The sequence below is a fragment of the Trachypithecus francoisi genome, unplaced genomic scaffold, assembly GCF_009764315.1.
Source record: "Trachypithecus francoisi isolate TF-2019V2 unplaced genomic scaffold, Tfra_2.0 Lachesis_group12, whole genome shotgun sequence".
Lineage (NCBI taxonomy): Eukaryota > Metazoa > Chordata > Mammalia > Primates > Cercopithecidae > Trachypithecus > Trachypithecus francoisi.
In genome coordinates, this window is record NW_022681457.1 from 105,010,177 (window position 1) to 105,295,169 (window position 284,993).

Below are 284,993 nucleotides of genomic sequence, written 5' to 3' on the forward strand. Positions count from 1 at the left end.
CCTTCTAGGTGAGTCGTGCCCCAGACGGTGCTGTCTGTGCCTCGGCAGGGAGCCTCCTCCTGGAATGGGGTCAAACAATATTGAGAGTTCTAGAGGAGCCCAAAGTGGCCGCTGACAGGCAACTGCTACACATTTAAACAGTTCCAAACTATCAAGAGGTGCTCTCAGATATCAGGCAGAAATCTGAAGTGTGTAGTCCTTAAGAATAGCCCTGCCATTGTGTGTGGTGGCTGCACTCAGCTGCACTAAAGCAAAAATCAGCTGTTCTAAGCTTAGTCAGATCCCAAAGGACTACACACTTAGAACACTCAATCCAGCACATGCACACACGCAAACCTTCCACACAACGTCTCTAAAAAGGACATTTCCCAGCACACTCAGTCTCCCTGCCCACTCAAACGGTGGTCAGATACTGATAAAAACAACTTAAAACTTTGTTTTTAAACTAGAATTTATTGGTATACAAAACTCCATTTCATAGATAAAGTGGCACATCTTTGCAGCTTCTATTGCACCAAGTATTGAAGATTAAAAACACACAAAAAAGAAACATTTGGTTTTGAAAACACTGCAAATAGCCAAGTACAGTACTTTGGTAAATAAAAAATAAAATGGTTCAGATGAACACAATCCGTGGAAAGAAACGATCTAGGGGGAAGGAACTATGGACATCAGACAATGGTCACAATTCTCACCATCGAGCTCCATAGATAAGGCAAGACTTGCTAAGCCTATGGATCACGACCCCATGGAGGTCTTAAGTTTCTCCAGACTGAAGCTAGAACAAGTATAGTGCAATTAAAAAAGAGAAGGCCCCTTCTCCACAGACACATCCACCCCTCTGTAAAGGGGACTGACGCACGCCAACACTTGTGCATGGGAAAGGGGGGCCCCCGGGTGTGACGTCTGACTCCTGGCTCTTTTCTTCTTTCCTCTGAGCTTAGTGCTGGTGCAGACTCTGGAAGAGTCACTGGGGAGGCCAAGGGCCTTTCCTACTATGAAAAATGAACCGTTAAGAGTGGGAAAATGTGGGGAGCCTCTCACCAGTACTGCTCGAGGGAACTGCCAGAGATCAAACCGCCAGCTGAGGTCTGTGGCTGAGCTCACATGATTGTCATGGACGGCTGGCAGCCTGCTGCGGGCTGACACACCAAGGATGAGAGCCAGGCTACAGAGGGTCTGTCCAGCAATCACCGCCGGCCGCAAGGACTGGCAGTGAGCAGCAGCAGCTCTGGATCATGGCTATGCCCTGCTTAGAATAAATTCCCTATGCAAAAGTTCGTAATTTTACAGAAATAGACTCTTTACACTGGTACCAGCCCCTTCTCAAGTAATTCTGCAAGGATGCTAAACATTTTCATGGAACCACAAAACAGTCCTAATGAGGACAGTAAAGAGAGGGACGCTACAAAGCAGCTGCTTCAAAGACACAGGTCAGAGTCTGAGGTTTTAAAGGAATTTCACCTCGGGACGGAAGACTGCCAGGCCAACCACAAGGCACAGCTCTTTCCAGAGGCCCCTATCAGTGGAGAACGGTAAGCTCTGCATCCTCCATACACTTGGTGACTGGTGTTCCGTGTTCTCTCCACATTCCAAAAATGACTGTCCCCTTACTAATATGCGATGGCAGACGTCATAATTTATGCTATCTAGATCTTCAATGATGTCATTAAAAAAAATACAATTTACTGGCCGGGCAGGGTTGCTCACGCCTGTAATCCCAGCACTTTGGGAGGCTGAGGTGGGCAGATCACGAGGTCAGGAGTTCGAGACCAGCCTGGCTAACATGGTGAAACCCCATCTCTACTAAAAATATAAAAATTAGCCAAGCATGGTGGCACGCACCTGTAATCCCAGCTACTCAGGAGGGAGAGGCAGGAGAATTGCTTGAACCCGGGAGGTGGAGGTTGCGGTGAGCCGAGATTGCACCACCACACTCCAGTTTGGGCAACAAAGCAAGATTCTGTCTCAAAAAAACAAACATACAAAAAAAAAAACCACAATTTACTTTAGAGCCAAGAAAACACACCTTATAAAAAGTACCATTATTACATCACCTCAGAACAACTGTCAAAGGCCCCAGAGTTTTAGCAACACTTGTTCTGAAAGCTGTGATGAATGAAGCTGTGAATAACGAGAATGGCAAAACAGAAAAACCGCATCAGAGTCTGAGTCTAAAGATTTAACATGGCTAGACAGAGCCTTGAGGTAAGAAAGTGAAGAGCTACGTATCTACCCAAAACGGGAGTTGGACAGGGCCACTGACATGTCACACTAAAATCAGGAAGCTCCGTTCTCTTCCCCTGGCAAAGATCCTTTTGGTCAGGGTAATTTTTAGTCACCTCTGACTAGGAATCCAAGTTTCCTTCAACTGACTGAATATTTCAGAGGTAAACTGATAGCATTCTATGCTGACCCAGTAAAACCCAGGCAGAGTCTACAGAGTTTCTCAGAGTTAGAGAAATTGCACATTGACTACGGGGACTCACTACGAGTACAGTTCAGCGCCAAAGTCCATCTGATGCTACCTGTGTAACATGTGAGCAACTCTCTCCCCAACGGAAGGTGGCCCTCCTCCCACCCCGCCCCCCACCCCTACCCCCGAAAATCACATCATTTCACACTGAAGAAGCTCCCTGGGGCAAGCAGGGCAGGCATAATAAATTACCCATGGAAAGGCTCCCTCCCAGTCAGCTCCAGCTGCTCCACAAGGGAGACCCCGCTTCCAAAGCCCTCAGAATCAAATTGGCATTGGAAGCGTTTTCAGAGCTTAATAAAGAAACTACAGACAACATCGACTAACATTTAAAATTCTTTCTGCCACAATTTCTCAAGTATACTTTGCTCCTGAAAGTGTATGTTCATTATTATTGAAAAACTAAATATACATATACATTCTAACTTTCTAATATCTCCTATATTATCTAGAAGTTATGGTTCTATGTTGCTTTAATACATCTATCTCTCTAGTTCAAAGTTGTTGCCACTAAAATTGTATTTATTTTGACCTCTAAAAAAAATCTTTTTAAAATCCATAAAACCTTTATATACAGTTTTAAAAGCAGTAAGCAGCTATGTACCACTGCTCCATCCCCTTTCTCCTGACCAAACTACAAGCTACCAAGACAATCTCATATAACGTAAATCTCTACAAGATACAACACAGAGGTTAAGACACATTCAGTTCCTAATAAAGAGTTCACAGAGTACCTGTACTAGAATAATAGCTGCTGACAACAGTCATCCCAGGACTAAACATACTGGGCCTCCACTCGGGCTGCCAGTGAAGTAATTTTCCAGTGCCCACTGAGGCAAAGCATATCGATTCCAACTACCTTATGTACCCAGTGAGATTGAGGCAGTGAAGTCTACGTTGAAACCATTAGCTAGAAGGTATCACTGAAGTTGGATGCATGTACCCCAGACCAACTGTAACTGAAAAGCTGTGAAACAGTAATAAAAGAAAATTACTAAAGCCATTTGATTAGTTTTTTAAACCGCCGTTATTATACTCCAGAAATGCTGAAGCCTATTATCACAATTAGGTAATTTATAAATAAATGTTACCAATATTCTTTAATAACTTTTTAGCAGCTTCTAAAACTTCTAAAACCCAAAAGGGCCCAAGGCCACCTTCATTAACCATGTAAATAAAGCAATTCTACTACTTCTGACAATGAGTCTCTCTTAAGCTCACTGCTAATCTGAATTTCTGGCATACAATCTTGTCTTTCTGAGAGGATCTGGCCTCTGAGTTCAAGCAGTACAAAACAGACAGGAAAGCGTCTTCTTCAGACACACTCAGCCAGTCAGGAATCTGCCCAGTGTTGAAAACTAAGACAACCATAGATCCTAACGCACTCTCGATCCCACTCCCGTAGAGTAAGGCAACAGAGATCTTTCATTCGTTTGGAATGTGTACAGCAACACAGCCTCAAGCTCAGGGCTCTGCGATGTGCACAGAAAAAATGCTGTGCACTTTTTTTAATCTGCTAAATTTTACAATGTACTGTACCCAAGAAGAATCCAAATCACAATGTCCTAGGAGCAATTCCAAGAGACTACTGATGCTCCAACTACAAAAAGCCACCAAAGTCAAAAACAAAATCAAAAGATAGCAGTGAAACTAAAGAAAGCAAATGGCCTGCTGATAAAGACAATCTGACGACTCCAGGAACTACCAAACTTTTTAGTTATCACTTTGCCTCCGAATTTTTCTAATTGTGAAATGTGAGGGGTGGGGAAGATAACTAATAATTTAACTTTCAACTCAGCATCAATTATTTGCCCAAGTATTAGGTCCCAAAAGACAAAGATTATCCACGATGGGCCACCTCGGATGTTATGGTTCTTAAGTTCACATCCACCAACTCAGTTTTAGGAATGACATCTCTCCATTGCTCAAGTCTGTCTATTTCAGAACTGAAGAGTCATTCGAAGGCCTTAACCAAAGTATATTCTCTTCCCTGCTGGTCCAACCTAAGTCAACCAACTCTGCTGGTGCAACAACTTCCAGCAGATGCTGGAGTTTTCCCAACTTCGAAATGCCAAACAGGGCTTAAATAAAAAGAAATACATGTGGCATTTTATAAGATTTAATTTCCACAATACTAAGTTTAGCAACCACCATGTATCTCTCTGAAGGCATCTAAGTCTAGAACAGAAAGGAAGAAAATCGTCATTTAAAATGTGAACATGAAAAACCTTATTCTTCCAGCCTTCTTCTATAAAAACATAATTATTTAGACTCCTCTTAGGCAAAACCCCAGGAGTTCTTCTCCTATTACAACTACAGACCCTGCTCTACATGCTATCAGAATTCCAGAACTGTATCACAAGTACTAACATGCCATCTCCCCACTGTCAGGAAACAAATAGCAAAAACCCAACACCACTGTCAACTTCCCAACAAGGCCTAGGCCTAATTAACAGTCAGCTGCATTTATCATATGGCTTGAGTGCAAAAGAACTAACAGCACCTACATCCCATCTGAAATAACATCAGAATCAGGAAGGAGAGAAATGTGGTTAATGTCCATCCTGATTGCAGGCCACAACCCTCATGTAACTTTGGGAAAACAATTCCTGAATTATTTTCTGAGTAACCTGGATTAGAAGAAAGTAAATCAAAGCATATTCCTGAGTTGAAGATCATTTATAAGCTACCCTATATGTTAGTATCTGTTTGAAAATGAAAGAGAAACTAAGGAAACTTGTCATTCTCAATTTCTAACAATTATTCTAAACTACTCATGAACAATGACAGCAAAACTCACCCCAAATGTTAAGGAAAGATCCTAGGATCACTGAAGTCTGATTTTCGGGCAAATAAAGCCACCACTTAAAAGGTTTTTTCTGACCTATCTGCCCCTAAAACTCAGTATTTTAATTTTGTATTACAGAATATGAATGGCCTCACTGCATTTTCATAAAACAAAACATATCACTAATAAAACTTTGAACAAAAAAAGAGGCAGCTCGAAGGACACTAACTCGTGTGTGAGCTCATGTGTGGGCTTTGTGGGTTGTGTTTCGTTTCCTAAAAGGACGGCCTCACTGGAGAGTCTTGCACACAGCAATCCTTTTCCAGCCACTTCTTACAACTCGCCAAGAAGCCAGAGAGTCAGATGTTCAGAGCAGCAAAGGTCTTCACCAAGGTGACCTGTGTGTTCGCCTCTGCTTCACTTCTGTTGTTGTCCCTGTGGCTACCTCTGCTCTCCAGGGCTTTCTGGCGGTGCCTCTCCTCCTGCCGCTTCTTCTTCTCCAGCCATTGCTGTTCTCGCCTCTGTTTGTTTGTGACCTGAGAGAGAAGGCCGCGGTGGTGAGTAGGCAGTATGGGGGCTCAAGCTGCCACCTGCTAGAAGGGAGATGGTGGCAAAGGGCACAGATTGCTTTTCAGCAGCAACAGGGAAAAACAATCTAAGACGCCAAAGATGATTTACTGTCCACTGCCGCTCAAATTTACATTTAAATTCATATTTCCTTGCTGAACTAGCGAACAAAATCAATTCCATTCTTCCCTTAAAGAAACCAGCCCTCATCCAGCAAGAGGTGACACACACACGTCAGAGGACACTTTTCCCCACATAATTTAATGCCCCAGGTAATTCTGACAAAATCCTCAGAAGCTTATTGCATCTTTGCCTCTGCTGTGGCTTTGTACACTGTAGCATTTTGAGCTCAGAACTTCTTGGTGAAAATCTTTAAAATGATTCCAAATTCAGTAAAATGGAAATGTCACATACTACCTGTGGGAGTGAAGGGCAGGGAGGGAGATGTACCTTTCTGGAAAGCACTTGACCATTTACCAAAAGCCTTTAAAAGATTCATGTATCCATGACCTTTAACCTGTTCATTCCTCTTCTAGGATCTTATCCAATATAATTATGCAAAAACCCAAAGATTTATACACAAAGGTGTTCATTGTAGATCACAGCATTTATAAAAAACATGGATAAACATGGGAAGAGCCCACATGTACAGTAATGTTAGCTGGGAAAACGAGGCTTTTCATTTGTACACTGAGGACAATTTCAGAGTATATTTCCTCCCAATTGTCACTGCATACACCAAACAGGGTAAGGGAGGTCATTCTACTTCTTGATGTATCTTTATGCATTCCCCAGATTTTCCACACTACTCTTATAAATCAGAAGGAAAATACAAATAAAATTATCTCAAGCTCCCACCACTGCCACAGAATTACACCTGCCCACCACCTGCCCTTTCAACCCCATCTTACATACCTTTGCGAGCTGGTTTTTATTTGCTTTGTTTTCTTCACTTGGGCTGGCCCGTGCCTTATTGTTGTCGGTCCTGCCTTCATTTAAGCCCTGATTTCCAAAGATTCTGGCACCACTGCCACCCTCCTCCCATAAAGGGCCACACTGCTTCAGCACTCGACCAGTGAGCTCAAGATTCTCTTCTGCATCTTCCAAAGAAAGATATTTCATTAAAACTGAGAACCTGAGTTACACGGGGTGATTACTGTATTAATTATTCCAAAATTACCTGGGTCCCTACTTTGGCCACAGGGGAAGTAAGTTTCCTTGAGACAAATTCTAATGTCAAGACAGTGGGAAACATAGGAAGAAAAAGTTGGTAAAAGTGGGAAGATAAATTTTAAAATAATATACTGACCGCCTTTTGATCAGCTTCCCACCAGCAGAGTGCTTTTTAGATAAATTATGTTTTAACATGAATTTTTATGGGAAAGTCTTACATTTGCACCCAAAATCAAGAAAAGAAACAGGCTCTAAAGCTGTGCTGTCCAATGTATTAGCCACTAGCTATATGCGGCCATTTACATTTAAATTAAAATTAAACATTTAAAATGTAGTTCCCCAGTCTCACTGCACAAGTGGCAGGTACACACTATACTGAACAGCACAGATCACTGGAGGGTGCTGTTTAAAGTCTCAAAGACCAAGTTACTTACAGATTTCTAAAAGTACAGCCAATACATAGTGGATAATAAAATACCTCATCACATGGAGAACTATGATGCCAGAAACAGTATCTGACATGTAACATGTGGCAATCAGTATTTATTGATATCATTTTAAATAAATGACTTGAGAAGTTAATAAGATGTTACATCTCTTTTCTTTTTTTTTTCTTTTTGAGATGGAGTCTCACTCTGTTGCCCAGGCTGGAGTGCAGTGGTGCGACCTCAGCTCACTGCAACCGCCACCTCCCAGGTTCAAGCGATTCTCCTGCCTCAGTCTCCTGAGTAGCTGGGATTACAGGCACCCGCCACCATACCCAGCTAATTTTTGTATTTTCAGTAGAGACGGGGTTTCACCATGTTCGTCAGGCTGGTCTCGAACTCCTGACCTCGTGATCCGCCCGCCTCGGCCTCCCGAAGTGCTGGGATTACAGGTGTGAGCCACCACACCCGGCCTTTACATCTCTTTTCTTTCCTCTGAGTCACAAAATTAAACTCGGTTCATGTTTAAAAAAAAAAAAAAAAAATCAAAATTATCACAAGTTAATAGAAATCTAAATATTTCCACCAGGAAAATAATTCTGGTTATCATTTTGGTCTTCTAAGGGCATCTTATTTCTAAACAGGGTAATTCTTCCCTGATGCGTCCCCCAGCACCCTGTACTCCCACCCCATTATGTACTATCACACCAGTTTACCTGTCTCCACCATCCACCCTCCACGTCTGAACTACACTCCCCCTGAAGCAGGGCCAGGACCTAGTAAAAACTGTCTGCATACAGAACGTGCTCAATAAACAACTCCTAAATCAATGACAGAACAGTTACCACCTGTGACTTGGTTAAAAATAAATATTTGGAAAATTACCAACACAACCATTTTGAAGGCCTATAAATATTACTCATGGACTTACTATTTCTCTTCCCTTGGTTCATCTGAAGCATGGCAATTATTGCAGATTCAATATTATAATTTTCAGCTTCCAGGTTCTGGACTATTAAATTAAAATCCTATCCAAGAAACAAACAAACAAACAAATCACTTCAAAACTCTGGGTATATTTTTCTGCCTAGCTCTACTTCAATAATCATAAACATAAAGATGTAATAGTGAGAATTAAGACAAGGTTTCAGGACCTTTTCCATTTAGAAAATGTCAATTTTCAATAAGGTTGGTCCCTTGAAATAACCATCTAATGTACATTTATAAATGAACTCCCTCTATAAAACTGCATTTGTACTACTGTAAACACTAGTCAGGAAAAATTAAATCCACATACTTCCTGAGAATTTTGAGCAGTACTGGGTGAAGTCTAGCAAACAACAGGGAAATGAATAAATAGCTCTCATTAAGCCACATAAGCTAATCGAACTATAAATCTCATGGGCCTATTTTGCCCCACAAAGTGCTGATATGCTGGAGAGGTGCTACGAAATTAAGACGTAAGCTAGGCACAGCAACACTTAAGCTAGGCACAGCAACGCTTGCTTCTAAATCATTCCTGCATGACAGAAATACTAACTGAACATCCAGTTGCATTACAAACTTTCTGGACAGCATCCTCTACTTCGTTTCTCAGGTCATCTTCAGAGTCCATTCCCTTTGTCTTGATCTTTTCTCTTTTATTTGATTCATCTTGATGAAGCATCTGAAACTAAAGGAAACAAATAATAATCAGGGAACTATGTTGAGAATCCAACTATGTTCAAAATCTTCAACACAAGACACTCTCATCTCGAAAAGCACCCAGGGAAACTTGGCAATCCAAATCCTAAACCCACAAAGAACAGTTCACTTGGGATCCATGAAACCTTTACAACCTGGGCCTTAAATCAGAAAAGCTAAAATCATCCCTCTGTAGATGCTCAACCACCTTCTTCTGCTTCCCATTAATGCAGAGAGATAGGTAAATGGACAAAGACAGCTCTATTTTTTGAATGTAAAAGTATAGTGGACTCCAGCAATGTGCAGTATATTCCTCAGAATGTTAATACAAAGCATTCTATTATAAAATTAAACCCTAAGAATTTGACAAAGAGTTACAGGAGTCTTTGACCCAGTAGTTTCAGTTTTGAAATTTAGCCAAAGGAAATAATATCAAATAGAGAAAAGATTTATGGGCCTGGTGCAGTGGCTCACACCTGTAATCCCAGCACTTTGGGAGGCTGATGGGGGTGGGTCACTTCACCTCAGGAGTTCAAAACCAGCCTGGGCAACAAAGTGACATCCTGTCTCTACAAAAAAACACAAAGAATTATTTGGGCATGGTGGCATGCACCTGTAGTCCCAGCTACTCAGGAGGCTGAGGTGGGAGGATGGCTTGAGCCCAGGAGGTGGAGGCTGCAGTGAGCGGAGATCACGCCACTGCATTCCAGCCTGGCCAACAGAGCTAGACCTTGTCTCAAAAAAGAAAAGAAAAGAAAAGATTTAGGTACAAGGGCTAACAGTGTTACTTATACTAGTGAATAACAAAACCACCGAAAGGCTTTATAGTATGGTATGGTTAAATAACCACTGTAAATCCGCAGAATGACGCCTTCGCTCCCACTAAAGGAAGAAACACAATCATCACTCCCACCATTATTACTTAACAATATTTTGGAGGTAACAGCCAAAGCCATTAGCTAAAATAAATTATAAGTATAAAATTAAAAAGAAAAAAGTAATCTGTCCTTGGAGATGATATAATTCTGTAACTGAAACAAGAGAATCAACAAAAAAAACTACTGCAAACCAAAAAAATTACAGCAAATCATATACCTGATAAGACTCTAGCATCTAGCATATATTAAAAACTCTTACAACTCAAAAACAAAAAGGCAGAATCAATTAAAAAATAGGCAAAAGACTTGAATAGACATTTCTCCAAAGATATACAGATGGCTGAAAAGCACATGAGAAGATGTTCAATGTCATTAGCTATTAAGAAAATGCAATTCAAAACTTTAAGATACTGGCCAGGCGCGGTGGCTCACGCCTGTAATCCCAGCACTTTGGGAGGCCCAGGTGGGCAGATCACGAGGTAAGGAGATCGAGACCATCCTGGCTAACACGATGAAATCCCGGCTAACACGACAAAACCCCGTCTCCACTAAAAATACAAAAAATTAGCTGGGCGTGGTGGCGGGTACCTGTAGTACCAGCTACTCAGGAGGCGGAGGCAGGAGAATGGCGTAAACCCAGGAGGCAGAGCTTGCAGTGAGCCGAGATCACGCCACTGCACTCCAGCCTGGGCGACAGAGCAAGACTCTGTATCAAAAAACAAAAACTTTAAGATACTAAGTAGGATGACCATTTAAGAAAAAAACTACAAATGTTAGGATGAAGAGAAAACAAAGCCTGGCAAGAAAAACAGTGCAGCTGCTGTGGAAAACAGTTTGGCAGTTCCTCAAAAAGTTAAATTTAGGTTTACCATATGACCCAGCAATTCCACTCCAAGGTATATACAAAAAGACTGAAAATAGGTATTTGTAAAAATACTGTACACAAATACTCATACCAGCACTATTCTCAATAGCCAAAAGGTGGGAACAACCTAAATGCTCATTAACAGATGAACAGATGCACAAAAAATCATCTCTCCATATAATGGAATATTATTCAGCCATAAAAAAAGAATGAAGTACTGATACATGTTACACCATGAATGACTCTCAAAAACATTATACTGAAGAAAGAAGCCACAAAGAAAAAGTCACATATAATTCCATTTACATAAAATGTCCAGAATAGGCAAATTCACAGAGAAGAAAGGCAAACTGGTGATTGCTAGGGGACAGAGGAAATTGGGAGTCACTGCTTAATGGGCATGAGGTTTTCTTTTTGGGGTAATGAAAATACTTCGGGACTAGACGGAGGATGTGGTTGTACAACAAACACTGGGGATGTACTGAGTACCACTGGACTGTATATTTTTAAATGATTAATTTTATGTTATGGGAATTTTGTCTTAATTTTTAAAAAGAGAGGGGTTCTGTGGGATACCTAAGTATGCAATTAACATTTTGTTAATTAACAGCTCTCATAGACAAATGATAACCCACTAGAAAATATAAAAGATCTCTTTACAATACACAAAAAGCACAAAACACCTCCTTAGAATAAACTCAACAAAAAACGGGCAAGATCTATATGAAGAAAATGTTCCAAAGGATCACAAAGTCAATTAAATAATAAAAGACTCAACATCAGAAAGATGTCAGCTTTTCCTTAAATTACTCTTATTAACTTAATGAGATTCCAATTTTTAAAAACTCAATAGGGACGGGAATAGTGGCTCACACCTGTAACCCCAGCACTTTGGGAGACCAAGGCGAGCAGATGACTTGAGGTCAGGAGTTCAAGACCAGCCTGGCCAACATGGTGAAACCCTATCTTTACTAAAAATACGAAAATTAGCCGAGGGTGGTGGCGAGCTACCAGCTACTCGGGAGGCTGAGGCAGGAGAACTGCTTGAAACCAGGAGGTGGAGGTTGCAGTGAGGTGAGATTGCACCACTGCACTCCAGCCTGGGCAACACGGCGAGACTGTCTCAAAAAAAAAACAAAAACAAAAACAACTCAGTAGCATTTCTTTTGAACTAGACACATTGATTCTAACATTTATTATTTATTGATTTGTTTATTTTTTAGATGGAGTCTCGCTCTGTCACCTAGGCTGGAGTGCAGTGGTGCCAACTCTGCTCACTGCAAGCTCCGCCTCCCGGGTTCACGCCATTCTCCTGCCTCAGCCTCCCAAGTAGCTGGGACTACGGGCGCCCGCCACCTTGCCCGGCTAATTTTTTGTATAAAGTAGAGACGGGGTTTCACCATGTTAGCCAGGATGGTCTTGATCTCCTGACCTCGTGATCTGCCCACCTCGGCCTCCTAAAGTGCTGGGATTACAGGCGTGAGCCACCGCGCCTGGCCTCATTTTGTTTTTTTTAAAAAAGGCAAGAATATATAAGGAAACGCTAAAAAAGAAAATTAATTATGAGTGAAAAATTCTACCAGATTTTAAAATATACCAACTAAAACCATGAGGCATCAACATGTGAACAGGGAGATCAGTGGATCAGAACCAAATGTCTAGGAATAGACCCAAATACATATGGGAATTGAGTATATGGAAAGACAGTGGCATTTTAAATCAGTGGAGAAAAGATGTAAAATTAATCAATGGTTTGGGTACAACTAGGTAATCACAAGGGAAATATAAAATTGGATCCATAGCCTCACACCCTTATATGAATATAAATTCCAAAAGAAGCCAAGATTTAATTTTTTTTTAAGTCAGACTATAAGCTGGGTGCAGTGGCTCACACCTGCAATCTCAACACTTTGGGTGGTCGAGGCAGGAGGGGTGCTTGAGTCCAGGAGTTAGAGACCAACCTGGGCAACAAAGTGAGACCCTGTCTCTACAAAAAATAAAAAATTAGCCAGGCACAGTGGTGCACAGCTGTGGCTCCAGCTACTCAGGAAGATCGCTTGGGCCTGGGAGGTTGAGGGTGCAGTGAAACATGATCATGGCACTGCACTCCAGCCTCGGCAACAGAGTGAGACCCAGTCTCAATCAATCAATCAATAAATAAAGTGAAACTATGAAAGCACTAGAATCAACTATGGGAGAATTACTTTTCACCTCAGAGTGGGAAAGACTTTCCTAGTTATGACCCAAAATCCAAAGGGCATATAATAAAATCATTAACAAATTTAACCATGAAAATATCTAAAATTCTTTCATAGCAAAGACCACAGGAGAAAGAAAAAGACAAATGACAGAGTGCAAAAACCTATTTGCAACTCATATCACAGACAGAAGCTAATTTCCCTAATACATAAAAAGCTCCCCCAAATCATTAAGACAACATAATAGGGAAAAAATGGGGAAAGAAAATGAACACCATTTACAAAAAAGAAAATAGAAATGTCTTAAACACAGGAGAAGATGCATATATAAGAGAAATGCAAATTAAAACTAGGTTAAGTAAACAATTTTTCCCTTAACAATGAAAAGGATTTAAAAATTTGTTAACACTATGTTGACAAAGTGCACCGTGCAGGAAAAGAGCCAGTTTAAGCAGGTGGGAGCTTAAACTGGTGAAATCTTGTTAGAAAGTAATTTGATAATACCAATCAACATCCTCTGATGTGGCAAGGACCTTCTAGGAATGTGTCCCACAGATGCATGTGTGAAATGAGGTACATAAAAGGTACTGCACACTGCTTGTAATAGCAAAGGATTAGATGCCACCTAAAAGCCCATCGGTAAGTGAGTGGTCAAAAATATTATAATGCATCTATAGAACAGGACACTACGCAGCCTTTAAAAAGGATACAGGAAGTTCCTTATGTACTACCATGAATTAAATCTCAAGACACATTAAATTTAAAAAGCACAGTGCAGGATGTATGTGTGGGATGTGTAGGATGCTACAACTAGTGGTGGGGAGAGTGTAGCGTAAAAATGGCAAAAGTGGAATATGTGCACATACACATATATTTGCTTGATATGTAAACCATAGGAGATTTTATTATATACTAATACCACTGACTGCATCCAGGGAGAACAATGTGGCTGAAGTACAAGGGTAGGAGAGTGACTTTCACTATATATCCCATTATATATTTTGAATTCTAATCCATGGACAAATATGACCTATTCAAGAATTAAAATTCCCAGGCACCATGGCTCACACCTGTAATCCCAACACATTGGAAGGCCAAGGTACAAGGATCACTTGAGCCCAGGAGTTGGAGGGCAACCTGGGCAACATAGTGAAACTTCATCTCTACAAAAAATTTAAAAATGAACGAAGCATGGTGGTGCACACCTGTAGTCCTAGCTACTCAGGAGGCTGAGGTGAGAGGATTGCTGGAGTCCAGGTGGACAAGGCTGCTGCTGTGTGCTGTGATGGTGCCACTGCACTTCAGCCTGGGCAACAGAGCGAGACCCTATCTCAAAAAATAAATAAAACTGTTTAAAAAAAAATGGTTTTGGATCATGTGTAAAAACAGGAGAAAAGGTTTCTGCAATAATGTTAATTTTTAAAAACAGGAAACAAAGCTATACAAATACAATGTCAACCAGGTTTTAAAGCATTAAATGACTGAACATAAATCTACCAAAACAATAACAAAATGTACATTCAGGTAGCTGAGTTGACTTTATGTGTTTTGTATTTTCTTCTTTACCTTTACTATAGTTTTCAGATTTCAGATAAGAAGCATGGATTAGGCCAGGCATGGTGGCTCACTCCTGTAATCCCAGCGGTTTGGGAGGCCAAGGTGGGCAGATCACCTGAGGTCAGGAGTTTGAGACCAGCCTGACTAACATGGAGAAACCTCGTCTCTACTAAATATACAAAATGAGCCAGGTGTGGTGGCGCATGCCTGTAATCCCAGCTACTCGGGAGGCTGAGGCAGGAGAATCGCTTGAACCGGGGAGGTGGAGGTTGTGGTGAGCCGAGATCGCACCACTGCACTTCAGCCTGGGCAACAAGAGCGAAACTCCGTCTCCAAAAAAACAAATGTAGATTAATTTTAAAACATAAAAATAATTTTAAAATTCCATGCATCTTATACACACACAATCATAACTATCAACTATCAGAAAAAGCAAAATAATAAGCAATTTTATCTATCACTCTCACCTAAACTAAGAAATAAAAAATATTTTTAAAATCAGGCCCACAGATTCTTAACACCAACTTTCCACAAAAACATCACGGGGTTTTTATCGCCAGATATCCAGCTCTCGACCCATTTCCTGCAGGGCTGAGAATACGAGAGAAAACCGAGGCCTCACTCACATCAGTCTGGAGATGTGCAGGTGCCTCCGAGTTGTCATTGATCCTCCGTACGCTGTCGTAGTGCTCTCCATACCGATATGCGATGTGTAACTCCCTTACACTGCTTTTATCTGTACCTCGAATCTGTAGACAAAAGAAGGGGCCATGCTAGTGAGGATCTGAACACTGTCAACTTCTGGAGAGAAACGCCCACCTGGACTGCTGAGGAAGCCCAGTCGGCAGGTCTATGCAGACACTAACTGGGAACATGCCTGAGATATGTCACAAGCAATTTCCAAACTACCTCCTTCCTACGCGTGTATGCTTCTATATGCTTATTTAATATGTAACTCTATGGAAATAAATCCATGTAAGAAATTCAAAAACGAGGGACAGACTTGCAACGAAGTTAAATAAGCTTAAGCTTCAGAGGCTTTATTACCTCTTAGCCCCCCTAATGCACAAGCCCCTTCCAAGGGGAAAGCCCAGGGGCAGATCCAGATTTGTTGAGCTTGAAGCCCTAATTATTTGAAGGCTCTCTTTGAGAAAAAAAAAAAAAAAATGCAAAATTATAAATATAAAATTGGTAGAACCTCTCCCAAGACCTAGAAAGGGAGTCCTAGAAATAAGTGGCCTGACACTTCATTAGCTTCAAGGTAAATCCACCCCTTTCATTAAAACGAAAATAGCATTTTCTGTTAACCACCTAAGTGAGAAATATTATCAACAAACCCAAACCTCCCACCTACATCAACTTCAAAACACAATTACATGAAGTAGTATGGCCTGCACTGCTTAACCCTGGAGGCGCCACCACAAGGTATTCTATGTGAACTAACCCCCTGACGCACAGCACAAGAATGGGGCTCCCTAGAGTCGTGCAGAACAGAAGCCCTAAGGTCTGGACATATCCCAAATAAAACTCACCACCTCCACAGAAACTCTCATTCTGACTTTGTCCCTTAGAAAGCCCAGTAACGGTTCCTTTGTTTAAACTCCAAAACATCAGCACATTCTTTTTACTGAAAATCACAGGTAGTAAAATACTACCCTTAATTTAAACAGTATCCATGGTCTAAAAACAAAGCAAAAACCATGGAACAAACAGAAACCACACAAGTCTAGATGTCAGTACTGTGGAAGGTTTTTCCAGGAGAATACGTAGATCTCAAATGCAGAGAGTCTGGTTTAGACACACACAAAATAGAGAGCACCATTTGTCTCCCAGGAAGAGCAATGTGAAAGCAAACAGTTTATTAGAATCTTTGAATGACATAATCCCTAAAGCACTTACATACTTAATAATAATAATATATATACATGAATAGAATAGATGAATAGAAAACATAACTGGAAGAATATTCACCAAATTGTTAACTGTGACTTTCATGGGCAGATTACAGAGGACTTTCTCATTCTATGTTACATACATCTAGACTGTTCACAGGAACACATATTCCAATTATAACCAGAAAAAAAATGCAGGTTTCAATAACTCCATGGTATGAGTGTAAGCCTACTCTTTATTAATGTAAGAGCTCATAACCATGACAGTAGCAACCAATGCAGTTTCAGTTCTTAAATTTTGTAAGATGCTTCACTGGGGTAGGAAGACATAGGGGGAGCCAATGGAAATATTAGTAAATTTATCAAAAAGATGTACTTTCAATGTTCAGGAATTTATGAAACAGAACACTACAGAACTATATTTGAAAAAAATTTTACCTATGCAGAATTGTCTTCCACAACTATCTAGGTAACTAAGAAACTTCGGGGAAAAAAGTCATCAATGGAGGAAAAGCCAAGCTGATGACTGAGTCGGTACTGAGTACTCTCCCTCAAGGTGAGGGTCATTATGCTGGGTATTCAAATGGTTTTGATAACTTCTGCAAAACAGTGTAAGTTTAATGACAAAAAATAGAACAAAGGAGTAACCAGTATTCTTGCTCAAACATCACCCTTAGAAAAGAGAGCCCCATGGAAAATATGATAGCTCTATCTGGTATCCTGATGTCAGGACATCCGCAACACTGCCCCAAAGAACATAAGCAGACACTGTTTCACTCCTGCTCATTCTATCCCCATAAGGTAAAATTTCTCACCTTCCCTGGAGTATCTGATTTTGTTGTAGCATAATTTTGTTAAAAGGACACTGTGCCAGGGACAAAAGGCTGCATTCTTTAATATGACATTCTGGAAAAGCAAAACTATAAGGACGAATCAGAGAATGGGCTACAAGAGGCTGGGTATTGGGGGAGGGGGCCAGTGACTACAAAGTACAAAGAGCGTGAAAGTAGCTTTTTCCACAGTAGTCTGTGTGTTGATAGTAGTGGTGGTTACATGACTGTTTGTCAAAACACATAGAACTGTACACTTGGAAGAGGATGAAGTTTGCTACATGTAAATTATATCCCTATAAACCTATTTTTTTTTTTTTTTTTTTTTTGAGACAGAGTCTCGCTCTATCACCCAGGCTGGAGTGCAGTGGCCAGATCTCAGCTCACTCCAAGCTCCGCCTCCCGGTTTACGCCATTCTCCTGCCTCAGCCTCCCGAGTAGCTGGGACTACAGGCGCCCGCCACCTCGCCCGGCTAGTTTTGTGTCTTTTTTTTTTTTTAGTAGAGACGGGGTTTCACGCTGTTAGCCAGGATGGTCTCGATCTCCTGACCTCGTGATCCGCCTGTCTCGGCCTCCCAAAGTGCTGGGATTACAGGCTTGAGCCACCGTGCCCGGCCCCTATAAACCTATTTTTAATCAGCAAAGACTGACGGAGCAATTTACAAAGGACTATATGCAGGTGTCACATGAAAAAAAGGGCACTGTTACCTTTATGCTAATAACACAGAAGTGTCCATATGTATGTGGATATGGATACGTGTGTGTGTGTGTTTTAAAAGTGTGTAAAAACGGCCGGGTGCGGTGGCTCAAGCCTGTAATCCCAGCACTTTGGGAGGCCGAGACGGGCGGATCACGAGGTCAGGAGATCAAGACCATCCTGGCTAACACTGTGAAACCCCGTCTCTACTAAAAAATACAAAAAACTAGCCAGGCGAGGTGGCGGCTGCCTGTAGTCCCAGCTACTCGGGAGGCTGAGGCAGGAGAATGGCGTGAACCCAGGAGGCGGAGCTTGCAGTGAGCTGAGATCCGGCCACTGCACTCCAGCCCGGGTGACAGAGCGAGACTCCGTCTCTAAAAAAAAAAAAAAATAATAAAAATAAAAATAAAAATAAAAGTGTGTAAAAACATTGTGGTATGTTCCTTTCCAGTTACGTATCAATGTTTTCATAGCTAAGTGTGTGTGAATGACAGGAATACTCACTAAAACATTAACAGCAATCTTTCTCTGGGTGATTCAATAAAATTTTAAATGCAATTTTTAATAAAATTTTTTCCCTTGATGAGCTTTTTCAATTTTCTAACTTTGCTACAAGTACTGTATTTTAACTTTTTAATTAGTAAAAGTGAGAAATCGGGGAGTGGTGGAGCAGGGCAGGGTGGGTGGGGAATTAACAGAAACCACATGCTCAGTCTTGAGGAGCTGAGGTACAAAGCCATAAGCAGCACTGACTTTAGCGAGTGGTAGCCTAAAGTGTTTCCACACTAGGTTCTCTGTCCTAAACCTGCCCAACTAGCTGACTGTTGAATATGTATAGCATTTTAAAAGATTTCTAAATTATACTCTGGACTCCATTTGTACATAGCACAGGGATTACTTCTGAGCCACCACAAGAATATTGTCTTTGGTTAGGCTCACAGTCCAGTTACTCTGCATAATTCCATGTTCACAGGTCAAGCCCCATCATCTTCGGATATTCCCAAAACTGATTTAGAAATAAGAGCTTAAGATAAATGTTTAAACAGGTGACCTACCTGCCACAAAGGGGCATTAAGTTGATGAATCACTACATTCAACTGATGATTTCTTGCAAAGGCTACAATTGCATCATTGCCGGCAAAAGTACCAGGCTTTGCCAAACTGGCCACTGCATGGAAATAGGAAAGAAAAACGATGTCTTTATAGTGGAAAAATCCAAATGCAAACATGTTTTGGTATTTACTGAGTTCCAAAGAATGAGAAACAAGGATATAGATCTGGAAAAGTCCATTAACTTTGTCAGAATCTAGGAATTCAGCTAGTTGAACAATACAAAGACTGCTACTGAGAAGAACATTAGTCATTCATAAAGTAAAGATCCATTTATTTCTTCCTTCAATAAATGTTTACTGATTACTTCCAATATGCTAACTCAATAAAAGGTACTGGGAACATAACAATCAACACAGTAATCTTAGCAGCTTGCATTACTGAATGGTTATTATGTGTCAAGCACTGGTCTAATCATGTCTCATAGACAAGTACTATTATACACACCATTTTATACATGAGGAAACTCAGATGCAGAATAGCTGAAAACTGTGCCAAGGTCAAAGAGCTGGTACACAGTGGAGCTGAGGTTTCACCTAGGCAGCCCAATGCCAATGTCCTGGCTCTCAGCCACTCCATCAATTTGCCCTCACGCAGTTCACAACCAGTGAGGGGCAAACAAGATAGGCACTAATGCTGCACAAGTGCTTCGGGAAGGGCATGTACAGTAAGAATTTGGCCTTGCCCAAAGAGAGGTCTGGCCTTTATGCTGGGCTCCTGGGAGGTCACTTCTAAACCTCTGGAATTCCCAAAGGTGACGAGAGTATCTGTTATTCATGATGGGCCCCTCCACCACATCCGGCATCAGACCGTTGTGGTGGTGATAGGGTGAGAGGGGAGACTGAGTTCAACCACTTAGACAATAAATCAATAAGCAAAAACCTCTGAACACCAAAGTTGGGGTAAGCTTCCCCAGGTGACAATATTCTGTGTGTGTGCTGTCACACACAGACGCCATGAGAATATGCCCTGAGGACAACAGAAGCTTCGTGTCTGGAACCTTTCCAGACTGCTCTATGCATCTCTTCCTTTGGCTAGTAGTACTGATCTGTATCCTTTCCCTGTAACAAACCGTAACTGTTAGCATGATAGCTTTCAGTGAGTTCTGTGAGTCCGACTACCATATTATGGAATCTAAGGGAGGTTCTGGGAGACCCCAACTTGTAGATGGTACCAAAAGTTGAGGGAAGTCATGCAAGGACTGTGCTCTCAAACCCTACAGTTTGGCTAACTCCAGGTGATGAACATAAGCCAACATGGAATTGAGGAGGGGGAGGTAAGGTGTATCAGAGGAGCTTCTCAACTGAGACAACTAAGCTAATACCCAAAGCGCAAGGAGGAGTGAAGACAGGAGAAATGGATGATGTTCTAAGTAGAGGAGAGACAGATGTGAGAGAGAGAAAACTCTAGTATGGCAGGAACTGAGAATGCTGAGATGGAGAGGTGGAGGAAGTGAGAAAACGCTGGGGGGAATGGTGAGAGATGAGGACAGAGAAATAAGAAAATCCCAGATCATGAAGAACTAAAAAGTCTGGGCTCTATCCTGAGGTCAATAGGGGAGTCACCAACAGGTTTTAGACAGAGGAAAAACACATTTAGATCTCACTCTGGCTGTTATGTAGAAAACAGAGTGAGGGAATCAAGAGACAACGATACCAAACAGTATTCAGGAAATCTAAGCAAATGGCCACAGAGGTCTGATTTTATGGGGTAGTAGCAGTGAAAGAAAAACTACTGAAGTGGAGTGATAAGATGTAATGAAGGGGTATGAGGAGGGAGGAAGATAAACATTAAGATACTCAGGTTCTGATCTGGATATCTGTACAGCTGGGGGAAACATGTTGCTGATTCTCTGAAGCTACAGTCTAAAAGAAAAGAATAATCCTAAAGATACAGCCAGATGCAAGGGTGACCAGGTCCTCATCAGTCTAGTGAACCATTCATTTATTCACTCACCAAATACTTTATGAATGCCTACCAGATGCCGGGCACTGCCACACTGCAAAACAAAGACACACAGTCCCTGCTCGAGAATCTCCCAGTACGACAAGGTAGGCACACTGACATTAAAAACAGGTAACGATGACTCAAGACTGATCAATGTAATACGCCAAGCCTTCAACTGACACACAACGACAATGTGCAGACTTCCACGTTTCTTTTCGTTTCTGCTCTGGCCGTCAAAGTGATGTCTTACTTCTGTGATGCTCAAATTCTTAAGCAGCTCCAAGCAACAGGTATGCATAGTGACATTTCAAGAAAATACCTTTCCACTGTTCATCTACAGTGACAATCACATTGGCAACTGAAGATGAGTTCCCTATCCTGTAACACTCCCAAATCCACCACATGATCTTCACTGACAGTGTTCAAAGTGGAGTTTCACATCACAAACTAAAAACTCATTTCATCCAAAATGATATTTTCACTGGATTAATGACACAATTCATTTCGTACAGCACTAAACTACAAAATTTGTCCCATATACATATATTTAATTTGTAAACTGCTGACAATCCAGTAAACTATGTCTATCTGATAGCCAAAAAGTAATTCCAGGAAGAGAGACCATCTGAACTCAATGATTGGTACAAACCACCCACTGGAAGTTTGGTTGCTCTGTGTCTGGTGCCTACTGAGTAAGTTCTTTCCTAGTGAGGAATGGGAAAGGTTTTGGGATCACTGATAGCTTTCCTCCCAAATGTTCCCCTCCTGCTGCCCTCTCTCTTGCTAACGGTACAGTCATCTACCCACTCCCTAAGCAGAAACTTCCAGAATCACTCGTCTCCTCCCTCTATCCTCCTCACCTCTAATGTGTCCTGTCAATTACACTGCCAAAGTGTGGCTTGGTTTGGGCCTTACTCATTTCCTCAGTAGCTGCCGTGATGGAGACCTCCTCTACTCTCATCTGGCCAGCGTGGAGACCTTCTAACTAGTTTCCCTGCTCAGTCTCCCCCGCCATCCATTCTCGGCATGGCCTCCAGAGTTAGCTCGCTAAAACAAAGGATCAATCCCCTTTCCTGATAACAGACAGAAAAGACTATAAGCCCTGTGATGAAAACGCCATTTGTAAAACATATCAGCAGCAAGCACAGTAGATTCTCAGTAAACATTTGTTGAAATTAAAGTTTACGAGTTCATATGCATTTTCTGTAAGATCTATGCCTATTAAATAGGAACCAACTAAAATCACTAACTGATTTGCCTCAAAGAAAACAGACTGTGTTTGGGGTTTTGGTGAGAAATTAACATGATTTTATTGGTTTTTCTAATTTTAAAAGTAATACATGATCATCTAAAAGTCAGAAAAAGTCTAGAGAAGACAATTTAAAATACCATAGTCCCACGATCCCCAGATGGCTAACGCTTACTAAGGGCTTATTTTAATTTTGTTATCTAATTTAATCTTCACCAAAAACCCTATGAGATAGATGCTATTATTATCTCCCTTCTACAGAAGTTTAAAGAGAATGAGTAATTTCTGAAAAATAAGTGAAGCTAAGAATTAACAAACAAACAGTATCTTTCCAGACTTTTCCTACTGTGTCTGTATACCTTTTAAAAATAGGATCAATCTATACAAGCTATGTCATAGCCTGCTTTTCCCACCGCACTGAGGAAGAAGTCATGAATCGCCTTTCAGGTCAATTAACATCATCATGTTTATTAAGGGCATATACAGCTAAACCTACTGATCTCCAACTACCTAGCATGCCGCCGACGACCAAGTAGGCAAACAATTATTTGTTGAATAAATGAAGGTCGTGATTTATATAACCAAACCCTTGGCTGGGAGGGTGGAGGATGCCAGTGGACTTAATTACCCAATGCATTACTCCTGAAGGACCCAATGTCCCACAGTGAACCTACCATGCTTCTCAAAAGGAATGTCATCTTCTACAAAGGGTTCAAAATCTTCCCGCTGCTTTATCATGTAGTCCACTGTCTCCTGTCTGTGCTTGAGATGATTTCGTGAGTGTCCCTCCAATTGATCACCAAGAGCTCTGAACAAGCAATTGCTGTCAAAACAACAACATGAGTCAAGACCTTTCAAAAATGAACTTAGTTCATCTAAAACAATGACGCTTCATGCCAGATCATCCATGGAAATATTTTGGGCACACAGAAGTGAAGACTCAACTCTAACAGTCCAGGATTCTTCCAAGACCACGGAGGACAGCACCAGGGCATATTCAACCACATGACCTTATTGAGAGGCAGCAAACAAGGATTCTATTCCCCATGTACCAGCTAGCTGACTCAGGAGAGTCATTAAACTTCCCTGGGCCTCAGCTGCTTCAACAAGTGGAGCCGGTGATACACTAACCACCTGACCACAAGGTCCAGACCTTACAGGTCATTCCATGCCTAAGGGCGATGATTTGCAGATCCTCTTCCAAAATGATGTCTTATCTACAGCCTCTTTTCTAAAACAAGTTCCACTACAGCTGCCCAGCTAAGTAATCATTCATTTAACAAACAGTACCCAAAAAATGGCAATTTGTGAAGCTCCCGATACTAACTGAACAATACTCTGTTTGAGTCCTAAGAACACAGTGGAGAAAGTCATGAGAAGGAAAGCACTTGGACAACAAACAGTTGTACTATGGAAAGGCACTTCCTCCTCGCCTCCTCACTGATCACCCAGGGAGCAACAATGCCATTGTTATTCCTGCCAAATGAAAACTTTAAACACCATATTTTGTTTCTCTTAAAATTAAAATACTGGTAATAAACTGAAAGAGTTATCTTTACTTTCAAACCCCTCAAAGGCTTCTAAATTCCAAATTATCACAAACACAGAGGCTTAGATACACAGAGACTCAAACAAGACAAACACAATCTGGTAGCCTTAAAACTACGGAAATAAACAATTCTGAAGCCAAACAGTTGCCCAGTTTTACACCCAACTGTTTACTCTTCCAAATGAAAAACTATGACACTGTAATTCCAAAATATAAACTCATCACTTTCAGAAAGATTTCATGTCTAAATGTGTAGGAAAAAAGGGCTTTTTTTTTCAACTCAGAAGAGTGAATTTTCAACAGAAAGCTATAGAAAGGCTGGAACCTCTTCTAATGTATAAGGATATATACTTTTTTTTTTTTTTTTTTGCAGGGGAAGAGAGAATTAAGACAGATTCTATAAGTTAAAAATCAAGAAGCTTTCCAACAATCTAAGACGAGATTCCAGAAGGAATGGAATATAGAGTTCTATAGGCTAGACTGAGGTGTCTTGCTAAAATCTGACAATGATAGTCTTTTTTTAACCACAGGGAAAAGTAAGCTAATCAATAAAATAATTTAAATGTCAAGCTTTTCTCTCAAATTTTTCTTAATCAGCATCTGCCACCACTAGTCTATTCTCGAATTTAGTTTACGAGATGTGATTTATCATAAATTTATGTAGTTATTTTACATTTAAGGTACCAAAATTCATGGTATTCTACAGTTGTATGTATGGTAAGAACTTTTAATAACATAAGCAAATGTTCTCCAAAAAAGTAGGTGTAAAACTGTATATGCCACATGAGCTCAACCATACTCATCTGTACGCTATATACATATACAGACAGAAACACGCACAAACGTATGCCAAGAAAACACACAGAAACAATCACTTAAATAGTTTTTACAGTGTGCCAGGGACTGTTCTAAACACAATGTATGTATTAAACATGTTTAGTCTTCACAACTCTGAGAAAGGTCCTATTACCATTCCTCATGGGAAACCTGCCCAAGGTCACAAAACTAGTAAGTGGTAGGCCCAGGATCCAAGTCCAAATAACGTGGCTCTCACTTGAATGTCAACACCGAAATAACAGCCACAGTTACCCCTAGGTAGTAGAACTAAAAATAATATTTAAGAGTAACTTGGCCGGGCGCGGTGGCTCAAGCCTGTAATCCCAGCACTTTGGGAGGCCGAGACGGGCGGATCACAAGGTCAGGAGATCGAGACCATCCTGGCTAATACGGTGAAACCCCGTCTCTACTAAAAACATACAAAAAACTAGCCGGGCGAGGTGGCGGGCGCCTGTAGTCCCAGCTACTCGGGAGGCTGAGGCAGGAGAATGGCATAAACCCGGGGGGCGGAGCTTGCAGTGAGCTGAGATCCGGCCACTGCACTCCAGCCTGGGCGACAGAGCGAGACTCCGTCTCAAAAAAAAAAAAAAAAAAAGAGTAACTGTTACATTTTTTAATATGCTTTTCTATACTTACCAAACTTTCTTTGAGCTCACCAAAAACAAGTCAAAACAGACAAATCACTTCCTCTTCTGACAAGATTACAAGGTAATGAACAAACACTCCAGTGACCTGGGTTTCCCTAGGGGAGCCCTACAAGAGCTCTCAAGAAACTCATGAGAACAAAGCCCCGCTGCCCAAAGGGCCTCTACGAGATCTGGGCCACTTTCTGAGTTCACAATCTCACCATTACCTACAGCAGGGCTTCTCAATCTCCACACTATTGACATTCCAGGATCATTTTTTTGTTGTGGGAAGCTTCCCGTGCCCTGTAGGAAGTTTAGGAGACTACTTGGCCGCTGCCATTACCTGCCAGTAGCACATCACTACCTCCCTCCCCATCAGCTGTGACAACCAAAAATGTCTCTAGACATTATCAAATGTTCCTGGAGGGCAAAACCACCCCTGCTTGAGAACCACTGTGTTACAGGGATATAAGGCAGGTCTTGCATTTGAGTTCACAAAAACAACTAATTACATAAAGAGCATGCAAATGTTTTGAGTGCGCAATAATTTAGTATTAGACGATATTGCAACACACGCACCAAAAAACCTAATGTGCTCTCTAGGCTGCAGTCGTAATAGTAAATGTGTGGAAAAAGGAGGTTTTATTATTTGAGGTCAGACCACAGTTAGGGTCCTGGGTACCATTCTAGCTACTGTATTTTGAAAGAGACGTGTTCAGGTAAGATGATGTGGCTTTAAATACAATATGAAGAACTACTAGTGATGTTTGGCCTAAAGAAGGCTCAGGGGGACATGATCAATACCTCCAACTGTCATGTGAAATTAAAATTATACCTGTATAATAAAACTAAAACCTGGAAGCCACAGAGACATAGATTTTGGCAAATAAAAGGTAATTTCACCTTAGCTCTATAGAGGTAGACTATATAGACTCAGGATTTTGCCAATTTCTATAACTAGCAATACACAGCAATTGTCTAGATGTGTGTTGTTTTAATAGTGGTTGCTAACCGCATGTGACTACTGAGCACCTGCTGTATACTAAGCACCTGCCGTATACTGAGCACCTGCCATGGCTAATCCGCAGTGAGGTGTGCTATCTATGTAAAATACTAGATTCTGAAGAGGTCATATAAGAAAATATGAGAGATCATCGGCCGGGCACAGTGGCTTACGCCTGTAATCCCAGCACTTTGGGAGGCCAAGGCGGGCAGATCACCTGAGGTCAGGAGTTTGAAACCAGCCTGACCAACATGGAAAAATCCATCTCTACTAAAAATACAAAATTAGCTGGGTGTGGTGGCACATGCCTGTAATCCCAGCTACTCGGGAGGCTGACGCAGGAGAGTAGCTTGAACCAGGGAGGCAGAGGTTGCGGTGAGCCGAGATCATGCATTCCAGCCTGGGCAACAAGAGTGAACTCTGTCTCCAAAAAAAAAAGAAAATATGAGAGATCATTAATAATTTTTTATAGAATTGTATGTCAAAATAGTAATATTTACATACAATAGCTTAAATAAAATATACTAAAATAAAAAATAAAATTCACCTGTTTCTTTTTAATGTGGTTACTAGAAAAATTTTAATATCACATAGGTGGTTCACATTCTATTTTCACTAGACAGCACTGATCTAGCTCACTGATTATCAAAGTGTGTTCCCTGACTAGGAGCATCAGCATCCCCATGGCACTTGTTAGAAATGAAAATTCTGGGGCCTACCCAGGCCTACTCAATCAGGCATTCTGGGGTTGGAGCCCAGCAATGTAGCCCTTCCAGGTGTTTTCACTAGCACTCCAGGTGGTTATGTTGCATGCTGAAGTTTGAGAAACACTAGTCAAGAATCTAGACTCTAAATCAGTCACTCTCAATTATGGATGCATATAAGACTCATCTGTAAAATTCTTTAAAAAGAAAAACATCAATAACCAGACCCCACTCTAAGATTCTGATGTAGTTGATCTAGGGGAGCGCCCAGCCCCTGAACTGTTTCAAAAGTTCCTCCCCAGATATTCTAGCATGGCACCCAATTGAAAACCACTGAGTGGGCCGGGCGCGGTGGCTCAAGCCTGTAATCCCAGCACTTTGGGAGGCCGAGACGGGCGGATCACGAGGTCAGGAGATCGAGACCATCCTGGCTAACACGGTGAAACCCCATCTCTATTAAAAATGCAAAAACTAGCCGGGCGAGGTGGCGGGCACCTGTAGTCCCAGCTACTCGGGAGGCTGAGGCAGGAGAATGGCGTAAATCCGAGAGGCGGAGCTTGCAGTGAGCTGAGATCTGGCCACTGCACTCCAGTCCGGGCGACAGAGCGAGACTCCGCCTCAAAAAAAAAAAAAAAAAAAAAAAAAAGAAAACCACTGAGTGAGGCACAAAAGATGGCACTGCCGTTCAGGTGACACAGGCACTAACTAGACGACATGATGTGTGAATGCCCTTCTACTACTATGATCCTACAATATTAAAAACAAAACTAAAATTTAAAAATAAAACTACTTGTAATAGAGATAAATAGCTAAAATTAGTGATTCTTCAGTGTTTCCGTTTTAGAACACTGCTAATGAGTAACGTAACTCAGAACTACATTTAGTAAGACACAAGTAGATGTAGTTCAGAGGGATGTTAATACTGTACAGCCTAATAAATAGAGTTATACATTCTTTTCACACTACAGCCAATCGTGTTTTTAAGGACAACATCAAGGTTAAACTGCTTCTTTCTTGCTTTGAAAAATGAATCCAATTTATGTGGGTCCACCTTCCAGACAACACAACAAATATGAAGCTGGTCCAGGAAGCATTACAAAACCCTCTAAGTAGCTCCCTGATTAATCTATGCTAAGCTGACTCAACCCATGTAAAGGCTATATTACAGGATATTGGCTAATTCATCCCTAAATCCCCTTGGGGTTCCAGAATGCTACAGGTACCATACTGCCAACAATGAACATGCCCACAGGTACTCTATCAGCTACTCCAGATTGTAATCACATCTGAATGAAAAGAGGGAATGCTAGAGATGTCAACTATTTTTTAATAGTCTTTAACTTCATTGTATTTCACCGAGTCCTTAATAAATATTAATAAAACAATCTGTTGGCTGGGCGCGGTGGCTCACGCCTGTAATCCCAGCACTTTGGGAGGCCAAGGCGGGTGGATCATGAGGTCAGGAGTTCAAGACCAGCCTGGCCAACATGGTGAAACCCCATCTCTACTAAAAATACAAACAAAGTAGCCAGGTGTGGTGGAGGGTGCCTGTAATTCCAGCGACTCAGGAGGCCCAGGCAGGAGAATTACTTGAACCCAGGAGGTGGAGACTGCAATGAGCTGAGATCGTGCCACTACACTCCAGCCTGGGTGACAGAGCAAGACTCTGTCTGGGGGCAGGGAGAAGAATCTTGACACCTGCCAGCCCATCACATACACAGGAAACACCATCCCCTGCAGTGATAAAGTCTGTCATCACCACATTTGAAAGGACTATGATACTGACGAGGGCTGAACCACAGTCCAGCTAATGGAACTCATGTGAAGAACTTGTGAACAGAAGGTGGTTAGCTCCATGAAGCCCACACAAGAGGAAATATGATCATTTTATCTAACACTGTCCGAAGAACAGGGACCTTGGAAGAGAGACATGAGCACTCCAGTCCAGCTGGTCTCTGGAGCCGAGTTTCATTGCCTGTTACTTCTACCCTTGTGCCCTACACTACTGTCGCCCTGAACAACCCGTAGATCTCCCAAAAACATCGCATCCTTGTGCCTCTGTATACACTCCTCCTCAGATGGAAATGTTCTCTTGGTGTACTCCTATTGGTTCTTCATGACCCAGAGTATGACACCCTCTGAGAGGCAGCTAGCAGTGAATTCAATGAGTACCGAATGAATGAGAAGGCCTTCCTGGCCAATTCAGAGTAGTAGCCTTTTCCTTCTCAATAGTACCATTACAATCAGTCACTGTTAATAAAAATATATCAAACTATATTTTAATTATTTGTATCATCTGTTCTCAAAGTGTGGCCCAAGGGATAGGAGATGTGGGAAGGTCTCTGATATGCTTTCAGAGTATCCATGAGTTCAAAACTAAGATGTAATGCACCTTTTTCATTCTCATTCTCTCGCAAGTGCACAGTGGAGTTTTCCAGAGGCTACGTGATGCATGAAGTTATCACTCTGATAGCTAATGGAATGTGTGTGTATTCTTGCGTTTTAAAACTCTGTTTTACTTTCTAATATAGTAAATACTCATAGCTATAACCCATATAAAGAAGCTATTTGGGTTTCTCAGTAATTTTTAAGAATGCCAAGAGATCTTAACACCAAAAAAGCTGAGACCCACTGTTACATGTTTCTACCTCGGCTATAAAGTCCTTAACTATCTTAATCATCAACATATTCCCAGCACCTTACTTAAGGCGTGCTGAATTAACTTGAGAAGTATGCTGTGTGTGTATGGGGGTGTGGGGATAGAGAGAAGTAACACCCCCAAAGTTTCCCATAACCTTATGAAAGCCCGCTCTAGAGTTTACAACTCCTTGTGCTGATTCCTCCTCCTAAGTAACCTTCTATTGAGTACTTCAGTTTTCCGGGCACCCTGACATTGAGAATACCATATCCAGTACAGCAGACACAAACAATTCAATCATTTGCAAGGAAAAGCCCCCAGGTTCCACAGCAATTCCACTGTATTCAAATTGTATTTTTGTTTCTATAACAGTGTCTTGTGCTTATGCTTAGGCTAGCTGGTCTCCTTCTATTATTTTTATATTTCATTCAGCAAAAATGTACTGACTGCCTTCCATGTACCAAGCACTATGCCAGCTGATGGTGAACAAATGTAATCAAGTTCCAACTGCATCTTAAGCAAAAACACAGCAACGCAGCGAAGTGTGGTGAACTCTTTTTGCCTGAAGCAAAGAGCATATATAGGAACGGTGGGAAAGGGAAATAGGACCAGTTCGGTCTTAATCAATAAGCTGCAATGTAATGTGAAATTTTTTAAAACACCTTCTTCTGCAGTTAAAATCTAAAGCAATTCCTGGCTGGGGGTGGTAGCTCATGCCTGTAATCTCCGCACTTTGGGAGGCCGAGGCAGGAGGATCGCTTGAAGCCAGGAGTTCGAGACCAGCCTGGGCAACATAGCAAAATCCCCGTCTCTACAAATTAACAATAATAATAAACGAAGGCAATTCCGTATGGTCTTTAATTTCATTTTGGTCTTCCCTCTGTAGGACCTGAGCACTCAAATACTGGGAGAAAAAAACAAAAGCCAGGTTGTTATTAACACTCTCTCTTCCAAAGTGACACAGCTGACAACCAGATCTCCTTTTACCTGCCCCTGCAATGGGGATCCTAACTGTTCTCCCCTCTTCCTGACCCTTTTTCCTTCTTCCATCCATGCTCCTGGAGCATATTCTCTTTCTTGAAGCTAATTTTCTTCCTCCTCCCCACTCTCTCCCTCCACATTCCCTAAAGAAAGCTGGATCTGGATTCAGTCTAAGCCCCAAAAAGGCTTGGGTAAGCACCTTTGCTTACAGAGAAACTGAGGCCCATGGAAGCAGGAATTAGAGAAGCTGCCGTCAGCTCAGTAAACAACTGGCGACCTAATTTCACAAATGTAAACGGGGGCATCACCCAACCACCAAGGACTCAAAGGAGGCAAAGCGTTCTACCAAGCGGGGCTTACTCAAACTCCTTCGATTGGTCTTATCGTCATGATGACTGTTTTTCCAATGCCTGGCTCCATCTCATTCCTTCAGAACTCAGCTTAAATGTCACCTTTCAGAGAGCCCTTCCTGGCCACAATCCAGTGACTCTGCTCCCATATACGGTCTCAGGACCCACTTTCTATTTCGCTCGCGGCGTCTGCTATGATTAGGACCCTCTGGGATCCCCGCGAGCGTCTCGGGGCGAGAGGCTTGTCCGCCTCGCTCGCAGCTGGACGCCCTGCACTCAGAGCGTGGCTGGCTCGCGGAAGGCGCCCGGGCCGCCCGAATGAATGGATGGACGCGAGCGGGTGACGGTCGCCAGGCCGAGCCCGGCGCGTCCCCCGGCGCCGCCTCCCTCGCTCCCGGCCCGCCTCACCCGTCCCCCGGCACCTCCCGCAGCTTCAGCCCCAGGGCCTGCAGCTGGTTGGCGAAGCTGACGAACTCCTCCTCGCAGCCGCCGCCGGACTCCGGCCGGTTCCGCCGCTCCTTGGCCAGGGCCCGGCGAGCCGCCCGCTCGTCCCGCTTGCGCTCGGCCTCGGCTTTCCGGCTGCCGCTGCCCGGCCGGCTCTTCGCCGCCTGCTTTCGGGACATGGCCTTAGCCTGCAGTCCCCAGCGGCAGGAGGGCCACAGGACCCCCCAGCGGCCGCCTCAAGCGTCGAGAAGGCAAAACAGCGCGGGCAACGGAGCCCGGCGACGACGACCCATCAACCGCGCCTGCGCCGGCTCGCGGCACCCGGGTCACATGATGGAATCCCCGCCTCCTTCGCGGGGCTCGGCGAGCAGACGCCATAGAGAGCTAGAGGGGCACCCATCTTGGTTTGTTCTATTCCGCCCTCTAGCGGTGGATGGTACTCAATGTGAGTGGCAGGAGCGACCCGAGAGGGACCAGAGAGAACAAAGCTGAAACTAGTCAAGGAGAGAAATTAAAGATGATAGAAGAGTGGAACACAGAGCAGCGACAAAAGTTAGGATCGGAGATGAATAAAAACGATTTAAACTCTTGTTGCGAGCCTACTACAGTTGGATAGGCACTTTCACACGGCTCATTCTTGTTTATCCCCAAGTTACAGGAAACTGAATCTGAGTGGTTAAATAATTTCAAGAAGATCACACAGCTAAGAGGCAGAGCTTTGCCCTGGCTCCAAAGCCCGCACACTTGTTTGTTTAATCCTGCTCTTCATCTCTCCGCCTTCCTTCGTAGCTCAACGGAGAGGTCGCCCTTCTGTCCAAGACCACTGGAAATCCTAACTCCATCCAAGAGTGACCCACCTAGGTTTGCCTGGACTAGCGGTTTTCTTGGGATGCAGGACTTTAGGTTTTAAAGCTGAGACAGGCCAAGCCGGGCGCGGTGGCTCACGCCTGTAATCCCAGCACTTTGGGAGGCCGAGACGGGCAGATCACGAAGTAAGGAGATCGAGACCATCCTGGCTAACACGGTGAAACCCCGTCTCTACTTTATACAAAAAAATTAGCCGGGCGTGGTAGCGGGCGCCTGTAGTCCCAGCTACTCAGGAGGCTGAGTCAGGAGAATGGCGTGAACCCGGGAGGCGGAGCTTACAGTGAGCAGAGATCGAGCCACTGCACTCCAGCCTGGGCGACAGAGCGAGACTCCGTCTCAAAAAAAAAAAAAAAAAAAACCGAGGCCAGGCGCGGTGGCTCATGCCTGGAATCCCAACACTTTGGGAGGCCGAGGTCAGGGGATTGCCTGAGGTCAGGAGTTCCAGACCAGCTTGGCCAGCTGGCCAAGATGGTGAAACCCCATCTATATTGCGTGATGCTGAGGTTTGTGGACAAATGAAACTGTCACCCGGGTAGTGAGCAAAGTACACAATAGGTAGTTTTTTAACCCTTTCCCCCAACCGCCTCCCGACTCTTGCATTCCCCAGAGTCTGTTGTTCCCATCTTTGTATCCATGTGTATCCAATGTTTAGCTCCCACTTATAAGAACATGCAGTATTTGGTTTTCTGTTTCTGCATTAGTTCACTTAGCATAATGGGCTTCCAGCTGTATCCATGTTGCTGCAAAGGACAGGATTTTGTTCTTTTTTATGGCTGCATAGTGTTCCATGGTGTATATATACCACATTTTCTTTTTTTGAGACGGAGTCTCGCTCTGTCGCCCAGGCTGGAGTGCAGTAGCACTATCTCGGCTCACTGCAAGTTCCGCCTCCCGGTTTCACGCCATTCTCCTGCCTCAGCCTCCCGAGTATCCACTGTTGATGGGTACCTAGGTTGATTCCATGTCTTTGCTATTGTGAATAGTGCTGCAGTGAACATAAGGGTGCATCTGCCTTTTTGATAGAACAATATATATTCCTTTGGGTATATACCCAGTAATGAGATTGCTGGGTCGAGTGGTAGTTCAACTTTTAGTTCTTTGAGAAATCTCCAAACTGCTCTCCACAGTGACTGAACTAATTTATATTCCCACCAACAGTGTAAAAATGTTCCCCTTTTCCCCACAGCCTCAGCAACATCTGCTATTTTTTCTTTTTAACAAAAGCCATTCTAACTGGCATGAGATGGTATTTTATTGTGATTTTGATTTGCATTTTTCTGATGACAATAAGAATGGAAAAGAGAGTTGTAAAGGTTAAATAAAAACGTAAAGCCCCAGGCATGAAGTAAGTACGTATTTAATGAAGTTGTTTGAATCATTTCTCTGGCAATGTCATGAACTCAGGGGCAAAGACTTCCAAACTTTAGAAACCAAGGAAGAAAGGTTTATTACCACCAAACATGTGGAAATACAGACTGCTAACATATTGATAGAAAAGCGAACACTTGCCCTTCTTGTAAAAATCTTTTCGGCTGGGCGTGGTGGCTCACGCTTGTAATCCCAACACTTTGGGAGGCAGAGGCGGGCGGATCACCTGAGGTGAGGAGTTCGAGGCCAGCCTGTAATCCCAGCTACTGGGGAGGCTGAGGCAGGAGAATCGCTTGAACCCGGGAGGCGGAGGTTGCAGTGAGCCAAGATTGTGCCATTGCACTCCAGTCTGGGCAACAAGATGAAACTCCATCTCAAAAAAAAAACAAAAAAAAAACATTTCTTGCATAAGCCCTTAGCCTTTAGCCCACACACAGATTTTGAATGGGCTAATTTCTCTTCTCTCAGCAGAGACCTGTGTTAGACAGTGTCTCTAAGTGCAAATCAATGCTCCTATAAATTATATTTAAAGGCCAAAGGGAAAGAGTATAGTACCTGTAAATAAAATGAATGCTCTGCCCACTTCACTAGAGTTAATTAAAAGAATCTTTGGCCCGCACAGTGGCTCATGTCTGTAATCCCAGGACTCTGGGAGGCCGAAGTGGGGCTATTGCTTGAGCCTAGGAGTTCAAAATCTGCCTGGGCAACAAAGTGAGATTCCCCATCTCTACCAAAAAAAAATTTAATTAGCTGGACATGGTGATCCATGCCTGTAGTCCCAGCTACTCGGGAGGCTGAAACTGGAGGATCACTTGAGCCTGGGAGTTTGAAGCTGCGGTGAGGTGTGTGTGTGCCACTGCACTCCAGCCTAGGTGACAGAGCAAGACCCTGTCTCAAAAATAATAATAATAATAATCAAACCTTATTGGATGAAAGTATAAATTAGTAAAAAGTGTGACTAACAGAATTTTAGTGAAGAAATGCAGCTTTAGCACTTTCAAGAACGTGCCATCAAGGGCGTGGGAAAATGAGAACTCTCGCGCGCTGCTGTTGGGAGATAAATTTATCTAACCACTTTGGAGGGCAATTTGGACTGTATCTGGTAACTTTGTTTTTGTTGGTTTGTTTGTTTGTTGTTTTGTTTTGTTTTTTTGAGATGGAGTCTTGTTCTGTTGCCCAGGCTGGCGTGCAGTGGCATGATCTTGGCTTACTGCAACCTCTGCCTTCTGGGTTGAAGAGATTCTCCTCCTTCAGCCTCCAGAGCAGCTGGGAATACAGGCACATCCCACCATGCCCAGTTAATTTTTTTTCTTTTTTTTAGTAGAGGCAAGGTTTCACCATGTTGGCCAGTCTGGTCTCGAACTCCTGACCTCAAGTGATCTGCCTGCCTCAGCCACTCACAGCGCTGGGATTACAGGCGTGAGCCACTGTGCCTGGCCTGTATCTGGTAACATTTTAAATGTCTCGTGTCTACATCTCATGATCTGTCCTCAAAATAGAAATATTACATCTCCTCCTAAGCTCCTCATGTCTATCCGTGTCCTAAATTTTCCTGGTGCAAGACGATGAACCCCAGGGTATATACCCCAGACAATGTAGCTCCTTCAAAAGTACACTCTGGGATGCAAATAGTCCTAAAGCAAATTACATGCACATGCACTAGAAGGTATGTCCAAGTGTTGTCAGTTGGCCGGTTCAGGTTCTTGACTTTGCCACGTAAAAGAATTTGAGAGTGAGTCCAAAGTACTCCAAAGAGTAGGCAAAGAAGTTTATTGCAAAGCAAAAGTGATACAGGAGTTAAGAAGAAATCACCTAGGCAGATAGTAAGAGCATGGGAGTCCTCGGTAAGGCTTTTCTTTTTCATGAAAAGCAGCCCCAAATCATTTTCTAACAAACAGCAGCCTGTAAAGTGGAGCTGCAGATGTAGACAAACAAGCTGGGAGCTTGCACGGGTAAATGCCACAGGGAACTAGGGACTAGACATGTTCAAGATGGCAGCTTCATCACCTCTTCTCTGCCAGCCACGTGTACAGTAAGGAGCAGAAAAGATAGCCCACCAAGGATAATTTATTTGCATAATAAGATTAGGGTGGGGCAACCAGCCTTCCCTGCTACGTAAATGTCACACCTGATTGAACCAATCTGTGAGCCCTAAGTAAATCAGACGCCGCCTCCTCAAGCTGGACTATAAAACGCAGTGCATCACTACCAGCCAGTTTTTTCCACTCAGAGACCCCTCTCTCTCCGGAGAGAGCTGTTTCTCTTTCTCTTCTCTTCTGCCCATTAAACCTCAGCTCCTAAACTCCTCGGGTGTGTCTGTGACCTAAATTTTCCTGGTGCGACACGACGAACCCCAGGGTATATGCCCCAGACAGTGTAACTGCTTCAAAAGTACACTCTGAGAGGCAAAGCAGGCTGCTAAAAGAGAGAGGCAGTCCCTAGAACCTTAAGGGGAATTGCCTTTATGGGAGCTGTACATGCATATTCATAAAATACTGCTGAGGTCAAACATGCAAAGATAGGCCTGCAGTCAGCACATGCACTCAGCATCTACATGCTCTAACATGCATCACAGGTATCATTAGCATATAAAACTACCTAGGGGTGTATTTTTTACTTTTTTTTTTTTTTTTTTTGAGACAGAGTCTTGCTCTGTCTCCCAGGATGGTGTGCAATGGCGCCATCACGGCCCACTGCAACCTCCACCTCCCAGGCTCAAGTCATCCTCCTGCTTCAGCCTTCCTAGTAGCTGGGACTACAGGCGTGAGCCACTACGCGCCGCTAATTTTCTGTTTAATTTTTATGGAGACGGGGTCTTACTATGTTGCTCGGGCTTCTCCCGCCTCAGCTTCCCAATGTGCTCAGATAAGCGTGAGGCACTGCGCCTGGCCTTTTTTTTAACCATTAAAATGAGGAAAAGGTCACTACAAGCTAAACCTTGAGCCTAGCTGCACATGCGGGACCCCGGAGAAGTCCCTAGCTCCCTTGGGGCAGGCATTTGTAGCTAATAGTTTCTTGTGTTTTTGAAGCTGATTGGCTGGAGACTGGAGAAGCTACAAGAAGAATTAGGGCTTTTTGTTCACTTTTCCGGGCTGTCTGGGACAGACAGCAGGAATTTGTAATCATCTGGTCGGCTGGTATCCTGTAGCACCCTTGCAGAAGGGCTAGGCGTTGGCCCAAGAGGGTGCAAAAGATGCGGAAGGAGCCCGCGGAGCGTCACACAAGAGGACGAGTCAACAGAAGGATGTTTAAGGCATGATGGTGTGTAAAAACAAATAACTAGAAACAACCTAAATATCCATCAATAGGAAAATGGCCTCTTAAATTATGGAACAGCTATTTATTACATGCAATGCAGCAGCTTAAAAGAATGAGGTGGTGGATAGATGACGGGTTGTTAGGTGCAGCAAACCACCATGGCACATGTATACCTAGGCAACAAACCTGCACGTTCTGCACATGTATCCCATAACTTAAAGTAAAATAAAAAATTAAAAAATAAAAACAAAACAAGAATGAGGTGGTGGAGAAATGATGTCAGTCTAGATGAACTCACATGGTTAACTCTCCTAGGCATGTGGTCAAATGAAAAGCATGGGACAGAATGATCCATTCAGTGCAGCCTTTGTGTAAAACTCAACAACATAAAACACAACAGAAGAATGACATGTTTTCTGCAAGTATATGTGCCTCCAATACCTCGACTCAAGCAATCTTCTTGCCTCTCTCTGCATACTCAGAAACGTAGAAGATGTCTGGAAAGAAACATAGCAAATGGATCAGAGTAAGAAGAGAGAAAAGAGTGAAACCTACCTTATCCTTATTTCATATCTTTTTTTTTTTTTTTTTTTTGAGACGGAGTCTCGCTCTGTCGCCCAGGCTGGAGTGTAGTGGCCGGATCCTGGCTCACTGCAAGCTCCGCCTCCCGGGTTCACGCCATTCTCCTGCCTCAGCCTCCCGAGTAGCTGGGACTACAGGCGCCCGCCACCTCGCCTGGCTAGTTTTTTTTTTTTTTTTTTTTTTTTTTGAGACGGAGTTTCCCTCTGCCACCCAGGCTGGAGTGCAGTGGCCGGATCTCAGCTCACTGCAAGCTCCGCCTCCCGGGTTCACGCCATTCTCCTGCCTCAGCCTCCCGAGTAGCTGGGACTACAGGTGCCCGCCACGTCGCCCGGCTAGTTTTTTTTTTTGTATTTTTAGTAGAGACAGGGTTTCACCATGTTAGCCAGGATGGTCTCGATCTCCTGACCTCGTGATCCGCCCGTCTCGGCCTCCCAAAGTGCTGGGATTACAGGCTTGAGCCACCGCGCCCGGCCTTTCATATCTATTTTTAAATGAGGTTATTGTGTGCATCATTACAATCAATAAAATTATTATTATTATTTTTTGAGACGGAGTTTTGCTCTTGTTGCCCAGGTTGGCGTGCAATGGTGCGATCTCAGCTCACTGCAACCTCTGCCTCCCGGGTGCAAGCGATTCTCCTGCCTCAGCGCCACTAGTAGCTGGGATTACAGGCGCCCGCCACCTCGGCACCCAGCTAGTTTTTTGTATTTTTAGTAGAGACGGGGTTTCACCAAGTTGGCCAGGCTGGTCTTAAGCTCCTGACCTCAGGTGGTCTGCCCACCTTGGTCTCCCAACGTGCTGGGATTACAGGCGTGAGCCACCACACCCTGCAAAATTAATAAAATTATTACTTTTTCTTTTTTCTTTTTTTTTCTTTTTTTGAGATGAGGTCTCACTATGTTGCCCAGGCTGACCTCAAACTCCTGGACTCAAGCAATCCTCCCACCTCAGCCTCTCAAAGTGCTAGGATTATAGGCAGCAGCCACCACAACTGGCTAATTAAATTATTTTTCTAGACTAACAAAATCCATTCTTTCCCTCACATTGAAGCCCTATAGAGTTATCTCGGGATCTACTTTATTAGCTAAAAGGAATTTGCAGTAAGCATGTAGCTTTCCCTTAGAAACAGGCATTTCTGAAATCTCAGAGTTCTTAGCATTTGCTCTCTTGCCCTTCTCACCATATCACTCTCTGATCAATCTTGATTTTAATACTAATTTGCTCTTCTTCTGAGGACAAAGTTCTCTAAGCAAAATTAAATATCAAATCAGCCATGTTCAAACTGTCACAGTTTAAGAATTACTAGAATTTGGTGATTTTTTTGTTTTTATTCTTGTTTTTTCAGATGGAGTCTCACTCTGTTGCCCCGGCTGGAGTGCAGTGACATGATCTTGGCTCATCACAACCTCTACCTCCCAGTTCAAGCGATTCTCCTGCCTCAGCTTCCCAAGTAGCTGGGATTACAGGCATGTGCCACCACGCCCGGCTGATTTTTGTATTTGTAGTAGAGACAGGGTTTCACCATGTTGACCAGGTTGGTCTTGAACTCCTGACCTCAAGTGATCTGCCCACCTCAGCCTCCCATTACAGGCATGAACCCCAGTGCCTAGCCAGGATTACTAGAATTTGAATTCATAATATTTCACTCTATTTGATGGGCACAGGGGACACATGTAGACATCAAATAATCAGGACAAAAAGCATCCCCTCAGCTCACCACCCAAACCCACTCCACAAGTGGACTTAGCACAGTTGGGGGTGCTCAGTACAAGTGGTTAGCTGGCAGAACCTGTGAGAAGGATGAATTCAGGTGGGCAGTCTCTGGTACCAATGCCAGGTCTTTATTTTATTTTATTATTATTATTATTGAGACAGAGTCTCGCTCTGTCTGTCACCAAGGCTGGAGTGCAGTGGCATGATCTCGGCTCACTGCAACCTCTGCTTCAGGGGTTCAAGTGATTCTCCTGCCTCAGCCTCCTGAGTAGCTCAGACTACAGGCGCATGCTACCACGCCCAGCTAATTTTTTGTATTTTTAGTAGAGTTGGGGTTTCATCATGTTAGCCAGGATGGTCTCGATCTCCTGACCTCGTGATCTGCCCGCCTCAGCCTCCCAAAGTGCTGGGATTACAGGTGTGAGCCACCGCGCCCGGCCTTATTTGATTTTATTTTAGAGATAGGATTTTGCTCTGTTGCCCAGACTGGAGTGCAGTGGCGTGATTACGGCTCACTGCAGCCTCCACCTCCTGGGCTCAAGCAATACTCCCACCTCAGCTTCCCAAGAGGCTGGGATTACAGGGACACATCACCACACCTGACTGATTTTTTTATTTTTTCATTTTTTGTAGAGATGGAGTCTCACTGTATTGCCTAGGCTAATCTCAAACTCCTGGCCTCAAGTGATCCTCCCACTTTGGCCTCCAAAAGTACTGGGATTACAGGCATGAGCCACTGTGCCCCCAGCCAAGGCCAGGTCTTTCATTTCCTCATTTGTTCCTAATGTTGTGAAAATGCAACACCGTTTGATTACTGTATTAGTCCATTCTCACACTGTTATAAAGAACTGCCCAAGACTGGGTAATTTATAAAGAAAAGAGGTTTAATTGACTCACAGTTCTGCATGACTGAGGAGGCCTCAGGAAACTTACAATCATGGCAGAAGGGAAAGAGGCACGTCTTACATGACAGTAGGTGAGAGACAGCAAGTGTGCAAAGGAGGAACTATCAGACCCTTATAAAACCATTAGATCTTGTGAGAACTCACTCATTATCAGGAAAACAGCATGGGAGACACAGTCCCCATGATCCAATCACCTCCCACCAGATCCCTCTCTCGACACGTGGGGATTATGGAGATTATAATTCAAAATGATATTTGGGTGGGGTTACAGAGCCTAACCATATCAATTACCTTCCATGACAGTATCCTAGTAGGGCACAGGGAAGAATGTTACTCAACAAGACTCTTTTTCCTCTTTCAGTCACCCTGTGTTTCTGCTTCTGCTTAGATGGTTGGTGGTGGTGGTGATGGCGGTGGCGATGATGGTGGTGGTGGTGGTGATGGTGGTGGTGGTGATAGTGATAATGATGTCGAGGGCATGTGTGTGTTTGCATATACACACACGCGCGCATGGAATTCTCTGACTCTCTCTTTCTTTCCTTTTTTTTTTTTTTTTGAGATGGTGTCTTGCTCTGTCACCCACTCTGGAGTGCAGTGGCACAATCTTGACTCACCACAACCTTCGCCTCCTGGGCTCAAGTGATTCTTCTGCCTCAGCCTCCCGAGTAGCCGGGACTACAGGCACGTGCCGCCATGCCTGGCTAATTGGTATGTATTTTTAGTAGAGACAGAATTTCACCATGTTGGCCAGCCTGGTCTTGAACTCCTGACCTCAGGTGATCCGCTTGCCTTGACCTCCCAAAGTGCTGGGATTACAGACATGAACCACCATGCCCAGCCTCCCCTGTCTCTTTCTGCTTGCAGTTCCTGTTCTTGATGGCCCTTGGTCATCCTCCGTGTGCCTCTGCCTGTCCCACTTTCCCTCTCCAACTTCGTGCTCTTCCTCTGCATTTCCAGTGCTCCTTTTATCTCAGCCACTTAGCATAGGGTGGACCAAAATAAAAAATAAAACAACCAGTTCTGAAGTGGTCATACAGAATTGAGTCCATTTCCCACTTCTTACAAGCTGTGTGGTCAGCATTGTTTTCCATAATCTTTCTGAGCTCTAGTTTCTTCCTGTGGAAAAATGAGAGCAGTTGGGGCTTCTTCTCTGTTTTGTTCTGAGGTATTGATATCACTGACTTGTTTTTCTAAGACCACCAGGGCGGGCACAAAAGAACCAGTGAGTAGGCAAGGTTAGAAGCAAAACTGCAAATTTATTCTTTAGTCATCTAGCTTCAGGGAAGAGGGTGAGGTCTGTCATCCTCCGGAAAAGGAGGCTGAGAGAGTCGCCCAATGAAGCTCTCGGGCGGAGTTCCTAATGCAGCCGACAAGAATGGGGGCTGAGGAAGCCCACACAGCGCGCCTGCCGGGAGCGGCTTTTCTAGGAGTGGAAGGGCAATAGGCGGGGCATGGGCGTGTCGGGGGAGGGAAGGGGCACTCCACAGGTGCCACCAGGTAAATCTTGGTCTCTTCGGATTGACATCACCTGGCGCATGCCTGATTACTCTAGACCTTCCCAGGCACCAGCTGCATTTTTGCGCACATCGGAAAAGTTGGTAATGAAGAATCCGGAAGTGCGCCATCTTGCCTCCGTTCGTCCAAACAATCACAACTCCAGCAAAGTCCCTGGCACCATAAGTGTTAGTTTCCCTCTTCCTCTTTCCCTTAATTTCTGGGCTTTTTTTTTTTTTTTTTTCCTTCCTCACCACTGCCCGTTCTCTCTACTTTCTCCTAAATGTCTATAAGACCAAACTATATTACATATACTAAATTATTCGTATGTGTAAAATGAAGGGTTTAATACCCTTCATCATTCCTTTTCCTAGCCACTATAAATTGCTAGAAACCTGGCCAGGTGCTGTGGCTCACACTTGTAATCCCAGCACTTTGGGAGGCTGAAGCAGGTAGATCACCAGTCAGGAGTTCAAGACAAGCCTGGCCAGGATGGCAGAACCCCGTCACTACTAAAATACAAAAATTAGCTGGGCATAGTGGCAGGCACATGTGATATCAGATACTTGGGAGGCTGAGGCAGAGACTTGCTTGAACCCAGGAGGCAGAGGTTGCAGTGAGCCGAGATCACACAACTGCACTCCAGCATGGGCGACAGAGCAAGACTCTGTCAAAGAAAGAAAAGAAAGAAAGAAGGAAAGAAGGAAAGAAGGAAAGAAGGAAGGAAGGAAGGAAGGAAGGAAGGAAGGAGAGAAAGAGAGAGAGAGAGAGAAAGAAAGAGAGAAAGAGAGGGAGGGAGGGAGAACATTCTGCGTTTCTCTCAAGGACAATAAAACATCAGCTATTGTTTTTATGTGACCCTCACTTGATCCATTTCATCAGTGGCCCTTAATGGGGAAAATACGGTCATGGGGTGAGTGTGGAGGACTCCTTTTCCTCATGCTCATTCAGTGAACTTGCTGGACCTCGAGCTGCAGAATTTATCTTTTACAGCTCCATAGCAATGTCTTTGTTTGGTGTCTGTGTGCCAGAGATCCTAATGGCCCACAGTATTTGCAGTCACCGTCATCCTGTATAAACTCATGACTTACAACTGCATCATCGGCACCTGTGCCAGGACCCTACCCTGGGGCACAAAGGAACTAACTAAGGAGGTGACGGGAAGTGGAAGCCTGTTCCACAGGCCACATGAGGGGGTAGAAGAAAGACATGTTTTGTGATGTGGTGATGAACCGCCCTCAACTCGACCTTCCCCCACGTCTAAGGGAATAGACTTGGCATAAAGCAGAAAAGGCTTATAGAACAGAAAAGCACATTGGAAACAATCCTTTTCCAACTCTACTGTTTTATAGATGGAGAGATTGAGGCCCCAAGAAGGTAAAGTGAATCTGTTGGTCACATTAGCTGGTTACTAGCAGAGCAGGAACTGGAACACAGCCCTCTCTCCCCTCATCATCCCATACTGCTGGGCATGAAGTCCCATCTGCAAGGTAGGCCCAACAACTTTCTCTTTTTTCTCCCAATATACATGGATATTTTTCTGATATGAAACATACATGTCAGCCAGGAATGGTGGCTCATGCCTATAATCCCAGCACTTTGGGAGACTGAGGTAGGTGGATCAACTGAGGTCAGGAGTTCAAGACCAGCCTGGGCAACACGGTGAAGCCCTGTCTCTACTAAAATTACAAAAATTAGCCAGGCATTGTGGCGCGCACCTGTAGTCCCAGCTACTGGGGAGGCTGAAGCATGAGAATTGCTTAAACCTGGGAGGCGGAGGTTGCAGTGAGTTGAGATCGAGCCATTGACTTTTGACCTCTAGCGCGGGCATCAGAGTAAGACTCTATCTCAAAAAAAAAAAAAAAAAAAAAGACATGTTCATGATAGAAAACCAAAAAAGACATTAAAAATTTAAAAGAAAACAAAATCACCCATACTTGCACTCTCAGAAAAAATGATTGTTGCCATTTTGATGTATTAGGTTGAACCATACGAAATTGCTGGTATTTGACCATTTTCAACTTACAAAAATGACAATTTCATACGGTTTAACCTAATATTTCCTCCCACCTTTTCTCCACGACAAACATAAAACTATTTTAAAATATAAAACAAGGATGAGACTACATGTATATATGTGTGTGTAATTCTTTAGAGCCTACCTTTTTTTTTTTCTTTTTTGAGATGGAGTCTTGCTCTGTCAACCAGGCTGCAGTGACATGATCTCTGCTCACTACAACCTCCACCTCCCGAGTTCAAGTGATTCTCCTGCCTCAGCCTCCCGAGTAGCTGGGATTACAGGGGCCTGCCACCCCGCCCGGCTAATTTTTTGTATTTTTAGTAGAGACGGGTTTTCACTATGTTGGCCAGGCTGGTCCTGAACTCCTGACCTCGTGACCCACCCACCTCGACCTCCCAAAGTGCTGGGATTACAGGTGTTAGCGTGCCTGGCCTAGAGCCTACCTTTTAAAGTGAAATATTAGTAATTACAAATATATGAAGAGGATAATGCCACGTCCACTCACATGTCTCCCACTCTTCCCCTGAGAAATCAGATGTCACATATACAATTGAAGCCCGCTATCCACCACTCTCCAACAGGAGTTCCTCCTTATCACCTTGAGGTAACCACTGTCATCACTCTGGTATTTATGACACATTGGTTTGTATCACTAAATCATATGCAGTATTGTTTAGCATTTTTAACTTTATATAAATGAGACCAAGGGAGATGTGTCTTCCATGACTTATATTGTTTATAAAGGATTATATGTGTGTGTGTGTGTGTGGTGTGTGTGTGTGTGTGTATAGATTTTTTTTTTTTTTTTTGGAGACAGAGTCTTACTCTGTTGCCCAGGCTAGAGTACAGTGGTGTGATCTCAGCTCACTACAACTTCTGCCTGCCAGGTTCAAGTGATTCTCCTGCCTCAGCCTCCCAAGTAGCTGGGATTACAGGTGCATGCCACCACGCCCTGCTAATTTTTGTATTTTTAGTGGAGACAGTGTTTCTCCATGTTAGCCAGGCTGGTCTCGAACTCCTAACCTCAGGTGATCCACCCACCTCGGCCTCCCAAAGTGCTGGGATTACAGGCCTGAACCACTGTACCCAGCCAAATTGTATATTTATGAAACTTATCCATGTTGATGATACATGTAGATTTTGTTCACTCGCTTTCAATTTTTTGCTATTAAATATTTAAAATTTACTATCTGCCTGCCTCCACTAGACAGGTATCTTCCGCGGTGGAGACTCTGTCTTAGTTATCTACAGTACCCAAGAGGCCCCAGAAATGGTCATTGAGTGGAATGGACAGATGCAGGAAGTGAAAAGCTGAAAATCACTGTGTCAGATAAGCCCAGACTCATCTGTTGGGCACTCAAGGCAGACAGTACTGATAAGAAGGCCCTTATATCTGGGAGAGGCAGACGTCAAAGCTGAACATTTCTTTATGATGCCTCTGTCAAGTGACAGATTTAGAGTTCTAAGGCATCCGATCCAGAACTGGAGGGGAGGACGGCAGCATCAGGAAAACCTTCCAGAGAGCCCAGAGCTCATTCCTGAAGGATGAGTAGGTCCCTCTCTTCATGGCAACCAGAACCAGAAGCCCAAATTTATTTTTTATTTTTACTTTTTTAGAGAGACAAGGTCTCATTCTGCTACCCAGGCTGGAATTCAGTGGCGTGATCATAGCTCACTATAACCTTAAATTCCTGGGCTCAAGCAATCCTCCCACTTCAACCCCCCAAGTAACTGGGACTACAGGCATACACCGTCATGCCTGGCTAATTTTTAAATTTTTTTGTACATACAGGGTCTCCCTGTGTTGCCCAGATTGGTCTCAAATACCTGGCCTCAAGCCACCCTCCCACCTCAGCCTCCCAAAGCACTGGGATTACAAGTGTTAAGTCATTGCCCCTAGCCCACATTTTTAGATAAAGGGATTTGCTTATATGTCCTCAGGATTCTTTGGTTATATCCATAAAACCAAGTTTTTCAGAACATTAACATGTATGATTGGTAGAAAAATGGCATTGCTGGAGCCATAAAACACAGACAACGAAAAATAACAATTCCTTTGTCAAAATCTACCCACCTCTGATAAGTTCAGTGTTACAGGAATAGTAACAAGTCACAGTGGCAACGAGGTATACAGGCGAGAGTTTAGGGGTTCTGGAATTAGATGGAGCTGAATCAGAATCCTGGCTCATCCACTTCCTAAATGTGTGACCCTGGGCAAGTCATTCACTTCATTCAGTTTCTATCTCTTCATCTGCAAAACAGAAATACAAATGTCTACCTTGCAAGTTGATGGATGTAACCTGCCTGGCATATAGTGTGTATCCTATAAATGGGAGGAAATCCTATTATCAGACTGGGTTGGGAGAGAACTGCCTTTGACTATGAAGGTGGACATGGTTGTTGAGAGAGTAAACTCCTCATAGCCATGAAAACCCTGCATCTCACTGTGACTGCTGATACAAGCCACTGGTCCTGTACAGTAGCTGGGAATTGTTCTCAGCCCTCCTCAAGAACACGCATGTCCTGTGAAGAAGATACATCTGGGCTGGACGTGGTGGCTCATGCCTGTAATCCCACCACTTTGGGAGGCCAAGGTGAGTGGATCACCTAAGGTCAGGAGTTCGAAACCAGCCTGGCCAACATGGCGAAACACCATGTCTATTAAAAATACAAAAATTAGCCAGGCATGATGGCGGGTGCCTGTAATCCCAGCCACTCGGGAGGCTGAGGCAGGAGAATCACTTGAACCTGGGAGGCAGAGATTGCAGAGAACCAAGATTGGGCCGCTGCACTCCAGCATGGGCGACAGAGCAAGAGTCCATCTCAAAAAAAAAAAAAAAGAAGAAGACACATTTGCTGATAGCCCAAGGCTGCTTCCTTTGCCTTTGTGTGCATTTCTCTTCTTGGAGAAGATGAAAGGAATAAATGGGTATGTATTATATTGGTAAAGTCTAGGAGAACCCAGTCCTAGAGAGAAGATCTCTCAAATAAAGCAGAAGGTTTCCAAGCCCACTGAAAAGTTCACAGAAATTTTCACAGGCGAAAGCATAAACCTAAGCATCCTGAAAGGAGGGGAAATCTGGTGTTTCCACTACCTACTACTTCCCAGGAGACTATCTCTATTGTTTTCCATTAGAAGAAAATATTGTGGTCAAAATGACCCCCTTGCAGTAGATCTATTCAAAGAAAAGAGAACTTAATTTTTGTATTTACAGCTAATCATAATATTACACTCAGCCTCTCCACCCACACACACTTTAAATTAACTTTTATTTCAATTTGCACAGCTAGAACTACTAGAGTTTCTCCATTTTGCTGGTGAAAAAAAAATGCCATGATTTGAAAGGTGCACACCTGGCTGGGCATGATGGCTCACACCTGTAATCCCAGCACTTTGGGAAGCCAAAGTAGGTGGATCACTTGAGGCCAGGAGTTCAAGACCAGCCTGGCCAACATGGTGAAACCCCATCTCTACAAAAAATACAAAAATTACTTGCGGGTAGTGGGACATGCCTGTAATGCCAGCTACTTGGGCTGCTGAGGCACAAGAATCACTTGAACCTGGGAGGCAGAAGTTGCAGTGAGCCAAGATCATGGTATTGCACTCCAGCCTGGGCAACAGAGCAAGACTCTGTCTCAAAAAAATTAAATTAAATTAAAGCTCCACGTCATTTGACTCAATATCTAGCCTCATAAATAATCATTCAGGCATGTGTTTTCATGCGAAAGATGATAAGCAACTTAAATGCCCACCCCAAAGGGGCTTTTTCAAATAAACAAGGATGCCTCCATATCATAGAATAATCAGTAACCAACAAAAATAGTCTCATAGAGGATGACAGATCAAATGAAATGAAATGGTGTATACAATGTGTTATTGGGTGAAAACAGAAGTTTGCAAAGAGGTGAGGCTCCCATTTTTGGAAAAAGACACACGCGTACATACATGCAGAGAGAGAGAGAGAGAGAATGAAAGAATAGGCATCAAATTAAGTTGATTACCTCTGGACTCTCAGAAATGGACATGATTTTTACTTTGTTTTGTTTGCATTTTTTGCATGTTTTTTTTTTTTTTTGAGACGGAGTCTCGCTCTGTAGCCCAGGCTGGAGTGCAGTGGCGCGATCTCGGCTCACTGCAAGCTCCGCCTCCCGGGTTCCCGCCATTCTCCTGCCTCAGCCTCCCGAGTAGCTGGGACTACAGGCGTCCGCCATCTCGCCCGGCTAGTTTTTTTTTTTTGTATTTTTTAGTAGAGACGGGGTTTCACCGTGTAGACCAGGATGGTCTCGATCTCCTGACCTCGTGATCCACCCGTCTCGGCCTCCCGAAGTGCTGGGATTACAGGCTTGAGCCACCGCGCCCGGCCCATGTTTGTACTTTTCTAAATTTCACACATGGAATTTTATTGTAAAGTTTTTCTTTTTTTTTTTTTTTTTTTTTTTTTAATAAAAAGCATCCCAAAGAAGATGTGAACAACCTTTGGAACACCTGGCTCTTTGCTCTAAGCTTGTTCTCTAAGCTTCCATCAGCACCAGACCTCAACAGTGCCAGGGCTGGAGCACCCTCTCATGGGAAAAGATCAACTGTGTCATTCTCCAACAGCCAACCCTAACTTTAATTCTGTCAGGTATGTCATTCGTGACATAATATAAGCATATTTATTGGTACAGGAATTGGCATAGCTACCATACTCATTGGCTTGGCTTGTGCACAAAGAAAACTGGAGAATGCAACTCAGATTTTTAAGGAACACATTGAGTACTGTTCCTTGGCGACACTCCACTCATGCTTACAGCTGTGACACTGGCATTGCTGTAGCATCAGGAATTTGAGATGGGCTGACCATCACATGGGTGACTGAGTCACTTAATTATAGACTAACAAATGCTACCAGCACTTTGCTACGTAGCTAGAACCCGCCCTTGCTCCTCTCTGAGACAGAAATGACCAGCCCACTTTGTGCCATGGTGAATCTATTACGTATTCCTTAGATTCTTTGTAACACTCAGGAGCCTTGCAGTCATAAAATGGTAGCCAGGCTGGTCTTCTTTCCAACAACGGTAGTTTACAAAGGTACTGAGAGCAATGCATTTGGGAACAGATCAAGTGAAAATGTAAAAGTGTCCAGAGAAGTAATATGACACCCCTTTCCTCAACCCAAAAATACTCCCTGCAGCTCTAACATCACCACCTACAGGAAGTCTTTCAGGGTTTCCCAAGCTACTCTTAGACCAAGAACTATCATCTCTTTATCCCCAGATGAGGCCCTGACTTTTGAGAGTCTACAGATGAATGAATGAATGAATGAATGAATGATTGAGTATGTGACTCCACAAGTACATGAGAGAATGAACGTGAGAATGAGTAAATGAATGTGTCTGCTTCAGCAGCACTTGGTACATGTATCTGCTCATTTATTTCACAAAAGTTCATCAAAGATTTACTCTATGCCAGATTCTATGGTGGGTACTGGGATACTAACAAGATAGACAGGTCCCTGCTTTCAGGGAGTTTATATTATAGTTGGGGAAATAGTCAACACACAAAGAAACAAATGTGTGTATGATTTCAGATGGTGATAGCACTATGAAGAAAATATATGGGGTATATGAGACAGTGTGGGGGGGGTGCTGCATGGCTAGAAGATAAGGGCAGCAGGGAAAGCTTCTTTTTGAAGGTGGAAGCTAAGCTCTGACTTAGAATGACTGTGTAAGCACTTCTTATGGGCATGTGTGACATTACCTTTTTCCTGTGGGGCTCTGGGGAGAATGACTACATCTTATTCATCATTGTGTGCTATCAGATTACAGTAGCAAGCACATGCGATTTGCAACCAGACTACCTGAGTTCAAATTCTGCTTCTACCACTTACTAGCTATGGACCTTGGGTAAGTTACCTAAACATTGAAATCTCAGTTTCCCCACCCAAAAATGGGGGTAGGGAATAATGATGATTATGATGATGATAATGATAATACATTTCTAAAAGATATTGCTGTCTACCCAAAACGGATGCCTCCCCTTCCATAGTATGAAGTTGTTGCTTAAAAGCAGTTGTCCAAACCTGGGTTCCATTTTCCAGTCCCCTTGCACCCAGGTGCAGCCATGGGACCAACTTCTGCCACCAGAACATGAACAGAAGTGATGTGTGTCATCATTCAGGCCTGGATCCCTGAGTCACCGTATGGAGAAAAACTATCCATTGACCAATAACAACTTCACTGGACAAAGTGAGAGAAAAATGAACTTCTATTGTGTTAAACCTCTGAAATTTTAGGATTTCTGAAACTTTAGCATCTAGTATAACACAAATTAATACAACCTTTAAGTGCTGTAAAAATCAAATGGGTGTGTCACACAATGCCTATACAAAATGGGCACCAGCAGTTGCTGGCCTAAAACAACGGAGGACAGGGCTTTGGGTTCTTTCAAATCAGCCTCCTGAGATTTTGACCATGTATCCCTTCTTGTTTCTAGAAGGGGATGGTTTTTACTGGACTGGATATTTTACTGAACTGGATATTTATTTCTGGGAAGGTTACTGATTATAGGAAGAGTAACATTAGGCCAGAATTACTAACAGTCCCTCTGGCTTTATGGCCTTGCAGACTTTTGCATCATCCAAAAAAAATGTTTTAATTGACTGAGTATACAAGAGGTAATCCTGCTCAACAAAGTCATCGCTCTCTACTTCAGCCCAGAGCTTGGAGCAGAGCTTGAAAATCAAGAGCTTCCCCCAGGATATAATTTTTTTTTTTCTTTCTCCTTCCTCTTCCTCCAGGACAGTTCTTCTATGATGAGGTCTCTGTAAGACTTTTAGTTCTCAGGCATCTAAGAGTGAAGAAAAGAACTATATGCTTCATGTTTTCATCTACTTGAAAATGAGATAATGAATATAAATCTCCTAACACAGCCAATGACACATCATAGGAATTCAACAAATGGGCATACTTTTAGTTCATTTAACCCTTGCTGTCAACTATGACATGCTTGATAGCTTGTCTCGGCCCATAATAAAAATGACCCAATAGGTATTATTGTCTCCATTTGACAAACAAAAAACCAGAGGCTTAAAGAGTTCAACTATATATCATTACTATGTCAAGAAATGTCTGGTACACCAGTTTCATCTGATTTAGTTCTCACAATCGTGTAGAGAATGCATGAGGTTGGTTTTGTTGTCCCCATTTTGTGGATGAGAAAACTGAGGTGCAAAGAATTTAGATAACTTTAATTCTTGGACAGACATTTTCCAGTACTTTTCTGTGTGCCAGGCTCTGTGTTGAGATGCTGGGGAACCACAATAAAGACACATTCCCTACCCTCCGAGAGCTCTCAGTCTGGTGTAAGAGACAAGATAAAGAGGCAACGTCGGGCCAGGTGTGGTGGCTCATGCCGATAATCCCAGCACTTTGGGAGGCTGAGGAGAGTGGATCACGAGGTCAAGAGGTCAAGACCAAGCTGGCCAACACGGTGAAACCCCGTCTCTACTAAAAATACGAAAATTAGCCAGGCATAGTGTCGTGCGCCTGTAATCCCACCAACTCGGGAGCCTGAGGCAGTAGAATTGCCTGAACCCGGGAGGCAGAGGTTGCAGTGAGCCAAGATCATGCCACTGCACTCTAGCCTGGGCAACAGAGAAAGACTATGTCTCCAAAAAAAAAAAAAAAAAAAAAAATTGAGGCAATGTCAAGTATGATTTGCTAGAAAATCCAAGTAAGCCTAGGATGTTTTGGGAATAAAGAGGAGGGTCCACCTAACTCAGAATTGGGGAGAGGAGGAGAAACGTGAAGTATTTTAGTTTACTTTGGATGTAAGATAAGATGTACCCTTGGATAAGATTTAGCTAGAATGGGCATTGTGCAAGAATGTTCCAAGAATAGGAATCACCTGTTTATTATTGGGCTTCTTTAAACAAAAGGGAATTGTTGGGCTTCTTGTGTCTGTGAAGAAATGTATTCTCATCTCTGGCACCTGGTTTTTTTTTTTTTTTTTTTTTTTGAGACAGTTTCACTCTTGTTGCCCAGGCTAGAGTGCAATGGTGTGATCTCGGCCCACCGCAACCCCCATCTCCTGGGTTCAAGCAATTCTCATGCCTCGGCTTCCCGAGTAGCTGGGATTACAGGCATGTGCCACCATGCCTGGCTAATTTTGTATTTTCAGTAGACACAGGGTTTCTCCATGTTGGCCAGGCTGGTCTCGAACTCCTGACCTTAGGTGATCTGCCCACCTCGGCCTCCCACAGTGCTGGAATTACAGGTGTGAGCCACTCCGCCTGGCCTCTGGCACCTTTTTTAGTCATTATCTTCAAACGTAACCTGAGATCCATTGTCTTTTTCCTTCTGAGACTCTAATTAATCTTAAGTTCGACATTTCATGTCATTTACTTCTATATTTCCTGCCCTTTTAATTCCCCATACTTTATTTTAAAAGATTGTCTTTTGACCTGTTTTGACCTTTACAGTTCGTTGCTATTTTTTCTTTAGTTGTGTCTAATCTAACACTAAAACCATCCATTGCATATTTAGTTTTGGTTCTTACATTTTTCAGTTATGGAATTTCTATTTGGTTCTTTTTCAAATATGCTATCACTTTTTATCACTTTCCCGTTTTCTGACAACATCTTCCAACTTGTATCTCCTTGAATGTAGTAAGCATGGTTGTTTTCTGATTGGTCTATGTTAATTCCATCAACAGTAGTTCCTATGGATCTGTTTCTGCTGTCAGTTGTTTCTGTTGACTCTTGCTCATGGTGTCTCATCTTTTTTTTTTTTTTTTGAGATGGAGTCTTGCTCTGTTGCCCAGGCTGGAGTGCAATGGCATGATCTTGGCTCACCGCAACCTCTGCCTCCCAGGTTCAAGTGATTCTCCTGCCTTAGCCTCCCCAGTAGCTGGGAATACAGGCATGCGCCACCAGCCCTGGCTAATTTTTGTATTTTTAGTAAAGACAGGGTTTCACCATGTTGGCCAGGCTGGTCTCAAACCCCTGACCTCAGGTGATCCACCCACCTCAGCCTCCCAAAGTGCTGGGATTACACCCATGAGCCACCACACCTGGCTAATTTTTGATTTTTAGTAAAGACAGGGTTTCACCATGTTGGTCAGGCTGGTCTCAAACTCCTGACCTCAGGTGATCCGCTGGCCTCAGCCTCCCCAGTAACTGGGATTACACCCATGAGCCACCACACCTGGCTAATTTTTGTATTTTTAGTAAAGACGGGGTTTCACCATATTGGTCAGTCTGGTCTTGAACTTCTGACCTTGTGATCTGCCCACTTGGGCCTCCCGAAGTGCTGGGATTACAGGCGTGACAAGGCAATGTCTTGTCTTTTCATGTGCCTAGATAGCTTTCATTGCTTATTGGATACTGTGTTTTAAAACATAATTATTAAAATAATTTGAGGCCAAGGATGATGTTCTGTTCTTCCGAAGGGGATTGTCATTAGCTTCTGTCAAACACCTGAAGCTACTGACTGTCTCAGATGATTTAATCAAATTCAAAACATTGAGATTTTCTGGGCTACCCTGATGACTCAAAGACCAGCCACAGTTCAAGCTAGAGTTGGTTTACTTTCATTTCACCCTTTTTCCTGAAGTATGGGCTTTCTGGATCTCAGCTAAAAATTAGAATGGTTTACCAGAATCTCTACTTTTTATGTGATTCAAAATCCTACTCTAGTTCCCTCTCAGATCTCTATAGGCTGACAAAATTACAGCTCAATCATTTAGTGCCTATTCAACATCAGCCAATGTTCCTGGACAAAAGTGGCCTGGGATATTGGGCTCACCTCTCTAAGATCGTGTCTTTTCCCAGATCTCAGCCAGTCTTCCTCAGTGTCTTGCTAGCTCTTTGACACTTTAAAGATGTTTTTGTATTTTATACAGCTTATTTAGATATGATCATCTTTCGGCCATTAGATACAGAAACTGAGGGACAGTATGTGCAAAGGCCCAGAGGTCAAAAAACTTCTGAGTAGTCAGGCAGGATTGGAACTCAGGGTATAACTGTTTCAAATCCCAGATTCTTCTACACAGCACTGCTCAGTCCACATCATGATGATATAGATGGATAGGCTGATGTATAGATGGATAAAAGCTAATACTTACCAAGCCTTTACTATGTCAAGCACTCTGTTCAAGCTTTGGATTTTTTAAACTCATTTCATACTGAAAACAATCCTATGAGTTAGGTATTGTTATTACTTCTATTTTACATATGAGGAAACTGAGGCTCAGAAAGATTAGCAAACTGGCCCAGGATCACACAGCTAGCAACAGTTCAGCTGGAATTCAAACCTGAGAGTCCAACTCAGAGCCTGTGCCCGGACCACAAAGTTTTGAATAAAAATTCCTTGTTGCCAAGTGTCTGAGAATCATTTATCCTACCACATAGATTCAGGCACAAATACTAACCCTAAGACCATTGGTTCTCCAAGATTGACCTGCCCAGGTAATACTGTACTATTTGTACCCTACTCTTGCCTGAGTTCAGATATAACAAAGTCTTCACTTCCACGTATTGGGAAGCATTGCTTTGAAATCTTCAATTCTGAAAACAGTAACCATCCTCACTGCCTCCATCAGATGTTTTTCTCTGAGGGAGACCAGAACAGTTTACAAGCTAATCAGTTCCTGCCAGCCTCATAAATTGGGAGACAAGGGTGGGGCAGTGAAGGGGGAAATGCTTTATTATCCCCATTTTGCATAGGCAAGTTCCAAGCCAAAGCAGGTGAGTCATCCACAGAGATCGGAATCCAACACCCATTCTGTTCCACCCCCTGAATTCCCTCCTGCAGTGGGGGACTTTACCCCACAGATAAAGCCACTTCTCTGCTAGGAAATACGCAAAGTAGACTTTGGGCCTCCCAGGGAGCCAGTGGTGGGAAACAGGTGCATGCCAGGTCCATGAGCCTCCCTAAGAATTGATTGGTCTCATATCCTGAATTTTCAGGGCATGAATAATGATCCAAGCTACTATTAATTAAGCGTTTACCACTGTGCTAAAGCATTTTCATGTGTGATTTCATTTAATCCTCCTACAACCCTCTGAAAAGTCTATCGTTATCCTCACTTTCAGATTAAGAAACTGAAGCCTGGGAAGGTAGAGCATTTGCCATGGCCACCTACTTAGGAAGAAACAGGCCTTTGGGTCGACACTTTGAAGTCAGTCATCTGACATTCCTTCCCACTGTCTTTCCTTCCCACCTACAGATGTGCTTCTAAACACTAAGAGAAAGAGTCCAGGGCAAAGGATTTCTCTGGGATCTGTGCTCACTTAAAGTCATGGTCGAGGAAGCTGAATCCCAGAGCAAAGGACACCAGGAAGAGGAGAGAGTTTCTCTGGGAACAGCAGGGTAGGTGCAGGCTGATGTGCTTATTGACGTGGCAACCTGAACACACCTGGAGACACCTGCTCCACCAACCAGATGGCCATGAATGGGGCAAGTTCTTCCCACTGTTGCTCTCTTCTCTTTTCTGCAAAGTTACACAAGGGTCAAGTCCCATCAGGGGTCCCATCTCCTTCTTATCTCAAGATGAAGCTGGAAGGCATCTTGCCACTGGGGCCCACTCTTTGGAAAGAACTCTGCCTGGACAAGGAAAGCGCTGCCTCAATTGCATGATTTGAGTGACTTTGGGAGGGTATACCTGTCCCAAATAGACCTCCTCTCCTGACAAGTCACACTGGCCGAAATTCCACTATTATAGCTGTTCTTTTCAGGTAAAAAGAAATGAAACCTCTTTCTGAATATAAACATTCCCAGAAAGGGTACTTGATGTTAGTCAATTGTAATTTTTTCTCACATAAAGATGTTTTTTCTCAGACTTTTAGAATTTCCTTCCATTTGTCTGCTGAGTCTGACTCATAAAAAAGCCCCCAATAAATATAGTATCTGTTGAATGCTCAAAAAGGACTACACAAATAAGTAGCAGCCCCATATTAGAGAGCAGATGCAAAGAAAGCCATGCTTAGTCTAACCTGTGTTTTCTAAACAGAGTTGAACACAGATGTGACATCATTGCATTAACTTGTTCTTTGTTTTGTTTTTGTTTTTGTTTTTGTTTGAGATGGAGTCTTGCTTTGTCACCCAGGCTGGAGTGCAGTGGCACAATCTCGGTTCACTGCAACCTCTGCCTCCTGGGTTCAAGCGATTCTCCTGCCTCAGCTTCCCGAGTAGCTAAGACTACAGGCATGTGCCACCACCTCCGACTAATTTTTTGTATTTTCTGTAAAGATGGGGATTCACCATGTTAGCCAGGATGGCCTCGATCTTCTGACCTCATGATCTGCCTGTCTCGGCCTCCCAGAGTGCTGGGATTATAGGTGTGAGCCACTGCACTCAGTCTGCTAGATGGCTTTTTTTTTTTTTTTTTTTTGAGATGGAGTTTCACTCTTGTTGCCCAGGCTGGAGTGCAATGGCATGATCTCGGCTCACTGCAACCTCTGCCTCCTGGGTTCAAGTGATTCCCCTGCCTCAGCCTCCCAAGTAACTGGGATTACAGGCACACACCACCATGCCCAGCTAATTTTGTATTTTTAGTAGAGATGGGGTTTCTTCATGTTGGTCAGGCTGGTCTTGAACTCCTGACCTCAGGTGATCTGTTCACCTCGGCCTCCCAAAGTGCTAGGATTACAGGTGTGAGCTACCATGCCCAGCCCTCCTAGATGGTTTTTAATGCCTCTTTCTAGTGCTCTGTGAGAGAAGAATAGTAAAGAGGAAAGAAAGAGGGCATATGATGGGAAGGAACAATCTGAAAACCTAAATGAAGATAGTGAGCCCATGGGGGCTATTTTGCTTATCTCATGTATTGTATGAGGTCTACAGATTTTACAACACGGAAAGCAGAAGCAAGAACAGCGACCATAAAGACATCATCCTGTCATCTCAACCTGCACTTCCTACTATAGCCTTGTCTGTTCAGGGTCAATGCCAAGCAGCCAACATAGTGCCCAGGACACGGTAGCTGCCCTACAAATGTGTGTTGGTTCAAACATAATTATGCTTTCATCTTAGAAAATGTGGGGGACATACAAAAAAAGTATAAAGAAAAAATAACCATTATTCATGATCCCACCTCAAGAAACAGTAACAAAAAATGAGAACTAACAGTTATTGAGTGAATATCAGGCACTAAGCACTTTACATGATCTCTGTCATTTACTATTTATGTAACCACTGTCAACATTTTAGATTTCCTTCCAGGGTTTTTTTCTATACATGCCACATGTATATTTTTCTATACATGCTGCATATATATGTATATATATGTATGTATGTAGACATATATGTATGTGTATATATGTAGCATTATAGAAAAATATGTATATTCAGAAGCTCTACTGTGCCCTGTACATATACTTTCTTTTTATTCTTCTTATTTTTTCTGATTATCCTCACAACAGACTTGCAAAATATTGATTTTTTTCCTCCCATTTTACAGATGAAAACACAGATGCCCAGGAGATAAATTGCCTAAAGTCAGATAGCTAATAAATGGCAGAGCTAGGATTTGAACCAAAGCCATGCCTGTGATTTCACCCCTCACCTACTCTCGACCTTCTCCCCAGGTGCTTTTCAGTGTATCGCGTAAGTGAGAGGTGATGGGCTGCATTTCCCAGGGGATCCTAAAGACTGGTCTTTGACACGGGGCAGGGTGTGGTAATTGCTGTAAACGGCCCAAGAGACCCTTGATCCATACTGCCCTTCTGATGAGGAGACAGCCTGTTGATATCCAGGGACACAATAGGAGAAGTGTGAGCAGTGCCAGGGTTCATCCAGGGCTGCCGTGATGGGAAGCAGGACCAAACCGGCAACAACTATGATCTGATGAGCATCACTCTTATGACCACCTGGACAGCTCAGCCAGGCAGAGGAGAGAACTTGCCAATGTCATGAGTCTAGGGCTGGCAGATAAAATCCAGGATGCCCAGTTAAATTTGAATTTAGTCACTTGTTTAACCACTGTCAATATTATAGACATACTTATATGTCTAAGTATGGTGACATGCTTATACTAAAATGCTATCTGTTCTTTATCTGATATTCAAATTTAACTGGGAGTCCTATATTTTTATTTGCTAAACATGGCAACCTGAGTAAACGATCCCCCTTTTGCTTTATTTTATTTTATTTTTTCCTCTTCCTCTTCACCCTCCATTTCCACTTCTGTCCTTCTTCCTCACCATAAATACTCAAACAGATTCCGTTTAACCTAAGTCCATCTAACATCTTCCATTTGTCTATTTTGATATATGTGTAAATCTTTTACTGTATGGTATTGATTTTTGGGGTTTTTTTAATTCACACAAATAGAATCACACTATAAATCTCATTCTGTTCCTACTTTTTTCCTCAACACTTTCTTCTTGATATGTATTCATGTTGTGTTATGTAAATCTGGATCATGACTTCTAGATTTTACATAACAGTTCATCAAATATATAGGCCAGATTTTACTTAACAGTGCCCTAGTGGTAGCCACCTAAGTAGCCTCCATTTTCTTGTTCCACAGACAATTCTGGGTTAAAGTGTGTGCACATCTGATGGGTATCAGGCCAATCTCTCATTGTAGTTATTTATATTTATCTGGTTATCTTACAGATGTATATGAGACAGTTTCTCTAGGGTACATTCTCAGAAGTGGGATAGCTGTATCATAGGGTATATGTGTGTGATATTCGAAATATTTAACAATTGGCTAGGCGTAGTGGCTCATGCTTATAATCCCAGCACTTTTGGAGGCCGAGGTGGGTGGATCACCTGAGGTCGGGAGTTCGAGACCAGCCTGGCCAACGTGGCAAAACCCCATCTCTACTAAAAATACAAAAATTAGCCAGGTGTGGTGGAGCATGCCTGTAATCCCAGCTACTCAGGAGGCTAAGGCAGGAGAATTGCTTGAACCTGGGAGGCAGAGGTTGCAGTGAGCCAAGATCGCACCACTACACTCCAGCCTGGATGGCAAGAGCGAGACTCTGTCTCAAAAAATAAATAAAAATTTTAACATCCGTCAAGGCGCAGCACTGACAACTTGGAACAGGCGTTGCTGGTGTGCCATACTGGTATACACCTACCGAATATCTGCCTTGCATACACACAAAAGTTTCATTAGTACAACTGGAATTACTCAGGAATGGCTCTGCCGGTCTAGACTCCCATCTGCAGTGCATGAAGATCCTCTTGTTTTCATACGCTTGTTACCGTTTGAAACTATATTTAAGTTTTGCCAATGTGTTGGCTGTCAAATAAATCTCATCATTGTATTTGTTTGTAGTCCTCTGATTATTTATGAGATTGAATATTTTTCATATACTTACTAGCTATTTAGGTTTCCCCTTTTGTGAATCATCTGTTAATACATTTTGTCCATTTTCCTCTTACATTTCCATTTTTTTTCTTCTGACAGATATTTAGGAGTTTCTTATATAGTCTGGAACAGTGCTGTCCAATAGAAATATAATGGGAGCCACATATGTAATAAAAATGTTCTAATAGCCATATTTACAACATAAAAAGAAACATACAATTAATTTTAATAATATATTTTGGCCAGGCATGGTGATTCGTGCCTGTAATCCTATTACTTTGGGAGTTCAAGGCAGGTGGATCGCTTGAGGTCAGGAATTCAAGACCAGCCTGGGCAACATGGTGAAACCTTGTCGCTGCAAAAAAATACAAAAATTAGCCAGGCATGGTGGCTCGCATCTGTAGTCCCGGCTACATAGTGGAGCTGAGGCAGGAGGATTGCTTGAGCCCAAGAAGTGGAGGTTGCAGTGAGCTGAGATTGCAACACTGAACTCCAGCCTGGGTGACAGAGTGAGAACTTACCTCAAAAAAAAAAAAAAATTAAATTAAAAAATATATATACATATACATATTTCATCTAACATAATGTGTCTGATCTATCATTTCAACATAGAGTCAATACAAAAAATTGTTAAGATACATTACAGTCCTTCGTGCATGCTAAGACATTGAAATTTGGTTATATGTTTCACACTTCAGCACATCTCAATTTTGACTATGTCATTATAAGGTGCTTAGTACTACATATGACTGGTAGCAACCATATTGAACAGTGCAGGCCTAGAATCTAAACTCTAGATACTAATTCCCTACTTGTTTTAGATTGAAAATCTCTTCTCTGGTCCACCTATCTGTTAATTTTGCTATGGTATCCTTTGTTTAAAAAACATGTTAATTTTTAGGCTGAGTACAGTGGTTCATGCCTGTAATCTCAGCACTTTGGGAGGCTGAGGCGGGCGGATCACGAGTTCAGGAGTTTGAAACTGACCAACATGGCAAAACCCTGTTTCTACTAAAATACAAAAAAAATTAGCCAGGCATGGTGGCAGGCACCTGTAATCACAGCTACTCGGGAGGCTGAGCCAGGAGAATTGCTTGAACCTGGGAGGCAGAGGTTGCAGTGAGCTGAGATCATGCCATTGTACTCCAGCCAGGATGACAGACTGAGACTCTACCTCAAAAAAAAAAAAAAAAATGCTAACGTTTAATGTAGCTGAGTCCATTAATTTTTCCCCTAAAATTTGTGTTTTGGACTCTTGTTCTTAAAATCATACTCATGTCAAAATGTCCAAGACATGATCTTACATTTTTCTTCTATTAGCTTTATAGTTTTTATCTTTCTTGGGTAGGTCTTTAAGCTCTTTAAGGACTTTTTTTCATATTGTAGGAATTAGGCATCTAACTTTTTCTCTTATAGAGTGAGTTGGTTTCCCCAGCACCATCTACTAAATAACCAACCTGTCCTTTTTCTACTCATTTCTGAAGCCACTTCTATCATATATCAATCTCTCATAGAAACAAGTCTGCTTCTGAGATCTGTATTTAATATTTAATGCATTTATTCTATTAATATTAATATATTAATGTATTATAATATTAATTTAATATTTAATCATCATAGTAACCCTTGTTTTGTAAATACTATTAAATTGCAGAGAATTTGGATAACTTGCCCAAAGTTGCCCAAATAGTAAGTGTTATAGGCACGATTTGAACCCTGGTATGTCTGATGCTGTACCAGTTCAGATTGTACTTGGCTCCATGTTTCAGATATCAGACTATCGTGGCTGGAACAAAGGGACTTATTTTTCCACATAACAAGAATTCTGGAGATAGGCCATTCAGTGCAGGTATGGTGGCCCCATAATGCCACCCACCCGGGATCCATGCGCCTTCTTCTATCTTTCTGACAAACCATATTAGCCTGTGGCTTTTGTCCTCATGGTACCAAGATGACTGCCATCTCCTGGAATCTGTCGTCATTCTGAGAAAGGAGAAAGGGAAAGAGCAAAGACAAAGGAGAGTGCCAGAGGAGGCTGTCCCTCTTAATCGAGGAAACATTTGCTTTTCTATAAGTTGTAATAGACTTCATTAACATTGAGTGGGCCAGAAGTAGGTCATTTGGCCATGTCTCACTGCAAGAGAACCCGGGAAATGGAGGGCTATTTATTATTATTTTAAAGCTGGAAACAGTGCCACCCAAATAAGATTTGTGTTCTGTTAAGAATTAAGCAGTGGGGAATGGGTATCGGGTAAGCATTAGAGTAGGTTTACTGAAAAGCGAATGAGCAGGCCCCCTTCCAGTGCTTTGTATTGAATTGGTTTTTGTGTTCATTTGTTTTGCTTTTGTTTTTGTTTTTGTTTTGAGACGGAGTCTTGCTCTGTTGCCCAGGCTGGAGTGCACTGGTGCAGTCTCGGCTAACTGCAACCTCCACCTGCCAGGTTCAAGCAATTCTGCCTCAGCCTCCCGAGTAGCTGGGATTACAGGTGCATGCCACCAAACTCAGCTAATTTTTGTATTTTTTTCATAGAGACAGGGTTTCACCATGTTAGCCAGGCTGGTCTTGAACTCCTGACCTTGTGATCCACCTGCCTTGGACTCCCAAAGTGCTGGGATTACAGGTGTGAGCCACCGCGCCCACCGTTATATCTAATTGTATATACTTAGTTATACATTATTTTTCTCCTTCCACCCACCCAAAAATGCATAAATTTCAGGTTCCACAAAACTTGATTTTACCGCAGGTGGGCATCTAGCAGTGCCTGCCACACAGGCCAAAGCCCACATTCTCCATTTTGCTATGGATTTTTCTGGTTGTAATGGGAGACAGGGTGAAGTATATGGTCAGGTTGCCAAGCCAAGTGCACATTTTTCAACTCATTCCCTTAAGATCTACATTTATGTCTTTTTTTGACCAGGACAAGGGCCTGTCCAGGAGTGTTATTCTAAGAAAATAATAATAATAATAATAACTGTCCATTTTTGAGTGCCAACTACATGCCAGACACTGTGCTAGGAGCTTTCCTATATGTTTCAATTAATTTTGATTACAACTCTTTGTGGCTCAGAGTTGTTAAGTAACTTGTCCAAGGTCACAAAGCCTGTAAGTGGCCAAATTAGAATGTTAATCTAATATCAAAACTTTTTGCCTGGGAGCATGGCTCACACCTGTAATCCCAGCACTTTGGGAGGCTGAAGTGGAAGGATCACTTGAGAGCAGGAGATCGAGACCAATCTGGGCCACACAGCAAAACCCTGTCTCTACAAAAAAAAAAAGAAAAAAATAGCTGGTGTGGTGGTGCATGCCTGGGGTCCCAGTTACTCAGGAGGCTGAGAAGGGAGGATCACTTAAGCCTGGGAGGTAGAGGCTGCAGTAAGCCATGATCATAACCACTACACTCCAGCCTGGGAAACAAAGTGAGATCCTGTCTCAAACAAAACAAAACAAAAAACAACAACAACAAAAAATCCTTTTCCGTACTTTTCACTACACCATGGTTAAATTTTTCCTAAGGGCTTCGGACCCAAGTAGGACAGATAAGAAATGAATAGTTTTTTAGTATAAGCATTGTATGTTGCTTATCTGAGATTTAAATTTAACTGGCCACTGTACAGGCAGTTGCTAGTGCCATGAAATGAAGAGTACAGAAACTCTGTGTATATATATTTCTTAAAAGTTAAGCAAGATAGCCAGGCATGGTGGCTCACGCCTATAATCCCAGCACTAGCACTTTGGGAGGCCGAGGCGGGTGGATCACTTGAGGTCAGGAGTTCAAGACCAGCCTGGCCAAAATGGCAAAGCCCCGTCTCTACTAAAAATACAAAAATTAGCCAGGTGTGGTGACGGACGCCTGTGATCCCAGCTACTCAGGAGGCTGAGGCAGAAGAATTCTTTGAACCTAGGAGGCAGAGGTTGCAATGAGCTGAGATTGTGCCACTGCACTCCAGCCTGGGCGACAGAGCAGAACTCTGTCTCAAAACAAAACAAAAGAAAAAGAAAAAAAGTTAAACAAGATAAAGTTTATAAAGTTTCTGGATTTCACTGAGGCCTAACCCCTTGGTACTGGGCCTTAAGAAGGGGTTGTAGCTCTGGCTGGGTGACTAGGACAAGCCATTTTCTCTCTCTGGGCTCAGCTTCCCCTTCTATACGAAGCCCCAGCCATCTGTCGGGATCCTGAAGCTGCATTTTCCTATGGCAGCCTGTCAACTCCATCATCTCCACTTATGAAGAAAGGGACTTTTCCTGCTGGGGAGGGTGTATCAGCTTGGTTTTCCCTTTGGCTGCTTTCAGAGACCAGGATTACTCCGGTGGAGGTCTCCAATCATATGGTGAAAAGCTGGAATGTCTTCAGCTGTGATGAAACCACAGATGAGTTTCTGAAAACTTTCTGCTTCCACTTAGCTATGGAAGATACTCTGCCTAAAAGGGGAAGAGGAAGTTCTATGATCAAATAAGTTTGGGAAACAATATAATACACATTGACCCGACATGCTCCTTGGCAATTCAAATGCACGTACTTGTGCAAGAAGAAATGTGGTAGCAAATCCTGTTACAGGGTCATTTCCCGGGCTTTTCCCACAGAATCTCTTGTTTGCAAAACATCTCCTTCAATGGTTGTTCCATGGGACTCACTTTAGGAGACTGAGCTGCAAGAACTAGTGTCAGAGACATGTGAACCAGAGCAACTCCATCTTAAATAGGAGCTGGGTAAAATGAGGCTGAAACCTACCGGGCTGCATTCCCATACGGTCAAGACATTCTAAGTCACAGAATAAGATAGGAGGTCACCACAAAATACAAGTCATAAAGACCTTGCTGATAAAACAGCTTACAGTAAAGGAACCGGCCAAAACCCACCAACCAAAATGGCGATGAGCGTGACCTCTGGTCATCCTCACTGCTACACTCCCATCAGCGCCATGACAGTTTACAAATGCCATGGCAAAGTCAGGAAGTTGTCCTATATGTTCTAAAAAGGGGAGGCATGCCAGGCGCAGTGGCTCACGCAGAGGCTGCAGTGAGCCGTAATCACGCCACTGCACTCCAGTCTGGGCAACAGAGCAAAATCCCATCTCTAAAATAAAATCAAATGAGGCCGGGTGTGGTGGCTCACACCTGTAATCCCAGCACTTTGGGAGGCCGAGGAGGGTGGATCATGAGGTCAGCAGTTCGAGACCAGCCTGACCAATATGATGAAACCCCCGTCTCTACTACCAATACAAAAAAGTTAGCTGGGCGTGGTGGCAGGCGCCTGTAATCCCAGCGACTTCGGAGGCTGAGGCAGGAGAATCGCTTGAAACCAGAAGGCGGAGGTTGTAGTGAGCCGAGATTGCACCACTGCACTCTAGACTGGGCAATAAGACCAAACCTCCCTCTCAAAAAACAAAAGGGGGGGAGGCGTGAATAATCCACCTCTTCTTTAGCATATTATCAAAAAATAACCATAAAAATGGCAAACAGCGGCTCTCGGGGCTGCTTTGTCTATGGAGCAGCCATTCTTTTATTCCTTTACTTTCTAAATAAACTTGTTTTCACTTTGCACTGTGGACTTGCCCTGAATTCTTTCTTGCACGAGATCCAAGAACCCTCTCTTGGAGTCTGCATCAGGACCCCTTTCCTGTAATATACTTCTGGCCACCGCAACTATAGTGCAGAAACCCTGATCCAACAGCTACCTTTGGGCAAGTGCTGGGGTCCTGTAACATATACTAAGGAGACCCCCCCAACCCAAAGGAGATAGACTGGAGCACTGGTTGGATGACTTTGGGTAAGTAATGGGGTACCGGGGTGAAAAATGGGATTGGGTTAAAGGCCCAACTTACGGGAGTTAGAGTCTCTCCTAAGACAGAATGGGTTACAGGGCCCTCTTAATAAAAGGCAGGAATGTTTGACCAACCTCGTGTTAGAGACCCAACTTAGGAGGGTTAGAGTCCCTTCTAAAATTTGGGGGGTTAGAGGTCCCTCTTGGTAAAGTCCCTTTAAGAACAGGTTTGCCACTACAGGGTGTTAACTGTTACTCTTTTTGGATTCATCTGCCTTGTACTCTTTGCTAATGGCTGTGGGTGACAGGATTAGACACGTACAGAATCTGGGGCATGGGGAGCTTTTTCCTCCCTGAAAGGAAAAACTTGAAAGCGAATGGGACTGCTGGAAAAGATCCCTTTGGTGGAAAAGATCCCTTTACTACAGCCACAGCCGCCTGAACTGTCGCTGCAATGGGTGGGTCTTTCTCTGGCCTCCCTGATCATTTCACCTTCCCCACCCTGCCTCAGGCAATGCTTTTCTCTCCTTTCAGTTTTTTTTTTTTTTATCTTTTCTGTTACTCAGGGCAACCATCTTGCCCAGAGACCAAGTGTTGAAACTCCAAGTGGGAGGTTGGATTTAAGATGATGGGGCCCGTCTGAGGGCAAATTTAAGACTTGCCAGTTTAATATTGGGTGCTAAAGAAAGTGGCTAATGTCTGTATTTTATCACACATATTTTGCTCTGGCCAGAAGGAAAAAAAAATTTTTTTCCTTTATAACATGGCTTGACCCCCAGGGCGATGGTGCTGCAAGCTGGATCACTAAGGCCTCTCAAAGAAAGGGAACACAGAACCCTGGAATGCCAGCAAAAAGGTAAGAATTTCTTACCAGTTAAATTTCTGGCTTCTTTCTTTCTGGGCAAATGATTGAACGAATGGTAAAAATAAATAAATAAATAAATAAATAAATCAGTGTTTATCTCCCCTGTAAAGTTTTAATTAATGCGAAAAAGAATTCTAAGGCTAGTCTTAAGCTGGTGTATTTTGTGCTATGAACTCATTTTTCAGTGTCGAGGGGTACTTCAAGATAAAACATGGGCTTAGAACACCGGTAAGCCCACTTTTCAAGACAACCCAGCAAGTTGGTCAGTAACAAACTTGGCTGCAGCTCCCTGAAACAAACAAGAAACTGGATGAAATATCCACGTTGTTTTATGCCCCTGGGAGTTTCACCTTTTAACCACATGGCAGTACTTTCTTTTGGTCTCTGCCTTCAGGGAACAATAATTTTAGGGTTCATACCATATTTAGCTCTAAAAATCATATTAAATAGTTAAAAGCCTTTGCAAGCTCAAAATCAAGTATTCTAGACCTCTTCTGGAAAATGATATGGGAACTGTCCCATCCTGTAACTCAGTACCCAAGGTTTTGCACTTTCAGAGTGGTGGTCAGGTTTAATTCCCCACCCAGAAAGTAAGTTGTTTCTGGTTTAATATCTCTGTGACCTTGTCTATTCTCTTCTCCGTGGACTGTCTTAAATTTTCCTTTCTCTAAGCACCTAGGAGGTTACCTTTGGTAAAGTTCAAAAGCTAAGAATATTGGCAGCTTGACATGGCTAAAGTCAGGTAAGAAGAAATCTAAAAGGATTTATTTTTTAAATAGCACTATGGTTAAAAGTCAGCTTAATTAAAAGGGAATTAAAAAGCTATGCATATACTTAAAAGGCCTCTGTTTTTCTCTTCTTGGAACTCGTTTTTCTGATAAAAGGGTTTTTCTTCTCAATGAACTAAATCATTTTTCTCCATTTTTTTTTTTGCCACTCCCTCCCTCCCTTCCTTCCTTCCTTCCTTCCTTCTTTTTTTGAGATGGCATCTCACTCTTGTTGCCCAGGCTACAGTGTAATGGCGTGATCTTGGCTCACCACGACCTCTGCCTCCGGGGTTCAAGAGCTTCTCCTGCTTTAACCTCCTGAGTTGCTAGGATTACAGGCATGCGCCACCATGCCTGGCTAATTTTGTATTTTTAGTAGAGATAGAGTTTCTGCATATTGGTCAGGCTGCTCTCAAACTCCCGAACTCAAGTGATCCGCCTGCCTAGGCCTCCCAAAGTGCTGGGATTACAGGTGTGAGCCACCACGCCGGCCTATTTTAATTCTGTGTTCTTACTACAAACAAGAGATCCATTTGTTTTTCAAGCAAATAGTGTTTTTGGCAGAAAACTGATACTGCCAACCACGAGCTCTGACCTATGTCTCAGCACTCACTGGAGGAAGGTCTCTCCGTTGCTGACTCAGTTGTTTTAGGAAACAAATGTCTTGGAGATGAATGGGTAATGCTGACCTTATAGAGTAAAGACAGTCCCCACAGAAGATTAACAAAGACAGGAAAATATTCCAAGCTCCACCCCTCACTCCCTCACCCTCTCATCCTCTCACCCTTGAATTCTGTATCACATTTGGAAAACATTGTGTCTTTCTTTCCTCCCCTTTTCAGTCCTGGTTGTTTGTTTTAGAGCACAAGGTCACTGTCAGGGAAAAACTGAACAATGGTGGTATTTTTTTTTTTTTCTTCCTGTAACGCAGGACCCAGGCTGGAGCCAAGACTACAGCCTAGGACTTTACTCTGGGATGGAAATAAATCTCCCGAGGCCTCTGTGCAGAGGAGGGTGGCTCAATGGCCAGTGAAATGACTTTATGTGTTTTTTATGAAAGAGGGAAGAAAAATCAAGGTCAACAAGCTGAGGATAGAAGAAAAGGAAAAGGTGGTAGAGCTCATTCCCAGGGAAAACGCTAAAGCTCCAGACCGTCAAAGCCGGCCATGAACCTGCTGTCAGTGTGGTTCAGAGCAAAACAAAAATGCATAGAAAAAGACCTGGAGGAGAACACCAGACTGATGAGGAAGGCTGCTCCTGTAGAGGGAACTGAGACTGGGCCCTTGGAGAAGTTGGTACATGTGATAAAGGATAAGTGAGGCTTCTCTTTAGTGCATTGATTTTTTATTTTTTATTTTGTTTATTTTTTTTTTTAAGAGAGAGACAGGGTTCAGGATTTTTTTTTTTAGAGAGAGACAAACTCCTGAGCTCAAACCTCTCAAAGTGCTGGGATTATAGGCATGAGCCACTGCACATGGCCTACTGTGTTAAATTTATTTATTTATTTATTTTTGAGACAGAGTCTTGCTCTTGTTATGCCCAGACCGTTTGTTCCCCGAAAAAGACCACCAGAGTCCAGAGTCAAAGCCAAGCGGCAAGGATCTTTAATGCAAGTTCGAACTTGGTCCCTCCGTTCCACAACATACAGGAGGGCCCTGAACAATGCGTGCGCTTGCCTTTTATAGCCTAATGTAAACAGGACTTGTAAAGTTGCAGAGGAACGAGGGAATTCTCTAGGTTACAGCATTACAATTGGTTAACATTTTAAGTTTATACATTTAGCAGTTTTTTATTGGTTCCCGCGCTCTTACAAACGGCTGTGTTCTTATCGGGGATTTTCCAGGTGGTGTCCTTCTAAAGTTGAGATATATGGTAGTCTTTGAATTGAAAGATATATGGTAGGGAGACATATGGTGGGATGAGCCCAGGAAGTTGAGGGATATATGGAGGGGAGACATATGGTGGGATGAGCCCAGGAAGTTGAGGGATATATGGAGGGGAGACATATGGTGGGATATGTTTATACTGGGCTCAGGAAGTTGAGAGATATATGGCAAGCACTAGTAATTAGAACAGAAAAAGAACAAGACAGGGACTTTCACATTGCTTGTCTATACAACATCTGAAATCTATAGATAACATTATCGGTTAGGTCCGCGTCAACTTTTAACTAGGCTCAAGGCGCCGCCCGGGCTGTCTGCCTGTAGGGTCAACTTCTAACTAGGCTCAAGGCGCCGCCCGGGCTGCCTGCCTGTAGATTTCATTTGGTCTCTTTCACTCTGTCACCCAGGCTGGAGTGCAGTGACGTAATCTCAGCTCACTGCAACCTCTGCCTCCCGGGTTCAAGCAATTCTCTACCTCAGCCTCCCGAGTAGCTGGGATTACTGGCACCCGCCACCATGCCCGGCTAATTTTTAGTAGAGACGGGGTTTCATCATCTTGGCCAGGCTAGTCTTGAATTCCTGACCTCATGATCCACCCACCTCGGCCTCCCAGAGTGCTGGGATTACAGGCATGGCCGCTGTACCTGGTCTACTGTGTTAAATTTTACGATTGAATATATATTCATGCAGATGCAGTACTTGTGTGATTAAAACTAATGTTTAGAAGTTTATCTTAAAAAAGCAAGTACATGAGATTTAGAGTCATAAATTGTGGGTATGAGATTTGCCTTTTGTACCTGGAGATGGTCAGCCATCATTTACTGAGCAACGACTACATGCCAAGGAATATGCCAGGCAATTTCTCCAAGTCTCCATTTACTTGTCTCTACAATGGGTGTGATAATTTCAACCTCACAGGATTATCAAGAATAGGGCTGGGCCGCGGTGGCTCACGCCTGTAATCCCAGCACTTTGGGAGGCTAAGGTGGGTGTATCACTTGAGGTCAGGAGTTCGAGACTAGCCTGGCCAACATGGTGAAACCCTGTCTCTACTAAAATTACAAAAAATTAGCCACGCATGGTGGCACATGCCTGTAATCCCAGCTATTCAAGAGGCTGAGGCAGGAGAATGGATTGAACCTGGGAGGCTGAGGTTGGGTGAGCCAAGGTTGTGCCACTGTGCAGCCTGAGCGATAAAGCAAGACTTGGTCTCAAAAAAAAAAAAAGAGTATCAAGTGAAAGCATAGAGATAGGTTAAAATACAAATGCCTGTTATACATTTATTGTAAGCCTTGTTCAAAAGAAGGTTTAAAGCAGTACTTATTAACTTCTTTCTCTTTTTTTAGTTTAATATATTTTTAACAGAGACGGTCTCACTGTGTTGCCCAAGCTGGTCTTGATCTCCTGGCCTCAATCAATCCTCCTGCCTCAGCCTTCCAAAATGCTAGGATTACAGGCATGAGCCACCATGCTTGGCCAAGTTAATAATTTTTTGAAACAATCACAAATTTATTAAAAATTTAGAAAGATGGTACAAAGAACAGTGTGCTGGTGAATGTTTAACAACTGGCTGTCCAGAGGGAAAAAGGCTGGAGTTGTAACATTTGCCAATTTCCATGGTGTAAATACTCCCACTACAGGCAATGTCATGCTGCCAACATGAGGTCACTGCATGTGGAGTTGGAAAGATGTAGAGCATAACAGACTTTTTAGCGCACTACTGACACACATAACTTTCTTCCCTGAAACGTTTGAGGATAGGTTACCAACCTGATACATCACTCCCAAATACTAGAGGATGTAGTTCCTACAAATACAGACATTCCACAATTCCTTACAACCACAGGGAACCCTGAAAAATCAGGAAATTAACATGAACACCATCTAATCCAGAGGCCTCATGCAAGTTTCACCAACAATGTCCTTGATAGTAAAAAAAATCCGGTTCAGGATCTCACGTTGTGTTTCGCGGTAAAGTGTCTCTAGACTCCCCTTAAACCTGAGCGGTTCCTCAGTTTGTTCTTGACTTGCATGGGCATGACATTTTTGAAGATGGCATATCAGTTAATTTATAGAAAGTTCCTCGATTTGGGTTTGACTGATGTTTCCTTACGATTTTATTTAGGTTTTGCATCGTTGGCAGGAATGCCACAGAAGCAATGTTGAGTTCTTCTCCTTGCATCCTCTTAGAAGAAGTAACTTTTTTTTTTTTTTTTGGAGATGGAGTCTAGCTCTGTCACCCAAGCTGGCGTGCAGCAGTGTGATCTCGGCTCACTGCAACCTCTGCCTCCCAGGCTCAAGCGATTCTCCTGCCTCAGTCTCCCGAGTAGCTGGGATTACAGGTGCCTGCCACCACACCCAGCTAATGTTTGTATTTTTAGTAGAGACGGGGTTTCACTGTGTTGGCCAGGGTGGTCTTGAACTCCTGACTTCGTGATCTGCCCACCTTGGCCTCCCAAAGTACTGGGATTACAAGCGTGAGCCACTGTGCCTGGCCTAGATAGAGTAACTTTTAGATCCACCCATTTTTTATGATGTTCATTATTATTAAGTTTCTGTCTGTCTGACTTTTCCACTATGATGTTATTCTTTTTTCCTTTTGTAATTAGTAAGTATTGTGTAGAGAAGTACTCTGAAACTGCCTAAATACCCTATTTCTCCTGACATTTTTAAATGTTTTTTTTTTTAAGACAGAGTTTCACTCTTGTTGCCCAGGCTGGAATGCAGAGGCACAGTCTTGGCTCACTGCAACCTCCATCTCCCAGGTTCAAGTGATTCTCCTGCCTCGGCCTCCTGAGTAGCGGGGATTACAGGCTTGCGCCACCACACCTGGCTAATTTTGTATTTTTAGTAGAGACGGGGTTTCACCATGTTGGTCAGGCTGGTTTCAAACTCCTGACCTCAGGTGATCCGCCGCCTTGGCCTCCCAAAGTGGTGGGATTATAGGCGTGAGCCACCACGCCCAGCCCCTCCTGACATTTTCAATGTATTATTTTATTGACTTACATGTGTATAGACTCATGGCTTTCTACTTTATTCCACAAGTTTGAATCCATTATTATCATTACTTATTTTGATACCAAATTGACTCTGATTTGAACAGTGGGACGGAATTCTTTGAGTATTTCCTTACTTTCTAGCACAACATGTTTCAGATTCATCATGCACTGTCTCCACTCCAGCCTTGGAATCAGCCATGTTTCTGAGTTGTCCTGGTTCCCTGGACTCCTTGATAGAATCCTCGGTAGAGAATGGAATTAATTGATTGATTGATTGATTGATTGATTGAGATGGAGTCTCACTCTGTCACCTAGGCTCAAATGCAGTGGTGTGATCTGGGCTCACTACAACCTCCACCTCCTGGGTTCAAGCGATTCTTCTGGCTCAGTCTTCTGAGTAGCGGGGACTACAGGTGCATGCCACCATGCCCGGCTAATTTTTGTATTTTTAGTAGAAATGAGGTTTCGCCATGTTGGCCAGGCTGGTCTCAAACTCCTGACCTCAAGTGATCCGCCTGCTTCAGCTTGCCAAATTGCTGGCATTATAGGCATGAGCCACTGTGCCCAGCCAAGAATGGAATTTAGAAACCAAGTTCTGTGCTCATTTCTGGTGTCACTGTCCCCAGACCCCTGTGGACAGTGATAAGGAATGCACACACACACTTGCATGCACACATTGAAATCCACCTTTATTTCCATATTTATCCATCTATGTCTATTGAAAGCCATGAGTTCACGCACAAATCTCCAATTTGAATTGGAACCAGGGTTTCTTAGCGATTTCTCCATTTCCATACTTGTCTCTTCCTTCTCCAATAACGCAGAATTAGGCTTATTTTAAAATTAAGACATAATTCACATACCATAAAAGTCACCTGTTTAAAGTATACCACATGGTGTTTTTTAGTATATTTGCAAGATTGTACAACCATCATCACTATCTAATTCCAGAATGTTTCCATTATCCCAAAAAGAAACCTCAAACCCATTAGCAATAACTCCTCAAATCTCTCCAGCCTAATTCACTAATCCCCCAGGAACCACCAATCTACTTCCTATGTAGTTGCATATTCTGGACACTATAAATGGATCATATATGTGGGTCTTTTGTGTCTGCCTTCTGTTAGTTAGTATAATGTTTTCAAGGTTTATCCATGTTGTAGCCCGTGTCCGTACTTCATTCATTTTATAGCTGATGAACATTCCATTGTATTGATATATGATTATTTTGTTTATCCATTCATCAGTTGATAGACATTTGAGTTGTTCCCATTTTCCAGCTATTATGAATAATGTTACTATGAGCATTCAGGTACGAGTTTTTATATGAACATGTTTTCAATTCTCTTGAGTATATACCTAGGAATGGAATTGCTGAGTCATATGGGAATTCCATTTTTAGCTTTTTGAGGAGATGGCAAAATGTTTTCCAAATCATGTGGCTGAATTATTTTGCTTTCTCACCAATAATGTATGACATGAGGGTTCCAATTTCTCCGCATTTCCCCCGACACCTGTTATTGTCTGTCTTCTGATGATAGTTATTCTGGTGGGTGGGAAATGATATCTCATTGTGGTTTGGGTTTGCATCTTTTCACCTGTTTATTGGTCCTTTACATATCTCCTTGGGAGAAATGTCTGTTCAAATTCTTTGCCCGTTTTTAAATTGAGCTATTTGTATTTTACTGTTAAATTGTAAGAGTTTATTATATATTCTGAATACTAGACTCTTTCAGATATAGAATTTGCAAATATTTTCTTTCATTCTGTGGGTTATTTTTTCATTTTTATAATAGTGCCTTTGGAACATAAACGTTTTTAATTTTTGTTTTTTTCTTTTTTGAGATAGGGTCTCACTCTGTCATTCGGGTTGCAGGGAATGGTGGGATCATGGCTTACTGCAGCCTTTGCCTCCCAGGAGGAAGCCATCCTCCCACTTTAGCCTTGAGAGACTGGGACCACAGGCACACGCCACCATGCCCAGATAATTTTTTGTATTTCTTGTGGTAGAGACAGGGTTTCACTATTTGCCCCAGCTGGTCTCAAACTCCTGAGCTCACTCAATCCATCCACCTCGGCCTCGCAAAGTGCTAGGATTATAGGTGTGAGCTACTGAGCCCAAAAACATTTTTAATCTTCATGAAGTCATTTTTTTTTTTAATGTGTCACATCTGAGTAGCCATTGATTATTCCAAGGTCATAAAGATTTACACCTATGCTTTCTTCTAAGAATGTTATACTTTTAGCTCTTATGTTTAGGTCTTTGATCCATTTTGAGCTAATTTTGGTAAATTATGTCCAACTTACTTCTTCTAAATGTGGATATCCAGTTATTCCAGCACCATTTGTTGAAAAGACTATTCTTTCCCTTATTGAATTGTGTTAGCATCATTGTTGAAAATCAATTGACCATAAATGTATGAGTTTATTTCTGGGCTCCCTACTCTATTCAGTTAATCTATACTTATACCGGTGCCTCATGGTTTTGACTACTACAGCTCCTTGTGGTAAGTTTTGAAATTGGGAAGTGGGAGTTCTCCTATTTTATTCTTCTTTTTCAAAATTGTTTTTCCTATTCTGGATCCCTTGAATTTCCACATAAATTTTAAGATTAGCTTGTCAATTTTTGCAAAAATAAAGCCAGTTAGGCTTTTAGTAGGAATTGCATTGAATTGGTAGATTAATTTGGGGTGTGTGGACCTTTTAACAATATTCAGTCTTCCAGTCCGTAAACATAGGATATCTTTCCATTCATTTAGGTTTTCTTTAATTTCCTTCAACAATGTTTTGGCCGGGCGCGGTGGCTCAAGCCTGTAATCCCAGCACTTTGGGAGGCCGAGGCGGGCGGATCACAAGGTCAGGAGATCGAGACCATCCTGGCTAACACGGTGAAACCCCGTCTCTACTAAAAAATACAAAAAACTAGCCGGGCGAGGTGGCGGGCGCCTGTAGTCCCAGCTACTCGGGAGGCTGAGGCAGGAGAATGGCTTGAACCCGGGAGGCGGAGCTTGCAGTGAGCTGAGATCTGGCCAGTGCACTCCAGCTTGGGTGACAGAGCGAGACTCCGTCTCAAAAAAAAAAAAAAAACAATGTTTTGTAGTTTTTAGAGTATACATTTTGCACTTCTTCTGCTAAATGTATTTGTATTTCCTATTTGTGATGCTATTACAAATGGAATTTTTTAAAATTTCATTTTGAGGTTGTTAATTTCTAGTATATAAAAATATAATTGATTTATATATTTATCTTATATCCTCTGTCTTGCTGAACCTATTTATTAGCTATAATAATACATACGTGGGAGTGTCTGGGAATGTCTTCCTTAGGATATTTTGTATAAAAGATCATGTAATGTGCAAATAGAAATAGTTTTACATCTTCCTTTTCAATCTACATGACTTTCTTTGCCTTTCCTCTCCTTTCCTTTCCTGCCTCTTTCTTCTCTTCCTTTCTTGTTTTCTTTTTCCTAACTGCTCTTCTAGAACTTCCACAATAATGTTAATAGAAATGGCAATAACGTGGCTGGGCGTGGTGGCTCACTCCTATAATCCCAGCACTTTGGGAGGCCGAGGCAGATGGATCACTTGAGGTCAGGAGTTCGAGACTAGCCTAGCCAACATGGTGAAACCCTGTCTCTACTAAAAATACAAAAATTAGCCGGGCATGATGGTGGATGCGTGTAATCCTAGCTACTTGGGAGGCTGAGGCAGGAGAATCACTTGAACCCGGGACGTAGAGATTGCAGTGCACCAAGATCATGCCATTGCACTCTAGCTTGGGTGACAGAGTAGAAAAAAAAGAAGAGAAAGAAAGAAACAGAGAGAAAGAGAGAGGAAGGAAGGAAGGAAGGAAAGAAGAAAGGAAGGAAGGAAAAGAAGGAAGGGGTGGGCAATAATGAACATGCTTGTCTTGTTCCTCATCTTTGGGAGAACACTTTCAGTCTTTCATTTTTATGATCTTAGCTCTGGCTTTTTTTTTTTTTTTTTTTTTTTGGTGTTGCTCTTTATCAGATTTAGGAAGTTCCCTTCTAGTTCCCTAGTTTCCTGAATGTTTTGTTTGTTTGTTTGTGTTTGTTTTTGTTTTGTCGAGGCAGGGTCTCCATATGTTGCCCAAGCTGAACTTGAACCCCTGGGCCCAAGCAATCCTCTCATCTCAGCCTCCTGAGTAGTTGGTACTATAAGCACGTGCCACTGTGCCCAGCATCTTGAGTGTTTTTATCTTGAAAGTGTGTTGGATTTTGCTACTTTCTCTGTAGCTGTTGAGATGATCATATAGTTTTTGTCTTTTTCTATTAAAACAATGTATCACATTAATTGAGTTTTGATATGTTGAACCAACTTTGCATTCCTGGAATACACCCCGCCTGGTTATGGTACATAATCCTTTTTTTATATTGCTAGGTTTGGTTTGCTAGCTCTTTGTTCAGGAATTTTGCATCTATATTCATCAGGAATACTGGTCTATTTTGTTTCATTTTTCTTGTGATATCTTTGTCTGGTTTTGGTATTAGGGTAATACTGGCCTCAAAATATGAGTTGGGAAGTATTCTCTCCCCTTCTATTTTTTGTAAGAGTTTGTGAAGAATTGGTGTTAATTCTTCTTTAAACATTTGACAGAATTCATCAGTGAAGCCATCTGCTCCTGGATTTTTTTTAATAAGAAATATTTTAAAGTATTAATTCAATCTCCTTACTTGTTATAGATCTATTTAGATTTTTTATTTCTTATTGAGTCAGTTTAGTAATGTGTGTCTTCCTAGGAGATTGTCCATTTCATTTAGATTATCTAATTTGTTGGTATACAATTGTTCATAATATTCCCACATACTACTTTTATTTCTTTTATTACTAATGCTGTCTTTTTCATTCATTGTTTTAGTAATTTAGGTCTCCTTTCTTTTTCTCTTGGTCAATCTAGATGAAGGTTTGTCAATTATGTTGATGTTTTCAAAGAAGTATCTTTTAATTTCATTAACTTTTCTCTATTATTTTTATAGCCTCAATTTTACTTATTTCTACTGCAATCTTTCTTATTTCCTTCCTTCTGCTTTCTTTGGATTTAGTTTCTCCTCCTCCTTCTCTTTCTTCCTCTCCCTCTTTTGTTTTCTTGAAGTGGAAGTTTAGGTTATTGACATGAGATTTTTCTTCATGTTTAATGTATACATTTACACCTATAAATGTCCCTCTAATCAACTGCTTTAGCTGCATACTATTAGTTTTAGTGTGTTGTGATTTTGTTTTCTTTCATCTCAAGGTATTTCCTAATTTCCTCTGTGATTTCTTTTTTGACTCATTGGCTATTTCAGAATGCATTGCTTAATTACCACATATTTGTGAATGTCCCAAATTTTCTTCTATTATTGATTTTTAGTTTTCTTCCATTGTGGTCAGAGAACATAATTTACAGTTTCAGTCCTCTTACACTTATTGTGACTTTTGTTTGTTTGCTTATTTGTTTGTTTTTTGATACAGACTCTCCCTCTGTTGCCCAGACTGGAGTGCAGTGGCGCGATCTCAGCTCATCACAACCTCCGCCTCCCGGGTTCAAGCAATTCTCCTGCCTCAACCTCCCGAGTAGCTGGGACTACAGGCACGTGCCACAGTGTCCGGCTAATTTTTGTATTTTTAGTAGAGACAGGGTTTCACTGTATTGGCCAGGCTGGTCTCAAACTCCTGACCTCGTGATCCACCCGCCTTGGCCTCCTAAAGTGCTGGGATTACAGGCATGAGCCACCGCACCCAGCTTTTTCTTTTCTTTTCTTTTCTTTGTTTTTCATTTGTTTGTCATTTAGAGACAGGATCTTTCCCTGTCGCACAGGCTAGAGTACAGTGGCAATGATCATAGCTCACCACAGCCTCAAACTCCTGGGCTTAAGCAGTTCCAACCTCCTGTGTGTCTAGGATTACAGGCACACACCACCACACCTGGCTAAATTTTTCTTTTTTTTTTTTTTTTTTTGAGATGGAGTCTCGCTCTTGTTGCCCAGGCTGGAATGCAATGGCACGATCTTGACTCACTGCAACCTCCACCTCCCAGGTTCAAGCGATTCTCCTGCCTCAGCCTCCCAAGTAGCTGGGATTACAGGCACCTGCCACCAAGCCTGGCTAATTTTTGTAATTTCAGTAGAGACGAGGTTTCACCATGTTGGCCAGGCTGGTCTCGAACTCCTGACCTCAGGTGATCCACCCGCCTCAGCCTCCCAAAGTGTTGGGATTACAGGCATGAGCCACCGTGCCCGGCCTACATTTTAAAAAAAAAATTTTGTGTAGAAAGTGTCTTGCTATGTTGCCTAGGCTGGTCTCAAATTCCTGGCTTCAAGCAGTCCCCCCACCTTGCCCTCTCAAAGCGGTGACTTGTCTTATGGCCTAACGTGTGGTCTATTCTGGAATGTGTCTTATGCGCCCTTGAGAAGAATTTCTATACTGCAATTGTTGGGTGGAGACTCCTATAGATGTCTATTTGGTCTAATTTGCTTTTTAGTGTTATTCAAGTCATCTGTTTCCTTGTTGATCCTCTAATTATTCTATCCATTGTTAAAAGTAGGGCTTTGAAGTCTTCAACTACTATTTTTGAATTGTCTATTTCTCCCTTCAAACTGGCAGCTGTTGCTTCACATATTTGGGGTCTACATTGTTAATGCATATATGTTTATAATTGATAGATCTTCTTAATGGATTGACTCTTTTCTCATTATAAAATGTTCTTTGTCTCTAGTAACGATTGTTGTCTTGAAGTCTAAAGTTTCGCTCTTGTTGCCCAGACTGGAGTGTAATGGCGTGATCTTGGCTCCCTGGAATCTCCGCCTCCCGGGTTCAAGCGATTCTCCTGCCTCTGCCTCCCGAGTAGCTGGGATTACAGGCATGCACCACCACACTTGGCTAATTTTGTATTTTTAGTAGAGATGGGGTTTCGCCATGTTGGTCAGGCTGGTCTCAAACTCCCGACCTCAGGTGATCCGCCCATCTCAGCTTCCCAAAGTGTTAGGATGACAGGCGTGAGCCACCGTATCCAGCCCATTTTAACCATTTTTAAGTGGTATTAAATACTTTCATAATGTTGCACAACCCTCACCACCATCCACCTCCATACTCTTTTCATCCTGCAAAACTGAAACTCTACACCCATTAAACAATAACTCCCCATTCCCTTCTCCTCCCAACCCCTGGAACCACTAGCACTCCAGCCTGCTCGACGGAGTAAGACTGTGAAAAAAAAAAAAGAAGAAGAAGTTTATGGTGCATACCAGTATATCCACCACCTAGATTCTACCATCAATATTATGTTATACTTGCTTTATTGCGTATCTAATCATCCTTCTAAGCATTCATCAACTCATCTTATTTTTTATGCAATTCAAAGGAAATTGCAGATACCAATACACTTCTCCTTAAATTATTTACTATGCGTGTCATTACCTATTATACAATATTTGTTTACATTTTTTTCTTTTGAGGCAAAATTTACATACAATGAAATGTACAAATTCTGGGTATACACGCCTCTTCTCTTAAAATTATCAAATCAGGCTTTCATTCCCACCATTCCACCAATGATCTCCATGTTAAATTCAATGGGCAATCTTTAGCCCTTGATTTACTTATGAAATAGAAGCAGCATTTGACCTGGTTGATCACTCCCTCCTTTCTTTCTTTGACTCCCAGAACACCATTTTTTTCTCTTATCTCATAGGTTACTTCTCAGGCGTTGGGACTTTGAGGAGAGAGCAGAGGATGTGAAAAAACAAAGTGGAGAAGGGACAGTGAATGGTCTAGGGACAATTGCCTACCAGCATTGAAGGCTCATTGGAAGATCCCAGTTGAAATTTTAAAGTGAGGCCAAGCCAGGTGCAGTGGTTAATATCTATCATCCTAAAACTTTGGGTGGCAGAGGTGGGAGGTGGAGGCCAGCAGTTCAAGACCAGCCTGGGCAACACAGTGAGACTCTGTCTCTACAACAAAAATAAAAATTAAAAAAAAAACTAGGCACAGAGGTATACCTGCAGTCCCAGCTACTCAGGAGGCTGAGATGGGAGAATCACTTAAGCCCAAAAAGTGGAGGCTGCAGTGAGCTATGATCCACCACTGCACTCCAGCCTGGACAATAGAACAAGACATTGTCTCAAAATATATATACCTAATATAATAAAAATAACCCCCTCTCAAAAATAATAAATAAAGTGTAGAGAACTGGTTTGTATCAAAGAGTTAGTGATTGTAATCATTGGGATTATTAAATATTGGAGAAGGCAAGGGATGAGGACATTGAGGGTCAAGGGGCCATGAAACTCTCATAGGAACACTGAGGGTGCCAATGTCCAAGGATTGTCAGAGTTTGAGAACTAAAGAGAATGGGCTAGAAAGATAGGAAGTGGCAGGTAGAGAGCTGGATGCATGAAGCTGATATGATACTACAACTTATTGGTGAAAACAAAACGTGCTCATTGGAGCAAGGGGCTGAGGTTGAGTGGAGGTCGAGATCACTGGGGGAGCAGTGGGGAAGAACTGAGGGCCTGAGGTTTGGAGATCACCCACATGTGAAATCATGATGAATTAAGGCTGGAGTCAGGGGAGAAAGCAACAGTGAGCTGGGAGCCCAGACCAGTAAGAATGAGGGAGAATGAGCAAGAAGTCAGCAGAAAACAAGGACAAAGGCAAGGTGCAGTGGCTCACATCTGTAATCTCAGCACTTTGGGAGGGCAAGGCAGACAGATCACTTGCGGTCAGGAGTTCAAGACCAGCCTAGCCAACATGGCGAAGCCCTTGTCTCTACTAAAAATACAAAAAAAATTTGCTGAGCATGGTGGTGCAGACCTGTAATCCTAGCTACTCAGGAGACTGAGGCAGGAGAATCGCTTGAACCCGGAAGGCGGAGATTGCAATGAGCCGAGATTGTACTACTGAACTCCAGCCTGGGTGACAGAGTGAGACTTTGTCTCAAACAAACAAACAAACAAAAGACAAGGACAAGGAGGAGTGGGGGAATGTGTCATCTGATGACACGAGGGTCAAGCGGAGTGGTTTTAGGATAAGGGGAGAGAGAAGGGTCTGTACATGGCAGTACGGGAGCAAGGAAGGCACCTGCCCCACCTGCAGTGCCAGCACTGTGAGAAGAAAAGCAGCCTCTGCTGGAGAGGGCAGCAGGCCAGAGTCCCGGGGGGGCTGGGCTTCTGTGAGAGCCAGAGAGTGAAAGGACCTCGGAGAATTCAGGATGTGGAAGGTTAGCAGGGAGGGTGCAGGAAGGGGACTGAATAGAACGTGACAGAGCCTTTTGGAGATTTGCAAGCCCGATGTGAGGCGTGACCTGGAAGTCTGGAATCCTGAGGTTATTGTGAGCCAGGAGTATTAGGGGTAGCAAGGGCTGGGTGTCTGGGGCTCCCTCTACCTCTGAGGGCACATGATCAGGCTCATGGCTTGTGGCCAAAGGAGAAGTGAGCTTAGGATGCTGTCCTCCATGCAGGCCCCCACTGAGAATGTTGCTTCTGGGAGGCACTGTGACACAACGCATGGTCCCCTCTTCACCCAAGATAACAAGGGTAGAAGACATAGGGCAGGGAGGTCTCTGTCCTCCCTCAAGATTTCTTCTTGATCCTGAATAATACAGAAACTTTGCATTGACTGAGAAACTCTTACGTGCCAAGCACCATCTTCGGCGCTGTTTCCACACATTATCACCAAGCCTCATGCAATTCTATAGAGTAGACAATACTATCCCCTTTCTACAGATAAAGAAATCAAGGCAGGAAGGAAAACAGCAGAAGAGCCACAGGAAATCATCTCTCACCAAGGAGGAGTAAATGACTAACCCATGAAGCACTCAACAAATGGCGGCTCTTGCAAGAGCCATGTGGTCAAAATCCACCTAAAGCTACACCACCTCTGGACTTCTCAGTCACGTGAGCCAGGAAATGCCCTTTCTTTGTGGGTTCTGCCAGCTTGAGTGGAATTTTCCAACTCATAACCAAAATAAGATTCCTGACACAAACACTATTTTAATCTCCATTAGGCAGATGAAGAAAAAAATAAGTTGGTTGTTGGAAGACACACAGCTAAGATTTGAACACAGGTCTGTCCAACATGCTAGTCTATTCAAAAACACCCTCCCACCCTCCACTCAAAGTCCATGGGCTCAGGACCCTCTCTTATTTTGAGTTGCGTGTCTTCCTCCCAGGAGGACTCTGGAAAGGCCAAGACTGGACATTTTGGGAAAAATAGAGGGACCAGTTTGGCAATCTCCTGTATTTGGGCTGATTTCACCATGGATAGCTGTTTAATGGATCACAGACCATGCTTGGGATGATTAATTTTTACACGGTCCAGTGGTTCAGACCTCAGGTCTGTGCTCCCTGGAATGTGACGAGCAAAGGACAGGTGGAGAAGTGTTCTCAGAAAGGCACACGCTGTCTCCAAGCTTTCAGTATCCAGGACAGCATGAGTTGAAGGAGGCAAAGGCCCAGGGGTTTAATATTGAGAAAGCCAGAGGATGCCAGGTTACACACCTATAGTCTCCCCCTACCTCTGCCTACTCTCCTATATTTGCCAATTCTTTCTCCAAGTTTCTTTTTTCTTCTTCTTTTTTTTTTTTTTTGAGACTGAGTCTTGCTCTGTTGCCCAGCCTTGAGTTCAGTGGCACTATCTGGGCTTACTGCAATCTCCACCTCCCGGGTTCAAGCAAGTCTTCTGCCTCAGCCTCCCAAGTACCTGAAATTATAGGTGTGCACCACCACACCCAGCTAATTTTTGTATTTTTAGTAGAGACAGGGTTTCGCCATGTTGGCCAGGCTGGTCTCAAACTCCAAACCTCAGGTAGTCCACCCGCCTTGGCCTCCCGAAGTGCTGGGATTACAGGCGTGAGCCACCGCACCTGGCCTTCTTTATTTATTTTCTTCTTCTTTTTCTACCTTTCCTCTTTCCACAATTGTTTATAAGAAATATACACAAGTGAGGCCAAGTGCAGAGGCTCACACCTGTAATTCCAGCACTTTAGGAGGCCAAGGCAGGCAGATGACTTGAAGCCAGGAGCTTGAGATCAGCCTGGCCAACATGGTGAAATCCCATCTCTACTAGAAATACAAAAATGATCGCAATGTGGTGACAGGCACCTGTAATCTCAGCTACTTGGGAGGCTGAGGTGCAACAATCACTTGAACCCAGGAGGTGGAGGTTACAGTGAGCTGAGATCGTGCCACTGCACTCCAGCCTGGGTGACAGAGAGAAACTCTGTCTTAAAAAAAAAAAGAAAAGAAATATATTCAAGTGAAATACAAATACAAAAATCAAACATCAGGCATTAGGAGAGGGTAAACCATAAAGTAGGATCGAAAATATAGACTGAGGATGGAGATGGAATGCAGCACTACATGCCAAATGTGATATTTCACAGTAGCTATGGTTGAGCTTCCTGGTGGCCAAAGCAAAAATGGAAAATAGAGTCAATTATGTAGTTCAGAATATCTGAGTAGTGTGGACAGACACAATCTGCTGTCAGAGGAAGCAAAAAGCTTTTTCCAGTACTTAGCCCCAAAAGAAAATTTTCACATGCTCTGTATGGGTGACACTGAATATTGTCATATAGTGTCCCAAGCCACAACCCAAATGCAAATGCAGTAACAAGTTTCTTAATCCTATTTCCTGATGCATCCTTTGAAGGAAGCTAGCAGAATAGTCCCAAAATACAACTCAGTGAGAGTGTTTAGAAAGCCTAGAGTCAAATGCAACTTTCTAATGGCTTAGCTTAATCCTTCAGCATTTCCTAAACTGTGTCTCTCAGAACCCCAGAGTTGCACATAGCATTAAAAAGTGTTTTGTGGCCGGGTGCGGTGGCTCAAGCCTGTAATCCCAGCACTTTGGGAGGCCGAGACGGGCGGATCACAAGGTCAGGAGATCGAGACCATCCTGGCTAACACGGTGAAACCCCGTCTCTACTAAAAAATACAAAAAACTAGCCGGGCGTGGTGGCGGGCGCCTGTAGTCCCAGCTACTCGGGAGGCTGAGGCAGGAGAATGGCCTAAAACCCGGGAGGCGGAGCTTGCAGTGAGCTGAGATCCGGCCACTGCACCCCAGCCTGGGCAACAGAGCGAGACTCTGTCTCAAAAAAAAAAAAAAAAAAAAAAAAAAAAGTGTTTTGTATGAAAAGAGTTCCACAGGCAAATAAGTTAAAGTCAGGATTAAACAAAATCAAGCAGGTGTTTTAACTGCTGGATTTCTTAAAGCTTTTAATGCTCTAATGTCCATTGTGAATCTCCAAGGTCAAGTGAAGGATGCATTATTTCTCAAACTGGTTTGTCTATGGAACCCTCTTCTCCACCCACCTCCAGATTTTTTCAGAAGTACCTTTTAGATGCTCACAGAAAACTAGAGATGCATGAACCACAGTTTAAGAAATACTGGAGGAACAGATGAGCTCAATTCCTCCAGATAAAATGTCTCTCCGCCAGTTGTTTGATTAAAGTTGATCATCTATAGTTGAAGGCAGTAGTGCCTGACAAGGTCCAGACTTCAGACATTTTGATTTGTCAGCCAAAGACATATGTCATGCATCTTGTTCATGCATCTACTCCCATGAATAAGTAATAACAACTCTTACCAAAACCCTTTTCTTCCAGGATTAACATTCTTAATCCAAACAATGAAGGATGGAGGGAAAGAGGTTATGGAGGGTAAAGACAAGAACGTCTCACAACAGGTGAGACATTTCTGCCAAGTGAGAGCCTGGTGTTCCACTGGAGCCTGGGCCATGTGCAAAGCTGGGATTCCTTTTGCCCACTAGCTTAGCCTTAAGCTGAGATCCAAGTTTGGCACCTGCACCACTGCCGAAAAGGCAGAGAGAGAAGACGACATACATATCACAGTGTTGAAAGGGCCAAGGGTTAGGGCTGGGTCAGGGTCGGTATCAGGATCATAGAATTGAGGGAACAGTGAAGAATGGGATCTTCAAGACAGGCCAGATGTGTCCCAGGAGATGGTCAGAAACTAAGAGATCAATCAGAAGGAGGTCAAAGAAGAAGTCCAATCTGAAGTCTGAACCAGAGCTTAACCACAGACAAGGGTGGGAGGGATGAGAAAGTTTAGAGACAGCAGTGGGAAATGGGTCCAGACCTTAGAATTATTCTAGATTCAAAGAACATGTAGTCCTAGAGGTTCACTGTCTGATTTCTATAACCTCCGGGGTAGGTACACTGTAATAATTCTGAGTTGGACAAAAGTTTTCTTTTCTGTTGCTGCTTAGCTAATAGTTCCAAACTTCTGGCTTAAACCAGGTTCATAAATCCATATAGCTCCAAATCAGCATAGATCCAAATTTTAAGACTTAAACGACCGTCCAAAAGGCAGAGAAAGAAGATAACATATATCATACAATTTTGAAAAGGCCAAAAATGAAAAGTGCATGTCCAAGGATGCCCGTCAAAGGACTGTTGATAACAGTGAAAAATGGAAACAGTCTAAATATTTAACTTATGGGAATTGATGAATTAAAATATGGTACATTCACATGATGGAATACTATACAACCTTCAGGAATGATTTGAAGTGTATTTATTAATATGGAAAGAGATGTGCTGATAACCTATTAAGTAAAAATATAAATTACCAAAGTGTAAATAGTAGATTACCATTTTAGTGGGGGTGGGGGTGTATGGGGGAAGTCTGTAAAAGCATACACAGAAAGCAGTCTAGGCTGGGCGTGGTGGCTCATGCCTATAATCCCAGCACTTTGGGAGGCTGAGGCGAGCAGATCACCTGAGGTCAGGAGTTCGAGACCAGCCTGGCCAACATGGTGAAACCCTGTCTCTACTAAAAATACAAAAAAAATAGCAGGGCATGGTGGCGGACGCCTGTAACCCCAGCTACTCAGGAGGCTGAGATAGGAGAATCATTTGAACCTAGGAGGTGGAGGCTGCAGTGACCTGAGATCTCGCCATTGCACTCCGGCCTGGGCAGCTAAAGCAAAACTTTGTCTAAAAAAAAAAAACAAGAAAAAAAGCCAAGCAGTCTAAAAGGAAATATTCGGAATTAACTCTCCTTCTCTGTGGGCTGTGAGATTACTGATTACTGATGTCTTTTTCTTTTTGTTCATCAGTAATCCCATTTTTTTTTACAATCAACATGTATTTTTTAACATAATTATTTTTAAACAACAGGAAACAAAAGACTGTTTAGGCTGGGCATGATGGCTCACACCTCTAATCCCAACACTTTGCGAGGCTGAGGCAGGTGGATCATCTGAGGTCAGGAGTTCGAGGCCAACCTGGACAACATGGTGAAACACCGTCTCCACTAAAAATACAAAAAAAATTAGCTGGGCGGGGTGGCACACGCCTATAGTCCCAGGTGTTCAAGCAGCTGAGGCAGGAGAATCGCTTGAACCCGGGAGGCAGAGGTTGCAGTGAGCCAAGATTGTGCCATTGCACTCCAGCCTGGGCAACAAGAGCGAAACTCCATCTCAAAAAAAAAAAAAAAAAGACAGAAGATTTGAGACCAGGGAGTGAGGTCAGTAGTAGTAATGGCCCCCCCGCCCCATTCACAAGCCTCTGTCATTTCATTGGCTCCCCAATAAGGAGACAGGACAGGTGTCCATTTCACAGATGGAGAAAACTGAGGCCCAGGGAGGTTAAGCAACTCGGCCACTGACTGCCTGTCGGTGGTGAGTTCAGAGCTCCAGCCCAGTGAGTGCCCTCCATCTCAAAAAAAAAAAAAAAAAAAAAAAAAAAAAGACAGTGTAGTTTTCCAACTTCCTGCAGTTTGTGCCTGAGGCATTCACTATCTCTGTCACATTGTCTTTCTCTATATACATTCATCATTTTCTCATTATTGTCATTTTGGTTCCAGATCCCACTCTTCTGTCTCCTTGGCAATCTATCCTCAGACATGCAGATTCTTTGTAAGGGGTGGGAGCGGGGTGGGGGGTGGTGCAAATAGGGACAGAGCCTGCCATGCTCTAAGGAGCACAGAGGCGGGAATTCTGGGACAAGAGTGTGAGCTGAGATGGTTGCCAGTTAGCCCAAGGTAGAGAGGAGTGGAGGGCAACGCGGTGTTTGACTGGGACCTGGCTCGTGAAATTTCACTCCAACATGAGACTGTGCTTCTCAAGATGGAATGCATATGACCCCAGGGCTGTGAGAAGCCATAAGATGGAAGAAACTGCATTTCAAATGAAAAAAAAAAAAAAAAAGCTTTATTCAACATTAATGAGTTCATATTTATACAGCAATTGAAACAAACAAATATGTTTTATATGGAGATTTGGAAGGATTCATGTATGCTTCGGGATTCTAATGTTGCAGTAAGCACAAATATAACATGGAGAAGAATGTGAAACCTAGATGAATTTAACATTTTAAGTCTCCAGAGACACTTTTTAATTCCCCTGGGATAGATCTGCTTCTGTCTACACCTCAGACTCTGACCATATTCACTCCTCTTCAAGAAGCACTGGCCGAATAGGTCACCAAAGTGTCTAATCTCATGTCCCTGGAAGAGATCAATTTCACCCAGGTCAGTTACAACCCAAAGTACATAAATTACTAAACCTCCTGTGAGCAGGTTGTAGTCGGGGGTGGAGGGCTGAAATAATCTTCCATAATTTCCTCAAGTGTTAATTTTATTTTATTTTATTTACTTTCTCCATTTTATTTTATTTACTTTTTTTTTTTTAAATACACAGTGTCACTCTGTCACCCAGGCTGGAGTGCAGTGGTATATGATCTTGGCTCATGCAACCGCCACCTCCCAGGCTCAAGTTATCCTCCTGCCTTGGCCTCCCAAGTAGCTGGGACTACAGGTATGCACCACCACGCCTGGCTATTTTCTGTATTTTTAGTAGAGACAGGGTTGCACCTCATTGCCCAGGCTGGTCTCAAACTTCTGAGCTCAAGCGATCCACCCGCCTCTGCTTGCCAAAGTGCTGGGATTACAGGCACGAGCCACCGCACCCGGACTCCATTTTATCAAATTTTAAAACTGAACTGCCGTGAAGAAATTCTTGCCCAAGTTCACACAGCTGGTAAAGTGATGGGAGCCAGATTTCCAGCTATAGTCAATGCTGATGGTAGTTAAGGCAAGGCACTGTTAAGAAACAAAGCTGTTCCTAAGCCAAGATGGTAGGAGGGAGACAAAGGAAGGAATGCACTGTTAACAGTGGTCATTTCTCAGAGGTTGCAATGAAAGGAACTTTCACATTCTACTTTATCTATTTCTGTAATACTTGGATTGTTACAGCCAATATGTTTTCTTAATGATGGTTGCCCAATGATGTCAAAGGTTATTTTTTAGGCTCTAACCCAAATAACTTCCCTTGGTCTGATTTCAACCTCACTCAGGTACCTTCTTACAGTTTGATTTCTCATTAAGCTGGCTAGAGAGAGAGGCACTGGCCGGCCGGGTGAAGTGGCTCACGCCTGTAATCCCAGCATTTTGGGAGGCTGAGGCAGGCAGATCACCTGAGGTCAGGAGTTCGAGACCAATCTGGCCAACATGGTGAAAGCCTGTCTCTACTAAAAATACAAAATTAGCTGGGTGTGGTGACACACACCTGTAGTCCCAGCTACTCAGGAGCCTGAGACAGAAGAATCGCTTGAGCCGAGACGGTGTCACTGCACTCCAGCCTGGGCAAGACAGAGCGAGACTCCATATCAAAAAAAAAAAAAAAAAAAAGAGGGAGAGAGGGGCACTGGCCAAGCTATCATCACTGTGTGGCCCACCTGATTTTCTATTCTTATTATAAATGAATGTGGCTCAACACATTTTTCTCCTCTCATCCCTAACCCATCCTAGGGTCTCGCAAACAGAAAAGAACATTATGCAATGCAAATCAAAGCAGAGAAAACACAGAATCTCTTCTAGCATCGTAACACACAGACATTAGGTCACTCTTGGCTGTGTACGAAGTCTGGTTGTCTCATCAATGCCTGAGCCTTTGTCAGAGAGCAAGTAAAGGCTTCTTTTCTTCGTCCATTGCTGTGTTACATAGAGGTCTTTCACTTGCAAAGGACAGAAGTCCAATGTGAACTGACTTAAGAATAAAAATCAGGGTAGATTTTATAGGTTAATATCTTTGAAAAAAATCCAATGCTAGGGGCCCTGCTTCAGGTGTGGCTGGATCTAGGTGTTCAAATAACATCATCAGGCCCTTGTCTGATTCTTTTCTCATTTTTCTTTTGTGCTGACCTTACTCTTGAGCAGGTTCTCTGCATGCTGTGGTCCTGGCAGCCCCAGGGTTCCATCCTCTAACTTGGAAACCCAGCAGAAAGAGAAACTTCTCAAGAGTCCCAACAGAAGTCTCAGAATTGACTCTCATTGGCTTGGCTTAGATTACATGCCTCTGCCCAAACCAATGGCTACAGCCAGCAGAGCAGAGCGTGCTAACTGATCTGTCCTGAATCACATCAGGTCCCCACTTCCAGAGAGCTGGAGCCAGAGATCACCCTCACCATGAGCACACAGAATGACAGTGGGAGGCAGTGGTTGCGCAAAGTGAAAACAGAACTGTTACCCAAAAAAGGGGAAAGAATGCTAGGCATGGGGGAAAAAAACATGCCCAGCACTAGATTCAAGGCCCCCTTCAGCTTGATCTGGGGGAAAATGTGATATAGATGTGTATCTATACCTTAGTGTCTGAGACAGGTCTCAGTTAATTTAGAAAGTTTCTATTTTGCCAAGGTTGAGGACATGCGTCCATGACACAGCCTCAGGAGGTCCTGAAGACATGTGCCCAAGATGGACAGAGCACAGCTTGGTTTTATACATTTTAGAGGGACATGAGATGTCAATCAACATATGCAAAATGAACATTGGTTCCATCTGGAAAGGTGGGGCAACTTGAAGCAAAGGCGTGAAGACTTGAAGCGAGGAAGGGGCTTCAGGTCATAGGTAGATAAGAATGGTTGCATTTTTGGCCGGGCGCGGTGGCTCAAGCCTGTAATCCCAGCACTTTGGGAGGCGGAGACGGGCGGATCACGAGGTCAGGAGATCGAGACCATCCTGGCTAATACGGTGAAACCCCGTCTCTACTAAAAAATACAAAAAACGAGGCGGGCGCCTGTAGTCCCAGCTACTCGGGAGGCTGAGACAGGAGAATGGCGTGAACCCGGGAGGCGGAGCTTGCAGTGAGCTGAGAGCCGGCCACTGCACTCCAGCCTGGGCGGCAGAGCAAGACTCCATCTCAAAAAAAAAAAAAAAAAAAAAAAAGAATGGTTGCATTTTTTGAGCTTCTGATTAGCCTCTCCAAAGAAGGCAATCAGATATGCATTTGTCTCTGTGAGCCGAGGGGTGACTTTGAATAGAATGGGAGGCAGTTTGGCCCTAAGCAGTTTCCAGCTTGACTTTCCCCTTCGGCTTAGTGATTTTTGGGGCCCCACGATTTATTTATTTATTTATTTTTATTATTTTTATTTATTTATTTATTATTATACTTTAAGTTCTAGGGTACATGTGCACAATGTGCAGGTTTGTTACATATGTATACACGTGCCACGTTGATGTGCTGCACCCGTTAACTCGTCATTTACATTAGGTATATCTTCTAATGCTATCCTTCCCCTCTCCCTCCACCCCACAACAGGCCCCAGTGTGTGATGCTCCCCATCCTGTGTCCAAGTGTTCTCATTGTTCAATTCCCACCTATGAGTGAGAACATGCGGTAGCAACCAAAACAGAGATACAGACCAGTGAAACAGAACAGACCCCTCAGAAATAATACCTCACATCTACAACCATCTGATCTTTGACAAACCTGACAACAAGAAGAAATGGGGAAAGGATTCCCTACTTAATAAATGGTGCTGGGAAAACTGGCTAGCCAGATGTAGAAAGCTGAAACTGGATTCCTTCCTTACACCTTATACAAAGATTTATTTTCCTTTAACAGAGATAACTGTTGGTCTAGCTACAGGTTGAGAAGAAATGGGATGGGATGGTGAGAGAACTGAATTTCAGAGACAATGGGGGAGGGGTGAGGCAGGAGTTACCCATCCCACAAGGGAGGGAGCCTCTGTGGGGCTGGCAACTCCAGGACACAGAGGGTGGCCTGCAGTGCCAGCAACTGGGGTAAGGGAAAGAGCTGAATCAGAGGCACAGGACTCTGTGTGGCCCTTGGCAGGTGACATGAGCACCAAAGGATCCTTCACACGGGCTTCTGAGTTCAGAGTGGCCCGAATGAAACATTTGTCTGAGGGAGTGCATGTGCCCCACCATCTGCCCTTCAGGGCAAAGTAAGGAAATCACGTTTTCCTAACTGCTGTGCTGCTAATATCTGCCTGTCCCCACATGAGTCCTGTTAGCCTACGTCACCTGGCTGGGGCCAGTTGCATCTAAACAAACCAATGAAATTGATTCAATCAGACCTTGGACGCTGGTAGATTCCACAAGTTCCTGCCCCGTGGAAGGGCCCTCGGCAGGCAGCCAGCAGCCTACCCTGACCACACCCTGCCCTTGTTTCCCAGCCTTCCCTACAAGGCTGTATCAGGGTTCTGGGAAATGAGGGCTGGGGACCCCAGGAACAGGGCTTGGCTTAGAGTAGGCCCAAATAAATGGCAGCTGTTCTTATTACTACTGGATACGCAGCATGCCTAGCACACAACAGGACACCTGTGATTAGGCACATGAAGTGTGCAGCAGGGCACCGAGTGGAGGCTCATACATCTGTAACTGTGAATACAACAGCTGTGACTCTAAGGAAATGAACACAGTAGCAGGTGCCAAACACCTGTGCGCTGTATGTGGTTTTGTTTTTCTGCGTTGGGCTGGGCTTTGTGCTCCTTCCACTCACTTTTCTACCTCTCTCCTCCTATTCCCAAGGCCACTTGCCTGTAAATGTGTTCCAAGCTCAAACAAACTTTGTTCCACTCATCCTGACATCCAAAAGGTTGTGTCTGAGAAAGCAGGGTCCCCCAATCCACCTATGTCCGACTCACAGGGTTGTCTGTTAATTGTGCAGATTTGTAGATGCCAGGGAGCCGAGATCGCGCCACTGCACTCCAACCTGGGTGAGAGAAAGAGACTCCATCTCAAAAAAAAAAAAAGTTAAATAAAAAAATAAATAAAAGGTTCAGGGACCTGGGAAGTGGGGGTGAGAGAGTTGGATTCTGATGCATCCCAAAGCTTGAACCACCCACCAGGCACTTGGCCCCAACAGGAAAGTCCTGATTCACTAGACCCTGCCCACTTTGCCCTCCTATCAGGCAATTCAAAGTCTCCAGACCCGCAAGTTACTGATTAACCCTAGGTTTTGAGAAAATAAATAATAATAACTGAAGGGACAACGTAAGCCAAGAAACAAGCTGGGCAGCTCTGAGAGAGAGGAGTGTCAGACAGCTGTTGTCAACAGGCACCTGGCCAGAGTGAAAAGGAGAGGCAGACTCCATCCAAGTCCCAGCGGCGCCAGCTGACAGTCTCTGCCAATGCCCAGGTGCTGAGCGACAGTTTCCCACCGGTCCCTGTGCCCAGAATGGCCTGCACCAAGACCCTGCAACAGCCCCAGCCCATCTCCGCAGGAGCCACCACAACCACCACCGCTGTGGCTCCTGCTGGGGGTCACCCTGGCTCCACAGAATGTGACCTGGAGTGTCTGGTGTGCCGGGAACCCTACAGCTGTCCCCGGTCGCCCAAGCTGCTGGCCTGCCATCATGCCTTCTGCGCCATCTGCCTGAAGCTCCTGCTGTGCGTGCAGGACAACACCTGGTCCATCACCTGCCCACTGTGCCGCAAGGTCACCGCCGTCCCTGGGGGCCTCATCTGCAGCCTGCGCGACCACGAGGCGGTGGTGAGGCAGCTGGCCCAGCCATGCACAGAGGTGCCGCTCTGTCCTCAGGGGCTGGCGGGTCCTGCCGACTTGGCAGCAGGGCACCCCAGCTTGGTGGGAGAAGATGGACAGGATGAAGTTAGTGCAAACCACGTGGCAGCCCGACGCCTGGCCGCACACCTACTCCTGCTGGCTTTGCTCATCATCCTCATCGGGCCCTTCATCTACCCGGGTGTCTTACGGTGGGTGCTCACCTTCATCATCGTCCTGGCCCTGCTGATGTCCACCCTCTTCTGCTGCCTCCCCAGCAGCCGGGGCAGCTGCTGGCCCTCCTCCAGGACTCTCTTCTGCAGCGAGCAGAAACACAGCCACATCTCTTCCATTGCCTGAGGGCCCTCTGATAAGGCTGTCCTTGCAGGCTTTCTGCCCTTGCGCCCCCGGACTTCCACAACGAACAGGGTAAGGGGTTGCGGACTAAGACTGGCTCCTTTGGGAAATCACATGCCAGTGGGACTTGCAAGCCAAAGCCGAGATGGCCAGCCTGGGTCAAGAATTACACACTTGGATGACAGGCTTGCACTTGCCCTTGGGATAGCACAGCTAAACTGCTGGGGTCCAGGGGAGTAGACACAAACTACTTGAACATGACAAGATGGGGGAAGTTCCTGTTCCTCTTATGCCAATGTTCCTGGTTTTTCTTTATATAACTTGATGAAAGTATTGCAGTATTGATGCTATTGTAGAATAGAACTGGAATTCCTTTTTTTTTTTTTTTGCAATTTATGTAGTTGGTTTTGTTTTCTTGTTTTCCTTTGTTTTTTTTGTGTTGGGGGCAGCAGCTGGTTCACATTTCCCATTGTTACACATTTTCCCTCCTGGGAGCTTGGAGTCCACGGGGAGGTCCCACTGTGCTTTCTCTAACACTGTGCATCTCATGCCCAGCCTAGTCTCGGCAAGTGTCCTGGTTGTTTGGGTCTCCCATGGAGTTGAACCTAGGGTTGAGGAGACAAAATGTGGGTTAAGGGATGGTGTTTCTGAAGCTGCAGCAGGAGTCCCACATTTAGCTGGCAGAGTTGGGGAGGGGAGGAGAGGGCAGGGTTTGGGGCTCCCAGCATCCTCACTAAGAGCTCCCCACTCCGTGCCACCAGGCCCTGACTCAGCAGCAAAACTCGGGGTTACAAGGACTGCAGTCCACATACAGGCATGGCCAGCTGCCCACCTATTGCTCAGGCCCACACGTTAGAAATAGATCTTTATGGATGTTACTTTCTTTGTTATTGCATCTCAAGTCCTAGTTGAGCTTTTGTCATAAAGATAAGAGGCCCCATAAATGCAACGGTCTTCACCAATAACCCCACCTTTCCCACCTCACCCTGCAAGTCACAAAGGTGTTTTGTGCCTTCTCTCCACCGTGTCTACTTCTTAACACAGGGGAGGCATTGGCTAGAGGAAATGGCTTTCCATGGTTGCCAGGGGCAGGCCTCAGCTGGGGGTTTATGTGGGAGGGTAGATGAGCAGAGGGTGGGAGGAGACATACTATTTCCTTCCAAAGGCCCCATAAATGGGAAACAGACTTGAAACCTCAGAGGAGTGCTGTTGTCTCAGGACAAGTCCAACACCCATGCCATTGGCCCTAATGGCGACTGGTGCTGAGAGACTATGAGTGTGTGTGGGCATGCACAGACCCACGGCTTAAAGCCAGACCAAGTGGGCCTGAAGAACACCGTGTCTCCCAAGCTGAAGAGGGTCACTGGGCATTTCCTGAGCTGGCCCCAGGCATGTCAGTTTGGGATAGCTGCCAGTGGGATAGGCAAGGAACATTCACTCCCAACTCAGTTCTCCACTCCTATGTGATCTGTAATATTTCTCAGAACCTTCACCAAGATCAAAACCTCCCCCCAAGGTTTCAGTTGCTAATGATACCATTTCTACCATAATAATGGTGGATACTTGTTTATCCAGTACTTACTCTGTGCTGAGTACTGCACTAACTGCTTTCCATGCACTATCTAGTTTATCTTCACAATAACCTTATGAAGTACAGGCCATTATGATCTCTCTCTTGCAGAGGAGGAGCTTGAGGATCAGAGAGGTGAATTCGCCTGCCTAAGGTTGCACAGTCAATGCCTGAGCTCCCTCGAGATAAACCAGGGGTCCTTCTGCCTCATGATGCTGCTTCCTTTGTGTGCAACTCCAAAATAAGTGGGAATCTGGTCACCACATGAGGGTTTTTGAGAAGTGCATGGAGAACAGGAAACTAATTTCAGGAGCCTCCAAATTCCAGCAGTCAGCTGCTCAGAGAGGCCGGAGAATTTTAGAATCTGTGATCTATGCTAAAGAAAAGAGAAGAGAATGATAGGCCAGGCACGGTGGCTCACCCCTGTAATCCCAACACTTTGGGAGGCTGAGGCAGGTGGATCACTTGAGGTCAGGAGTTCAAGACCAGCCTGGCCAACATGGTAGAACCCCATCTCTACTGAAAATACAAAAAAATTAACCGGGCATGGTGGTGGGCACCTGCAATCCCAGCTACCCAGGAGGCTGAGGCAGGAGAATTATTTGAGCCCGGGAGGCAGAGGTTGCAGTGAGTTGAGATCATCCCATTGCACTCCAGCCTGGGTGACAAAGCAAGACTCTATCTCAAAAAATTTTTTTTTAATAAAAAAAAGAAAAGAGAATGATAAAAATAGAATGGCTCTCCTGCAGACTTCTACTACCCTGCTGTAGCCTCCTCTGCAGTGAGTTGGGCCAGCAGGAACATTGGAGTCCCAGGTTTGAGACCTCACCTGCCCCATTGTTGCCCTTAAGTAGGTCTCTTTACTTCCCTGAATCTTACATTGTGAAAATCAGAAAATAGTGAGATTTGTAATAGTGATTTATAACAGTGAGATTTCCTGTCATCATTCCTGGCATGTGATAGTTCCCCAACCAATGTGCCCTCCGTCCCCCTGGGTAAAGGTGTTCAGACACTGCAATCACCAGCCTTTTAGAAGCTCAGCTGGTCTCAGTCATCCTCTGGCCCCGGCAGCATGGGAACAGAGAGCACCAGAGGCCAGAATCAACCCAGTCTGCCCTGGAAGAGAGCAGAGGAAACAGACATAGCAGAGGAAATTGACATCCTGCAAAAGAATGTGATTGGAAGAAACCAGAGAGCCAGCCCGGGGCTCAAATCCAAACTCTGACCCGGTGTGCAACAGGAGGGAGATACAGAACTTCTCCGAGCCTTAGTTTGGTCACCTGTAAAGTGGCAGGTGGGGGATACACTCTTCCCAGGGCCTCCATGAGGATTCAGGGTGCTGCTGGATGCGCATCCACTGTCTAGTGGACTGCTTTTATCAGCCACCATTGGCCTTGGGTAAACGGGTTTCTCGGGGCCTGTTCAGCTTGACAGCCAGCAGGGGGCAGCCAGTCGAGTGTGGAGCATTGTCCAGGGCAGGCCAGTCTGGCGGTGAAGTCTGAGCCTAGGTCCTAGGGGGAGGTCCTAATGATGAAAAGAAATTATAGGGAGAGGCCAAATTTCATTCCCATCAGGCCCATCTCCCCGTGCAGCAGCCTTGGAGGTAGACATACTGGCTTGAATTCCAGTTATCCACCTAGGAGTCCCTTGGTCTTTCTACGTCTCAGGTTCTTACCCATGAAACTGAGGTTATGATACATACCTCCCAGGGTTGCTGGGGAATCAGTGAAATAATCCAAGGTTGAGCACTAAGGAGATAAAGAAGGGAGGGGAAGACAGGGAGAGACAGAGAGATGGGACTGAGTTCTAGAAATCCCTAATGGGAATGATGAGAACAGACATTTAATAAACCTGGGCACTAGAATTCACCTTTTCCATGATCAGCCTCAGCACCAGCAGCATCCTCAACAATATGATAATAACAATAATTGTTGACATTATCTAAATGCACCCTGCAATGTGTATTACATATATTATCACATGTGCTATAAAGGAGGTACTCTTATTGTTCTCAAATTATCAGTGAGGACTTTGAGGCACAGAGAGGTGAAGGAACATGCCCAAGGTCACACAGTGAGATGGTGGTGGGGCCAAGGATAGACTGTAGGAATTTAACTCCAGAGTCTGGGCTTTGAGTCTCTTTGCTGTACCAGATGGAACATTCCAGCACATCATAAGTGATCAAGTTATGTGGGTCCCCCGCCCCTAAGACTGAAGAATTAAGAAGCGCTGGCATCCTCTCATTCAGTGACAGCTTCCTGATTTAGTGAGTGCCTGGGACAGAGGGTTGTGGGAATCTACCTGTCCCATCTCCCAGAGCTACTTCCTTGCCTCACTTGATTTATTGCTGGGGCCTCCTGTTCACTGTTGGAACCCCTTTTCAAATGACTGGAGGAAGTTTTTCAAGCTTTCCTAAAACAAATAATTCTTTATCTGTGGCAAAGCAGAGCTTTGTTCTGGGAAGGAAGGACTTTCCTGCAATTTCTCTGGCTGTGGGAACAGCATTGAGCTCATTAAAAACAGAAGTCAGATCCAAGTTCTTGAATGTGCCTGGAGGTGTTCTCACGAACTTTATATTTTTGTTAGAGCATCTCGAAATCACTTTTTTAAAGTGGGGGAGGGTGTATCTCTGGGAGCACTCCACAGAGTAGAGAACTCTCTGGAGAATTCAAAACACCATGGAGGCTGGGCGCAGTGGCTCACATCTGTAATCCCAGCACTTTGGGAGGCTGAGGTGGGCGGATCACCTGAGGTCAGGAGTTTGAAACCAGCCTGGCCAACAGGGTGAAACCCTGTCTCTACTAAAAATACAAAAATCAGCCGGGCATGGTGGCATGAACCTATAATCTGAGCAACTTGGGAGGCTGAGGCAGGAGAATAGCTTGAACCCGGGAGGCGGAGGTTACAGTGAGCCAAGATAGTGCCACTGCACTCCAATTTGGGTGACGGAACAAGACTCAGTCTCAAACAAACAAACAAATGAACAACAACAACAAAAAAAAACCCACACCATGGAATCTAGAATCCACCCATTCTTTTATTCAACAAATACTTCTTGAGATTCTGCTCTGTGCCAGGTCCTGAGCAGGATATGCAACCTTATTTGATGAGGCAGAGAAATTAATAGATGCTAAGCACCTGTTACGGGTGGAATTGTGTTCCCCTAAAAAAGATATGTTGGAATGCTAACCCCCAGGGTGTGGCCTTCTTTGGAAACGGGGTTTTTACAGAGGTAATTGAGTTAAAATAAGGTCATGAGGGTGGGTGCGAATCCACTATAACTGATGTCCTTACAAAGAGGGGACATTTGGACACAGACACACGTGTATAGAGCAAAGATGGTGCAAAGACACAGGGAGAAGGCCATGTAAAGATGGAGACAGGGCCGGGCGCGGTGGCTCAAGCCTGTAATCCCAGCACTTTGGGAGGCCAAGACAGGTGGATCACGAGGTCAGGAAATCGAGACCATCCTGGCTAACAAGGTGAAACCCCGTCTCTACTAAAAAATACAAAAAACTAGCCGGGCGAGGTGGCGGGCGCCTGTAGTCCCAGCTACTCGGGAGGCTGAGGCAGGAGAATGGCGTAAACCTGGGAGGCGGAGCTTGCAGTGAGCTGAGATCCGGCCACTGTACTCCAGCCTGGGCGACACAGCGAGACTCCATCTCAAAAAAAAAAAAAAAAGGTGGAGGCAGAGATCAGGGTGATGAATCTGCAGGCCCGAGGGTGAGAAAAATTGCCAGGAAAACACTAGAAGTGAGGAGAGACCCGGAACAGATTGTGTCTCAGCCCTCAGCAAGAACCAACCCTGTTGACACCTTGACCTTGCACTCCTAATCTCCAGAACTGTATGAGACCACACATTTCTCTTGATCAAGCCAGTCAGTGGCACCTTAGGAGGGTGGCCACCCTAGAAAGTCAATAGAGCACCTCTTCTGTGCCCGTGCTTGCACTGTGCCCATCAACCCGAGCTACTTCAAGTTCAGCTGAGTAACTTGCCCAGAGTCTTACAGCAGGTAAGCAGCAATGTCAGCCTCAGAATCATGTCTGGTTGACTCCCTAAACCAGGTCATATTTTCTTTTCCCATTGTATGGATGGAAAAATCAATGCTCAGAGAAGCCCTGTGTTTACCCTCCAAATGCCCAAGACATTGTAGATGGAGTAAGAATCAGAGCCTACAGTTCCTGAATGATCCTTAGTCTGCATCTCTGCCCAATGTGCAGTCAGACAGCAAGCATAAGAATTGCTGAATTATTATCCATTTCACAGACAAAAGAGTTAAAACCCAGGAAGGTAAGGCATTTGCCCAAGGTCACAAGCCAGCGGGTGAGGTCCTAGAATTTAACCTGACTGACTCCAGGGCTACATCTGCACTTTCCACTCTCCCGGGTTTCTCTCAGCAGCCTGTCTGCAGTGAGAAGCAGGCCAGCTTCTCTTTTAGGACACTGAGGTACCCACTGTAAGAGCCTGTTTGCTCAAGGAGGACAGGACTACAGTGGACATTTGTCTTCTCTTCTTTCCTTCAACTCTTGGATTGATCCAGCCACCCTCGCTCTCCCTATCTAAGGAAACTGCCCTATGTCTAACCTTGTTGAAGGGAGAGTCCCACCAGCAACCACTACACCAAGTGGGGCCCTGGTCCTCCCCCAACTCACCACCCTGTTTCACCTGCAGCCATGACATGATCGAAGTCAGTACTCCTCAACCTTTTTGGCACCAGGAACTACATTTCATGGAAGACAATGTTTCCATGGACAGAGGGAAGGGGGGGCAGGATGGGGGGATGGTTTCAGGATGATTCAAGCGCATTACATTTATTATGCACTTTATTTCTATTTTATTACATTGTAATATATAATGAAATAATTATACAACTCACCATAATGTAGAATCAGTGAGTGCCTCGAGCTTGTTTTCCTGCAACCAGACAGTCCCATCTAGGGATGGGAGACAGTGACAGATCATCAGGCATTAGATTCTCATAAGGTGCACGCGATCTAGATCCCTCGCATGCACAGTTCACAGTAAGGTTCATGCTCCTATGAGAATCTAATGCAGCTGCTGATCTGACAGGAGGTGGAGCTCAGGTGGTCATGTGAGCGGTGGGGAGTGGCTATAAATACAGATGAAGCTTCACTCACTTGCCTGCCACTCACCTCCTGCTGTGCAGCCCGGTTCCCAGTTATTAACCCCTGATCCAAGTTATTCCATTCAGATGCTCTTTTCCAGAACTTTGAATCTGGAGGCGGTGATGCAAGGAGAAATGAATGTTTGAAAGCGGCCGCAGCAGCTGCTGCAGCAAACCGGATCATCCCCGTATCTGTGCTTCCCCTCTGGTTGATTCACTGAAGTCTCAGTTTCCTTCTCTACAATTAACTTTTTTTCTTCCAATAGCCTGAATCAGTTTCTATTGCTTGCAACCAATATCCCTGACCGAATATAGGAGCTGTCCAGGATCCTGGCTGCTGAAAAATCCCACCATGGGCCTCAGCCCTTTCAGAGGCCAGGCAAGAAGCAATGTCACAGGCCAGGTGGTCAGGAGCCCTCCTATCACACATTCCCACCCTCCTAAGAGCCAGACTGACCTTGTGGGGAGGCTGCCCTGATGTCAGGCCCAGCAGGGTGGTGCCCATGTTAGCTCTGCCTACAAGTGGGGTCAGACAGGAAACATGCAGTGGAGCTCAGGCCAGCACTGTTAGAGGAAGCCAGCCTCCACTCCATTGGCCTCATGATCCCCAGAAGAAACGAGCTCTAGTTCTCCAGACACCCAGCCAGAGCCCTTCACTGGAGTCAACTGCAGAAGAAAACAGTCTGCAAAGTCACTGTAGATGCAGCAATTTCAAAGCAACTGCAGCTCATTGCACACCCGTGAAAGTGAGGGAAAGGGAAAAGAACAACAATATTAGTGGCCAATGCTCATGAGTGGTTCCCGCCTGCAGGTTCTGTTCTAAAAGCTTCCTGAACTAAACTTAACTCTTGTATTCTTCACGACAACCCCATGAGGTATGTGTGATGATTTATTGTGCTGGGCATTTTACACGTCTTCTCGTAGAATCAACACAAAACCCCTATCAGGCAGGAAACTGAGGCACAGAGAAGGTCAGAGAAGGTCAGCAATGTGCCCGAGTGGCAGGGCTGGGATGAGAAGCCAGGCAGGCCAGTCCGGCTCTAAAGCCCCCTCTTAGTCCCCGTACCTACCACTCCCCTGCCACCCCGTGTCATTCCCATCCTTCCTCACCTTCCACTACCCCCACCAGAACAAGCCAAGGAAAGAACAGAGCCCTCAGTCAAGACAGACCTGGGTTCAAAATCAACATCTAGGGCCAGATGCAGTGGCTCACACCTGCAATCCTAGCACTTTGGGGCTGAGGTCGGTGGATCACCTGAGGTCAGGAGTTCAAGACCAGCCCGGCCAACATGGCAAAAGCCCCTCTCTACTAAAAATACACACAAAATTAGCTGGGCATGGTAGCAGGTGCTGTGCACCTGTAGTCTCAGCTGCTCAGGAGGCTGAGGCAGGAGGATCGTTTGAGCCCAGGAGGTAGAGGCTGCAGTGAGCCATGATTGTACCACTGTACTCCACCCTGGGCAACAGAGCAAGACCCTGTCTCAATAAATAAATAAATAAATAACACTGAATGCAATGTGGTGTCCTAGATTGGATTCTGGAACAGTAAAAGGACATTAATGGAAAACTGATAAATTCCATACTTTAGTTAACAGTAAGTACCAGTACCCAATACCAGTTTCTTTGTCTTGACAAATGTACCATATGTTTACACAAGATGCTAACACTGGGGAAAAACAGGGTGAAAGATATATGGTTCTTAGATAAGAACTCTTTAACTGTCTTTGCAGTCAATCTAAAATCCTTCCAAAATAAAAAGTTTACTAAATAAATAAACAAATAATTAAATCCTAACTCAACATTTTAGATGGCTGTGAGGCTGTCTAAAGCTAGGCTTTGACCTGAGGCCTATTTTCCTTCATTAAAAAGGAAAGATTAGCAAATGGTAGAGGAGTTTTAAGGATTCAATAGCATTAAACAATCCCAACAGAACAAGGATTGAAGGGAATCGCTTTCTTACTGTGTGATTCAAGGTGATTTAATGCAAGTTCATGTACCAGGTAGAGACACTTCATGTACCACCAGTGCTATGGGTCTCACACATTAGAAAATATCAGACCAGGGGCAAGTGCAAAGCATTCTTAGATAAGAAGCAGGTAGAGGTCATGACCCAAACCTCTGTGTAAGAGATATGGCAGGAGACTACAAAATTACTACCTAACACATGAAAACATTGAGGGGTGTCCAGCCGCGGCGGCTCACGCCTGTAATCCCAGCACTTTGGGAGGCCAAGGCGAGCAGATAAGTTGAGGTCAGGAGTTTGAGACCAGCCTGGCCAACATGACAAAACCCCCCCTCTACTAAAAATACAAAAATTAGCCAAGCGTGGTGGCATGTACCTATAATCCCAGCTACTTGGGAGGCTGAGGCAGGAGAATCAGTTGTACTTAGGAGGCAGAAGTTGCAGCAAGCCAAGATGGCACCATTGCACTCCAGCCTGGGCAATAAAGCGAGACTTCGTCTCAAAAAAAAAGAGAAAAGAAAACAGTGAGGGGAATTATTAACCCAAATGGCTTTGACTCCAAACCCCCAACACTTAGCTCTGCCAATTCCAGTTGATTGTCCAATTAACATAAAATTATTCAGTTCTTTGGGTCAAAGATGACTTGGAAACACAATCAAAAGACTGCTAAGCAATGTCACATTCATGGTAGCCACACATCGTCCGAAGTTACCTCCACCCTGGCCTTCCTCTAAGGGAGTGTCCAATCCCTCCCCAGGGGAGCTCAGTTTATTTCTATAGAGTGTGGTAAGGAAAGAAGTGACCATGAATGGCCTTCTGGCTCATTCAGTCTCCAGTTCAGCACAACAGCATCATAGGGATCCTCTATGGGAAAGAATATGGGCTGCCCTCAGTGATATCACTGCTAGAATTCAGTTCCACTCAACAAACACCCAGGCCAGGCCAGCCCTCACGTCGGTCCTAGGAGGAGAGACATCAACGGGACATAGCAAAGGAGGCTTCTCTCATTGAGGAACCAATATCTGCAACTCATCTAGATATCATTGAACTTGTATTGATATTCAGGTGTAAATATCAAGGGCAGGATAGCAGAATCAGTCAGACCCCGGTTCAAATCCTGATTCTGCCACCTTGTAGCTCAGTGATCCTGGCCAGGTTATTCCTCTCTGAGCCTGTTCCTTCCTCTGAGAAACAGGGCTAATAATCATATACACTGCATAGGGTTGAAGGATAGAAGGTATATATGGAAAGCACATGGAGCCAGCAACAAGGATAGTGCTCCCTAAGCAGTATTATGGTGATTTCTAGAATTTCCAGAAAAATTAAGTCCAATAATTTAGTTGTTCCAAACCTGACTGATGATCAGAATCACCAGGGGAGCATGTTAAAAATACAAATTCCTAGGCTCCCACATCCCTGACAAATTCTGAACGGAGTAGGGACAAGGGAGGACCCAGTAACCTCTGTTTCCATTATATGCTCTTGTGCCTAGCCATAATAGGTGCTCAACAAATACAGGCCTCTTTCTGGCCTGGACTATTGCAATAGCTTCCTAACCAGCTTCCTCTGTCCACTCTTGTCTCTCTGCCCTCCACACAGCAGCCAACGGGATCTTTTTAAAAGGTGAGGTCATGTCAATTCACTGCCCTCAACCCTCTACAACTCTCCATCCACATCCCTAACTGAGTAGACAAGGCCCTACATCAGTGGCTCCTGGCCCTGCCCACACATTTGAAATACCTGTGAGCCACTAGCAAAGACGTAGAATCAACCTAAATGCTCATTAATGACAGATTGGAGAAAGAAAATGTGTTACATATATACCATGGAATACTATGCAGTCATAAAAAAGAATGAGATCACCTCTTCTGCAGGAATATGGATGTAGCTGGAGGCTATTATCCTTAGCAAACTAATGCAGGAACAGAAAAGCAAATACCTCATGTTCTCACTTATAAGTGGGAGCTAAATGATGAGAACTCATGAACACAGAAAAGGGAATAATAGATGCTGGGACCTATTTGAGGGTGGAGGTTGGGAGGAAGGAGAGGAGCAGAAAAAACAACAATTGGGTACTAGGCTTAATACCTGGGTGATGAAATAAACTGTACAACAGACCCCCTGTGACATGAGTTTACCTGTATGACAAACCTGCACATGTACCCCTAAACCTAAAACCTTTTTAAAAAGATTTTTAAAAATTAAAAAAAAATTTTTTTTGGCCGGGCGCGGTGGCTCAAGCCTGTATTCCCAGCATTTTGGGAGGGCGAGACGGGCAGATCACGAGGTCAGGAGATCAAGACCATCCTGGCTAACACGGTGAAACCTCGTCTCTACTAAAAAATACAAAAAACTAGCCGGGCCAGGTGGTGGGTGCCTGTAGTCCCAGCTACTCGGGAGGCTGAGGCAGGAGACTGGCGTAAACCTGGGAGGCGGAGCTTGCAGTGAGCTGAGATCTGGCCACTGCACTCCAGCCTGCGCGACAGAGCGAGACTTCGTCTCAGAAAAATAAATAAATAAAAATAAAATAAAATAAATAAATAAATAAATAAATAAATATTTTTTTTGAGCCAGAGTCTTGCTTTATCGCCCAGGCTAGAGTCCAGTGGTACAAACATGGCTCACTGCAACCTCCGCCCTCCACGGAGCTGGGACTACAGGCTTGCCCTACTATGCCTGGCTAATTTTTCTATTTTTTGTAGAGATGGGGTTTCACCATGTTTCCCAGGCTGGTCTCAAACTCCTGGGCTAAAGTGACTCACCTGTCTTGGCCTCCCAAAGTGCTGGGATTACAGGCGGGAGGCAGAGGTTGCAGTGAGCTGAGATCAGGCCACTGCACTCCTGCGGTGAGCCACAGCACCCAGCCCTCATCAGCATTTCTAAAAAGCTCACAGTGGTATGACCCCCACTACCTGTCTGATCTCATCTCATCCAGGACTCTTCCCTAGCACTCTCCATTCTCCTTTCACACCGTTTTTTTTATAAGGGCCAACCACACTCCCACCTCAAGACCTTTGCAGTTGCTGGGTCTACCTTGGATGCTGTGCCCTGTAACCTGATAGCCTCCTCAAAGATCACCTGCAGGGGTTCCCTGACTGCTTCATCTTCTATAGCATGACCTCCCTGCTTTACTTTTTCTGTAAAACAGATTAAAATCAGTTTGTAGGCCAGGTGCGGTGGCCCACACCTGTGATCCCAGCACTCTGAGAGGCCAAGGCAGACGGATCACCTGAGGTCAGGAGTTCAAGACCAACCCGGCCAACATGGTGAAACCCCATCTCTACTAAAAATACAAAAAAATTAGCCAGGCATGGTGGTGCACGCCTGTAGACCCAGCTACTCGGAAGGCTGAGGCATGAGAATCGCTTGAACTCCCATGGTGGAGGTTGCAATGAGCTGAGATTGTGCCACTGCACTCCAGCCTGGGTAACAGAGCAATGCTCTGTCTCAATAAAAAATAATAATAATAATAACAAAATAAAATAAAATCAGTTTGTTTATTGTCCATCTCCCTCTACCCATCCTGCAAACCAGAATGTAAGCTCCATGATTTTGCTGGAAACACTTTGATTCTTTCCCCTGCTATATCCTCAATGTCTAGAACCCCACCAGCCACTCCACACATCCTGGTTGAATTAGTCAATGGTTCGTTAGAAGGCTTCCCCTTCCACAACTCCCTAAACATTCCTTTGGGGGAGATTTACTTAGAGGAAATGAAGTTCTTCAGTGTCCAATATGAAACATAAAAAAATCTCAAAAGCATGCACCAAAAGGGGTAAACATATTTTCTCCATCTTTCCTACCCATAGACTCAATGATGGGATTAGGGCCTGTGTGCGGTGGGGGTGACTAGGGTGAGGGTTGGGCGCTGGGCAAAGGCTGAACAGGGTCCAATATCCAAAGACAAGTGTGTTCGACACAAGGTCTCCAACCAAATTAGAGACAAGGCTAAGCTGGGGAGTGCAGAGTGGTGCCTGGTCCCACAAAGCTGATCTGGCTGGAAGGTGCTACCAGACATTGAGAGCAGGGCTGGCTGAAGTTCTCAATCTTGACAAAGCTCACATGCTCAGCTATAACCCCTTATTCCCCTAAAGCCTACACATGATTGACCCATTTGACCCTCACAATAACTTCATGGGTGGGTAGAGTTGCCCTTCTTGGTCCTCATTGGCCAGTGGGGAGATGAGCAGATGGAGGATGGAACATTTCACAAGGTACATGAGTCCCAGGCTCTGAGCTGTGATGCTGGTCTCTGACTCCTGTCAGTACCTTTTCCTCCCATAACCCTAGACTGTCTTCACTGAGGGAAAGGGCAACAGCCTCTGAGGCCGCGATGATTCATGCTCTAGCTCTGGCACTCGTTAGCTGTGGCTTCTGCACTATCTGGACCTGAGCCTGGGTTTCCTCTCCTTTAGAATGGGTGTGATGAAATTTCACAGGGTTGCTAGGGGAAAGAGATCCATTCATTAAGTGCTTCTTTTTAGCACCTACAAGTGCTAGGCACAGCCCCTGGGGCTGGGCTCACAGAGGAGAGCAAGGCAGCCTAAACCCACCCACCTCCAGGGCTTTCAAAGTCTAGTTGGGGCTGTGCACAGTGGCTCATGCCTGTAATCCCAGCACTTTGGGAGGCCGAAGTGGGTGGATCACCTGAGATCAGGAGTTCAAGACCAGCCTGACCAACATGGTGAAACCCTATCTCTACTAAAAATACAAAAATTAGCTGGACGTGGTGGCTGGTACCTGTAATCCCAGCTACTAGGGAGGTTGAGGCAGGAGAATCGCTTGAATCCGGGGGGCAGAGGTTGCAGTGAGCCGAGACCGAGCCATTGCACTCCACCCTGGACAACAAGAGCAAAACTCCATCTCAAAAAACAAACAAAAAAAAAGTTGGAGAGGCAGAACATAAAGTAGGAAACAGAAAAATGAACAAAATAATTTCAGAGTGATAAAGACTATGATTAAAATAGAACAGGACTGGAGGCCTGGTGCATGATTCTACAGCCTTTAGAACTGTACCTGGCACCGGCCAGGCGCAGTAGCTCAGGCCTGTTATCCCAGCACTTCGGGAGGCCAAGGCTCGTGGATCACTGAGCTCAGGAGTTCGAGACCAGCCTGGCCAACATGGTGAAACCCCGTCTCTACTAAAAATACAAAAATTAGCCGGGTGTGGTGGCACGCGCCTGTAGTCCCAGCTACTAGGGACGCTGAGGCAGGAGAATCGCTTGAACCCAGGAGGCGGAAGTTGGAGTGAGCTGAGATCGGGCCACTGCACTCCAGCCTGGGTGACAGAGCGAGACTCCATCAAGAAAGAAAGAAAGAGAGAGAGAGAAGGAAGGAAGGAAGGAAGGAAGGAAGGAAAGAGAAAAAAGAACTGTACCTGACACCTAGTAGGTGCTCAGTAAATTTGTTCAATGACTGAATGTGCTGGGTGGTCAGGGAAGACTCTCAGATCGCATCCCGAGAGGAGACCAGAATGGAAAGCGGGAAATGGACTGGGGGAAAGGAAGGCCTGAAGACAGAGAGTCCCAGGCACGGGAGCCTCCAGGCAGAGGCCCTGAGACAGGACCAAACTTAGCGTTAGGGAAAATGAAAGAAGAATCAGGAGGAACTGAGCTATCTGAACACTTTGCAAACTACAAAGTGCTGCATACACGTGAGGGAACGCGGTTTCTGTGACTGGTTCTTTGTTTACATTATACATTTTTGAAGACTTCTTCCATCGCCGTGGCGTTGGGGCACGCTGCTCTAGGGGCCGAGTCCTTCGCGGGCAGTTTCTGCAAAGGCCCACCCTGCAGGTCCCTTCTCCCGCCCCGCGCTGTCTCGCTGCTTCCTGGAGGGTAAATGGACCCACACACAGATGTGGCGCCGAGGGCTGGCCGGTCACCTGCAGAGGCCGGCACCCCTGTCGCGATAGGTGGTGGAAGTGGGGCAGAGGTGGGACGAGCCAGGTCGGGACCGGCAGCTGGCGAGTCAGAGCCTGGAAGGCCCCGCGCCCCCGCGCCGCGCTCCCGAGTGCTCCGCCCGGCCGGCGGCGACCAGGCGCGCTCGGGGCAGGCGGCGGGACGAGCCGGGCCCGGGGCTGGGACGCGGCCGGGAGGGGAGGGGCTGGGCGGGAGGAGCAGCTCGCCGCTTTCGCCGCCTCCGCCTTCGCCTTCGCCGCCGCCTCCAGGTAAGGGGGCCCCGGAGCCGCCAGGCCACGGTGGCGCGCACCCCGCTGGGCCACTCCCCGCCAGCCCCACGCGGGGCACTCTGAGCCCGGCCCAGCCCTGGGGCCCTTTGCCCTGCGCCCCGCCCTCCACCCCAGGAACACTGGACCCACCAGGAAGCGGCCGCGCGCTCCCCGGCGCTGCCTGCCCTGAGCCAGGCCGCCTGCTGGTGGTTGTTTTCAGAGCCGGAAGTGCTTTTAGAAATCTTGTGGGGCGGCAGAGGGGGAAACTGAGGCTGGGCGGAGCACTTGGGCGACTCCGGCCTCGGCCTCCGAGTTCTTAGAGGTCACCCAGCTGCTCCCTTGACAAATGAGTACGCTGGTCAAGGTCAGAGAGGAAGGGGGCTTGCCCAAGGTCACAAGAGGTCACTGTGCTTCCCCTTGCCCCACGTGGCCCCTCCACGTCCCTGTCAGGAAAGCCTCTAGGACTCTCTCGCCTCGTCTCTCCCTGCCCCCCGCGCCCCCTGCAGACTCTCAAACAGAGCGTTCTAGCGGGGCTTGGGGAGCCTCTGGAGAAAAGCCAGGCCCCTCATGTTACAAGGAGGCCATGTCTTCTGGCGCCCATACCTGAAGTTACAGGAGGGAAGAATTACTGCTGCTGACTTTTGAGTGGATTTTAAAACTGGGTAAACTGAGGCTCAGAGAGGTGAAGTAAACTTCCCCAAGACCACGCAGCTAGGAAGCAAGAGAGAAAAACCTGGGCTACCTGTCTGGAGAGCCTGACCCAGTGCTTGGCACAGAGTTGGCCTCCACAGTGCCTTTGCCGTGACCAGCCCAGCTCTTCCCTGGGGTGGCACTGGGAATTGCGAGCAGGGTCAGGCTAGCATCCCAGACTACTACCTAACTCGAAGTAGGAGTCAGCACATGAACCCCCTCTCCCCTAACTCAGTGTTTATTTCATTGCAGAAAATATGAAACTCTTTTTAAGCTTTGGGAACATCCATTTGTTCATTCAACAAATGGCTTTGGGTTGTTCATTCAAATATTTGTTGAGCTCCTACTTTGTGCATTGTTTAGGCACTGAGGATACAGCACTGAACAAAACGAGCCCTGCCCTCAGGAAGTACACTCCAGAGGGTGGAATAAAGCCCTGCCCTTCAGCCTGGGGAGGGAGGGCTGGGCACAGGGGAGACCATTGGCGTTTCCCCAACTGTGAAGTACTTGAAGACAGCAGAAGAGACCGGTGTTAGAGTGGCCTCAAGCCCTCGTGTGCAGCATCAGACGGAGATGGGCTCATGTGTTAGCTTTGCAGCTTTGTAACTGAGTGATCAGGCAAGCTAAATGACCTCTTTATGCCTCAGTTTACTCATTTGTGATATACCCATCTCCAAGGTTGTTGTGAAAATTAAAGGAGCTGAAGCCACAAAAGGCCCAGTGCAGTGTCTGACACTTTGGGAGACTATACTTTTTTTTTTTTTTTTGAGACGGAGTCTCGCTCTGCCGCCCAGGCTGGAGTGCAGTGGCCAGATCTCAGCTCACTGCAAGCTCCGCCTCCCGGGTTCACGCCATTCTCCTGCCTCAGCCTCCCGAGTAGCTGGGACTACAGGCGCCCGCCACCTCGCCCGGCTAGTTTTTTGTATTTTTCTAGTAGAGACGGGGGTTCACCGTATTAGCCAGGATGGTCTTGATCTCCTGACCTCGTGATCCGCCCGCCTCGGCCTCCCAAAGTGCTGGGATTACAGGCTTGAGCCACCGCGCCCGGCCTTTTTTTTTTTTTTGAGATGGAGTCTTGTTCAGTCGCCCAGGCTGGAGTGCAGTGGCGCGATCTCAGCTCACTGCAAGCTCTGCCTCCCGGGTTCTTGCCATTCTCCTGCCTCAGCCTCAGGTGCCTGCCACTACGCCTGGCTAATTTTTTTATATTATTAGTAGAGACGGGGTTTCACCGTGTTAACCAGGATGGTCTCGATCTCCTGACCTCGTGATTCACTCGCCTCGGCCTCCCAAAGTGCTGGGATTACAGGCTTGACTTTATCCTTTTTAGTCCTAAGGCCCAAGGAGGAGTTGGACAGGAGGAGTTGATCGATTAGGTTGTCATAGCTCAGCGTGTAGCTCCCACAAAGGCTGAGGTCTGGAGAGTTCCTCATAAGGCTCAAACCATCCCTCTCTTCTCTGGTACCACTGGGCTACAAAGGCTGGGTCAGCCACCAGGGCTGGCTAACGTGGAACCTAAGAAATGTCAGTGGGTGGTTTCTCATTGTGTTCTCTTTTGACCTGTGTGTTTTGTAAACCGTGTTGTACATTATAAACCGGGGCTGCTGATGAGGAGTGGGGAACTGGCTCTCTGGAACGTGTGACAGCAGGCAGAAGGGGTGAGAGTGAAATCCAATCCACTTTCCGTTTGGCCGACCTCCGCTTCAAGCTGCCCAGATATCATCGTACCACCCTCTGCCTCTGCCTAAAACCCCACTCTGGATTCCCATTTTCTTTCTCTCTTTCCTTTTTTTCCTTTCTTTCCTTCTTTCCTTTTTTCTTCTTTTTTTTTTGAGACAGAGTCTCACTCTGTCACCCAGGCTGCAATGCACTGATGCGATTTCGGCTCACTGCAACCTCCGCCTCCCGGGTTCAAGCGATTCCCCTGCCTCAGGCTTCCAAGTAGCTGGGACTACAGGCACCCACCACCATGCCCGGCTGATTTTTGTATTTTAGTAGAGATGGGGTTTCGCCATATTGGACAGGCTGGTTTTGAACTCCTGACCTTGTGATCCATCCACCTCAGCCTCCCAAAGTACTGGGATTGCAGGCATGAGCCACCGCCCCTGGCCTTGGCTTCCCATTTTCTTAGGGAAAAGAGCAAAAACCTTTTACACGAACTGGAAGGCTGTGCACCCCTGTCCCCCAGCTTACACCTCCAGCCGCGTCTCAGACACTTATCAACAGCCCTCTGTGCCCAGGCATGCCACCCCTCCGTCCTTGGGACCTTTGCATCTGCTCTTCCAGGTCTCTCCTACCCCCTGCTTCCCTTTTCCCAGGTAACATCTTCTCATTCTTCATATTTTAGCCCTACCCAGACTTGTACTCCAAATGCCTCAGGCCACAAGACTTCTCCTGGTATGTCAGAGGTTAAGTTCAGGGTGGAATTATACACTCATTGCTGGGATTAATTCCTGCCTATACCCTGTACACCACCGTAACTGTAACCCCTGTGACCTCCAGGACCAGGGCTAAGTTTGCTTAGTGGGTCCTCAGTAATGACATCCACTGATAGGGAGGCCCTCTTGAGCACATTGGGGACCTCACTTTATATAAAACGATATTGTCCTTCAACAAAATCTGCTGAAGTCATTTTTCAGCTGTGGCTTGCTTCATTCAGCACACAGAGATTGAGCCCCTGCTCTGCCACATGCTGTCCTAGGATATGTCTGGGAACATGGCCCAAAAGCCACTGCCTTTTTGAGCTTCCTCTAGTGAGGGAGATAGACCGTAAATAAACCTATAATACATTGTCAAGTGGTGATAAATTTGATAAAGAAAATCACAGGCCAGGCGCAGTGGCTCACGCCTGTAATCTCAGCATTTGGGAGGCCAAGGAGGGCGGATTACAAGATCCAGAGATCGAGATCTACTAAAAATACAAAAATTAGCTGGGTGTGGGGGTGCGGGCCTGTAGTCCCAGCTACTTGGGAGGCTGAGGCAGGAGAATCGCTTGAATCTGGGAGGTGGAGCTTGCAGTGAGCCAAGACCGAGCCACTGCACTCCAGCCTGGCGACAGAGCAAGACTCCATCTCAAAATACATAAATAAACAAAAATTACAAAGGGTTGGGTTGGAGGCAGGAGTGGAGGGGCTGGGTGTTTTACACTGGAATGAATAACCAAAATATTAATTGGGAAGCCCTGGTGCCCTGGGCTTTATCCACTCTCACCCGGACCCTCCCCTCCTGTTCAGGGAGACAGACACATTGGCAACCGGCCATTATGTCCGAGAAGAGATGAAGGGGCCCAGATGAAGTCTTTGTGGCTTCAGAGGTGGCAGACCCCACATTCGCTGGACAAATCCAGGGAAGTGCGTGGCAACCCCTGACCCCCCAACTTAGTAAAGTGGAGAAGGACTTGGGATTTGAGGTCACACAGGCCTGGAAGGAGCATCCTAGGTCTTGCCAGCTGTGTGACTTCCGCTTCTGTGAGTCTCAGTTTTCTCATCTGTAAAATGGGGATGGCGATTGTCTCTTCTTAATAAGGTTGTTAGGAAGCTGAAGTGGGATCATGGAAGTAGGCCCCAGAAAATCTATGCTGATTTTATTATTAAACTGTGCTTTTGGAAAAGGACACTATTTGGACAGGGGGACCCAGATGGGAGAGAACAGCCTGAGCTGAGGCCTGAGGTGGTATCCCAGCGTTAACTGGAAGCAGGGGAGTGCAGTTTAGCTGAGGATGAGCTGCAAGCAGGGAGTGAAAGAAAACAAAGCGGGAAAGGCAGGTTAGGCCCGTCCACAGGTGCTTGGGGCTCAGAAGTGGGATATGAGCCTGTGGATTGATGAGAGCTCGTCAGATTCATCCAATTTGCTGGTTTTCAGATTGTGTTGGAAATCTCTGGCCAGGATGTAAACCAGACCAAAGAGAGGTAGAATAGCACCATTGTGAAGATGGCTGCCTGTGGCCTAAGTTCCAGGCACAAGTTTAAATACCACATGACTTGTCCAGGGACCTTGACCTTCAATTCTCAGGGCCTCTCTGTCCCCATCTGTGGAAGGATGATAATAGCACCCACCTTGTAGGATTGTTGAGAGAAAATAAGATGATGTGTGGAAAGAGGTGACACGTGGCTAACATTTGTCCACCTTTTACTGTTGTGATTTTTAAATGTTTAAAAATTTTTTTAATTTTTTATTTTTTTAACTTTTAATTTTTAATTTATTTTTTATTTATTTACTTTTTTTTTTTGAGACGGAGTTTCGCTGTGTCGCGCAGGCTGCAGTGCAGTGGCGCGATCTCGGCTCACTGCAAGCTCCGCCTCCTGGGTTCCCGCCATTCTCCTGCCTCAGCCTCCGAGTAGCTGGGACTACAGGCGCCCGCCACCTCGCCTGGCTAGTTTTTTGTATTTTTAGTAGAGACGGGGTTTCACCGTGTTAGCCAGGAGGGTCTCCATCTCCTGACCTCGTGATCCACCCGCCTCGGCCTCCCAAAGTGCTGAGATTACAGGCTTGAGCCACCGCGCCCGGCCTTATTTACTTTTTGAGACAGTGTTTTGCTCTTGTCTCAAGAGCTGGAATGTAACGGCACAATCTCGGCTCACTGCAACCTCTGCCTCCTAGATTCAAGCAATTCTTCTGCCTCAGTCTCCTGAGTAGCTGGGACTACAGATGCCCGCCACCATGCCCAGCTAATTTTTGTATTTTTAGTAGAGACGGCGTTTCACAATGTTGTCCAGGCTAGTCTTGAACTCCTGACCTCAGGTGATCCACCCAACCTCAGCCTCCCAGAGTGCTGGGATTATAGATGTGAGCCACTGCGTCTGGCCCTAATTTTTTTTAATGTAAAAATTGTGATAAAATACACATACCATGAAATTTACCATTGAAAATTTCTGTGAGTTGTCTCATTGTAATCATCTGTGAGTCTCAGTTTTCTCATCTGTAAAATGGGGACAACGATTGTCTCTTCTTCATAAAGTTGTTGGGAAGCTGAAGTGGGATCATGGAAGTAGGCCCCAGAAAATCTAAGCTGATTTTATTATTAAACTGTGCTTTTGGAAGAGGGCACACATTTTAAGTGTGTAATTCAGTAATGTCAAGTATATTCACATCGTTGTGCAACGAATCTCTAGAACTTTCCAACTGGCAGATCTGAAACTCCACACTCTTTAAACAACCACCTCCCTCCCCTGTTCCTGCTCCCCGCAGCCACTGGCAACCACCATTCATTTTACTTTCTCTCTCTATGAATTTGACTACTCCTCATACCTCACAGAAGTGGAATTGTACAGCATTTATCTTTTTGTGACTGGCTTATGTCATAACTTCTCAGGGTACATTCATCATTCATGTTGTAACGTGTCAGAATTTCCTTCCCTTTTTTTTTTGAGACGGAGTCTCGCTCTGTCGCCCAGGCTGGAGTGCAGTGGCGCGATTTCCGCTCACTGCAAGCTCCGCCTCCCAGGTTCACGCCATTCTCCTGCCTCAGCCTCCCAAGTAGCTGGGACTACAGGCACCCGCCACCACACCCAGCTGGTTTTTTGTATTTTTTAGTAGAGATGGAGTTTCACCATGTTAGCCAGGATGGTCTCGATCTCCTGACCACGTGATCCGCTCGTCTCAGCCTCCCAAAGTGCTGGGATTACAGGCTTGAGCCACCGTGTCCGGCTTATTTCCTTCCTTTTTTAAGACTGAATAACGTTCCACTGTATGTATGGATCATATTTTGTTGATCTGTTCGTCTGTAGATGGGCATTTGGGTTGCTTCCAACTCTTGGCTATTGTGAATAATTCTGTAAACATGGGTGTACAAATATCTTTTGGAGACCCAGCTTTCAGTTGTTTTGCATATATACCCAGAAGTGGTATTGCTGAATCATGTGCTGTTATAATTTGAAGGTGGGGTATTGAGGGCTCCCCCCTGTGTCTTATCTAGCCCATCACTCTGGGGCTCTGGGGGGCAGTTTGAAAACCAGTGGGTCAAATGGACTATTACAGACTTTGCCATTTCTCCCATTTCCTTCTCAGGCAAATTTGTCTCTGTAATTATTTTGTAATTATCCCAAGTGGAAACCACCATTCAGTCAACAAATGTTGCTGAGTTCCCACTGTGCTTACCTGTGAGCAGAGGGAGATAGAAGATAAATGTAAATGAGTAACTGATACAGAATTGGGAGGCTGGTGTGTGCTGTGGACAAAGTAGAGCAGCTGGGTAAAGGGGCTAGGATGGGCAGTAGGCAGGGTGGCTGCACCGAAGTGTGAGATTTGATCTCAGACAGGAAGGAGGTGAGGGAGTTGACTGTGTCCTTATCTGGGGCATAAACATTCCTGGCTGTGGGAACAGCCAATGCAAAGGCCGTGAGGTGGGAGCATGCCTGGTGGGGTCCAGGAGCTGCAGGGAAGAAGGTGTAGCTGGAGCAGCATGGGAGAGGTGGCGGGGGTAGGGGGCAGAGAGGCCACTCAGGCCGATTGCAGCAGCCCCATCACCGTTGTAAGGACCTTGACTTTGAGAAGGGAGTCTTGGAGGGTTTGGAGCAGAGGAGGGGCATGGCCTGACTCTGAGATGGTGCTCTCTGGGTACTGTGTATGAACAGCTGGGGTGAGGGCAGAAAAAAACAGATGTGTGGAGAGGCGTGGCCCAGTAAGAGGTGACGGTGATTAATACCAGGCAGGGGAAGGAAGAGAGCAGTGGTAAATGTGGGCACACATCACAGGGCCTGGGTGTCCACCCCAATGGCACTGTCACCCCACCCACCTTCCTGCCCCTCCTCCAGACCGCTGAAGCAAGGGTGGGAGGGGCGCTTTCCTTCCGTGCCAGCATCTCTGTTTTCTTCTCGTCTGCAATGTGATTGTCCAAAACCCTCTGGGTTCTTCTATGTTGGAACTGTTGCCATGGAGACCTCCTGAGATGCCTCACTGACCTCTAGCTTCCAATTTGACTTCAGATAGAGGTGTAGAATGAATGGGTATCTCTTCTAAATGGCTGCAGAGGGTGCTAGCCTGGGCCCACCTAGACTCTGCCCTTCTAGGAGCATCTCAAGATTGTCTTATTTTGGCTGTGGGGTGCATGTGTATTGTAACCTTCAACTATGCTCTGTGGCATTTCTGGCCTAAGGATAGTGCCATAGCTTTACGTGTTGTAAATGATTTCTTAGCCAAATGCTTTTTCTCTCCTTGGCCCCAGAATAATTAGTCTTCAGCCTTCCCGTGACATTGTAGCCATCTCCCTATTAATGGTTATTTTATTGCACAGCAGAATCATTTAAAAACTCAACTGCGATCAGAAAAAGGAAAGAGAAAGCCTGGTGGGGTCCAGGAGCTGCAAGGAGTAGGGTATGGCTGGAGCAGCATGGGAGAGGCGGCACACTAATATAATCACTGACCCACACTAATATAAGTCACATCAAATTTGACCTTGAGGCTGGGTGTGGTGGCTCACGCCTGTAATCCCAGAACTTTGGGAGGCCGAGGTGACAGGATCACTTGAGCCAGGTGTTCGAGACCAGCCTGGCCAACGTGGTGAAACCCTGTCTCTACTAAAGATACAAAACTTGGCCAGTCATCGTGGTGTGCACCTGTAATCCTAGCTACTTGCGTGGCTGAGACAAGAGAATTGCTTGAACCCAGGAAGTGGAGGTTGCAGTGAGCCCAGATTGTGCCACTGCACTCCAGGTTGGGAAACAGAGTAAGACTTTGTCTCAAAAACAAACAAACAAACAAAAACTTTGACCTTGACCTTCACTGACTACTCCAAGGGGGGAAAAAAAGGCCAGAGCCGGCTGGCATGTAAAGAAAAAGCAAAAGTTCATTCTTGCATGTGATCTTCTAAAGGCCCAGGTCATGGAGTTTTAAGGACGATTTAAAGGATTTTCAAAGATGGTATTGACCATATTTGATTTTCTCCTTGGTGCTAACTTTAGAATTTTTCATCTCTCCAAGAAGAAATCCAGTGGTATTGTTTATGGCATCGGTCAACAAATATTCAGAGGGCGCACTGTGGGTGCTTGTGGAGCTGAGGTCAGATATTTATGGAATGTCTCACTGCCCCCACTACTTACAAAAATGACCCAGTCAGCATTTTCTTTGGTGACAGATGATGTGACTGGCTAGACACAAGTCATAATCGTAGCATATCCAAACAAGGTCCCATTCCAGAATGACCCCTGTCCATCCTGGGTCTGGGCTGTGCAGCCGAGCTGTAGGCATGGGTTTGCCCTGTTGTTCTCACTCTATGTTTGTTTCCCTGGAGAGCGCGTCCTCTTCTAGGTCAAGTGTGGGTCTTTCTTGGAGTTCCTTGGTATAGTACTCCATTTTCATGCTGCTGATGAAGATGTACCCGAGACTGGGTAATTTATAAAGAAAAAGGTGTTTAATGGAGGCATAGTTCCATGTGCCTGGGGAGGCCTCACAATCATGGCGGAAGGTAAAAGGCACATATTACATGACGGCAGGCAAGAGAGAAGTGAGAACCAAATGAAAAGGGGTTTCCCCTTATAAAATCATCAGATCTCCTGAGAATTACTCACTGTCACGAGAATAGCACAGGAAAGACCCACCCCCATGATTCAGTTACCTCCCACCAGGTCCCTCCCATGATGTGGGAATTGTGGGAGCTATAATTCAAGGTGAGATTTGGGTGAGGACACAGCCAAACTATATCATTTGGTGTCTTCACAGTACCTGGGACAAGAACCTCAGGAGGCTACCAGGAGCTGGGAGCTCCTCCTTCCGTCAGTGACTCCTTAGCCCCAGGGCGCTGCTGGACCAGGCCTGCGTATCTTAGGTGACCCCAGGGCACAGAGGTACTGCTGGTCCTGACAGAAGGGACTTTTTCTCGTCGCAGGAATATAGCACTCTCTTGGAATCAGTGTAACTTCTCAGACACACTTGAGATCCAGTTTTACTTTGGCCTGGATCCTCATCCCAAATCAGTTCAAGGGGTGGAGGCCCCCAAGGACCAGACACACAGCAGGTGGCGCATCTCCCACCCCACAGCTGCCCCTACACTTGTGCAGCTGGAAAAGTTTGGGGTCCCAGCCTGTCCAGTTGGACAATTCATAGGGTTGAAACCATGGGCTCCCCCATTCCGGCATCATGGAGAGCTGAGAAGCTGAGAATTGCCCTGTCTGTCCCACCAACCCTTGTTCATTTCTTTTTCTTTTCTTTGTTTTTAAGTTCTGGGATACATGTACAGGATGTGCAGTTTTGTTACATAGGTAAACATGTGCCATGATGGTTTGCTGCAACTAGCAGCGCATCACCTAGGTATTGAGCCCAGCATGCATTAGCTCTGTTACCTAATGCTCTCTCTCCTTGCACCCCACCCGCTGACAGGCCTGTGTGTGTTCTCCTTCCTGTGTCCATGTGTCCTCATTGTTCAGCTCCCACTTATAAGTGAGAACATGTGGGTTTGGTTTTCTGTTCCTGAATTAGTTTGCTGAGGATAATGGCTCCCAGCTCCACCCATATCCCTGCAAAGGATATGATCTCATTCCTTTTAATGGCTGCATGGTATTCCATGGTGTATATGTACCACATTTTCTTTATGCAGTCTATCATTGACGGGCATTTGGGCCGATTCCATATCTTTGCTATTGTAAATAGTGCTGCAATGAACATACACGTGCAGGTATCTTTGTAATAGAATGATTTATATTCCTCTGGGTGTGTACCCCGTAATGAGATTGCTGGGTCAAATGGTATTTCTGCTTCTAGATCTTTGAGGAATCGCCACACCATCTTCGACAATGGTTGAACTAACTTACATTTCCACCAACAGTGTAAGAGCATGCCTATTTCTCTGCAGCCTCGCCAGCATCTGTTGTTTCCTGACTTTTTAATAATTGCCATTCTGACTGGCATGAGATGGTATCTCATTGTGGTTTTGATTTGCGTTTCTCTAATGATCAGTGATGTTGAGCTTTTTTTCATGTTTCTTGGCAACATGAATGTCTTTTGAGAAGTGTATGTTCATGTCCTTTGCCCACTTTTTAATGGGGTTGTCTGTTTTTTGCTTGTAAATTTGCATAAGTTCCTTGTAGAATCTTGATATTAGACATTTATCAGATGGATAGATTGCAAAAACTTTCTCCCACTCTGTAGGTTGCTTGTTCACTCTGATGATAGTTTCTTTTGCTGTGCAGAAGCTCTTTAGTTTAATCAGATCGCATTTGTCAGTTTTTGCTTTTGTTGCAATTGCTTTTGGTGATTTTGTCATAACATCTGTGCCCATGCCTATGTCCTGAATGGTATTGCCTAGATTTTCTTCTAAGGTTTTTATAGTTTGGGGTTTTACATTTAAGTCTTTAATCCATCTTCAGTTAATTTCTGTGTACGTTGTAAGGAAGGGATCTAGTTTCAATTTTCTGCATATGGCTAGCCAGTTCTCCCAGCATCATTTACTAAATAGGGAATCTCTCTCTTTCTTTCTTTCTTTCTTTTTTTTTTTTGAGGCAGAGTCTCACTCTGTTGTCACTCAGGCTGGAGTCCAGTGGCAGGATCTCAGCTCACTGCAGCCTCTACCCCCAAGACTCAAGTGATTCTCCCACCTCACCATCCCGAGTAGCTGGGACTGCAGGTACTCACCATCGTGCCTGGCTAATTTTTGTATTTGTTGTAGAGATGGGGTTTTGCCATGCTGTCCAGGCTGATCTCGAACTCCTGGGCTCAAGAGATCCATCCTTGGCCTCCCAAAGTGCTAAGATTACAGGCATGAGCCACTGTGCCTGGCCTCTTTTTCTTACTGACAAGATCTATTGGTCAAATATGTGGGACTTAACTGTGAACTCACCCCCACTGACTTGGCTGGGCCACATGGGCCCAGGGCTTTCTGAGATAAAACACTCCTCTTCTAAGGATCAAGAGGCCAGAATTATTTCTGATTAAAAGTTTTGTGTGTTTTTTTTTACATTATAAAAGCACCAATAAGCTCATGACAGAAATGCTAAAAATATAGAAAAATAGAACAGAAACCAATCACCTCTAGTCCCTCAGCCCCACCAACCAAGAGATAATGATCATAAACATTTTGATGTATTTCCTTCTGATCTTTTTGCTCTGTGAAACATGTTTTATTTTTTATTGTTGTTTATTTATTTATTTGAGACAGAGTCTGACTCTGTCACCCAGGCTGGAGTACAGTGGTACAGTCTTGGCTCACTGCATTCTCTGCCTCCTGGTTTCTAGCAATTCTCCTGCATCAGCTTCCTGAGTAGCTGGGATTACAGGCATGAACCACCACACCCAGCTAATTTTTGTATTTTTAGTAGAGATGAGATTTCACCATGTTGGCCAGGCTGGTCTCGAGCTCCTGACCTCAGGTGATCTGCCTGCCTCGGCCTCCCAAAGTGTTGATATTACAGACGTGAGCCACCACACCTGGCTGAAACATGTTTGTTTTTTAATTTAATTTTTTTTTTTTTTTTTTTGAGACGGAGTCTCGCTCTGTCGCCCAAGCTGGAGTGCAGTGGCCGGATCTCAGCTCACTGCAAGCTCCGCCTCCCGGGTTCACGCCATTCTCCTGCCTCAGCCTCCCGAGTAGCTGGGACTACAGGCGCCCGCCACCTCGCCCGGCTAGTTTTTTGTACTTTTTTTTAGTAGAGACGGGGTTTCACTGTGTTAGCCAGGATGGTCTCGATCTCCTGACCTTGTGATCCGCCCGCCTCGGCCTCCCAAAGTGCTGGGATTACAGGCTTGAGCCACCGCGCCCGGCCTAATTTTTTTTTTTGAGACGGAGTCTTGCTCTGTCACTCAGGCTGGAGTGCAGTGGTGTGATCTTGGCTCACTGCAAGCTCCACGTCCTAGGTTCACACCATTCTCCTGCCTCAGCCTCCCAAGTAGCTGGGACTACAGGTGCCCACCACCACGCCTGGCTAATTTTCTGTATTTTTAGTAGAGATGGCGTTTGTTAGCCAGGATGGTCTCGATCTCTTGACCTCGAGATCCGCCCGCCTTAGCCTCCCAAAGCGCTGGGATTCCAGGCATGAGCCACTGCACCCAGCCGAAACATGTTTTAAAAACAGAACTAGAGTCATATTGTATATTCAGTCGAATTCTGGTCTACCATCTATCTAGAACAAAATTATCCCTGATTTGTAGCATTTGCCGATTTCTGTGATGTAAATATTCCCAACATGCCAATGTCACCGGACACAGGGTTGGAAGGAGAAGCACAGAACTGATTGTCACCAGCTGGTGTGAGCTGGCACCAGTGCAGCATGTTGTAATTTTAAATTATTTTTTTCCGATCTCAAAATCAGTACTTATTGTTAATAATTCATAAAACACAGATATATAAAGAAAAAATTAAAATCATCCAGAATTCAATCCGGGTCTCTGCCTACCTGGAGTTAGCCACTGCCAGCATCCTGGTGCATGTCCAAACAGTATCCTCTCTATGGATAGAGACCTGCACAAAATAGCTTTCTAGAGAGTTCAAAAGCAATGTGAATTTAATGGCAGAAAATTTGGGGGAAATACAGAAAAGTCTCTGGTATCTCTGAATGGTGATTCAGAGATAATTTTGGAGGATGTTCTTCCAGTCATTTTTCTCCTCTCCATTGCTTTAACATGATTAGACTCATAGTGTGAATATTCAATTTTTAGGCACAGTACAGGTTCATTCTCATGCCAGGGAGGAAGGCAACCTCTAGGAGAGGGCATTCCCACTGATAACTTAATACAAACCCCACTGAGGCTTAAATAAGTAAAAAATATTATTTTCACTGGCATTGAAAATGGCACTAAGGACTGGGTGCAGTGGCTCATGCCTGTAATCCTAGCACTTTGGGAGGCTGAGGCAGACAGATTGCCTGAGCTCAGGAGTTCAAGACCAGCCTGAGCAACATGGCAAAACCCCGTCTCTACTAAAAATATGAAAAATTAGCCAGGCATGGTGGTGCGTGCCTGTGATTCCAGCTACTCAGGAGGCTGAGGCACAAGAATCACTTGAACCCAGGAGGCAGCGGTTGCAGTGAGCCGAGATGGCATCACTGCACTCCAGCCTGGGCGACAGAGCCAAACTCTGTCTCAAAAAAAAAAAAGAAAGAAAAAGAAAATGGCACTAAGGATGAAGCTCAAATTATTTGAAATTTTGGGGGACCCGGATTTTGGGTCCTGAGACCTCCTTTGGGTAATTCCAGATGCTTGGCCCTTCATCCATCTCCCTTCCCCATCTGATGCTCCATTGGCGTGTGAGAACGGGAGTGCCTTTAGGGAGAAAAATAGGAAAATCTAGCTCTTGCTTAAGCCTAAAAGCTAATTCATTCCTCAGTTCATATGACTGGCATTTTCTGAGCGCACACTCTGTGGTTAGGCACCAGGTACAGATGTGGAGGCGACACGGTGCCTGCCCAGAAGCTGGATGCAGTGACCACAGCTCAAGGTGCGAAGAGTTGAACAAGGACATTAAATGAGACAATCCATGGAAAGTGGCAGGGCTGTGTGGGGCACATGGTGAGTGCTCAGCAGTGGTAGCTGCCTGCCTTACCACTCTGCTGAGAAGAGCATCGCACATCAAGGAACGTGCAGGGCGAGGGCCCAGAGGAGCTCAGGCTCCCCTGAGCTTTAGCTAACCAGCCAGCTCGCTCTGCTGTAGCCTTCCCCAGATCCCACACTCTGTGGACCCACAGGCTGGTTTTTCTGGTTTGCTCCCACAGGGCAATTTGCATATTTCTCTGAAGAACCATCCAGAACCTGAGCAGCCTGTCTTCAAACAGAAAGAGGCCCACGGCTGTTTCTTGAAATCTGGGTAACTATCGAAGGTTTCTTTTCCTTCAGAAGCCCCTTGTTATTATTTAAAATGGTCTTCTTTCTGAGTTTACATTTTCTGTCTCCCTCTCTAGAATATAATCTCCCCAATGGGGGGGTCTTTATGTGCCTGGCTTAGTCACCACTGTAGTAGGGCTAATACATGTTTGTTAGATTCATTAACCCATTAAGAGGTCAATATTCATTTATAATTTTGCCTCAAGAAAAGGTTTTTAAAATTCTATAGAGATGTTCCACTACGTTTTTTAAAACTTTCTATTTTAAAATAATTATAGGCTCATGGGAAGTTGCAAATATAGTACCAAGAGGTTCCATGCACCCTCATTCAGCCTCCCGCATGGCCGTTGCCTTTACAAGGAAGCCTAATTCCTTAGTGAGATGAACTTGGCCCTGCCTGGGGCAGCCCTTGGCAGCTTCCACTCCCACCTCATTTCTTCACACCCACCCATTGTCCAAGCCCTGGCTGCACCAAACATCTTTTTGTTCTTCAGAAGCATTTCTCCTCTACCTCTGGGTCTTGCCACATGCTTTTTCCCTTTGTCAAAGATGTGCCCACCCCACCCCTGTCTGATTCACTCCTTGTTCAGGATTCAGCTTTACCATCACCTTCTCCAGGGAGCCAGTGCTGGGTTCAGGGTCCCCGTCTTGGGATCCCTCTGTCTCTCATGTTTCCCCTGTCATGGTGTTTATCACACGGATTGTCATTGTCTGTTTTTTCTGTTTGTTTTGGTTTGTTTTTCTTTGAGAGACAGGGTCTTGCTTTGTCACCAGGCTGGAGTGCAATAGTGTGATCACGGCTCACTGCAGCCTCAACTTCCTCAGACTCCTGGACTTAAGCGATCCTCCTGCCTCAACCTCTTGAGTAGCTGGAGCCACAGGCATGCTCCACCATGCCTGGCTCATTTTTAAATTATTATTATTTTTGTAGAGACAGAGTCTCGCTTTGTTGCCCAGGCTCCTCCAGTCCTTCTGCCTCAGCCTCCGAAAGCTCTGGGATTACAGGCGTGAGCCACTGTGTCCAGCCACCATTGTCTGTGTATTTGTCTGTCTCTACCACCATACTGTTTCCTCTAAGGAATACCTCTCCACCCATCCTGTGACTTCTGCAGGCCCCTGCTGGAATGACACCTTTCATCCACGTATGTTAGCCAACCCCACTTCACCCCATCACTTCATATCCCCTCACCCTGCCTAACTGTTCCTCCCCTGACCACTTCCTGAAGGAATGTTTACCTATGTGTTGAGTGGGCTGCTGAGGGCGTGGATTCTGCAGCCAGACCTCCTGAGCGTGTGTCTTGGTTCTAGCGCTTATTAGCTCTGTGACCTTGACCAACTTAGGTCGCTTTGTCATTATGTATTGACATATTAATGCCTGTCTCCCACCAGAATGTCAGCCCCTTAAGAGCAGGGAACTTGTCAGTTTCATCCTCTAATCTGCCCTAAGGCCCAGAACAGGGCTTCCCACATCCTAGCCCCCTCTTGATTCATCCAGCAAGTATTTCCTGAATGCCTGCAGTGATCCAGGGCCTGTCCAGAAAGCTAGGGGTGTGGCAGTGAAAAAACAACCAGGGAACTGACGTAAGAAACTTCTATACTATTTGTATACACAGGTAAAGAAATAATTTTTTTAAAAAAACATTTTAGATAAGAATGAGTATGATAAAAATAGAAGAGGGTGCTGGGATAGAAGACAGAGATATTAGGTTGGTGCAAAAGTAATTGTGGGTCTTGCTATTAAATTGCAAAAAACCACAGTTACTTTTGCACCAACCTAATACTGTAGACTGGGTGGTCAGGGAAGGTCTCTCAGAGGAGGTGACATCTGAGCTGAGGCCAGATGATGTGATGGTCAGGGAAGGGTGTTCCTGGTGGGGAGAATGGCAGGTGCAAGGGCCTGGAGGGGATGAGCAGAAAGACAGCCAGTGTGGCTGTGGCATAGTGAACAAGACTGGTGTGGGGACATGAGATGGAGTTTAGTGGCAGGCAGCAACTGGATTGCACAGGACTTTTAAGCTTGTCCAATCTTCAGCCTGTGGGCCGCATACAGCTCAGGACAGCTTTGAATGCGGCCCAACACAAATTCGTAAACTTTCTTAAAACGTTATGAGGTTTTCTTGCGATTTGTTTTTTTTTAGCTCCTCAGCTCTCATTAGTGTTAGTGTATTTTATGTGTGGCCCAAACCAATTCTTCTTCCAGTGTGGCCCAGGAAAGCCGAAAGATTGGACGCCCCTGTTAGACCATCATACCGGGATTGGGATTTATCCTGATGTGATGGGAGGCCTTTGCAGGCTTTTAAGCAACCTAGTGACATGATTGGTCCATGTGGCAAAAAGGTCACTGAGGCCACTATGTAGAGAATGCATTGTAGGGCATCAGGAGAAATTGTGTTGAATGATGAATGAATTTGGTCAGAGTTTAGCTTTATTATTATTATTTTGTTAGATGGAATCTTGCTCTGTTGCCTAGACTGGAGTGCAGTGGCACAATCTCAGCTCACTGCAACCTCTGCCTCCCAGATTCAGGTGATTCTCCTGCCTCAGCCTCCCGAGTAGCTGGGATTATAGGCGCACCCCACCATGCCCAGCTAATTTTTTGTTTTTTCTTTGAGACGGAGTCTCACTCATCGCCTAGGCTGGAGTGCAGTGGCGCGATCTCGGCTCACTGCAAGCTCCGTCTCCCGGGTTCATGCCATTCTCCTGCCTCAGCCTCCAGAGTAGCTGGGACTACAGGCGCCCACCACCACACCCAGCTAATTTTTTGTATTTTTGGTAGAGACGGGGTTTCACCATGTTAGCCAGGATAGTCTCGATCTCCTGACCTCGTGATCCACCCGCCTCGGCCTCCCAAAGTGCTGGGATTACAGGCGTGAGCCACTGCACCCAGCCACTAATTTTTGTACTTTTAGTAGAGATGGGGTTTCACTATGTTGGCCAGGCTGGTCTCAGACTCCTGACCTCAAGTGATCCGCCTGCCTCGGCCTCCCAAAGTGCTAGGATTACAGGCGCGAGCTACCACCGCGCCCAGCCTGAGCTTAGCCTTTTGTACGCTAGACACATCCTCATACCTCTGTGGTTAGAAGCAGGCCAGCTCACCCTTCTCTGATCAGAAAGCTGTTCATTACTGAGCTAAGAACTGGCATGGGGCTCCCCAGATACCAGTCTAGTAAAATACTACCTTAGGCTCCTCTGAGTAATAGGTACAGTCAATACAGCCTCCAAGTGGCACATGGAGTTGATTAAATGTAGTGGAAATTGCTGACCTGCTGACATCAGGCTAGTGCTGCCCTTGGCACTGCCCTCAGTTCATGGTTTATGCTGTTCCCCCTGTTTCCACCACCATGGTCTGAGCTGACCCTCTGAGCTAGGGAAATTTGCTGCGAATCTCAAAGGTGGGTTCCTGGAGCAACCGTTGAGGCCAGTCTTGCTGGGTGACTTTCGGCAAAGTCTTAACCTCTCTGGGCCTTCATTTCTCCATCTGAAACAGGGGAAAGAAGATCCCTGTGCTGGTGTAGAGGAAAGAGCTCAAGGTTTAGAGTCAAAAGTCTGGTTTGGATCTCATCAGTTACTGTGTAACTTTGGGGAAATTGCTTGATCATTTTAAGCCTGTTCCTTGGTCATAAGAGGAAGTCATAATGGTTCATGTCCAACTTAACTTTACATGGTAGTTGTAAGAATTAAGCGGACTGGAAAATGCTTTGCAAACAGTTATGTGCTGTAAAAGTGTTGGTTTGTTGCTTTTAACTGCCTCAGGGTTGTTTTGAAAATAAATGAAATATTAATTGTAGACAGACTTTTAAATAACTCCTCTACAGAAGTAATATTTTGAGAACAAAAATTTTTGTTGCTCAGCTAGATGGGAACAAACTTAGGAACCAAGAACAGTATGGAGTGTGGTTATTGAGCTAGAAGGCTCCTGGCCATGTGATGAATATTTAAAACAGAGTTGGTGGCCAACAGTTCTATCTTTGGGCCCTATCTGTCTGCCATTGACTGGCTGTGTGAGGGGAGCCCAGTTACTTCTCTGAGCCTGTTTCCTAATTTGCAGACTGAACATTACAGTCCTATCTGCCTCATAGAGTCTGCTGAGACAATGCATGTTAAAATTGCAACCCCAGTGCCCTGCACCCAGTAATAACTCAGTAATGTTAGGTCTTGTTATTGTTAAACCTTTGCTATGTGCCAGGCACCATGCTAAGCTTTTTACTTGTTTTTTGATCATTTTGTGCATTTATTTTTTAAACAAGCATTTATATAGCACGAACCCTGTGCCAGACTCCATTCTAAGCACTTCACGAATACTAAGCCACATGGGCTGTGTCCTTTACTACTGACGCATCTCTTCTAGGTAGATACTGTATGGTTCCATCTGTAGGTGAAGAAATCTAAGTACAGAGAGGTTGAGTTGCCCAGGGTCCCACATCTACTAAGTGGCGGTACTTGTTTTCACACCCAGGTCTGTCTGGTCCTGAGCCTGCGTTCATATCCTTGATCCCCTACAGTAGAGGCTGGCACCCTTCCCTGTACCCTTCCTGGTGGCTCCCAGTGTTCTTTCTGTTTCTTGGATGCCTTCTTGGCGTGTCCCCTCTCTCCTCTCCTCTCCCTGCTCTTCCTACTCTTCTCCTCCCTTTCCCTTCTGCCCCTGGGAAGGAAGGAAAGAATGGAGGGAAAGAAAAGAAGGAGGGAGAACAAAGAGGAGACCTTCCTCCCTTTTTTCCTTCTTCCTTCCTTCCTTCCTTTGAGGTATACCATACACAAAGTGCATAAATCTTAACTGTACAGCTCAGGGAAGTTTCAAATATATTTATACCCGTGTAACGACCACCCAGGTCAAGAGAGATCATTTCCTCCACCCAGAAACCTTCTTTGCACCCATTCTGAGCCAATACTCCCTCCCACATGTAACCCCTCATCTGACTTCCATCACCATACATTGGGTTTACCATTCTTCAGTTTCATGTAAAGGGAATCCCATGGTAGGTACTCTCTCGTGAATGGCTTTCTGTGTATCATTTTGTCTGAGATTCACTCATGTTTGCTGTAGTTCATTCCTTTTTCATTGCTGTGTGATGTTTCACAGTGTGAATATGACCATTTATCCATTCTACTGTGATAGTCATGTGGGTTGTTGCCAGTTTGGGACTACTGTGAATGAAGTTGCTGTGGGCATTCATGTATGTGTCTTTTGGTGACATAAGTCCTCATTTCTCAGGAGTGGAATTGCCAGAGCATAGGGAAGACGTATGTTTAGCTTTAGGGGATATTGTCATACCATTTTCAAATAGTTGTACCAATGTACAATCCCACCAGCAGTGTATGAAAGTTCTGTTTGTGGCCAAGCACGGTGGCTCACGCCTGTAATCCCAGCACTTTGGGAGGCCGAGGCGGATGGATCATGACATCAGGAGATTGAGACCATCCTGGCTAACACAGTGAAACGCCGTCTCTACTACAAATACAAAAAATTAGCTGGTCGCAGTGGCGGGCGCCTGTAGTCCCAGCTACTCGGGAGGCTGAGGCAGGAGAATGGTGTAAACCCAGGAGGTGGATCTTGCAGTGAGCCGAGATCGCGCCACTGCGCTCCAACCTGGGCGACAGAGCGAGACTCCATCTCAAAAGAAAGAAAAAAAAAAAGAAAAGAAAGTTCTGTTTGTTCTTCATCCTCACCAGCACTTGGTATTATTCTCAGGCTTTTTAATTTTAGCTATTCTGACAGGTGAGTGGTAGTGTCTCATTGGGATTTTATTTTCCATTTCTCTGATGACTAACGATATTGAACATCTTTTCATACTTATGGCTATTGGGAATTTTTTTTTTTTTTTAAGAGATAGGGTTTCATTCTGTAGCCCAGGCTGGAGTGCAATGATCATAGCTCATTGCAGCCTCGAATCCTAGGCTCAAGTGATCCTCTCACCTTAGCCTCCTAAGTAGCTGGAACTACAGGCATGTGCCACCATGCCCAGCTAATTCTTTTATTTTATTTTTCTGTAGAGATGGAGTCTCACTATGTTGTTTCGGCTGGTCTTGAACTCCTGGGCTCAATCAATCCTTCTACCTCAGCTTCCAAAAGTGCTGGGATTAGAGGTGTGAGCCACCATGCCTGGCCTAAGGAACATCTTTTTTTTTTTTTTGAGATGGAGTCTTGCTCTGTCACCCAGGCTGGAGTGCAGTGGCGCGATCTCGGCTCACTGCGGAATATCTTTTATGAAGTATCTATTCAAGTCTTTTGCCCATTTTTAAATTTGCTTCATTTCTTTTTCTTAATGGCTTATTGGAGTTAGTTGTTTGGATACCGTGTATAGACCTTTGTGGATACACATATTGAAGATCCCTCCCTCCATCCCGGTCTGTAGTGTGTGTTTTCACTCTCCTAAAGGTAACGAAAAGAAGTTATTCATTTTAATGATGCCTACTTTATCAGCCTTTTATGGTTTATAAGTTCTGTGTTGTGCTTAAGTAACCTTGGCTTACTTCTGGAAGCATTTCTCACTGGGAATTTTCTCCTGCAGGGCTGGGAATGGCCACGTGGAACAGGCCATGCCAGAAACTGCCGCAGCGGCCTCTGGTAGCTGAACCCACTGCAGGGGGGGAGCCACACCTGCCCATGGGCCGGGAGCTGACTGAGGCCAACCGCTTCGCCTATGCTGCCCTCTGTGGCATCTCCCTGTCCCAGCTATTTCCTGAACCCGAACACAGGTGAGTTCTTCTGTCTCACAGACGGAAGGTCATGCTTCTTCAGGGGAACAATTATGGACAGCCAAACAGCCTGCCAGGCACCATGAGGCAATGCAGAGAGGAGCAAGTCACTGTCCTTGCCTCTAAGGCAGGGGTCTCTAACCGCCAGGCCGTGGACCAGTACTGGTCTGTAGCCTCTTAGGAACCTGGCCACACAGCAGGAGGTGAGCAGTGGGCGAGCAAGAATGACTGCCTGACCTCTGCCTCCTGTTCTAAGCATTTTATGGATACTAACCCACATGGGCTGTGTCCTTTGCTACTGACAAAGCTCTTCCAGGTACATACCGTATGGTCCCATCTGTAGATGAAGAAATCTAAGCGCAGAGAGGTTGAGTTGTGGCAGCATTAGATTCTCATAGAAGCTCAAACCCCATCGTGAACTGCGCGTGCGAGGATCTAGGTTGCACACTCCTTATGAGAATCTAACTAACGCCTGATGATCTGAGGTGGCACAGTTTCATCCTGAACCCTACCCGTGCTGAGTCCCTGGAAAAATCATCTTCTCTGAAACCAGTCCTTGCTGCCAAAAAGGTCGGGGACTGCTGCTCTAAGGAACTCACAGTCTGGTAGGGGGATAAGACATCCCCTTGTTCGGTTATTCACTCATTTATAAGTTCACCAAGTATTTTTTGAGCACCTACTATATGCCAGGTATGATTTGACGTACATGGAGGGTAAATGTGAATGAGACACATACCATCCCCCAATCAAGTAGGACACCGTCCAGGAAGGGATAAGATATTAATATTTATTCATTCATGAAACATGCATTTGTTGAGCCCCTACCATGTGCTGGGTGTAGCACATGGCCCTGTGGAGGAAACAAAGATAAGCGAGGCCCAGCTTCTGCCCTCAAGGTGCTTACATCCAGGTGGGGGTGCCCAGGTGGCTGATTGTAACAGCAGACAGATACAGATGAGTGAGTGCTATAATGGGTTTAAACAGGGGGTCGTGGGAGCAAAAGAATGACACTTATATTTCATCTCTATCATTGACAGTGTCTCCTGTGTGTGTGTTTAAACCACTTATTTCGAGTCAGAAGAGCAGAACTCTTAAGAGCATAGGCTTTGACCTTAAAAACTTCTAGAGGGGAGAGTATGGAGGCAGGAGGGGGCCAGTTAGGAGGCCAACGGAGTCATCCAGGGGAACCAGGACAATGACCGAGTGGTGGAGAGAGGACACAGATGGGACAGACTTTTCTCAGGGAGAATGGAGTTGACTTGGGAAGAGGTTGAGTGTGGCGGGTGAGGCAGGGGCAGGAGTTCACTAGGGCTCCAAAGGTTCAGAGGGGGAAGAGAGTGTAGGTGCACAGAGATACCATTACGAGGACAGGGAGCACAAGATTGGGGCCAGGAGATGGTGAGAAACTCTTGCATGTGTTTTCAAGACATGGCCCCCACCTACACTCAGTGGTCCCCCATGAGTAAACTTTGCTTATGCCTTGGGTCTTCGCTGTTTGGGGTTTTTGTTTTTCTGTCTTTGTCTCTCCACTGGACTAAACAGTTGAACATACTTAACTCCTTGGGGGTCACCTCCAGGAAGCCTTCCCTTATCTGTCCTCCAGACCAGGGCATTGTTCCACCTGTGTGCCCAGGGACCCATCTCTGCAACCATCACACTGCGTAGGAACTCTCCATACCTGCTACCCCTCCAGTCTGAGCTCTTGGAGGGCAGGGGCTACCTTGTTCATCTCAGAGTTCCCAGTGCCTTGCACACAGCTCAGTATAGCAAAGATACCTGGTAAAGGTTCGTGAAAAGAAGAGGTAGGTTCATGCTGGCTTTGTGAGCAAGGAGATGGTCCATAGGCTCTGGACTCAGATCTGGGTTCAAATCCTAACTCTGCCACATTCCAGTCGCATGTGACCTCGAGCAGTTTTTTTAACTTCCCTAAGCCTCAGTTTATTTATCCGTAGAATGGGGCTAATGATACCCATGCTGCAGGGTGATTGCAGGAATTAAATGAGATGATGTAGTCAGGCGCGGTGGCTCACATGTGTAATCCCAGCACTTTAGGAGGCCTAGGCAGGTGGATTGCCTGCGCTCGGGAGTTTGAGACCAGCCTGGTCAACATGATGAAACCCCATCTCTACTAAAAATACAAAAAATTAACCAGGCATGGTGGTGCACACCTGTGGTCCGAGCTACTCGGGAGGCTGAAGCAGGAGAATTGCTTGAACCTGGGAGGCAGAGGTTACAATGACCCAAGACTGCACCACTGCACTCCAGCCTGGGCGACAGAGCAAGACTCTGTCTCAATCAATCAATCAATCAAGAGATGATGTAGACAAAGCACACATCTCAGTGCCTAACACATAGTAAGCACTCAATAAATGGCAGTGGTTGCTTGCTAACTCTGTGAATTACTTTCTTTGCCCTAGTTTCTTCATCCAGAAAATGAAGATAATACCACACTTGCTCCTACCACTCAGGATATTTTTTTGGCTTTTTGGTTTTTTCATTTTTGTTTTTTAGAGATGGGGTCTCACTCAGTCACCCAGGCTGGAGTACAGTGGTACAGTCATAGCTCACTGTAACCTCAAACTCCTGGGCCCAAGCAGTCTTCCCCTACCCCAGCCTTCTGAGTAGCTGGGACTACAGATGCATGCCACCATGCCTGGCTAACTTTTTGTTCTTCTAGAGATATGGTCAAACTATGCTGCCCATGCTGGCCTCAAGCAATCCTCCCATCTCAGCCTCCTGAGTAGCTGAGATTACAGGTTCGAGCCACTATACCTAGCAGTCAGGCTACAAGTAATAGAACACAGTACTAAGAGAGATTTAAATAACAGGAGATTTGTTTTTTTCACTTGACGAGAAATCCCAAGGTTCCAGAGTTGATTCAGTGACTCAAAAGGTTTCTGGGGCTGGGCACAGTGGCTCAAGCTGTAATCCCAACAGTTTGGGAGGCCAAGGCAGGTGGATCACATGAGGTCAAGAGTTCAAGACCAGCCTGGCCAACATGGCAAAACCCTGAATCTATTAAAAATATAAAAATTAGCCAGCCGTGGGTGGCACACACCTGCAATCCCAGCTACTTGGCAGGATGAGGCATAAGAATCACTTGAACCTGGGAAGCAGAGGTTGCAGTGAGCTGTGATTGTGCCACTGCACTCCTGCCTGGGTGACAGAGTGAGACTCTGTCTCAAAAAAAAAAAAAAAAGGTCTTTGGGTTGGCTGCTGAACAATTCTGTTGGCCTGATTACAAAATAGCTGCTGCAGCTCCATACATCACACCCTCACAGGACAAGGCCCAAGACAGGAAGGAAGAGGGCAGGGATTCTCCCCAAGTCTCTCATCAGGGAAGACATTGTTCCTGAAATACCCTGAGAAGCCTTCCTTTGGTGTCATTGGCTAGTTCTTGTCACGTGCCCAACCTGCAGGTACAGGGAAGCCTGGGAACAAATAAAGGCGTTTGCTGTTTTCTCTTTCTTTCTCTCTCTTTCTTTCTTTCTTTCTTCTTTCTTTCTTTCTTTCTTTCTTTCTTTCTTTCTTTCTTTCTTTCTTTCTGTCTTTCTCTCTCTCTCTCTCTCTCTCCCCTCCCTCTCTTTCCCCCCCTTCTCTCTCTCTCTCTCTCTTTCTTTTTCTTTCTTTTTTGAGACAGTCTTATTCTGTGGCCCAGACTGGAGTGCAGTGGCATGATCTTGGCTCACTGCAACCTCTGCCTCCTGGATTCAAGCAATTCTGCCTCAGCTTCTTGAAGAGCTGGGATTACAGGCACACACCACCATGTCTGGCTGATTTTTGTATTTTTAGTAGAGACGGGGTTTCACCATGTTGGCCAGGCTAGTCTCAAACTCCTGACGGACCTCAAGTGATCTGCCCACCTTGGCCTCCCAAAGTACTGGGATTGTAGGCATGAGCCACTGCAGCCGGCTGGCTTTTGCTGTTTTCAACCTCCATCTTCTGCTGGCCAGGAAGAAGGGTCTGGGGAATTACTGCTTCAGAGAAGCTGTTGACAACACCATCCAAGAGGGTGATTGTAAGGAGGGTATGTGTTGATGGCCCTTGCGGAGCCTGACACCGAACTACTACCAAGCGAATGTTGGTTGGTCTTGTTAATAACGAAACTCCTACCTGATAAACCAGTACCTAGCCAAGGAGGAGTTTTGTGTACTTTGTTTCCATGAACAAATGTTTATGAATCTGGACTGTGTGCCAGGCCCATACTAGGCGCTACTTAGGAGGGCACATGAGGCAGTGAGTTACTGTCCTGAGTCTCCCACCCCTATTCCACAATATCCAAGTGTTGTTATAAGCACAGGTGGCTATTGCCTGGCCATAAGCATTTGCCGTGGAATGTTTCCTCCTTGAATGTTTCCCATTCAGTACGCCGGTTGTTTCCGCATGGTTGATCTGTTTTCTGATGCACAAAACATATTTTTAAAAAACGTCAATATTGGCCGGGTGTGGTAGTTCATGCCTGTAATCCCAGCACTCTGGGATGCCGAGGCCAGCAGATCACTTGAGGTTAGGGGTTCAAGACCAGCCTGGCCAACATGGTGAAACCTCGTCTCTACTAAAAATACAAAGATTAGCCAGAAGTGGTGGTATAAGCCTGTAGTCGTAGCTACTTGGGTGGCTGAGGCAGGATAATTGCTTGAACCCGCCAGCCTGGGTGACAGAGTGAGACTCCATCTCAAAAAATAAAAATAATAAATAAATACCTCAATATTTTTAAAGCCCAGTTATGCTCTTGGTTTCAGTAATCTTTAAAAAATACTCTGGCAGTTTTTGTCACCACGTGATATAAAACAACCCTCTAAAACATGTATTTCTCCTCCATGCTGTCAACATCACAGATGCTGTTCCCTTTAATTAATTCCATTTGTCAAACATGGAGAAATTAATGGGGTACAACAGGGATGGACAGACTTCTTCTGCCAAGGGCCGGTTATTTTAGGCATGTGGGCCTGGCAGTCTCTGTCATAGTTACTCATACCTTTGCTGTGATAACACAAAAGCAGCCACAGACAGCAGGTGAAGGAATGCATCTGACTGTGTTTCAATAAAACTTTATTCACAAATAAGGGCTGCAGGCAAGATATGGCTGGTTAGCTGTAGTTTTCTAAGCCCTGGTGAATGGGAGGAACTTTGGACTAGGAATCAGGAAGCCTGGATTCCAGGGGAGGCTTTGTCCTGTCCCTGCTGTAAGAACCTTGAGAAGACATTTAACCAGCAGTCCTGGCCAGGCGCGGTGGCTCATGCCTGTAGTCCCAGAACTTTGAGAGGCCGAAGCAAGTGGATCACATGAGGTCAGGAGTTCAAGACCAGCCTGGCCAACATGGTGAAACCTCGTGGTGAAACTTCGTCTCTACTAAAATTACAAAATTAGATAGGCGTGGTGACGCACATCTGTAATCACAGCTACTTGGGAGGCTAAGGCAGGAGAATAGCTTGAACCTGGGAGGCAGAGGATGCAGTGAGCCGAGATCACACCATTGCACTCCAGCCTGGGCAAGAAGAGTGAAACTCTGTCTCAAAAACAAACAAACAAAACCCAGCAGCCCAGGCGCGCCACGTGTAAGATGGGGTAGGATCAAAGGGGATGTTTGATGCCCTTGCTCAGTGAGTGACCTGTGCGTGGTGGGTGCTCAGGGACGTAACCACTGGAGTGGGGTAACCTCTGCAGTGGGTATGCATAGCCTCTGGGGTCCCAGAGATGTAGGTTTGAATCTGGAGCTGTCACTTAACCTTTCTGGATCTAGGATTCCTTATCTCTAGAGTGGGGTAAACTAGTACCTCCCTTAACTAGTACCTCCCTTCCTCATGGGGTCATGGTGAGAATTAAGTAACTCAAGGTGTACGAAGCTCTCAGCACAGGGACTGACAGACAGTTGCCCTACAATTGTTATCTGCTGTCATTGTTGCTATTGATTTTCCTGTATTTCCACTAGACCAACAAACACATTAGTAGAAATTATCAAGGCCCTGCCGATTTAAAATGCTACTTGTTATTTGGTAAATTGCTGGGCTGGCACTTTACGTATATATTTTTTCAAATTCATTTGTCCGTGGAAAGAAACACATTACTATCTAGTGCTTTGTAGGTGCCAGATATTGTTCTAAGCACATAACAAATACTTACTTAGTTAATACTTTCAACAATGCTATGAAATAGGTTTTATCATCTCCACGTGTTTTACAGATAAGGAAACTAAGGCCCAAAGAGGTGAAGTTACTTGTCCAAGACCACACAGTTCGTGGCAGAGCTGGGATTTGAACCAGTCTGTGCTCTTTACCCCTGCACTCTTGTTAAGAGATGCTTCTCTATATCCCAAAACTTTCTTCATGTACAGCAGGGCCAGGCCATGCTGCAGCCCTTGGCCCTGAGCCCTTTCTGTATATACATTTGCCTCTAAGTAATGTTCAGTTCACTTAGCCATCCCCTTCCCAAATATGTACCTCGTTACCACCCCAAGGTAATCCCAGTAAATTGCAGTGGGGCACATTATAATCACTGTGATAGCAGTAGCTAACATTTATGCAGGGTTCACTGGTGCCAGACAGTGTTACCATGCCATTTAATCTACCCAGCTCACCTATGAGGCAGGTCCTGTTATTATCCACGTTATCTCAGAGGGAAATGAAGCTGAGAGGTAAAGTGAGGACACAAAGACAATTTCCAGGGGAACCAGGACTCCCCCAGGTGGTTGAACTTCAGAGTCCGACTCTTAACGCCATCCTCCACCGCCTCCCTCTGCCACCTTGTAAATCAAAATAAGGATGCTAGCTAACATTAGTTGAGCCTCTACTACGTGCCAGGCTCAATTTTGGGCACTTTGTATTTATCATCTCACTTCACCCTCAACCAACCTTGTGAAGTTGGTCTCTTGAACCCGTTTTGCAGATAAGGATACTGAGGCACAGAGAGGTCATTACACTTTCCCAAGATGCTGTCTGCTAAGATTCCCCTTCAAAAATAAAGGACGTTCACCCCCAGCTGCTGGCAAGGCTGCCAGCACAGACCTGAGCTGTCTGTACCTTTTTGGGCCTGCCTCAGCTGAAGGGAGGCCACCTTGCCTGAGGTTCTGTCCCCTCCCTGGGGCACCTGCATCCGGTAACTGGCTGATGCACAGCTGTAAAGGCCTGGCCCTCTCACCCCACTGGGGGCAGTTCTGAAGGGTCATCCCATCTTTAGAACTCCCTGCAGGGGCTGCTGAGACCTCCCTTGAGACTGTATCACAGCTCAGCTGTTCCCTCTGCCCAGCCCCGCTTCCTCCCTTCCCTCCCCAAGGTGTTGATCCTAAGGGGAGCCCTAATCATCTCCATTTCAGGGTAGCTTCTCAGGAACCCGACCAGTGGTGAGGCCAGGACTTATTTTATTTTTTCCTTTTTATTTATACTTATTTTATTTTTTATTTTTATTTGTACTTATTTTTTTATTTTTATTTATACTTATTTTTTAACTTTTGTTTATACTTATTTTATTTTTTAACTTTTGTTTATACTTATTTTATTTTTTTATTTTTATTTATTTTTCAGACAGAGTCTCACTCTGTCACCCAGGCTGGAGTGCAGTGGTGTGATCTCAACTCACTGCAACCTCTGCCCCGGGGTTCAAGTGATTCTCGTGCCTCAGCCTCCTGAATAGCAGGGACTGCAGGTACATGCCACCGTGCCCAGCTAATTTTTGTACTTTCAGTAGAGATGGGATTTCACCATGTTAGCCAGGCTGGTCTGAAACTCCTGACCTCAGGTGATCCGGCACCACTTCGCAAAGCGTTGGGATTACAGGCGTGAGCCACTGCGTCTGGCCAAGCCTGGGATTTACCCCCAAGTTCCTCACAACTCCCGTCAAGGTCGTGGCCCCACTCTAAGGAATGTGATAGCTGGGCCACGTGGTGAAAGGGCAGGGGGCTCCTGACATTGCCCCCACCACCTGGGAGCTCTGCATGTTTCTGAGAGGCCTGAGTATAGCCTCTGCCCTACAGGGCAGAACCCAGTGTTGGAGTCCCAAGGCAATGTGGTTTGAGGCAAGATGGGACTCTGATTTTGAAGACAGACTTGGTTTCTGGTTGTCAGTCTTTTCCTGGGAGTGGTATAATCGCCTTCTAAGTGACTCTCCTGGCCCACATTGCCTGGCCCACCTGCCACCCAGCTGACTCCCGCTCCACAGAGGTGGCTGTGTCAGAAGTCTGGTGTGGACTCTGCCATCGTCCCCCTAAATGCTCTGGGCTCCCCACCTCTATGTCTCAGCTCAAAGGCTTCCTTCTCCCCTAGAGGGGCCCTATCCCTTCCTCCCCTGGGGGCTCCTGTAGGACTGCACGCAAATGCCCGCTATAGACAGAGACCGGTGGTGGCAGTGCATGTGGAGGGCGTTCTTCCCTTCACTTCTTCCACTTCCACAGCAGCCAGCGTTTTCCAGAAGCGTGTCCTTGGCAGCGTCCGGGAGAGCAGATGGCCTCCTCTGGGAAGCCTTTTCTGGTGGCTGCCGTCACTTCTGCAGGTGGATTCGAGGCTCCCTCTGTGGGCTGCATTGAGCTGATCTCCACTTCTGTCCTAGGGTACCACACAGCACTCGGGTCACTTGGTTACTTGAGTGTCCACCCTGCTGTGAACTTCCTCAGATACCGGGTTTTGTCACCTTTATTCCTCAGCCCCTGGCACAGCCCGGGCCCAAGTCATGCAACCAGTCACCGTCCGTTGTTCTCATTGCTGTGGCTTATCAGCCTCTTTGGTAAAAGTTTTGGTGACAGAAGAAACCAAAATCCACATCACCCGGGCCAGGCACAGTGGCTCACGCTTGTAATCGCAGCATTTTGGGAGGCTGAGGTGGGTGGATCACCTGAGGTCAGGAGTTCAAGACCAGCCTGGCCAACATGGTGAAATCCTGTCTCTGCTAAAAATACAAAATTAGCCGGGTGTGGTGGCACATGCCTGTAATCCCAGCTACTTGGGAGGCTGAGGTAGGAGAATCGCTTGAACCTGGAAGGCAGAGGTTGCAGGGAGCTGAGAGTGCACCATTGCACTCCAGCCTGGGCAACAGGAGCAAAACTCCATCTCAAAAAAAAAAAAAAAAAAGGCAAAAAATTAGCCCAGCATGGTGGTGTGTGTCTGTAATCCCAGCTTCTTGGGAGGCTGAAGTGGGAGAATCACTTGAGCCTGTGAGGTTGAAGCTGCAGAGAGCCGTGATTGCGCCATTGCACTCCAGCCTGGGTGACAGAGCGAGACCCTGTCTGAAAAACAAATAAATAAATCTCCCTACAGTGACCTCTGTAGTTGCAGCTACTCGGGAGGCTGAGGCAGGAGAATCGCTTGAACCCGGGAGGTGGAAGTTGGGGTGAGCTGAGATTGCGCCACTAAACTCCATCCAGCCTGGGCAACAAGAGCGAAACTCCATCTCAAAACAAAAACAAAAAAGAAATTTACATCACCCAAGATGAGGTCTTTGACTGCCTCTGTATTTGAGGGATCACAGTCACTAAGTCGTGCACGTGCCAGCCATCCACATCCGTGACCACAACTAATCTATACTTCGCAGTGGAGGCTGAGCTCTGAGGATCCTGGGGAACTAAGACCATGTCTGCCTTTCAGCTCCTTCTGCACAGAGTTCATGGTAGGCCTGGTGAAGTGGCTGGAGTTGTCCGAAGCCGTCTTGCCAACCATGACTGCTTTTGCGAGTGGCCTGGGAGGTGAAGGAGCAGATGTGTTTGTTCAGATTTTACTGAAGGACCCCATCTTGAAGGACGACCCAACGGTGATCATTCAGGTACACCCAACGCCTGGTGGTGGCTGCTGGGGACAGTAGAAAAAATCATTTTCTTTCAATGTTAGCCTAAAAAAATCACTTCTAGTGGGGCGGAGCAGTTGAAAGATAAAATATGTCATCATAATATCATATCATGATCATAGCTGATGTTGAGTTATCATTATTGAATATTTACTCTTGACTTTATGCTCATACAATGCTTATTATGTGCTGGTACCTTTTCAAAAACTAACTTATCTAATTCTCAAAGTGACTTTGTGAGGTAAGTAGCAGGGACATCCCCATTTCATAGTAGTTGAGAAAACTGAGACACAGAGAGGTTAAGTAACTTTCCCAAGGTCACACAGCTGATAAGTGATGGAGCCAGGATTTGAACCTTGGTAGTCTGACTCAGAGCCCACATTCTCCTAAGCTGTGGTGCCTCTTTTCAGAAGCAGAAGCTTCACTGTGTGCCCTTGAGCATGTCACTCACCAGCTCTGCCTGCAGTTAAAGCAGATAGAAGCTTGTGACACAGACTGTTGGTGGGGAAAGTACGTGGATTGGAAATAGCCCCTTCCCCTCCTTATCTCACTACCTGAAGTCCTCATGTATTTCTTTTTTTTTTTTTTTTTTTTGAGGCGGAGTCTCGCTCTGTCGCCCAGACTGGAGTGCAGTGGCCAGATCTCAGCTCACTGCAAGCTCCGCCTCCCGGGTTTACGCCATTCTCCTGCCTCAGCCTCCCGAGTAGCTGGGACTACAGGCGCCCGCCACCTCGCCCGGCTCGTTTTTGTATTTTTAGTAGAGATGGGGTTTCACCGTGTTAGCCAGGATGGTCTCGATCTCCTGACCTCGTGATCCGCCCGTCTCGGCCTCCCAAAGTGCTGGGATTACAGGCTTGAGCCACCGCGCCCGGCCATGTATTTCTTTCTTCGCTTGCCTGCTTATCATCTGGCTCACCTCTGGAATCCAGGGCAGTGGCTTTTTGTCTGTCTTATGCTGCCACTTGGTAAGAGTCAATATTTGTCAAATGAGCGGGCTGGTCGTATATCAGCTTTGTCACTGATGCTGTTGTCTTCTCCCTTAGGACCTTCTGAGCATCTCACTCAAGGATGGTAAGTTGATTTTCTAAGCTCTGTAAATGGTGGGTACCCATCTTCACCCTTGGCTAGCAAAGCCAGTGAGAGGTGCTGCCACCTGGGGCCGGGTCCCCCATGGTCTTTTGACTTCAGGAAGGAAAGGAACCTGATGTCATTGGTGAGCTGGTGAGCCCTTCATTCATGCCAGGACAGCGTGATGCTTCTCAGAGTTTATTTCACTTATTCCTCGAAATAGGCCCGCGGTTTTACCTCCTCAGTAACTCTCGAATCTGGCTCCTTCCCCTCTCCACCCAGGACGCTGGTCTGAGCCACTGTCGCTCCTCCTGGATAACAGCAGGGTCTTCTCACTGGCCTTCCTACCACCCCTCTGGCCAGCAGTTTTCTCCCCACTCTGCAGCTAGAGTGTTCTTTTCAAAGGCGCACATGACCACACCACCTCCCTGCTAACTGCACTCAGGAGAAAAAATCAGCCCCTCTGGTGTGGCTCTCAGGCCCTAGTGGGCTGGCCCTTGTCCTGTTCCAGCCTCACTTCTGCTTTCAGTCCCCCTGCAGTGGGGCTCCTGCCACACTGGCCTCCGGCAGCTCCGTTAGCACGTATGCTTTGTGGGTTTGCACAGACGCCTGAGCGCGTGTGCTTTGCACCTTTGCACGCACCCCTGGGCACGTGTGCTTTGTGTACAGCACATCTTTGCACACACCCTTCCTCTGGCTGGAAATCTCCTCTTGCCCCTCTTTGCCTACTCACTTTTGACCTTTCCTTCGTCCCTTCACTCAGTCATCACCTCCCAGCAGAAGCCTTCCAGGTCTCCTGACTTGCACGCTCCCAGCACCCCATGGACCATGGTCACAGCCGTGCCCCTAGTTACGTGATTCTTGGATTGGTAACTGGCTTCCCACGAGACCACAAGGCACCATTTGGGCAGGGTCTGTGTCTGGTTTTGTTCACTTCCAGGGCCTGACCCAGCACCTGGCACATCACACATACTTGGTAAATATCTGTTGAATGAATAAATGAAATAGATCTTATGGCCCCATCGTATGGATCAGAAAGTCAGTTCAGAGAGGTTAGGCAGTTTACCCAAGGTTGCTCAGCACACGGCAGTGCGGGACTCCCTGTGTTGGCTTCTTAGGACTGCTGTAACAAATTCCCACAAACTGGGCAGCTTAAAGCAACAGGAATCTCTTGCCTCACAGTGGCTCAGACCAGCGGCCTGGGTGGAGAGGGGAAGAAGCCAGGTTCGAGAGTTACTGAGGAGGTAAAACCGCGGGCCTATTTCGAGGAATAAGTGAAATAAACTCTGAGAAGCATCACGTGGTCCTGGCATGAATGAAGGGCTCACCAGCTCACCAATGACATCAGGTTCCTTTCCTTCCTGAAGTCAAAAGGCCATGGGGGACCCGGCCCCAGGTGGCAGCACCTCTCACTGGCTTCACTAGCCAAGGAGTCTGGAATCAAGGCATCAGCAGATCACACCCCCTCTGAAGGCTGCTGGGGAAAATCCACTGTGCCTCTTCCAGTTTCTGTTGACTCCAGGTGTGCTTTGGCTTGTGGCTGCCTCACTTCAGTCTTTGCCTTCTTCTTCCTATGGCCTCATCCTTCCCCTTTTCCTCTCCTCTGTGTGTCTTTGATGAGGACTCTTGTGTAGGGTAATCTCATTTCGAGATTTTTAACTTAATTATATCTGCAAAGACTCTTTTTCCAAATAAGGTCACATACATAGGTTCTGGGACACAGATGTATCTTTTTTGTGGTGGTGGTGGGGGGTGCGGTGCTCTATTCAGCCCTCTCTACAAGGATTCCCCAAGCCCCCAGGCCGCGGAGTGGTACCAGTTCATGGCCTGTTAGAAAATGGGCCACAAAAGCAGGAGGTGAGAGGTGGGCAAGCGAATGAATCTTCATCTGTATTTTCAGCTGCTCCCCATTGCTTGCATGACTGCCTAAGCTCCACCTCCTCTCAGATCAGCAGTGGCATTAGATTCTCGCAGGAGCGCGAACTCTTGTGAACTGTGCACACAAGGGATCTAGGTTGCATGCTCCTTATGAGAGTCTAATACCTTGTGATCTGTCACTGTCTCCCATCACCCTCAAATAGGACTGTCTAGTTGCAGGAAAACAAGCTCAGGGCTCCCATTGATTCTATATTTTGGTGAGTTGTATAATTATTTCATTATATATTACAGTGTAATAATAATAGAAATAAAGTGCACGATAGGCCGGGCGCGGTGGCTCATGCCTGTAATCCCAGCACTTTGGGAGGCCGAGGTGGGCGGATCACGAGGTTCGGAGATCGAGACCATCCTAGCTAATATGGTGAAACCCCGACTCTACTAAAAATACAAAATATTAGCCAGGCTTGGTGGCAGGCACCTGTAGTCCCAGCTACTCGGGAGGCTGAGGCAGGAGAATAGCGTGAACCCGGGAGGCGGAGCTTACAGTGAACTGAGATCGCGCCACTGCACTCCAGCCTGGGTGACACAGCAAGACTCCGTCTCAAAAAAAAAAAAGCGGACAATAAATGTAATGTGCTTGAATCATCCCGGAACCATCCCCCCAACCCCTGCACTGGTCCATGGTAAAACTGTCTTCCCCAAAACTGGTCCGTAGTGCCAAAAAGGTTGGGGACCACTGCTCTCTACCACTCCAGGATGCCTGCATTAAGTCACTATGCGGGCAGCCTCCTGAGCCCCTTCCCACCCCCACAGCTCCCATCCAGCTTCTTCTCACCAACTCCTCTCTGCCAGGGCTCCCCTATTATTGCATAAGTGGCTTCTTCTGTTCTCTAAACTGTAGAGAAGCTTTGATGCTATGACCTCTGATGTTTATTCTGATAGCAAGCAGGGAGGAAACACAACGTAGAAGAAATGCCCAGCATCCTCCAAACCCTGTAATAGGGAAACTTTTTCCTGGCTTCCCACTGGAACCCTCCTAGTGGAAGGAGGAGGAGGAAGAGCAGAATTTCATAGTGGGAAGGAGCCGCAGGGGAAGGTCAGCAGGGTAGCAGTGCAGCAGGCGGGCTTTGGGCCAATTGGAAGCCTGAGGAGGGAGAGTGGGATGGATTTCACCTGGACAGGTATGCAGATGGCTGGCCTCAGCAAGGAGAGCAGAGGGGCAGGGGTGAGGGGCTGCCCCCGGAACCATTCTTCATGTTGCAGAACTGCTGCAGACCAGGTACAGAGGATAGAAGAGAGAGAGCTCAGAAGTGACGTCTCAGCCCTCAGATTCTGGTGGTCTGGTGCCAGCTGCAAGGGGACTGGGACTCTGTCTCAGGAATCCTGGCATTTGTCTCCAGTGACCCTTTCAGGGCAGGTGGTAGTCAGGAACCCTAAAAGAGTAGGGTGCTGAGGCTTGCTCAAGCCCAGGCAGCAGGGTGGATGAACTGCTTTCTCATGCGTGCTTGGTCATGCACGTGTATTTAGTGCAGTCAGTGCCTGCCAGGGTGGCAGGACACGTGGGTCACCCTACCTTGGGGATTCTTATTATGAGCATAATACATTTTCTTTACCATTTTTTAAAAAGCCTCTAAGCCCTTACTACTCTCAGTGTGGTCCGTGGACCCAGCAGCGTCGGCACTGCTGGGAGGTTTGTGAGAAATAGTCTCAGCCCCTGCCCAGACCCGCTGATTGGGATCTGCACGGAACCCAGGCAATTCCTAAGTGCTTTCTACTCGGAGGAGCGCTGCTCTAAGGCTCCAAAGAGTGTGTTTGTTCCTACTGTATCCAAAGCATTTTAATTCCACATTGTGGAGCTAAAAGGGCTCTCCATGGGTGACCCGGCCAGCCTCTGCTTTCAGGCAGGCGAGGCCTTCGGTAATACTTTATTTAGCAGAGACAGCCAAGTGGCCCCCAAGGGAGTGGCAAGGTTGGCCTGAGAACACTGCTTCGGTCACTGGACTCTGAGTTTGGGGCATTTTCTGTCTGCACCCCCTGGAGCTTACATTTCCAGGGCCAGGCAGTCTCAGGAGTTGTCATAGATTTCATTACAGAGCGATTGTGTCACTTTATTTATTTTTTTAACAGAAGTGAGGGAAGAATAATAATATCTGATCCTCCTGGACTCCCTTGGAGAGAAAGGCTGGATTGCACAGTGGTCTGAGACTCGGGTTGCTGGAGATCAGGGCAGCAGCTCAGCACATAGAATCTAATATTGGAATCAGTGTAATGGCAAAGCTGCCATGTGCTAAGTCCTGGCTGCGTGGCAGGCATGGTGCTAAGGGCTTGCGCTGGCATTTCATCTCTCATCCTCCAGTGAGGTGGTTAAGGCTGCTGCCCCCATCTTGCTGACCTGAATCTCACACATCAAGTCAACTTGGATGATCCTCTTTTTTTTTTTTTTTTTTTTGAGATGAAGTTTCGCTCTTATCTCCCAGGCTGGAGTACAGGTGACGTGATCTTAGCCCACTGCAACCTCTGCCTCCTGGGTTCAAGCAATTCTCCTGTATCAGCCTCCTGAATAGCTGGGATTACAGGCATGTGCCATCACACCTGGTTAATTGTTGTGTTTTTCGTAGAGACGGGGTTTCACCATGTCGGCCAGGCTGATCTTGAATTCCTGACCTCAAGTGATCCGCCCACCTCAGCCTCCCAAAGTGTTGAGATTACAGGCCTGAGCCACCACACCCAGTGATCCTCTCATTTTCACAGGTGGAGAGACTGAGGCCCAGAGAGGGGAAGGGGCTTCCTTGCAGACACACAGTGGTAGAGGTAGACTGGGAGTCAGAAGCAGTTCTCCAGCTTCCTGGGCCAGCCATTCCTTTCTCTCATTGCCTCTTCATCAGGTAGAAAGAGAAGCAGCCTTGGCCCCGGAATCTGACTTTCCCTCTTTCCTCACCCAGAGAGTCATATGCATCCCACCACCTCTTTCTGCACCCCACCCCTGCAAACCCCAAACCATGTTGGGCACCTAAGACACCTCCACTGACTCTTCTTTGCTGTTTGTGACCTTGGAGCTGGCTCTGGCAGAAGAATCGAGTGGGTTTAAAACAGCCTGTCTTACATCATTGCCTGGTGCTTCATGCCCACCCAGGCACGTTCTCATTATAGGCAACATCTAAACCAGCATCGCCCTTAACATTTCCATTTAGAATAACCACCACTTATTAAGCACCAGTTAAATGCTGGTGACCTCACCTGGCTCTTGTCAATCACTGTTTCATTTCATCCTCACAGCCATCCTTTAAATGTAGGCATTCCCACTTTACAGATGAGTAAACCGAGGCTCATAGAGGTGAAGTAATTGCCTAAGCTAGTAAGTGGCAGAGCTGGACACTCTAAAACAACTGCTGTTAGTCAAAACCTTGGCAGATTTTACCCTCAGGAATTAGGGAATTGAGGCATCCCCACGGAAATATATCTAATATTTCTAATAGCTCATATCTAAATAATACCAGGCTTTGATAATGTCTAGGAGGTACCTTTGATTTATCTGATAGCCTCACCAGGTGCCAGCAGGTAAGAGGAACAGCTTTAGTGGCACACTGGGACCCAATGGGAGCAGGTGCCAGGGCTCCAAAGGTCCCCAGAGGTCAGAGGCAGGTAGACCCTCAAATCACCTAGACCACCCTCTTATGTAGATGGGGAAACTGAGGCCCAGAGAGGGGAGTGGCTTGCTGACAGTTGTCATGTCTGACCTCTTTATCTGTTCTAATGAATGACCAGGGACCAAGAATGGGGAGTATTTTGGGGGCTGATTGTATTACAATTCAAGCCCCACCTTGGCAAGTTACTAAATGTCTCTGTGCCTTGGTTTCCCCAGGTGTCCGAGGGAGTAACAGTAGTCTCTACCTAACAGGGTAGTGGTGAGGATTACATGAGCAAATCCTTGTAGAGTGCCCAGCATGGAGCTGGCAGGCAGGGCACAGGCTGGGAGTGTTGCTGGGGTGATGGTGGCCATGGTGAAATGGGAAAACCCTGGAGTCCGGGAACCTGGATGTTCATCCTTTCTCTGAGACTCTTGTGCGTGACCTTGATCAGTCACTTAACCTCTCTGAACTGCAATTTCAAGTACAAATAAGGGGCAAGAGCCAGCTGTTCCATAAAAATACGATTTTTTAAAAACTGTCTTGGGTTCTAAGACCATGATCTCGTAAATCATGTCAAGATCCTTGTAAGGAGAAGGTTGGTGTCGTGGATGGGCCAGTTGTCCAGGTCCTTCCCCATGAGCTCCATGAGGGCAGTGCCCTTGTTGGGCCTGTTTACCGTTGCATCCCAGCAAGTGCAACACGGATGGACACATGATGGGCACTTAGTATTTGTTAGATGGAGGGAAGAAGGGAAGGTGCCATAGAAGGATGAGTGGGCGACCTTTCTTTGGAGAATGAGCTTGGGTGCTGAGCGGTGTGGTTTGCTGAATGTCTTCTGACGGATGCATGGTGGGCACTCAGTACTTGTTGGATGGAGGGAAGGAGGGAGGGAGTGATAGAAGGATGAGTGGGGCGACTCTTCTTTGGAGAATGAGCTTAGATGCCAAGCAGCGTGGTTTGCTGAATGTCTTCCTTCTACAGAGATTGATGGGGCAGAAGAGGAGGCTCTCTGTGCTACAGGATTTCTCCCTGGGTGTGAGACAGACTGATTAGTCACGGAGTTCGCCCAGGAAATCAGCATGAAAAGCTGCATTTCTCAGAACTTCCTGGAAGGCTGACCTTTACTGAGAGTTTTAGGATCTTAGTCACCGAACGATGCCATATTGGCAGCTGGGTGGAATTTTTTGTGTGTGCTAATCATTTCCTTCTCCTCATCTAGTAGCAACCCACGAAGCACTTTGCCCACACAACCGAAAAAATAAGTCTTTTACGTGATGAAAGTTAAACTAAATCTGAGCTAATAACTCTCAACCTCCACACAATTGACGTTTGAGGCTGGATCATTCTGTTGTGGGGGGCTATCCTGTATGCCGTGGGCTGCTTAGCTGCATCCCTGGCCTACTAGGTGCCAGTAGACATTCCTAAGCTGTGATAACCAAAAATGTCTCCAGACATTGCCAATGTCCTCTAGGAGGCAAAACTGAAAATATGGCCATCTCAGGTGGGGCTGGTTTACTTGCATTTAGTAATCTTCCTAAGTTCTTCTAGTTGCTCTTCTAGGCTGCTTACATAGATTCTGAGTTATTGCAGAGTATATGATCGTCAGATCTGCTGCTGAGGCCAGTACTGTTAACCTGCTCTTACGGGGGAAAATGAAGGTTCCGCAGGTTAAGTGAGTAGCCCAGGATCACATTGCAAAGTAAGTTTCAAAACCCCATTTAAGGCCAAGTGAATCTCACCGTGAACTCGGTGTTGGTCCCTGGTAGACTTAAACCGCATCATGATTTTTGCCCTGATCTCTGAATTCAAAGGGAGGTCACCTCTAGGCCCTGGAACTGCAGGAGGCACACGCAGTTGAGCCACGGCACTCTCTACCGCAGACGTGGCTCTGCTATCTGGCCTGGTGTTTATTACTGGATTGCAAACCCTGCCTCCCTGCTGAATGAGAAAGGCTTGACATGTTAGTCTTGGGTTGTGGTAAAATGCAAATATGGTCACCTGGCTGCTGGGTTCTCCATCAACATCCTTTTTTTACATTATTTTTTATTTTTATATTTTTTTAGATGGAGTTTCACTCTTGTTGCCCAGGCTGGAGTGCAATGGCACAATCTTGGCTCACCACAACCTCCGCCTCCCGGGTTCGAGCAATTCTCTTGCCTCAGCCTCCCGAGTAGCCGGGATTGCAGGCATGTGCCACCACGCCCGGCTAATTTTTGTATATTGTTAGTAGAGACAGGGTTTCTCCATGTTGGTCAGACTGGTCTCGAACTCCCGACTTCAGGTGATCTGCCCGCCTCAGCCTCCCAAAGTGCTGGGATTACAGGCGTGAGCCACTGCGCCCGGCCCAACATCCCTGAGATTCATACAGTTTATAATCCATATCCAAACAACTTGGTCCATCTATTCCACAAATAAGAACTGACGCCTGCTGTGTGTGCCCGGCCCTGTGGGAGGCGCTGAGAGTAACTCTAACAGCAGATGCTCATTGAGTGCCTGCTGTATGCCTGGCTCTGAGCTAAGTGCTTTCTTTATAGGAACCCATTCATTGAAACCCACAATGGCCTTTGGAGGTAGATGCTGTTACTGTTCCCATTTTACAGCAGAGGAAACTGCAGCACAGAGAATAAAATGTCTGCCCAAGCTGGAAAGTGAGGAGTTAGGATTCCAGCCAGGCCTCGGGCTCTTGAGTCCACCTCTTATCTGCTGTTCTTCCTCCCACATGGAGATTAGTGGAGCCCTCACCCCTGCAGCTGACTTTAAGAGGGTTGGATGAGGCCTGAATGAAGGGCGGGCACCCATGCAGCCGGAACCAGAGGAGCTGCTGCTCTTACTGATCCTGCATCCGAGAAGGTGGAGATGGAAGGGTCTCAGAAGCAACCGCTTCTCTCTCCCCCTTGCTCCGAGACCACTGGTCTTGAAGTAAGCTTGTCGCCGCCTTAATGGCCTTAATCATCCTAAGCCATGAGGACAAAAGGCAGGAGTCATCCCCAAGACGTCCTGAGTCTTGAGCCCATGAGGGCTCTGCAGCCAGGCTCAGCCTCTCAAAGTGGGGACCCTGGGCACACAACAGGGCTTAAACCCATTACTCAGCAATGGACAGGGTGTATGGGACTGGAATACTGTGTGGTTTCTTCTTTATATGGAAAATAATTCATTTAGGGTAAAAATGGGGCTACGTAATAAATATTCTAGAAAAAGTATATAATTTAAAAAGTTGGTAAATCAAGGGATAATAGTGTGGTGGGTAGGGTAAGCAGTATGAGTGTGACCTGTGAGGTGTGTCCTCGGACCCAGGGGGAAGAGGGACAAGGGGCCCCTGCCCTAGCACAGCAGCAGGCAGCTCACAGCCTCACCCTGGCACCCTGACTCAGAGAGTGGCTTCTTAACAGGTACAGGATGGAGGAAACATGACAATTTCCCATAAAGTAATATCAGCCACCCTGTATCAGTCACTTACTGTGGTCCCAGGTGCCAGCCAAGCTCACCACATCCATCTTCTTATTGCCCCTCAACAAAAGCCCGATCAAAAAGATATTCTTGGCCTGTAACAATCCCAGCACTTGGGAGGACGAGGCAGGCAAATCACTTGAAGTCGGGAGTTCGAGACCAGCCTGGGAAACATGGTGAAACCCCATCACTACTAAAAATATAAACATTAACCAGGCATGGTGGTGGGTGCCTGTGATCCCAGCTACTCAAGAGGCTGAGGCACAAGAATCACTTGAACCCTGGAGACGGAGATTGCAGTGAGCCAAGATCGTGCCACTGCACTCCAGCCTGGGTGAGAAAGTAAAACTCCATCTCAAAAAAAAGATATTCTTATTCCCCTTTTGCAGATGAAGAAACTGAGGCTCAGAGAAGTTAAGAGACTTTCTGAAGCCATCCAGCTAGTAGGAACTCAGATCAAGATTTAAACTCAGGTCTGTTTGACAAAGGCTGAAGTTTCTGCCTCTGGGTTCCTTCGCTTTGGTCTGGAGGGCAGCCCCCAAAGGACAGGGATTGACCAGGATCTCTTCCCAAAGGTGTGGGCTCTCCCAGCAGGTACCAGGTCAACCCCGACCCACGCTCAGAGATGGAGCCATTACTGGGAACAGGCTGGTTCAACGCCTTACAACAGGAGGCTGTCCTGCCCCCTGCTCCTGATTTGGGGGATTTGGAAATGTGGGGAAGGTCAGGATTGTTATCACAACTTGTGGGTGCAACTGGCATTTAGGGCCAAGTTCCCGGTGTGCTGCTATCCTTTGATGCATGAGAGTGTTAGATAATGAAGTATGAAACGCAGCTGCTTTTGTATTGAGAAATGCTGGTGGGCGAAGGAGTCCCGTTGTGAACACACAGCCTGACTCTGAACATGCCCCTTGCTGAAACAAGGGGACCAGTTGGCTCCAGGGGCTCCCACAGTATGTGGTTGTGTGTCTGGGATGGGCACCAGGGCTAATCCCGCAGTTCTGGGTGGCTGGCACACTTCTGCCCTCTGGTGGCAGAGCCGAGATCTCTGGGTCACCCTTCCCGATCCCCCATCTTTCCAAAGAACTGTTATCCCGTGATATGTAACTTTTAGGTGTGCCTGTGGCCCGTGACCTAGGGCTGCCCCTGAGATTGTATGTATAGCCCATGTGCATAGACTGTAGGGATTCCCAGCTGGCCAAACGGGATTGTCCTAAGACACCAAACTCCCTCAAGAGTAAGAGATATGCCTTTAAAAGGCAGTCATAGTGGAATGAGCAGAAATGTTGGCATCAGATAATTTGGATTATAATCCAAGCTCCAGCACTCTCTAAACTGTGTGGCTTTGAGAAAGTTTCTTATCCACTCTACACCTGTTCTTTCCTCATTTGCAAAATGCAGCATCATAGTGACAACCTCCTAGGACTATTGGGAGGATCAGCAATCACAAATGCAAGCTCCTGCCATGATGCCTGCTGCTTAGGAGCAGGCCAGGGATGCTGGGTTCCCTTCCCTGCAGAGGTGGCGGGAGGAGCATCACGCTCTGCCTCCGGGCGTGAGCACATCCAGACCATCTCAGACTGGGAGGAGCTCATTTCCAAGAGGGGAGCCCATTGCTCTGTTTCCTGGGGTAGGAATCACCTGTTTCAGAATCACTGGGAGTGGAGAGTGTTGTTAAAAGTTCAGAGTCCTAAGCCCCACCCCAGATCTCCTGCATGTGGGACTGAGGAAGCTGAAATTCCACAAGCTCTCTGGGACCTTGATGTTCCCTAAACTCTAAGAACCACTGTCCCGCTGTGACTCTCAAGTCTCCACATGGCCATGTTGCTGTTGGGCTGTTTCAAGTCCATTTGGCCTTGGGCTTTGAAGGTCTCTCCTTGTGAGGAGGAACAGGTACCCTGAAGCTGACCCTCAGATCTCTGAGCTGGAAAGGACCTCCAGAGACCAACTCCTTTGGTCCTTCCGGCAGGGTCCAAAAGTCTGGGCCTGGGCACTGGACTGGAATCTGCACAGCTCTCAGGAGCAACAGGGGGATGTCGCAGCACCCACTGATCATGGGCTAACCCAGATTTAGAAGGAGGCCGTGAGGAAGGAGCTCAGGCTGGAAGCATGGGCAGGCTTGGGAGAGAGGTGTGTGACTGGAAGACAGTGTTCTGCTAGCTCGTGGCCCTGCTTCCCACGTCATGGTGCGGGGAAGGCGTGGCGGTCAGGTGCATAGCCTCTGCAGCCAGGCTGCCACTTTACTATTCATTGGCTGGGTGAACCTGGGCCCCTGGCCTAAGCTGTCTGCACCTCACTTTCCTTTTTGAGAAGATGGACTTTCTTTTTTTTTTTTTTTTTTTTTTTGAGACGGAGTCTCGCTGTGTCGCCCAGGCTGGAGTGCAGTGGCCGATCTCGGCTCACTGCAAGCTCCGCCTCCCGGGTTCCCGCCATTCTCCCGCCTCAGCCTCCGAGTAGCTGGGACTACAGGCGCCCGCCACCTCGCCCGGCTAGTTTTTTGTATTTTTAGTAGAGATGGGGTTTCACCGTGTTAGCCAGGATGGTCTCGATCTCCTGACCTCGTGATCCGCCCGCCTCGGCCTCCCAAAGTGCTGGGATTACAGGCTTGAGCCACCGCGCCCGGCCGAGAAGATGGACTTTCTATAGTACCTGCCACTTCAGAGGCTCATAAGGATTCAATAAGCCACTACATGCAGAAAGTATAGTGCAGAATCTGATCTAGATGAGTAGGTGATAAATGAAGCTTCCAGATTAATAGGATTATTGATCATAGGACGTTTCTGCCGAAAGGGGATACACATCTCATTCAGCAGAACTGTCCCCCGCATTTGGATCTTTCCCAACAGAGTTCCAGTAGCTCAGTCATTCATTCATTTCTACAAATATTCCATTCTTCTTGCATACAAAGATTATTAAACCTCTGCTTTGTTTTTGGCATGGGCCGAGGTACTAGGGATGCACAGTGGATTTGGAGCTTATATTTTATATTCTATAAGAAGAGGAGACAAAATAAACAAGTAGGCAAATAAAAAATATATATATAGTTGTTTTAAATGGTGATAAGAAGAAATGGCTGGTCACGGTGGCTCATGCCTTTAATACCACCACCCACTTTGGGAGGCAAATGTGGGTGGATTGCTGGAGAGATATATGTATAAATTATCTGAGCATGGAAGCACATACCTGTAGTCCCAACTACTCAGGAGGCTGAGGTGGGGGATCACTTGAGCCCAGGAGGTTGAGGCTGCAGTGAGCCAAGATCATACTACTGCACTCCAGCCTGGGTGACAGTGAGACCCTGTCTCAAAAAAAAAAAAAAAAAAAGAAAAGAAAAGAAAAGAAAAGAAAAGAAAGAAAGAAAAAGATAAGAAGAAATAACTCATGGTAAAAGACTAGGAAGCAGTGGACTGGGTCAGGGAGGGCTTTTCTGAGAAGGTGAAATTTGAGGAAGGAACTGAGTGTTCCAGGCATGGTCAAGCCTCTGACATTTGTGGCATGTGCCTGTAGTCCCAGCTACTTGGGAGGCCAAGGTGGGAGGATTGCTTAAGGCTAGGAGTTTGAGACCAGCCTGGGCAACATAGCAAGATCCCCAACTCTTGAAAAAAAAAAAAAAAGACTATGACATTTAAGAGTAACTCACCACTGTAAGAGAAGACCCCACTGAGAGAAGGAGAGAGGCCTTAACCCATCAATCCACTCTCCTCTAGTCCCCTGGGGGAGCAGGACTCCGAGGGTACTAGGGAGGGAGAGGGAGTCTCAGGTGGAGGTGGGAGGCAGGGAAATATCTTTTGTGCTGCCTGGGGCAGGTGGCCACAGCAAAGAACCCTGGCAGGCAAGAGAGAACCTTGGTCAGCTAATGACTCAACACATCTTAACTGTGCACCTACTAACTGCCAGGCATTGTCCCAGGCAGTGGGAGAACAGCAAGGAACAAAGCAAAGGTCCCTGCCCTTGTGGGACAGGCATTCTGATGAGGAAAGGCAGACAATAAACCTATACAGGGAAATGGAGTAATGGAGATGGGGTGACTAGGGGCGTAATGGAGATGGGGTGACTAGGGGCTGAGCTGTTCTAATTCAGGAGCCGCTGGCTCCTCTAAGGTGGTGATATTTAAGTGGAGACCTGACTGATGGGAAAGGGCAGCCAAGCAGAGATCTGGGGCAGGAGCTTCCCAGATATCAGAAGCAGCAAATGCAAAGGCCCCAAGGCAGCCATGAGCTTGGCTTCTTGAGCTGCTGGTGCCTGAAGCAGGGCCGGGTAGAAGGTGAGGTGGGAGAGGGTGGCAGGAAGGGGTTGGATAATGTGCAGTCTTGCAGACCATGGAAAGAAATGTGGACTTTATTCTAAGTGCACTGGGGAGCAGTCAGAGAGCTGTAAGCCAGGGAGAGAACACAACCGGATCGATAACTTTAAAGAAGCTCAGTGGCTGCCGTTTGGCAAATGGAGTGCAGAGGCAAGAGTGAAAGATAAGAAAGTGGTGAAGTGGCTGGTGGTTGGAGAGCGATGGCTGTGGCGGTGGCAGTGGAGATGGAGTGAAGTGGTCAGACTCAGGATATGTTTTGCAGGTGCAGCAGTCAGCATCAGCTGGTGGGGTGGATGTCGGGACAGGGAAACAAGAAGAACTAAGAATAATGCCCACCGAGGCTTGTGGTCTGAGCCCCAGGGTGGATAGAGCGCTTTATTATTATTATTATTATTATTTTATTTTATTTTATTTTATTTATTTTTGAGACGGAGTCTCCCTCTGTTGCCCAGGCTGGAGTACAGTGGCATGATCTTGGCTCACTGCAACCTCTGCCTCCCAGGTTCAAGCAATTCTCCTGCCTCAGCCTCCTGAGTAGCTGGGATTACAAATGTGCGCCACCACACTCGGCTAATTTTTGCATTTTTTAGTCGAGAAGGAGTTTCACCATGTTGGCCATGCTGGTCTTGAACTCCTGACCTCAAGTGATTGGCCCGCCTCGGCCTCCCAAAGTGCTGGAATTCTAGGCACAGGCGTGAGCCACTGCACCTGGCCTATGGGGCACCTTTTATTGGGACTGGCTCTCAAGGAGCAAGTTGGCCCCCTGGCAAGTTGGCAGTAGAGCCTGGGCCAGAGAATGCCAGTATCCTGGTTAGCCCAGGACTCTGCCCCTCCCTACTGCCTTCTAGATGAGGAGATTTGCTCCTAGAGCTTCCAGAAGGAACATGCCTTGAACTACAAACCCTGACTCCAAGACCAGCATCCCAGCCACCAACTCCTTGAAATGACCTGTGCACAAGGCTAAGATACAAAGCCCCGTGCCTGAGATTACCACAGGAGTGTTAATCACCCTGTACCCCGCAGCCTGCATGCTAGAAGGTGAATCACTGCAGCCTTGACCTATGGAGTATGTATTAGCAACTATTTATCATTGCCACCAATTAATCATCAGAGCCAAAGCTTGATTTCTACAACCCGATTATCACGTGGGCACAGTAGTCTTTGTTCCTATGGGGAAAGCAAGGAACTCCTTTTTTCCGTGAAGTTTACTGAACCTAATAACCCCAAGCCACAGCACGTGGTGTCTGTCTCCAGCACGTAGACAGCTCCTCATCCCGGGAGACAGCAGGGCAGCCCCGAGAGACCCTGTTCCACTCTGGGGACCCTGGGTCAAGGAAGGACCTGATTTCTTTTGTAGAAGCTGAAACCTCAAACTTCAAGACTTCAGGGACTACATCATGGTAAACGGGAAAGGAGGGTCCCCTATACCAGAACTCAGGAAACCCTATTTTTGGCAAGCTTCTCAGGTCATGCTGATAGGCAGCTGGACTGGGGAATTAGCGTTTTAGACAATTCATGTCTTCACAGGGCCAGGGCACAGGGGAAGGTGAGTGCGGAGTAGCTGAATGCCAGGTCCTTGTGACTTTCTCTGTCAAAAAGATTCAATTTGGAAGTCTGTCATAGTACTTGAGTCACAGAGAATTTGACCTAAAAATCAGAAGAGTTTATTCATTGGTTCATTCACTGTGTAAACATTTTTTGAGTTCTTACTAAGTGTCACACCCCAGGTAGGTACAGGGGTTGGAAAAACAGATGACTAAGCTTACAGTCTAGTAAGATATGATGAGTACAATCAAATGGGGAGGACACTGAGAGGCCTGTATAAGTGATCAGAGACCCCCAAAGGAAGGAATGATGCAGAGAGGGTTCAGAGAGGAGGTGATGGTTGAGCCAGGTCAAGAGTTAAGTGGTAGAATAATGGCCCCTAAAGATGTTCACATCCGAATCCCTGGCAACTGTGAATATGTTACCCTACATGGCAAAAGGGACTTTGCAGGTATGATTACATTAAGCATCTTGGGATGGGGAGACGATCCTGGGCTTTCCAGATAGGCCTAATACAATCACAAGGTCTTTGTAAGAGGAAGACAGGAGGATCTAAGTCAGAGTAGGAGATGTGACCACCGGAGCAGAGGCTGGAGTAATTGGAGGGAGAGGCCACAAGCCAAGGAAAGCAGGCTGGGAAAAGCAAGAAAACAGATTCTCTCCCTGCTAACACTGTGATTTTAGAATATCTGGCCTTCAGAATCATAAGATACTAAATTTGAATTGTCAGCCAGGCGCAGTGGCTCACACCTCAGCCTCCCAAGTTGCCGGAAATTGCAGGCACCCCCCACCACGCCTGGCTAATTTTTGTATTTTTAGTAGAGATGGGGTTTCACCATGTTGGCCAGGCTGGTCTCGAACTCCTGGCTTCAAGTGATCTGCCCACCTCAGCGTCCCAAAGTGCTGGGATTACAGGCACCCGGCCTCCTTCATTTTTTTTTTTTTTTCCTGTGCAGTATTTGTTTTTTGTTTTGTTTCTTAGTTGGGACCTCATGACATGTTATCAAGTCCATCTTCTATGCATTAAAAATTTTGGTTCATTGTATAAGCATTTATTTTCCTTTTTCTTTATGTATAATATCCAAACAGAACTGTCTCTTTTTTATTTTTATTTTTTTAAATTATTGAGATGGGATCTTGCTATGTTGCCCAGGCTGATCTGGAGCTCCTGAGCTCAAGTGATCCTCCTACGTCAGCTCCCAAAGTGCCTGGGATTATAGGCATGCACCACCACTTAGCCATAAATTCTCTTAACCATAAATTCTTCTGGGTAAGAACTTACTTTTGAAAGTTATGACATACTTTTCTTGGGAATCATTTTTTATGGCCCCATGGTTTTCAGTTGGATGAGTGTGGTTTATAACTAATTTCCTGATGTTGGAAATCTCCAGGTTGTTTCCAATTTCATATTATAAATACAGCATAGTGCCTTTATTTACTACATATCGTCTGCATTTACGGTTGTTTTCTTAAGATTAAAATTCCAGAAATGGGATTCCTGGGGCAAAGGGGATGTATTTTTTTCAAGTTTTTGATATGTGTTGTCCAGTTGCCCTCCAGAAAGTTTATACCAGTGCATACTTCCACCAGCAATGTCTTTGAGCACCCATTTTTATCATCTCCTTCACAGCTGTGAAATTTTAAAAACTGCTCTTTGCTCATTTGACTGGTGAGAAATACCACCTTGCTTTTTTCTTTTTTGAGACAGGGTCTCACTCTGTCGGCCAGGCTGGAGTGCAGTGGCATGATCACGGCTCACTGCAGCCTCAACCTCCTAGGCTCAAGTGATCCTCCTGCGTCAGCCCCCTGAGTAGCTAGGACCACAGACACTCACCACAATGCCTGGCTAATTTTTGTATTTTTTTGTAGAGGTGGGGGGCGGTCTCACTATGTTGCCCAGGCTGGTCTTGAACTCCTGGACTCAAGCGATCTGCCTGTCTCAGCCTCCCAAAGTGCGGGGATTACAGGAGTGAGCCACCGCACCCAGTCCCACTTTGCTTTTGCTGAATATTTTAATAGTTGTATAGTATTCTGTCCAGGCAACTGTGTCATTTTCTTTCATTGACTGGCTCCCATGGAGTTGTACATTTAGGCTGTTCCCAGTGTGGGTTTTATCAGTTACACTGCTAACATCACTGTTCTTAAAACCTAAACTGATTCTTTTCCGGTGTTGTTTCTGTCTTTCGAGGGCACTATGATGCCCGGGCCAGAGTCCTCGTGTGCCACATGACCTCCCTGCTCCAGGTGCCCTTGGAGGAGCTGGATGTCCTTGAAAAGACATTCCTGGAGAGCCTGAAGGCAATCAAAGAGGAGGAATCTGAGTAAGAGAGCCCTGTGACCCCCATCAGGATCCAAGGATCTCCACTTCAGTGTACTTTGCAGATAACAGAGTCCCCTTCTCCCTTTAAGAGATGGTATATTGAGGTAAAAGGATCCCAGGACAGAGTCCCAGCTATAGCCCTGACTTGCTGTGTGGCCTTAGCAAGCTACTTGCCCTCTCTGGGCCTCTGACTTCATTTGCAAGAAGAAAAGATGAAATGGGCCAGGCACGGTGGCTTACGCCTGTAATCCCAGCACTCTGGTACACTGAGGCAGGTGGATCACTTGAGGTCAGGAGTTCGAGACCAGCCTGGCCAGCATGATAAAACCCCATCTCTACTAAAAATACAAAAATTAGCCGGGCATGGCGGCATGCGCCTATAATCCCAGCTACTCGGGAGGCTGAGCCAGGAGAATTGCTTGAACCTGGGAGGCGGAGGTTGCAGTGAGCCAAGATTGTGCCACTGCACTCCGGTGTGGGTGACAGAGTGAGACTCTTGTCTCAAAAAAAAAAGAAAATATGAAACGAATGATTGCTAAGGGCCTTGAATCTGTGACTTTAACATCCTGGGGCCCTGACACCCTGTTCCACCTCAGGCTCTTGTGACACCTGGTTCAAGGGCACAATTGACCTAGATTCAGTTCCTTTTCTGATACCTGTCCACTGCTTGACATTGGATGGGTGGCCTTGCTTTTCTAAGCTGCAATATTCTTATCTATGAAACAGGAATATGGATAGTGCCCTCCCAGGATCACTGGGAAGAATGAATGTCTGCACATTATAAAATGTCTGACCCAGGGCTGGCACACAGCAAGTACTCGGTAGCTGTGAGTCCTCCCCTCTCCAACATGTCCCAGACCCATCAGTTGTAGAGTTGCTTTGCTGTCTATATATGGTCAAGAGTGTGTAGAAGGAAATAGTCCTGGTAACTTGGTCAGAGCTCAGCTCTCTGCAGACGCTTTACACAGGATCTAATCCCAGAGCAATAAATCGATTTCAGTCATGGCCTAATCATAGGCTCCTGGCACCAGGCACGTCTCCCAGCTCTGGGTTTTGTTTCAGCTGCGGTGGTGTTCTTTGACCAGCCAGATTATACCAGGTCAGCCCACCTGAGAATTTAATCCTAAAGCCAAATTGACACCCAGAGCCACCCTCAAGCCACAGTTAGTAGAGCAAAGACAAGGGGTATTTCCTTGAGAAAGGGGGAAACTTGGTTTGTTGTAGACACTAGCTTTGACCGCTAGAGTTGGGTCAGTATAGAAATACCTGGATCCATGCCAATTACCATAATCACGAGGGCATCCTAGGTTCTTTGGATATGTCAGGAATTTATAGGATCTTATATGCCTTGAAATTAAGGAATCTCTCAGTTATTATTTGGAAATCTTATTATCAGAGAGAAATGTATTACCCGGAGCAATTTGTTCTGATAATACCAGTAATGCCTGGTCAGGGAAGAAGATGTAAACCAGAAGGTCTAACACAGGCCAGTTCTGCCACTTACCAGCCATGTGAGCTTGGGCATTATTTAACTTCTCTGAGCTTCAACTTCCTCACCTGTAAAATGGGGATAATAGTAGCGCCCTCCTCACAGGGTTCTTGTGAGGCCTAAATGAGTTCATGTGTATGTGAAGTGTTTCAGGTGAGCCTGGGACAGAGTAACTAGTCCATAAATATTATTTGTTGTTGTTAGCAATACTGTTCTAATTGTGTTACTACAGACCCTTTTATAGACTATTATAGATCCTATTGCAGTCCATGTGTAGACCCTTTCCCCGGAAAATGGCTTCACACATGTAATTGTTGATGCAATGTTAGGGACTTTGGAGACCTCTCAGATTCTGTGGTCTCCGGAAGGATCTGAGACCCAGGGAAGCCATAGCAACTGTTCAGCCAGGAGACCTGGCTCTTGGTTTGATTCTGCTACTAACCCTCTGTGTGGCCTTGGGCACGTGGCTTTCCCTCCGTGGACACCAGCACACATTTTTGTTTTTTACCTATACAATTAAGGGGTTGAATGATACGTAGATTTCTTTTGACTGTAAAGTTTTGTGTTTCTGGGAGGTGAGTTCATTACTAGGCCCACTAACATGACTCTTTGCAGCTGAGGTCTAGAGTGTGACGTACCACCCTTCCCACCCCTCTGCTCCTGGGTCCCCGTCTGAGCCCTAAGGCCACCCAGCTTCCCTCACTTGTTTAGTGACTTCACCTCTCCTCTCTGTGCCTCATTTCTTCATCTCTTACATGAGGATAATGGTAGTATCGCCGTCATAGCGTTGTTGAGAGGATTAAATTACTTAACACATATCAAAAGCTGGGACCTGTGCTTGGCACATAGTAGAGTCTCAGCAGATGGGAGCTAATGAGCTGCTGGGGTTGATACTGCTCACATAGGCCAGCTGCAATGGCTCACATCTTAATCCCAGCACTTTGGGAGGCTGAGGCGGGTGGATCACCAGAGGTCAGGAGTTTGAGACCAGCCTTACCAACATGGTGAAACCCCGTCTCTACTAAAAATACAAAAATTAGCTGGGTGTGATGGCACATGCCTGTAATCCCAGCTACTCAGGAGGCTGAGGCAGGAGAATCACTTGAACCCAGGAGGCGGAGGTTGCAGTGAGCCAAAATCATGCCATTGTACTCCAGCCTGGGCAACAAGAGTGAAACTCCATCTCATAAGAAAAAAGAAATTACAGTTAAAAATAAATAAATTAGTAAAGATACTGCTCACATCATAAGAACGTTGCCAGCGTCAGATTTTTCTTTTTTTTTTTTGAGGCAGAGTCTCGCTCTGTCGCCCGAACTGGAGTGCAGTGGCCAGATCTCAGCTCACTGCAAGCTCCGCCTCCCGGGTTTACGCCATTCTCCTGCCTCAGCCTCCCGAGTAGCTGGGACTACAGGCACCCGCCACCTCGCCCGGCTCGTTTTTTTGTATTTTTAGTAGAGATGGGGTTTCACCGTGTTAGCCAGGATGGTCTCGATCTCCTGACCTCATGATCCGCCCATCTCGGCCTCCCAAAGTGCTGGGATTACAGGCTTGAGCCACCGCGCCCGGCCCAGATTTTTCTTGAATGCCTACTAGATGTAGGCACAAGATGCCATCTCTCTCGATCCTCATAACAGCCCCCTAAGTGTTTCACAAATAAAGAAATAAAGTCAGAGGGGTGGCATAACTCAGCCAAGCTCACATGACTGGTCAGCAGCCTCTGATTCGACTACTGTGTCCAGTCTGAATGGCTCTCACTGTGTCCCTCAAGACCTGGCTGGCAGTGGCAGGGTTTCTCCTTTATTCTGAGGAAAACAAGAAAGATAATGATTTTATGGGGCCATCCAGGCCTTTACTGGGAAAGTGTGTGTAGACCTCTCAGTGATAAGCTAGCTCTATCTGTCAGCACAGAAAAAAAGGTGATTTAAAAACAGAAGGTGTGGTGAGGATAAGGACGGGAAGCACCCCCTCATGGGAGAGAAGATGACAGAAAGACTGATTTGTGGTTCTGTGAGACAGGCAATGCAGGCGTCTTGCTCTTCAGGAGGTATCTCTGGCTTCAGCCTGGGATTTGGCCCACATCCGCATGTGGTTTCAGCCTTTGTCTTTGGGCAGCTCACATGGAAAGGGCAACTCAGGTTCGCGTCTTTCTTTTCAACGTGACCGTTGAATGTCTAATCAGCAGGCAGTCAGTGATGAGAGCAAGGCTGTCATTCGGATTTCGTGTTGTTCTCTGAGTGTTAGCGTTGTAAATGTGACTCAGAGCAAACATCTCCCCTTTGCTTTCAGTGTTGAGATTCAATCAGACAATTGAAATAATTGTAAGAGTGTAGTGCTGCAATAATGAACGATGCCTGAGAAAGCTATTTTATGTACAAAACAATTTTTTTTTCTTTTGAGACCAAGTCTCACTCTGTCGCCCAGGCTGGAGCGCAATGGCCCAATCTCGGCTCACTGCAAGCTCCACCTCCCGGGTTCACACTGTTCCTCTGCTTCAGCCTCCTGAGCAGCTGGGACTACAGATGCCTGCCACCACGCCCGGCTAATTTTTTGTATTTTTAGTAGAGGCGGGGTTTCACCGTGTTAGCCAGGATGGTCTCGATCTCCTGACCTCATGATCTGCCTGCCTTGGCCTCCCAAAGTGCTGGGACCACAGGTGCGAGCAACCGTGCCTGGCCCCCAAAACAATTATTAAGAACATGCAAATACTTAAAGACGGAAATAGATTTGCCATTCAGCTGAATGTTAGGAGAGAGTGCCTTAGCCAAGTAACTTTAGGAAAAAATATCTTCTTTTCAAATCAACAAATGCTTATAAACTTTTTGTCAGGGAGATGAGGGAGACAGAGTCTTACTCTGTCACGCAGACTGGAGTGCAGTGGCATGATCTCTGCATCAGTGACTCACTGCAGCCTTGACCTCGCAGGCTCAAGCGATCCTCCCACCTCAGCCTTCCAAGTAGGGTGGACCACAGGCATGCACCACCATGCCCGGCTAATTTTTTTATTTTTGTAGGGACAGGATTTCACCCTGTTGCCCAGGCTGGTGTGGAACTCCTGGACTCAAGGGATCCTCCCACCACAGCCTCCCAAAGTGCTAGGATTACGGGCAAGAGCCACCATGCCCAGCTTATATATTTGTATTTAGCCAACATATCTTTCCTGTACCTCTCTGGTTTTCAGAGATGTGGACAGTGAATTGGGGAGTATATCACCACAACAAGGTGGTCACCTCCAATCCTTGTTGGAATAATTAGGCTCTTTACGAGAAAGATTTCCTGAATACCCTCCAGTTTCCAAGACCAGGGCAAGCTGCTGAGGGTGGGGAGTTGGAAATGGCTTGGTCCATGCTATGAGAGCTTAGCTCAGCAATTTTCAAACTTGAGTTACAGCAGAATCCCTGGAGGAGGAGCTTGTTACCGATACAGAATGTTTATCCTTAGACCCAGAGATTCGCCCCCGGGAAGCTGTGTTTTTAACAGGTACGCCCTGGTGATTCTGATGCCCACCCTCTGCAAATCACTGGTGTAGAATTCCAGGATAATGTGGCACAGAGTCTAGGGGGCCCAGAGTCAGGGCCTCTCAGCAACCTTGGGGTTTTGGCCAGTCTTTCCGGAGGATGTGTCCCACCTCGGCTGACTCCTGAAAGTTGAGTAATGTTGAACTAGTCACAGGAAGGCGGGAAGGTCCTTGATGGCCAGGGACCAGAAGGTGACTAGAGGCAGCTCAGTATTTTCCAAGGGTGATATGTCAGTGAGGAAGTGATTAGTGTTGAAGCTAGAGGGGGAGAGAGGGGTCAGGACACAGAGGGTGTAAGTGTCACAGTGGGGAGAGATGACAGTGTCCTGAAGGCAACCAGGCAGGCAAAGAGGGAAGAGGAGAAAGAGGCAGGTAGTCATGGTTATATTTTTCTATTAATACTTGGCATTGGCCACTGCAGTGTGCTGTCTCATCATCTGTCCATGGGTCATTTGATAGTTACATTTCCTAAGCGAGAAAATCAACACTCAGAAAAATTAGATGATCCAGGAAGTTCATGGCAGAGCTAAGCTCAAACACCTCTTCGCCAGATTTCCAGACTATTTCTAGGCCGTGTTTGTTGAATCAAGATGCCACTGACTCAGTGCCACATCACCTGTCTAGTTGCACAGTCCCATGATGTATCGTCAGCAACTTGAATGTTTTCTTCAGCCTTGAACTCTGCCGAAAGTCAGTAATCTTCAGCCTTCCACTTCGAACTGAATTAAGAGTTATCAATTAAGGGTCAAAGCAGTTAAGGGTCAAAGTATATGCCCAGCCTGTGTTGAGGAGGAAATTATTACAATAATAATGAAGAGAGTGATAATAGCAATAAATATATTGAATAATTACAGGATGGTAGTCACTGTATCTCAGTGTCTCTGTCTCATTTAGTCCTCACAATACCCCTGGAAATTCAGTACTGTTATTATCCCCATTTGTTGGTTGAGGAAATTCAGATGTGACAAATAATTTGTGCATAGTCACAAAGTTATTAAGTGGTTCTGTCCGTTGTGGGGATAGGCTAGGTTTTGCTGCTGTAACAAGTGACCCCCAAATAAATCTCAGCAGCTTACAGGATTAAAGGTGTATTTCTTGTTCATACTATGTGTCCGTTGCAGATTGGCTGTAGCTTGAATTCACATTGTCCTGGTTCTGGGTCCCAGGCTGACAGAGTGACCCCATCTAGATTATTGCTGGTTTTGGGGCAGAGAGAAAGAAGATGAATCACTTTCCTGCACCGGCTTTAAAGATTCTGCCAGTTGTCCCGGCATGGTGGCTCATACCTGTAGTTCCAGCACTTTGGGAGGCTGAGGCAGGTGGATCGCTTGAGCCCAGGAGTTTGAGACCAGCCTGAGCAACATGGCAAAACCCCATGTCTACAAAAAATACAAAACTTAGCCAAGCATGGTGGCACATACCTATAATCCCATCTACTTGGGAGGCTGAGGCAGGAGGATCACTTGAACCTGAGAGATGGAGGTTGCAGTGAGCCAAGATCCCACCAGTGCACTCCAGCTTGGGCGACAGAGCCGAACCTTGTCTCAAAAAAAAGAAAGGGGGAAAAAAAAGATTCTGCCAGAAGTGACACATACCACCTCCACCTACATTTGACTGGCTAAAGCTGGTGCTATGACCACTCAGTTCAACAGGGCAGAGATGCATAATCTTTCTGTAAGAGGGATAACTGAATATGTGGAGAATGGTGACACAGCTACCACAACAGCAGAGCTAGGATTCATGCCTACATCCGCAGAGTTTGAATTCTGACATTAGAACCCTCCATCTTGATGGCCCTCCTGCCTCCCACTATGCTAGATGCACGTGGTTCAGCCTCATCCCACACTACCGATGACGTGAATTTCAATCGTGGAAAACCAGCATCATGATATGCACAGAGATTTTTACTATTGGTTTCTGCTTCTGTGTAGTGAAGTGACTGAGAAACACTGGGCTTTACACTCAGGAGATGCTTAGGAAAAAAATCTGTTGAGGTGAACTGGCAGGGAACCAAAAAGCACAGCAGGTCCCCAGATGCCCAACTGAAATCCCATTTTGTGTATGTATGTATGTATGTATATGGTTCATGAGGAGGGAGATGGGAAGGAAACAGGTACTGGTTGAGCACCTACATTTTTCTGCTCACGGAGATGCAAAAACACAGCACATCATCCATTCTCAATATAACTTTATTGACTGAATGGACGAAGAAGGAATGAAATTAATCCTTACAAACCAACAACTTTATGAGGTAGAAATTAGTATCCGCCTTTTGACAAAAGAGGAAACTGAGGCTTGGGGAGATGCAGCATCGTGATGACATCAGCCCTGATTGCACTGAGTCCTTGCAGTGTGCCCGCCCCTGTGCTAAATGCTTTACAGATAATCTATTACTGGAGCCTCACAGTTCATGGGTAGGTAGGGACTGTTATCCCTTAATTCATCTATAACATGGGTACAATAACCATACTGCTTCTTAGGATAAGATTAACCCTGTGAAGTGCAAAGCCCAGTGGCTGAGATGTAAGAAGCCCTGGGTAAAGATTAACCATTTTTCTTCTTTGATTATCACCATGCTTTGCTATCACTCCACACTGAGTTGTTGTTCAGACTCCAACCTCAGTTCAGAGTTCCCACTTAATAACCTCTCCGTCCCAGCCACAGCAAAGGGGCTAAGGGCTGAATGTCCAATAGGAAAATTGGGCTTCCTGACTCTTGAGTGCTCACAAACATCAGTTCTCAGGGCTCACCTGACCCCAATTCACTCTAAATGTTTTCCTTTTGCTAATTTTTTTGGCATTTCCATTTCAAGTCTGAACAAGTCTAGCTACTGCTCCAAGGCCAAGGTCTCCCATCTTCAAAATGATCATTTTGAAGGAAACTGGTTTCCAAATGTCCCAGAGGGAGGTGGGATCAGATGACAGGGTGGAGGAGAAGGGAGGGGAGGAGGGAGGTGACGGAGTCTGTGATTATCTATTTTGTGCTTCTTCTGGGTCCATCTGTTTAAAGTTCTCTTTTGTGCTTCTCTTGCTATTATTATGATTATTTTTTGTCTTTTTATTATTCAAATTGCAACCCTGTTAGGATGGATCCATTGGGTAAGTAGTACATCCCATACGCTGAGATTCCTCGGCTGGGTTTTAGAATGTTTTCAGCTTTTTAAACCATCAATGGGCTCAGGGTGACTTTGGTCCCTTACTCTGAGCGGCAGAGTAGCTACCCAGCATTGGCCCCTGTTTGAGGGTTGGTGTGGTGGGGATGTCTCAAGGGATCCTGGGCACAGCTGGCCCTAAAGACCACCCTCTTTTCCCTCAGAATGGCCGAGGCATCCCGGAAGAAGAAAGAAAACCGGAGGAAATGGAAGCGTTATTTCCTGATAGGCCTGGCGACTGTCGGAGGCGGAACAGTGATCGGTGAGTCTAGCTGGAGATGGTGGCACAGGTCCGGGTTTTGCAGACAGAAATGATGCCAGGCTGTGGGTGAGAGTGGAGAGTGCAGGGGCTCAGCTGGGAGGTGGCTCCTGGCATGCGGTAGGTAGTCAGTGAGTAGTCAGTATGCTCATCAGCACTGTCAGAAGCTTCCATGGGAGGCATTATTAGGTAGCTGAGGGGTAAAAACTCATCAAGCCACACCTTTTTTTTTTTTTTTGAGACAGTGTCTTGCTCTGTCACCCAGGTTGGAGTGCAGTGGCGCGATCTCGGCTAACTGCAAGCTCTGCCTCCAGGGTTCATGCCGTTCTCCTGTCTTAGCCTCCCAAGTAGCTGGGACTACAGGCACCCGCCAGCACACCCAGCTAATTTTTTGCATTTTTTTTTTTTTTTTTTGAGACGGAGTCTGGCTCTGTCATCCAGGTTGGAGTGCAGTGGCGGGATCTCAGCTCACTGCAAGCTCCGCCTCCTAGGTTTACGCCATTCTCCTGCCTCGGCCTCCCAAGTAGCTGGGACTACAGGTGCCCACCTCGTCGTCCGGCTAGTTTTTTGTATTCTTTAGTAGAGACGGGGTTTCACCGTATTAGCCAGGATGGTCTCGATCTCCTGACCTTGTGATCCGCCCGTCTCGGCCTCCCAAAGTGGTGGGATTACAGGCTTGAGCCACCGCGCCCGGCCTAATTTTTTGTATTTTTAGTAGAGACGAGGTTTCACCATGTTAGCCAGGATGATCTTGATCTCCTGACCTCGTGATCTGCCTGCCTCGGCGTCCCAAAGTGCTGGGATTACAGGCATGAGCCACCACGCCTGGCCACCACATTTTTACTCCCACTTGAAACTGCTGCTTTTCCCACAGGTGTGACCGGAGGTCTCGCTGCACCCCTTGTTGCCGCTGGAGCAGCGACGATTATTGGCAGTGCGGGGGCAGCGGCTCTGGGCTCAGCAGCCGGCATAGCCATCATGACCTCACTGTTCGGTGCAGCTGGAGCTGGCCTGACAGGTAAGGTTCAAAAGGAATGATAGGTTCAGAGGAATTTTCAGCCAGGGTGGCCCAGTTCCTAAAAGAACATGCCTGGATTCTCACCAGTAGTGGCTCCCTGGGAGACAGAGGAGATGTGGCTTTTCTCACTCTGGGTCCCAGCCTTCCCAGAGCTCGCGTGGGTCAGGGTCAGGGCCGAGTTTGAGAAGCTGGCTTTTTTCCCATGCAACTGTGTGTACTTCCTGAGAAAGGCCACAACTGAACCTGCTTCCACCATTCAGAAGTTTCTATGCTTGGGCTTCCTCGTGTTTGGAGAGAACATGGCTGCCCTTCCCCGAGCAGCATCACCTGGGGGAGTTTTTCCAAATGATACCTGTCAGCAGCAGCGCGCCTCCCACTCCCTCTACCCCATCATGCACAGACATTCCTGCTCAACTCCCCAAGAGGAGTTTGCTCCCCTGCTGAGACTCTTGGTCCATTTGATTCGCCGTTACTAAGTGGAGTGTGTTCTACCCCTGCAGTGTGTGGGCAGGAGAAAAGAAACAGAACCAGGGCAGAGCAATGGGTAAGAGCCTGGGCTCTGAGGTCCAAACCAGCTCTTCCGCTTGGGGCCGGCCAGCCTCAGCAGCAGCTTCTTGCTTTCGTCTATAATCAGGGACAATAATGGCACCTACCTTAATGAGTTCAAACACAATGTTGGATGTTTTTCCAGGGGCAGGGCACACAGACGGCCCTCACTGTGTGCATGTGTGAGCACATACAGCCACCCTGATGTTCCCTGGGGCCCCAGTCACCTCCATTCTCTTTCTCGGATCTGGGTCTTTAGGATACAAGATGAAGAAGCGAGTGGGAGCCATTGAAGAGTTCACGTTTCTGCCTCTGACGGAAGGCCGGCAGCTGCACATCACCATCGCCATCACTGGGTGGCTCGCATCCGGCAAATACCGTGAGGACCAGGAGGACCAGAAGTGGAGGGGGATGGGCAGTGGCTGGCCTGGGCCAGACCCTGGGCTAGGTTTTTACCTGGGCTAGGGAGCAGGTATGGGGAGCCCCATTTTGCAGAGGAAGAAACTGAGGCTCAGAGAGGTGAGGTAACTTCATCTCACATCTATCTACCTGCCCATCATCTCTCCATCCATCTATCTACCTACTCAACCACCCACCCACCTGTCCATCCATCCATCCATCCATCCACCCACCCACCTACCCACCCACCCACCCACCCTTCTCCCTATTCACCCATCCGCCCACCCACCTGTTTATGCATCTAGCCACCCAGTTAGCCACCCTTCTATCTATCCATCCATCCATCTACTCTTCTACCTATCTACCTGTCCACCCACTCACCTGTCTACTGACCCATCGACCCATCCATCCATCCACACTTCTACCTATCCACCCATCCAGCCACCCATCCATTCATCCATCCACCCTTCTACCTATCCACCCATCCAGCCACCCACCTGTCTGTCCATCCACCCACCCATCTGCCCAACCATCTATTCATCCATTCACCCATCCACCTATCTGTCCATGTAGCAGTATTTATAAAGTACTGTACTTACCATGTGTCATATACTGAACCAGGTCTTAGGAATTCAGTGGTGAGCAGCACAGCCATGGCCTCTACTCCCATAGAACATACAGCCCAAGATAGAAGACAGACCAAGTAACTAAATGGGAGCTTTATGGATGGCACAATAGGGGAAGCACAGGGTGTTTCTGGGGAAGGTTCTGAAGGAAGTGACATTTAGGCTAAGGGCTAGCTGGGAGTTAGCCCAATAAACCAGGAGCAGAAACTGTATTCCAAGCAAAAGGACAGCAGGTGCAAAGGCCCAGTGGCTTGAAAGAACCAAAAGAGCACAGGATGGCTGCAGCAGGGAGCCAGAAGGCAGGAATGTGGGTGGAGCCAGACCACGCCAGGAGCGTGTGAGCTGTGGCAAGAAGTTTGAATTTGTCCTCAGAGCAAGTGGAAGATAGCAAAGGACTTTAAGCACGTGAGTGAGAGCTCAGTATGTGTTGGCTACATGACCTCAGCAGGTTATGTACCTTCTCTGTATCTCTGCTACTTCATTTGTAAAGTGGAACGAATTATTGCCACCTTTTCAGGATGCTGCAAAGATTAAGTGAGGAAATGCATGAACATCACGTGGTTTCTAGTTGGCATGACGCAAACCTTAGTTCCCTTTGCTGTTCTAATTTGAATATGCATATTTTGGGGGATTCTAGCCAGGGTGGCATTGAGGGCTCACACCATGGTCCACTTGTTGCTTGGCTGACCCCTGCAAGTGCCCAGCAAGAGTCTCAACAAACAACAAACACTACATCCCTTAGAGAAAGAGCAGGGTGGGCGCAGGAATCCTAAACGTCCCAACCTGGCCACTCAGGCATGCCCCCCAAGAGTCTCCTGGGTTCCCAAATCTCTGACCTGAGGACAGAAGTCGCAGATCTGGCAAACCACGCGGAAGAAAGCCAGCGAAAAACGTTTAGAGGTGTCACCAGGCGCCAGGGTCTTACTGGTGTGTGACCGCCAGGCCTCACCCATGCACAGAGGTCACTAGCATTCAGTGAGCGCCTCCTTCACACCTACCCTGAGTCTGGCATTTTACCAGCACAGTAGGAACTTGGTGTGGTTATCTCCTAGAAACCTCATTTCCACCCTCTGAGGTGAGGCTGTTCTGATCCTGAACTGTTGGAAGAGGAACCCTAGAGGAACCCTGGCAGGAGAGTAGCAGATGCAGAATTCAAAGCCAGGTCTCCTGATCCAATGCCCAGGGTTTCTTTTCATTTGTTTTCATTTTACCATGCTACAGGAGGGAGCAAGAACAAGAGCCCAGGTAAAGGAATTTGCAAGTCTGGCCGGCATGGAAAGCAAACTCCTTTCTTCATTTTGCCGCCATTTGTTCAGTTTGCCCCAGGTTAAAGGTCAAGTTCATTTGTGGATGAGGAAGGTCTTCATTGAGCTCCAGCAGTCTAGTATGGTGGGGCACCCAGGGAAAGGACTGGGTAAAATAAATATAATCAAGCTAGAGAAAGTTTCAGAAGGAAAAAATATGTGTTCCTACCTCCTTGAGAGCCAGGAAAAGAAGCCTTATCATCACAAGGTTGCTTTTTCCATGTGATAGGAATAACCAGACTTTCTTTGGCCCACCCCTTTATTAATCTTGATTATGTACAATAAAGATAAAAACTTTGTAGCCAACGACCAAGCCCTTCATATGCACTGGCTCATTTAGCTCCTCACTTCAGTCCAGGGAAGTGGCCATAATTCGCCCTCCCATTTTCCAGATGAGGAAACAGGCTCATAAGGGGTGCCCAGGGTCACCCAGCTAGTCAGGGGCAGGGGCAGGATTCACCCCCATTCTCTCTGGCTCCACACCCCATATTCTTGGCCATGGGACAGCACAATGCAGTAGAGCACTTTACAGTTTATACAACGCCTTTTTATTTTTTTTATTTTTATTTATTTATTTATTTATTTATTTATTTTTTATGACGGAGTCTTGCTCTATCACCAGGCTGGAGTGCAGTTGCGCAATCTCGGCTCACTGCAACCTCTGCCTCCAGGATTCCAGAGATTCTCCTGCCTCAGCCTCCTGAGTAGCTGGAATTACAGGCACGTGCCACCATGCCCAGCTGGTTTTTTATTTTAGTAGAGATGGGGTTTCACCATGTTGGCCAGGATGGTCTCAATCTCTTGATCTCGTGATCTACCCACCTCGCCCTCCCAAAGTATACAACGCCTTTTATGCAGCATCTCATGTGATCCCCACCACACCCGTGAGTCAGATGTTATTATTCCATCCTTACAAATGTGGAAACCAAGGGTCAGAAGGACACTGTGCCTTGCTGTGAGTCACACCAGTGGAAGCCGTCAAGCTGGGTTCCGAACCCAGGCTGACATCAAGCCCGTGCTCCTCGCTGTCCTGGGCCCGTCTCCTCTCTCGGGGCTGACTATCACCTTATCCATAATGAGAGACAATTGATCCCCAAGTTGTTGCTGAGCTGAGACAGGGTCCCCACAGAGGGAGGGGAGCAGCTGTAGGGTTGTCCTTAGGCAGACGTGGCACCCTGCAGGTAAGGGTGAGCTTTGGGGCAGGCAGGTAGAGGCCTGAGGTTGATGCTCAGAACCTGCAGGCCACCCCAGGAAGCTGTCTCCACCCCTCCATTCCCACATGGTGTTTAATGAGCGCTTACTGTGCGTCACATCACCAGGCTTTGGGAATATAGTGTTTGATAACACAGACTGTAGGAGAGGCACACGTCAAACAGGATGCGAAAATAGTGAATAATTACAGACTGTGATAAGAACTTATGGGGAAAAGTGGAGGGTGCATTTGATTTGTCAGAGGAGCCGGGAAGGCTTCCCCATGGAAGAGACAATTGGACTGGAATCTCAAGGACAAGTGGTAGTAATCTAGGGGAACTGATGTACGATCTGGAAGCTCATGAAGGATTTTAGGCAGGAGTGGGAGAAGATTTGTGTTTTGAAAAAGTCACTTGCGCTGGGCGCAGTGGTTCACGCCTATAATTCCAGCACTTTGGGAGGCCGAGGCGGGTGGATCACTTGAGGTCAGGAGTTCGAGACCAGCCTGGCCAATATGAAACCCCGTCTCTACTAGCAATACACAAAAATTAGCTGGGTGTGGTGGTGGGTGCCTATAATCCCAGCTACTCAGGAGGCTGAGGTAGGAGAATCACTTGAACCCAGGAGGCGGAGGTTGCAGTGAGCCAAGATGGTGCCAGTGCACTCCAGACTGGGAAACAAAGCAAAACTCTGTCTCAAAAAAAGAAAAGAAAAACCACTTGGGCCACAAGCAGAAATGCGTGGGGGCCAGATTAGGGGCCCCTCTGTGCTCCTATCCTGAAGGCAGCCAGGTGGGCAAGGAAGGAGGGGATGAGGGTGGTGTCATGGTTATACTTTCCGACTTGGCATTGGCCGCTACAGTGGTGCCGTCTCATCCTCCTTCCATGGGTCATTTGATATTTATATTTTCTCAGTGAGAAAATTGAGGCTCAGGAAAATTGGATGACCCAGGAAGATGATAACAGAGCCAGGCTCAAACACCTCTTCCCCACATTTCTAGCTACCTCCCAGGCCATGTTTGTCAAATCAAGATGCCGCAGACTCACAGCACTACACTGCTTGTCCCATTGTGTGCTCTTGTTGTATGTCCTGAGCAGCTTAATGCCAGAATTATTTCAGTATGAGAGAAAATAATCCTTTACATATATCATAGTTCAAACACACTTCATTCTTATACCTACCCTATGAAGGGAGATAAACCATCTTGCCACTTCACATAGAAGCAAAGCGAGGCTCAAGGTGAGATAGTGATGTGCCCAGGGTCACCTGGCTTCTAGTGAATGCAGGAGCTGGGATTCGAGCCCAGCCTGCTGACTCACGGGGCTGCACAGAGCTCTGTTAGCTCTGCTGACAGCTGCCACTCATTGGCAGGGGGTGGACCTCTTGTCTTCCAACAAGGGTGAGTGGTCCTGGTGCTGCCTGTCTGGGGTGATGGGGTGGGGCATCCTCTGCCACAGACAAGAGAGACTTCACCTACCTGTGATCTCCCCAGGCACCTTCAGTGCCCCGTGGGCCGCCCTGGCCCACAGCCGTGAGCAGTACTGTCTGGCCTGGGAAGCCAAGTACCTGATGGAGCTCGGCAACGCCCTGGAGACCATCCTCAGTGGTCTCGCCAACATGGTGGCCCAGGAGGCTCTAAAGTACACAGTATTGTCTGGTAAGGCCCCCCACCTGCCCCACAACAACAGCATGCCCACTGCCTTCATCCCACAGTGGTACCATAGTTTTACATGCCCAAAGCCCCCAGGGCATGCACCGTGCTGGACTCTAGGAACACTGAGAGGTTAAGGCCGCATTCCTGTCTGGGAGAAGTTTATGATCCCTATGGAGAGAAGACAGGTAAACAGTCAGTCGCATGATCTGTCTGTCAGCTATTGCTGTGCGACAAGCCACCCCAAAACTCTGTGGGATGTTTACTGTAAAGTTCAGGAGGCTGGAGTTGGCGGATCTTAGCTGGGCCTATGGATCAGCTGACCATCCACCAATCAGTGCTGGCCTTGTCTGAGGTGACTCGGCTCTGCTCCATTTGTCTCTCATCCTCCTGCTGGGATGAGCAGGCAAGCCCGTGTCAACGACGGAAGCACAAGAGCCTAGCCCTGATGCACAAGTCCATTTCAAGCCTCATATCTACTAATGTCTTTGGCAAAAAAAGCAAGTAATATGACTGAGTCTAGAAGGGATGGGCAGGGCAGGGGGCCCCACTGCAGAGTTATGAGGCAAAATGGGAGGGTACAAGGTGTGGAGACGAATTGGGGCCCTCTCACACGTGACAAGGGCTTGAGCAGAAGGGATTGAGTCCATATATCAGAAATTCATGAGTTTCAGATTGCTTTGCTCTTTAGCAGTTCGACAGTACTTGGCAAGCTTGCAGGTCCAAGTTAGAGACTGCATGCATTCGTTCCAGCATCTGTTAGCCAGTCACTTCCCTAGTAGGACCCTAGGATGGGGGCCATTCCCTTCATCACTATCTCACTTCCCCAGGCATTGTGGCTGCCCTGACCTGGCCAGCCTCACTCCTCAGTGTCGCCAATGTCATCGACAACCCCTGGGGGGTGTGTCTCCATCGATCAGCAGAGGTTGGCAAGCACCTGGCCCACATCCTTCTTTCCCGGCAGCAGGTATCTGGGAATGGCTGTGTGGGTGTGGCATGGGGCAAGAGGGGAAGTCAGGGACTGACTTGTTCACAGACATCAGCCTTAGAGGCAAGGCTACTTGGAGGAGGGACAAGGCTACTTGGAGGTAACCCAATGGTTTTGGGGGGATGAAGAGTCCTTGCTGCCCCTCCAGTTCAAGTAATGAATGTGTCCTTGGATGAACAGTAAGAATTATAGACTCTGCAGCTCTAGCAGGTATTTGGGTGAGGACTGAATAACAAGGGCATCTGCAGGTAGGAACAAGTCTGGGGGACTCTGGCAGAAGCAAAAGTGGCTCCTGGGTGGCAGCTCTTCATTCAAGCGTTGAGGATAATCGTTGGGCTCATTGGGGCGATATTTCAGTGGAAACCTCTGACTCCGTTTGCAGTGAAGCCAGTAAAGTGAATGAGACCAGGTGCCTCAGCTGGCCACCAGTGGAATTCCCACATGCTGGTAGCCTGGTGGTCCTTCCCAGAAGTGTAAAGCTACTTTGTGATGTCATCCTCGGTGGTCTAAATACCGTGTAAAATGGTTAGGAAGAGACATCATCATAATACTGTTTAAATTTGAATCTAGTAAAGATGTACTTACCAACAGAATAAAACTATCCCCTTCAAAATAAACTCGAGTGAATGGAGACAAAAGCTTGAGAAATCGTACCAGAAATGACTGCCTTTTCAGGATTTGTTTTGGCTGGAAGTGGGAGAAAACCCAAAATAACAATGGCTTAAACAAGGTAGAAGCTTATTTTCCTGGAGAAGCCTAGCAAGGTTGCCTAACAGCCTGCTGTGGTGCAGAGGCCCACGTTCCTGCTACCTTGTTGCTCTGTGATCTTGACCTTGTATCCAAGATGGCATCATCTGAGCTCCAGGGAGCAGGAGAAAGGAAGAACTGAAGAAGAACCAGCAAAGCCTTACAACATTTCAGTTGGTGTCTTGCTGGCCAGAGCCTAGTCACATGACCATTCCTAGCTGCCACAGAAGCTGGGAAATACAGTACTTATTCTAAGTGACGATTAACCCAGCTGAAATTCAATTACTATGGAAAAAAAGGGAGGGATGGATGCTGAGGGACGACAACTAGCAGTTCCTGCCATGCAGGTAAACTGCTTGAGAAACTGGCCACCCCCTTCAATCCCTGTGTCTTTGTCAAAAGAAACAGAAAAGTCCTTTGGCAGGCTTGACTCTAAGGCAAAGGCCAAAGTGGCATTGGCTTAGACAAGATAGAAGTTTGTTCTCTCCCAAGTAACAGTCTGGGTGTCAGCATCTGGGGCAAGCTGATGTGTTCATTTCCTACTGCCACTGTAACAAATTACCACAAACTTACCAGCTGAAAACAGATTTACTATTTTACAGCTCTGGAGGTCAAAAGGCAAAAATGCATGCCTTAGGGAGGATCCCCTTTCCTTGCCTTTGCCAGCTTTCAAAGGCCCCATTCCTTCACCATCAAAGCCAGCAGTGTAACACCTTGAAATCTTTCTATTCCTCAGCTTCCATCATTACATCACCTTCTGTCTAAATGATGCCTCCTGCCTCCCTCTTGTAGGGACGCTTGTGATGACCTTGGCTCCTCCCAGATAATCCAGAATCATCTCCCCATCTGAAGATCCTAAACTTAATCATATCTGCAAAAATCCTTTGTTGGCCTCGTGGGCGAGGTGGTTCATGCCTATAATCCTAGCACTTTGGGAGGCCAAGGCAGGCAGACTGCTTTAGCCCAAGAAACCAGTCTGGGCAACACGGTAAACCCTGTCTCCACAAAAAATACAAAAATTAGCTGGGTGTGGTGGCTTATGCCTGTAGTCCCAGCTGTTTAGGAGGCTAAGGTGGGAGGATCACTGGAGCCCAGGAGGTGGAAGCTGCAGTAAGCTGTGATTGCATCACTGTACTCCGGCCTGAATGACAGCGTGAGACCTTGTCTCAAATAAATAAATAACAAAGGGCCAGCCGGGCACAAGTGGCTCATGCCTGTAATCCCAGCACTTTGGAAGGCCAAGGTGGGCAGATCACCTGAGGTCAGGAGTTCAAGACCAGTCTGGCCAACATAGTGAAACCCTGTCTCTACTAAAAATAATCAGCTGGGCGAGGTGGTGTGCACCTGTAATCCCATCTACTCAGGTGGCTGAGGCATGAGAATCACTTGAACCTGGGAGGCAGAGGTTGCAGTGATCCCAGATCGTGCCACTACACTCCAGCCTGGGCGACAGAGTGAGACTCCGTCTCAAAAATAAATAAATAGGCCAGGTGCAGTGGCTCACGCCTAATAATCCCAGCACTTTGGGAGTCTGAGGCGGGTGGATTGCTTGAGGTCAGGAGTTGGAGACCAGCTTGGCCAACATGGTGAAACCCTCTCTCTACTAACAATACAAAAAAAAAAAAAAATTAACTGAGTGTGATGTCACGTACCTGTAGTGCCAGCTACTCAGGAGGCTGAGGCAGGAGGATCGCTTGAGCCCGGGAGGTGGAGGTTTCAGTGAGCTGAGATCACACCACTGCATTTCATTCAGCCTAGGCAACAGAGCAAGACTGCATCTCAAAAAAAATAATTAATTAAAATAAAATAAATAATAAATAAATAACAAAGGCCCTTTGCTGTACGAGGCAGCATTCACAGGTTCCAGGGATTAGGATGAAGACATCCATGGCAAGGCATTATTCTGTCTCCCACATGGGCAGCTTCATAATATTGGAAGTCCAGCCTCCTTCACTCTCCTGGCCTCTCATCCTGAGCACTGGGCTTTTCTCTCTCTTTTTTTATTTTTTTGACGGAGTCTCACTCTGTCACCCAGGCTGTAGTACAGTAGCGTGATCTCAGCTTACTGCAACTTCCGCCTCCCAGGTTCACTGATTCTCCTGTCTCAGCCTCCCGAGTAGCTGGGACTACAGGTGCCTGCCACCACACCTGGCTAATTTTTGTATGTTTTTAGTAGACATGGGGTTTCACCATGTTGGCCAGGCTGGTCTCAAACACCTGACCTCAAGTGATCCGCCCGCCTTGGCCTCCCAAAGTGCTGGGACCTGGCCAGGCTTCTCTCTTGTCCAAGACAGATCTTCCCGCATTACGTGTGTGTTTCAGACAGTGGGAGGCAGGGAAGTAGGGATGAGGAGGATGCCTAGAAGTCACAGCTTTTGTTTGCCTTCAGTCCCTTGGCGAAGTCTCAGCCCTGTGGCCACCCCCAGCTACAGAGGAGTCAGGGAGGCTTCATCTTTGGCTGGGTGGCTGCATGCCCAGTCAAACTCAGGAGTAAAGGACAAAGGGGAGAATGATATTGGGCAGCAGCCGGCAGGGTTGGCACAAAGCTCCTGCAGGATTTGAATACTGTTTAACAAAGGATTTTCTACTGTGGTAAGTGGAGTGGTGTGGGGGTGTGGAATACGTGTATTGGCTCAAAACCAAGGAAAAGGAATAGACTGATAAAACCAGGCTGGGCATCCAGAGTTCATCCACTCCCCTCGTCTCCTTCCGTGTAAGCTTGTACCCAGACACCCCCAGATAACTTTCATTTTCTTTAGAGTCTTCAGATAATGAGTTGCCTTTACTACAAGTCCTTGAGTCAGAAAATTCCTCTTTCCATCTGACTTACTACCTTATCTTATCACTTAGAGCCAATATTTTGTGCCCCACCTTCCTATCTAGAAACAGAACAGTTGTCCCTCCCTTGTCACTCTTGCCTTTTTACCCCTCACACCCGGGGGTGCCTTCTGTCTAATCTCCCCAGCTCCAGAAGGGGTCCCGCAGCACTGTAGCCGTTTGCCACAAGGCAGATCAGTCCAAGGGAAGTTGCTCTTGTAATTGACTAGCCCCATCTCCTGGGGAAGATGAGATGGTGGCTGGGTAATGGTTTGAGATGAAAGGGAATTAACCCAGCCGGGGGCTGCCTGTTGGCCTTGGAGGAAGCCAATTTCAGCAGCAGGTGCACTCCTGCATAAATGAGTGTCCTGACTCTGCTGATTAAGACATCAGAGCTCAGGGACTGCAACAGCACATGCATGATTCATTAGATGAGAATCAGGTAGTAAGGAATGTGCAAAGGCTGCCCTCCTCAGGCCTGATGTTTTACTAGAACTGGCTGCATTCCCTCCAGACACCTGTGTCCTTTTTCCCTTCAGGGCCGGCGACCTGTCACCTTGATTGGCTTCAGCCTGGGAGCCAGAGTCATCTACTTCTGTCTGCAGGAGATGGCTCAGGAGAAAGGTGAGCATGGATTATTGACACAGACGGAAACCCCTTCACAAGCTTGTTCCCCAGGACAGAGGTTCTGGGCCAGGGGCCATGAGCCTTGCAAAAGGTGTTCCCAGTTCTTAGAAATAATAGTTAAAAGTTAAAAATAGTTTTAAAATCAAGAAAAATCATCATCAAACTTTGGAAAATTATTTTTTGTACATACATTAGAGTAGATGCAAGATGGACCATCCTGTAATAATGACACTGGCTTTTGCATCCTGATGCACTTTCTCAAGTGGGAATGAAGGGGACAAGAAGTTCAAAATCAAGGTGTCGGCAGGCCCACGTTCCCTCTGAAGGCTCTAGGGGAGGATTTTTCCTGTCTCTTCCAGCTTCTTGTGGCTGCCAGCAGTCCTTAGCATTCCTTGACTTGTAGACACGTCATTCCAGTCTCTGCCTGTTGTCTTCTCTTCTCTCATAAGGACAGACAGTCATTGGATTTAGGGGTCACTCTCATCCAGGGTGATCCCATCTCAAGATCATTTACTTAATTATATCTGCAAAGACCCTTTTATCAGATAAGGTCATATTCACAGGTTCTAGGTGGACATATCTTCTGGGAGTTCACCATTCAACCACACACAGACACCTTTGGGAGTGTGTCATGCTTCCAGTGTCATCCTTTCTGTGCAAGGCAGTGAAAAGCTTGAGGGCCCCTGCTCCTGGCCTTGGGTAGGTGAGGTCTCCAGGGCAGAATGCTGGTTTTGGACAGATCTGCCAGCAGGGACTACCTGTAGGAGGGGCTGGCTGGGAGAGTGAGTTGCCGAGCCTGGGGCACCTGGAGTGGTTCACTGCTCCTGGGACATGAGCTCACCTTCTCTCAGTGGAATGTAGCAGTGGCAGGACTCTGAAGCCAAGAGAAGGAACTCAGAGAGAAATTGCTGAACCTAGGAGTGGAGGGTGGATGGGAGAGAAGTGTTGGAACTTAATATGATTTGGCTGTGTCCTCACCCAAATCTCATCTTGAATTGTAGCTCCCATAATCCCCGCATGTCGTGGGAGGGACGTGGTGGGAGGTAATTGAATCATGAGGGCAGGTTTTCCCCGTGCTATTTCTGTGGTAGTGAATAAGTCTCACGAGATTTGATGGTTTTATAAAGGGCAGTTCCCCTGCACGCATTCTCTTGGTTGCTGCCATGTAATACATGCCTTTGCTTCTCCTTTGCCTTCCACCATGATTGTTATTTGTTGCTGCAAAACAGTCTCTCCAAACACGGTGGCCAAAAGCAGCAATAACTGATCATTTCTCACAATTCTATGAGTTGACAAGACCGTTTCCCTTTCCTGCCTGGGCTTAGTCATACAGTTGTAGTCAGAGCTGGAACACCCAGAAGGTCCAAGTTGACCTCACTCATGTATCTGGTCATCGGTGCTGGTTGTTGGCCAATGCAGACTCCTCCCTGCTCTCCAAATCTACTTCTCCCGGGGAAGCCTTTGAAAAGTTGCCATCCTCTCTGCTGTCATCATTTTGCTTCTTTCTTTGTCATCTTTCCCTCTCTGGCAGCAAACCATCTATCTGCAGGGCTCATTACCTAGACAGATGTAGTCGTATTAATAGAACTGATTCTTCGTTTAGAGGAGAAGGCATGTCTCTGCCTCCAGTTAGCATAAATGCTATGTTAACTTAAGATCGTTAGTACAGCCAAGCCTTTAATTCCCCTGCCAAACAAATTGAATTAATTACCGTTAACCATTTGGCTGTGGTAACCGGAAGTGAGGTCGACTATCAGCTGTCCCCAGAATGTGAGGCTGGAAACTGGAAAGAGGGAAGAGGAAGGCAGGTGGCCTCTTGGTGACAGGGCTGGTTAGTGTGACACTGGGAAGTTCCTGCACTACAGCCTTTTGGGGGATGGTTCCCAAAGCAGCTTCCTTCCAGCATCTTTCCTGCTTGCTGCTCCCACCCCTGGATCCTCATGGCCCATGAGTGAGATTTGGGGTTTTGGTATTAGGCAGACCTAGATTTGGCTCCTAGCTTTGCCACTGAGTAGCTGTCAGACCTTGGGCTAGTCACTTAACCTCTCTGGGCCTCCGTTTCCTCAAAGGATATGAGCTTTGTGCACTTATCTCAAAGGATCATGGGGGAGTGACATAATGTGGAAGTTCCCTGGCCCCAATTTGGGTACAGTCAGTAAATGTCTTCTGAATTCCAACCTGAGGACCTGCCATGCACAGGGATCCGTGGTGAGTGTTGTATAGATGTCAGAGCCTGTCTTTTGTTTCCGCTCTCTAGCCCCACATTAGACATGAACTCCAGGTAGGCAGGGTCTGCCTTGAGCCCTGCCGCCCCCACCCCCAGTGCCCACCACAGTGTCCAGTGCAGGAAGATGGAGGAGCTGGACTTTGGATGAGGGAATAAGGCATGTGCTGCTGTGCCCATGAGCTAGTGTAGACCCACCAGGTCAAAGGCAGGCTGTGTTCAGATCACATTCCTTCCTCACCGCAGCCCCAAGAGGGAGGTTCCGCCAGTCTCCCTGCTTCAGATGAGAAAACTGAGGCTGAGAGGTGAAACCATGAGAATCCTAAGTGCCAGGATTCAGGCCCAGTGAGTCTGGCCCTGGAGCCCTATGCTGTATTTGGCAGAGGGCAGCTGGACTAGGGTAGGGCATCCCAGAGGGTCGGCCAACACGGGCAAAGGTGGGGCTCTCAGGGATGTCTAGAAATGGTGGCATCTGGTGTCTCTGCAGCCCACGTAAGAGGCCCCCCACCTGGGGTGGTAGGAAATGCTAACAGGTGAGGGTGGGAGCCTGGCACTATGCCAGGCTAAGGAGTTGGAAACAACTGATTCAACGCTGGGGAAAGATTGGGGTCTTTAAACTGTGGAGTGAATGAGTAATGGAGTGGATCTTGCCAAGGAGGACCTGGGGGCGCTGGTGCTGGGTACCCTACAGTTCACACGCACACATACACACCTGCACACATTAATACACGCATCTGCACACACTCACACGGCAGCAACTCGGCAGATCCCAAGGGCCTCTAACGCCCCTGCCATTCTCTAGATCAGTGCAGATGTTCCAGCATGAGTCACAGGGCCCCACTCATGATCTGCCTTCAACACCTTCCCCTGCCTCTCTCCACCTCACACGCCGGACTCCAGCAGACCGAGCTCTATTTCCAGACAATGTTCCCTCTTGGTCCATCCTCTCTATCTCCTTTTCTAGATAATTCCTACTCATTTCTCAGGTCTCACTGTGTCTGGAAGCTTTCCCTCCAATAATAATGATAATAGTAGTAGTAGCAGCAGCAGCGGTAACCGCAGCAGCACACACTTACGGAATACAGTGTTTTCATGCACCAGACACAGTTCTAAGCTCATCATATGTATTATTTCATGGAATCCTTCGAACAGCTCTGTGAGGTAGGCACTATTATCACATCCATTTTACAGAGGAGGAAAGAGAAATGCAGAGCGTAGGGATTTGTCTGAATCACACGGCTGGGAGGTGGCAGAGCAGGCAGTCTGGTTGGAGATTGTGCGGTCTTCACCCTATGCTAGACTGTCTCTCCAAGCCACACTCCATTCTTCCCTGAACATCTTTCCCAGCACTGGCCTGTCTCCCTGTTATTCCTCCCTGCTTGCTCATCTGTCTTTCCAGTCCACCGGTAATTGTCACCTAGAAGTGCATATCAGCACCACGCGGGCAATTCTTTTCCCAAATATATTCCCGAATATATATATATATATATATATATATATAATATATATAGTCACTGTATCCTTAGCCTATCACAGTGCCTGGCACATACGAGGTGCTTGATGGACACATGACCCATGAGCCAAGTGAAGGAATCGATTCTGCATGTCCGGGACAGCGCATGCCCTGCTCAGCTGTGTGTGTCCCCAGTGCTTGGCACAGATGAGGACAAACATTTGAGGGTAGAATGGAGTCCTTTTAACATGGGCACCACAGGTCTTCAGAATTTTATTTAGAAAACTTTTTTTTTTTTTTTTTGAGATGGAGTTTTGCTCTTGTTGCCTAGGCTGGAGTGCAATGGCACGATCTCAGCTCACTGCAACCTCTGCCTCCCAGGTTCAAGCAATTCTGCCTCAGCCTCCCAAGTAGCTGGGACTACAGGCACCTGCCACCACGCCCAGCTAATTTTTTGTATTTTTAGTAGACATGGGGTTTCACCATGTTGGTCAGGCTGGTCCCAAACTCCTGACCTCAAGTGATCCACCTGCCTCAGCCTCCCAAAGTGCTGGCTTTACAGGCGTGAGCCACCACGCCCGGCCTGGAAAACTTCTGTATTGACAGATGAGTAGGTAGTCAGCAAAAACGAAAAAAGAAAAGAAAGAGAGAGAAAAAAAAAGAAAACCTCTATGTTTTAAAAGAAGTAGAAGAAAGTAGCATCTGAAGCTTTCCAAATGACAAGAATTTGATAGGAATCTGACTCCAAGACGAACCCAGTGGACAAAAGTGCAGCTGGCATTTTCCCCCCTGTTGTCACCTTCAGAAGGAAGAACTTGGGCACAGAAAACTCTAAACACAGTCTTTTTGTTTGTTTGGAGACGCAGTCTCACTGCGTCGCCCAGGCTGGAGTGCAGTGGCACGATCTCGGCTCACTGCAAGCTCCACCTCCTGGGTTCACACCATTCTCCTGCCTCAGCCTCCCAAGTAGCTGGGACTACTGGTGCCTGCCACCACACTCGGCTAATTTTTTAATATATTTTTAGTAGAGACAGGGTTTCACTGTGTTAGCAAGGGTGGTCTCCATCTCCTGACCTCATGATCTGCCCGTCTCAGCCTCCCAAAGTGCTGGGATTACAGGCATGAGCCACTGCGCCTGGCCACAGTCTTTATTTTTTTAAAGACAGGGTCTCCCTGTGTTGCCCAGGCTGGTCTCAAACTCCTGGTCTCAAGTGATCCTCCTGCCTCAGCTTCCCACAGCACTGGGATTACAGGCATGAGCCACCACGCCCGGCCCCCACAGTATTATTATTCAGCCTGATAGTTTCCCCCCTTATTTCATAACATCCCATCCCTGTCTCATTCATCATCTAGACAGGAGGTGAGAAAGGACACTGGTCATCCTCTGCCTTGACCTTGGTTAAGAACACACTGAGGCCAGGTCTAATGGCTCATGCCTGTAATCTCAATACTTTGGGAGACTGAGGTGGGAAGATTGCTTGAGTCCAGGAGTTCAAGACCAGCTTGGGCAACATAATTTGCCTCTTCAAAAAATTAGGCAGGCGTGGTGGCACATGCATGTAGTCCCAACTTGGGAGGCTGAGGCAGAAGGATCACTTGAGCCCAGCAGGTTGAAGATGCAGTGAGTCGTGATCGTACCACTGCACTCCAGCCTGGGTGACAGAGCAAAAGCCACACTGAGAGGGGACTGTCCCTTAGTTGGCCATGGCTTATTCCAAATGTGAGCAGCAGGTGTGCGCACATTCATAGACTTGTAGCCGGCTCTCTCTGTGGGACAGAAGGTAACCCCTCCCATGCAGGTGGGTGCACAGGCCCCACTCCAGTTTAAAAGCCCCACTGCCCATGCCGGCCTTCACAGCATCACAGCATTTCCAGGTGGAAGGAAGATCTCTCTGATGCTAGATCTCGAAGCCATTTATATCCCCAGTTTTCCTTTTTCTTTCCAGAGTGTAAGGGAACGCCTGATGGTTCATAGAAATGGGGAGTTGAAAACAAAAGATCACCCACTGCAGAGGGGAGCAGAAAGGTGCTGATCCCGAGAGCCGAGCACTCGAGTGTGACCTCCCCGCTTAGGGGACCTGAGGCCAAGGAAGCTGGTGGGGCCCAGAGCAGAGCCCTTCTTGCCAGACTGCTTTAACCCACCCCACAAAGCACAAAGCAGAACAAATCAAAACAGGGACATAGTGACATACTTGTGATCACAAAAATACACTTACAGCACCAGGCGCTTACAGGACATGGCAAGGTATAGGCCTCTGCCGTCGTAGATGACGGGCCGCAGGGCTCTTCCCTGCTGAGAAGCTACCAGCTTAGTTGCTACAAGTGTGTGAGCTCTGGAAGCAGGGCCTCTGGTTTGTATTCCAAACCCACCACGCACCCAGTCATGTAACCTCTCTGAACTCCACTTATGTGAGACATAGCCAATAATAGTATCTACAACAGGTTTTTAGGAGGATTATGTTATAGGCAATAATGCATATAAATGCTGGCCTAAAATAAGAACCCAGAAGTACTTGCTGAGCATTGATAATTTCCTAGGAACTGTTAATAAATGGAAGTAGGCACGTCATATTATAGCAATCCCTCCCCCATGGATGGCATGGACCCTGGACCTAGTTGAGGAAAAATTGGCCTCCCACAGGGTCAGGGCCTCCAGTTTCCACTCCTTCCCATGGCCACAGCACTTCCTACCCTCTTCCTCAACCATTCCCCTCCCCAGTCCTTGCCTTGTATTACCAATGGGGCATCTTCACATCTCCAGATGATCAAGATAGTCAATGAATTCTTCACCCTTTGCCCAGGGCTGCTGTTTCACATCTAATTCCTCCCAGCTCCACTGCCTGATTTCAGGCAGCCTCTGCTGTTTAACACCCAATTAATCTGCACACTGAGAAGACCCTCTCCTAATTACAGGATAACTGTCATTATCTGAGTTAAGGGATGTAAAAGAGGAATTACATTTGAATCCACTAATTGTTTTCTGGAGTCCCCTGAGAGCTAGTAAGGAAATGGAGCAATAAATCCTAGAGTCACCCAGAGCACATAATTCTTCCACCAGCCTCCTGTCTCCACTGCCCCTAACAAAACTTGTCCTTCCTGGGCCGGGCGCGGTGGCTCAAGCCTGTAATCCCAGCACTTTGGGAGGCCGAGACGGGCGGATGACAAGGTCAGGAGATCGAGACCATCCTGGCTAACATGGTGAAACCCTGTCTCTACTAAAAAAAAATACAAAAAAAAAACTACCTGGGCGAGTTGGCGGGCGCCTGTAGTCCCAGCTACTTGGGAGGCTGAGGCAGGAGAATGACGTAAACCCGGGAGGCGGAGCTTGCAGTAAGCTGAGATCCGGCCACTGCACTCCAGCCCGGGCGACAGAGCAAGACTCCGTCTCCAAAAAAAAAAACTTGTCCTTCCTCCCCCCTCCCCAGGAAAAACTGCCTGTAGAATTAGCTGTCTTCACAGCTTCCTCTCCCTTTTGGGGTGATTCTGCAAACACCAGGGTGACTCCTCTAGGGATCGCCACCCTTCCCAAGGTGCCCCTTACAGCCTGGCCTGCCCTTCCCTCAAGCTCAGTGTGGTCAGCTTCCTTTCAAATCAGTGTTGAGACTGCAAGCCCCTTGAGGGCAAGGATTGTGTCTGACTCACCTCTGTGCCTACTGTACCTGGAATAACACCAACAGAGAGTACATGCTCTAAAAGTAAATGGAACTTGAACGTTATCAGCATTCACAGTGTATCAGTCAGGATAGCCTAGGTTATGCCACAGTGACAGACATCCCCAAGATTGAAGAGATGTGGTACAACAAAGGTGCATTTCTCACTCCTGCTATCTGGGTACCCAGGGGAACTCTGATTGTTGTAGATGCCCAGGTCGAGGGAGCTCCGTATCAACATTTGGTTCCTCAGTAGGATACAGAATGTGGTGAGTTATGTACTGGCCCTTCAGGCACCTTTACCCATAAGTAATACAAGTAACTTTTACAGACATCTTCATTGGCCAAAGCAAGGCATGGAGGCATTCCTCACATGAAGGAGGGGCCAGTAAATGTCTTCCTACCATGTGGTCAGAGACGGAGAGCTAGAACCATTTGGTAAACAGCATACAGCTTATCCTTTTTTTCTCTCTGTGCTAAATATTTTTACTGACATTATTTTATTTAATTCTCACAAGAGCCCGTGAAGTAGGCACTATTTTATTTTTATTTTTATTTTTATTTTTGAGATGGAGTCTCGCTCTGTCATCCAGGTTGGAGTGCAGTGGTGCGATCTTGGCTCACTGCAAGCTCCGCCTCCCAGGTTCATGCCACAGCCTCCCGAGTAGCTGGGACTACAGGTGCCCGCCACCACGCCCAGCTGTTTTTTTTGTATTTTTAGTAGAGACAGGGTTTCACTGTGTTAGCCAGGATGGTCTCGATCTTCTGACCTTGTGATCCGCCCGCCTCAGCCTCCCAAAGTGCTGGAATTACAGGCGTGAGCCACTGCGCCCAGCCAGTGGGCACTATTTTTTGCTTGTGGTTTTTGTGTGTATGCATATGGGAACATAGTAGGCAAATATATTTATGGGATATGTGGGATATTTTAATACAGGCATGCAATGCTTAATAATCACCTCATGGAAAATGGGGTATCCATCACCTCGAGCTTTTATCCTTTGTGTTATGAACAGCTCAATTGTACTCTTATTTTTTATTTTTATTTTTATTTTTTTTGAGACAGAGTCTCATCCTGTCACCCTAGCTGGAGTGCAGTGGCGCGATCTCGGCTCACAGCAACCTCCACCTCCCGGTTCAAGCGATTCTCATACCTCAGCCTCCTGAGTAGCTGGGATTACAGACGCACACCACCACACCTGGCTAATTTTTGTATTTTTAGTAGAAACGGGGTTTCATCATGTTGGCCAGGTTGGTCTTGAACTCCTGACCTCAGGTGCTCTGCCCACCGCAACCTTGCAAAGTGCTGAAATTACAGGTGTGAGCCACCACACCAGGCCTTTTTTAGTTATTTCTAAATGTACAGTTAAATTATTGGCTGGGCACTGTGGCTTACACCTATAATTCCAGCACTTTGGGAGGCCAAGGTGGGCAGATCCCTTGAGGCCAGGAGTTTGAGACCAGCCTGGGCAACATGGCAAAACCCTGTCTCTACTAAAAATAGAAAAATTAGCCAGGCGTGGTGGCACACCTGTATTCCCTGCTACCTGGGAGGCAGAGGCATGAGAATCACTTGAACCCGGCAGGCAGAGGTTGCAGTGAGCCGAGATTGGGCCACTGTGCTCCAGCCTGGGCAACACAGCAAGACTCTGTCTCACAAAACAAAATTATTATTGACTGTAGTCACCCTGGTGTGCTCTCAAATACTAGATCTTATTTACTCTTTCTAACTACTTGTGGTACCTAGTAACTATCCCCACAACTTAGTCTATATCCACTATGGGGAGCTCATGGTTCCATAAGGATACCACTAAATGGCAGCTTCTGTTTCCTGAGCACACACTAGAACTTCATGGTCAATTAGCAGCCAGAAGACCTTAGTTGGATTCTGGCCTCTGTAATTAATCCTCAACTAAGGTCTCAGCCAAGGCACCATTCTCACTAACCCTGTCTCCTTATCTGCAAAGCAGGGACATTCCTCTCTTCCCCTACTTTCCCTCACATTACTGCTTGGAGGCTAGAAGTATATCTTGATGGAAAGGCAGAGTGGGGCAGGCTCTGAGGGTGCTTGGGTGACAGCCCCAGTGTTGGATGGTGCCCGGGAGCCCAGGAGCTTCACCAAGGGGCCTTCACGCAGGCAGAGGTAGGAATGGTGCCCAGCACGTTTCCCAGCATAGCAACAGAGCCAAGGCCAGTACATAGCCCTGGATCCAGCCAGGCAGGGAGCAGGGCCCAGGCAGATCTGGGCCAAAGCTCTGGGCTCCTTGACAGCAATTGCCCTCAGACCATGCCCAGTGCCCAGAGAGTCGGAGGAGATGACCTGGTGAAAATGCCCTGAAACTCAGAGCTGCCAGTAAATGGGAATGACATAATAATCATAGTCATAGAAATAGTAGCGTAGCAATAGCCAGCATCTATGAAGGCCTAGCTCTCCGCCCAGTTTTTGCACAGTTTCATGTACGTTCTCTTCCACCCTCACAACCACCCCATGGGGCCAGTAGTTCTGCCTCCAGTTTCAGATGAGAAGAGTGGATTTAGAGAAAGGTGGAGTAGCTCCCCCTAGAATGAGGATTTTAACATGTCTTTTTCCAACTCCAGAGCTCCTACTTAAAAAAAAGAAATAAAAACAACTTTTATTTTAGGTTCAAGGGTACGTGTGCAGGCTTGTTATGTAGGTAAACTCGTGTCATTGGGGTTTGTTGTGCAGATTATTTCCTCACCAGCTACTAGTACAATAGTTACTGTTTCTGATCCTTCCCCTCCTCTCATCCTCCACCTTCAAGTAAGCACCAGTGTCTCTTGTTCCCCTCTTTGTGTTTATGAGTTATCATGATTTAGCTCCCACTTATAAATGAGAACGTGCGGTATTTGGTTTTCTGTACCTGTATTAGTTTGCTAAGGATAATGGCTTCTGGTTCCTTCCATGTTTCTGCAGAGGACGTGATCTCACTCATTTTTATGACTGCATCATATTCTGTGGTATATATATATATCTCACATTTTCTTTATCCAGTCTACCATTGATGGGCATTTAGGTTGATTCCATGTCTTTGCTATTGTGAATAGTGCTGCAGTGAACATACAGATGCATGTATCTTTATGATATAGCGATTTATCTTGCTTTGGGTATATACCCTTTAATGGGATTAATGGGTTGAATGGTAGCTGTATTTTTAGCAGAGCTCCTATTTTTATCTTACTATATTTCAGCCCCTCCTGGTTGGATGGTTTCAATCGAAGCAATATGCCGTATGGGACCTTCTAAAGAGAGAATTATTCAAAATCAAATTCACTCCACTAGCTCGTATTTGTTAAGCACCTACTGTGTGCTAAGCACTAGACTAGGCTTTAGGGAGTTGACAGCTAATAGATACAGCACCAACCTCACAGAACTTATGTTGAAAAAACCTCCCTCCGAAAGACATGAGTTGGGGCCTCGCAGAGTGGGGTGGGGATCAGCAGTGGTGTGTTATCAGTCATCCCACGGAACACCTAGCACATAATAGGTGCTTGGTAAAGGGAACTCTTACTGCTCTTTCATACCAGGTTCAAGGGCAGCCCTCTGGGTGGCGCTGGCATCCCTTTGTCTGCATGTCCCGTCCTAACATAAAGACCATCTCTACCACTCCAAACCCGAGAGCGCTTGGCTTAGGAAACAGAAGGAGTCGCAGAAGCCGGCCCACAGGACATAGAGGCAGATGCTCAGCAAGCCTCCCAGCCTCCTCTGCTCCTCCCACGCCTCCAGGCAGGCAGTTTGGGCCTCCAGGCAGGCAGTTTGGGCCTCCAGGCAGGCAGTTTGGGTTTGCAGAACCCATCGGGGCAGAACCCAGCTCTACCATGCATCATCCTAGAGATCTGTAAGGCACCTGAGGAGATTTTCCCAACAGTTATTCAGATTCTCAGAGCAGTCCCACCACACGTTCAGATGTGCCCCGGAGGATGGGGATGGGCTGATTTCCCATGGGAATCCCTGGCTTTCTGGATGAGTATTTTATTTTTTATTATACTTTAAGTTCTAGGGTACATGTACCCTGGATGAGTATTTTAAATGCGTCGTGTGGCTAAGGAATCTTCTCTTCAGACAGAAACAGGCCCAAATTCAACTGGCATTTACTGAGATCCCTGCTACCTGCCTGTAAGATCAGTTGATTCCTTATCTTCATCCTCCTCATCCTCTGGCCAGCTCACAATTACTGGTTTCTGCAAACCCAGACCACCTGCCTGGAGGAGTGGGAGGAGCAGAGGAGACTGAGAGCCTTGCTGAGCACTTACTATGTGCTAGGCACAGTTAAACACTTCACATGCCTTATTTAATCCTTGCAATAACCCTCTGTGGTTTTAATTATCCCCATTTTACAGATGAGGAAACTAAGGCTTACGGAGGTGAAATAACTAGTGCATGGTTATAGGACTAGCATGATGAAGCTGGAATGTGGAGCTACCATGGCTGACCTGTGTTCTTTTTTTTTTTGAGACCGAATCTCCCTCTGTCCCCTAAGCTGGAGTGCAGTGGTGTGACCTCGGCTCACTGCAACCTCCACCTCCCAGGTTTAAGCTAATCTCCTGCCTCAGCCTCCCGAGTAACTGGGACCACAGGCGTGCACCACCACACCCAGCTAATTTTTATATTTTTAGTAGACAGGCGGTTTCACCATGTTGGCCAGGCTAGTCTGGAATTCCTGACCTCAAGTGATCCGCCCGCTTTGGCTTCCCAGAGTGCTGGGATTACAGGCATGAGCTACCATGCCTGGCCCTGTGTTCTTTTTTTTTTTTTTTTTTTTTTTTTTTTTTCTTGAGATGGAGTCTCACTCCGTAGCCCAGGCTGGAGTGCAATGCAACGATCTCGCCTCACTACAACCTCCGCCTCCTGGGTTCAAGCGATTCTCCTGCCCCACCCTCCCAAGTAGCTGCCCGCCACCATGCTTGTCTAATTTTTGTATGTTTTTAGTAGAGACGGGGTTTCACCACGTTGGTCAGGCTGGTCTCGAATTCCTGATCTCAAGTGATCCGTCCACCTCGGCCTCCCAAAGTGCCCCGTGTTCCTATTCATGACTCAATCTCCAATCCTTACAGCCACCTAAGGTCAGGATCATTGTCTCCATTTCACAGCTAAGGAAACAGAGGCTCAGTATGAGGCAAAGCGATTTGCCTAGGTAGGTCCATCAGGATTGTTTTGGTTGGAAGTCAGAGATTACCACCAACTGAACTTCTTTGAACCACACCCAGAGCTCCCCTGGGTGCAGGAAGGAAACCGGAGGCTCAGGGCAATTCTTGTTTCCTCGAGCCTAGGCGTCCCATGTCTCTACACCTGTTCCCACTATCTAGAATTCTCCCCAGTCACCCACCCATCCATACGTGGAGCTGCTCAGACAGTCCTTCAGGCTGTGGCTAAAAAATCCCCTGCTCTGTGCTCCACGTGGTGGGAAGACTCAGGCTTGGAAACATGTATTGATAGAAAAGTTGCTTCTTGCAAAAAGGTGTAAACTGGTCAGATTTCAGAAGACCTGGCTTGTCAAATTAAACACACACAGAGACACCAGAGACTTAAAAGGAAACATACACACGCTCATGATCACCAAGGTTACTGAGTTTTTATTAGTTTGTTCTTGGTGGAAAAACAGCCATTTTCTCATGAAATCATTAAAGCCAGCTTCACGGGTCTGCAGTGTCTTCAGACGTCAGCATTCCACACACTAGGGACAAAGCTGTTCTCATTAAGAAATCAGCAGCTTATGGGAAAGACTAGAAAAGGTGACCCTGTTATTTTTGCATTATCTCAGAGAGCGAAGTGTGGATTTGGTTTTGGTTTGGGCATTCATCAGAGCGGGATGGGACATACACACCACTGCTGATGGCAACAGTCTTGTTAACTCTGATCCTTAGAGCGTCCTTGTGAGGTATTATTCAGCCCATTTTACAGGATCACAAATATAAGGAGACTGAGACTCAGAGAGCCGAAGGGATTTGCCCAGAGTCAGAGCTGGAAGGTGGCTGAGCCGGGCATCACACCCAGGGCCATCACCCACACTGGGTCACGGCACTGTGTCCGGCTGCCTCCCTGCTCCCTCTCGGTGCTTTGCCCGTCTTTGTTTCCAAGGTCATCACGTTGGGTTACGATGCATCTCCCCGCAGGTCTCTCTCCCCTGCTAGAATGTGGCTGATTCTTAAAGGGAAAACACACACTCAGATCACCAGGCACTGTCTGTTCTGTCCCCTCTGTCACCAGCTCCTGGCTCAGGCCTTGGCATGTAGAGGTGCCCAGTACACGTTAGGAGCTCGTGAAGGACATGAAGGCAGCTGTGAAGTTTGCTGTGAGCGCTCTTGCAGGGGACCATGCTCGAGGACTTTGGGTGCGGCAAGGCTCGAACTGCCTAGGCAAAGTGGACTCCTCAGCCCCCAAGGCCTGGGCCAGCTGGTTGATCTATTGCCCAAACTTCCCAGTGACCGAGCTGCGCTCAGCCCACTCCGTTCCAGACTGTCCATCAGGCTTGATCAGCTGGCACACACACAGCCTGGGCAACGACTCTGCCCACTCAAAACCAAGACAAAACATGCACCTGCCAAATGGTTGTGCCTTTGGGCAGGAAAACCAGCATAGTCAGAATTCCTAGCAATGAACAATCCCCCTCCAGCAACAGTCCAAGTCCCAGCCTAGGGCATGAATTTGCTTTCGGAGTGACTGACCCCATCCCCAAGGATATTTCTGACCCCAGCGCGTGCCAAGGGCAGGGAGGTGGTGCCTGCTGCCAGGAACGGCCAGCATCTGAGCACTCACTATGGGACCCTGGGCCCTGTCACAAGGGGGCATTCATCTTTTCTTTGTTTTTGCTTTTAAAAGCCTTTGAAACATCAAGTAGTTGGAAAGCAAATTCAATTCCAACTGACTCGTAGTAGCTGGCTAAGCCAAGAAATGGTCATAGGAAATCAATTACTGCTTCAGGTTATTTATGCATTTATTATCCTCTGCATCCAAAAGGCTTTGAAGGGAATGAATTCAACATATTACATATTGCCTGTGCCTTTTGGGCCTGTCCATGCAGTTGGCAAGACACCCTGAGCTGAGCCAGCCTGCCTGCAGGTATCCTCATTCAGCACCATAGAGCCTGCAGGACCTGCTTCACTCTGGGAACTTGGTCCATTAGTCAATCCTAGCTCCCCCATCCCTTTGCCATGAACCAATAAGAATAATGCAAATATTCAAAAATCTGAAATCCAAAATATTTCTGGTCCTATGCATTTCAGATAAGGGCCAGAGAGAGAGAGAAGGTGGCCCTAACCTCCTCAGTGACTTGCCTAGCTCAGAGGAGGGAGGAGAGCCTACAGTCCGGCTTCCTGATGTACAGCAACCTGCCAGCTAGTACATGTGGCCCATCAGTGTCCTCACGCTTGACTAATGAGGCCAGCACCCCCTCTTCCCACAGGAGCAATAGGAGGAGGCCTGGGAAGAAGGTGGGCAGAGAGAAGCACAGGCACGGAAGGAGGAGAGGCTGAGGATCCCAGTGTTCCTGCCACTGACACTGGATACACCCCCAGCCTCCTTGCCCCACAGTCAGAGCTTGTGCCAGACATCCCACCACCTCCAGACCAGCAGCGCTCCCTTGGAACCAGGGAAGCCCTTGTACAAAAGTGTCCCAGGGCTTCTTTCTTCCAGCACTGCATCTCCCTAGCCTGTCTTTCCTACCACCTGCTGTAACCATTTGTAGACACACTTTCTACTCCTAAAGTATATGCAGAGTAAAGAGTTGGTTGCTCATAATTACCCAGAAGGCCACAATTCTCCATGCCATGGGGTTAAGATCATGGGAACGGTATGAACCTGTACAAGTCCCCTACATTCTTCATGGCTTCCTTATTATTAACGTAGATCAAATGATACCCACCTCATAAAGAAAATAAAATAGTACATCTAAGCTCTTAGCAGGAAACCTGGCACATAGTACATGCTGAGTGATTGGCTAAGACTGTTGTACAATAGGTGACTTGCAGTCTTGAGAGCAGTGACTCCTGTAAAGGACACTTGACACTCAGTTGAAGGATAATGATCCAGAAGGCACTGCTAGAACATCTTATCAGGGCTGCTATGCTGGGCCTCATTTCATTCTTTTGTCCCATGAACATGAGATTGTGGACTCCTAGACTCAGGGTTCCAACAGACGTTTGAAATCATGCAGTTCAAACAAACTTCCACACTGTACAGGATCCCCTTGACATCCATCTGTCTACTAGCCTTTGCTTAGTTGCTTCTAGTAACAGGAAACTGACTACTCAGCCAAGGGTAGTAAATCAGGAATTGAGAGGACTGATCAATTTAATCATGGAGTCAGTTGCTTGTAAATTGTGAAACGTCAAGCCCTGCCCAGTGAATCTGTTAAGGCTATTGGTGTTTGAATGTGCAATGAGATGAGCCATGTCCAGGGAGGCCGCTGGCCCCTCAGATAGAGTCCCAAGGTTAGTAGTACCTGGAGGGTCAGCATGTTTCCAGGTTTGGCCCTGGACTTTTCCAAAACATACGTGTGTGTGTGTGTGTTTGTGCATGTGTTTTATTTTGTTTTGTTTTGTTTTGTTTGAGACAGAGTCTCCCTCTGTCACCCAGGCTGGAGTGCAGTGGCACGATTTCAGCTCACTGCAACCTCTTTCCCCTGGGCCCAAGCCATCCTCCCACCTCAGCCTCCCAAGTAGCTGGGACTGCAGGCACGTGCCACCATGCCTGGCTCATTTTTGCATTTTTTGTAGAGACAGGGTTTCACCATGTGACCTAGACTGGTCTCGAACTCCTGAGTTTGAGCGATCCACCCGCCTTGGCCTCCCAAAGTGCTAGGATTCCAGGCATGAGCCCCCGTGCCTGGCCACTAAATATAATTTAATCTATTTTGCACCCAGAACTGAGCAGTCCCGTTAGGAAAACTCACAGGAGACAGTGTTGCAAACTGAATGCTGCTTTCTCCAGGTCCAGCAGTAACTGTCACTCTCAAGCCGTGGAGCACGTGCCCACACTGTCTGCCTAAGCTCCAGGGAAACAAATTCTCTGCTGAACTTTCAGTGGCGAGCACAGGTGTATGGAGAGAATAGTCTGCAGGAGTGCATCTTTTCCTGGCCCCCACAGTGAGCCCTGATGACTGTCTGAGTCCCAGAAGGAGATCCCCTCTCTGGGCACCATTCTTAGTTTCCGTCCCTCCCAGGACTCCCCCTCACTCAGAATTTTGCACAGCCAGGTCCCATGCGTGAGTCTCAGTCTATAACAACAACAGAAGAATCCAGACCCTCTGCAGCAAAGGAACATTCCTCTGAGGTTGGAGGGAATTCCAACTGGAGAAGAAAACACCCCAAAGTCTCATTAACTTTCATGTTAATTAATCATCTCAGTTCCCAGCACTCTGTAATGGAAACTGTTTTGTTTTGTTTTGTTTTTTTCCTCGTATCTAAGATTCCCTGTTCATGAAGCCTGCATTGTCAGTGTTGTCAAAACTTGTCTTTTAGAAAATTGCCAAGCCTGTTTTGCAGAGCAGAAGATAAAAATGTTTCTGCCTATGGGTCAGTACATACCCAGTACCTGTGATTTAATGACAGACTCTGAGTTTTGGGGACCCTGTCTTTGCCATCCCAGCACAGGGTGTTGATGTGTGAACTCTGACCTTTCGGGTCTCTACTAGACCTTCATTGTTCTTTATTTTTTCTATCTTTTGTTAACTCGTTTTCTTAGACATTTATTTATTTATTTATTTATTTATTTATGCAAAGCCCCATCGTTCTTCCCCAAAAGATTTTCAGGCATTTCGGGAAATACAGCCACTAAAGCAACAACTTATGGGCAAATATAAAACATCAGCACCCAGAAAAAAACAAACAGGAACAGGAGCTCTAAGCCCACTGGGAAGGTCCAGTACAAGGGAGGCAGGCCTGGAGCAGAAGGCAGTCGGGCCCTGCAGCCAGGCCTGGATCTGAATTCCAGCCCTGCCACTTACCAGCTGAGCAAACAGACCCCATGTACTTAGTCTCTACGCCTCAGTCCTCTCGCCTGAGAAGTGGGTCTAGTGATACTTTCTTCATAGGACAATTGAAAGGATTAAGTGGAGCCAGGTGTGGTGGTGGCTCACGCACATAATCCCGGCACTTTGGAAGGCCGAGGCGGGAGGACTACTTGAGGTCAGAAGTTCGAGACCACCATGGCCAGCATAGCAAGATCCCTATCTCTATTAAATAAATAAATAAAATGTAAAAATTTAATCAGGGCCAGACTTGGTAGCCCATGCCTGTAGTCCCAGTGTCTTGGGAGGCCAAGGCAGGAGGATTGATTGCTCAAGCCTAGGAGTTTGAGACCAACCTGGACAACAAAACAAGACTCCATCTCTATATAAAAAAATTATTTTTATTTTTATTTTTTATTTATTTTATTTTATTTATTCATTTTTTTAAGATGGAGTCTCGCTCTGTCGTCCAGGCTGGAGTGCAGTGGTGTGATCTTGGGTCACTGCATCTCCGCCTCCTGGGTTCAAACGATTCTAGTGCCTCAGCCTCCCAAGTAGCTGGGACTACAGGTGCCTGCCACCAAGCCCAGCTAATTTTTGTCGTTTTAGTAGGGATGGGGTTTCACCATGTTGGCCAGGCTGGTCTTGAACTCCTGACTTAAGTGATCCGTCCACCTCAGCCTCCCAAAATGCTGGGATTACAGGTCTGAGCCACTGCACCCAGCCAAAAATAATTTTTTTTAACTAGTCAGATATGGTGGTACACATCTGTAGCCCCAGCTGCATGGGAGACTGACTCCAGATGATCAGTTGAGCCCAGGAGCTCAAGGTTGCAGCAAGCTATGATCGCACCACTGTACTGTAGCCTGGTGACAGAGAGAGACCCTGTCTCTAAATCAATCGATCAATAAAGCACTTAGCAGAATCGCTCACAAGTAATAGGCATTCAGTAGCCACTGTTTTATTACTGTTATGGTTATTATGTTTATCTGTTATTACCCAGTGCTGTAACTGAGCTATTAGCTTCCCAGCAATCAAAGCAAAAACGGAAAAAGTTGACTACATATTTCTCCTGTCTGTGAAGGGATATACTGATGCCAGCTGCACCTGTAGTGAGACCTTCCATCTCAACCTGACTTCTTCTGTCTGAGAGTCACACCCTCTCCAAAATAAGAAACATACCAGGGAGCTGGTGTGTATTGAGCACCTACTGTGTGCCAGACTGGAACAGAGTCCATCTCATTCTTCTTCCCAGTCACATTGGAAGGTGTGGGCATTATTACACTGGCAAACAGGCATTGCATTCTCTCTCTCTCTCTTTTTGTTTTAAGAGACGTTCTCATTCTGTCACCCAGACTGGAGTACAGTGGCACCATTGTAGCTCACTGCAGTCTCGGACTCCTGGGCTCAAACCCCTCCCACTGCAGCCTTCCAAATAGCTGGGAATACAAGCATATGCCACCACACCTGGCTAATTTTTTAATTTTTTGTTGAGACAGGGCCTCACTGTGTTGCCCTGGCTAGTCTCAAACTCCTGGCCTCAAGCAATCCTCCCACCTTGACCTCCCAAAGTGCTGGGATGAGACACTGTGCATGGCTTTATTTTCATTTATTTATTTATTTATTTATTTATTTAGAGACGGAGTCTCTCTCTGTTGCCCAGGCTGGAGTGCAGTGGCATGATCTTGGCTCACTGTAACCTCTGCCTCTGGAGTTCAAGTGATTCTCCTGCCTCAGCCTCCCGAGTACTGGGATTACAGGTGCCCACCACTATGCCCAGCTAATTTTTTTGTATTTTTAGTAGAGATGGGGTTTCACCATGTTGGTCAGGCTGGTCTTGAACTCCTGAGCTCAGGTGATCCACCCACCTTGGCCTCCCAAAGTGCTACGATTATAGGCGTGAGTCACCACACCTGGCCCATTTTCCGTTTTTGAAAATGGGAAACCTGAAGCCCAGGGAGTTTAGGTGACTTCTCCAAGGGCACCCAGCCAGTAATTAGCAAACCTGGGATTCTAATTCATGTGTGTCTAAACCATTTCCTTTTAACCCTTCTTTTATGCTGCCTTTTCTGACAAGCTTGCTGCCCTCAAAGAGCCTACAACCTAGTTAAGAAAATAAGATGCCAGGCTTAAAGCAGGTGAGTAACAGAACCAAATGCTGCATCTCAAGGGCCTAGACTTTAAGGGCTGCAGCAGTCCCGGAAGGCAGGGAAGGCGCCAGGGAGGAGAGGGCAGGCTTTGAAGGACAGGTAAGCCTCGAGAGGCTTCGAGGCAGGCGGGAGGCCAGAGGGCCTAGGACTGGCAATATCCAAAGTCCGGAGGCAGGAAGGTGCATGTGCTGGGAAAGGCGAGTGAAGGCAATCAAGGTTTCTGCCAGGAAGTTGTGAGAAATAAGGCTGGAGAGATGAACAGGGTCCAAAATGCAGGGCTTGGCCCATCCAGCAGAAAGCAGAGACTTGGACTCAGGCCCTGACTTGAACCTTTAGTAGTAGCATTTTCACTTGATGTAGTTAATTTATCTGTCAGCCAGCAAACGTCTCCTGGGACCTACACCATGACATCCCAGGACCTGTGCAGGGCGCAGAGGGAACAGTGATCAGGCAGACCCCATTCCCACCAGGTGTGATCTCAGAGGGGAAGGGACCTCCCCCTGAACACCCCATCCTTCAGCCAGTCCCCCTGCAGCTGGGGAAGCCACACACCTTCTAGTCCTGGATTCCTCTTTTTAAAATTTTAATTTTATTTATTTATTTAAGTATTTATTTATTTGAGATGGAGTTTCGCTCTTGTTGCCTAGGCTGGAGTGCAATGGCACAGTCTCGGCTCACTGCAATCTCTGCCTCCCAAGTTCAAGCAATTCTCCTGCCTCAGCCTCCCAAGTAGCTGGGATTATAGGCACCCACCACCATGCCCAACTGATTTTTGTATTTTTAGTAGAGATGGGATTTCACCATGTTGGCCAGGCTGGTCTTGAACTCCTTGGCCTCAGGTGATCCACCCACCTTGGCCTCCCAACATGCTGGGATTATAGGCTTGAGCCACTGCGCCCGGCCCTTGATTCCTCTTTTCTCACCCGCCCGGCTTCCTTGAGGCTGGCAGCTCCAGCGTGGATGCCCAGGGACAGGGCCTCCATGGATACCTGTTGAACTGCACCAAGAGAAGGATGAAGTACCATTTTCAGGTCGGGCCCTTTGCAAGTGGTATCTCATCCATCCTCACAACCAGCCTGGAGGGAGGTACACCAGAACGGTCCCTGTTTTTCAAGAGAGCAGGCGCAGGGAGCCCAGGAGATTTATTCATGGTCACACAGCTTGTAATTAATGAATGGAGCCCAGGGAGGGCCCCTTACCTGTCTGACACCCACACCAGGGTTCTTTCTACTGACCCTTTGTCTGTCCCTTTTATTAAAAAACAAAACAAAAAAATTGGCCAGGCACAGTGGCTCACACCTGCAATCCCAGTACTTTGGGAGGCTGAGGAAGGCGGATCATGAGGTCAGGAGTTCAAGGCCAGCCTGGCCGACATAGTGAAACCCCGTCTCTACTAAAAATGCAAAAAACAAAAAACAAAAAGAAAGAAAAAAAAATAGCTGGGCATGGTGGCAGGCACCTGTAATCCCAGCTACTCAGGAACCTGAGGCAGGAGAATTGCTTGAACCTGGGAGGCAGAGGTTGCAGTGAGCGGAGATTGTGCCACTGCACTCCAGCCTGGGCAACAGTGCGAGACTCCATCTTAATAATAATAATAATAATAATGAAATAATAGAGAGGAAGTCTCACTATGTTGCCCAGGCTGGTCTCAGACTCCTGGGCTCAAGCAATCCTCTCACCTCGGCCTCCCATAATGCTGTGATTCCCGGCATGAGCCAGTGCACCAGGCCCCTCCCTTTAATTTAAACCCTCAACTAATTTAATAGTTGAGGGTTTACCCAAATGGCCCTGTCCTCCAGGCAGGGCTAAGCCCAGAGTCCCATGCTCAAGAATCCATCGCAGGGACTCCAGGGAGGGGCGGGCGCTCTAGGATGTAATCAGCCCCCACTCCCAGGGCACTCCCTCCCTCTCTAATGGGAATAGCATTGTAGGAAGCTCCTGGGGTAGGGCCCTGCCCTGGAGATGCCCCGGGGCTTACGTGGTCACCACAGCACCACCTGGTGGCAGCTCTCTGGTGTGCAAGCTTCACAGAGGAAAAGGCCAGGTCCCGGCCACTTCTGCAGCCATCCGTCCTCCAATCCCAGCCCAGGGGGCGTGTCCAGAGGGTACTTGCTGGGGAGAGTTACCGACTGCCTTTCCTTGAGGGCTTGTGCAGAATTCGGCAGCTTCTTCTATATCCTGAGAAATCTTCATGTCCTCTTGTTTCATGTCCTTCTTGTTTTCATTTCACTTGATAAGCATTTATTAGGCACCAAGTATACAAAGAGGGGAAGGAACTAATATTTATCAGATACTCGCTGTGACAGGTGATTCTAGACATCATCTCACGGAACCTTCCCAATGAAAACCAGTCTCTAAAAAAATTGTTTTTAATTAGCCGTGCCTGCTAATCTGTGCCTGTAATCCCAATAACTTGGGAGGCTGAGGTGGGAAGATCACTTGAGCCCAGGAGTTCAAGGTTGTGGTGAGCTATGATTGCGCCACTGTACTCCAGCCTGGGTTATACAATAAGACCCTGTCTCTAACATGAATAAATAAATAATTTGTTTTAAGACAGAGTCTCATTCAGTCACCCAGAATGGAGAACAGTGACATGAACAGCACCCTCTGTAGCCTCAACGCCCTCTGAGCTGAAGTGATCCCACCTCAGCACCCCCAAGTAGCTGGGACTATAGGTGTGCCTGGCTAATTTTCAAATTCTTTTTGTAGAGGTGGGGCCTTCCTACATTGCCCAGGCTGGTCTCATGCTCCTGGCTCAAGTGATCCTGCCACCTCAGCCTCCAAAAATGCTGGGGTTACATGCATGAGCCACTACACCTGGCCATACTTTTTATTTATTTTATGTATGTATGTATGTATGTATGTATTTATTTATTTATTTTTGAGATGAAGTTTTACTCTTGTCACCCAGACTGGAGTGCAATGGCGCGACCTGGGCTCACTGCAACCTCCACCTCTTGGGTTCAAGTGATTCTCCTCCCTGAGCTTCCCGAGTAACTGGGATTACAGGTGCTCACCACAATACCTGGTTAATCTGTGTATTTTTAGTAGAGACAGGGTTTCACCATGTTAGCCAGGCTGGTCCCAAACTCCTGGCCTCAGGTGATCCGCTCGCCTCAGCCGCCCAAAGTGGTGGAATTACAGGCGTGAGTCACAGTGCCTGGCCTAAATGATTTTTTAAAAGAGGAAACTGCTCTGGAGAAAGTAGGTTCTCAATCTAGGCCACACAGATTCCCATATATGAGCAGCTGTTTTCAATCCAGTCTTATAAAACCACCATGAAGAAAGGTTACAAAAACAACAAAATCAGAATTAGACCCTTAGTGCCCAGCAGAATGGTCTGAAGAAGCCTTCCCCACCCCCTAAATATGTTACCGTTTTTAAAGACATAAATGTAGACTTTGAAAATAAGTGGAAGGAACAAGACGTTGAAAAAAAAGAATAGGGAGATCTGAGAATAAATCAAATGTAACTTCTAGAAATTAAAAAAAAGTCATTGCAGTGAATACTGGATAAATTAAAGTGGTTTAGACAAAACTAAAGAGAAAAATAATGAACTGGCTGCGTGTGGTGGTTCACACCTGTAATCCCAGCACTTTGGTAGGCCAAGGCGGGTGGATCAGTTGAGGCCAGGAGTTTGAGACCACCCTGGCCAACATGGTGAAAACCTGTTTATACTAAAAATACAAAAATTAGTTGGATGTGGTGGTATGGGCCTGTAATCCCAGCTACTTGGGAGGCTGAGGCACAAGAGTCACTTGAAACTGGGAGGTAGAGGTTGCAGTGAGCTGAGATCACACCACTGTACTCCAGTCTGGGTGACAGAGAGAGACTCTGTCTCAATAATAATAACAATGAACTGGAAGATTGACTTGAAGAAATTAACCACAATGCATCATGGAGAGGTAAAGAGATGGAAAATAGGAAAGAAATTAAGGCTTGACATTTGCTTATAGAAATGCCCAAGAAAAAGAGACTAGGGGAGAGAGATAATTTATTGGCAGAGAATTTTCCAGAATTAATCTCTGAGCTTCAAGGAGCATTTTTTTGGGGGTTTTTTTTTGTTGTTGCTGTTATTGATATTTTTTTAGAGACAGTGTCTCACTCTGTCATCCAGGCTGGGAGTGCAGTGGCACAACCATAGCTCACTACAGCCTTGAACTCCTGGGCTCCAGCCATCCTCCTGCCTCAACCTCCTGAGTAGCTGGGACCACAGGTGCACACCACCATGCCCACCTTGATCTTGCCTAAAGGATTCTACCTGGGCTCACTCCTCTAGTTCTTTCTGTGGATCCTTTCTTAGCGCAGGACTCCCAAAATCACATCCCCAAAAGTCAGCCACTTGCCAACAGCCTGGCATCATTCCCGGTGTTTTCCCCACTCCTTCCTCTTCTTCCTGGGTGAGAATTTGAAGAAAGATTCATCCTGCATTAGTGTCTTCAGGGATTTAACCCGTTGCCCATTACATGTGAGCTGTCAGTATGCTGCAGTGTTTCAGACATATTGTATACATCTGTGGTAGACTGATGGCAAAAAAATGGCCATAATGCCCACCCCTGCCTATATCCACACACTTTACTATGTGACTTTGAAACTGCTCCAGTCAAGAAGTGTAGTCTGTTTCCCCACCCCTTGAATCTGGGCTGGCCTTGTAACTTGCATTGGCCCATAGAAGGCATAGGAAATCACGTCACACCATTTTCAAACCTAGGCCTCAGAAGGCCTTGCACGTGAATTCTACTGTCTCCTAGAACCTCACCATAAGAATGGGTCCAGGTTAGCTCCTGGGGGGATGAGAGACCCCACCTAGCAAAGCTGGCTCATCCCAGCCAGCCTCGGCCTAGCCACTAGCTGGCTGCAGACACATGAGTGCCCCCAGTGGGATCAGCCATACCTGGATGATTTTAGCAGAACTGCCCAGCCAATTTGTAGGCTCATGGGACATAATCACTGATTATTTTAAGTCTCTGAGTTCTGGGATGGTTTGCCACACGCCAGTAGCTAACTGATAGAAGACATATGGCCTTCTATGTCCCTGTGTCACATTTTGATAATTCTTGCAATATTTCAAATCTTCATTACGACATGTGCTCACTTCAAGCGTCTATGACACATTTGGTAATTCTCACAATATTTCAAGCCTTTTCTTTTTTTCTTTTTTTTGTTGTTGTTGAGATGGAGTCTTGCTCCGTTACCCAGGCTAGAGTGCCATGGCATGATCTCAGCTCACTGCAACGTCTGCCTCCCAGGTTCAAGCGATTCTCCTGCCTCAGCTTCCCGAGTAGCTGGGATTACAAGTGCCTGCCACCATGCCTGGCTAATTCTTTTTTTTTTTTTTTTTTTTTTTTTTTTTTTTGAGACGGAGTCTCGCTCTGTCGCCCGGGCTGGAGTGCAGTGGCCGGATCTCAGCTCACTGCAAGCTCCGCCTCCCGGGTTTACGCCATTCTCCCACCTCAGCCTCCGGAGTAGCTGGGACTACAGGCACCCGCCACCATGCCCGGCTAGTTTTTTTGTATTTTTAGTAGATACGGGGTTTCACCGTGTTAGCCAGGATGGTCTCGATCTCCTGACCTCGTGATCCGCCCGTCTCGGCCTCCCAAAGTGCTGGGATTACAGGCTTGAGCCACCGCGCCCGGCCGCCTGGCTAATTCTTTGTATTTTTAGTAGAGACAGGGTTTCACCATGTTAGCCAGGCTGGTCTCGAACTCCTGACCTCATGATCCACCTGCCTCCACCTCCCAAAGTGCTGGGATTACAGGTGTGAGCCACCGCACCCAGCCAAACCTTTTAGATATTATTGTATCTGTAATGGTGATCAGTGATCTTTGATGTTACTATTGTAATTGTTTTGGGGGCACCACAAACATTGTCCATGTAAGACGGTGAACTTAGTAAATGTTGTGTGTGTTCTGATGCTCCACCAACTGGCTGTTCCCACCTGTCTCCCTCTCCTCCAGCCTTCCTATTCCCTGAGACACAACAATATTGAAGTTAGGCCAGTTAATAACCCTACACGATGGATAGCTGGGTCCAGTGGCTCGTGCCTGTAATCCCAGCACTTTGGGATGCAGAGGTGGGAGGATTACTTGAGCCAAGGAGTGCGAGACCAGCCTGGGCCACATGGTGAAATCCTGTCTCTACCAAAAAAATAGCAAAAAATTGACCAGGCACAGTGGCTCATGCCTGTAATCCAAGCACTTTTGGAGGCCGATGTGGGTGGATCACCTGAGGTCGGGAGTTCAAGACCAGCCTGACCAACATGGAGAAACCCCGTCTCTATTAAAAATACAAAATTAGCCAGGCATGGTGGCGCATGCCTGTTATCCCAGCTACTCAGGAGGCTGAGGGAGGAGAATCGCTTGAAACTGGGAGGCAGAGGTTGTGGTGAGCTGAGATCACACCATTGCACTCCAGCCTGGGCAACAAGAGCAAAACTCCGTCTCAAAAAAAAAAAAAAAAGCAAAAAATTAGCCCAGCATGGTGGTGTGTGTCTACAATCCCAGCTTCTTGGGAGGCTGAGGTGGGAGAATCACTTGAGCCTGGGAGGTTGAGGCTGCAGTGAGCTGTGATTGCGCTGTTGCACTCCAGCCTGGGTGACAGAGCGAAACCCTGTCTGAAAAACAAATAAATGACCTCTAAGTGTTCAAGTGAAAGGAAACATCACACATTTCTCACTTTAAATCAAAAGCTAGAAATGATTAAGCTGAGTAAGAAAGGCATGTTGAAAGCGAGACAAACCAAAAACCGGGCCTCTTGCGTCAAACAGCCAAATTGTGAATGCAAAGGAAAAGCTTCTTGTAGGAAATTAAAAGTGCTGCTCCAATGATTACAGAGTGTGGGAAAATAGCACCGACAGACTTAGTTGAAGTGGGGCTGCCACAAACCTTCGATTTCCAAAGCACGTATTTTCTGTGAAGTGCAGTAAAGCAAAACGCAATAAAATGAGGCATGCGTGGTACATGTAGAATGAAACGTCTTGTTCTCTACTGGCTCACTGCCTGCAGCTTACCAGCAGCTCTATTTCTCAAAGTTCTATTGTTAACTCCAACTCATCTTTCTAATGGGAAAATTGAGTTCCCGTAACAGGATGTGGGCCAATTGCCTAACTCTCCATCGAAAACTAGGAAGTGTGTTGTGTTTCCCATGGCCCCTGTTCTTTTTCGTAGCGGTATCTGTTCACCCACCTCTGCTTTGGCACATGTGCTAGAGGTTACCAAAGCAAAAGGCCGCATGCCCTTGGCCTGGTCTCTACATCGGGATATTAATCTTTGAGCAAGTTCTAGCCTGCTAGTGTGTCTAGTGTCTGCTAGCGAATCAACAAAATCGGAAATGTTCAGCTTCACAGGCGTGTGTGTTCTGACTTTCATACACAATTTTGAAAGATGTCAGTTGTCAGAAGACATATATTTTGGTTCAAGGTTTTATTTGATTGCAAAGGGAAGTGGGACAGGAGAGTAGGAGGGAAAATGTGGGAATAACCAAATTCTACCGTGTCACTTACTGTGTGACCTTGGACAAATTACTTGGCATGTCTGAGGCTAGGCTTCCCATCATTAAATGGAAGTGGTCATGCTTACCTCCTAGGATTGTTGGGAAGAGTAAAGGAAATTAATCAATGTATGAAGCACTTAGTCCTGAGCCTACCCTGAAATATACTGAGATGATGATGATAAAGAAGAGGAGGAGGAGGAGGACGAGGATTAAGAAATGGAATTCCAGCCAGGTGTGACGGAATCCCAGCACTTTGGGAGACTGAGGCAGGCAGATTGCTTGAACTCAGGAGTTTGATACCCACCCGGGCAACGTAGTGAGATCCCATCTCAACTAAAAATTTAAAAAAAAAAATTGGGGCATGGTGACACACACCTGTAGTCCCAGCTACTTGGGATGCTGAGGCAGGAGGATGGATTGAGTCTGGGAGGTTAAGGCTGCGGTGAGCTATGATCACACCACTTGCACTCTAGCCTGGGCAATAGAGCAAGACCCGGTCTCAAAATATAAAAAATAAAATAAATTTTAAAAAAATAGAATTCCAGGCTGGGCCCAGTGGTTCACGCCTGTAATCCTAGCACTTTGGGAGGCCAAAGCAGGTGGCTCACCTGAGGTCGAGAGTTCAAGACCAGCCTGACCAACATGGAGAAACCCTGTCTCTACTAAAAATACAAAATTAACTGGGCATGGTGGCGCATGCCTGTAATCCCAGCTACTCGGGAGGCTGGGGCAGGAGAATCGCTTGAACCTGGGAGGCAGAGGTTGCGGTGAGCCGAGATCACACCATTGCACTCCAGCCTAGGCAACAAGAGTGAAACTCTGTCTTCAAAGAAAAAAAAAGAAAAGAAAAGAAAAAAAACAGAATTTCAGAGTTTAAAAAAAAAATCCCTTACAGCAAAATCTCCGGTTTCATTCCCTGCCGCTATGAAGTTAGGCCAACATTACTGCCCATGATGTTTGCAAGATAAAACCAAAGCAAAAGAGTTTGTCAATGTGCTCACAAAGATACATTTAAACATCCTGACCCTTGAGTCCCCAAATTCTTACTTGGCTGAAAATTATGTCTGCGCTGTCACTAGATACCAGCTGAAATGTGGAACAGACTGTCACTCGGTCAGCTGGCTCTTTCATCTCCATGATAGCAGACAGCAAACATTACGTTTGATGTGATTTATTTCCCTTCCATGGATTGTATCCACCAGTTGCTTTATTCTCAGACAAAGCCGGCTTTAGTCTCCCTGGGGCGGGGGGAGGGGAGAAGGAGGGGAGGTCAGGCAGTGCAGATTAATTTTTAGGGTCTCCCCGCTGGGATGTTAGTAATAGCCTTATCACTTTGCATGACCAAATAAAAGAGATGGGAATCAAAGAGGAGAGATGAAGGCTTAGTCATTCCCTTAAAGAATTCATCCCAAATCCTGATATATGTCCAAACGGGCTCCTTTAAGCAATTCTTTCCAGTGTGAACCTCATTCCACTGCAGGGCTTGGGGTGCAGTCAAAGCCACCCTTTCTCCTTTTTTGGTCCTCCCCCTTCTGTGGCCTCTCTCTATGTGTCTATCATGCGCACGTGCATATCTTTGGAATGGATTTCATTTGTGTTAGTGCAGTTCATAGTGTTTCCTTCAAGGTCTCTTTTCTGGACCCGCAGTCAGGAGATAACTTCCTCCTTGGTTTCCTACCTTATCACTCGCTGCACACACGAACCCCCACCAGGAGGTAGAAAATCCTTCTTTTTTGCTTCTTGAACTTGTGATTCTTTGGTCTTTGCAGCCCAGAAGAATCTCATTATTGACAGCATGACAGGCATGTGGGAGTGAGCGGTGCTGCCTTCCGGGCTGTTTGATGAGATTTCTGAGTGGCAGCTAAAGGAGCCGGCCCTGGGATAGCAGAAAGCTCTGCGAGGGTTTGCCTCACTTTAAGGAAGTTCACCGTGTGGAAAGGGGAAAATGACAAAGGTGAAGCTGGGACCTTCACCTGATTCCCATTGGCAAAGGCCCTGCACTGTCTGAAAGGGTTCTCTGTGGGGCTCTTTGGAAGGGCTGGCCCCACTTGGTGCATTTTAAGAATGTTTAGTTTCACAAAAAGCTTAATTTAAACACAATTTTTGAGACCAAGGCTATAGTGTGAGCTGAAGTTTGCTGCTGTGATGAAGCTGTCCATTTTCAGCTCTTGGGTTTTTTTTTAATTTTTATTATTTTTTTAAAAAGCTAAGATAATTTCCAGACTTTTAGGGGTACCAAGTGGTAAAGCACCGTCTCAGGAGTCCAGTGTGAGCTGCTGAAAACATGACAAGAGCAATTCACAAGATAGAAACTGAATTATCTGAATATCTGGGGGTCTTTGACCTTTGAACTTTCTTTTTCCTCTACTGGGGATACTGTCTGGAAGCATTCAGAATGGTTCAGCATGTGGCAGTACCATCATAGGCTTCCCTTCAATAGCCTCCAACAAAACTAGGCTATCCCAAACCCCTAGAGTAGAATTGTTTACCCTTATACCAGTGATAAGGTTTGGCTGTGGGTCCCCACCCAAATCTCATGTGGCATTGTGATCCCCATGTGTTAATGCCAGGAGAGGCCTGGTGGGAGGTGATTGGTGATTGGATTATAGTGACAGATTTCCCCATGCTGTTCTCATGAGAGTGAGTGAGTTCTCATGAGATCTGGTTGCTTAAAGGTGTGACACACTTCCCCTTCACTCTCTCTCCTGCTCCACCATGGGAAGACAAGCTTGCTTCCTCTTCATCTTCCGCCATGATTGTAAGTTTCCTGAGGCCTCTCCATCATTGTGGAACTTGAGTCAATTAAACCTCTTTTCCTCATAAATTACCCAGTCTCAGGTAGGTCTTTCTAGCAGTGTGAAAATGGACTAATACAACCAAGAAGGCTGGGAGTGCACCTAAACCTTCATGTGGCATGTGCCAAGGCAGACTTCGAGGGGTTATATATTTTTTGAGATGGAGTCTCGCTCTTGTTGCCCAGACTGGAGTACAGTGGTGCGATCTCGGCTCACTGCAACCTCCTTCTCCCAGGTTCAAGTTATTCTCCTGCCTCAGCCTCCCAAGAAGCTGGGATTACAGGCATGTGCCACCACCCCGGGATAATTTTTGTGTTTTTAGTAGAGACTGGGTTTTGCCATGTTGGCCAGCCTGGTCTCAAACTGCTGGCCTTGAGCAGTCCTCCCACCTTGGCCTCCCAAAGTGCTGGGAATACAGGTGTGAGCCACCACACCCAGCTGCCAGACTCTATAAATAATCAGATCTTTTGTGAACTAATAGAGTGAGATCTCACTCATCACCAAGAGGAGAGCACCAAGCCATTTATGAAGGATCCACCCCCATGACCCAAACACCTCCCACCAGGCCCCACATCACGTTTCAGCATGAAATCTGGAGGGGACAAACATCCAAACCATTTCAAAGAGGGAACAGCAAGGCCAGTGTGGCTGGAGCAGAGAACGAAGGGAAGGTCAGGCAGGGCTTCGAGATCATTGCAATGACTTCAACTTTGACTCCATGAGAGATGGGTCCCCTGGGAGGTTTTTAAGCACAAAGGTGACATGATCTGACTTTACTGCAGTGTAATTTATGTACCACAAGATCCACCCATTTTAAATGCACAATTTAATGACTTTTAGGAAATATACAGAGCTGTGCAGTCATCACCAAACCCAATTTTAGAACATTTCTATCACCCCAAAAAGACATCTCATGCCTATGAATACAATGTAAAGAGATCAGCTGGGCTCCTGTGTTAAAAATAGCAATAAGAGGTAGAAGCAAAGAAAGTGTTGGAAAGAGACATTTTTTTCACAGCACATGTGAATGACAATGAATTCTAAGAGCTGAGGGGTAAAGACATGACTGATGAAGCTTTTCCAACTACTGCAGGTTTGGAACTGCCTTAATGCCAAAGTTATAATAGGATGAAAGGCCTTCAGCTCTCACAGTAAAAATAGGATATTAATAACTTAGCGAGAACTGTTTAAAAATGAGAAATGCAAGCATAAATGCTCTACATGTCTATGACTCGACTCCTGAACTTGAAGTTAATCCCTGCCCTCTTTTACATAAAAAGTCTGAATATTTCTAAAGCTATATAGGGCTCTCTTAATGCCTTGAAAATTCACAAGAAAAAAAGCTGACGGTAGCAGTAGGAATAAATCCCAAACATATTTCAGCAAACACTCATTGTCCCTGCAGTAAAAGGGCAGTGAGGTCTTCTCATGTCCATTATTACTGAAACGTTTAAATCCCAGTTTCTTTTGTTGGTCTTGAAAACTGGGGACATTCTACACTGAATCCACATCATGATCTGAAGGATTTTCTGTCCCTGTAGAAGGGACCTGCTTGACACTACAAGTGATACCTGGGCCAGATGCGGTAGCTCACTCCTGTAAATCCCAGCACTTTAGGAGACTGAGGCGGGAGGATTACTTGAGTCCAGCAGTTTGAGACCAGCTTGGGCAACATAACAAGACCTCATCTCTACTAAAATTTAAAAAATCAGCCAGGTGTGATGACAGAAACCTGTAGTCCCAGCTACTTGGGAGGCAGAGGCAGGAGAATCACTTGAGCCTGTGAGATCGAGCCTGCAGATTGCGCCACAGCACTCCAGCCTGGGCAACAGAGGGAGACCCTGTCTCAAAAAAGAAAAATTAAAAAGTGGTACCTGAGTGAGGATTTTCCATAGTTTACCTGGAAGGCTGAATTATTCTAGTATTATAAGGTTTTGAACCAAACAGTGGATTTTGACTTTTTCTTTTTTTTCCTTTCCAGCAGCTATGACAGCAGCCAGTATCGTCTTTTTCCTAACCTAAATAGGTTTCCCCTCCTGCACCATCCCATTCTAGGAACAGTCAGGTGGTAATGGGCTCTGACCGCCTATCCACATCTACCTTGGGTGGGTCTAAGGCAAGCTTGTCCAACCAGTGGCCTACTGGCCACATGCCACCCGGGATGGCTTTGAATACAGCTCAACACAAATTACTAAACTTTCTTAAAACGTTCTGAGTTTGTTTGCAATTCTTTTTTTTATCTCATCGACTATTGTTAGTGTTAGTATATTTTTATTTGTTTGCTTGTTTATTTATTTTTGAGATGGAGTCTGTCTCTGTCACCCAGGTTGGAGTATAGTAGCGCCATCTTGGCTCACTGCAATCTCCACCTCCTGGGTTCAAGCGATTCCCCTGCCTCAGCCTCCTGAGTAGCTAGGATTACAGGCGCCCACCACCACGCCTGGCTAATTTTTGTGTTTTTCGTAGAGACGGGGTTTCGCCATGTTGGCCAGGCTGGTCTCAAACTCCTGACCTCAGGTGATCCACCCACCTCGGCCTCCCAAAGTGCTGGGATTACAGGCATGAGCCATGGTGCCCGCCTAGTGTTAGTGTATTTTATGTGTGACTCAAGACAATTCTTCTTCCAGTGTGGCCCACGGAAGCCAAAATATTGGACACCCCTGGTCTAAGGTGGTTCTTGCCAACCGCCCTTAGCTAACACCATGCATTGCTGAGAGCCTGCTATGTAGCTTATCTCCAGGTCAGCGGCCACGCAGAGAGCAAATCTTTAAAATCTAAGGGTACATCTGGGCGTGGCAGTGGTCTAAGGAGGAAAGGGGGAGAGGCCCAGCTAGGCAGCTGCCAGCCCAGCTTCAGAGATGGGTAAATGTGTTGCCAGCTTGGTTTGTCTGTGCTCAGGACTATTTTCTGGGGTTCAAACTACGAGTCTCACTTCAGGGTCACAGGCAGCTCCCTTTTTAGGTTTTCTGACAGCTGTCCGTGGATCCTGACTGTGGCTCAGGAATGCTGCTATTACCACAGTTGGCCACAAGGGGTCCCAGCCCTGCAGGTGCCGCACCAAGGCTTGAAAAGCAGCGCCAGCTCTTAGCAGGGCAGACTCTGCCTGGCAGAGAAGGCGCCCTGAATGGCCGGCCCCCAGAGAAAGCTGTTGAGCTCATGGTTATCCCTGGGTCCACAACCATTTGGCACTGTGGGAGCAACGATAACCCGCATATGATCACTGTGCACGTTGTTATCGCAGAGAGCAGAGAGAAAGGCCCCAGGGACCAGCAGCTCTGCGTCCTGGTCCCAGGCTTATTCTGATTGGCTGTGTGACCTTGGGCAAGCCTCATCCCCTCTCTGACCCTGTTTCCTCGTTTTCCGAGGGAAATCGTGTTGATCTCTAAGGGCCTTTTCAGCAACAGCCTTGCCAACAACAAAAGCACCTGAAATATCCCTAATATTGGAGGGGTATCTGAGCCATCCTTGCTATTCACCACAAACTGTCAGCTTACTGAAGTTTTAAATTCTTCTGCCAGATTATCATTGTCCTGGAAACAAAAGGAGCAAAGTCAGAATTCTGTGCTATGGAGTCTTTTAACCTCAGAGCCAGAGGGGAACTCAGAGAGCTTGATACTACAAGGGTTTTCAAACTCTTTATCAGCCTGGAACCCTGAATTCAGACAAACTCTGACATGGAAGCCCAAACGGAAAACCACTGAAAGGACTCTGGTTAGAAACTGGAGCCCAGAGAGAGGAAGCTGTCTGTCCTGGTCGCTCAGCAAAAGAGTACCAGAGCTGGTTGAAGCTGTCCCCAGCTGGGCACATTTCCCAGCAACAAACTCAGTGTGCGGCTTCCAGGTGTGTGAGGGAACTCGGACCGTAAGAAAGAGCTGGCCGGCCGTGGTGGCTCACGCCTGTAATCCCAGCACTTTGGGAGGCCGAGGCAGGTAGATCACCTGAGGTCAGGAGTTTGGGACCGGCCTGGCAAACGTGGCAAAACCCCGTCACTACTAAAAATACAAAAATTAGCCAGGCGTGGTGATGCGTGCCTGTAGTCCCAGCTACTTGGGAGGCTGAGGCAGAAGGATCGCTTGAACCTTTGAGGTGGAAGTTGCAGCGAGCCAAGATTGCACCACTGCACTGTAGCCTGAGTAAGAGTGAGACTCTGTCAAAAAAAAAAAAGAAAGAAAGAAAGAAAAGAAAAGAAAAAGAAAGTAAAGAAAAGAAGGAGGGAGGGAGGAGGGAGGGAAGAGAGAGGGAGGAGGGAGGGAGAAAGGAAAAGGAGGGAAGGAGGGAGGAGAGGAGGAGGGAGGAGAGAGGGAGGAGGGAGGAGAGAGGGAGGAAGGGAAGGAAGGAAGGAAAGAAAGGAAGGAAGGAGGGAAGGAAGGAAGGGAGGGAGGAGGAGGAGGGAGGGAAAGCCACAAGGGGGAGGCAGGGGTCAGGCAGGCCAGTGGGGTGCATGAACTCCCACTGTGCATTCACTGTGCTGAGATTTTTCCCATGTGACTTAATCCTCATAAAGACCCTGTAAGGCCAGCATCATCATCCTCTTTTAGGCTTGGAGAAGTTACATGATTTGGTTCAAGTCACATAGCCCGAAAGTGGCTAAGCTGGGATTTGAACCTGATGTCAAAGCCTGTAAACTGATTTTCCTGATAGAGACAGACATTTATTCACGGATTCATTCATTCATTCATTCAAATCTTTATTGAGCACCAAATCTGTAATCAGTGCTGTCCTGGGCCCTGCCACACTACTGTGAATATGGCACTGGGGTGCCTGCCCTCACTGAACCTCCTTGTTAGAGGATGAGACAGAGGATAAACAATAATCTGTGGCAAGAAGAAAAATAAAGCAGAGGATGGGATAGAGGCTGGGGGAGGGGTGCATTTGTACCTCTCATTTGTCCAGAGCAGTGTTTCTCCGAGCCTGGTCCACATACCCATCTGGGAACTACTGGTTTCCATTCTGCAGCAAGATTTAAAAAGCCGTGTTGCTTCTCTATTTCTGTACTTACAGAACAATTGGATTGCACTTTGGTGTTTGTTTGCTTATTTGTTTTGAGACAAGGTCTGGCTCCATCACCCAGGCTGGTGTGCAGTGGTGTGGTCATAGCTCACTGTGACCTCAAACTCCTGAGCTCTAGCAATCTCCCTGCCTCAGCCTCCCAAGTAGCTGGGACTACAGGTGTGTGCCACCACATCCAACTAATTTTTAATTAATTTATTTATTTAGAGACAGAGTCTCAATCTGTGGCCCAGGCTGAATGCAGTTGCCCAATCTCAGCTCACTGCAACCTCTGCCTCCCGGGCTCAGGCGATTTTCATGCCTCAGCCTCCCAAATAGCTGGAATTACAGGCTTCTGCCACCACACCCAGCTAATTTTTGTATTTTTAGTAGAGGCGGTTTTTTGCCATGCTGGCAAGGCTAGTCTCTAAATCCTGGCCTTAAGTGATCCACTCACCTTGGCTTCCCAAAATGCTGGGATTACAGGCATAAGCCACTGCGCCGGGCCCTGGCTTTTTTTTTTTCTTTTTTTTGTAAAGACAAAGTGTCACTTTGTTGCCCAGGCTGGTCTTGAACTCCTGGGCTGAAGCGATCCTTATGCCTCAGCTTCCCAAAATGCTGGGATTATCAACGCTAGGTGAGCCACCGCCCCTAGCCCAGATTGCACTTTGAATAGCCCTGACCTGAAATATTTCCTGAATCATTAGATCAATGCGGCTGACAAGTACACTCCCTGACCCCAGGACCTACTCGCCCCATCTCCTCTTCACCCGCCTCTTCCCACCAGTCTGCACAGATCCCAGGGAACCTTTTGCAGAGGAAGATATTGGTGTCTCCCACCTGGCATGCAAGATGATGCGGGGCCCATTAGTCTTTTCTAAAGGAAGACATCCATCCATAGTCCACAGCTGGTGTGAGCTTCGTAGGTGGTGGAGAGAGACCTAGGTTCCAACTCAGGCTGTGCTGGAACTTATTAGCCATGTGATCTTGCAGATACCTTTGGTTTTCCGTAACTCTAAAATGGGGATAATGAGGCTGGGCACAGTGGCTCTTGCCTGTAATCCCAGTACTTTGGGAGGCCAAGGCAGGTGGATCACCTGAGGTGAGGAGTTTGAGACCAGCCTGGCCAACATGGTGAAACCCCATCTCTACTAAAAATACAAAAAAGTAGCTGGGCGTGGTGGCGTGTGCCTGTAGTCCCAGCTACTCGGGAGGCCGAGGCAGGAGAATCGCTTGAACCGGGAGGTGGAGGTTGCAGTGAGCTGAGATCGTGCCACTGCAGTCTAGCCTAGGCAACAAAGTGAGACTCCATCTCAAAATATATAAATATAGATAAATAAATAAAATGGGGTAATGATCCTTTGAAGGAATAGATTAAGCATATAAGAGGCTTGACTCAGGTTCTGGAACTCGGTAGAAGCTTCCATGCCTATCTATGCGTGTGTTTGCATGTGTGCATGTGTGTACATGCACATATGCACATGATTCACATGTGTGCATGTGTATGTGTGTGACATTCATCTCCTCCACTGCTGTTGGAGAGTCCCTCCCAGCACCCACTGTGACCAGGGACACTGACAGCCTTTTCTGGGGTCTTTTGCCAGATTGCCAAGGGATCATCGAGGATGTCATCCTGCTGGGTGCACCTGTGGAGGGAGAAGCGAAGCACTGGGAGCCTTTCCGGAAGGTGGTGTCCGGGAGGATCATCAACGGCTACTGCAGGTCTGTCCAAACCTCATGCCAGCGGGGAAGTGGCAGTGCTTACTGAGCACTTAGCATGCCCACGCTCTGTGTTGGGGACACATATTCGAGACCTAATCCCTGTCCTGGAAGATCCCAAGAACTGGCCGGGCACCGGCCCTGTTAGGAGCAGGCCCTGGCCTGGTGATCTGATCTGGGAAGCATCCCCCCAGTGGGATGATGGACAGCAGGGGGATTCTGAGAAGATGTTTGTGTATCAGGCCTGAGAGCAGCAGGGTGACAGGAGAGGCTGGGGCAGCTTGGCCAGGTTGGAGCTGGGGGAAGGGACGTGGGCGAGTGGGACACAGACTGAAAAACAAAGAATGGGCCACAGGGAGGTCTTTGAATGAGGCCTAAGAGGCGTCTATGTTAGTCTTTGGCGGTGGAAGGAGGGACTGGAGGGGCCTAGGCTGAGCTTTCTGAGTGCTGCCTTGGAGGAAGGGCAGGGTGCTAGAACAGGAGGCTGACGGCATGCAGGAACCTGTACCCAAACAGGGTGACAGACCCTCCAGCCAGAGGAGGGGGCCCGTGAAGGCTGGCGGCCACAGGGCTAGAGAGGAAGGAGCCCTTGTTTGGGGTTTGAGAAGGAGGACCTGCGGGGTTTCAGCCAAAGCTGTGACTCAGACTTTGGGGAAGGAGGGAGGATGAAACCCAAAACGGAGCCCTCTAAGATTGGCCTGAGAAGACGCCCTGTCCGTCCAACCTCTGGGTGAAGCAAAGGTGTTTTCAGAGCAGCAATGTTTAAGGCTCATGATTCGGAAGCACACGGGCCTGGGTTCTAACGCCCACCTTCATTTCTTCATCAGTAAAAGAGGGATACTGGTAGCAACTGCCCTCAGAGTTGTGAGGATGCTTGAAGGATTTACAGAGCTGTGCATGTGTGCGTGTTTACATGTATGTACATATGTGCACGATTGTCCACGTTCACATGTGTGTATGTGTGTGCATGGTACATACATGCTTTGTGAATGACAGGTAATGTCACCATTTTTTTCATTCATCATCATCAGTCACTTGGGATATTCATTCAGTGAATTCAGTGAGCACCAACCTTGGGCCAGGCTGCATGGTGGGAGGCTGAGGCAGGACAATCGCTTGAACCTGGGAGGTGGAGGTTGCAGTGAGCTGAGATCACACCACTGTACCCCAGCCTGGGCCACAAGAGCAAGACTCCATCTCAAAAAATAGATATAAAAAAATAAGAAGAAGATAAGGAATGGACAAAGACTTTGATGTGAGGCAGTCCTAGGTTAAAGTCTTGCCTCTGCCGTTTACCTTTTGAGTGGGTTTAGACAAACAACTTCCCTGAATTCAGCGTCCCCACCTATAAAATAGGAATAATAGTCCCTCCTGTGTAGAGGTTCTGGGAAGATTAAATGACGTTATAAAGCAGAAGAACTGGCACTTAGTAGGTGCCCAATAAATGATAACAGTTATAATGTTTATTACTTGGCATACTCACATAGCACATGATTTTTTAGTACTTTTTATAAACAGCAAAGGGAAAGAATTAAAATTGCATGTGTGCAGGGGGAACGCAGCAAAATCTTATTAAACCCATCTGTTCTGTTGAGAACCTGAGGCGCATACACTTGGTTTTCAATTATTTTGTGAGACCCTGGGCCATCTCTTTATGGAGAGAAAGGAGGAGGAGGAGGAGGAGAAGGAAGAAGAAAGGGAAGGAGGGAAGGAGAGAGACAGTGTCGATCAAAATAACTGTAGTTCCTTGGTTAAATTAAGCATCAGCCAGGAGTTCAGATTCTTGGTCTCCAAAGGCCTTTTAGTTGCTGTGAACTTAAACGTGGAGGATGAGAGGGAAGGGGATTCAGGCCAACACTACCCAACTATACAAGTTTACTCACGTGTAATTTACATTAATAAAGCTCTTTGTAAACCCACTCCCTTACCTGGGCTATTCACGAACTTTCTGGAAGCTAACTGGCGTGGTAGCACTGCCGCCTGTCACATCCCTGAGGAAGTGAAGCTCTAAGAGGGGCAAGTGACTTGCCCAGGGTATGACCCAGGATATGAGCTCAGGCCTGTCTCATCCCCCCGTGAGATAGCTGCATTCTGAGTCCTCAGGAGGGCTCCTTGTAGTCCAGGGACAAGAGGCCACCCTGTGGGCTCTGCCCCAGGTGCCGTGTGAGGAGGGGATGACAGAAGAAGGAGCAGGGAGGACCCCTGCCCACAGATGGCTCGAGGCCTGGTGAGTGAGCCAGGTCTGCCTTCAGCAGGTGGCGGTTGTTCAGCCTGGGGTTTGCACATCAGCATTGCCTGGAGGGCCTGAGAGAGAGTGGCAGTGAGTTACCGGTTCAGCTCAGGATACAGGGATGACTAAGGCACAGGCCTGCCCTCAGGGAGCTCTCTGCTTTTCTAGAAAAGGGGAAACACAGGAGGATGTGTGGCAAACATCATAAAAGGAACAAGTACCAGGCACACAAGGGGTGAATGATTAATCATTTCGGATGGAGGACGGGTGCCGTGGCTCGCACCTGTAATTCCCGCACTTTGGGAGGCCGAGGCAGGAGGATCACTTGAGCCCAGGAAGGAGTTCAAGACCAGCCTGAAAACATGGCAAAACCTGTCTCTACAAAAAAATACAAAAATTAGCTGGGCATGGTGGTGCACACCTGTAGTTCCAGCTACTTGGGAAGCTGAGGTGGGCTGATGGCTTGACCCTAGGAGGCAGAGGCTGCAGTGAGCCAAGATTGTGCTACTGCACTCCAGCCTGGGCAACAGATCAAGACTATGTCTCAAAAAAAAAAAGATACAAAAGTTAACCACGCATGGTGGCTCCTGTAGTCCCAGCTACTTGGGAGGCTGAGGTGGGAGGATGGCTTGACCCTAGGAGGCAGAGGCTGCAGTGAGCCAAGATCGTGCCACTGCACTCCAGCCTGGGCAACAGAGCGAGACCCTGTCACAAAAACAAAAACAAACAAACAAAAAAATATAAAAATTAGCCAGGCATGGTGGTGCACACCTGTAGTCCCATCTACTTGGTAGGCTGAAGTGGGAGGATAGCTTGAGCCCAGGAGGTGGAGGCTGCAATGAGCCAAGATCATGCCACTGCACTCCAGCCTTAACTCCAGCAACAGAGTTAAGACCCTGTCTCAAAACATATATATATATAGTAGTGGGTGGAGAGGCCCAGGGACACTCCCTAGTGGAGGGGATGTCCAAGGTGAATCTTGAAAGGATGGATATAGGAACCCATCAGAGACTGGAAGCACAGACTGAGCTGGAGAGAGGCGGCACAGCACACACAGGTCCAGCACAGGCGCTAATAGTCGTGAATGAGGCTCCCTGAGCACCTGTGTGTACATGTCCCGCCTCAGTTAATGCTCCCACCAATGCTGGGAGCTAAGATACCCTGAGGAGGCTGAGGCTCAGAAAGGTCAAGCAACCTGTCCAAGGTCACACAGCTCATAATTGACAAGGCAGGAATTGAACCTGGCTCTGTGTGGTCCAGAGCTGGGTGGAGAAGGTCTTGAATGCCAGTGAAGGCCCATGGTTTGCTCAGTACAGTGAGAGGGTTCAGAACCTTCTAATCTGTGTTCCTGCTCTGCCCTTACATGTGTATAAATACATGTAATTCACATTTTAACTAAAATGTTGTCATAATTACAACAGAAATAATTTTGGAGGAATGATGCTGTCTTTGGTCATTTACACCCAGCGGTATTGGAAACATTTCCCGACCATCCTCACATCCAGTATTTGATGCACTGGATTCTTATGAATAGTTCAATAAAACAACTTGAATGGATCTCCCTTTTCTCCCTCTAGCCATCCTTTTTTGTTTGTTTGTTTGTTTGTTTTTCGGGACAAGGTCTCACTCTGTTGCCCAGGCTGAAGTGCAGTGGCACAACCAGGGCTTACTGCAGCCTCAACTGCCTTGGGCTTAGATGATCCTCCTGCCTCAGCCTCCCAAGTAGCTGGGACCATAGGCACACACCACCACACCCAGCTAATTTTTGTGTGTTTTGTAGAGATGGGGTCTCCCTATGTTGCCTAGGCTGGTCTCAAATGCCTGGGCCCAAGCAATCCCCCCCCTCCCCAACCTCCCAAAGTGCTGGGATTACAGGCGTGAGTCACTGCCCCCTGCAACCATCCATTCTTAGTGCTTCTTGGGCCCTCAATATTAAGATCATCATCAGGACCTGAAAGCATTGGTCTCTGGAGAGACTGAAGGAATTTTCTAGATGAGAAAGCCCAGAGGCAATGGAGAGCCATGGTCTGCTTCTGAGGGAGCACAGTGGTCAGTTGGGTGTTTTAGGAAGACTCCAGTGGCTCAAGGTAGGTGAGGCCAGGAGCAGAGAGTGGGGTGAGGAGGCTGTTGTATTCATCCGTGGGGCAGGGAGGGAGGATTGCCTACTCTCAGGGCTGGACCACAAGGGACAGGTATTGGAGGGGAGAGGGGAGGAAGAATTGGGAGGACTCTGATAGGTTGGCCGTAGGGAAGAGGCACCCAAGACATTGGTTTCTACTTGAAGGACTGGGCAGATGACAGTGGGGAAGGAGTTAGGGATGGATGAGCTCACTTCGGAACACAGCAGGAGAGTCTGTAGAGGACCCCTCAACTCAGGGACTAGTCCTCCTGGGGGTCTTCAGAGTGGTACCCACTCACAAACCCACGTGCTCAGAGACCACAGAGGGTCAGAACTTGGAGGAGCCCAGAGAGCACCACCACACCCTGTGTCCCGGACAGGTGGGGGACTTGCCTGTGGTCACACAGCAGGGCACATAGACAGGGGCCGCCAGGACTCCAGCCCCGGCCTCCTATCTCTCAGCCATTCTTACCCCCCTGCAGTGAGGGGGGGGGCCCTTCTTTAAGATGAACAAGTGTGCAAAAATAACGCCATGCAAACCAGAGTCAGAATTAGTCCACATAGAAGACAGCAGGATGGGCTGAGTTGGCTCCGAGTCTGGGGTGCAGAGGGGAGAGCAGAAGCTTGCCTGTGCACAGACTTGCTGGGTGGCAAGGCCCAAGGGCATGGCTCTGGGATGGCCCAGCTGCATCCCAAGACAGTTCAGGGGTTTGCAAGGGAAGGCTGCCTCAGGGGTCCCTCAGACCGTGTCCTCTGTAGACAGTATTCATTGCACCTGAAGCAATGGGCAGCAGACGGTCCGAGGTCATTTCTTCTGGATAGTGTAGGGGCAGTGTTTGGCTGGGGCCGGGTTCACAGAGTGGGGTCACAGCACCCCTGAAAGTAGAGGAATGTTCCCGGCGCTGTGACTGCCTGGACAACCACCCTCGCCTCTTCTGCTGCCTGAGGGCAGGGAGAACCTGCAGCCTGGGCTGAGCCTGTCCTGGGAAGGCCAAGCTGGTCCCTCCAGCTCACAGATAGGTCACCTAGACCCCAGAGCTCCCCTCTTCCTCACAGGCAGACCTTCTCTGCCTTTCTTTTTCCAGGGAGCCGTGGACAAGCCACCTTTCCCGAGCTAGGAATAGCTCTCCTGAGCCACATGCTGACTTTTTGAGAACTTTATCCAGATTCCTCATTCATTCCTTCAGCAGATATTCCTCTATTGCATGCTGGACCCTGTTCTTAGCTCTGGAGACCCAGCTGGGAACAAAGCAGACAGCCTTCATAGAGCTACCTGGTGCTTGTGCACAGCCCTGTGCACCATGCCTGGCACCCAGGCCAGGCTTCAAAAGCATCAGCTGTGGCTGCTTCATCTTCCATCTCCACCGTGCAATCAGGGGCCCTGTTTTCCCGCAGAGGCTCCAGTCCCACTCGGCTTCCCAGGAGGCAGCCTGGCCCGTCCTGTCCTCGGGCTGTCCGAGGCTGGTGCTAACGTTCACACGCTTCTCTGCCCTCCCACAGAGGAGACTGGCTGCTGAGTTTCGTGTACCGCACATCCTCGGTGCAGCTCCGTGTCGCTGGCCTACAGCCCGTGCTGCTGCAGGACAGGAGGGTGGAGAATGTGGACTTGACCTCTGTGGTGAGTGTTGGCCTGTCCTTCCTGGGGCTTTGCGTTTGCTTAGTTGCTCCAGCCCAGCCACCCCTGTCCCCTGAAGTCAGTGGCCCCAACCTGTTCCATGCCACGGGAGAGAGATCATAAGAATTTATTTGGAGCCAGGTGCGGTGGCTCATGCCTGTAATCCCAGCACTTCGGGAAGCCCAGGAGGGCAGATCCCTTGAGCCTAGGAATTCGAGACCAGCCTGGGCAACATATCAAAACCCCATTTCTATAAAAATGTTTTAAATTAGCTGGGCATGGTGGTGTGTGCCTGTAGTCCCAGCTTCTTAGGAGGCTGAGGTGGGAGGATCACTTGAGCCTAGGAGATCAAGGCTGCAGTGAGCCATGATCGTGCCATTGTATTGCAACCTGGGCATCAGAGCACAACCCTGTCTCTAAAAAGCAAAAACACACACAGATATACAACTATCAATTAACAGGACCAGGATTGGATTTGAACCTCCAGAACCCTCACTCTTGCTCCTGTATTACTGCTGTTCCCCACTCCTGAGTATCCCCCTGACCCAGGGCTCCCCAACAGCCCCATCTCAGCTCACTAGTCAGGACTGTATGTTTCTGCGAGAAGCAGCTGGAGCAAGCAGAGGACACAGTTAGAGGGCTTTAGGCTAGACCAAAAGCAGAAGCACCTGCCTGCCAGGCTGTGGAAGGATGGGATGCAGAGCAGGACATCTGGAATGTCTTTAAAATGCAGAGCCCAGGGCCCCACTGCCCAAAACTTCTACATCACCTCTAGGGGCAGAGCCATGAGTCCACATTTTAAACATACTCCCTGAGGGTTCCCATGCAGCTAAAACTAGGCTGGGGTGCAGGAGCAGATCATCAGAAAGAATTCTTGCAGGGAATGGGGTGAGAGGGCACCTGCTGGGCAGCCACGCAAGCCCAACTTGAATTTATTTTCTTTTTTTTTCTTTCTTTCTTTCTTTCTTTTTTTTTTTTTTTTTGAGATGAGGTCTCACTCTGTTGCCCAGGCAGGAGTGCAGTGGCATGATCTCGGCTCACTGCAACCTCCGCCTTCTGGGCTCAAGCAATCCTCCCACCTCAGCCTCTCTAGTAGCTGGGAATACAGGCACGCACCACCACACCTAGCTAATTTTTGTATTGTTAGTAGAGACAGGGTTTCACCATGTTGGCCAGGGTGGTCTTGAACTCCTGACCACAGGTGATCCACCCGCCTCAGCCTCTCAAAGTGCTGGGATTATAAGTGTGAATCACCGCACCTGGCCTCTTTTCTTTTTCTTTTCTTTTCTTTTTTTTTTTTTTTTTTGAGATGGAGCCTCACTCTGTCACCGAGGCTGGAGTGCAGTGGCACGATTTTGGCTCACTGCAACCTCTGCCTTCTGGGTTCAAGCGATTCTCCTGCCTCAGCCTTCCTAGTAGCTTGGATTACAGGTGCCTGCCAGTACGCTTGGCTAATTTTTGTATTTTTAGTAGAAACAGGGTTTCACCATGTTAGTCAGGCTGGTCTTGAACTCCTGACCTCAGGTGATCTGCCTGCATCAGCTTCCCAAAATGCTGAGATTACAGGCGTGAGTCACCGCATCCAGCCTTTTTTTTTTTTTTTTTTTTTTGAGATGGGGTCTTGCTCTGTTGCCCAGGCTGAAGTGCAGTGGTGCAATCACAGCTCACTGCAACCTCTGCCTCCCAGGCTCAGGTGATCCTCCTGCCCCAGCCTCCTGAGTAGCTGGGACCACAGGTGTACACCACCACATCTAGCTAATTTTTTGTATCTTTGGTAGAAACGAGATTTCACCATGTTGTCCAGGCTGGTTTTGAACTCCTGAGCTCAAGCAATCGACCTACCTTGGCCTCCCAGAGTGCTGGGATTACAGGCATGAGCCACTGCGCCCAAACAACTTGAGTTTTTTTAGACTTTGAAAGAACCTCGTTCACCTGCCACATGCTATCCTAGGGAGTTAATAGCTTCCTGTGCGGACACTCACTCTATGCCCAGCTCTGCCCTAAGCCTTTTATTTATTTATTTATATTTTTGAGATGGAGTTTCACTCTTGTCTCCCAGGCTGGAGTGCAATGGTGTGATCTTGGCTCACTGCAACCTCTGCCTCTCAGGTTTAAGCAATTCTCCTGCTTCAGCCTCTCTAATAGCTGGGATTACAGGTGCCCCCCCCCACCACGCCCAGCTAATTTTTTTTTTTTTTTTTTTTGTATTTTTAATAGAGATGAGCTTTCGTCATGTTGGTCAGGTTGTTCTCAAACTCCTGACCTCAGATGATCTGCCCACCTTGGCCTCCCAAAGTGCTGGGATTACAGACATGAGCCACCGCACCCAGCCTGCCCTAAGCCTTTTACAGACATTACTGTCCCCATTGTGCAGACAAGGTCACTGAGGCTTACAGACGTTCCAGGGTCACACCACTGAAACATGGCAAAGCAGGACTCAAACCCAGGTCTGAAGCCAGTAATTGTAGCCCTAGCCCAGGTAGATATGAGGAATTGTGGGAGACGTGCCCCACAGGGGGAAGGGCAAAGAGGGGTTGGCAATGGGCAGGAATAAGCTGTAACTACAAGCACAAGCCGACTTCAGCCAGTAAAAACGCTTGCAATGTCAGGGGACCCTGAGAACAAAATCTCTGGTTTCTAGTTATTGTGTTGTTGGCTACCATTTATCAAGTGCCAAGTGCTTCCCAAGTGTAACCCAGTGTATTAGTCTGTTTTCACACTGCTGATAAAGACATACCCAAGATTGGGTAATTTATAAAGAAAAAGAGGTTTAATGGACACAATTTCACGTGGCTGGGGAGGCCTCACAATCATGGTAGAAGGTGAAAGGCACATCTTCCATGGCAGCAGACAAGAGAGAATGAGAACAAAGTGAAAGGGGTTTCCCCTTATAAAACCATCAGCTCTCAGGAGACATATTCACTACACTGAGAACAGTTTGGGGGAAAACACCCCCAAGATTCAATTATCTCCCACTGGGTCCTTCCCACAACACATGGGATTTATGGGAGTACAATTCAAGATGAGATTTGGGTAGGGGCACAGCTAAACCATATCACCCAGTTTCCACTAATGGTTGTTTGAGCAGCTCCTTCCTGCAGACAGACTAGACTTATTTCTGGGCATCTAAAAATTCCCTGGCTTGAGGGGCACTCTGGCTTCCCCATTCAACATCAGCAGCTGCCTGATCTGACCACTCTACCCCTGTGTCTCAATGGCCGATGAAGCTAGACCCCAGACCCAACCCTGCCACCACAGTGTGGCTCACACTGGGCTGCATGTGTTTTGAGACTTGACTGAGCCTTTGATAACATGGGGGAATTCTTACACAAAAAAACACAATCAGAGCTTCACCAGGGGCTGCTGTCCGTGAAGTCTGTCGGCCATGTCCCTGCCCAGAGGTCACCCGGGCCTCTCACCTGGCCTGACACCAGGTCACTGGGGCCAATTCATTCTCACTTCTATCTTCACCCCTAAACTCCCAGGGCCCTGAGACACAATTCCTAACCCACCAGAGGATCACAAATGAAGCCACCCTGTGCCTTCCTAACTAGGAGCTTAAGGGACTGGGGTAGAATAAGAGGCATTTCTAGACTCATCCATTTATGAAACTGGTTGCTCCTGGTTAAAGAGTCTTCACAGGGACCAGGCACGGTGGCTCACACCTGTAATCCCAGCACTTTGGGAGGCCGAGGCGGACAGATCACCAGGTCAGGAGATCAAGACCATCCTGGCTAACATGGTAAAACCCCATCTCTACTAAAAATACAAAAAATTAGCCAGGCGTGGTGGCGGGCGCCTGTAGTCCCAGCTACTCGGGAGGCTGAGGCAGGAGAATGGCATGAACCCAGGAGGCAGAGCTTGCAGTTAGCCGAGATGGCACCACTGCACTCCAGCCTGGGTGACAGAGTGAGACTCTGTTTCAAAAAAAAAAAAGAGTCTTCACAGATAGACTTGGCTCACATTCTGTAAACCTCACAACTCCCTAGAGGAGGTATTAAGCATCCCCAGATCACAGATTGGGAAACTGAGACCTGGGAGCATGGAGTCATAGCCAGAGTTGTAGGTCTGGGTTCTGAGCCCAGGTTGGAAGCTGTGCTGCCCGCTTCCCTGTGGGAATGAGGTAAGCTGAGTCACAAGGCCAGCAAACCACAGTGACAAGAATTTTCTCTCGGCCCCTTTGCCGCACTTGCAGCAGGGGTGCCCCGTATACTCAGTCTGCCACACTCAGCCCCTTGTGGGAGGAAGCACATGAAGCAAGTGCGAGGTCTGGCTGACCACTCCAAACGCCAACACAGGAGCAAGCTCCATGCAGGGCGTGTGGCCAGACCAGGTGTGTCGCCTCGAGTGGAACATGGCAGCACCCAGGCAGGGGTACCCGTGACCCCGAAGCCTCAGAAGGGGTGTTAGTGTGCTAATTAGCTGTTTTAGTTCCGCCATCAACAGCCCAATGGACGGTGGCATGTTCACAGCTCAGCTGGCCCATGGCCGCATTGCGTGGGGCAGCTGCCCTCCACTGGTGAGGGCAAAAGGCCAGTGTGACAGCCTTTCTGGGTACCCGCGCTTGGTGGATCCCGAGCTCTTGTCCAGCATCCAAGAAGAATGAGGATACGCTGACAATTGAAGAGTGAGCAAGATGGAGAGTTTTATTCAGTGATGAAACAGCTTTCCACAGACAAGGGATGTGGGGGTGGTTCCCCTACCCAAAGGCAGGAAAGCCCCCACAGTGTGGCTGAATCCAGGGCTTTTATGTGCTCAGAATAGGGGAAGGGTGGGCAAACAGGAACAGAAGTTCTCACTCTGGGTGGCGGGTTTCATCTGGGACCAGCAGTCCAGTCAGCCTTCAGGCTGTTTTTTTGGTTTGAAGGTGGGGTTTTACCGGGGACCCGCCCTTATCTGCCTAGGCATTTGGCTGCCTCCCATCACTATCAACAGGACTCAGCGATGATGCCTCCTGACCCGTGTCCAGGGCTCTCTGTCCTATTCAAGGTGCCTGCACCCTGAATGGGGTGAAGGGGAGCAGAGACTTTGCGCCTCAGCACCCCAGGAGTCTCCCTTTGCTAGAAGAATCAGAGATAAAAATCACCTGCTGAAGAAAGTAGCTTTTAATGCTGCAAAGCCCTCACAAGATCTGATTTCTCCTGGGAATGGGATATAGTAGGAAGAGCACAGCCTTTGGCACCAGAGAGGCATGGCTTAGAATCCTGGCTCTGCCACTGGTTTACTGGCTGTGTGACCTTGGGCCAGTTACTTAACCTCTCTGTGTCTCAGTGTCCTCATCTAGGAAATGGTGGAAATGCCTAACTTCCAGGGCAGTGCATGTAAGATGCTTGGCGCATAGTAGGCCCTCCTTTAATCCTAGTCCCTCCTGGCCTGCCCCTGCCACCACCCCCAGTTTGTTTGCCTCTGGGACCAGCAGCTTTGGAGACTCCACTCCCTCCTCAGATTGTCTTTGTGGCAGCTTCCCAGTTCCTGCCTAATAATAGCTCTTTATCACATTAGGAACACATCACAAAAAACGGTGCTTTCCTCTTCTGGGTAATTAGAGGTAATTAGCACTGCCTTTGTGCTGGCCTCCTGTTTTCCTTGAAAACCAAGGGAGCTTTCATTACTGCTGTCGGGGAAAGTGCTGGCCGCCCTCTGCTCCCAACAGAGACCCACAGGACCTGTCTTCTCCCTGCTGGACCAGCCAGACAGCAGGGCCCTTTGTGATCACCCACTGGGCTGGTCCTGTTGCAGGCAGGGCGTATCTCTGGGGTGAATGAAGCTGCCCTCCTGCCCCTCAGTCAGTCCTCACAGGGACTGGGTTACAGTGGGTGGGGGATTTGCCACCCCAGGGACCAACTCCTGAGGCTTCTGGGGTGCAGAGAGCTGGCCCACGACAAGACTCTTCATGTCCCAGAGGAAATGCTGGGTGGCCTAGAACTTAGCAAAGGCTTGGCACAAAGTAGATACTCGATAATAACCACAGTAGCCAACAGCTCACATGTTTTATGGGGATAAGTCATTTGATCCTCATAGAGATCCGCATAGCGGTAGTAACCCATTTTACAGATGTGAAAACAGAGGCTGAAGGCGGTGCCACGGCATGTGAGTGGTAGAGCCGGATGAACCTGGGCTCTTCACCACTGCCTCGGTACTGCCTTCTTTCACACATCTCCATAGCTTCTGGTAGTGACCTCTAACCCTGCACCAAAAGCCTGTTACATGTATTATCTTATCAAAACCACACAGCCAGCCCACGAGGTATAGGTCCCTTTATTAGCCTCATTTTATACATGAGGAAATTGAGGTCCAAGAAGGGAAAGAACATGGGCTTGGAAGGAGTCACTGGGGGAGGCAGAGGTGGGTGATGGCAGCCTCTGGGTAAGTTGGGGTGCCTGTTGAGGTAGGAAACAGGAAGGGCTGGGCCCCATTTGTACCTGCGAGGATCTGGTCACCACCGAGGCCCCACGGTGCACGGGGCTGGCTGTGGGGCACAGAGGTGAGGGAGAAGTGGTCTCTGCTTCCCTGCGCTCAGTTGATCAGGGAATGCAACCTCGTGCAAATGTGATGATGACGGGTTATGAGTGCTGTCACAGGGTGTTCACAGAGGCCCCTGCCAGCACGGGAAGCCACGGAAGGCTTCTGCACGCCAGTCACATTCAGCGTGTATCCAGGCGGCTGGTAGATTCAATCGAGAGAGCCTGGGAGATGGTCAGGGGCTGAATCTTCACACAGTATCGGCCACGCCAGAACTTTCTGGTGCTGAGAAGAGACTCTTTCCCGACCCGCCTCACCCCTCTTCTCTCATCTCTCCAGCTAACTGTAAAACCAGAGCTCTGCCCAGCAGCTGCTCCCCTGGGTCTTTGCAGAGGGGTGGCTCAGGGACTAGGGTTGCCTGAGACCCGGACCAACTTGTAGTCAAGGAGGGCCAGAGCTGTGTGTTCTAGGACAGCACTCAGTGGAATTTCCATCTGGTATCAGCTGCAGCCAGTGGGTACAAACACCTCCCTTCCTGGCCTGTTTCTACCCAGCACTGGCACCAGCGCTCTACAACATTACAAAGGTCTAGGGAGGCAGTTCTTGTTTGTCCTTAGAGAGGCAGTTATCACTTGTCCCTGTGGGTGTGAAGTTGCTGCTGGCTGGAATTCAGACGTGATGGCTGGAGCTTGAGCAGCCATCTTAGGCTCCCAAATGGATCAGCCCAGCTAACTCCCTACTCTCCATCTCCTACTTCTAGAAAACTAAGGTAAGGGAACTCATATTTACAGAGTACCTCCTGGGGTACCAGGCACTGTGCTTTGTGGTTTGTATTATTTCTTCCAGCAACTCCTTTAGGTAGGTATCACGAACTCAAATTGCATAATGTCTCTTTAAAAGTGTCTGGGGCAGGGCATGGTGGCTCATGCCTATAGTCCCAGCAATTTAGGAGGCTGAAGCAGGAGGATCTCTTGAGCCCAGGAGTTTGAGACCAGCCTGGACAACATAAGAAGTCCCCATCTCTACATTTAAAATTTAAAAAGCCAGGTGCGGTGGCTCACACCTGTAATCCCAGCACTTTGGGAGGCCAAGGAGGGCGGATCACCTGAGGTTGGGAGTCTAAGACCAGCCTGGCCAACACTGTGAAACGCTGTCTCTACTAAAACTACAAAAATTAGCCAGGCGTGGTGGTGCACATCTGTAATCCCAGCTACTTGGGAGGCTGAGGCATGCAAATAGCTTGAACCTGGGAGGCAGAGGTTGCAGTGAGCCAAGATCATGGCACTGCACTCCAGCCTGGGCAACACAGCAAGACTCTGTCTCAAAAAAATTAAAAGAAAAAAAGGTAAACAAGGAAAAGTGTTTTGGATCATATAGGAACATAATATCAAAAGCTAGCATTCTCTGAGTTCCCGTGAAGTGCTAGGCCCTTGAACTCCTTTTTTTTTTTTTTTTTTTTTTGAGACAGAGTCTCGCTCTGTCACCCAGGCTGGAGTGCAGTGGCCAGATCTCAGCTCACTGCAAGCTCCGCCTCCCGGGTTCACGCCATTCTCCTGCCTCAGCCTCCCAAGTAGCTGGGACTACAGGCGCCGCCACCTCGCCCAGCTAGTTTTTTGTATTTTTTAGTAGAGACGGGGTTTCACCGTGTTAGCCAGGGTGGTCTCGATCTCCTGACCTCGTGATCCGCCCGTCTCGGCCTCCCAAAGTGCTGGGATTACAGGCTTGAGCCACCGCGCCCGGCCTTGAACTCCTTATAGCAGTCATTCAAGGTCATGACTCTCATTTTACAGATGAGGAAGCTGTAGTTCAGGAAATGGTGAGGACTGGCCCAGTTACTAGTAAGAGACAGAGCCAAGGCTGGCACCCCAGCTTCTCAGAGAGTCCAAACTTAGGTTCCTTCTCAGGCCCTGCAGCCACTAAATATGCGTCCTGCTGCAGAGGGGCACTGGGTCTGTCTTGACAGCCACCCTGAGCCCAGGGCCCTGAAAGCCACTTAGATGTGTGGATATACGTGTGTGTGTTTTCCCTGGAATCTGTTTAAAAGCATTCGTGAGGAAAAGAACGAGAGGTAGGCAGATTCTAGTGGTGAGAAAATAACAAAACTGTACAGGGAATTGTCTTTTCATGTTTTTGAAAAATCATTTGAATAACGCAGTGTGATTTGTGATTCAAATGGAAATGCAGATGTTACCAGCAGTGTCTTTGTGCTGTTTTCTGAGATTCTCAGTAACAGCCTCCCTGGTGTTTTTCCTGTCCTTGTTTTTTAAAAGAAAGCCTTCCTCTTCAGCCTTAAAGGAAAGTCCGGTCTCATGCGCATCTTTGGCACTAAAGCAGGTCCCCTCGACTGACTGGGGAGAACACAAGGCTCTATCTCAGGGGGCAGATCCAGGCTGAGCAGTTTCTGCAGGCAGCGTCTCAGGCTCAGCACCAGCCTTTGCTGTCCATGCGCTGTGTGTCATTCAACAAACCGCCACCCCTCTCTGGGCTTTGCTGTCCTTCTCTGTAAAGTGAGGATGATTTTTAACCTTCCTTCCTTCCCCAGCTGATTTTCTCTGAAGAGAACAGGCTTTAGAAACAGGCCTGGATGGCCAGGCGCGGTGGCTCACGCCTGTAATCCCAGCACTTTGGGAGGCCAACGCGGGCGGATCACGAGGTCAGGAGATCAAGACCATCCTGACTAACACAGTGAAACCCCGTCTCTACTAAAAGTACAAAAAAATTAGCTGGGCATGGGGGCGGGCACCTGTAGTCCCAGCTACTCGGGAGGCTGAGACAGGAGAATGGCATGAACCCAGGAGGCGGAGCTTGCAGTGAGCTGAGATCACGCCATTACACTCCAGCCTGGGGAACAGAGCGAGACTTCGTCTCAAAAAAAAAGAAAAGAAAAGAAAAAGGAAGTAAAAGAAAGAAAGAGGCCTGGATTCAAATCCCAGATCTGCCATGTTCTAGCTGTGTGACCTTGGGTAAGTCACTTTACCTCCCTGTGGCTCAATTTCATCTACAATGAGCCGCCCACACCTAGCAAAGGAGTATATCCAGTAAGCTTATTTGCTGCAACGTATTAAGGACCTACTATGTGTCAGGCATTGTCCATTATTACAGCTAGGCATCAGGCATTTAAATCACACCCCTACTTGACACTCACCAACACATCCCAACACAAAAATGGGATGGACATATGACTCTGACGAAGGGGGTGGCCACTTTGTCTTAGTTAAGGTGCTGGTTCTTGGCCTTTGTCTTAGTTAAGATGCTGGCCCATATAACAGAGGCCCTGCTAATGTTTTGTGGTTTTTGTTTGTTTGTTTGTTTGTTTTTTTCTGGAGACAGGGTCTTGCTCTGTCGTCCAAACTGGAGTGCAGCAGCACAATCAGGGCTCACTGCAGCCTCAACCTCCCAGGCTCAAGCGATCCTCCCACCCCAGCCTACCTAGTCACTGGAATTACAGGCACACGCCACCACGCCCAGCTAATTTTTGTATTTTTCTGTAGAGACAGGGTTTCCCCATCTTGCCCAGGCTGGTCTCAAACTCCTGGGCTCAGGTGATTCTCCCACCTTGGCCTCACAAAGTGGGGATTATAGGGGTGAGCCACCGTGCCTGGCCTAATTGTCTTAAATACACAAGGGTTGATTCCGTCACATAAAATAAATAAGAATAGGCCAGTTAGGGCTGATGTGCCACTCCACAGTCTTCAGGGACCAGATTTCCCTCATGCTGCTTGTTCTGCCTTCCTTTGTGGGCTGACTCATGGCCCAGGATGGCTGCTCAAGCTCTGGCCATCTCGTCTGAATTCCAGCCAGCAGGAAAGAGGACATGAGGGAAGAAGAGCACTCCTCCTCTTAAAGAGAATTCCAAGGAATACCACATCACACTATTGCTTCAACTCGTGGGCCAAAACTAGTCACAGTGCTATTCTTAGCTTCAAGGAAGCCTTGGGAGTGTGCCCAGCTATAAATTTGAGTCCTTGTGACTAAAGAAGAAACAGGAGAGTGAGTTGTAGCCAGCACCTTGCAGTCTATGCCGTAGCTTTCTTTCCAATTTGGGGACTTTTCCAGGGAAAATCCTCACAGCCAACCTCTGGTGAAACTACCCTGTGTTCCCCTTTTTACAGTGGAGGAAATTGAGAGCCAGAAGGGTAGAGGGGCCTGACCAAGGTGTCACAGCTAGTGAGCAGCAGAGCCCTTCTGGGGTAGCCTAGAGCTGTAGGCATCGGCTGGGCACAGTGGCTCAGGCCTGTAATCCCAGCACTTTGGGAGGCTGAGGCAGCAGGATTTCTTGAGGCCAAGAGTTCAAGACCTGGGCAACATAGGAGACCCCATCTCTACAAAACATTTAAAAATTAGCCAGGCATGGTAGCACGCATGTGTAATCCCAGCTACTCAGGAGGCTGAGGTGGGAGGACCACTAGAGCCCAGGAGGTCAAAGCTGCAGTGAGCTATGGTTGTACCACTGCACTCCAGCCTGGAGGAGAGAGAGAACCCATCTCTCTCTCTCTCTGTCTTTCTCTTAATTTTTCTTTTTTCTCATGCTATTTTGACAAAAAGCCCATCCCTAAAAAAAAAAAAAAAAAGCTGCTGGGCAGTGTCTCATGCCTGTAATCCCAACACTTTGGGAGGCTTAGGCCGGTGGATCGCTTGAGGCCCGGAGTTCGAGACCAGCCTGGCCAACATGGCAAAACCCCTTCTCTACTAAAGATACAAAAAATTACTGGCATGGTGGCACAGTCCTATAATCCCAGCTACTCAGGAGGCTGAGGCAGGAAGATCGCTTGAACCCGGGAGATGGAGGTTGCAGTGAGCCAAGATCGCGCCACGGTACTCCAGCCTGGGCAACAGAGCAAGACCCTGTCTAAAAAAAAAAAAAAAAAGCTTCAAGCAAAGAATGAGAGCTTCTACATCACCTTTCTGTTTATCAGGAGATTCCTTCCTGCCTCCAAAGGATCCAGATTTTTTAGAGAAACATCCTTCATCTTTATTTAATAAATTCTAAAACAGCTGTGAATATAGAGCCTTCCCACCCACTCTGGATTTGAGAGCCACTGAGGAATGGAGTCATGGGTTTGGTGACTGGTTGGCTGTGGATGCTCAGGGCAACGCTGAGGCCCAGAAGTTTGGCTGGAGGTCCCTGGGGAGGGCTGGGCTCCACACACCCACCGTGATGCTCACTCACTGTCTCCTGCAGGTCAGCGGCCACCTGGACTACGCCAAGCAGATGGACGCCATCCTGAAGGCTGTGGGCATCCGCACCAAGCCAGGCTGGGACGAGAAGGGGCTCTTGCTGGCCCCAGGCTGCCTGCCCACCGAGGAGACTTGCCAGGCAGCAGCTGCCACCTCATCAGGAGATATCCCCCACCATGTTGGGCAAACCCAGGGTCCCACATCCAGAGACACCTCCAAATTGGCCATGTCCACAGACCCCAGCCAAGCCCAGGTGCAGGCAGGGCTGGACCAATCTGAAGGGGTCTCCCTTTCTGCTGCTGCCAGCCCTGAAAGCACTCCCATCTGCAGCCATGGCACGGACCCCAACCCACTGGGCTGCCCCAATTGTGCCTGCAAGACCCAGGGCCCCAGCCCGGGGCTGGACTGACCACAGCAGGGCACCTGAGCCGTCTTTCCCAATCTCTGTATACAGCTTTCTCTTATACCCTCGGGTTCCTCCTGGGAGCTCCGGAGGTGCGGGATTTCCACAGGTCTCTTTCCTAAACTGAAGGAATTGGGACTGAAAGGGAAAGGAAATGGAAGGAAGGAGAATTTGGAGGAGAGAACACGCCCACCCTGGGGAAGCTGCCTGTCCCCAGGGAAACCCCACCAGGGAGCAGCCGCCTCCTCCTCAGAGACCTGCAGAGTCAACCAAGCACGGGTTAGAGTCCCAGAACTGGAAACCAACGGTGGGCTTTCTGTACTGCTTCTCATAGCTTTGGAGTCTGGCTGTCCATCAGGAGGTCCCGAGGGCTCTCTGGGGCCTGAGGCTCCCACACCACCTCTCCCCTGGCCTCAGTAAAACCAGGTGTATGCGTGCTCTTCCATCCACACTCCAGGGCTGCCCACCAGCTGACAGCCACTATCAACTGGCAGTAACAGAGCAGGCACAGGTACAAAGAGGGCGGCTCACTCCTGCTCTTAGGAGATCCAATCAGATCTGCCCTGTACAGACATGCAGGCTGTGCACTGCACAACTCCAGGGACATTAGTCACACTGATGCAATGTGAGTGTGCTCCCCCATCATGCAACATCTGGACATAACTAACAGAGCATGGCGAATACGTGCTGAATTGCTTTCAGTAAGGCTGTGAACTAGGCCTGGGGACAAGAATGAATTTTACATGGAAAGAATTTCCTGTAGCAGGAACAGAGGGGATAACAACAGCAATAAATAACAATAAGAAGCTACCACTTCTTGAGCATGTACCACATACCAAGTGGTTGCCTGGGATGTGTCAGTTACCCTTCACAGCAATCCTATGAGGTAGGGACTATTATTATCTTCATTTTATATTTGGGGAAACTGAGGCTCAGAGAGATCAGGTAACCTGCTGAAGGCCGAACAGCTGGTTAGTGATGGAGCCAAGTTCCAGGCCCCTGTATGTCAGACTCCAATGCCCAAGCCCCAAGCCACTGGGTCTGCATCCGTGAGAGCCTTCCTCTTTGTTCCTCCCACAGTACCTGAATGACAGGGCCAGAGATAATGCATCCCCGTTGTGCAGATGGGGAAATCAAGGCCCAGGCAGAGGAAGAATTGACAGGCTCTGGGGAAGGTGGGAGGAGGGCAGCAAAAATTAGAGTTGTAGAACATAGGAGCCAGATCACTGCTCAGGTGCATGTGTATTCATTTGTTCATTCAACACACATTTATGGCTCACGCCTGTAATCTCAGCCCTTTCGGAGGCCAAAGTAGGAGGATTGCTTGAGGCCAGGAGTTGGAGATCAGTCTGGGCAACATAGCGAGACCTAGTCTCGACAAAAAATTAAAATAAAAAAATTAGCCACTGTCGGGCCGGGCGCGGTGGCTCAAGCCTGTAATCCCAGCACTTTGGGAGGCCGAGACGGGCGGATCACGAGGTCAGGAGTTCGAGACCATCCTGGCTAACACGGTGAAACCCCGTCTCTACTAAAAAAAATAGAAAAAGCTAGCCGGGCGAGGTGGCGGGCGCCTGTAGTCCCAGCTACTCGGGAGGCTGACGCAGGAGAATGGCGTAAACCCGGGAGGCGGAGCTTGCAGTGAGCTGAGATCGCGCCACTGCACTCCAGCCTGGGCGACAGAGCGAGACTCTGTCTCAAAAAAAAATAAAAAAATTAGCCACTGTCAACTACTCAGGAGGCTGAGGCAGGAGGATTGCCTGAGCCCAGGAGTTCGAGGCTGCAGCGAGCTATGATTGTGCCACAGCCTGGGTGAAAGAGTGAGGCTCCAACTCTTTTTTTTTTTTTGAGACGGAGTCTTGTCTTGTCACCAGGCTAGAGTGCAATGGCGTGATCTCGGCTCACTGCAACCTCCACCTGCCGAGTTCAAGGGTTTCTCCTGCCTCAGCCTCCCGAGTAGCTGGGATTAAGGCACCTGCCACCACACTCGGCTAATTTTTTGTATTTTTAGGAGAGATGGGGTTTCACTATGTTGACCAGGCTGGTCTCCAACTCTTGACCTCAGATGATCCACCCCCCTCAGCCTCCCGAAGTGCTGGGATTACAGGCATGAGCCACCGCGCCAACTCCAACTCTTAAAACACAAAATTTAAGGCCGGGCGCGGTGGCTCAAGCCTGTAATCCCAGCACTTTGGGAGGCCGAGACGGGCGGATCACGAGGTCAGGAGATCAAGACCATCCTGGCTAACATGGTGAAACCCCGTCTCTACTAAAAAATACAAAATAGCCGGGCGAAGCGGCGGGCGCCTGTAGTCCCAGCTACTCGGGAGGCTGAGGCAGGAGAATGGCATAAACCGGGAGGCGGAGCTTGCAGTGAGCTGAGATCTGGCCACTGCACTCCAGCCTGGGCGACAGAGCGAGACTCTGTCTCAAAAAAAAAAAAAAAAAAAAAAAACACAAAATTTAAAAACAAATATTTATGCAACTCTTGTTGCTTTTAAACTAAACTGCCCGTGTCACACATGGGAAATGGAGGCTCTGAAAGGGGAAAGAATTGTGCTGGGGTCCCAGATTAAAGGAGTAAAATCTGGACCAGAACCCAGGACACCTACACCCAGGCCTCCTCCCACTACACCAGCTGCTTCTCAAGCCCCGACTGGCCCTTCAGTTGAATCCAGTCCACACCACAGCCACTGCCTTCAGCTAGAGTTTATTGAGAGTCCCCTTGGGCAGGCCTGGGGGATAGAGGAAGCCCCACAAGCAGCATGGCCCCTCCGTGGCCCGTGGCCGGGGCCAGAGTTGTCTCAGCACCAAGGAGAGGGCCAGGCCAGGCATGGAGGACCCCCTGGGAGTTTGTGTTGATGGAACCTGGGGGAGGCAGGGCTGAAAAAGGACTTATGGCAGGTAAACCGTGGCGACCAAGAGTTCCCCAACCCCCTGACCCCAGAAACCAAGGCCCCTGTGCCAGAGTCCACCTGCCTGCCTCGTGGGCCCCACCCCATACCAGGGACAGCTCTTCTTCGACTCTGCTCTGTGGACCCAAGTAGCTACCATTCCCATTTCTCTCACTGACCCCAGGGAAGGCCAGAGGGAGGTGGGCAAGGGGCTGGGTTTATCCCCATCAATTGTTCCCTTCTAGGTCCAAGGACCCCCCAGGATCAAGGTAAACCAGTCCTGAGGCTGAAAAAGAAACTGCCACCTGCCCCTTTTGCCCCCAGGAGAGGCAATGCAGCAGCTTGGGAGCTGGGAGGGTCCCTGAGAGATGGGGTCCCCACCCAGGAGCCAGAACAGGGAGTTGGGGAACCAGAGTCAGGCTGTGGGAGGCCAGGCTGGGGCTGAATAGGGGGAGGCAAATGAAAAGAGAACAATGGGAACAAAGAACCCTTCCTGACGCACAGCCAGAGAGGCCAGGGGGCTGGATAGCCAGGGGTCATAACAACAGAACGTATCACTTAACTGACCATGTCCTGGGTGCTGGGCCCACATTATCTTAATTCTCAAGACAACCCTGCGAGATAGGCATCATTTCTCTCTTACAGATGGGATAACCGAGACTCGGAGAGGTTAAGTAACTCGTGTCCGGCCCCAGAGCTCATAGGTGGTAGGGCACAGGCCCACATGTGTGCCTGCCTGCCTGCCTCCCAGGTGCATATATACCAGGGTGGGGGAACTGGCAGCTCCAAAAACCCTCCAGTAAATCATTCTCAGGGTTAAAGATCATCTAAGGCAGCACATCTCAGACTGTAACGGGCACATGATTCACCTGGGATCTTGGTAACATGCAGTTCTGACTCAGCAGGTCTGGGCAGGGGCAGAAATGTGCATTTTTCACAAACGCCCAAAGGTGATGGCAATGCTGATTGTCCATGGACTACACTGTGAGTAGCGAGGGGTTCAGCCCAGCATTAATCCATGCCTGCAGGTGGGGGCATTCCCTGCCGTCCAGCCTGACAGAATGGGCAAAGGCCATGATTGTTTACACCCTAACCTGGACCAAGAGGTCCTTCTCCCCAACATCCGGAGTCCTCCAGCCCATCCTCTGCGGACACAAGTTACACTCGACGGTGGAGCATCCTTCAGAACACGGTATCTGAGTCAGCTATGATCCCTGCAGGTAAGGGGCCTGGAGATGGCAGCAGGGGCCGGCTCTGCGCACCCCCCTGGAGCTCAGAGGGCTCCTTGGAGACTTGCAGCCTCCTGGTCTTAGCCAAGAGCTGGCCCAAGGCCTCAGGGTCTGGGTTCTGCTCAGTCCAGCTCCCTACTGGCCAGCCCCAAGCCCGGGTCAGTTTGTGGGGGTGCCGAGCGGATGTGGTCGCAACTTGGGCTCTGTGGGGTCGATGTTGAAGAAGTTGACAGCAGCAGCGGCCCTGGGGGCCAGCGGGGGATCCCGGGTGGCCTCGCCAGGAAGCAGCAGGTGGGCCGTGAGCTGCAGGCCTGAGGAGCCGCCCGAGCCTGCGTCTGAGTCCGAGTCTGAGTCTGGTGGCAGGGGCAGCGGCAGTACCTGCTGTAGACTAAGGCCGGGCCGGGGGCCACTGTGAGAGGTGCGCAGTGATGGTGAGGCCAGGCTGGCCTGGCGCTCCCAAGGACAGCGTGGACATGGCAGGAACCTGCCCAGCGCCCGCTTGAAGTCCCGCATGAAGAGTGGGTAGATGATGGGGTTCATAGTGCTGTTACAGTAACCCAGCCACGTGAGGACATCGAAGAGGCCTGGGGAGATGCAGTCGCACACGGCCTGAGGGGAGGGGATGCGTCATGCCTGGTCCCAGGGCAGGGACCCAGGCCACCCTTCCCAGCACGGATGGAGCAGACAAACACACGCACCACGAAAGGAAGGCTGCCCTCCCCTGTCCCCATGCCTGGACTGGGATCCAGGACCTCTCATGCAAGGGCCGGACTCACCTGGCCCCTGCCGTGGCATTACCTGGACTATATTGGCCACAAAGAAGGGCAACCATGTCACAAAGAACATGCCCAGCAGGATGCCCAGCGTCAGGCTGGCCTTCAGGGCCTTCCTGCTATGTTTCGTAGCTAGACGCCTGCTGTCAGCAGACTCCACCCCTGGGCGTGGGGTCCTGGGCAGCTGCGGAAAGGAAGGCCACATGAGTCACTTGAGAAAGGGCCCCCATCTGACCCTGATCCTAGCCACAGACTGAGCTTCAATCCTAATTCTAGACTGAGCCCTAGTGCCAGGATTAAATTGAGCCCTGGTCCTTGACTGAGTCCCAGCTAGGAGTCCTAGACTGAGCCCTGACCCTGACTCCAGGCCAAGCCCTGACATCAGCAATAAACTAAGCCTTGACCTTGGTCCCCAACTGAAGCCTGACACCTACCATAAAGCCCTACATAACCAAGTTCTCAAACCAAGCCTCAACCGTGGACCTAGACTGAGCCCTGATCCTGATCCCACACTGAGCCCTGACCCTGACTCCAGGCCAAGCCCTGACATCAGCAATAAACTAAGCCTTGACCTTGGTCCCCAACTGAAGCCTGACACCTACCATAAAGCCCTACATAACCAAGTTCTCAAACCAAGCCTCAACCGTGGACCTAGACTGAGCCCTGATCCTGATCCCACACTGAGCCCTGACCCTGACCCAGAATTTCATAAGGAGCTCTAGGAAGTGCAACGAGACAGAAAAATACCTGAAACACAAATCAGATGGTTCAGAACAACCATCCCTGCAAAGACAATATGTGACACAGGCCAACACACACATTACAGTGAGCCCAGCACCTTCCAAAGCTTTTAGTGCTACAGAAATCAATTGCAATTGACCAGGCGCAGTGGCTCATGCCTGTAATCCCAGCACTTTGGGAGGCCAAGGCAGGCAGATCACTTGAGGTCAGGAGTTTGAGACCAGTCTGGCCAACCGGGTGAAACCTTGCCTCTACTAAAAATACAAAAATTAGCCAGGTATGGTGGCAGGCACCTGTAATCCTAGCTACTCAGGAGGCTGAGGCAGGAGAATTGCTTGAACCCGGGAGGCGGAGGTTGCAATGAACCAAGGTCGCACCACTGCACTCCAAGCCTGGGTGACAGAGCGAGACTCCATCACACACACATATACACACACACACACACACACACACACATCAATTGCAATTGAATAGTACTTAAAAAAGAGGACCTATTACTGTCCAGAGCTTGGCAATTGCTTTGTATGTGGATTATCTTCATATTTGGGAGCAATAGTCTTGCCTGGGCAATTACTCTTGAGCCCCACAAAATAGAAAGGCTTGTTTGAGAATGTGTGCACAAAGCCAGAAAGTTAGCAGCTAAATTCTTGTTAGGTTCCTAAGGATGCTGGTGACCTTGGCATTTCACAGCTCAATTATACTGCGAACTGGCAGGCATCGCCATTCTCAAAAGTGGACAGGAAGAGGATGAAGGGGTAGGAAGAAGGAGGAGAAATAAGCTACTTCCCAGCAGCTACTGAAAGGAAGGCATGGGCCGGAGGAGGTTAGAATTTGACTTTGCAAACTGGCCCCCGCAGTCCCAACGGGCTCTCTGAGCTGGATGATTCTTCAGCTCAGCAGTGCTCTTCACTTGTTAAACTTCATGTGCCCTTTGAAAAGCTAACGAAATCTACACACACACACACACACACATCAATTGCAATTGAATAGTACTTAAAAAAGAGGACCTATTACTGTCCAGAGCTTGGCAATTGCTTTGTATGTGGATTATCTTCATATTTGGGAGCAATAGTCTTGCCTGGGCAATTACTCTTGAGCCCCACAAAATAGAAAGGCTTGTTGAGAATGTGTGCACAAAGCCAGAAAGTTAGCAGCTAAATTCTTGTTAGGTTCCTAAGGATGCTGGTGACCTTGGCATTTCACAGCTCAATTATACTGCGAACTGGCAGGCATCGCCATTCTCAAAAGTGGACAGGAAGAGGATGAAGGGGTAGGAAGAAGGAGGAGAAATAAGCTACTTCCCAGCAGCTACTGAAAGGAAGGCATGGGCCGGAGGAGGTTAGAATTTGACTTTGCAAACTGGCCCCCGCAGTCCCAACGGGCTCTCTGAGCTGGATGATTCTTCAGCTCAGCAGTGCTCTTCACTTGTTAAACTTCATGTGCCCTTTGAAAAGCTAACGAAATCTACACACACACACACACACAACACCTCTCCCCAGAAAATAAAAGACTTATAAATTTTTATACATACACACAGACAAGAAAACAACGTTCCACACTTCCAGAAGGTTCAGAGATGACCTTGAATTGTCTAGGTTTCCACCAGAAACCCCAAGGAGTCCGTGAAAGCTGGGATGTGAAACCCTCCTCTAAAACATGTGTTTTTGTAATCAATGTGGATTTTCATATATTAGATTTACACAAAATTAGGCCCACCTCTATTTACTATTTAATGCCTGTGGGCAGTGGTGTGCACAATTCATCATGAGCTATGAAAAGGGTGTGCGTGCTGTCTGGGAACACATCTGGGCTTTGACAACCAGGGGTTTTCCTGGCACTGGGATTTGCCCAGTTCCTAAATTGCACAAGAGCCCTGCTTAGTTCTTGAGGCCAGAGGTGGGTTGGATGTGGGGAGATGAGAAGGTCAGAAGGAGGCAGGAGCGGAGCTAGATTCCCAGGCAGCCTTCCACAGATGGAAAGGCAGAGGAGGTAAACCCAAGATGTGTCAACTCCAGGGAGCAACAAAGTCAACACTCCACCCCACTCTGCTGCGCATGCCCTCTCCTTCAGACCCTGCTCTTTCTAGGCCTCCAGAGTTGGTGTCTTGTCCATGGTGCTGAAACCCCAACTACATGCCGTCTTTACATAGGAGCTGGAATTCTAATTCTGAAATGGCAAGGAGGTCGCTGGGGCAGGGAGACGAAGCACATTGTAATCGCCATCCCTCAACATGTTTCTTCACGTGAAAACTGGTTGTACAAATATCAAGGTTATACAAATTCACAACAGAGGCCTTGGTTTCTCCCTTCTGTCTTGGTGTTGTACAGAGGCAAAAGCTGGGCTTTTAAGACAGGTGATCTGGCTTCAAATCATGCCTCTACCACTTACTCGCTCTGTGATCTTGAGAGAGCCTCTGTTTCCACATCTGTAAAATGGGAGAAATGATACTCAGCTTATGGCGTCACTGTGAAGCTATGGATAATAAATGCATGCACAGTGTCTGACGTTGAGTAGGTGCTAAATACCTGGTAGCCATGTTGCTGTTTCAATGTTGCGAGATTGGGGTGATTTTGAGCACTGTTGGGGACCCTGACCTTCTGCCAGCAGCTCTGGCCTCCCCAAAGCAGCACAGACGCCAAGACAAATGCTCTGACTCACCACACTGCAGCTCAGATGCTATGGCGAGAGGATGCTCTCCTCCGCCTCCACCCCGTCATACACAAGTCTGCTCCAAAGTCATTCCAAGTTAGCGAAGGAGTAAAAGAGGGTTTTACTCTCCTCCCTCCTCTTCTAGTTTTCTCTCCTCCAGAGTGGACTCTATATGGCTTTTGTGACCATACCATGGTCAGCCTGGAGGAAGAGGCTCCTGCTTCCCCAAAAGAATCTCCTAAGACCTGCCACACCTTCAAATTGCTGCCATCAATGGGAATAGATGGCATGGAGAAGGAGGAGACACTGTCTCATCCAGGCATCGCTCTGACCCTTAGTGACCTGGGGAGGACAGGGGACAGGAGGCAGCCTTGATCTTATCAGAGCTCTAGGGCGTGGGGGAAACTGAGGCACTAGGGGGAATATCTCAGGTCAATCACTGTGAGAAGGAGCTCCAGAGAATGGGGTGAAGATGAACGGAGATTCCCTTTCTAGTCTCCCTGGGAACAAATCCAGATTTTTCTTTCTCCTCTGCTTTCCGGAGAGTTGACTCAAGAACACAGGCAAGAGGAAAGAGAGAAGGAAACTGAGACTCAGAAAGACTTCCCAAGGTCACACTGTGCCAGCACAAGGCCTCCTAACAAAACCTGAATGGCCCCAAATCAGCATTATCATCTCCATTTCTCGTGCACTTACTACACATCAGCATTTGATAGTCATTAGGTCATTCAGTCTTTATGAGAGATAGGCATTGTCATCCCCATTTTGCAGATGAGACCACTGAGGCTCGGAGAGACAAAATGACTTGCCAGAAGTCACACAGCAGGTAAGAGTTGAGTTGGGGAATCCGTCATTTCTCGCCCCAGGAACTCCACTCTGCCCACTTCACCAAGCTGCTTCCACCTTTGGAGATGGCATCCATGGGCCCAGTCAGGGTGGGGTTACAGAAACCCCATCACTGTCACCAAGAGGCCCTCATGGAGCAGAAGTCAATGACAGTCACCAGTCCACACCACGGCGTCTGACTGATGCCGGCATTACTCTTCCGGATTCTCTCTCCCCTGCAACCACCTCACAGCCCCTCGGGGCCATGTCCTGTCGTCTGCATCTCCCTTCTGTATCAGTGTCAGAGGGCAGCTGCCTGAAGGACAATCCAGGGCCCTTCCAGTCAACAATCCCACGTACGGCTTCCAGCCAACACCTACATTCATGTCTGCACGCTTGACATAGCCCAGAATGTGTCTCACAGCACTACTCGTGATAGGAAAAAAATTGGAAACAGCCTTAATGTCCATCAAAAGAACAGTGGTTTAGACTGGGCACAGTGGCTCATGCCTGTAATCCCAGCACTTTGGGAGGCCAAGGTGGGCAGATCACTTGAGGTCAGTAGTTCAAGACCAGCCTGCCCAACAGGGCGAAACCCCATCTCTACTAAAAATACAAAAATTAGCCAGGCGTGGAGGCGCATGCCTGTAGTCCCAGCTACTCGGAAGGCTGAGGCAGGAGAATCGTTTGAACCCAGGAGGTGGAGGTTGCAGTGAGCCGAGATCGTGCCACCACGCTCCAGCCTGTGTGACAGTGAGACGCTGTCTCAAAAAAAAAAAAAAAGACCTAGAAGGACATATCGTAAATTGATGCATGTCCCTGGGAGTAAAAGGTGATTAGCTGGAATTGGGGGGTCTTTTCCTTCATCCCTATTGTTGAATTTTTAAAGTGTGTTTATGTATTCCTTTATGCAATTAATTTTATTTATTTGTTTGTTTATTTATTTATTTATTTTGAGACAGAGTCTCACTCTTGTTGCCCAGGCTGGAGTGCAATGGCACGATCTCAGCTCACCGCAACCTCTGCCTCCTGGGTTCAAGTGATTCTCCTGCCTCAGCCTCCCGAGAAGCTGGGACTACAGGTGTGCACCACCATGCCTGGCTAATTTTGTACCTTAGTAGAGATGGGGTTTCTCCATGTTGGTCTCAAATTCCTGACCTCAGGTGATCCGCCCACCTCGGCCTCCCAAAGTGCTGGGATTACAGGCGTGAGCCACCACGCCCAGCCCATAATTAAATTTTTTTACCATCATCTGATCATAGTGTGAGAGTTATAAGACCGACTCTGGAGCCAGACTGCCTGGTTTCAAATCCTGGCTCTGTTACAACCTAGCAGAGTGACCTTAAGCAAGCTATGCTTCCACTTTCTGTTCTGTAACATGGCATTATAACAGCATCTGCCTCGTAGGATTATAATAAGGATAAAATAAAATAATACACAGAAAGTTAGAACAGTGCCGGCACGTAGGAAGTCCCACAGAAGTGTTAGCTATTGTCGTTCTTATTAGTCTCTGGCTCAACTGTTTGATAATGGTGGTGATGGCGCTGGTGACAACAGTGATGTTTTTCCCTAGAAAGGGTCAAAGTAGTGAGCTCCCCGGAAACATATATTTTACCAACAACAGGAAAAGAGAGGCACAAACAACTGTTGTTGTTGTTTTAAAGATGGGGTCTTGGCCGGGCGCGGTGGCTCAAGCCTGTAATCCCAGCACTTTGGGAGGCTGAGGTGGGCGGATCACAAGGTCAGGAGATCAAGACCATCCTGGCTAACACGGTGAAACCCCGTCTCTACTAAAAAAAACACAAAAAACTAGCTGGGCGAGGTGGCGGACGCCTGTAGTCCCAGCTACTCGGGAGGCTGAGGCAGGAGAATGGCGTAAACCCGGGAGGCGGAGCTTGCAGTGAGCTGAGATCCGGCCACTGCACTCCAGCCCGGGCGACAGAGCGAGACTCCGTCTCAAAAAAAAAGAAAAAAAGATGGGGTCTTGCTCTATTGCCTGGGCTGGAATGCAGTGGCATGATCATACCTCACTTCAGCCTCAAAATCCTGGGCTCAAGCAATCCTCTCACCTCAGCCTCCTCGAGTAGCTGTAACTACAGGCCACCAGGCCTGGCTAACTTTTTACATATATTTTTAGAGACAGGAGCTCGCTATGTTGCCCAGGCTGGTCTCAAACTTCTGGCTTCAAAGGAGCTTCCTGCCTTGGCCTCCCAAAGTGTTGGGATTACAGTTGTGAGTCACTGCTTAACCGAAATTTGTTGAGCACTTACTATGTGCCTGGTAGTTTGTGCCTATTATCTAATTGAATATTCAAACAGCCTTGTGTGATAGATGTCATGACCCCTGGAGCATAAGGAGGTAAAATACCTTGCCCAAGGTCATCCAGCTATGAGAGAAAAGAGGCAGGGCTTGAACCCTGAGCAGCGAGACCCGCAGACTCCTGCTCCAGCCCTGGCTGCACCAGGTTGCCTGGCTCTGAGCAGCAGCCAAGCCTGCCATGCTCAGCAGTGTCACTCTGCCAGTCTCTCCCTGGCTGCGCCCCCTCCTCCCCCTCACAGATATTTCTGTGATCACAGCCTCCTCCTCTGAGGAGGAAAGACAGAGATGGAAGGGAAGATGGATCACTAAGACAGAATGATGCTTAGTTGGGTGAGGAAGGGTGAAAAAAGAAAGGGGAGGAGGAAAAGCAGGAGAAATTGATGGGAGAGGAGAAAGGTGAGGGGAAGACAGGGGCACACAGAAGGAAGACATGGGAACTGAAGGAGAGAAGGGTGGGTGGGAGTGGGGAGGAAGGTGAGGTGTAGAGATGGGATGAGGTTATGGGCCACAGAGACCCAGAAATCCTGCCAGGAAGAGGCAGAGGCTGGGCCTCTCCTACTGGGCTCTCCCTCAAGCCGATGGCCCATATTGTGTCTCTGAAACTGTCCCTAACACCCTGGACCCTCCACAATCTCCCAAGGATGGCTCAGTGTCACCCACATCCAGGCTCCCACCTTCCACCCTGCTCCCAACACACACACTCCCCTGTCTTGGCAGCATCTCACTCTGCCCCACGGCTCTTCCTCCATCCCCAGCCCACACTCCCAGCCCCAGTGCTAAGCAGGACCCCTTCCTCCCAGCGCTGAGGTGGTGGGAAGATGTGGTGGAAATGACTAAGCCAACCAGTGGCCTTTTAAAAGCCCGTTTCCATAAATAGACATATGGAGAGGGGATGAAATGCTCAAGGCTGACCAGTTCCCATGTTCTGACCCCAGAGGAACTGGGGCCTTGAGACCTGTGCCCAGCTCCTTTCCCTCTGCAGGGAAGCTAGAGACTGGAATGGGGCAGGAAGCCAAGGCTAAGTGGGGCTGGGCACAGGAAAAGGGAAGGGGTCCAAAGCACCCACATCTGATTCATTCTCATCACTTCCTTTAGGTCCAAACATTGAGGGGGCCTCCACCTCCAGGCCAGCTCTGGTGGGAAGAAAGGGGCGGTGACCCAGGAGGCCCAAGTAGAAGCAGCACCCCGGATGCAAGTTCCCAAAATGCAGGCTGTTCACCAGGCAATCAGGAAAATGACCTGCAGGAGGCTTGCTTAGGAGCGGAGTAGATTTGAAAGCAGGAACAGAGGCAGAGTTTGGGTTTTCCAGAAAGCAGGGGGATTAGAACAGACACATTTCTGGCTTGAGTGGCCCCTGGGTCACTCTGTCTTAGAAGTAAGGCGCTGGCCTGAACAACCCATGAAGACCCCTCCAGCCTTTCACTTTGGGGCTTGGTGTGAGTTCTTTGCTTTCATCTTCAAACATACACAGTGAATAATAGATTTTGAATGTTTGCCGGGGGAGGCACCCCTTCTATAAGCTCCATAATCCTCATTGTGATACAGTTTGATGATTAATGTCTGTACCCCTAACTAGAACAGATTTCAAGAGGGCAGGCACTGTCGGTCTCATTCACCACCATATCCACAGCCTAGAACATCTGCTGCGCAAAGCAGACGTCAATACATGTCACCAAGCAAATGAATTCACACGATAAAAAGCTCAGGATCATGACACTCAAGAAGTAACTCTGAAAGACATGAGAAAACAGGCAACCACAGGAACAGGGGTGGAATCCCAGGCTCCCTGAAGCACTGTGTTCACTGCATTCCTTCCATAAATACATACTGAGCACCCACGATGTGCCAGGTGGCCCTAAGTCCTGGGACCATGGTGGAAAATAGGCCAGGCATGGTGGCTCATGCCTGTAATCCTAGCACTTTGGGAAGCCAAGGTGGGTGGATTGCCTGAGCTCAGGAGTTCAAGACCAGCCTGGGCAACACCATGAAACCCCGTCCCTAACCGTAATACAAAAAATTAGCCCGGTATGGTGGTGTGCACCTGTAGTACCAGCTACTGGGGAGGCTGAGGCAGGAGAGTTGCTTGAATCCGGGAGGCGGAAGTTGCAGTGGGCGGAGATTACGTCACTGCACTCCAGCCTGGGCGACAGAGTTAGACTCTGTCTCCAAAAGAAAAGAAAACAGAAAAACAAGTTCCCCACCCTCATAGAGCTTAAATTCTAGAAGAAGGAAATAAACAGTAAATAAACAAAAATGGGTAGGTATAGAACACGTCAGGGGGTAGGAGGTGCTGCTGAGAGAATTAACTAAGGAAATGAGGACCGGAGAGGACCTGGGGAGGGTGGCAGGTGCTACTCTTGAGAGAGGGATTAGCGGAGGCAATTCAACAGAGGCTGGAAGGAAGTGATGGAAATTAGGGGGAGAACAGGGTGGAGACCTGAAGAAAGGGCGCTCCAACAGAAGGAACCTCAAGTGAGGCAAAATGGGCTTGGTGTGTTCAGGGAACAGCAAGGATGCCAGCATGACCGAACGAGAAGAAACAAACGGGATTACAGAAGGAGAGGAGGCCAGACAGGGTCAGAGGGCCAGGTGATGTGAGACACAAGGCCATCAGAGCAGAGGAATGACGCCGCAGGAACTGCATTGTAAAGGGATCATTGGAGCCACTGTGGAAGGTTGAAAGAGAGCAAGAATGGAATCAGGAAGTCAGGGCCAGGCTCAGTGGCTCACACCTGTAATCCCAGCACTTTGGGAGGCCGAGGCTAGCAGATCACTTGAGGTCAGGAGTTCGAGACCAGCCTGGCCAACATGGTGAAATCCTGTCTCTACTAAAAATACGAAAATGAGTTGGGCGTGGTGGCGCATGCCTGTAAGCAGCCCAGGTAGGAAGTCATCAGCCTGTGGGTGGTCTTTTCAGTTACGAGACAAGATGAGGTCACTAATGGAGGAAATGTGGAAAAAGGATGAGATGCTCTGAGGACTGAGGCCCAGGGATGCCATGGCTGGGGCGGATCAGGAGGACTCAACAGAGGAGACCAGCAGGCACAGAGAAGAAAAGCGGCAAGGTGTGGGGTCCCCGAGCAAAGCATTACAAGAGCATCACCGCCCACAGGCAGCACACCAGCACAGTGTGATGGTACCAACCAAATCTGAGCTTAAACCCCACTTACCAACTGTGCAATCTTGGGCAAGTCACTGCTCTCTCTGAGCCTCAGTTTCTCCATCTGTCGAACAGGGGTGCTGGTAGTACTTGACTCCTTGGGTGTTTGGGGGATTAATAAGCTTAGCTCGGTACCTGGTACACAGTGAGTGCTCACAGATTGTGGGGCTACAGCTGTTAGCACCTGGGAGACTCCTACCGAGTGAGCACGTCAGCCCATTACAGCTCTCTTCCAGCTCTTCTAGGTGCGTCAAGACAAAGTCCCAGGTTGATGCTACCATGTTTGTGATACCTTCTAGCACGCTACAAAGAGAAAGCAGGCCCTAGGCTCATCACCTCAACCACACCAAGCTGAGTTTTAGTGATAGGGCTGGGGCTTCTTCAACCTCACTGAAATGGTGTTTGTGATCGCCTTCTGTTTATGGCAAGGGATACAGATTTTCCATTTCTGGAGGAGATAACAAAGTTTTCTTTCTAAACAAATTCATAGAAGCAAAAAGATAAAAGAGATGATTTAAAGAAAATGCTAAGAATGCCAGGCACCGGGGTACACACCTGCAATTCCAGCTACTCAGGATGCCGAAGCGGGAGCTCCAGGCCAGCCTGGGCAACATAGTGAGACCCTGTGTCTAATAAATAAATAAATAAAATGCTAAATGCATGTGAATTAAGTGGCTTGAGGTGTGGAGGTGGTGGTGGAAGAGGCATTAAGGAAGATATCCCCAGGCAGTTCTTGAATGCCCGAAGCTTGTGAAATGCTCCTTTTCAAGAACCCAGGGACTCCTGTAACCCTAGCACTTTGGGAGGCCGAGACAGGAGGATCACTTGAGCCCAAGCGTTCAGTGAGTTTTGAGCATGACAGTGCATTCCAGCTCTCCAGGCTAGAATGAGCCATGATAAATTCTAGGATGCAGTGAGCTATAATCACGCCACTGCATTCCAGCCCTCCAGCCTGGGTGACAGAGCAAGACCTTGTCTCTTAAAAAACAACAATAACAACAACAGAAAAACAAGAACCCAGGGTATATGGCCCAGGGCAGCCATCCCACCCCTGAAGAAGCAAGTCAGAGTCCCAGCCACCTGCCAAGACTCAAGAATATTCTGCAGGGAGCATGGATAGGGGAAAGGGGCAGGGCCGCAGCCAGGACTCCCAGTCCATGTGGGGCCCTGACCCCACCAGGTGATGGGCAGGGGCAGCTTTGGGCCTCACCACCAGGGTGGGACAGGCAAGCTTGTCTGGGGGACTGCCAAGGAGGGTGTTAGCCTTTTACCCCTCTGCCAAGTCCCCATGTGCCCAGTGACCTCCAAGGCAACCCACACCCTCCTAGAGCTTTCGCCACCCAAGGCTACACCAAAAGAGCCCAGCTTGGACTTTCCTCAAGACCTGCAACCTAAGTCAATGGGTCTCGGGCCTGGTCGGTCTACACTCCCACCCCCTCCCCGAGGGTGGACAATAGGAGTCAGGTGCACTGCGGCCTGGATGGCAACAGCTGGCACTCACTTACAGACAATGCAAGGCCTTGAGCTAAGAGCACCTAACCCATTCCGAGGCACTGAAACGAGATAGGACCTACTATGCACAGTGGGGATCAAAACTGACCTCAATCAGGAGTTCAAGACCAGCCTGGCCAATATGGTGAAACCCCATCTCTACTAAAAATACAAAAGTTAGCCTGGCGTGGTGGTGGGTGCCTGTAATCCCAGCTACTCAGGAGACTGAGGCAGAGGAATAGCTTAAACCCACAAGTTGGAGGTTTCAGTGAGCCAAGATCGCGCCACTGCACTCCCGCCTGGGCGACAGAGTGAAACTCCGTCTCAAAAAAAAAAAAAAAAAAAAAAAACTGACCTTGACCTTGATATGTGTGACCTTCCTGGAGCTTATATTCAAGTCATGGAGGCAGAATGAACAAGTCATTCTTATGGAGAATAACAGGAATGGGGAGTGTGGATGGGCCTGCAGACAGGGTAGTCAAAGATGTCCCCTGGGAAGAGGGCAGCCAGGGGAAGAACATTCCAGGTACAGGGAACAGCAAGTGCAAAGACCTGGGCACAGAAGTAAGCCCAGTGCCTTCTAGAACCATGAGAAAGGCTACAAGGCTGTTGTAGAGTAAGAGAGAGGGAGAGTGGAGGTGACACTGGAGAGGTTGGCAGTGCCGGATCCTGAGGCCAGATCCTGAGACAGGTTTTCTTTATCTGGAGCACAATGGGGAGCCTGAAGTCTGAAGCAGGGGAGCGACATGATCACTTCTTTTTTAATTGCTCCGGCTTCTGCGCAGAAGATGGAGAGTAGTGGGTCTGCAGCAGAAGCAGTGGAGCCAGTAGAAGTCTACCCAGCCTCCCCAGTAAGAAGTGGCAGTGGAGATGGCACCTGTTTAGAGGCAGCACCAACAGGTCTCGCTAATGAATAGCATGAGGGTGAGGGAGAAAAGTATTCCTAAGTTCCTGGCATGTGATGCCGCAATGGTGCCATTTGCCATGATGGGGAAGACCAGGGAGGCAAAGATGGGGAGAGTTGGGCCACCATAAATTCCCTGTTGTACATGGTGCCTGGGAGAAGCCTGCCGCCTATCCTGACGGAGCTATCCTGTGGTGGGTGGGTCAGGCATTGGGTCTGGAGTTCAGAAGAAAGATGGGCGCTCACAACTGCCACGCAGGGCCATGAGCAAATGTGTGCTAAGTGGGGATGCCCAGGAGGTTCCCAGGGGCTGCTCATTCCTCACCATCCCACAGCCCAGGTCTCCCTGCGCACCCCGGGTACCTGCAGTGTCTCCGAGGCCTGGCTGGCCATGCCGGTGGTGAGGGAGGCCACCTGCACGGCCTGCTTGCGGGCAGCCAGCAGGATCCTGCAGTAGGTGAAGCATATGGCACCCGAGGGCAGGAAGAAGGTGAGGCCCGACGCCACGAGGACGAAGGGCAGGCTGGCCAGCAGGCGGCACTGGCCCGGGACGGGGGGCCGCGAGTGGCCCAGCTCGTGCCAGCCCAGCAGCAGGGGCAGGAAGGAGGCGAGCGCGGCGAGGCTCCAGGCGCCCAGGACTAGCGCCAGGGCACGCGGGGGCGTCATGCGCAGCTTGTAGCGCAGCGGCGAGAGGATGAGCAGGTAGCGGTCCAGGCTGATGAGGCAGAGGTTGAGGATGGAGGCGCTGCAGCACATTACGTCGAAGGCGGTCCAGAGCAGGCAGAGGCCGCGCGCCAGCACCCAGCGCCCATACAGCGCGTTCAGCATGGCCGGCGGCATCACCACCAGCCCCACCATCAGGTCGGACGTGAAGAGCGACACCAGGAAGAAGTTGGACGTGTTGCGCAGCGCGGGCTGAGTGCAGATGAGTGCGATCAGCAGCGAGTTGGCCGCCGCCGTCAGCGCGATGACCACGCACAGCGCGGCCGCCACCCAGCCGCTGCCCCCCGGGGCCGACGGCGGCCCCGCGCCCCAGGCCGGGGTGCTATTGGCGGTGGGGCCCGGTTCTGGGACCATGGGGACCGGGGGTGGAGGGTAAGGGCGTGATAGGGTGGTGGGAAGACAGGTGAGGGCCCCGGCGAAGCGCAGGCTGGACGGGCACAGTCGGCGAGAGCAGATAGCGACTCACCACGCCCCCCGGGGGAGGCGAGTGGGGAGACATGGGCGGGGGCACTGGGTCGCGCTAGGTCAGGGGGCAGCGACCACAAGAGGACGCAGCGTGGCTATTTGGGCGCCCTCGGGGACGGGGCAAGGACACCTGGAGCAAAGGGGTTGGAAGTTTGGGGAGGGGCATCCGATGAGCCGAGGCCCCTAAAGGAAGCGGCGGGAAGTCAAGCAGATGTCGGATGGGCGCCCCCGGGTGGGAGCAGAGAGTCCTGGAGGGGGCGGGCGGCAAGATAGGGGAGGGGCGTCCGGCCGGGGCAGAGCTCGGGGAAGCGGGAGCACGAGGAGGTGGGCGCGGGGGGTGAATGGGCGCTCTCGGGCCGGAGCAGGCTCCCAGCGGCCGGTGGGCGTGTGGGGTGCCAGGGTGGGGTCCGCAAGGCGGGGGCCTAGGGGCCGGAGCAAAGCCCCCCGGGAAAGGCAGGTCTCAGCCGGCGCGGAGGCACCGGGATCGGGCGCACACTGCGCGGGGGTTCGCCGGGACCGCCAGGCCCCGCGGGAAGCGGAGGGCAGCGGCCGCGCGGCGCCCCCTCCCCACCCGGCCGCAGGGTCGCCTCCGCCTCCCGCCCGCACTGGTACCTGGGGCGCTCTGGCTTCTCCGCCGCCTGCGACTGCGGCAAGCGCCGCGGGGCTGCGAGAGGAAGAGGCGGCCGCGGGCCGGGCAGGCGGCGGGCCCGGGTCTCCCGAACCCGGGAGGCGCTGCGAGGGGCCCTCACGCGCAGAGGAGCAGCTGGGTGCAGCCTGGAGCGCGCGGTCTCCGCGCCGCGGAGCGTGCGTCCCGCCTCACGGTGGGCGGGGAGAGCCGAGCCCTGGCCCTGCAGGCGGGCGGGGTCCTGGCACCCCGGGCCTGTGGGCCCAAGATCCGAGCGCCCAAGCTGCGCGGGGTCACCTTCCGGGCTGTGGCAGCCCTCGCACTCCCAGATGCCCCTCTCAACCCACACGTGGCGGCGGCGCAGGCAGAACTCGGAGAAGGGGGCTGTGACCTGCCTTTATGCAGGGACTGCTCCCTAATGGGTGCCTGCCCACTCACAAAGGGGGTCACCAGGCTTTCAGGGGAGCCATTAGTTGGGAAATATTGGACAAATCGCCTGATACCTCTCTGGGCCTCAGTTGCCATATCTGTAAAATGGGTTAGTAATTCTGGGCATTTTTCATCGTTAGTTTGAGCAAGAAGCTAACCTTTCCCTGCAGAAACCATCCCGATCGCCAAAGGGGCCAGGTACTAAGGATGAAGTCCCTGAACTGTTGGCGCTCCTAGTCTAACAGCGTGAACAGATTTGAGAATCCCCAGGCCAGGTGGGTTAGAGTCGCTGCAGGCAGAGGCATGGGGTGTGGTTTCTCCCGGGGGTGACCTCCCTCTGTATCTCTCCCCTCTGGCTGAGAAGAGTCTCTGCCTAACACTGCTGTGCAGGTTAATACTGTGGACTCTATTCATTCATTCATTGAACAGATATTTAAGGCGCATCCACTAGAAGTCAGGCACTGTTCTGACCCATCAGGACACTACAGTGGCCAAAACAAAGATCCGCACCTCCATGGAGCTTACATTCTAGTGGAAGGAGACAGACGATAAACAATAAGCATAATCAACATAGAAAGTGGGCCGGGTGCGGTGGCTCACGCCTGTAATCTCAGCAGTTTGGGAGGCCGAGGCGGGCGGATCACCTGAGGTCAGGAGTTGGAGACCAGCCTGACCAACAGGGTGAAACCCCGTCTCTATCAAAAATACAAAAATTAGCTGGGCGTGGTGGTGCGCGCCTGTAATCCCAGCTATTCAGGAGGCTGAGGCAGGAGAATCGCTTGAACCCAGGAGGCAGAGGTTCCAGTGAGCCAAAACTGCGCCACTGTCCTCCAGCCTGGGTGACATAGCAAGACTCTGTCAAAAAAAAAAAAAAAAAAAAGAGAGAGAGAGAGAAGGAAAGAAGAAAGGAAGGAAAGAAAGAAAGAAAAGAAAAGAAAAAGTAGTATAAAGAGAACAGGGTGGGATCATTTTTTCTCCACAGAAACAGAAAAATAATACTTTCCACATGGAAGGCTCCTGCGATGTCCCCAGGGAGTTTCCTACTCCTCCAGCTATTTATTCCCATCCCTACAATAATGCTGAGAGGTAGATGTTAAACTGAGGTTCAGAGAGACCAAGGGCCTTGCCCCAGATCACCAGCAGCAAGTGGTGAAGTGGAACCGAAACTCCGATCTGCTCGATGCCCATGGCAAAGACAGCCCATCACAGATGGTCAAAAACCTCCCCGCAGGCACCTCAGAGCCTGCAGCACCCACCCCCCGACTCTAAGCCACTATTTGGTGCTCAGAGCCCCAGCTTTGCACACAGAAGCATCTTTTAAGCAGGTAGAGGAGGCCTGTCCTTCCTCCTTGCCACCACACTGCACCACTGTGACGACTTCTGCCATGCCCCCAAGGAACAGAATGTAGTGCAGCAAGCCTGGGCAGAGAGTCAGAAAGACCTGGCTTGGGATCCCAGCTCCATCCCAGCTCTGGGATTCAGGGCCAGTGGCTCCATCTCCTTGGGTCACAGTTTTCTCTTCTGTAATAGTTAGCAGAACAATACAGCAGCCACCTCACAGAGTTGCTGAGGGGATTAAATGACATTGATGTAATCTGTGTCTTTGGTACTATGTTAACGCTAGTTGGCCGGGAGCGGTGGCGCACGTCTGTAATCCCAACACTTTGGGAGGCTAAGGCGGGCAGATCACCTGAGGTCAGGAGTTCGAGACCAGCCGGGTCAACATGACGAAACCCCGTCTCTACTAAAAATACAAAATTAGCCAGGTGTGGTGACGCACACCCATAATCCCAGCTACTCAGGAGGCTGAGGCAGGAGAATCACTTGAACCCATGAGGCAGAGGTTGCAGTGAGCTGAGATCACGCCTCTGCACTCTAGCCTGGGCAAAAACAGCGAAACTCCAACTGAAAAAAAAAAAAAAAGCTAGCTCTTGGCCTTAGTGTTCCCATCAGCACAATCATTATGCATTCAACTCTGTGCCAACTCCTTGAGCCCAGGGATTTCTGACGTGGACAACTACAACCCTGAGAGGTGCTGTGTGGAAGGATTTGGGAGCCCAGCAACCTGGGATCATCATCCAGAGTCTGCCACTTGCTCTGTGAAGTAATGCAAAGCCTCTCAAATTCTCTGCTGCTATGAAACCAAGCCAGTGGAGCTGTGAATGGGATGAGTAAAAAATTTTGCCTGATAAATGTGGCTTTGTAAAAATCTGTACGTAGTGTATAGAATATTAGTCTTTCTGCTTTCACTTTTCCACAATACTTGATATATTTTATCTTTTAAAAAGACCTAAAGATTAGCCGAGCGTGGTGGTGCATGACTCTAGTTTCAGCTACTTGTGAGACTGAGGTGAGAGGATTGCTTGAGGCCAAGAACTCAAGGCTGCAGTGAGCTAGGATCACAGCTGTGAATAGCCACTGAACTTCAGCCTGGGTGACAGTGAGACCCGTCTCAAACAAACAAACAAAACTAAAGAAAACCTGGCAATAACTTTAACATTTGTTCATTCTGGGTGATGGATCCACTGATGTTTGTTAGAATATGATCTGTACTAACATTTAAAATTTTATTTTGAGATTGGGCCAGGGTTGTGGTGCCACCTTGTGGCCATACTGTTATGATCTTGAACTTGAGACTTTTTTTTTTCTTTTTTAGTGACAAGAGTCTCGTTCTGTGGCCCAGGCTAGAGGCAGTGATGCTATCATAGCTCACTGTAACCTCAAACTCCTGTGTTCAAACTACCTTCCTACCTCAGCCTCCTAAGTAGGTAGGATTAGAGGTGTGCGCTACCACACCCAGCTAAATTTTTTAAGTTTTTTGTAGAGACAAGGTCTTGCTGTATTGCCCAGGCTGGTCTCAAACTCCTGGCCTCAAGTGATCCTCCTGCCTCAGCCTCTCAAAGCACTAGAGTTGCAGGCATGAGTCCTATACCTGGCTGAGACCTTTATAGACACTTTGTGTGTGTGCTCCTATAACTGTCATTTGGGTCATGAAATAATTAAGTCCTAGACCTCTTAACATTTCAGGGTAAAGAGGGCTTTCAAGAATACTCAGCTTTTGCTTGATTACTCCTAGCCAAGAGAGCTTCTTCCCCACAGGAGATAGCAGGTGCCACTACGGAACAGCTAAGTTTTAGGGAGTTGTCTGCCCCAGACCTCCATGCCTGTCCATACATGAGGACTGGGGCAAGCTCCTCATGACAGAGATGGAGAAATCAAGGCCCCAGGGAGATTGCCAGCTGGCCCAAAGCTGCTCTGTGCCAGAAGGCACTGAACAACTGAGTAAACTCCCTGAAGGCAGGGATCTGTCTGTCTGGTTCATGCTGGAGCTCTGGCATGTATTAGGCTCTCAATAAATATCTGTTCAATGAATGACTAAATGAACAAAACTATCAGTGCAACACCCTGCAGCTTGGGCCAGTCATTCATTCTCAATCATAATAACAGCTGACATCCATTGAGGTCTTACTAAAGCCAGGCATGTCCCGAACTCTACATGTGCACTGACTCACGCAACGCTCACTGCAACCCCAAGAGTGAGGTAGGTGTGACCGTTATTCTCCATTTTGCACATAGGAAAAGTGAGCCTCGGAGATCTTATGTGACTTGCTCAAGACTATAGTTAGGAAGTGGTCCAGCTAAGATATGAACCCAAGCAGACTCAGTCTCCTCAGAGGCTTGGAGCAGAGGAAGAAAACCAGTTGAGAGCTGGCTCCATACAGGCAAACAAAGTGGAAAGCGAGGGGCCTGCGTTGCTATCTGCGCTTTTATCAGTGTTAATCCCTTGTGAAGACTTTAAGTCCCAGGCCGGGCACGATGGCTCACTCCTGTAATCCCAGCACTTTGGGAGGCCGAGGCGGGCAGATCACGAGGTCAAGAGATCGAGACCATCGTGAAACCCCGTCTCTACTAAAAATACAAAAATTAGCTGGGCATGGTGGCGCGCGCTTGTAGTCCCAGCTACTCGTGAGGCTGAGGCAGGAGAATCACTTGAACCCGCAAGGCAGAGGTTGCAGTGAACCGAGATCGCGCTACTGCCCTCCAGCCTGGCAACACAGCCAGACTCCGTCTCAAAAGAAAAAAAAGACTTTTAAGTCCCTCCTCACTGGGGGATGCAGTATGCAATTCCTTCCATCCCCGCAAGGTGGCGCACCAAGGGATGCTTCTCAATTGACTTCTCTCAAGCCTGGCTACGCCCTCTCGCTGGGCTCCCACATCCAATCAGCAGCGCTTCTCACGGCCCTGCCTCTCCAACTCCACCTGCTGACATAACTGGCCCCATCCTCTCCCGCCTACACCCTTGCAGTCACCCCTGACGGCCGCAGCATCTCCCTCCTCCAACCTAGCTTAGTCTCCTGAAACCCAGCTTTGCACAGACGCCTCTAGGGCACCTCAGTGCAAAGGGAATGAAGTCTGAACTCTGACTGACATTCCAGGCTGCAGCAGCCAGGCCAACCCACCTTCCTGCTTTATTGCTTTATTTCCAACAGACTCTTACAAGCTTCTTTTTTTTCCTTCCTTTCCTTTCTCCCTGTTCCCCTTTCTCTTCCTTTCCTCCTTTTTTTTTTTTTTTTTTAAGACAGGTTCTCACTCTATCGCCCAGACTGGAGTGCAGTGACATGAACATGACTCACTGCGGCCTCGACCTCCAGGGATCAAAGAATCCTCCCGCCTCAACCTCCCATGTAGCTGGGATTACAGACGTGTGCCACCACACCTAATTTTTTTTTTTTTTTTTTTTTTTTGAGGCGGAGTCTCGCTCTGTCGCCCAGGCTGGAGTGCAATGGCCGGATCTCAGCTCACTGCAAGCTCCGCCTCCCGGGTTTACGCCATTCTCTGCCTCAGCCTCCCGAGTAGCTGGGACTACAGGCGCCCGCCATCTCGCCCGGCTAATTTTTTATATTTTTTTAGTAGAGACGGGGTTTCACTGTATTAGCCAGGAGGGTCTCGATCTCCTGACCTCGTGATCCGCCCGTCTCGGCCTCCCAAAGTGCTGGGATTACAGGCTTGAGCCACCGCGCCCGGCCAATTTTTTGATGTTTTATAGAGACAGGGAATCACTTTTTATTGCTCAGGCAATCCTCCTGCCTCAGCCTCCCAAAGTGCTAGGAAAATAGGTGTGAGCCACTGTGCCCAGCCCTTATTTATCTATGAATGCAGACCCAGCTTTGATCCAGACACAGGATGGAGGTAGGTCCTGCCCAAGACTGTGCTGCCATTAAGTGTCCAGATGTGATATGAGGTCAGGAGTCAAGGGAACTGTGAGCCCGTGTCCCACTCTGTAAAACCAAGGTGAAATGTCCTACTATGGACTTGCTGAATGATCAAATGAGTGGTGGCGTGCCCAAACTTGGTGTGGGCCATGAGCCGATGCCTGGGTTCCAGTCCTGCTGCTGACATTTCTTCACTGCATGACCCTGGGAAAATGACTTACTAGCGCCTGCTCTTTATATGCCTCATCTATAAAATGAGGACAACATCCGCATCACTGGGCGTTGGTGCGGACTGGGCAAGGACCCAGCACAGGGCCCAGCCTTATATATTAATTTGTAACCAATACTTTTGACCATTTCCCCTTCTCCCAGGGGGCCAGGCAGGCCAGGCCCAGGCAAGGGCTGATCCTGAGCCATTGTGTGGGTGACAAGACATGGCATGAAGCAAGCCCAGGAGACGAGGGGCCAAAATCCATGAAGCCCCGTTCTGGAGGCCCACCCAAGGTGTATGCGAGGCCAGAAACCGGCACCAAAGGAAAGAGGTGAAAGCTGGGGAGACAGAGGATCAGGAGCCAGGGGTGCACACGGCAAGCCAGGGAGAGGCCCACAAGGATGCAGAGACAGCGGTGACACTTGGGGGCCAGGCAGGTCTGCTCAGCACCCCACTGCCTGGGCCCAGGCCCTGCTACCCCTGAGCTTCACTGCCGGCACTTCTGGAGAACCTGGGTCGGCAGAGCCAGTCAGTGAGGAGAACACAGGCGTTGAAGGAATTTATTCATGAGAAGACTGAGGGTCCGTCAGGGAGATTGTCCAATGGCGACAAGCTCCAGAAGCCCGCGTCACAACAGCCGGGAGGGCCAGGCCACCCCAGGCCGGAGGCGGTGGGCTGGCAGCCACCCTGGGTACTGAAGAGCAGACGAAGGCAGTGCTGGGCACAGAGGGGCTCTTCATGGCCTGCCTGCCCTGGCCTCCCCCCAGGTCCCCACCTATCGGTTAAAGTGCAGCTGGGAGGGAGGAGGCAGGCAGAACTGGGGAGCTAGAGAGAGCCCAAGTGAACCCTGGCTGTCCACACGAGTCCCATGTCCTCCTTGTCCTGGAGTTCCCCGAGGTTTAGTAAGCCCATCCCACCTAGGGCCTCTGGAACCTTGGGGCAAGGGAGGTAACCCCTCCCTCCCACACTCATCCATATTTAGAAAGAGCATCCCTGGGAGAGAGCGGCCGGCTCTGGCAGCCTTTCCGGGGCCTAGAACTTGGGGGACAGTGGGGGGCACTAACATTTCTAACAGGGAGAGGAGGGGGATGCTCATCTTCAGGGGTGGTCTTGGCGGGTCGTCCCCCTCCCTCTGGCCTTGGAAGACTCTTCCCTTTCCTCCTTCCCCTCCTCCTCTTCCCCCACCAGGCAAGCCAAGGAAGCCAGAGAAAGGCCTGGAGAGCCTGGCTCCCAGCTCCTGCGTCATGAGTCAGCAGGGTCCTGCCCAGGCCTGACTCCCAAACCCCTCCGCTGAGGGAGGGCCACTTCAGTGCCACTGGGGCGGCGCTTCCCTGGAGATGGGAAGTGGGGTGAGGGGCCTGGGTGAAACCTGTGGGGCCGGAGCCTCCTGTTTCTGCCAGTGGTCTTTCTAGCCCAGCCCCTCCCTCCAGCCTGAGGCTGGCGAGATGCTCACCCTAAGCCCGGAACCTCAGCAGTACCATCTGCGCCCCCAGGGACCTTAGCCTGGTTCATGCCATCTTGGATGGCCTCCCCCAGCACTCAGCGGCTCAGCCAACTTCCTCCCCCTCCCACAGGCACATCTCTAGAAGCCAGACAGGAAGAGACCACCCCCCCCTCCAAAATAAAGAACCCTGAAGACCTCTGCTTCCTCCCCCCACTCTTGAATATATTAAATTGTGCAGCTTGGCTCCAACCCCTCCCCTTCAGATCTCCATGGCAACCGGGCAGCATTCCAAGTCGGAGTCTGTATCCAGGTCCATCCAGTGCCAAAGAGGGGCTTCAGCCTCTCCCCTGGCTCTTCCCCAGAGAGTGAGACCCAGCATTCCACAGGGGGATGAGAGGGGAGGAAGAGTCGGGGGGCCTCAGTCCTCAGCCCCCTCTTCCTCCGTGTGGGGGGCCCCTGGGGGGTCCTCGGGCTCAGGGGTCTGCCCGCCAGGGTGGGGGTGGGGATGGGGGTGAGGGTGGGTGCCGGGCTGGGATCCCGGCCCGTCCTCGCCCTGCACGTAGACGCTCAGCCCCTCGTGACTAGGCTCCTTGCCGCAGGCCTGGCAGCTACAGTGCAGGATCTTCTCCACCAGCTTGTCCACCCTGGGCACCTCCTCGTGGCCCGGGCACTCCAGCGTCACCTGCAGAGGGCAAGAGAGAAGGGGTGGCATGTTTCCAAAGGCCTGGGGCAGGCGAGGAAGCCCTCAGGGTAATACTTCCTCATGGGACCAAGAATCCCAGAGCCCACCTGTGATGCCCAGTTAGCTCCAGGGTCGCATGGGGAGGGGGAAATTGAACCCCTGCACAAGCCACCAGAGCCGTCTCCTCACATCCAGTCCTGCCACCTTCCCACCCATTCCCCACCGGCAGCCACAGGGAAATCCAATGTGGCCTGCCCCTGCTAAAATCCACCCCCCCACCGCCCGGATCCCCCTGCACTTGGAGACAAACCCTGACCCCTCACTAAGGCCACCCAAGACGTTCCAGTGCCGCCGGCTGGCTGGCCTCCCTACCCCTGACCCTGCGCCACTCTTACCAATCCTGTGCTTGGGCTCTGCCTCAGGGACTGCACATGCTGTTCCCATTGCCTGGAAGGTTCCCCAACCCCCCAACTACCACTTGCCCCAAACTGTGCCTTTGGGTCTGAGCTCAGACTGCGCTTCCTCAAAAGAACCTCACCCCAAAGCCCAGCCCGGCTGAGGCTCGCCCTGCAGCAACCCCATCTACCTCTTACTCTGCCCCTATCGTCACCCGTCTAAGTACCTTCTTTCCTTCTCCCTCCCTTCCTCCCTTCCACAGAGCGCCTACCCTGTGCCAGCTCTGGGGACACAAAGACACATTTCCCTCAAGGAAATCAGAGTCTAGTGGGGGGAAGAGACCTGTCAAAATCACCCGGCTGCAGGTGGAAGACTGCAGGTGTGAAAGGCGCTTGAAGCGGAGGCACACTGTGCTCTGAGAGCCAACGGTGGGGCCCCAGTCAGGGGGCCTGGAAAGGGGCCCTGAGGAAACGCTGCTTGGGCCAAGGGCAGAAGAATGAATAGAAGTGAACTGGAGAAGGGGGACAGAGAAGGTGTTCCAAGCAGGGAAAAGAACAGGTGCAAGGACCCTGGGGCAGGAGCGAACGGGGCAGGTGCAAGGAACTGAAAGCAGGCGGCTGTATTAAGCATCAAGCTAGTGAGGAGGGCGGGAAGCAGGAGGAGGCTGGAAAGGCCACTGAACCAGGCCATGCCAGGTTTTCAGGACAGGGCAAAGATTTTGGTCTCATCCTATAACAACAGGAAGCCCTGAAAGGACTTCAGCCCATGAGAGACATCAGAATGGAATTTCGGGAACATCCCTGTCCTGTACAAGTTGGTATCAGACTTCTGAACCATCCTGTGGGGAGGCCCACGTCTGTATCCCCAGCACAAGCCCTTCACCCTGCACACAGTGGGGCCTTGCTAAGCCCCTGTGGTCATCTGCTGGAATACAGGAGCCTGGGGAGAAAGGCCAAGGCCAGAGCAGGCTTCGGGCTGAGACTGGGTAGGGCAGGCAGGCAGTACTCACAATCTCCCACATCGACTGGGCTGGCATGCAGGAGTCACAGTGAACCAGGGACTCTGTGGACTGCGGGAAGGTGTTGGGGACGCTGTAGCTGAAGCACTGTCCTAGGCACGCCCTGTGGGAGGAGAGGTCACATGCCCGTGTCAATGTCGGGAAGGCAGGGACGGGCAGCCCTGGTCCTCTTCCTCCCTCTTGGGCCCCTGTCCACATCCCCCCACCTACCCCTTGGGTCCCACCTGTTCTGGATGGACTTGGCCTCACAGCCACTGTGACCCACAATCTGGGTGATGTTCTTGGCTTCGCACCAGGCACTCTTATCCGGGAACAGTGCCAGCTTGTTGATGGGCGGTGGGGCAGCCAGTAGCATGGCAGGGAGGACAGCCCCCATCAGGACCCGAAGCATCATGCCCGTGGCCTCCAGAGCCCTAGAACAGAGCACAGGTGCCAGGTGAGGCACAGCAAGGTGCAGGGGACCGGGCAGTGGTGTTACAACAGGGACTCTGGCATCCGACTCCTTGGCGAGATCCCAGCTCTCCCATTTACTAATCAAGTGCAAGTTTGGACAAGTTATTTCTCCCCTCTGAATCTCACAATTGGAGCTGGGAGTGGTACTTACATCAGATGGATATCTGTAAAGTCAGATGAGATATTCAATGGGCCTAGCAGATAATACACATTCCATATGTGTTGGTTTTACTTGAGCAAGTTACTTTTTATCTTGGTGCCTCAGTTTCTTCATCTAAAAAGGGGAGATGGTACCACTGCCTGGCGCAGGATTGCAGTTATGAAGTGTTCAAGCACATGTCAAGTGTTGAAAAATTACTACCCCCTTTCTCCCTTTGCAGCTGTGGGCCATCCAGGAAAACACACAAAAAGTTGTCCACGCAGCCCTCGAGGGGCTGGCCACACACCATGTCTCCTGGAAAGCCACTGCAACTGCTGTCAGATGCTGATGTTTGAAAAGTTAGCCTTAACTTTCACATTGCCGTGATTTCTTTTTGGTTTTGTTTTTTGAGAAAAATATGTGCAGTGGCATGATCATGGCTCACTGAAGCCTCGACTTCCCTGGGCTCAGGTGATCCTCCCACTTGAGCCTCCCAAGTTGCTGGGACTACAGGCATCTGCCACGACGCCCAGCTAATTTTTGTAAAGACCAGGTTTCGCCATGTTGCCCAAGCTAGTATCAAACTCCTGGGGCTCAAGCCATCTTCCTGCCTCAGCCTTCCAAAGTGCTGGGATTACAGGCGTGAGGCACCGCATCTGGCCTGCAGTGAATTCCTGGGCCACCTTGGCTGGCCAGACCTCAGGCAAAAAAAAACTGACCCTGAACCAGACAGTATTGCTTTCTAAGATGCCTCACCAGAAACTTGAATCCACGAGGGCTCTACACAGATCACTGCCCCCAGCCCCACTTCAACACGAGTCAAGCAGGAGCCAATCAAAGCTAAGCACTTAACCATTTGCAATTCCCCTGCTACAGGATGGAGCGAGATACTAAAACAATACCAGGATCTGCCAAAAGGTGGCGCTGCAGGGCAGTCTGTGTCAAAGGATTCCACTTGCAGGCGACTCGCCCCAGTGAGTTTCACCCATGCCCCTCAATGCAAAAAGCACGGGGGAGGGAGGCTTCAAAGAGATTCAGAGATGAGAGCGGTGCCTTCTTCAAGGAGGCCGCCAAACCCTCGGAGGACAGCACAGCAGAGAAAGGGCATGGGGTTCACATGTGCTGGGTGACCGGGACACTCAGTCCTGTTTCCCCGCCATCTGTAAAATGAGTGCAGTGACCCAGGCCAGTGGTTCCCAAACCTGACAAATGATCAGAATTCCCTAGGGACTTGTGGAGTAAAAGTTCTAGGGTGGGTAGGAGTCTGCGTTTTGATCAGGCTTCCTAGGCAGCTCTGCCCTCAGTTAGGGATTCTTTATCTTGGGACAGTCCCTAGAGGGGCCTGGGTGAGGCTAAAACAGGAGGAAGAGGGGACAGGTCCTGGTCCCTGTGGCCCCACAGAAGCCCAGCATGAGGAGTCAGGTGGCTTGGGACTGGGCATCCCATTTAGGACAATCCTACCATGGGCTGTGGAGATGGCAGAGACAGGTACTTTTTAAAAATTTTTATTTACTTTTTTTTTTTTTGAGACAGAGTCTTGCTCTGTTGCCCAAGCTGGAGTGCAGTGGCGTGATCTTGGTTCACTGCAAGCTCCACCTCCCGAGTTCATGCCATTCTCCTGCCTCAGCCTCCTGTGTAGCTGGGACTACTGGTGCCCGCCACCATGCCTGGCTAATTTTTTGTATTTTTAGCAGAGACGGGGTTTCACTGTGTTAGCCAGGATGGTCTTAATCTCTTGACCTCATGATCTGCCCGCCTTGGCCTCCCAAAGTGCTGGGATTACAGGCATGAGCCACCGCGCCTGGCCTTACTTATCTATTTTTTTGAGACAGTGTCTCACTCTGTCGCCCAGGCTAAAGTGTCGTGACATGATCTCGGCTCACTGCAACCTCCGCCTCCCAGGTTCAAGTGATTCTCCTGCCTCAGCCTCCTGAGTAGCTGGAATTACAGGCACTCGCCACCACATCTGGCTAATTTTTGTATTTTTAGTAGAGATGGGGTTTCACCATGTTGGCCAGGCTGGACTCAAACTCCTGACCTCAAGTGATCTGCCCACTTTGGCCTCCTAAAGTGCTGGGAGTACAGGTGTGAGCCACTGTGCTGAGCCCAGAGCCACGTACTTTATCAAGTGTCTGGGGAGTAGAGGTCTCAAGGTTGGCTGGCTAAGCGGGGCTCCTGCAGGGCTGTGACCCCCTCCAGGTACTCTGCTCCCCATCCAGCAAGTTCCCCCAGCTCCTGCCCATCTCCTACAGGTCTCCATCTCAGGGTACCCCAATGCCAGGATAAGCCCCACACCCAGCCCACTGGGGAGGAAGGGCAGCTGGAAGTGAGGTCGGACAGGCTGCCCCTGCCGCCTCCCAAATGAGTTCCTGTCACGATCCAGGCCCTCACCTATGCATTTCCGGTCTCACTGACAAAGCCCATGTTTCCAGTACAACCACATCCTAACAAAACAGAATGGATTCCCCCCTAACTGGCAACCCAATGAATTTTTCAACAAGCCTGGCATGCAGGAGGCTTCCTCACTCCTGAGTCAGGGTCTGCCCACAGCACACCTGAAGGGTCCTGGAGGTCCATTTAAGGCCAGGGCTCCCTGGACTGGCCCCCTAGACCCTTGGAGAGGCCCAGGGACCCTCGTCCTCCTATATCTGACCCCATCTTGCTTCCTCAGAAACAACAGGTCACAGGGGGCCAGGGAGGTGACTGGGGCAGGAAGTGATGTGGATTTGGAATGGAGACTGGGGTTGTAATGAAAGTAGCCTGGGCCAGGCATGGTGGCTCACCCCTGTAATTACAGCACTTTCGGAGGCCAAAACGGGAGGATCACTTGAGCTCAGGAGTTCAAGACTAGCCTGGGAAGCAAGGTGAGACTTGGTCTCTAAATAAAATAAAATATTTTTTTATCATCACATTGTGATATCACATTTTTTATTATCAAATTATGCGTTGTGATGTGCACACCTGTAGCCCAGCTATGCGGGAGGCTGAGGCGGGAGGATGGCTTGAGACCAGAAGCTTGAGGCTGCAGTGAGCCATGATTGCATCCCTCCCTGCACTCCAGACTGGGTGACAGAGCAAGAACCTGTCGAAAAGGAAAGGAAAAAAAAAGACAGGAAAGAAAACAGGAAGGAACGGAGGGAGAGAGGGAGGGAGGGAGCAACAGACAGAGGGAGGGAGGCTGGGGTGAGCACTTGGAGTTGGAATTAGGAGAGGTCACAACTGAGGCTGTGGGTCAGGACCAGGCTGAAGGTGAGTGTTGAGACTGGGGTTGAGGCTAATGGAGGCTTAATGGGAGATGGGGTAATGGTGACTTTTTGGAAGAGGTTGCAAGCCCAGAGATCAGGAACTGGTTATCAGGGTCAGGCTGGGGCAGAGGTTAGGAGAAATGAGACGAACTGAGGCAGAAGGCCCCCTCCTTACCTTCTACCCTTTCCAGTGCACAGCTGAGGTCATCACAGGGCCAGCTGTGCCCACAGAGGGGTGCTGTAACCCAACCCACCAGGCCCTGGCAGGCTCTCCACAGGGTGCTGGGGCCTCAGCTCCCTGGGCCAGCAGCGTGGAGCTCCAGCATTCTCCCTGGGCTCCCCCTGGAAGCGTGGAGCCTGCAGTCCCCAGGGTTTGAACTGCAGCCCCTCCCCTTAGGAGCTGTATGACTTCCAGAAATAAGTTCACTCCTCAGAATCCGCCTTTCTCAACCCTAATGTGGGCAGCACTGCGCCCTCCCTGGAAAAGAACTGGGAGGAGTAAATGAAGGTACTCAGCACCTAGGAGGCACCCACTAAGGTCAGCTCTCTTCCCCTCAGGGGATCATGGGAAAGGCTAGGCCAGCATCAGAGCCAAGGCTGGGCTGGAACAGGAGGCAGCGAGGATGCCAGGTGAGGTCTCTCCCACACATGGCTGTCCTTCAGACACACCTACCTCCGCCCGCCCTCCTGCCCAGCCCTGAAGAGCCCAGGCTGCCCCGACCGGGGCTTTCCAGGAGAGGTGGGGTGGGCTCTTGGCTAGCAGGTTTTCTTTTTTGTTGGTTTATGCTTTTTTGTTTCTTCAAGCAGCAACTCATCCTTTTTTTTTTTAAGCAGCAATCATACTTTCCTTCCTGAGCCTTGAGAGCCTCACCCAGATTCTCAACCCTTCCTCCCACCCTGAAGGTCACACAGCAAGTCATGGGACTCCCCAAAAGCGAGGGCGGGAAGGAAAGTTGGAGATCTCCCAGGCCAAGTCTCTCCCTCCTCTGCAAGGGGCTGTCCCAAGGTCCCCAGCAAGTCAGGCAAAGCAATGCCCTGCCCTGGGCCGTTCAGGTCCCTGCAGTTCCACACTCACTCACTCACTTCTAGGAGGGCAAGGGTCACTTTTAGGAGGGTGGGGAGAAAGGCAAGGGTAAGGGCAGGGAGCTGGGGGCCCAGACGCTATGCCCACTCAGACAGTCCCCTGAGGGGAGGTCCAGGGATGTGGGTCAACAGGAGGCAGTTGTTTTGAGTTGGTGCAGTCAGAGATGGCTCTCAGGAGGGAAGAAGAGGTTCTGAATTTTGAACTAAATATAAGAGTGCAATTACAGTCATGCATCACTTAGCCATGGGGATGCACTCTGAGAAATGTGCCATTAAGTGATTTTGTTGCTCTGTGAACATCATAGAGTGAACTCAAACCTGAATAGTCTAGTTTATTACATACCTAGGCTATATCAGGTATTCAGCACTTTGGGAGGCCAAGATGGGAGAATTGCTTGGCTCAGGAGTTCGTGACCAGCCTGGGCAACACAAGGCGATCCCATCTCTACAAAAATTTAAAACTTAGCCAGGCGTCATGGTGCATGCCTATGGTCCCAGCTACTTGGGAGGCTGAGGTGAGAGGATCACTCGGGCCTGGGAGGTTGAGGCTGCAGTGAACCAGGATTGTGCCACTACACAATCACGAAAGAAAGAAAAGGTGTAGTAAAAATACAGTATTATAATCCTATGGGAGGCCAGGCGCAGTAGCTCACGCCTGTAATCCCAACATTTTGGGAGGTTGAGGTGGGCAGATCACTTGAGGTCAGGAGTTTGAGACCAGCCTGGCCAACACGGTGAAACCCCATCTCTACTAAAAATACAAAAACTAGCCAAGTGTGGTGGCACATGCCTGTAGTCCCAGCTACTAAGGAGGCTGAGGCAGGAGAATCACTTGAACCCGGGAGGCAGAGCTTGCAATAAGCCGAGATTGCACCACTGCACTCCAGCCTGTGGGACAGAGCGAGACTCCGTCTCAAAATAATAATAATAATAATAATAATAATTTTATGGCAGCACCATTATGTATGTGGTTCATCATTATGTGGTGTGTGACTGGATATTAATTTATTCTGTCCTACAATAACCGCCTGATCCTATTCTTTCCCCCATTTTTAGATGAAGAAACTGAGGCACAGAGAGGCTAAGAAATCTGCTTGGGCTTTCACTGTTAGTAAACAGGAGAACCGAGATTTGAACCTGGATGGTAGCAGGTTCAACCCCCGGCTACCCTTGCAGGTGAAAAGGTTCACCGAAGAGAAAGCAGCAAGAAAGGATGGAATCTGGAGTTAGGATGAGGCCTGGAGCTCCTGCCACTGCCCCAGCCGACTGTGCCTCTCATTCCTGTTAGCACCCTAGCGTTCAGCCATGGCCTGGACTGAGAGCTTGGGGGCTCCATAAACCAGAGGTCAAATCCCATTGCTGACTCCCTAGCCAACTGTCTTGTGGCCATGGCTGCCCCTGGCTCTTGGAGCCCAGGTAAAGGTATGTGTGACACTATCCTTCCTCACGGGGGCGCTGTGAGGCTTTAAAGGAGGTGTCCTTAGCACAGGTGAGTGTCTTCTTCCCAACCCCACCCACCCACCACTCCCAAATCCAAGCCCTCCACTTCCTCAGTGGCCCCCTGCCAATGCCTGGTACATTCTGAGCTGCTGCCCACACAGAAAGGAAATTCCCTGGGAGGTGACACCAGCAGACCCATTTTGGCACGGTGGAAACTGAGGCACAGGTCAAGGAAGTGACCCACCCATAGCTCCCACTCCGAGGAAGAGAGCAGGGAACAAACACAGCAGCCCTGCCCTGGCTGCTTTCCTGGAAGCCCTGGTCCAGAGGGTCCCCCAGGAAGGCGAGCTTCGGGGTCAGGCCTGTGAAGCCTCTTTCCTGAAATGCCTGCCAAAACTGAGATGCCGGGGCCCCGCCCCCCTTGTGTGACCCCCCCCCCCCAGGTATGAGGCATGGCCTGGGCACCTGAATGTGCTCCCCACGGGACTCTGAAGCCCAGCCAGACCAGGAGCAACGGCCTCCCAGTCCCCAGGAAAGAGGCTTCCATTAACAGCACTGCTGCTGGGGCCCCCGAGCCCCACTGCCTGGATTCTAACACCTGGAGAGGCATCCTAAATGCACCCTAAATACACGGGAGCGGCCTAGATTTCAAGAAACACCAACCTCTTCCTGACTCCCGACCACCATGAAACCCTTTGTAGAGTGGATCGGCCTTGGTATAACAAGTGAACCATCCTCCCCAATTCCTCTTCTGGATTAAGTCTGAATATTCAGGGTCACTCAAGGCCAGATATACCAGGATTTTCAAGGTAGAGTGTATCCACTCACCCCAGACCCACACACACACAAAAGCAGGCATATCCCAAACCACCTGCACCCCCTAAGAACAAAGCACACGCACACACGCACATATATAAGCGTGCCTATATACGCACAAGAAAATGCACATCCACACAAGCACACGCACACACACCCCCCACACACACACGCACACACCCCACACACACACCCCACACATGCACACACACACCACACACACACCCCAGGCCTTTCCTGTTACCGGTTCCAGCAACCACTCGGTGCAGAGCCATGGAGGGCAGGGCTGATGAATCCTCAGTGGAAAGGCGGGGCTCTCCCTCCCCATCTTCACCTCCTGCTTCCAGAACCTCCTCTGGGAACCTTCTCACACTTGGCCCCAGCTGATGGGGATGGACGATTCTACCTGTGGGCTCAGCATTCAGGTGACACCGCAGTCCGCACACACAACGAGCATGCAGCGTTTGTGGCTGTCAAACCAGATGCTCCCCCTCCCCTGCCTCTCCCACCCTTCCTCTGCCCCCACACTCACTAAGGCAGGGTCTGGCTCTCCTCCTCCATTCTCCATAGTTATGACAGACTCGAGTTCAAATCGTAGCTCAGTCATTCTAGTCTGTCTCTTTTTATTTTTATGTTTTTGTTTGTAACAGGATCTCACTCTGTTGCCCAGGCTGGAGTGTGGTGGCACAATCATATTTCATGGCAGCCTCAAACTCTGGGGCTCAAGCGATCCTCCCACCTCAACCTCCTGAGTAGCTGGTACTACAGGCATACACCACCATGCCTAGCTAAGTTTTTGGAGAGACGAGGTCTCCCTTTGTTGACCAGGCTGGTCTTGAACTCCCACTTCAGCCTCCCAAAGCACTGGGATCACTTGGTCCCATTTTAACCTTTCTGTACCTCAGTTTCCTCATCTGCAAAGTGGGGATAGTGCTAATATCCAGCTCACAGGACAGCTGTGAGAATTAAACTGAAGAATACATGGAAAACTCTGGAGAGATCACCCATCAGAGTTAATTCCTCAGTCCATGTCACTTTCAGTGCTACCTTGGGCCTCTTATCCTCCCTGGCTTCTGCCTGCTTCCTTCTGCCCCTCGCTCCCACAGGATCCTGGACAGGTCCTGAGGATATTTCAGTCTGGGCTGCATCTGCCGCAGTGAGACTGGATTTAGGGAAAACCTTGAGGTGAAACTCAAGCAAGTGGGATGACAGCTGGGAATGAATTTTAGAAACTGTCAAGGGCCGCCCAACATGATTCCCTGCCAGGGTGGGATCTGGGAGGAAGATCCCACTCAGATTCTAAGACAGGGTCGTGGAGACACCAGCCTCCTCCAAAATCCAACTTCAAGAAAAGAGGCTGTGCCCCACCGCCAGGCTGAGTGTGCTGCGGGGCGCAGAGGGTGTGGAGGGCGGCTGGGCTGCAGCCCTAGGCTTGGGGCTTGGCAAGGGCGGGGCGATCACTCCGGGTTTTGGAATGAGCACAGGGACTTCCTTGAATGGTGCAACTGAAAATGTTGCTCTGTGAAGGGGCAAGGCAGTGTCAGGCCTGGGGCTCCCTGCTCACCCAGGTCAGGCCCCAGCTCTGGTCAGCCCGACTGGGTGTACTAGGCTCACCCTGGGGTTTGAGGACGAGTTCTGGCCAAAGCTCATACACTGGCTCTCTGTGTGCCTGGAGTCAGGAGAATCTAATGGTTACAGCTCGAGTCACTGACCATTTGCTTCCCTTCCCTAAGCTTCACGTTTGCAACCTGTAAAATGGGCAGCCTGGCCTGGGAACATCCATTTCAGCAGATCCCCCAGGGAGGAGCCTGGCTCCAGCATACTGCTTAAGGCCACTGTGATTCCACGACCCCAGTCTCACAGCAGGGTGGCTTTTCCTTCCTTCCTTCAGCACTGGGGAGAGCATGAGTCAACTGTCCAGGGGGCGGACACACAGGGCCGAGCCCGTGTCACCCAGGCCTGCCTGCACCTTCCAGCCCTGGCCACCTCTGTGCCAGCCCCCCAACCCAGGCCAAGGCCTTCCTTACCGCAGACCCTCCTGCCCGCAGACCAAAAACAGTCTCCAAAACAAATCCATGCTAATGAGCTGCTGCAGGGCCGGGCTGCACATCTGCTCAGCAGAAGTTCCACTGCAGACCTCACCAACAACCCTGCCCGCTCCGGCAGCCTCCGACCCTGGGGTTGTGGGTCGGAGGAAGCAGCTAAACTCAGCCTGAAATTTCACTTTAAAAGAATGAGGCCATATTGCTGGCCGATGCAGAACACCTACTCCCCTGTCCACCCCTCCAAAACACAGGCCCGGGAGAGAGGTCCAGTTTGCAGGGGTGGGTGGAGAGGGGTGAGGGTCACCGAGGAAACGCTGCAGCCTCGCCTTTTCTTTGGCCCCAAACTCAAGGCAAACCACGCCCAAGCAGTCCCAGCATCTGGGGGAGTCTAGGGAGGCCCCATTCCGCAGTAACAAAGGGTAAGGGGCTCCTTGTTGACAAATTGCTTCCCGGCCAGCGCCCGGTCTTTGGCCTCCAGCCCTGACCTCTGTTTTCCTGGGGTGCCCCTAGTTACAGGCTGGTGGCGTCCAGCTAGGGGAGCGAGGGCCTCCGAAAGCCTGGAAGTATGGCCTTCTCCCTTGATGCCCGCCAACCCCTGGCCACGCCAAGGCGGGCGGCTGCCCCCTCTGCCGCCGCTTGTAAAAGATCAGAATCGCCCCGCCCTGGGAGCGGGCCGGGCAGGTGGCCCGCAGCAGGGCCTGTCGTCCAGCCGGCCTCGCGGGGGTGGAATTCTTAAGAAAACTGAGCCCCCGGAAAGGCTGGCTCTCCCTGCCCCAGACTCAATTCCAGGGAGATGACCCGGGCCAGGCCTCGGGGCTGGCGGGAGGCAGGGGGAGGGTTTGGCGCACCCGGTCTAGGAAACTATTCGTGAACCCCGCTGGGGGAAGGCGAGCCTCCGACACTGGGGGGATTGTCTGGATCGGAGGGCGGGGGGTCAGGGAGACGCGCAGACACAGGGCGAGACCCTCACAGAGGGCAGCGCAGAGACAGAGAGAGGGAGAGAAAGCGAGAAGCAGAGACACAAACGCGGGCAGCCGAACACGGAGGCAGACGGGGAACGGTAAGAGGCGGGCAGACCCGGGGAAAGTGAGCGGCGGAAACGGAGCGACGGAGGGACAGACACACGGACGTGGGGACCGAAGCAGAGGGGGCCGCGGGAGGCGGAAACGTCCAGAGCCGAGAGGCGCGGCGAGGCCCGGGCACGGCCGGGGGACATGCGAGCCCGGCCCTCCCGGCCACGCATCTCCCTCCCTCGCTCGCTCTCTCTCCCGGTCGCGGAAACTCCGATCGAGAAACGGAACCCTGGGGCGAGTCTGGGGACGGGCTCCGGGCACGGCGGTGCCCCCCGGCCACTCCATGCCGCGCCCACGTCCCCAGCGCCGGCGTCCGGAGGCGTCCGCCAGGTCCCCTTAGGCTCCCGGGCTCGGCGGCGGCGCCTCCACCCGGTGCCCGCGGCCGCCGGACGCGCCGGGGGACGGAGCTCCGGGCTGGGGGCGCGGCGCTGCCCCTGCGGCCGAAGGCTCTGGAAGCCGGGCGCCCGCGTGCCGGCCCGGGCGGGACTTACCGCGCGCGCCCGCCGGGTCCTGCGGAGCTGGGTGCGGGGGTCGCGGGCCCGGGCGCCCCAGGAGGCTCGGCGAGGCAGCCGGCGGGACTGGGGGCGGCCCCGCGACGCTCGGCTGGGCTGCGCTGCGCGCCGTCTGCGGCCCCGGGCGGGCGCGCGGCGCGGGGGAGCGGCTCCGACGTCAGGGTGGCTCCCTCCAAACAGGGCGCGAGGGCGGGGGCAGCGGGGAGGGCCGCGCGCAGAAAGAGCGGGCGGGCGCGCGCGGCCTCTCCCTCCGGGTGCGCAGGAGGGGGCGCCGCAGCGGCCGGGGCCCCGGGCACTCTCCCGGCCCGCCCGCCCCGGGCTGGGCTTCGGCGCGCTCCGACGGCGTGGTGGGGCGACCGGGACGCCTGGCCGGCGCCCGAGAAGCAGGGCAGCGCAGCCGGGCGCCCTGGTCCGTTCTAAAGCGCCCTCCCCGGGTTTCTCTGCGCTTCCACTCTCTCCGCCCGACTTTTCTCGAGCCTGGGCCGTCAGGCCGTGCCAGGCCTCGGGGTGACAAAGATGGATATGTCCCTTTTGTGGGCACCGGGCATTGCAGACTTGCCCCAAGAATGGGGCGCCCCAGCCCGCCGCGTCCCAGCACCAGGAGTCCCTCCTCACTCTGCGGTTCTGCGGTGCAACCCATCCCGCCCGCTCCGGTATGCGACCCGGTTCAAGTCCGTGCTGTTGGTAACCTGGGTCACTCAACCTTGCCCAGTGTTATCCTGGCGTTGCTCTCGGCCCCACACACTTGGCGTAGGCATCCCGAAAAGCCCCAGGGACTATTAGGAACTAGAACGCCAGCAAATGAACTCACTTCTCTGACTCCTGGGAAAAGTGGAGCGCCTGGCCCCAGCTTCCAGCCTCACCTCGGGGGTTCCTATCTAATCAGTGGGCACTTGGGTGGATTGCGGCCGTGCCTTCTCTGTGTGCTTAACAACGGGGTAAGAAACTAACTTTGCTCCTGGAAAGTGGTGGCCCAGGAACACCACTGGGACACGATTGTAGGACTTGGGGATTTTGCTTTACAACATAGTTACCTGTGTCCATGTGTTTTACCTAGCTTGGCTGGAAACTTCCAGATAGACGCAGCCCTGCTCGTCTGACTCATGAGGTTGCCGAGCATCCTGGGTGGCTCCTAGTGGCCTGCTGGAAACTCCCTGATGTACTCCAGCCTACCCGCACCCTCCACACCCAGCCTGCATCTGTGCCTGCTAGCTGTTTCCTGCGCCCTTCCCTCTACTCGGAATTCCCTTCCCTCCTTTCATCTCTGGCAAATATTCTAACAGCACCAGATTGGAAAGCCTTCCCAAGACCCTCTGGGAGCATCTCCCTCCTCCAGTGTGATCCTGGAGCACTGGATGAGAACTTCTGTTCATGACAGTTTCCCTCTAGAATAGCTGTGTACATCTCTTTCCTTCATTAGACCTTGAGGGAAGGAATCATGTGTTTATTTCAGTGTCTTCATTGCTTATGGGCAGGCCAGGTGAGATGTACAATGTATTTGATTGAATGAAGTAATTATTATTATTATTTTGAGACGGAGTTTTGTTGTTGTTGCCCTGACTGAAATGCAATGGTGAGATCTCCACTTACTGCAACCTCTGCCTCCTGGGTTCCAGCAATTCTCAGCCTCCCAAGTAGCTGGGATTCCAGGTGCCCACCACCACGCCCGGCTAGTTTTTGTATTTTTAGTAGAGATGGGGTTTTGCCATGTTGCCCAGGCTGGTCTCGAACTTCTGGCCTCAAGTGATCCTCCCGCCTCGGCCTCCCAAAGTGTTGGGATTACAGGCGTGAGTCACCACACCCAGTGAATAAAATAATTATTATCCCCGTTTGATGTAGCACAGATAGGTCTCCCCTTAGTGGTAACTGTGACTGTTATAATAGTTCACACATATTGAGCACCTTACCACGTGCCTCATCCCATTGCAAGCTGTTGCCACTCTCACAATAAACCTATGAGATAAGTATTGTCTCTATTTTAAAAGTACTGGGCACCGTGGCTCATGCCTGTAATCCCAGCACTTTGGGAGGCCAAGGCAGGTGGATCACTTGAGGTCAGGAGTTCGAGACCAGCCTGGCCGATATGGTGAGACCCTGTCCTACTGAAAATACAAAAATCAGCCAGGTGTGGTGGCATGCGCCTGTAGTCTCAGCTACTCGGGAGGCTGAGGCAGGAGAATCACTTGAACCTGAGAGGTGGAGGTTGCAGTGAGCCGAGATTGCATCACTGCACTCCAGCCTGGAGACAGAGTGAGACTCTGTCTCAAAAAATAAATAAATAAATAAACAAATAACAAAAGTGGAAAAAATCCCGACGCAGGAGGATCACTTGATCCCAGGAGTTTGAGGCTGTAGTGAGCTATGATTATGCCACCGTACTCCAGCCTGGACAACATTACAGAAGGCTAATTGTGGAACCTAATGAGCTTGTCACTCCAGCGAGGACTTGTCTCAAAAAAAAAAAAAAAAAAGTGAAAAAAGGAATGTCTAGAGAAAAGTTAAGTAACTTGCCTAAAGTCACACAGTAAGAGCCCATGCCAGCTAATGTCTGTTGGATAACCATGTACCATGTACTGCAGAAACCAGCCTCACTGCACTGTACACACTAGACACTCAGGAAATATTTACCATTTTGCAACCAAAGCTTACCACCACCATCTTTCGTGCAGACCCTGAGCACGGTGGAAAGTGGAGTTCTACATTTTGTGAGAATCCACTCCCACATTGCAGAAAGCTAATTGTGGAGCCTGATGAGCTGGTCAGATCACACATAGAGCCAGGAGTAGAAGCCACAACTTCCAGCCAGCACCTTTGACAGGGAAGCCCACCGTCTCTCAAACACGGGGAGGTTCAAGAACAACACCAACCCCCTAATCAGGGACAAAGGGTTTGGAGTTGAGTCACCATCTTTCTGGTGATGACTGATAACTATTGGAAAGCTACAGTGTGGGCAGGGGGCCTGGGAAGTAATTTGGTAGTAATGTCTACCCATTTTGTGCCAGGCATTATTATGCTGGCCACTCTGTCTGCTTCATCTCTAATCCTTACCACAGTCCCATCATTGTTCCCGTTTTATAGGTGAGAAAAATGGAGACACCAAAAAGTGTCATTACCTGCTCAAAACCACATTGCTAGTAATTGACAAAGCCTGGACTTGAGCCCAGACCTGTCAACACCAAAGTCCATGCTTCCGTGCCCACCACACCCTCTCCACCCTCTCCGCTGCCTCAGTGCTCCTCCCCATCAGGCTGCAGCAGGGATGCTGCACTGGTGACCGGATCCAGGGGCCCCAACGGGAAAGGCAGAACCTGTCACGTCCGAGTCTCCCAGCTTGAGCAGATGCACCTGGTTGGCAATGGTGTTCCAGCTGCCCCTACAGGCCTGGCTGGCACAGGGCATGGGCCTGAGGCCAGAGCCTCCTGGCCCTGGGCCAGCCTCTTGGGGCCGAGGTAATGTGGGGCCCAGAACTGGGGCTCAGGGCTGAAAGCCCCTCTCCCCAGCTCATTAGCAAACATCTGGGCTCAGGAAAATGACCGACCTGGAATGTGACTGAGCTGTGGGGAACTGCTCTCTCCCAGAGTCCCGGAATGTGAGCTCCCTCCTGCAGGGCACGGACTCAGCCCAGCTGTTTCCTCTAATCCTGTCAGTCTGGCCTCAACGGGGGTCCAAACCTCTGCACTCTCGGTGGAGAAATAGAATGAAAACAAGCAAAAGGCCTGCCTTCCCAGTCCAGCCCACTGAACAGAGGGTTGGTACACAGTCCCTCTCTTTTTACGATAAAGATAAGAGTGTTCACACTTCAGGTTTGGAGCTAGGAGGAGCCATTCGGACTCATCAGGGGAGGCTCAGGGTTTACATTTTTGCTGCATCGCCATTTGACTCCGTGCTAGTTGTTTCACACCTGGGCCTTGGTTTCCTTATCTGTAAAATGCAGTTAGTAGTGTTATGTACTCCATAGATTTGTTGTCTGGAGTCATTCATTTATCCAACAAATATTTATTGTGCCTATTATGTGCCAGACACACACAGAGGTGCTGAGGACACAACAATAGACTAGACCAATAAGGTCCCAGCCTCCAAGGAGCTTATGTTCTGCCACACCCAGGCAGATTGTGCAACAGATAAACAGATGAGTAGATCTCACATAACCAATGTGTTCTGAAGGTTCCAAGTTCAGTTGTTTAATATTTATTTAAAAGAGCCAGGTGCAATGGCTCACTCCTGTAATCCCAGCACTTTAGGAGGCTGAGGTGGGTGGATCATTTGAGGTCAGGAGTTCAAGACCAGCCTGGCCAACATGGTGAAACCCGTCTCTACTAAAAAGACAAAAATTAGCCTGGCATGGTGGTACGTGCCTGTAATCCCAGTTACTTGGGAGGCTAAGGCAGGAGAATTGCTTGAACCTGGGAGGCAGAGGTTGCAGTGAACCGAGATCGCGCCAGTGCACTCCAGCCTGGGCGATGGAGTGAGATTCTGTCTTGAAAAATAATCATCATAATAATATTTATTTAAAAGAAAAAAAAGGAGAGGCCGGGCGTGGGGGCTCACGCCTATAATCTCAGCACTTTGGGAGGCTGAGGCAGGTGAATCACCTGAGGTCAGGAGTTCAAGACCTGCCTGGCCAACACGGTGAAACCCCATCTCTACTAAAAATACAAAAATTAGCTGGGCATGGTGGCACGTGTCTCTATCCCAGCTACCTGGGAGGCAGAGGCTGCAGTGAGCTGAGATCGCACCATTGTACTCCAGCCTGGGTGACAGAGCAAGACTCTGTCTCCAGAAAAAGAAAAAAGGAGAAAAAGTATTATGAAGAAACTAAGCCAGAGTAGGCGATGTGGTGGGGGAGGTACGAACTCACTGAGAAACCTCAGAAAACATCGCAAAGAGATGACACTTAAGGTGAGATTATAATGAAATGGAGCCAGGATTCGAGAAGATAAATGGATGCAAAGTGCTCGGCACAGTTCCTGGAAAATAGCATGTGCTCCATAAAATGAAAGCTATTTCAGGGAGGTTTCATATATATAGCTCAGGAAAGGCGCTGGAGTCAGATGCCCTGGATCAAATCCAGGATTCAGCACAAAGCCTTCTCGCCTTACTCCAGTAATGCACCTCTTGAGCCTCAGTTTCTTCATCTGGAAAACAGGAATTGTAATAGGACCCATCTGCAGATCACCTAGAATTCCCTGAGAGACGTGACTATGAGGCACAGAGCCGGCACATGCTTGGCTCTCAGGAAGTGGTAGTTACTATGGTGGGTTGTTTATTTGTTTGTTTGTTTGAGGTGAAGTCTCACTCTGTCGCCCAGGTTGGAGTGCAGTGGCGCCATCTCCGCCCACGGCAACCTCCACCTCCCAGGCTTATGCGATCCTCCTGCCTCAGTCTCCTGAATAGCTGGGACTGCAGGCATGTGCCACCACGCCTGGCTAATTTTTGTATTTTTAGTAGAGACAAGGTTTTGCCATGTTGGCCAAGCTGGTCTCAAACTCCTGACCTCAGGCAATCTGCCCACCTTGGCCACCCAAAGTGCTGAGATTACAGGCAAGAGCCACCGAGCTCAGCTATATTATCCTTTCTCATAAAGGAAAAAAGGATTTGCCCAAATCCACTCAGCAAGTCAGCAGAAGATCCAGGACGAGAAACAGGTGTTCTGACTTTGAGCCCATCCACCTGGGCTGTGTCCTCTAGCCTCTTCCTCCCTGCTGGTGGGGTCAGGAAGCCTCAGGCCCCATCTTGGACTCAGAAGACTCAGAAGGAGAAGGTGGCCATGCACTGTGGGTTCCACAGTACGGAGCCTGTCCTCTCAAAGATTGCAGAGGGTCTTGGCCTGGATGGGAGAGCAGGAATGAGGCCCCAAGGACTCCACGGGTCCTTGGTCCCATGGAAAAATGTAAAATGTTCTTTGTAGGGCCAGGTACAGTGGCTCATGCCTATAATTCCAGCACTTTAGGAGGTCGAAGCAGGAGGATCACTTGAATCCAAGAGTTCAAGACCAGCCTGGACAACATAGCAAGACCCTGTCTCTAAAAAAAAAATAAAAAAATAAAAATTAGCCAGGTGTGGCGGCATGTGCCTGTAGTCCCAGCTACTTGGGAGGCTGAGGTTGGAGGATCTCTTGAGCCCGGGAGTTAGAGGCTGCAGTGAGCTATGATCTTACCACTGCACTCCAGCCTGGGTGACAGAGAAAGAACCTATCTCGATAAATAAATAAACAAAATAAAATAATAAAGTACTATTTGTAGGTAGGGTGGGAGAGCAAGAATCAAGAAGGGAAATCAAGGCACTTCACTTCTCATTCGTTTGTTTTCTTCTTTCCCATGACTCCCCACACGCTGCCGAGCTGAATTCAGTTTCCTTCAGCTGTGGTTGTCTGACCCCACAGTAACAGACACATTCTCCGTGTGACAGCACCGGGACGGGACTCGCAGGAAAGGGCTTGGCACCTGCAGGTCCTCCACAAAGCCATTGCCAGCACCCTGGCCCCCACGGTGAATATGGTGAACAAGGCTGCCATGGTGATGGTCAGCCCTAGGTTCTCTTCTTAATCAATACATAGGGCTAGAAGTTAGGTAAATCAATTCTTTTTTTTTTTCTTTCTTTTTTTCAAGATGGAGTTTTGCTCTTTTTGCCCAGGCTGGAGTGCAATGGCGCAGTCTCTTCTCACTGCAACCTCCACCTCCCAGGTTCAAGCGATTCTCCTGCTTCAGCCTGCTGAGTAGCTGGAATTACAGGCGCGTGCCACCACGTCCCGCTAACTTTCGTATTTTTAGTAGGGACAGGGTTTCCCCATGTTGGCCAGGCTGGTCTCGAACTCCTGGACCTTGTGATCCACCCACCTTGGCTTCCCAAAGTGCTGGGATCACAGGTGTGAGTCATCGTGCCTGGCCTTGGCAAATCAATTCTATTACAATGTCATGGCTCCAGGGTTTTTTTCCCCTATTTTGTTCCTTCCATTTCTCAGCTCCCTGCAGCCCACACATATCCACAGTGAGTGGGAGAAGAATTTTTCTCCCTCCTCAAGAGTGGCCCTCCCCAGCTTTTTTTTTTGGCAGAGTCGCGCTCTTTCACCTAGGCTGGAGTGCAGTGGTGCGATCTCAGCTCACTGCAACCTCCCACCTCCCAGGTTCAAGCCATTCTCATGCCTCAACCTCCTGAGTAGCTGAGATTACAGGTGCCCACCACCACACCCGGCTAATTTTTGTATTTTTAGTAGAGACGGGGTTTCACCATGTTGGCCAGGCTGGTCTGGAACTCCTGACCTTAGGTGATCTGCCCACCTCAGCCTCCCAAAGTGTTGGGATAAAGGCATGAGCCACCGCACCTGGCCAAGAGTGGGCCCTTCTGTGAGTGTTTAATATACTACAGATATGAACATTTTAATAGGTTTTTCTATTCTACAGCGGACTTGATAGGTTTATCCTCTTCTATAGCAGTATTTTTTCTTGAGATTTTTGTGCTCCAGATACATTCATTGAAAAAAATCAACTTTTTAGGAACATGGGAGTCAGAGAAAAAGAAGGCACAAAAGAATCTCTGTATATGCCCAGCCGTTCTACTAGAGAGCCGGTCTCCAACCACATGCACAGATACACACAGATACACACAGGGCACCCAGCAGCCATGCTTGTTCTCCACGAACCTGCCCTCCTGGACAAAGGGGATTGGAACAGAGAGGATGCCTGACCCAGGCTTAGCCTATCAAACTATCTTTCTGAACTGAGAGGCATACTGCCCGTGTAGGAGAACTGCAACCCCTAAGGGTAGAATTCTCGAGAACTCTGGCTGCTGAAGGAGCTGATGAGGGCTTGGTTCTTGCCAGTGCATCCTCAATGTTCTCCTTTACCTTGGATTCTATGAGTTTCTCCAGGATCTCACGATCTCAAGCTGACTTGAAGGAGTGTTACTTGCGTCATAAAAATTTTTGACTAAAGCAACAGTGTTTTTTAGACTACTTGCTAAGTGTCCAGTATAGTGCAAGGTATTTCAGATAGGATAAGGCATGCAAGCTGCCCTCTAAGGGAAAAGGACTGGCATATGAATCAGCAAAGGGAAGGCTTATTGCCACGGAGGGTGCCCAGGCATGAGGGCCATGGGGGCTCAGAGAAGGAAGAACTCCCAGGGGGCTGGCATGGCTACAGAAGGCTTGCTGGGCCAGGCACAGTGGCTTACATCTGTAATCCCAGCACTTTGGGAGTCCAAGGCGGGCAGATCACTTGAAGTCAGGAGTTCAAGACCAGCCTGGCCAACATGGTGAAACCCCGTCTCTACTAAAAATACAAACACACACACACACACAAAAAGGAACTTCCTTGTTTGAATGCATTTGTCACCCCTTGGGAAGGGAGGGAAGGGATGTTTCATAAATCAATAAGTAGTTTGATTGAAATAGTTAATATACAGTTAATACAGTTAATATTCAGTTACTCAGCAAATGGTTACTGAGTGCCTACCATGTACCAGGCTCTGTGTAGGTGCTAAGGATACAGCAGTGGAAAAAAACAATGAAATTCTCTGGCTTTAGGGAGTTTATATTCTAGTGGGAGCAGACAGACAACCACCAAAATAGGTAGGTAAATATAATGCCATAGAGAAAAAGAAAGCAGGAAAGGGAGTTAGAGTCTGTGTGTGTCGAGACAGGGGGAGGGTTACAAAAACTGGAGTGTTCAGGGAAGATCTCCCTGAGGAGGCAACTTTTTTTTTTTTTTTTTTTTTTTTGAGACAGGATCTCACTTTGTTGCTCAGGCTGGAGTGCAGTGGTGCAATCTTGGCTCATTGCAACCCAAGCGATCTTCCCATCTCAACCTCTCTGGACCCCACACCCAGTAGCTGGAACTACAGGCGCATGCCACCATGTGCGGCTAATTTTTGTATGTTTTGTAGAGATGGGGTTTTGCCATGTTGCCCAGGCTGGTCTTGACCTCCTGGACTCAAGTGATCTTCCCATCTTGGCCTCCTGAGTAGCTGAGATTACAGCACACGCCACCACACCCAGCTAATTTCTATATTTTTGGTAGTGACAGGGTCTCTGCCTGTGTTGCCCAGGCTACCCTCAAACTCCTGGGCTCAAGTGATCCTCCCACCTCAGCCTCCGAAAGTGCTAGGATTACAGGCAGGTGCCACCATGCCCAGCAAAGGTGACATTTGAGCCAAGGCTTGAAGGAGATAAAGGAGCAGATTGCATGGGTCTCTAGGGGAAGAACAGTCTATGTAGAGAAGAGCAACCACAGGCCGGACTTGGTGGCTCAAGCCTGTAATCCCAACACTTTGGGAGGCTGAGGCAGGCGGATCATGAGGACAAGAAATCGAGACCATCCTGGCCAACATGGTGAAACCCCATCTCTACTGGAAAAAAAAAAATACAAAAATTATCTGGGCATGGTGGCACATGCCTGTAGTCCCAGCTACTCAGGAGGCTGAGGCAAGAGAATTGTTTGAACCAGGGAGTCGGAGGCTGCAGTGAGGCAAGATCACTCCACTGCACTCCAGCCTGGGAGGCAAGAGAATTGTTTGAACCAGGGAGTTGGAGGTTGCAGTGAGGCGAGATCTCACCACTGCACTCCAGCCTGGCGACAGAGCGAGACTCTGTCTCAAAACAAAAGAGAGAGAGAGAGAGAGAGAGAGAGAGAAAGAAAAGAAAGGGAAGGATGGGTGGGAGTCAAGGTCAGAGACGTACCAAGAGGGCCAGGTCTTGTAGAGTCCTACAGTCCACTGTATCGACTTTGACTTTTTCTCCAAATGGGATGAGAAGCCATTGGGGAATTCTGAGCAGAGAAATTATATAACCCAATTTATGTTTAACACTGGCTGCCATGTGGAGACTAGATTAAAAAGGGTGCGTCGGGAGAGCAATGGTCTAACATTACTATGTATCAGGTATTGATGAAGGGGCTTTTCATATATTAATTAATTCTCATGCAGGTAATAACCTTTTGAGGTAGGTATTATTATTTTTCCCATGTGTGGATGAGGAAACTGAGGCATGGACAGAGTAAACAACTTCCAAGTCCCCACAGCTAATAAGTGGAAGAATTGGAATTCCCACAGGTCTGATTCCAGAGCCCCTGCTCTTAGCCCCTATCCTGCTCCACATGAGATGAGGTGGAGATAGGAGTTAAGTGGCTTTGAAGTCTAGGCTAAGAAATTGGGACCTATATTCTGTGCCTATTGGAGAGCCACTGAAAATTTCTGAGCAGAAAACAACATGCATAAAATATTGTTAAGACTGGTAGGAGAGGGAGAGATGGAAAGCCGGGAGTCCATTTGGAAGACTTGCAGAGATTCTGGAGAGGTCAAAGAAATTCCCAAGGCTCCCCATCCTCAATCAAACTGAGGCTTTACAGATAACAGGTCCAGACCAGAAAGAAGTTTTATGGTTGGTTTTGGGGGCCAAGGGGGAGGATTCAGGAAACCCTAATAGATTGGCTCCTGACTGACAAATTCTAGCATTACCTTCTGTGACTTTATCTCCTAATCTTCAAGAGAGGTATCCAAATTGATGAAGAGAAGATCTATAATCATCTTTCTATTCCTTGACAGGAGGACTTCTATAACCAGATAGGATTTGAGTTTTATCCATGAAGTCTGCTTCCATGGGGAGAAGAGGAAGTCGCGTCTGGAACAGTGGCGAGTCTAATTTCTGTGGTATGAAGAGTCTATCATGTGATATTATAATGGATATACTCCCATGTAGACAGATGATTCTTTCCATCATAATTTGTTATATAATTGATTATATTAAGAAACGAACTCTTTATCTGGTTATTTTCCTTCTCTCCTCAGTAACAGTGTGCCTGACCTCACATCTGGACCATGTGGCAGGAAGGGACAGGGATCATTACAACTATCTTACAATGAGGCCCAGAGAGATCAAGTGACTTTCTTATGATTACACAGTGACCCAGGGAAGCTCCGATGAGAACAGTGGATGCTCTATAGTAAGAATTTGGGGAAGCCTTTCTTCTGATTCAAAGTCACTGACCCATGGAAGGATCAGTCAGTCAGAGCCACTCACTTAAAAAGCAAGTTAATTTAAGGGCTTTAAAACTACAGCAAACATTACTTATAATAACTAATAAAAAATAAAAATATAAAAAACATTAAACTCAACTACCTCACTGAAAAACAGTAAGAATAAAACTATTCCATAACTATTATAATAAAAATGTACTCTAGGCTGGGCGAGGTGGCTCACGCCTGTAATTCCAGCACTTCGGGAGGCCTAGGCGGGCGGATTACCTGAGGTTGGGAGTTCAAGACCAGCCTGGCCAACATGGCAAAACCCCGTTTCTACTAAAAATACAAAAATTAGCCAGGTGTGGTGGCGGGCTCCTGTAATTCCAGCTACTCAGGAGGCTGAGACAGGAGAATAGCCTGAACCCAGGAGGCGGAGGTTGCAGTGAGCTGAGATCACCCCATTGCACTCCAGCCTAGATGACAGGGAGAAGACTATGTCTCAAAAAATAAAAATAAAAATAAAAAAATACTCTAGGTCTTGATCACAATCAGAGATACAGACAGCAGAAAAGCTAGAGGGCAAAGAGCAATGGAAACTGAAAGACATGTACGTGTGCAGACAGACAAAGACAGAGAGACTGGAGAGGGAATCACAGCACATTTATACTCATATACACGCACACAGAAGCCAACTAGACCTAATTTATAGATGGTGCTCCTTCAAAATCAAATCCCTAGAGCCACATTTCTTACTATATTAGATAAGGGAGTTACAAATATGGATGGCAGGAAGGCTAGACTAAATCCTAGACTTAAGATAGCGTGAACTCAAAGTCACATACAGTACACACACACAGACACACATATTTTCTTTTTTTTTTTTTTTGAGATGGAGTCTTGCTCTGTCACCCGGGCTGGAGTGCAGTGGCTTGATCTCAGCTCACTGCAAGCTCTGCCTCTCGGGTTTATGCCATTCTCCTGCCTCAGCCTCCCGAGTAGCTGGGACTGCAGGCGCCCGCCACCTCGCCCGGCTAGTTTTTGTTTCTGTATTTTAGTAGAGATGGGGTTTCACCGTGTTAGCCAGGATGGTCTCGATCTCCTGACCTCATGATCCGCCCGTCTCGGCCTCCCAAAGTGCTGGGATTATAGGCTTGAGCCACTGCACCCAGCCAACACACATATTTTCTAGCTACGTCGGCTAAGAGGTAGACAAAGCTTTTGGTATGTCTAAGCAATGGCACACCAACAGCAACAAGCACACCTAGAGAGCTTGGTTTCTAACTACCACTCGCCACTCAATGGAACTAGGGCTCCTTGGAGAAATTGCTGATTCCAAGGCTGGGTGGGGCAAATACAAGAAGAGTCTGCAATAGCTCGTGTTCAAAGAATGGAATGGATATGTCAAAGGGATACAGATACCATTTGAAAGAAATCCTACTGGACAAATCTAGACAATTTGAGTTAAATATTAATAATAATGGATTGTAATCAGTTGAATAAAATGAGAATCCATGAGTCCATACTGATGTAGATAAATGACTAAATAAATGAGGGAGAAAGGAAAGTTCTTTCTCATAGGATGCCACGTAATAAGAAAGAATAAATTTAGGGCCAGATGCAGTTGTTCATACCTGTAATCCCAGCACTTTGGGAGGCGGAGGCAGGTGGATCGCTTGAGCCCAGGAGATCAAGACTAGCCTGCGGAACATGGTGAAACCCCGTCTCTACAAAAAATACAAAAATTAGCCAGGCATGGTGGCGTGCACCTGTAGTCCCAGCTACTCAGGAGGCTGAGGTGGGAGGATCACCTGAGCCCTTGGATATCAAGGTTGCAGTGGGCCAAAATTCCCCCACTGCACTCTAACGTGGGCAACAGAGTAAGACCCTGTCTCAAAAAAAAAAAAAAAAGAAAGAAAAAAAATCTAATTATCTAATTGAAAAGTGTATAGATTAATAAAATGTCATGATGCTTTATTACATTTGCAAGGACTTCGCCAAACTCATCAGCAACACTGACCCAAAGCTCTGATTGATAATTATGTTTCTGATTAATAGACATAGGAATTTTTTTTAAACAAATACAGCTGACTTCAAATTGGATCAACTTATTCTTACTAATTTAAACTCAATGAAACTGGCTCTGATTCATTTCAACTAGTTTAAGTAGCTCAAATCAGGTTTAAACTGGATCAAACTGCTTTCTTTTGAAATGACCTTCCCCACTTTAAACAGCTTTTGACCAGCATAGAAAGTAGGTAAGAGTCTGGCCTCCGGAATCAGGTTCAGATTCCACCTGCATCGTCTCACCTTCTTGTCCTTGGGCATGTTAATTTGCCCTTCCAAAATCTGTTTCTTCATCCATAAAATGAGGATAATAGCACTTCTATCATAAGCTTGTAAAACGTAAGCCTCGTGATATATGTTCTGCCTACCTCAAACTGGATAGACCAGGAATAAAGATGATTTGATTGACAGTTGATAATGAGCTCTTTTTTTCTAGCCCCAATTTCTTCCCTGTTAAAGATTCATCACCTGCCCACACCTCCTTCAAGAATTCTTTTTTTTTTGAGACGGAGTCTCGCTCTGTCACCCAGGCTGGAGTGCAGTGGCCGGATCTCAGCTCACTGCAAGCTCCGCCTCCCGGGTTTACGCCATTCTCCTGCCTCAGCCTCCCGAGTAGCTGGGACTACAGGTGCCAGCCACCTCGCCCGGCTAGCTTTTTGTATTTTTTAGTAGAGACGGGGTTTCACTGTGTTAGCCAGGATGATCTCGAACTCCTGACCTCGTGATCCGCCCGTCTCGGCCTCCCAAAGTGCTGGGATTACAGGCTTGAGCCACCGCGCCCGGCAAGAATTCTTGACATCTTCCTCCACCTCCACCTTCTGGCTCTGAGCTCCTTAAGTGAGGGTCAAACAATTGAAGCCAATTATCCTGAATGCAAATACCCAGTAATAGTTCTATGTTACTACCTGGGCGGAAGCTCCTAGAGTTCTTCTTCAGTGTCTTTTCCCCTTCTCCCTTCCTAGCCTAGCTCAAAGACCATGTGCTCAGTAAATAACTTTGTGTGTGTGTGTGTGTGGTTTTTTATTTGTTTTTTAAGACAGGGTCTCACTCTGTCACCCAGGCTGAAGTGTAGTGGCACGACCATGGCTCACTGCAGCCTCAACCTCCTGAGCTCAAGTGATCTTCCCTTCTCAGCCTCCCAAGTAGCTGGGACTACAGGTGCATGCCACCATCCCTGGCTAATTTTTGTGTTTTTAATAGAGATGGGGTCCTGCTATGTTGCCCAGGCTGGTCTGGAACTCCTGGGCTCAAGCAATCCACCTGCCTCAGCCTCCCAAATTGCTGGGGTTACAGGTGTGATCCACTGTGCCCAGCCTGCAACAACCCCTTAGCTTAAGGAAACTCCTTGTGGTCACCTGCAAATAAGTGGTAGAGTAGGAACTTAGATCCAGTCCCCTGATTCCAAATCATTTACAGCCCTGCCTCTCCCTTGGTTCCTCTCTGTCAAGGCACTTGACAGCAGAACAGTTGTCACTGACTCTCACTCTTGTTCCACACAGAGGCCGCTCATTAGACATGGGGTTTCTCCCCTGCTCCTGCCCCGGTCTGTCTTTACCCCAATCCCATGCTTTGGTGTCCAGGGGGAAGCGATGCTTGCAGCGCGCTTAAAGAAAAAAGTGGTGATAGCTTCCAGATGAGCTTATTATTCTAAATGTAACATTCCTTTTGGTACTTAGAATTTCCACTTTCTCCCTTCCACCCCGTTTGCATTTAGGTAATTAGAAAGCACGCAACAGGAAACCATTTGTGTCTCAGTACCATTCAGGATGAAGGCTGTCTAAGCGCCATGGAGTCACATCCTTGTGGAAATACTTTGCAGAGTTTATTTGGACAGGTTCAAAAATAGTCCTTCAACAATACAATCAGATCGAACCACGACAAGCAAAATGCAATTATGGCTTGGTTACATTTTTAAAAAATGTAAACAGTGA

General features: G+C 47.8%; 6 protein-coding genes and 1 long non-coding RNA gene across 19 annotated transcripts; 4 read left to right on the top strand and 3 right to left on the bottom strand.

Annotated features, from left to right (window-relative positions):
• Nucleotides 1-433: 433 nt before the first annotated feature.
• On the bottom strand, nt 434-31,816 carry OTUD3 (OTU deubiquitinase 3). 2 transcript variants are annotated; one of them, XM_033228049.1, is made up of 8 exons: nt 31,432-31,816; nt 23,010-23,158; nt 19,085-19,197; nt 15,237-15,359; nt 8,994-9,101; nt 8,361-8,457; nt 6,747-6,931; nt 434-5,800 (listed from the first exon to the last, which is right to left on the bottom strand). In XM_033228049.1, the coding sequence occupies exons 1-8, from the start codon at nt 31,644-31,646 to the stop codon at nt 5,624-5,626; spliced, it is 1,167 nt and encodes a 388-aa protein (XP_033083940.1). In that variant the 5' UTR covers nt 31,647-31,816; the 3' UTR covers nt 434-5,623. The 2 variants fall into 2 exon arrangements, with proteins under 2 accessions (XP_033083940.1, XP_033083939.1); XM_033228048.1 differs by having other exon boundaries at nt 8,970-9,101; nt 31,432-31,815.
• A 59,696-nt stretch (nt 31,817-91,512) lies between these two features.
• RNF186 (ring finger protein 186) lies at nt 91,513-92,767 on the top strand. Its single transcript, XM_033228050.1, has one exon. The coding sequence runs from the start codon at nt 91,691-91,693 to the stop codon at nt 92,372-92,374; it is 684 nt and encodes a 227-aa protein (XP_033083941.1). The 5' UTR covers nt 91,513-91,690; the 3' UTR covers nt 92,375-92,767.
• A 13,947-nt stretch (nt 92,768-106,714) lies between these two features.
• On the top strand, nt 106,715-231,884 carry TMCO4 (transmembrane and coiled-coil domains 4). 12 transcript variants are annotated; one of them, XM_033228051.1, is made up of 16 exons: nt 106,716-106,867; nt 121,521-121,612; nt 128,139-128,325; nt 137,899-138,073; nt 139,138-139,165; nt 156,153-156,285; nt 161,155-161,250; nt 164,603-164,700; nt 165,572-165,715; nt 166,521-166,640; nt 171,274-171,438; nt 172,263-172,399; nt 176,524-176,608; nt 212,930-213,047; nt 218,894-219,011; nt 230,653-231,884. In XM_033228051.1, the coding sequence occupies exons 3-16, from the start codon at nt 128,147-128,149 to the stop codon at nt 231,055-231,057; spliced, it is 2,001 nt and encodes a 666-aa protein (XP_033083942.1). In that variant the 5' UTR covers nt 106,716-106,867; nt 121,521-121,612; nt 128,139-128,146; the 3' UTR covers nt 231,058-231,884. The 12 variants fall into 12 exon arrangements, with proteins under 12 accessions (XP_033083953.1, XP_033083942.1, XP_033083947.1 ...); XM_033228056.1 differs by having other exon boundaries at nt 161,161-161,250; XM_033228057.1 differs by having other exon boundaries at nt 161,164-161,250.
• A 1,858-nt stretch (nt 231,885-233,742) lies between these two features.
• Nucleotides 233,743-249,577, bottom strand: HTR6 (5-hydroxytryptamine receptor 6). The gene is made up of 3 exons (XM_033228063.1): nt 248,397-249,577; nt 235,970-236,128; nt 233,743-235,780 (listed from the first exon to the last, which is right to left on the bottom strand). The coding sequence occupies exons 1-3, from the start codon at nt 249,108-249,110 to the stop codon at nt 235,331-235,333; spliced, it is 1,323 nt and encodes a 440-aa protein (XP_033083954.1). The 5' UTR covers nt 249,111-249,577; the 3' UTR covers nt 233,743-235,330.
• A 6,665-nt stretch (nt 249,578-256,242) lies between these two features.
• NBL1 (NBL1, DAN family BMP antagonist) lies at nt 256,243-270,288 on the bottom strand. Its single transcript, XM_033228064.1, has 4 exons — nt 270,025-270,288; nt 259,464-259,652; nt 259,231-259,342; nt 256,243-257,825 (listed from the first exon to the last, which is right to left on the bottom strand). The coding sequence occupies exons 2-4, from the start codon at nt 259,631-259,633 to the stop codon at nt 257,562-257,564; spliced, it is 546 nt and encodes a 181-aa protein (XP_033083955.1). The 5' UTR covers nt 259,634-259,652; nt 270,025-270,288; the 3' UTR covers nt 256,243-257,561.
• Nucleotides 269,675-271,548, top strand: LOC117093576 (collagen alpha-1(I) chain-like). The gene is made up of 3 exons (XM_033228883.1): nt 269,675-270,155; nt 270,226-270,983; nt 271,103-271,548. The coding sequence occupies exons 1-3, from the start codon at nt 269,675-269,677 to the stop codon at nt 271,418-271,420; spliced, it is 1,557 nt and encodes a 518-aa protein (XP_033084774.1). The 3' UTR covers nt 271,421-271,548.
• Nucleotides 271,549-276,456: 4,908 nt separating this feature from the next.
• On the top strand, nt 276,457-281,073 carry LOC117093208. The gene is made up of 3 exons (XR_004441065.1): nt 276,457-276,533; nt 280,582-280,686; nt 280,825-281,073. It is a non-coding gene; the product is annotated as an uncharacterized LOC117093208 (long non-coding RNA).
• Nucleotides 281,074-284,993: the final 3,920 nt, after the last annotated feature.

Bases quoted from the DNA above. Each gene is read 5' to 3' on its own strand.
- OTUD3 (XM_033228048.1), bottom strand. From the start codon at position 31,646: ATGTCCCGAAAGCAGGCGGCGAAGAGCCGGCCGGGCAGCGGCAGCCGG. The intron at 15,360-19,084 runs GTAGGTCACCTG...TTTTGTCTACAG, and splicing joins TTAATGCCCCTTTGTGGCAG to ATTCGAGGTACAGATAAAAG. The intron at 9,102-15,236 runs GTGAGTGAGGCC...TGTTTCCTTTAG, and splicing joins CTGCACATCTCCAGACTGAT to TTTCAGATGCTTCATCAAGA.
- RNF186 (XM_033228050.1), top strand. From the start codon at position 91,691: ATGGCCTGCACCAAGACCCTGCAACAGCCCCAGCCCATCTCCGCAGGA.
- TMCO4 (XM_033228051.1), top strand. From the start codon at position 128,147: ATGGCCACGTGGAACAGGCCATGCCAGAAACTGCCGCAGCGGCCTCTG. The intron at 171,439-172,262 runs GTAAGGCCCCCC...TCACTTCCCCAG, and splicing joins AAAGTACACAGTATTGTCTG to GCATTGTGGCTGCCCTGACC. The intron at 172,400-176,523 runs GTATCTGGGAAT...TTTTCCCTTCAG, and splicing joins TCCTTCTTTCCCGGCAGCAG to GGCCGGCGACCTGTCACCTT.
- HTR6 (XM_033228063.1), bottom strand. From the start codon at position 249,110: ATGGTCCCAGAACCGGGCCCCACCGCCAATAGCACCCCGGCCTGGGGC. The intron at 236,129-248,396 runs GTACCCGGGGTG...TCCTTTCCGCAG, and splicing joins AGGCCTCGGAGACACTGCAG to CTGCCCAGGACCCCACGCCC. The intron at 235,781-235,969 runs GTAATGCCACGG...CCCTCCCCTCAG, and splicing joins TTGTGGCCAATATAGTCCAG to GCCGTGTGCGACTGCATCTC.
- NBL1 (XM_033228064.1), bottom strand. From the start codon at position 259,633: ATGATGCTTCGGGTCCTGATGGGGGCTGTCCTCCCTGCCATGCTACTG. The intron at 259,343-259,463 runs GTGGGACCCAAG...CTCCTCCCACAG, and splicing joins GCCAAGTCCATCCAGAACAG to GGCGTGCCTAGGACAGTGCT. The intron at 257,826-259,230 runs GTGAGTACTGCC...TGCCCTCTGCAG, and splicing joins CCCAGTCGATGTGGGAGATT to GTGACGCTGGAGTGCCCGGG.
- LOC117093576 (XM_033228883.1), top strand. From the start codon at position 269,675: ATGCGAGCCCGGCCCTCCCGGCCACGCATCTCCCTCCCTCGCTCGCTC. The intron at 270,156-270,225 runs GTCTGCGGCCCC...CCCTCCAAACAG, and splicing joins GCTGGGCTGCGCTGCGCGCC to GGCGCGAGGGCGGGGGCAGC. The intron at 270,984-271,102 runs GTAAGAAACTAA...TGTTTTACCTAG, and splicing joins TCTGTGTGCTTAACAACGGG to CTTGGCTGGAAACTTCCAGA.